At 57.1% G+C, this 245,525-nt stretch overlaps 2 protein-coding genes and 2 long non-coding RNA genes across 11 annotated transcripts; 1 reads left to right on the top strand and 3 right to left on the bottom strand.

Moving 5' to 3' along the window:
- Positions 1-27,290: 27,290 nt before the first annotated feature.
- On the bottom strand, positions 27,291-32,126 carry LOC105728087 (uncharacterized). Of its 5 annotated transcripts, none has more exons than XR_010345645.1 (5): positions 30,870-32,126; positions 30,309-30,481; positions 29,307-29,492; positions 28,890-29,109; positions 27,291-27,475 (listed from the first exon to the last, which is right to left on the bottom strand). XR_010345645.1 is itself a non-coding variant. In XM_064384668.1 (5 exons), exons 1-4 carry the CDS (start codon positions 31,654-31,656, stop codon positions 29,717-29,719), a joined length of 645 nt encoding a protein of 214 aa, XP_064240738.1. In that variant the 5' UTR covers positions 31,657-32,126; the 3' UTR covers positions 29,007-29,109; positions 29,307-29,716. The 5 variants fall into 5 exon arrangements, 3 of the variants coding, with proteins under 3 accessions (XP_064240738.1, XP_064240740.1, XP_064240739.1); XM_064384668.1 differs by lacking the exon at positions 27,291-27,475 and having other exon boundaries at positions 29,007-29,109; positions 29,307-29,880; positions 31,098-31,328; positions 31,580-32,126; XM_064384670.1 differs by lacking the exon at positions 27,291-27,475 and having other exon boundaries at positions 29,007-29,109; positions 31,098-31,328; positions 31,580-32,126.
- A 533-nt stretch (positions 32,127-32,659) lies between these two features.
- Positions 32,660-161,120, top strand: TSNARE1 (t-SNARE domain containing 1). 3 transcript variants are annotated; one of them, XM_064384667.1, is made up of 12 exons: positions 32,660-32,722; positions 83,294-83,420; positions 93,506-93,655; positions 94,848-95,354; positions 108,541-108,618; positions 109,594-109,663; positions 119,351-119,441; positions 122,289-122,363; positions 122,830-122,886; positions 137,307-137,465; positions 153,311-153,383; positions 159,844-161,120. In XM_064384667.1, the coding sequence occupies exons 2-12, from the start codon at positions 83,333-83,335 to the stop codon at positions 159,936-159,938; spliced, it is 1,443 nt and encodes a 480-aa protein (XP_064240737.1). In that variant the 5' UTR covers positions 32,660-32,722; positions 83,294-83,332; the 3' UTR covers positions 159,939-161,120. The 3 variants fall into 3 exon arrangements, with proteins under 3 accessions (XP_064240737.1, XP_064240735.1, XP_064240736.1); XM_064384665.1 differs by lacking the exons at positions 153,311-153,383; positions 159,844-161,120 and adding an exon at positions 125,583-125,688 and having other exon boundaries at positions 137,307-137,396; XM_064384666.1 differs by lacking the exons at positions 137,307-137,465; positions 153,311-153,383; positions 159,844-161,120 and adding exons at positions 125,583-125,688; positions 126,945-127,039.
- LOC135278063 (uncharacterized) lies at positions 87,844-95,647 on the bottom strand. 2 transcript variants are annotated; one of them, XR_010345646.1, is made up of 4 exons: positions 95,484-95,647; positions 92,432-92,555; positions 90,369-90,473; positions 87,844-87,947 (listed from the first exon to the last, which is right to left on the bottom strand). It is a non-coding gene; the product is annotated as an uncharacterized LOC135278063 (long non-coding RNA). The 2 variants fall into 2 exon arrangements; XR_010345647.1 differs by lacking the exons at positions 87,844-87,947; positions 90,369-90,473 and adding an exon at positions 91,353-91,553.
- A 55,272-nt stretch (positions 161,121-216,392) lies between the features above and the next one.
- On the bottom strand, positions 216,393-219,153 carry LOC105728089 (uncharacterized). The gene is made up of 2 exons (XR_001109940.2): positions 218,965-219,153; positions 216,393-217,132 (listed from the first exon to the last, which is right to left on the bottom strand). It is a non-coding gene; the product is annotated as an uncharacterized LOC105728089 (long non-coding RNA).
- Positions 219,154-245,525: the final 26,372 nt, after the last annotated feature.

Raw genomic sequence — 245,525 nt, 5'->3', positions numbered from 1 at the left:
CTCTGGGAAAGGTGCAGAGAGGTGCAGGTGCTGGCCAAGGCCACACAGCAGGCAGGTCTTGTCTTGGGCGCCCAGACCCAGCACAGGCAGCCAGGGAGGGAAGGAAGGAAAGGCATCTCCACGGCACACTGCGGGGCACTCGGGGCCAAGCGTGCTGGGGCTTCCCTCACCCTGTCCCCGGCCCCTGGAAAGTCTGCAAGGCCCAGGCCCCCTCTGGGCAAGGACCCCTGGCTGAGGGGCGAGGGGATGCCCAGGCTTCCTCCTGGCCCTGGCACTGATGCTGAGCCCTCAGCCTTCTCCCGAGGCCACGGCCAAGCTTATGTAATCCAAGTGGCCCAGCCCACTCTGCAGGTGCCATCTCTGCCTGCCCTGCCCGCTCTGGGAGAGGAGGAGGAGGCAGGGCAAGGGGTATTTTCAGGCTATTTTCAACCACTCATTTTCACAGCTCTCCTTGTGAGAGCCAGGCGTGATTGGTGGATTTTCCTAACACCCTTGTGGGACTATGCAGAGACGCAGGTCAGGGAGGGGCGAGGTGGCACCAGCCGGGCAGCCACTGGGGCTATGGGCTCCCTGGGGGCCGTCGAGACCCCTGCAAATTGTGAACTGGCTGTGCATTCTCCTGACATTTCCTCAGCAGCTGTGCTGACCAAACTGTCTTCGCTCCCTGTCCCCATCTGCCCTCACGGCTGTTAGCAGAGGTGGCTTGGCATGGTCCCATTCCATAGAAGAACCTTGGCTCAGAGGGGTCATGTGTCTTGCTCAAGGTCACACATGACCAAGGACCAGGACTACTGCAGGGCCCAAGTCATGGACTTATTCTTGGAGGAGAGTCTTTAAGACTGACTGGGCAGAAAGGGAAGAAGAGGGGAAATGTTACCTGGGCCTGGGGAATGTAACCTCCTGGGCCAGGAACTGCACAAAACACTTCAGAGCACCGTTTCCAGTCCTCACAACATCCCGGCTGAGGCCTGACCCTCTTCCTGGAGAGCTCTGATACCTTGTCACCACCTGAGCACACATTAATCCTGATTCCTGATCGTTGACTGAGCCCTGACTCTGGGCACATACTGGTCCTGATCCCTGATCATTGACTGAGCCCTGACTCTGGGCACATACTGATCCTGATCCCTGATCACTGACTGAGCCCTGATCCCTAATCACTGACTAAACCTGACTCTGGGCACATACTGGCCCTGATCCCTGATCACTGACTGAGCCCTGAGCCTCTGGATATGCTGGTCAAAGCCTGAGGATGGGCACCACCTGCCACCATTCATCCAGTATTTATCATGCCCCTCTTTTAGGCTTGGCACCCTGCACACACCAGCAGGTCCTTCACCTCGTCCGTGTAGCCCTTGTTCCCAAAGCAGAGGCTGTGTGGACTTCAGAGCCTGTGCAGGCCACTGCCCCAGCTTCCCCCACAGGCTCCCGTCTGAGCTTAGTGAGTCGTAGGAACAGGGGATGCCAAGCCAGCTCTGTGAGCTCTCAGTGGAGGGAGATTAAGCGTTTAATAAACACTGCAGTGAAAATCAATGCAATCAGAGAGATTGAAGCGCCAACAGGTGTGGAGGCTGGAGGTGGGGCTCGCCGGCTCTGCACTCTTACCAGCTCACACGCAGTGCACGGCGGCCTCCAAGTGGCGTGGACAGCGAGTCAGGGGGAGGCCGCGTCCTCTCCCAGCCTGAGCTGCCTCAGGCCCACCACTCAACGGCGTGCACTCCCCCAGAAGACACCCTGTGCCACGCTCAGCACAGAGACCCTGGGCATCTATAGGAGACCCTCGGCCCCTCTTGAGTGTCCACACCCCAGGCTCTGATGTCCAAGCCCCACCAGGGCTTCAGTGGTCACTGGGTAGGGTGACCAGTCTGGGCAACCCAGGGCACAGCCAGCCTGGGAGTTGGTTGGACAGAGGACAGGAGACACACAACCCCACGCTGGAGCGCTTCCGAGGAAGGCATCAGACCCCTGGGGGCATGGGGTGACTCAGGGGAGGGTGGGGCGGAGCCTGGGTCAGGACCAAAACCCCCTCCCTGAATTCCCTGAGCCTCCAAGGCAGTCTCCCACCCTGCTGGGCTGTGGTCATCTCCTATCCACCGTGCCAGCAGGGCGTCCGCTGAGGTGGTCCCGTGTCCTCACTGGGTCCCCTCATTGTATCAATAGTGCTGACACTGAGGTGCACCTACACCAGAGCTGTCATCTGTCCCTCTTATAGAAAGGAGAGCTGAGGCTGGCCCTAGGGTCCCCAGCTGTAAGTGCTGGAGCCAGACTTTGAACTCTGCACCCACCCCCACCCAACCCCCGCTACCCCACCTGCCACAGAGTGGCTTGCCAGCTCTGGGCATACGTTCACTAGGGAGGCGGTGCCTGATGAACCGCCTGTAATGTAAGACACCCACATCTAACCATGTGCTTGGCAGAGCCCAGGAAGCCTCGAGGTAGAGATGAGGCCCCTATTGTGAAGGAAGCTGAGGCTCTGGGCGGGGAGGTGACCTTCCTGAAGGTGCATAGCCATGAGTGGAGAATCCTGGACATGAACGCAAGTCCCCATGACCCCATGAGCCCAGGGCATCCCTGCACCCTCTTTTGAATGTCAGAGAGAAAAGGCTTAAGCTCAGAGGCCTGGGGTGCCTTTTTCCCTTCCCAAGAAATGCAGAGGGAGGCGGTCTCAGGAGGAGCTCAGCTCCTCTACATCACGGCGCCCCGGGGCTCCATCCATCCTCCCCCTTTCCTCAGGTGCACTGGGTGGCAAAATGGCTGCCAAGCTCCAGGCATCACATCTTCCCACGACTACCTCTAGAGCACGAAGGGAAGAAAGGAGGCAAAGGGCTTTCTGCTTGCACATCTCCCACTTCTCAGGGGTTGCTGGGAGGCACGCCCGGCCATCTCAGAGGCAGGTGTGGGGGCCCCACAAGAGGGGAGGTTATGTGCCCTCAAAGCTTCATATGCTGAAATCCCAATCCCTGTACCTAGGAATATGACCTTATTTGGAAATAGAGTTGAGGTGGGGTCACGCTGGAGTAGGGTGAGCCCCAATACAATGCCACAGTCTTTTTTTTTCTTTTTGAGATGGGGGTCTCACTCTGTTGCCCAGGCTGGAGTGCAATGGTGCAATCTTGGCTCACTGCAGCCTTGATTTCTTGGGCTCAAGCAATCCTCCTGCCTCAGCCCCTTAAGCAGCTGGGATCACAGGCATGTGCCATCATGCCTGGCTAGTTTTTTGTAGAGAGAAGGTTTTGCTATGTTGGCCAGGCAGGTCTCAAAATTCTGCGCTCAAGCAATCTGCCCGCCTCAGCCTTCCAAAGGTCTGGGATTACAGGCATGAACCACTGCACCCAGCCAACTGATGGCTTTGCAAAAAGAACATCATGTGGAGAGACAGGGAGGCCACACAGAGAGAGAGATGCTCAGGGACGCCATGCAGAGAGGTGGACACTCAGGCAGACACTCAGGGAGGCCACATGGAGAGATGGACACTCAGGAGGGCCACACAGAGAGACACACTCAGGGAATCCATGTGGAGAGACAAATGCTCAGGGAGGCCACGCAGAGAGACACTCAGGGAGGCCACGCGGAGAGATGAACACTCAGGGAGGCCACACAGAGAGATGAACACTCAGGGAGGCCACACAGAGAGACAGATGCTCAGGGACGCCATGCAGAGAGGTGGACACTCAGGCAGACACTCAGGGAGGCCACACGGAGAGACAGATGCTCAGGAAAGCCACGCGGAGAGATGGACACTCAGGCAGACACTCAGGGAGGCCACACGGAGAGCTAGATGCTCATGGAGGCCACGTGGAGATGGAGGCAGAGACTGAAATGATACATCTGAAGCCATAGATCACAGAAGATTGCCAGCAACCTCCAGAAGTGAGAAGACAGAGAACACATCCCTCCCCAGAGCCTCCAGAGAAGCCAACTCTGCTGACACCTGAATCTTGGACTCAGCACCCCGGAGCAATGGGGATGAGTTTCTGAGCTTGCTACTTGGCTACAGTAGCCTTAGGAAAGCAGCACAGGGAACAGGTCTCCCTGCACCCAGTCTTCCTCTTGCGTCTCATTGGTCAGAAGGGGTTCACATGCTCCAAGCTGACCAATCATGGGAAAGGGAACAGAGTTGCTTCTCTGGCTCAGATCAATCATGGTTCATCCCCCGGGTGGGGATCTCCGCTGGAAGGGTCAGCCAGGCTCAGAGGGCAATGGCATGCAGGCAACCCCCAAAGACCACCCACATGCCAGGAGACCAGGGCACCTTGAAACCCTTTTCTCTAGGGGACAAGGAGGTGCTCGTCAGAAGGGCAGGAGTTGTCAAGGGTTTGGGTAGCTGGAAATGTGGCAGATTGGGCTTTTCAGAAATGACTTCAAAGGTAGCTCCCATGATGCCGACCCTACTCAATCCAGGAAGGGTCTGCCTCTGCTCCCCTTGAATCTGAGTGGTCTTGGGACCGCGTGGCTGGAGGTGGCACTGCATGGCCTACATTCTTTGGCTCCTGTCTGGTCACTAGAGGACTCACTTTTGGAGTCCAGAGCTGCTATGTAAAAATCTGACTCCATTAAAATTAAAAACTGCTTTGCAAAAGACGCTGTCAAGAGAATCAAGAGAGAAGCCACAGGCTGGGAGAAAATATTCGGAAAAGACACCCCCAATAAAAGACATAATGAAAACATCCAAAGAGCCCTTAGAACTAAACAATGAGAGAACAGAAAATCCAGTTTAAAAATGCGCAGAAGAGGCCGGGCATGGTGGCTCACGCCTGTAATCCCAGCACTTTGGGAGACCGAGGCGGGTGAATCACGAGGTCAAGAGATCGAGACCATCCTGGTCAACATGGTGAAACCCCGTCTCTACTAAAAATACAAAAAATTAGCTGGGCATGGTGGCGCGTGCCTGTAATCCCAGCTACTCAGGAGGCTGAGGCAGGAGAATTGCCTGAACCCAGGAGGCGGAGGTTGCGGTGAGCCGAGATCGCGCCATTGCACTCCAGCCTGGGTAACAAGAGCGAAACTCTGTCTCCAAAAAAAAAAAAAAAAAAAATGCACAGAAGATCGCAACAGATACCTCACCAAAGACACGAGATAGCACATGAGCACAAGAAACAGCATTCACTATCACATGTCATCAGGGAAATGCAAATCAAAGCAACAATGAGACACCCCTGCGCACCTATTCAAATAGCCAAGACCTGGAGCACCGCAGCGCCAAATGCTGGCGAGGATGTGGAATGACGGGAACTCCTGCTCACTGCTGCTGGGAGTGCAAGCCGAGACAGCCCCTGTGGAGGACAGTTCGGCGGTCTCTCACAAAACTAAACACACTCTTACCCTATAGTCTGGCAATCATGCGCCCTGCAATTTACCCAAGTGAACTGAAAGGCGGGGTCCGCAGGAACCCTTGCACGCGGTGTTCGTAGCAGCCTTATTCATGGTTGCCAAAACTTGGAAGCAACCACTGTGGTCATCAGAAGGTGAGTGGATGAGCAAACTGTGGTACATCCACGTACAGGAATACGAAGTGCTAAAAGAGTGAGCTGTCGAGCCACGAGAATACATGCGGCCATCTTCAACGCATATGACGAAGCGAAAGGAGCCACTCGGAAAAGGCTCCGGACTGCATGATTCCAGCTACACGACGTTCCGGAAAGCGTAAGAGGACTCTGGAGACAGCACAGAGGAGCAGTTGCTGGGGTGGCGGGGAGGGGCGCACGGGCAGAGCACAGGGGCCGTTAGGCAGCGAAGTTCATCTGCGTGCTGCTGGAAAGGTGGATGCGTGCACGCATGTGGGTCAAAACCCGTAGAACACACAATACCAAGAATGAAGGCCGCTGTGAACGACGGACTTCAGTGACCGTATCGTACAAACGTCTCTGCAGTTGTAACAAACGAGCCACACTAACACAAGGTGTCAACCCTGGGGAAACTGGGTGGGGACAGGGACAGAGTATGTGGGAACTCCGTGGTTTCAGGTCAGCGATAAGCCTAATGCTGCTCTGAAATGTAGTCTCTCGAACAAAGTGCTGCCCAGAGCTCACCATATGTTGAGGAAGCCCAGGTCCCTTGGAGCAGCCCCGGGTCCAGGCACTGGTCACTGGCTGCAGCTGCGGCCCCACATGCAAGTCGTCCCCCAGGCTCGTTGGAAGTCCTGACCCACAACCTCCATGAGTGCTCTCAGGCTGGAGGGCACGGGCGGACGCGCTGCAAGGTGGCGCTGACTGGTGAAGAGGCCTCCTGCTAGATGGGAGCAGGAAGAGGGTGGGGCAGCCTTGGGAGGTGTGGGTGCCTGCCTGGGGAGTGCAGGCTTTATCCTAGGCCTGGGAGTCCCCGCAGGGTTTGAAGTAGAGGGTGATGGTCAGATCAACAATCCAACAGACCGCTCTGGACTGGGAGCAAAGCAGTGAGACCTGCTAGGAGGCAGGTGTGGGGTAGGGGTGGCCGTGGGCATCCTCGGCGTGCACCGTGGGCATCTTCAGCGTGCACCGTGGGCATCCTCGGCGTGCACTGTGGGCATCATTGGCGTGCACCGTGGGCATCTTCGGCGTGCACCGTAGGCATCATCGGCGTGCACCGTGGGTATCTCCGGTGTGGGCATCCTCAGCGTGCACCGTGGGCATCCCTGGCGTGCACCGTGGGCATCTCCGGCGTGCACCGTGGGCATCATCGGCGTGCACCGTGGGCATCTCCGGCGTGCACCGTGGGCATCATCGGCGTGCACCGTGGGCATCTCCAGCATGCACCGTGGGCATCCTCGGCGTGCACCGTGGGCATCATCGCGTGCGCCGTGGGCATCCCTGGCGTGCACCGTGGGTATCCTCGGCGTGCACCATGGGTATCCTCGGCGTGCACCGTGGGTATCTTTGGGGCGCTTGGGACAGGGTTCTGGGCAGGAGTAGGGATTGAGGAAGCATCAGGGTGGGGGCATGAAGTCACCCTGAGAGATGGTGTGCCCACGAAGGTGGAGGAGAGGAGGTGACACCACTCTGACCCCCTCTGTCTCTGGACACAGGCTACTCATTTTCCAGCGCCCCTGGGCTTAGATGAGGCCACGCGACTGGTCCCTGCTGGTGGAGTGTGGGGCCGTGAAGTCTGAGCTTGCAGAAACTTCCCAACATGCTCCAGGCACCCCCTGCTGCCTGGGGGCTGGTGAGGTTACAGATGAGGAGCCTGTGTCCTGTTGCTGTGGGGCAGAGACCACCCTGCCACCCTGCCACCCTGCCACCCTGCCACCACAACGACCCTGCTGAGCGACAGAAAGCATCTGTGAAGTTGACGCTGTGGCGCATCTGTGGTGTTCTTGCTCCAGCAGCCCCCGCCTGCCTGCCCCAACTCTCACAGAAGATGGGACAAAAGAAAGCCTGGGGTATTTCAAGAGCAGGCAGAGAGAGGAACGTGGGTGAAAGAGTGCACATATGAGTGTGTCTGAAAGGGCATGTGTGAGTGTGGAAGAACGCACGTGTGTGCAAGAGGGTGCACGTGACTGTGAGTGCACATGTGAGTGCACATGAGTGTGCCTGATAGTGCATATGTGTGTGAGTACACATGTGTGAGTGCACATGGGTGTGTGTGCCTGATAGTGCATGTGTGTGTACATGAGTGTGAGTGCACGAGTGTGTGTGCGCCTGATAGTGCATGTGTGAGCATGTGTGTGAGTGCACATGAGTGTGAGTGCACATGGGTGTGTGTGCCTGATAGTGCATGTGTGAGCATGTGTGTGAGTGCACATGAGTGTGAGTGCACATGGGTGTGTGCCTGATAGTGCATGTGTGAGTGTGTGTACATGAGTGTGAATGCACGAGTGTGTGCCTGATAGTGCATGTGTGAGCATGTGAGTGCACATGGGTGTGTGTGCCTGATAGTGCATGTGTGAGTGTGTGTGTGAGTGCACATGAGTGTGAGTGCACATGGGTGTGTGCCTGATAGTGCATGTGTGAGTGTGTGTACATGAGTGTGAGTGCACGAGTGTGTGTGCCTGATAGTGCATGTGTGAGCATGTGTGAGTGCACATGGGTGTGTGTGCACATGGGTGTGTGTGCCTGATAGTGCATGTGTGAGCATGTGTGTGTGAGTGCACATGAGTGTGTGTGCACATGGGTGTGTGCCTGATAGTGCCTGTGTGAGTGTGTGTACATGAGTGTGAATGCACGAGTGTGTGTGCCTGATAGTGCATGTGTGAGCATGTGTGAGTGCACATGGGTGTGTGTGCCTGATAGTGCATGTGTGAGTGTGTGTACATGAGTGTGAGTGCACAAGTGTGTGTACCTGATAGTGCATGTGTGAGCATGTGTGTGAGTGCACATGGGTGTGTGTGCACATGGGTGTGTGTGCCTGATAGTGCATGTGTGAGCATGTGTGTGTGAGTGCACATGGGTGTGTGTGCACATGGGTGTGTGTGCCTGATAGTGCATGTGTGAGTATGTGTGTGTGAGTGCACATGAGTGTGTGTGCACATGGGTGTGTGCCTGATAGTGCATGTGTGAGTGTGTGTACATGAGTGTGAGTGCATGAGTGTGTGTGCCTGATAGTGCATGTGTGAGCGTGTGTGAGTGCACATGGGTGTGTGTGCCTGATAGTGCATGTGTGAGCGTGTGTGAGTGCGCATATGTGTGTGTGAGCATGGATGTGTGTGTGTGAGTGCACGTAACCCCAAAGGATGTTACCCAGCCGTAGCTTGTGCACTCCCAAGGAGGGAGCTGTGGCTGCCTGGCACCCCTTCCTGAGAATCAGCCGAGTCTTTCCTGGTGGTGGGCAGAGGGTCAGTGCCGCATGGAGAGGAAAGGCAGGTCCCGTGCTCCCTCCTTTGGGGCTTCCACGTGGAGAGGGGAGAGCCTTGGGAACCAGCATCCTGAGACATTTTCAGGGATTCCAAGGATAGCCCACTCCAGCTCCAGCACTGGGCGGCCATGGCGCCCGTGACACCCCTTTAGTTCCTCTCCACTTGAGGGTAATCTCTGCCCCTGCAAGCCAGGCAGGGCCCGGGGGCTGTCAGCACTTGACACCTCCATGGTGCTTAGTTCCCAGGTACCTTTGTTCTTTTAAACATTTCTGTAATATTTCCACTACACTGAAGTGTATGGGGACAACATTACTGGCAGCCAGCCCGGCACCAGCTCTGATGCCGCTGAGCACGCGGCCATGTTTGCCTCCAATCTCTTCCGGTTTTAGGGGAACAAAGCCAAAGGCTGCCGTCTTGTGCCTGACCTTCCCTGACCCACATGCCTCCCCCTTCCTCCCACTGCCATGTGCCTCTGGCTCCCAAGACCCTTTCTTCACTTCTCCCTTCCATATGCATCCTTCAGATAGTGCACAGAGGGGCTCCACCGGTTCCTAAACTCGTAAATGGTGCTCAACGCTGTGTGTGAGGCTAATCTGCAGTGAGGCCTGCAGCTCTGTACCTATGGCTCTAACACATGCCTCGGTCCTTCCGATCTCTCTTCTGGGAATAAACGTCATTCCCAGGATTTCAACTTCCCAGCTGTTCCATATAAGTGGGTGGTCACAGGTGAAACTCAGGGCGCAGGGCCCGGCCTGTGTCTGCCAGGCTCGCATGCTGTGTCTCCCTAAAGCAAGCGACACAGGGGCCTCCTTGGGCACATGGGGCACCACTCTCTAGGCTGCCTGTGCGGGAACAGAAGCACTGGGCTGAGGCCACCTGCAGCCTGAGCTTTACCAGCATGGGTTCTCTGTCCACAGGGCGTGCGGCGTGCTTGCCATGTTAGCCAGCCCTGCCCGGTGGTGTGGATGGACATTCTGTTGTGGTTTTCATTTTTATTTCCTCTTAGGAGATATTCTGTTGGCCACAGAAATGGAGAGGGACAGGGACAGGAGTTGGGGAAAGAGCCTGGTAGGGCCTGTAGACCCCGAGGCCCATAGGCACTGGGAGTGGCAGGAGGACCCTGGGGCAGGGCTGGTGGGGCCTGGTCTGGTGCAAGTCTGGGTGCAGGGGTCATGTTAGGAGCATCAGTCAGGGCAGCAGCCATGGCCAGCAGGACAGACAGACACACTGAGGGCTAGAGCTTGTCTCTGCCCCGCTGCCTCCAGCCTCAAGCACCCTGAGTCTTCCTGATGTTGAAAGCTTCCTTCTTAGAAGACACATTTCTGAATCCCTAGAGCACCTCTCTCAGCCAGATGAGCTCTGAGTAAATGAATGACTGAAGGGATGGATGGATGGATGGATGAATAGATGGATGGACAGATGGATGGAGGGATGGATGGATGGATGGATGGATGGATGGACGGACGATGGATGGATGGATGGATGGATGAATGGATAGATGGATAGATGAATAGATAGATGGATGGATGGATAGATGAATGATGGATGGATGGATGAATGGAGGGATGGGTAGATGGATGGATGGATGGATGGATGGATGGATGATTGGATGGATAGATGGATGGATGGATGGATGGATGGATGGAAGGATGGATAGATGATGGATGGAGCAATGGGTGGATGGATGAATAGATAGATGGAGGGATGGATGGATGAATAGATGGATAGATGGATGGAGGGATGGACGGGTGGATGGATGGATAGATGGATAGATGAATGGATGGGTGGATGAATGGATAGATGGATAGATGGATGGATAGGTAGGTGGATAGATGGATAGATGGATGAATGGATAGATGGATGGATGGATGGATAGATGGATGGATGGATGGATGGATGGATGGATGGACAGACGGACGGATGGATGGATGGATGGATGGATAGATGGATGGATGGATGGATAGATGGATGGATGGATGGATAGATGGACAGATGGATGGATAGATGGATGGATGGATGAATGGATGGATGAATGGATGGATGGATAGACGGATGGATGGAAGGAGGGATGGACAGAGGAATGGATGGAGGGATGGACAGATGGACGGATGGATGGATAGATGGACAGACCAGTCATGGAAAGCTTTTCTGAGGAGGGAAGCAGTTGACTGGTTTGGGATGAGGTCTTTGGATGACCAGGGAACACAGGGATGGGCTCTTGACTCCCTGTCCTCTCAGCCCTCCTTGTCCCAAAGCAGGACAGGTGGCAGACCAGGTGCAGCCCCTTACCCTTTGACTCTCGCGTGTGGTGCTCTTGGTCAAGGCTCTGAGTCAGGTCCAAGGATGGTGCTGCAGTGGGGATGGGAAGGAGTGTCCCAGCGGGAGGGATGCAGTCTCTGTGGAGGTTGCACATGGTGGCAGCAGTCCCTGGGGTGGCACACCAAGCCTAGCAAATGGGAATCAGGAGCACGTTGGAAATATGCCCGGTGCAGCCCAGGATCCATACCGCATGGCCTGCGAGGCTGGGAGATTTCTGCCCCCTGTGCAGCCTCAGGTGACTCCCCATCCCTAGGTGCTTCCCGTGCTCCTCAGACGGAGCCTGGAGAGAGGAAGGCGGGTGAGACCGGAGTGCCTCAGGCTTTCCCGCTGCCCAGTCTGAGGCCTGGCTCCCGGGCACACTGCCTCCAGCCATCTCCCCGCACAGCCCGCTGGCAGGACAGGCTGGGGGCCGGGAAGCCTGGTGGCCCACGAGGTGACTCAGACGGAGATGCCTGCCGTTGAGTCCGGAACACTGCCTGCAGATTAAATTAGGCGCCTCGACATTAAAAATACATATTTATTTTAACTGGTTGGGGTGTTTGGAAGGAGATGAAAGGGAGGGGAGATGAAAAATTACAAATTAGATAATTAAGGAAGCAGAGAGGAGCGCGTGCCGAAATGGGGGCGAGGAGGGTGAATTGTGAGTTCCCTGCGCCGCACCAACTTAGTGGGTAGGAAAAAGGAGTCAGAAGCAAAGAGGAAAAAATAAACAGGCAACGAAAACCCAACCCAGCCAGCCCAGGCCGTTCACATTAGTGTTCGTTTAGGAAGTTAGCAGAGGGGAAGCGCCGGGGAGCGGAGTGGGCCCAGCCTCGAGGACTGCAGAGCCCGCTCAGCCCTGGGTGGCCGGGCCCCACAGCTTTGCCCCAGGGGCCCAGGGGGACCCAGAGGGTGGCTGAGGGAGCCTGGCCAGGCTCCGGTACTGGTCCTGGCTGCTCACAGGTGCGAGCCTGGCCCGGCGACTGTGGAGGCTGTGGGAGGGCAGGCCTCTGACGTGCAGGGGTGGGACCGCTGCCCCAGAAGGTGGTGCTGGGCATGTCTGATGAGGGTGCGGTGCGGTTGGCGGCTAGAGAGAGACGTCGGATGAGATGACGCTGTTACCCACCGTCCCAGTTTTGAGACTTGACGGTGACAGAAAAGGATGTCTGTGGGGGCTACGGCTGCTGTGGAGGTGGCGCTAAAGCTGATGGGGGTGGCACGCGGTTTGTCAGCAGGACAATGGCAATGCCGTGCTGGCAGAGCGTGCCCGGGAAGACGGCGAGGCGTCAGGAGGGGCGGCCTGGGTGCTGGTGTTGGCAGGTGATGAGAGTCACAGAAGAGCTGTGGAAAGAGGGAGTGAGCGTCTTCCCCGAGGTAGGGCAGGCTCCAATCCCAGCTCCAACCCCAAAACGCCCCGGGCCAGTCCCCACAGTCTTGGTCACGCGCGCTCAGCCAGAATATCCCACGTGGGAAGAACCGAGGGCCTGGGGGTGGGAGGGAGGGAATGAGGCTCGCAGGCTCCATGCTGAGGCAGGCTGGCAGTGACACAGGTGGAGGTGGTGAGCGCGGGCAGGCGACGCAGGTGATGTTGGAGGAGGAGTCCCTCCACAGAGCGGGCTCACCACCGACCTGGCCAGAAGGGGCTGCTGGATCCAGGCCCTGCCATCGCTGTGTCCACGGCTCAGAGCCCAGATCCCTGGCCAGGGTCTGTAGGAGCTGGGGCAGGCCACCAAGCCTATGACAAGGATGTGCTTGTACACACACAGGGTGTGTGTGTGTGTATGTGTGTAAGGAATGCAATCTCAGCACACACCCACGGACGCGCCCTCCCTGTCATACCCCAGCCTGCGCTCCTCCAGTGTCTGGAGTGCGTCAGGCAGGCGATGTGGGTCACCAGCGGGGCCCGGCTTGTGTAACTCATCCGCCCTGGGCTGACCTCCTTATGCCAGAGGCCGCTGGCGACCTGCTGGCCCCAGATTTAGAGGGCGTGAAGAACAGCAGCTCCCAAAGCCCTGAAGAGGTGGGGAAGGTTGAAGACACAAGGCTGTCTCCTGCTCCTATTCCTGTCCCTGGCCATGAGGAATGGCAGTGCTTGGAGCTTGCTGATCTGAGATGTTTCACGCCTTCCCTCCCTTCAACCACCATGCACCCTCAAAGCATGGGGTCTCACCAGCACCAATGGCAGACACAGGGTCAGCACCAGGTTGGCTGACACAGACACTGGCATTGTGGGACAAAGGAGATCTGGGTTCGAGGGGAGGGGGCTTGGCTCTATGAGACTCCTGTGAAGCTGAGGTCCTGCTGGGCCCCAGAGAGAAGCCCCCTTCTCTCTCCCAGAGCAGAGATCCAGAGCCTGCCGGCCACGTCGCCAGCACTCTCCTGGGCTTCAGCCCCACCAGTCCCTCTACCTGCTACCCCCCAGCTCCAGCTCTGAAGCCTCATCACCCACGAACACAGAAATCTCCCTGCCTGCTGAAGTCTCCCGTCTTCGGTCAGAAGTCAAAATAGAGGTGAGAAGGAGAGGCCTGTCCTGCAGAGGTGGAAGGCGTGGTGCTGGGGCCGCCTGGGGACTGGTTCAGGTCCCACACAGCCTGGGGCATGGGCGCCCATAGCTGGATTCCCGATCTCTGCCCCCAGCCATAGCTAAACCCGAGGCTGCTGGGGGCCTCACAAGCCGTGTCACAGATGGCAGAGGCGGGCACGACCCTCTCTTGTGGCGTCAGCTGGTTTTCTTCATGTCTGGCTGGACCCTGGCTTGCCCCACACCCCCTGTACTTCTGTCTCCCCTAAATCTGTGTGAAGAGTAGGGCATGTTGGCGTGTGCCTGTATGTACACCTTTGTGCATATATGTGTGTACCAGGTGTATGCATGGGTGTGTTCAGGTGTGTATACACACATTCACGTGTACACTTGAAGTGCAGCTATGCATACAGCATGCAGACATTCTGTGTACACACATGTGCACCCACTTGTATACACAGACAGACACAGGCAACTACTCACCGTGTGTGTGTGCATGGACACGCCTAAGAGCATGAGTGCCTGTGCACATCTCGCCACACACACACAGTGTACACGCAGGTGCACAGTGCATGTGATACACACACGGGGTGCAGACATGGGCCCTGGCTGTAAACACACAAGGCACATACACCCTACGTGTCTATGTGCAAGTGTACGTGTGTGTGTGTGCTGTGTGCATGTGGTCAGAGGAGGCAGCCTGGGAAAGCTGGGAGTGTGGAAACAAAGTGGGCAGGAAGGCCCAGGGTCCTGGGGCCAGTGCCTGCTGGGTGTCCACGGGCTGGCCTCCCTGGTCTCCACACCCACCCACCTGCCCTTTCCTGACCAGCCAGCCCCCGGCAGCCTGACCTCACCCACCCTGCCCTGCCCAGCCAACCCCCACCCCCAGCCCGGCAGCCCGACCCCACCCACACTGCCCTGCCCAGCCAGCCCCCCAACCCCACCCACGCTGCCCTGCCCAGCCAGCCCCCCAACCCCACCCACGCTGCCCTGCCCAGCCAGCCCCCCCAACCCCACCCACGCTGCCACATCCTGCCCTCATTACCTCGCCCCAGATCCTAAGAGCCACGGGCAATCATTCTCACTCACTGGCCATGCAGGGAGCCGAAGTGTCATTTAATTAGTTAACAGGTCCTCACGGCAGCGGGGAGCAAGTTTTTAGCACAACCCAGTTTGACTGCTACACGGGAACAATCGGCAGGCATGTGCCTGAGCCCGGCCTCCCGTCCCAGAGTGCCTGTGGGTGCAAAGCCAGCTCCCTCCCTGGTCCCTCCCTCTCCCCCACCATGTAGGGCCTGCAGAGGACCTGAGGAGTGCCGGTGTCGGTTTCAGGCTCCCGCCCAGCACCCTGGCTGTCCTGGCCCCGGGCACTGCGGATGCAGGTGGCTGGTGGACAGGGTTGGCAAAGAACGAGTCTGAGGGCAGAGCTGGACTCTGGGAGGGTGACCACTGGCTTCGGGTGGCCCTGCATCCAAACCCAGCCCCTCCTGGACCCACCCCTGCCCTCTGGCTCAGTCTCTGATCCCTGTAAAGTGGGACAAGCATCCCCACCTGGGCATGTGCAGATAAGCGAGGTGCCATTCCAGGACCTGGCAGGGGCCAGTGCAGAGTAGGTGCTTAATAAAGCCCAGATCCCATTCCTCACATACTGTGGAGAGCTTCTGGTCTTAGGGGAGGGTGGCCCTGCTCTCAGAGAGGCGGGCAGGGAAGACAGAGCAGAGTGGGAAGATGGAAAGGTGGGGGCCAGGAGGGAAGCGGTGTCAGGGGCGCTCAGGGCTAGCTGCTGAGTCTGCTGGGCCAGCGTCACCGTCAATCATGTCATTATGGTGACATCACAGCCCCTGCCCCAAATGCTCCCCTGAGGAATGTTCCTGAAGCTTGGCCATCCCTGGGTTCCAGTCCTTCTCTGGCTCTGAGGCCTTCATCTCAGAAAATTAAAAAAATTTAATTCACATGTGGAGTTCTATGAGTTTATACATACAATTTTTTGTAGAGACGGGGTCTTGCTGTGTCGCTCAGGCTGGTCTTGAACTCCTTCCAGTGACTTCCGGCCTCGGCCTCCCATAGTGCTGGGATCGCAGGTGTGCACCCCGTGCCCAGCCTGTGCTTATGTGTAACCATCGGCATAGTCAGGACACAGAACGGTTTCTTCCCCCGCCCCGTGCCTCTGGCTCCCAACTGTGCCTCGCCCCGCCCCTGCCCCCTGCAACTGTGCGTGTGTTCTCGGCCACTGTAGACCTGCCTTTCTGAGAACATCACGTGGATGGAGTCACACGTCGTCTCTTGTTGAGGATGGCTTCTCTCATCAGCATAACCATCAGCAACCACCGCGCTGTGGCACATCCCGGAAGTGTGTTTCTGTGTCTGTTCATTGCTGAGCTCTGTTTCTCAGTACCGGGATGGATCGTAACTTGTTAATTTGCTCACCTGTGCAAAGCTTTGGGTACTTTCCGATTTGGGGTGACTACGAATAAAGGTGCTACGAACATTTGTGTGCAGGTTTTTGTGAACATAAGTCTGCCTGACTTCGGTGAGCATCTCGCATGGGATTTCTGGGCCCTGAGGCAAACGCATGTCTAACTTGCTAAGAAACAACCAAACCGTCTTCCAGAGTGGCTGAGCCGTTTTGCATTTCCATCACAATGTGACAGAGTTCCAGTTGCCTTGAGTTCTTGCTAGCACTCAGTACGGTCAGTATTTTTTTTTTTTTTTAAATTTTAGCCATTCTGTTTTTTTGTTTTGTTTTTTGAGATGGAGTCTTGCTCTGTTGCCCAGGCTGGAGTACAGTGGTATGATCTCTGCTCACTGCAATCTCCACCTCCTGGGTTCAAGCAATTCTCCTGCCTCAGCCTCTCGAGTAGCTGAGATTACCGGTGTGCACCACCATATCTGGCTAATTTTTGTATTTTTAGTAGAGACGAGTTTCTCCATGTTGGCCAGGCTGGTCTTGAGCTCCTGACCTCAGGTGATCTGCCCACTTTGGCCTCTCAAAGTGCCAGGATTTCAGGTGCACGCCACTACTCCTGTATTGTAGCCGTTCTAATACGTGTAGAATAGTATCTCCTTGTGGTTTGAATTTGTGTTTCCTTCATTAAGGAAATGAATTATTATTATTAATTACTCCAATGATGTGGAATATCTTTTCGTGGGCTTATTTACCGTCCAAGTATCCTCTTTCTTGAACTCTGTTGATGTCTTTTGCCCTTTCCCCCCCTTAACTCTTCATTTCAAAATGAAGTCTAATGATAGACTCATAGGAAGTTGCAAAAATAGTACAGAAAGATAGTTCACTTAGTTTCACTTCATCTGCAAATGTCTGTATTTCACCTTTACTCCTGAAGGCTGTTCACTGTGCATAGAATTCCAGACTGCAGCCCTTTCCTTGCATCTCAAAAATTTCCCTCCGCTTCCATCTAGCCTCTGCGGTTTCTGATGAGACATCCAAAGTCATTTGGAGAATTTTTCCCTTTATAAATAATTCATTACTTTTTTTCTGCTTTCAAGATTTTTTTTTCTTTGCCTTTAGTTTTTCGAAGATTGATTTGATGTGTCTGGGAATAAATCTCTGTGGATTTGTACTGGTTGGGGTTCACTGGTCTTTTGTGCCTTTTATGTTTTTACCAAAATTGAGAAGTTTGCAACCACTATTTCTACAAATACTCTTTTTTCTCCCCTCCCCGTGGCCCCTGATTGCGTGAACGTGAGACCTTTGACATCATTCCACAGGTCCCACGCGTCTTTCACACTTTCTCCTGGTTCACATTGGATACTTTCTATGGAGCCGTGTTTAGCTCACTGATTTCTCCTGCTGTCTCCATCCTGCTGCTGAGCTCGTACCGTAAGTATTTCTGTTTCGGTTGGGCACTTTTCAGTTCCAATGTTTTCATCTGGTTCTTGTTTCTCTCCCTCCCGCCTCGCTGAGCTTTTCTCTGGTTCCATTTATTTCAAGAGCGTTTGCCTTTACTTGTTGGATCATTTTTATAATAGATGCTTTTTAGTCTTTGAATCCTAACAATTGTGCCATCTTGAGTTGACTTCTGTTTATTGTTTTGCTGTAGGCAAAACACAAGTTGTAATTTTCCCGTCCTTCATATGCCAAGTCGTTTTGGATCGTATCCTGGAAAATTTGAAGATTATTGTACAAGGCCTTGGGTCTGGTCTAAATCCTGTGGAGATGGAGATAACTCTGGTTTTAGCAGGCAGTCTCCCAGCTTCCTGACTGCAAGTTCTTCTTCTTCTTCTTCAACAGGCAGGAGCCGGACAGAGGACTTTGTTTCTCCTGGGGCTTCTGTCGCCTCTAGATCACTACAAACAAATGCTGTGGCCAGATTAGCCTCTGCCATGCTCTACCACCCAGAAAGTCCTTTGGCTGGGACGGTGGTGAGAGCAGGGCCCAGATGTGCCCCAGTGGGGGCTCCCACCCTCCACAAGACAGAGACTCAGAGAGGCTTCCAGACCCCAAGAGCCATGGTGAGGCTGCCAGAGAAGGCGAAGTGAGAAAGGGCCTCCATGGAGGGGAAGGGACAGCAAAGGGGCCTGGTGACAGTGAGCACACCCTGCCTCCAGGCCTAGCTCTGGGACTCAGGCCCAGGAACCAGCAAGGTGTCTGTCCTGTGGCTTCCCCGGCCTGAAAAGCCTTCCCCACCTGCACACCACAGCTCCACACTGTCTCCTCCTGCGGCGCCCCCCGGAGCCCCATGGCCTGCTGCTGCGCCTGGACCTGCCCCTCCTGACCTCTCAGCCCCCAACTTCCAGGTCTCCTCGACGCCATTCCAGCGTGGCTCAGCTCCTTCTCTCCTTCACAGCCCATTCTCACCTCCCAGGTATGGCCACACCTCTGCCCAGCCACGGGATTTTGTGCTGTCCATAACCCCGCCCCAGGGCGTCCCACCCCCACCCTGCAGGGAGAACATGAGGGCTGGCAGAGGCTGTGGCCCAGAAAAGCCAGGACCTGGGCTCTGAGTAGCCTGAACTGGGGGTCTCGAGGTCTCTGGGGAGGCCTGGGCTGTCTACTGTGGGGCTCGGTCACTTTGCCCCTTCCAGCCTCAGTTTCCCCCTCCATAAGATGAGAGGAGCCAGCACCACTGCATGGACCGCAATTTCCCGAGGACTCTGCCCAGCGCTGCAGGACACAGTCACCCAACTCCAACCTCAGCGCCATGGCCACTTTGCCTGGCAGGGCAGGACCCCCAGGTCCCCAAGGCAGAAAGAGGGTCACCAGGGAGGCAAGCCTGGGGCCAGCAGGTCTGGCTGCAGGGCTTGAGAGGAGCGGGACTTCCCCTGGTTTATGCTAATGAAATGACAAGTCTCCCATCAGGAGCATCAGGGGTGGATCCGGAGCGTACCCGGGTGCCTGCAGTGAGGCAGGGGAGTCCCATGGCCAGCTGGCTCTGGTTTCTCTCCTGAGCCACAAAATTTCTCTCGTTCAGTCACTCGACACAGTAGGAGCAGAGTCACACTCCTCCTGCTGGGGTGAGGGGCTACCATAGAAGCAGAGGGGACGGGGGCCCGCCATGGTGCAGCTGACGCACTGGCCAAACCCAGCCTGCTCTCCGTGCCCCGCACTGTCCCCATTGCCCCCTCTGCCCTGCACAGACCTGGTCTCCTGGGGCTCCTGGGGTTCCCACTCCACCCAGGGAGCCAAGGCAGCTCTGGCAATGGCCACATCCCCTCCTACACAGCTCTAACTCTCCTTTGGGGACTCCTATAGGGCCTCGCCATTGGACCCTGGTCAGCTGAGGGCCAGATGCTCCAGCACTGCTTCCTGGAGCCGGGGTGAGGGGCTGTGATGGCTTGAAGCACCTCTCAGCACTCAGCAGCCGCTCTCCAATCTCCCTGCGGCTCATGCGCCCTGAGCAGTGTTGCCTCACAGGGCCCAGGAAACCCTTTAGCTTCCAAGCAGGCCCCACCCCCCAGAGCTCGTCACAGCAGGGCCAGGTTCAGATCTCCGAGCAGAGGGAGCAGAGCCTGACTCAAGCCTGCTCAAGCAACAAGGAACTAGGACCCCCGTGCATTCCCTGAAACAACCAGCTGCAGGTCTGGGTAGATCCAGCAGCTTGTATGGGGCGGATGGGGGTCCCATCTTGCTCCCCAGCTCTCCAATGAGCTCCTACCTGCTGGCAGCAAGCTGCTGGCACCTTCAAGACCCACACCCACCGATGCAGCAGCCCCAGCTGAAAGTGTCAGAAAAGGCTGAGAGTCCCCGACCTCAGGGACATCGGAAGGGTCCACCCAATTCACACCGAATGGGGTCCCCGTGGGAAAGAGGGTTTCTGCCTAGAGCAGATTCTGAGGTGGGTGTTTGCCTGACAGATGTTTATTGGGGAAAGCTGGTAGGGGCATCTCCTATGAGGAGGCAGAGGGGGAGAATGGACCAGGCACTGTGGTCCTGTGGGCTCAGCCAGCCCCACTGGGGTCCCTGGAGCTGGGATGGCCCTGCAGAGCTGTGCCAACCTGGGGCGAGGGGTCCAGGACTGCATCGGCCAGTCCCAGGGTTAGGCTGCCATAGGGGGCAGGGAGAAAGTTCCTTCCAGTTAAAGACCATTCCCCATGAGGGACCCAGCTAGTAGCTGGCAGCGGGTGACACTCAGCAGTGGGAGCAGGGTCTCCATGGAGGCCACTCTGAGTCCAGGGCTGGTAGGGGACAGGCTTGGAGCCAGAAAGCAAGCGCTGCTGAGGCTTCTGCCAGCCGGGGCGGCTCTCCGCAGAGGTCTGAGCGGCTGCTCGTGGCTCCTTTGTCCCACTGAAGCCTGAGGCTCACGTGGGCTTGACTTACAACAGCTGAACTCAAAGCAAAAATAGAGGATGGAATGCAGCCGGTGGAAGAGCCAGGCTCTTGGGAGGACCTGGGTGGGGGAGACCACGCAGGGAGGATCACACGCAGGGAGGACCACACACATTCCAGCATCGGCACAGCCCTCGGCAGCGTGCAAAGCCCTCGCAGTAGCCCTGTGATGCACAGGGCCCCACGCCGTGGGATGCTGGAAGGGGACAGTTAAAGCCAGGGAGTTTCTCAGAGGAGGGCTAGGGGACAGATCCTGCCCAGGAGTTCAGGATCCTGGACATTCCTCCTACCTTGGGCCCCTGCTGAACCTGACTCCGGCCATGCAGGCAGCCTGGGGATGGGAGGCAGAGGGGTCGCGCTAGGGGAGACCCTGCTCCAAGCTCGGTGGGTGCTGGCTGCCAGCGCAGGAGCACAGGGCTCCACTGATGCCCAGCTGGCCACCTGGCTGTCCTGGGCCTAGCCCCGTATGGGGCCCTCGCCCCTGCCCCCTTACCCGTCCCACCCCAGGCTCTGCACCGGCTGGGAGGCAGAGACCACGCCGCGAAGCACTGCAGTGACTCACGCGGCTCCTCCTCACTTTATTTTTATCTCCATCGAGCCCTATAAATACAGCAATGATCACCAAATACAGTCAATATTCCCAGCGCCTCCCGCCCCCGGCGCTGGCCCACCGTCACCCGGGGGAGGCCACTGAGCAGCCCACCCAGGGGCAGGGGCACCAGACAGAGGGGCGGCGGGTCCCCAACTTGCCCCCGGCAGACCCGCGCCCCTCGCCTGCATGGTCTGGGACCCCCTCTTTCTTCTCAGCTCTGGTGCCAAGCACAAATGGCGTCTTTTCTTCTGCTGGGGACTCTGATGTCCGTTTTCCTGTCTGAGATGGGAGTGAGACTCAGGATGGGTGGCCGTGGTCGCTCCCAGTGTCTGCTGTGGGTGGGGCGTGGGCAGGGGCTCTGCTGGGATGGTCGCTGCTGCTCCCCAGTGCCTGGGTCGAGGTCCTTGACACATGTTTTTTGGGTGAGCGAAGGACTGAGCAAGTGCATGGATGATGGGACAGCACAGCCTTGCATGCCCAGGCTGAGGGACTAGGTGAGGATGACGCCACAGTGCTCAGAGCGCTCCTGCCCCTCACCTCCCGGCAGCCGCTGGACAAGACAGGAATGGTCCCTGCCCCTGTCACAGATGGGAAGGCCTCCCCACATCTGTTAAGGCATGGATGGAAGACGGGGCCTGGAGGCCGACGTCGTAGGGTGGACAGGAGGTACCCAGGTTGGGGTTGGGGCTTGGAAAACCCAAAATCCCACACGCATGGCCCCCAACCTGTGCCAGGATTCGCAGACATATGTCCGCATGGTTGATCTCAAGAGCCCATTTCCTGGACAAGAAAGTGAGGCCCAGAGAGGTGGAGTGACTTGTTCAAGGTCACACGGCAAGGGAGCGCTGAGGGTTAATCTCAGGCTTGCTGGGAGTTTTGTCCACGCCCAGGGATGGAGCTTCAGAAGCTGAGTCTCACCCAGGTGAGGCCAGGCTGGGGGGCAGGCCGCCGCCCAGCTGCTCAGACAGGCTCAGGGCCCTCAGCTGCTGTCCCCCACCGCTGTCACTGGGGGTGCCCCCCTTTACCCCCTACCCACTGGGTCCCCACAGCCTGAAGCCCTGCCCCAGGCCCCTCTCTGTCCTGTGAGCTCCACACACACTAGGGGGAGGAAGGGAGGAGAAGTCCTCCATGCCAGAGAATCATGGGGCCACACGGAGCTGCAGAGTCGCCTCCTCTCCTGAAGGCTGTCCCGCCGCCCACAGCCCCAGGAGGGCCCCTCCCCTCACCCCAGCCTCCTTAAACAGGTCCAGCCAGGAGCCGGTTCTTCCTTGATTTAAAGGGGAGCTGCAGGCAGGTCCTTTCCTCTCCTCTGTGCATGTGAGGGAGTATGTGCCTGTGTGTGAGAACCCGTGTATCTGTGAGTGTGAGGGAGTGTATGCATGTGCGTGAGAACATGTGTGTCTGCACGGGAGTGTGTGCATGTGAAAACCCTTGTCTGTAAATATGAGGGAGTGTGTGTACATAATTGTGTGCATGTGATGAAATGTGGGAATGTGTGTGAACATGTGTGTCTGTGCGTGTGAGGGAGTGTGTGCATAAGTGAGGCAGCAGGCACATCTGTGTGTCAGGGAGCACTGCATGTGAGACCGTGCCTGTGTTGCACGTGCTGTGTGTGTACACGTCTGTGCATGTGTATGCGTGAGAATGTGTGTGTGTGCATGCACCGTATGTCTGCATATGTGCATGTGAGGGAGTGCGAACATGTGTGTGCATGTGTGTAGGGTGTAGCGTGTCTGTGCATGTGTATTTCAGGAATGTGTGTATGGTGTGTGTGCATGTGTGTGGTGTGTGTGGGTGTCTGCATGTGTGTGCATTTCAGGAGTGTTATGAATGTGTGGGGTGCCTGCATGTGTATGGTGTGCACGAATGTGTGTGGATGTCTGCATGTCAGTGTGTCTGCATTTGTGTGCAATGCAGGAGTGTGTGAATGTGTGGTATGTGTGCATGTGTGTGTGTGGGTGTCTGCATGTGTGTGCATCTCAGGAGTGTGTGAATGTGTGGTGTGTGTGTATGCATGTGTGTGGTGTGTGTGAATGTGTGGGTGTCTGCATGTGTGTCTGCTTGTGTGTGCATTTCAGGGGTGTGAATGTGTGGTGTGTGTGCTTGTGGGGGCAGGGCGGATGCGTTTGGGGAGGGACCTCAGCAGGTAAGAATCTCATATTATAGCTTTGAGAACACCCCAGGAGGCCATCACGCCCTGAAGCTTGGGGGCCACGCTCTGACAGCTTGGTAGGAGAAGCGGGGAGGAGGGAAGTCAGGAGACGAAGTGGGGAAGCGGGGGTATCCTGTCCCTCAACGGCCAGACGGAGGCTGGGAGGAAGCCACGGGGTCTGAGGTCAGAGGAGGCTCCAACCTCCAGGTTCCCCCAGCCCCGCCCTCCCCGCGGCCCTGGCCGACCAGGCCAAGAGCCCTGCCCCATTGGAGCCATGCCTGGCACTTTCCTGGCTGCCTCTCCCGGGAGCTTGGCCTGGGCTTCTCCCTGCTCCAGGCCAGGGCCCACCGGGCTTCACCTACAGGAAAACTGAGGCCCAGGGAGGCAGCAGTAGCGCCCCAGGCTGCCCCCGGGCTCCATGGGGCAGTGCAGTGGGTTAGGTCTGCAGGGCTGGAGCCAGGCCCCAGCAGGGATGAGCATCGGGGCCCGGACTCCTGGGTGGGCAGGCAGCGAAGACCCCCACAGCGGCGTTGCTTCTCTGAGAGGCAATGTGGGCTGGGTGAGGGGCCACCTGGTTTGACTCCCCTGCCGGGAGACTCAGGGACGGTGCCGCACGTTGAGAATCAGAACTGAAGCCAAAGCACTCATTTTCCAGACGGAAAAAGGAAAAACAGCAAAACACCAGTGTCGCTCAGAGCTGTGCCCCTCTGCGCTGGGCTGGACCCGCCTGGGCACCGTCTCCCTTGGCCTCCTGACACGACCACCGTCATCACCTGGGCATGGCCGGCCCTGCCGGGGGCTGGACGCTTGTCTAGGGTGGTGACTGCTCCTTCCTGGAGCACACGTGGCACAGGGAAGCTGCGTTGGGTCCGCCCTGCTGAACTGTCATGATAGCAGCGAGTCCTCTCCCTGTAACCCTGATGAAAACACAGGGAGAGGCCTGGGCGGTCAGGGGGTTCCACCCAGAAATGCGTGCTGCCAGTGGGCTGGAGACCGATTCCATGGCCCCTGGTGCCCTGGGAGCTCCTGGCATGCAGGCCAAGGAAGCACCCTGGTGAGATCCAGCCTCGATGACTTTTCTCTTGGCTTCCAAGACCTCCCAGGGAGCAGAGGTGCTTGTCTGTCCTGGGGCTGGTCACCTCCCAGCGCCGCAGCCAGGCCCCATGGAGCTGGGGAGACTGAAGGGGCACAGGTCCCGGCTCACAGGGGAGAATGCCCGGCCCCACCTCGGCACCTCGTCTGCTCTTCAGAGCCCATTTCTCAGCCAAGGGGCAGCTGGTTCAGAAAGGGATGATGGGGCTGCAGAGAGCGGTGGGGACCCCAAGGGCAGGGGAGAGGCTATCCCGATGATGGCAGGGCTCTGGCGCCTGGGATTTCCCCACAATCCAGTGGGGAGGGCAGCGCACTGACTGGGGAACCAGGCACTCAGTTCTGCCCCGATGCCGGGTGGCTTTGGGGGCCACTTCCCTGCTCCGGGCCTCAGTTTCCTCCAGAATATTCCAGATGATCCCCAAGACCCCTTCCAGCTCAGCCACTCTACCATCCATTCATCGACCTTCTATCTAATTCACTCATCCAACAAGCACACAATGGGCAGCAGTGACAGCCAGGTGCCAGCAAGGAGGAGCTCCTCTGTTTGGGGGCGGGCGGGTGGACAACACGTCCAGTGCGGTGCCGGCAGAAGGCAGGGCCTGCAGAGCTTGGAGGAAGCCCTGGGACCAGGCCGAGGGCTCAGGCAGGCTTCTTGGAGCAGGTGGTAGAGGGTGTGCAGAGGCGCAGCCTTGAAGGACGAGCGGGTCACCCTCCTGGCAGAGGCCCAGGCTGTGCCCACACAGGAGCTGGAGGCCGCGTGCAGAGGAGAACCAGGAGCGCTGGTTGCTGTGGTCAGAGGCCTGGGATGCTGGGCTGGGGCTCGGATGTGAGCCGGGCATGACTTGTGACCCGGGAAGGCCTCGAGCAGGAGTTTCTTGGGGAGACCAGGCATGTAAGCCAAGCAGAGAGGGGCACTGCTGGGCAGGGCCTGGGGCCGGGCACACCCCAGCAACCTCGAGGACTCCTTCTGTTTCCATCAACAGCCCAGGAGGTGCCCCCACCCCCCACGGCTGCTTTCCACCTACGTGAAGCACTGTCGTGAGCTCTGGCGGCGTGCTCGCTGGGGAGGGAGCTCCCGGAAGTGGAAAGTGTTGTGACTCTGTGAAACAAAATGCTGTTCTCTCTGATTTTTTACGAGTTCATTAGCATCTCCTTATCGTGTTTCCCTGTGCGCAGTGGCGGGGGGTGTTCTGGGTTTCTGGGTGGGCACGGAGGCTGATTTCAGCACAGCTTCTGTGAGTCTAAGTACGTTTGTGGCCCCACGTGAGCACGTGGGACTGCGTTTGTGTGCAGATGTGGAGAGAGGTGGGGGGCGAGGGAGGGAGGGGGCGTGGGCGAGTCCCCACACGCCATGTCTGGAATAGGAGTTGGGGGCAGAAAGTGATGCAGGAGGTAGATGTGGCCACCTTCTCCAGCAGTCACGTTAGAGCCACACTGCTCCTGCCTGGCAAACTCCTACTCATCCTTCAGCACCCAGTCCAAATGCTCCTTCTCTGGCAATCCTCTCCAACAACCTGGGCAGAATGTTTCTCCATATCACCTTCTAACAGCAAACTCATGGCCCAGCGGTGACTCCTTTGACCTGTCTGTCACCACTTCCACCTCCAAGATACCCTGATGGTGTCATGCCATGTTCTTAGCTCCCATGCCTGGCCTTGGTGCTTGGCGTCCACTCAAGATATCAATGGCAAATACCCACACACGCCCCAGGAGCTCGCATGTTCCAGGGCTTCCTGCGGGCCAGGCCCTGGGCTCAGTGCTGTTCCAGGCTTCCCTGGCACTGGCTCACTCAGGCCCCAGGTGGGCTGCACAGAGCTGGGAACTTTTTGGTGTGCATGGCACCTATGAGGAGGCTGAGGCTCCAGGCAGATGTCTGATGGTCTGGGCCACATGGTGGAGCCCGGGGTCAAACCACACTCCCTGCCTCCAGGCTAAAGGGGCTCCAGGGTTGGCTGGGAGGCTTGGACTTCTGGGGCTCAGCTGGAGGGAGCAGTGGAGCAGGGAGGAGGGAGAGGGGCCCTTCTGTCCTTAAACAGGCCCTCATTACCAAGAGGATAAGATGTGCTTTGCAGAGCAGCTCATGGCGATCTGGTGGGCAGTCTTAGTGAAATGTGTCCTGGCATGGGGCTTCTTCAGCTGCCGCCCCTCGAGGGAGGGCCTAGCTTACTCCCCAAAAAGCTGCAGAGGCAGGGGCAGGAGGGAGAGCGCTTGCCCGCAGCCCTGCCCGGTGCTCGCCAGGTCTCCCCCAGGGAAACCCAAAGGGCAGGGCCCAGCTGCTGCTCCTTCTGCCCCCAGCCTAGGGGATGAGGGCGTGTCCTGTCCCTCCACAGGCCCAGGGCTGCCCAACTCGAGGCAGCAAAGGTGGCCCGCCTCTCCCTCCCTGACACTCGAGCGATGCCGCTGCCACGTGCTCATCTTCCTCATCCATGCACCAGCTCCCCGTCCCTCCCCCTCTCCGCGATGGGATGAGGCCTCTCTCCTGCGACAAGATGGCCCTTCCTCAAATGCCCCAGGTAGACGTCTAGAGCTCAGGAAGGGGAGGCAGAGGGCCCGCAGCGGGGGGTGACTTCGCCTCTGTCCTTTTCTTTTCACTCAACCCTTGTCCCCTCGGACTCAGTGACCCCCAAGACAAGAACAAGAGTCTTGGGGCCCGTTCCCTCCCTCCTGTGGCTCCGCTGCTGCCAAGCGACTCTGCCTCCTGGGCACGGGCAGATGCTTGGGGCAGGATGGCAGGGGGTGCTGCACCCACTCCTGCTTGGGCTAGCCACGTGGCTCCTAGATGGCAAGAGAGGCCGGGAGTGTGGCTGTCAGGGGAAGAGGGGAGCATTCAGGGGGCAGCTGCTGCCACGGTCACCATCGTGTTCGTGCTCACCCTCTCATCGCGGGCACTCACACGTGGGTCCATGCCCTCCGTCCCTCGTGCCTTCGTTCCCACTCTCCAATGACTCCTGACAGTTTCTAAGGTGTCCACCAAAAAGCCAGGTGCCAGGGTACACATCCACGACGCTCGCTGTCCCTAAAGCATCCTGGTCTCATTCAGGTACCCGGTCTAACTCCAAACAGTGGACACACGAGAATTATACATTCAGAACCAAACTGCGTGCTGTTGACTGTACAAGAAATGGCGAATGACACTGTTTTCAGAGTTCCGTCACAGAGAGGCTGGGCACGGTGGCTTACGCTTGTAGTCCCAGCACTTTGGGAGGTCGAGGCAGGTGAATCACTTGAGTTCAGGAGTTTGAGACCAACCTGGGCAACATGGTGAAACCCTGTGTCAAATACAAAAAATACAAAATCCAAAAACATGAGCATGCACCTGCAGTCCCAGCTCCCAGGGAGGCTGAGGTGGGGGGATCGCTTGAGCCTGGGAGGTCAAGGCTGCAGTGAGCTGTGATTGCACCACTACACTCCAGCTGGGCAACACAGCAAGACCCCGTCTCAAAAAAAAAAAAAAAAAAAGCCGAACAAAATAAAGTCCCCTGGGCTCACCAGTGACTCCACAGGGCTGTGACTTCGTGGCCGATACAGGCTGAGTGTGTGGAGAGGGGAGGTGCCAGGATGAGGAGGCAGAGACTGGGCCTGGGGTTAGGGGACACGGGCTGGGCTCAGAGTGGCTGGGGGCTGGTCTCGGACCCTGTGCCTGCCCCTCCTCTGCTGGGTTCCTCCCTGTGAAATGAGGAGGCAGGAGATGGGCTGTCCGGCCCCCACAACTCCGAGCAGCTGGAGGGGTCAGTATGTGTCCACAGAGGACGGTGGGACGCGGACGTTGCTGTCTCCTCTCTTGCCATGGTACTCACAGCTCACCCCTAGAAATGCTACCCCTTAAGTCTCACCCATTTTGGTCTTCTCACTGAGGGGCCTTCCCTGACCCCCCTTTCCTCCGGGGTCCTCCACGCCCCAATCACTCCTGCACAACCTCGGCACAGGTTCCCGGAGCACACGTGTGTGGTGTGCAGGCTGCTGACCCCTGCCTGTTGCCAGGTGGTGCACAGGGCTGTGTCCTGATGCCAAGACTGCCGGGTAACACCATCCTTCCCTCCTTACTCCGCGCAGGAGTCCAGCTCTTAGCTGAAAACACAGTCCCTGGGGTGGAGAAATGACCGAGCCTCTCCTGCAGCTCCAAGCACCCAAGGGGCCCAGCTGTGGCCACGGGGGCTATAAGCAGAGGTGGTGTGTGCAGAATCCAGCAGCGACCATAAAAACTTGGGTTAGGAGGTTGGGAAGAGTATGCCAATGTTTCCTCCCTTCTGGATGAAAGCAGACATGATGGCTGGAGCTTCAGCAGCTGTCTTGCACCATGAGGCAGAAGGCCTATTTGGGGATTGATGGGGCAACCAGACTAAGGGGGCCTGGGGTCCTGATGATTGTGAGGCCACCTTCTCAGTCCTACTGCCTACCTGGACATGAACATACAACATTAAAAGCAACCATATGAGATTTGGGTTTGTTCTGTCATTAGCAACCCAATCGAACTGGACGGTATCCCTGGAACCTAGCACGCTGCTTGGCATGGAAGTAAAGGTTTGCTGGATGAATGAGTGAGGAGACAGGCTTTGTAGATGGGATGGACTTTGGCAGGGAAGGAGGGCAGCTGTGCCCAGCAGCAGGCCCAGCGGTGGCTGTGGGATCTGGGTGGACTATGGCCTTGCAGTGCGGAGACTCTTCCCATCCCCTGGTCCCCACCTGCTGATCTCGGGCTCAGGGATGCCGGCGGGGGTCGGGTGGGGAGCGTTCCCAGGAAACGTGGCAACTGTCCTTCCTTGGACGATGCGTTAGCAGGAATAGCACCGTACATGCTCACCCATGGATTCTCTATTCTTTTATTTCGTTTTGCTTTTTGTCACTCTTGCTCACCGCTCAACACCTCAGGAGGCTGTTCTGCGCGTCAGGCTGGAGCTGGTTTCTAAGAGACGGGATGTCCGACGACACAGAATGAGTCTTGAATGGTTAGACCCCTGCCATGTGCTGGGGCTGTGCCAGGCCCTTCCCAGAGACACCCACGTGTCCCCCCATGACACTACCCTGGCGTGGGTGATGAGGGAATGGCTCACCACCCTCCCACACGTCCCACGCCCGTGGTTCTGCCAGCCATTTACCAACCTCGCTCTTGGGCAGACCTCATGAGTGCTCTGCCCTGCATTTGCGGCTTTGGTGATCAAGCCCAGAGAAGGTGTGCCTCAGGCTGAAGATCACACAGCAAGACAGGGCTTGGCTAGGTGTTAGGACCAAAGTTTCTTCTCCTCCCCATTTTTCATGTTTTAAGATGTGGTTGGAAGCCTGGGCTGCCTGGGGACATGTGGGAAAGATGCCCCTGGGAGGGTGTCTCCTGTGCCCTCGCTCCTCGCAAGCTCTTCCAGGCCATTCCTCGGGCCTGCCCCCAAGGAGCCATTGCTGCTGTAGGGAGGGGGGGCGGGCAGGACGAAGCTAATAGAAGGACGTCCCACCCCCTGTGAGCTTAGGAGCCCAAATCAGCTCCAATAGAAGTGACATGGGCTTGAGTTACAGAAAACCTAACAAAATCTAAGGAGGCAGCCCCGTAAAGGGAGCAAGGGCTTGTTCTCCCGATGCTGATGAGTCTGAGCATGGCCCTTGGGGCACCAAGGCAGCTGCTGGGACCCTGGCCCTCGCTGGCCACATGGCTGCTGTTCTTGGGACACCGTGACCACACTCCAGGCTGGAGCAAGGAGAAAGGAAGGCCATCAGTGAGGGTGGCCACACCTGCCCCTTCCGAAGGGCCGGGAGGCTCCCTTGTGCCTCCTGCAGTCATCCCCTGGGCAAACTGTGTCACAGCTGGCCCCAGCTGCTGGCGAGGCTGGGTACATTGATGCCTTGAACAAAACTGGGGTTCTGTGTCCAAGGCACAAAGGAGGCCTGGGTGACAGTGAGGGCGGGTGCTCCGAGGGGTGACGGGTGTAGGAACCAGGCCTGAGTGCCCGTGGGCTTTGCTGGAGCAGAAGCTGTGCTGGGAGCAGAGCAGGAGGTGCACATGCCTTCTCCTGTCCGGGCAGGGGCTGCAGCGGAGCCAGGGACGGCCTGAGCAGGTGATGCTGGAGCCAGGCTTCAGAGGGTAGAGAGGAAGGGTGGGAGGGCAGGGAAACTCACCACAAATCCACAGGTTGACACTGAGCTGGAAATTCGGCTTAAGCCCTGAGAAGTCCCTGCTACTGTTCACAGAGGGAGTGTTTCTGGGGTTGGTTTCAGTGGGTGCTGCCTCAAGGTTCCTTCTGAAGGCCTTGGAACCACCCCGACCTTGCTGCCCACATTCCCTCCGGGACCTGGAATGGCAGATCCAATTTGAGGGGGTGCCAGCGAGGACCAGGCAACCCCCGCCCCTTAGGTAACACCGGGCAGGGCCAGTTCCACTTGCTGACCCTGTTGGTCTCGCTGACTGGCCAAGGGGTGGGGCCAGAGCTCTTCCCCAGGGGTCCCGCCTCTCTGGAAGAGGAAGAGAGCCCAGAGCTGCCCGAGGTCACGTGATGACCTCTTCCAGGGAGAGGCAGAGATGAGGCAAGGGAGGTGAGCCCTGGCCCTAGCCCCAGGCCCCCGGGAGGCTATTGGCTATTTCCCTTGGCCCTTCCCGGTGATCCCTCAGCATCCTCCTTCCCCTCCCCATTGGCTCAGCCCGAGGGAGTGGGCTCCTGGCTCTTCCATGGAGAGGTTTACCTTCTCTGACTTGCTGTGGGATACTCAGGCGGGCTCACCCCAGATCTTGGAGGAACCAACAGGTATGGAGCCCCTCCTCTGGAGGGCCCAGCCCATGCTAGACCATTCCCCCTGCAGTCTCCAGGCACAGAAACACCCCCATATATGCCTCGTGTGGTCAAGAAAGCAGCTCCTGGAGGTGGTCAGCCCCGAGGGGAAGGGGGCTTCACTTTCCCCTCCTTTTCACACCTGAGCATGGAGCTGTCAGAGGAGACTGAGTAAGGCAGTGGCCAGAGAGATGGTGCCAGCCACTGAGGGGAAGGTGGGCACCGTGCCAGGCACCCGGCATCCTCAGTCCGGATTGCCAGCTCTCCCACAGGCACTGGTCCTGTCGAATCTTCCCCTTCAAGTGGAAGTGGGGGTGAGCAGTCACTGGCATCCTCCGTGGACAGGAGCCGGCTTCCCCGCACTCCAGCTGTCCTGGGAGAAGAGTGAAGCCCGTCCAAATCCTGGCTGGGCGGTGAGATAGGCACACGCCACTGCCTCCTGGGGCTAGGTGAGACTCAAGTACACCAGAGCAAGGAGCCTGGGTGGGCCCAGGACAGGCCGGCCTGAGCACATGCACGCTGGTGGGCGTGTGCCCCTCTTCCCTCCCACACATGTGCACACACACATTTGTGCCATATACTACTGCTCCCATGCTCGAGCCTGGCACACACTTGTGCACTCACCTGGTGTCCAGGCACACACGTGCGCTGTGTGCATACACAGTACCACACATTGTCCACGAGGACACTTTTGTGTTCATGTGCACGAACCCGTGTGCACACGCGTGCACAGCCAAGGGGGCAATGGGGGACGGGGAGGGCACGCCTCTTCCCAGGAGCTCAGCAAGGCTCTTCTCGGGAGCCCAGGGCTGCCCGAAGGGCTTCGGCGTGGGCCTCACAGACAGTGAGAGCAACCGTCCTGGCGCGAGAGCGGCAGGGGAACCTCCACTGGCTGGAGAGGGGCGGCAGGCTCATCACGCTTGCTCGCCTGCCTTGGCTGTGGCTCTTGGTTCACCTGCAGGGAAACAGCCTGAAAGGGGACCCTGGCGGCCCACGGTCACACACCCACGTCCCCAGGTTCCTCCCAGGTCTCTTCTCTAGTGAGTCATGGGGAGAGTGCCCGCAGGCACAGCAGGGAGTGGGAGGCGCCCCAGGTCCCTGCGGAAGGGGTCCCTAGGAGGGTCTCCTCCCGGGGGGGGCTGCGACCTCGGGCAAAGTTCCCTCAGATGTCTCGACACTCAGTTTCCTCGTCGGTGACACTGGGCGTCCGGAGTCCCCGCGGGGCCCGTCAGCCCCTAGCCTGGCACGGCCCCACGCGGAGCCCGCGCAGCCTGCCCTGGGGCCCCGCAGCCCAAGACCCGCAGGTGCCAGGCTCGGCCCCGGCCGAGACCCGCCGCCCGCGTAGCCCCGCAGGAGCTCGAGCTTCTCGGAGCCCACGTGAGGTCCGAGCTCGGCCTGGGCTGGGCGTAGCCCGCTCCCGAAGCGCCTATGCGCCGAGCCTCCGCCCTCCGCGTGACCTCCATCTTCGTCGTCATCTCCGTGTGTAAAACGGGGAAACCGAGGCCCGCTAGGCAGGTGGGGTTAGCAGGCTCGCGCGCGCACCCACAGAAGCCTCTTGGTCCAGCCGGCCGCCGTCCGCGCCGCTTCCGGCTCCGCGCGGGGACCTCTGGGGCGGGTAGTCCCTGCGAGCGTCCGGGCCCGGCGGCCATTGGCTGGTGCGGAAAGGGGCGCGCGCGCCGGCGGCGGGAGGGGCCGTCACGTGATGTTTGGGTGCCCTCCCCGCCCGCCGTGAGTGCACGGAGCGGCCCGCGAGCCACCAAAGCCCAGGTGAGGCGGCGGTGGGGCTGGGGCCTGGCTGGGGCCGGGCGTGGGCGGCGAGGGCGAGGTGGTCGGGGCCTGGCGGGGGGCCCGGGGCCGGGCGTGGGGCGCGGCGCAGCTGGAAGGGGCTCGCGGGAGGCCCGGCGGGGGGCGGGGCGGTCCGGGGGGAGGGGAGGGGGCGGGGCCGCGCCAGGGGTGGATCCGAGGGGCGCCGGGGACCCGGAGCCGCAGCCCCCCAAGAGCGCCGCTTTTCGGGGACCAGCCCGCGGGCATGTGCGCCCCTCGGCGGGTCCTTGCGCGCTGTCCAGACCCCAGATCGGTGGGCTCTGGCCCGGACGCCCGGTGCTTGCGCCTGGAGGTCAGCACCGTCCCGGGGACGCCCCAGCGCCTACTTGTTGGGTGCAAGGGATGGTGCCCTGCCAGTCAACGAGCGGAGCCCGCCTTCGAGCCTGAGCTGGAGACCCCGCCCCTGGGTGCTTCCCCTCCACGCCTTTCTGTCCTTTCTCCGAGTTGTGAGATGGTGCTTCCTGGGTACCGGGGACGGGGACATCCCCCGCCAGGGCCTTTCAGGTGATGCTGGTCCTGCTGTCCCCGCAGAAACTCTCCAGGGGCTTCGTGTTTGTCGCCTCAGGGCGCACTTCTCCGGCTCTGGAAGCCCCATCTGTGGTGTCCAGTGGGGTAGCCCTGAGGCAGATGTGGCTGTTTACCACATTGACCTTAACATGAAGGATTCCGGCCCTCCGTGCCAGTGTTCACGTGTCAGACACTCAGTAGCCACACGTGGCTGGCGGCGGCTGTGTTGGTCAGCGCAGGTGGGGAGACTGCCTGTCACAGGAAGTTCTGTGAGCCGTGTTGCTGCTCAAGATGGGCCTTGCCCGTGCGTCTCTGCCCCTCATCCCGCCAGGCGCCTTTGCAGCCACACCTGGCGCCCTTTCTCTCCTCCCCTGCACACTGGCCTGCTCTTCTTTTAGCTCCCGGCTCCTCCTGGCTTGGTGGCAGCTTCGCTTCCGGCGTGTCTCAGCTCACCTTTCTGACCCCTCGCCTTCCTACAGCGTTTCCTGTTGTGATTGTCACTCATCTGCTTGTTCTGTTATCTTTAGTGTCTGTGAGGCAGGGATGGGGACTGTTGCTTAGGATACCCTCCATGCGGACATGTACTCAGGGGAAAGAAAGCTGACCTTTGTTGGAACTGGAGTGCTTCAGCTGACTGAACCGCTTTCACACGGTTCCACCTGATGCATCGTTTGGACGCAGCAGCGCAGGTCGTGAATGCAGGTGTCTATGGGAGGCCAGCAAATCCAAGAAGACTTCCTGAAGGAGTTCGAGTTTTGGCTGGGTCACCTGTTTCTCTCCTCCTCTGCTGGCCTGGCCCCATGAGCATCTGGCAGCCTGTGGCTGCTCTGACTCTATCCGGGAACCTTCCCTGGACACTCCTCCTGAGTCTGGCCCTCTGCAGGTGCTGGGTCAAGAGCCTAGACTTAGGCCCTCGGTCTAGGGGCTCATGGGCTCGTGGGCAGCCAGGTGTCCCTAAGTCCCTTCCACAGCTCCTCGTGGCCTGCAGAGCGAGGTCCCAGGTTTGGCTCCAGCCGCATCTTCAGCCCCTGCTTCACGTCCCTGACGGTTCGGTCCTGTTTTCTGCACGCCATGTGGGTTTTCTCACCAGTGTGCCTGTCGATACGGAGCCTTCTGCTTGGAATACCGGGCAGTCCCGCGTTTTTCTCTCCTGTGTGCCCGTGAGCACCTGTGGCATGGACCTCTGCGGTGACACCCTTGTGTCCTGAGCCCCCAGCACCTAGAGGAGAATGGGCACCCAGCAGGTTTTGATGAATACATCAACTAGACCTGTAAGCCTTTGAGGAAAACATGGTGAGAAGTGCAGCTGGGGAAGTTCACGATGCTGGAGCTTGAGACGGGGTCAGGGAGTCACCGTCCAGCTGGGGAGAAGAGACACACGCCTCCACCGTGACTGTAGCAAGCCATTGGCAAAGGGGTCGTGGTGTTTACAGGTGATGACACTAATGATACTAGTCACAGCACTCGGGTGCCAGGTGACCAGCGACCTGTGTTCATGACTCAGTTTACTCTCACAGTCACCCTGGGAGGAGGGCCTGTTATCCCCGTTTCCCAGATGAAGAGACTGAGGCACAGAATGGTGAACTTGCTGTGAGTTCCTCAGCTGTTGGGTTCTAGGTCTCCATTCATTCAGCACAGACACACGTTTCTTCTGAGGTTGTTGGGCATTTGGTCCTTCTGAATGGTGTTTGGGCCATATGGACGGTTGGCTAGGGGCTAGGCTTCCTCCTCCTCCCCTTTTTTTTTTTTTTTTTTTGAGACGAAATTTCACTCTTGTTGCCCAGGCTAGAGTGTAATGGTGCAGTCTTGGCTCACTGCAACCTCCACCTCCTGGGTTCAAGCGATTCTCCTGCCTCAGCCTCCCAGGGAGCTGGGATTACAGGCATGCGCCACCCCGCCCAGCTAACTTTTTATATTTTAAGTAGAGATGGAGTTTTTCCACATTGGCCAGACTGGTCTTGAACTCCTGACCTTAAGGTGATCCACCCCCGTCGGCCTCCCAAAGTGCTGGGATTACAGGTGTTAGCCACCGTGCCCAGCCCTTTTTTTTTTTTGGAGATGAGTGTCTTACTATGTTGCCCAGTTTCCCAGGCTGGTCTTGAACTCCTGGCCTTAAGCCATTCTCCGGCTTCAGCCTCCCAAAGTGCTGGGATTCCCAGCATGAGTCATGGCGTCTGGCTCCAGGCTTTCTTTTTAATGCACACGGGCGTTTCTGTGGCTACTGGGTTTGTCTGGATAGTGTTATTTGCTGCAGGTAGATTTTGAGCTTGTGGCGCAGTCTGGCTGTCAGTCACTGTGTTTTGCGCACCGTCACTAGTAACGGACTCGTGGGCATCCCTCCTCTGATTCCTCTGCTTTCTGCTGAGAGGCTTGGCCCTGTCTAAACATTTGCTGCGTCTGTGCATGGAGGAGTGGTGGCCCAAAGACTAAGGGCAAGAAAGAGCGAGCAGGGAGACGGAGAGCGCGTGGCCGGTGCTGGCTCTCCAGAGGCGACAGCCGCTTGCTCAGTGTGGATGCTTATGTGTGGCCCTGCTCGCTGTCCTTGGGGCCTCCTCATCCTGTCCCTCTTGGGTGCACTGAGGCAGCTGGGGAAGATCATCCATCATTCCGCCTGCACCCACGGTCCCCAGCGCCTTTCCACACCTCCCTGTCTGCCGCCCCACCCATGGGGATCTGTGCGTCTGAATGCCTGTCCAGCTGTGGCCCAGGGTCTGGGGTCCAGTGAGCGCCTGGAGATTTGCTGGGGAAGTGAGGGGTAGTGACAGAGCTGGCCTTGACCTCGTGCTGTTCTTACTCCACCATGCTTCCTGTTAGTGCTATACTGTGGAGCCATCTAGAAGCTTTCATAGGAAGAGTTTTTGTGGTCCAAGTCCCTTGGCAAAGAAGAAGGGCCCTACCGACAATGACAAGCCAGGTGCCTTGAGTAGGTTTCTGAAGATTTCTCACGGGCAGGGCGTCCTCCGAAGCCAGCTGTGTCTGTCCTGCCTGGCCTTATCCACTATGAGATTCTCTCGTCACCCTGAGGCTTGCTGAGTCCAGGATGGGGGTGAAGGTGACTCCGTGTGGGCTTCAGATCCAGACTGTGCTGTACAGGGCCCTTCCTTTCCGGTCCTTGGGTAGGCCCTGTTAGGACTTGAACACACTTGGGGGCCACTGCAGGCAAGAAGGACAGTCTGCTGGGGGTGCTGGCCTGGACAGGGTTATTGGGAGGTCCCAGCCCCAGCCCCAGCTGTCACAACTGTTGTCTGAGATGCATGGTATTCTGGGAGGATGTGCTAAGGCTGTGCCTGGCACTGATGCTGTGGCAGGTTCAGGCTTTCCTGACCTTGCTCAGGACACTGCTGTGCGTCTTACAGAGCGAGGCCACAGCAGTGGGCAGTGAGGAGGCGGACAGCGGAACCCACTCAGCTGGGGTGCGCTTTGAGGGGGCTGGGGTGCGCTTTGGGGGGGCTGGGGTGCGCTTTGAGGGGGCTGGGGTGCGCTTTGAGGGGGCTGGGGTGCGCTTTGGGAGGGCTGGGGGTGTGCTTTGTGGGGGCTGGGGTGCGCTTTGGGAGGGCTGGGGGTGCGCTTTGAGGGGGCTGGGGTGCGCTTTGGGAGGGCTGGGGGTGCGCTTTGTGGGGGCTGGGGTGCGCTTTGGGAGGGCTGGGGGTGCGCTTTGGGAGGGCTGGGGGTGCGCTTTGGGGGGGGCTGGGGTGCGCTTTGGGAGGGCTGGGGGTGCGCTTTGGGAGGGCTGGGGGTGCGCTTTGGGAGGGCTGGGGGTGCGCTTTGTGGGGGCTGGGGTGCTCTTTGGGAGGGCTGGGGGTGCGCTTTGGGAGGGCTGGGGGTGCGCTTTGTGGGGGCTGGGGTGCTCTTTAGGAGGGCTGGGGGTGCACTTTGGGAGGGCTGGGGTGCGCTTTGGGAGGGCTGGAGGTGCGCTTTGGGAGGGCTGGGGGTGCGCTTTGTGGGGGCTGGGGTGTGCTTTGCGGGGGCTGGGGGTGCGCTTTGGGAGGGCTGGGGGTGCGCTTTGTGGGGGCTGGGGTGTGCTTTGGGAGGGCTGGGGGTGTGCTTTGGGAGGGCTGGGGTGCGCTTTGGGAGGGCTGGGGGTGCGCTTTGGGAGGGCTGGGGGTGCGCTTTGGGAGGGCTGGGGGTGCGCTTTGAGGGGGCTGGGGTGTGCTTTGGGAGGGCTGGGGGTGCGCTTTGAGGGGGCCGGGGTGCGCTTTGGGAGGGCTGGAGTGCGCTTTGGGAGCCCTGGTGTTCTGAGGCAGAAATCAGAGGTGCTGCTCACCGTTCTGCTGCCTGCCCGCCTGGCGGTCCCGCTCTGCTGCTCTCCAGGAGGACCAGGCTGGAAGCGGCTTCACAAACATTCCCTGTGAGTTAGAGGATGTTATTAATCACAGCAGTTACTGCACTCATAAAGACCTAATCCTGTCCTTCCTTCCACCCTGAGATGGCGTTCTGGAGCAGAGTGTAGCAAAGGTTCTCAGGCTTGAAGGAAGCCATGTATGGAGGTTGGTATTTCTGGTGGAGAGGGGAGATGCGCAGAGCTCATGACTCTTGTTCCCATAGGGCTTGAGGCTATGAGGTTGGGGTCGCATGAACCCTCTGGCGGCTGTGGTTGCCTGTGGATGGGGTCTTGGTGAATCAAGGGTTTCTAGGGCTTTGAGGCTGTGTGTGTGTGTGTATGTGTGTGTATATGTGTGTGTGTGTCTGTGTGTGTGTGTGTGTGTGTGTGTGTCCTGAGCCTGACCCTGGCTGTCATCTCAGCGGTGCAGATGGAACCTGTGTGGAGGGAAGCTGGGCATTGGCGGGTGGTAGTGAAGGAGCTGAGTGTGTGGTCTGGGGAAGATGAGGGCAGTGTTCTGAGGGCATGGGGCATCCAGGCTCTGGTCAGAGAGCCCTGGACAGAGCGGGCCACCTTGGCCGCCCTCCATCCAGACCCATGATCCATTCTGGCCAAGTATTTGGAAGGGGCATGTTTTAAAAATGGAAGCCCAGGGTCAGTCTCTCCAACATTAGAAAGAAACAGCAGCCTTCTTCCTGGGCCAGCTGCCCTCGGCGCCAATGAGGAGCTGGGTTCAGTGCTGGGAGTCTCACCTCCTTCCTCCTGCTGCTTACTTGTGGGGAGATGCTGAAGAGCGTGGTGTGCTGGGAGTGGGTGCAGGAGGCGGGAATTGTGACTGGGGAGGACGGCTGCTTCTGCTGCTTCCTGGTACCCGGGCGTCTTCGCTGGTCCACAGCCTCCAGCCTGGGCCCCTGTGATTCTGCATCATGCTGAGGATGGATCTGGCCGGCCACCCCCTGGCTAAAAGTCTTGCTGGCAGCTCCAGCCTCACTCTCACTTGGCATTTGCTTTCCAGCCCCTGGGAAACCTGCTGCTCTGACTTCTCAGGCTGCCCCCAGCCTGGCCCTGGGTGTCTTTGCTGGGGCCGCCCTTCTGCCTGGAGTGGCCCCTGCCGGTGACCTCCTGGGCTGTGTAAGTCTCTGCTCAGGGCCACCATCAGGAGTCAGCCCATCCGCTCATCCTGAGGGCCCGGTGGCTCCTGGGGAGGCGAGGCCGAGCGAGGGCTGCAGGCTTTGGGGAGTGGCTCCGCGAGGCTCCCGTCGTGTCGTGTCACGGTCATTAGTGTCCTCCTCCAGGGCCGGGACCTTGTCCTTTTTGCCTGTGTGGCCCCAGCACAGGTCAGTGCACACAGTGGGCACAAGATCGTGAGAGGAGCAGCTGAGCCTCACCTTCAGGCTGCTCGGCCTCTGATGCACGGGCACCCCACCCCTCCAGGAGCAGGAAGAGGTGAGGGACAGGAACAGCAGATGCTCCTGCGGGCGGACAGGTCCTGAATTCCCAGAGCAGCCTCCAGGGTGACAGCATCACCCAGTCTTCCGGAAGGGAGGCCGGGTCACCTGCCCATGTCTCTCCTCATGGAGACTTGGTTTCCAGGGCCCTGCACCCTTCATGTACCCCCTGTCCCCAGGGCGCAGGCGCAGCCTGGGATGCTGCCAGCAGGGGAGCCTTGGCTGGGCACGCAGGGACGCAGACTGGTGTGCTGGCGTCTGGGGTGTGAGGAGTGCTGCGGTGACCCTGTGGGCCATCCCACAGCTCAGAGCTCAGTGGCCTGGTGGCCCTGGTGGCCCTGGTTGGAGCAGGGAGGTGGGAGTTGTTTTCTGTCCAACCCGAGAGGTGACGCAGTTTCCAAGCCCAGGAAGCGAGCACAGAACAGAGCTTCGGGAGGAGCCAGTCCCGTGGGGTCTGGCTGTAGAAAGTGTGGCCTGTCCTTCCCACGCTGCCTCACGGGAAGCGGGCTGACACTGTGGGGCACTTCCGGGTGACGTGATCTGCTCCTCGGAGTCCCAGGGGCTCTAGTCTCCCTGCCGCCATCACCGTCCTCCCTTTACCCAGAGCAGCTCTGACGTGATCTGTTTCACGTGGTGTCTTCTGGGGATGATTGTGTTTAGAGAAAAGATTCTGTAGCTAGGAATAGTTCTAGAGCTGGTTTCACCATGCAGTTTACAGATGGGGAGTCAGAGGTCCGAGCTGTCCAGCCCCCCGCCCTGCTGCTGCGCGTGCCCACACCCGCTTCCTTCAGTCTGGCGGGATGGTCCGACAGGCAGAGCGCCTCCCGCCTTTCTGTGTATCTGCTCCCGAAGCTGTTATCTCGACACCTTAATCCATGAAAGAAGGTATGGAGGCCACTGGAGGCCGCAGCGTAAGTGTGGGGCCCACGGGCAGCCTGCAGGCTTAGCCAGGGCAGGAGGGCCTCCCAGCCGAGCAGGGAGTGGAGTCCGGCAGCCGGCGTGGGCAGGTGATTGGATGGGCGGAAAATGTAACCACGTAGGCCAGGTTTCGCTTTTGGAATGAAAATCCCCCAGGTTTTGGTAGCCTGAAGCGACAAAGGTGTGTGTCCATTGGGGACTCACATTTCATTGGCCAGAAGGAACCACGCGGCTCCGACCACAAGAGGACAGGAAGTGCCCCATGCTCCCCGAGGGAGGAGAACTGGACGCCTCGGGTGAGCAGCGTGAGCGATGCCACGCCAGCTCTGTAGCCAGCAGCTTGTGCTTCGGAACGGCCACCTTTGCTGCCTGGGCCTTCCCCTGGTTTTCCTCCTGGGGTTCCCTGTCTGCATTAGGAGAGGGTGGACTGTCACACTTCGCCTCCCGCTAGTCCTGATGCTCCAGAAGGTGGTGGAGTAGACGGGTGGGGGCTCGGCGGAGCCGGACTGGGGAGAACGTGGCCTCTGTTCTTTCACGTAGCACCCTCAGGTGTGGCGTTTGACATTTCAGGGCCTTTTGGCAAATTAAACTTTTTATTGTGACAGTTGTAAATTCACATACAGTTGTAAGAAATAATATGCAGATTCTGAGCTCTTTTCACCCGGTTTCCCCAGCGGTAGCTTTGTGCAGAACCAGGACAGCAGCACAGCCAGCAGATTGGCGGATGCGACCGCCATGTGCGAGGCTCCCATCACTGAGAGGAGCCCTGTGCCGGTGCCCGTTTCCAGCGACGCGTGCCTCGCTTCCACCTCCAACCCCTGATGAACTCCTGGGAGCACCAGTCCGCTCTCTGTCCCGTATTGTTGTCACTTGAAGCGAGTTGTACACGTGGATTCCTGCAGCGTGTGGCGTTGGGGACCGGCTTTATCCATTTGCCATCATTCCCCAGACGGTCCTCAAGGCTGCCGCAGGTGGCAGGAGCAGTTTCTTCCCGTTGCTGAGGCCTGTTCCGCAGTGTGGGTGTCCCACAGGTTATTCTCATGACCTTCTGCTTTAGTATTTCGAGTAGTTCAGATAGTTTGATGATGGAAGCATCCAGTAGCAACTGTCCCCATCCCTGGCTGGCCCAGCCCTCATCGCCACAGCGGCCCCTCCTATGAGTGTCTTACACAGTCACATGCACGTAAGGATGTTTCGGTCAGTGACGGATGTCATAGACGAGGGCAGACCTATAGGTTACACTGAAGCTGACAAATTCCCGTCGCCTAGTGCCATCCTGGCAGCCGTGATGCTGTAGTGCAACGCATTGCTCACGTGGGCACAGTGACGCGGGTGCGAGCGGACGTGCTGCGCTGCCGGTCATAGAGAATTTCAGCCCGAACGGTTATATGTGCTACGTAATATTTTATAATAAACGCTTATGTCACTGGTTTATGTATTTACTGTACTATGCGTTTTATCATTATTTTAGAGTGTACTCTACTTATTAAAAAAAAAGTAGGTTGGGCACAGTGGCTCATGCCTCTAATCTCAGTACTTTGGGAGGCCGAGGCGGGTGGATCACCTGAAGTCAGGAGTTTGAGACCAGCCTGACCAACATGGTGAAACCCTGTCTCTACTAAAAAAACAAAAATTAGCTGGGCATGGTGGCATCCACCTGTAATCCCAGCTACTCGGGAGGCTGAGGCAGGAGAATCACTTGAATCTGGGAGGCGGAGGTTGCAGTGACCTGAGATCACACCATTGTCCTCCAGCTTGGGCAACAAGAGCGAAACTGTCTCAAAAAAAAAAAAGTTGACTGTGAAACAGCCTCAGGCAGGGCCTTCAGGGGCTATTGTCGTGGGATCCTTGGGGTGTCGCTTTGACAGCTGGAAAGCTCTGTGGCCAGTGGTGCCTCCTGCCTGAGTAGTGCTCACACCCACTGGGCTTGTTCCGCGCACTCAGCTTAGCAGGCTGTGCTCAGTCTGTGCTACCACCCCAGATCCCACACCTGCCAGGGGCGAGCCAGGTGTGCGACAGCGGGAGGTGTGTGGGTGAGCGGGCATTGGCCCGCCCGCTGTGCACAGCTGGGCGCGCTGGCTGCTGCAACAGGGGGCAACTCCAGGCACTGGCACAGGTGCTGGCTCTGGGCAAGGCTGTGTCTGGACCAGATGTACTGCACACAGCTTCCACTGTGAGCACCTGGTCTGGATGAGGGGAACGTGGTGGTGCTGGAAGCTTGGAGATGCCAGGAACCACAGAGCCCCTAAGAAGGTGTCACAGGGCTGGCTGGAGGAGTTCCTTGCTCTGGGCTTCCTGGAGGGCTGCAGCTCTTCCCTCCTTCTTGTCACCTGCAGTGTGGCAAGTGGCAGGGAGGGGATGTGTTTCAGTCCTGTTTGTGTTACAGCTCTTTTAGTCATGCCACTTGGTGGGCCCCAAGTTCTTGTCCTGGGAGAATGAGGTACACAGACAACTGGTGGGTGAACAAGGCGGAGAGGAGCTTCACTGAGTGACAGAACAGCTCTCAGGAGAGCCACAGTGGGTAGGTCCTTTCTGCAGGCAGGCCGTCCTGATGAGTATCCGGCTCTCAATGGAGGGGGGACCCACGGTGGGCAGCTCCTTCCACAGGAGGCCACTGTGATGAGTGTCTGGCTCTCGGTGGAGGGGACCCACGGTGGGCAGTTCCTTCCACAGGAGGCCACCCTGATGAATGTCTGGCTCTTGGTGGAGGGGACGCACGGTGGGCAGCTCCTTCCCACAGGAGGCTGTCCTGATGAGTGACCGGCTCTCGGTGGAGGGGACGCACGGTGGGCAGTTCCTTCCACAGGAGGCCACCCTGATGAGTGACCGACTCTCGGTGGAGGGGACGCACGGTGGGCAGTTCTTTCCACAGGAGGCCACCCTGATGAGTGTCTGGCTCTCGGTGGAGGGGACGCACGGTGGGCAGCTCCTTCCCACAGGAGGCCACCCTGATGAGTGACCGGCTCTCGGTGGAGGGGACGCATGGTGGGCAGCTCCTTCCACAGGAGGCCACCCTAATGAGTGTCTGGCTCTCGGTGGAGGGGACCCAGAGTCAGCAGCTCCTTCCCACAGGAGGCTGTCCTGATGAGTGTCCGGCTCTCAGTGGAGGGGATGCACGGTGGGCAGCTCCTTCCCACAGGAGGCTGTCCTGATGAGTGTCCAGCTCTCGGTGGAGGGGATGCACGGTGGGCAGCTCCTTCCCACAGGAGGCCACCCTGATGAGTGTCTGGCTCTCGGTGGAGGGGACGCACGGTGGGCAGCTCCTTCCCACAGGAGGCTGTCCTGATGAGTGACCGGCTCTCGGTGGAGGGGACCCACGGTGGGCAGTTCCTTCCACAGGAGGCCACCCTGATGAGTGTCTGGCTCTCGGTGGAGGGGACGCACGGTGGGCAGCTCCTTCCCACAGGAGGTCACCCTGATGAGTGACCGGCTCTCGGTGGAGGGGACGCACGGTGGGCAGTTCCTTCCACAGGAGGCCACCCTGATGAGTGTCTGGCTCTCGGTGGAGGGGACCCATGGTCGGCAGTTCCTTCCACAGGAGGCTGTCCTGATGAGTGTCCGGCTCTCGGTGGAGGGGACCCACGGTGGGCAGTTCCTTCCACAGGAGGCCACCCTGATGAGTGTCCGGCTCTCGGTGGAGGGGACGCACGGTGGGCAGTTCCTTCCACAGGAGGCCACCCTGATGAGTGTCTGGCTCTCGGTGGAGGGGACGCACGGTGGGCAGTTCCTTCCACAGGAGGCCACCCTGATGAGTGACCGGCTCTCGGTGGAGGGGACGCACGGTGGGCAGCTCCTTCCACAGGAGGCCACCCTGATGAGTGTCTGGCTCTTGGTGGAGGGGACCCACGGTCGGCAGTTCCTTCCACAGGAGGCTGTCCTGATGAGTGTCCGGCTCTCGGTGGAGGGGACCCACGGTGGGCAGTTCCTTCCACAGGAGGCCACCCTGATGAGTGTCCGGCTCTTGGTGGAGGGGACGCACGGTGGGCAGTTCCTTCCACAGGAGGCCACCCTGATGAGTGACCGGCTCTCGGTGGAGGGGACGCACGGTGGGCAGCTCCTTCCCACAGGAGGCTGTCCTGATGAGTGTCTGGCTCTCGGTGGAGGGGACCCATGGTGGGCAGCTCCTTCCCACAGGAGGCTGTCCTGATGAGTGTCTGGCTCTCGGTGGAGGGGACGCACGGTGGGCAGCTCCTTCCCACAGGAGGCTGTCCTGATGAGTGTCCGGCTCTCGGTGGAGGGGACCCATGGTGGGCAGCTCCTTCCCACAGGAGGCTGTCCTGATGAGTGTCTGGCTCTCGGTGGAGGGGACGCACGGTGGGCAGCTCCTTCCCACAGGAGGCTGTCCTGATGAGTGACCGGCTCTCGGTGGAGGGGACCCACGGTGGGCAGCTCCTTCCCATAGCTGGTAGTCCTGACATCTGTGTGAGTCTGGCTGGGTCTGGAGTTTATATGGGCTCAGAAGGGAGGAAGTGCACGCTGATGGTCCATGGGCGGCCATTGGTGGACCCGGAATAAGCACCATAAGTTCTTACTCCAGGCTGCAGACCTCACCTGGAACCGATGGCCCAGCTCCCAGGCTTCAGGCTGTCCCTGGCTCGAAGGTGGGGCTTCACTGGGGACCTTCCCCTTTCTGCGCAGGAGCCTGTTTGCCTCCTGCCGCCATCAATCATGTCACCCATGGTGCCCAGGCTGTTTGCAAGGGGCACCTGCAGTCCTGTGCCAAGCCGCCTTCAGCTCCCCTGCAGCCTCCCTCCCATGCTTGTTGGCAGCCGAAGTCCCGAGGGTGCTGAGGTGGCAGGGGCTGGCATGTCAGCACCTCTGTGAGTGCAGGCCCAGCTGTGTCGCTACAGAGCTCAGGCCTGGCTTCAACTTTGCTCCAAAATCGGAGCAGGCACTGGGAACCGGGAGAGGCCAGGCAGTAGGAATAGGCACTTCTGAGCCTGCGGGGGCAGGGAGGCCTCCTGGGCCCCCAGGAGTGCAGGGATGCCTGGGTGTGCAGCCATGGCCGGGAGGGTGCAGCTGTGCCCAGGAGTGTGGGGCTCCCACGCCGCCAGCTCGGAATGGGCTGTTCCTGGCTCTCGCTGGCTCGGTTGAGTGCACAGCCCCTGCCGCACCTGCCCCCCCGCAGCCGGCATCGCCACAGCGGCTGCTCCAGGCAGGCCACCGCCACCATCAGTATCCAGAAGAAGACACTGTTATCCTAGAAGATGGTAGCTCCCTGTGGGTTATTGCCCCAAAGACTTCCTTTATTGAAGAATTCAATAAAGTTTTTTTTTGTTGTTAAACATATATCAAAAAAAAAAAAAAAGATGGTGATACTCATCATCCTGACCCTGTGTAGGCAGGCCTAGGCTGACCTGTGTGTGTGTGTGTGTGTGTGTGTCTTAGTTTTTAACAAACAAGATTAAAAAGTTAAAAACAAATTAACAGGAAAAAGCTCATAGAGTAAGTGTATAAAGGAGGACAAGGCTTTTGGACAACTGTGTACTGTTTGCATTTTAAGCTAAATGTTACTACAAAAGAGGCAAAAAGTTTAAAAACGTCTGAACGTTTATAAAGTAAAAATGTAACCGTAAGCTAAGGTTAATTTGTTACTGAAGAAAGGAAAACCTTTTTGTTTTTAAGAGTCAGGGTTTCACTCTGTCACCCAGGCTGCAGTGCAGTGGTGCAGCCTCGACTTTCTGGGCTCAAGTGCTCCTTCTGCCTCGGCCTCCCGAGTAGCTCGGACTACAGGTGCACGCCACCACAGCGGCTTATTAATTGATTGATTGCAGAAGTGGGATCCTGCTTTGTTGCCAAGGCTGGTGTTGAACTCCTGGCTTCAAGCAGTCCTCCTGCCTTGACCTCTCAGGATGTTGGAATTACAGGCATGAGCCACCAAAACTTTAAGAAAGAATCGTGTCGCCCAAGTGTACAGTGCTGTAAAGTCTCCGGTAGTGACAGCCATGTCCAGGCTTTCACAGTCACTCGTCACTCACGCACTCCCTGATGTACCCAGGCAGTGTCTAGTCCTGCGGATGCCATTCATGGTAAGTGCCCTACACAGGTGTGCCATTTAAAAACCCTCCCAACTGTATTTCTGCTGTACCTTTTCTATGTGTAGATACCTATAGATACACCGAATCTTACCGTAGTGTTACAGGTGCCCACAGCATTGCTGTCCAGGTTTGTAGCCTGGATCAGTAGGCTTTGCCACATGGCTGGGGTGTGTTGTGGGCTCCGGTATCTAGGTGTGTGTAGATACACTCTGTGATGCTTGCAGTGAGGAAATCGCCTCGTGATACGTTTCTTAGATTGTATCCCCATGGGTAAGCAAAGAATGACTGTCCTTCTAGAGCTTCATTATACATTCCAAGCAAACAGAAGCATTTCCTCTTTGCTTTTCCTTTCACAAGTCACGATGACACGTTCCTGCACCTTGGCCCCTCCTCCCTGGCGAAGTGTTAATGTCAGTGCTGTGGAGATGTCTTGGAATCGGTCCAGGGTTCCCTTCTTCTTTCTGGCAGTCACAGAGTATTCCGTGGTGTGGATATGCCCGGATCGATTTCAGAGTCGTCTGTGGGTCGACATTTAGGTGACTTTCCATCCTTTCCTATGGCAGAATGGACGGCCTGGTCTGTGTGCTGTTTTGCGTGTTTAAGTGTGATATATGTGTAGGATGAATGCCCAGAACAAGTGCTCGTTCAAAAGGTACACACTTTTGTAATTGTGATGTACACTGCCAGATTATCCTCCAGAGAGGGTGTGTGGGTTCGTCCGTCCGTCCGTGGGAAGTTACTAACTCTACATCCCATGCCGTACGGGGTCTCTTGAACTTAATCCTCCTGTGTCGCTGACGTTTTGTATCAATTGGCCAATCTCCTCCCTTCCTCCAGTCTCTGGTCACCCCCTTCTACTTCCGTGGGATCAACTTTGTCAGCCTCCCCGTATGAGTGAGAACATGCAGCATTTGTATCTCTGTGCCTGGCGTATTTGCTTAACATCCTGTCTTCCAGGTTCATCTGTGTTGTCACAAAGGACAGGATTTCTTTCTTTCAAGGCTGGATAACATCCTGCTGTGCTCATGTGCCACATTTTCTCCATCCATTCATCTGGTGATGGGCACTGAGCTTGATTCTCTGTCTTGGCTCTTGTGAAGAGTGCTGCAGTGAACATGGGCGTGCGGGTCTCTTCACCATCTGATCTTGTTTCCTTTGAGTCTGTTCCCAGTCGTGGGATCACTGAATGAGATGGTACTTCTCTGTAGAATTTTTGGAGGCGCCTCTACTCTGTTTTCCGTCAAGGTTGTACTAATTGACATTCCTGCCAGCAGGCTGCAGGGGCTGCCTTTCCTCCACATCTTCACCAGCACTGCCCGTCTGTTGTCTTTGGGATGATAGCCATTCTAACAGAGGTGGTGTCTCATTGGGGTTGAATCTGTGTTTCTCTGATGGTTGATGATGTTGAGCGCCTTTTTGTGTGTCTGTCTTCTGTGAAGCACCTGTTCGGGAACTTTGTGTCTTTTTCGTGGGGTTATTTATTTTCCTGCTGTTGAGTTGTTGGAGTTCCTTATATACTGTATTTGGATGTTCACACCTGTCAGATGTGTGGATTACAAACATTCCCCCCTCCGTAGACTGTCTGTTTACTGTGCTGATTGTGTCCTTGGCTGTGCAGAAGCTTTTTAATTCGATGTAACCCCGTTTGTCTATCTTCACTTTCATTGCCAGACTGACGTTGTGGAGCTTTTCCTCTCTTTTTTCTAGCAGTTTTACAGTTTCAGGTCTAAATGATGTCTTTAATCCATTTTGAGTTGATTGTTGTATATGGTGTGAGTTGTGTCTACTGTTACTCTTCTGTACATAGAGAAGCAGTTTTCCTAGCATTATTTATTGAGAGACTGTTCTTTTCTTATTGTGAGTTCTTGGCACCACCACCATAAATGAGTGGATTTATTTCTGGGCTGTCTGTCTTGTTTCATTAGTCTGTATGTCCGTTTTTATGTCATCACCATGCTGTTTTGATTACTATAGCTTTGTGGTATGTTTTGAGTCAGGTTTTCATTATTCTCCAAAATTTTATCTTTTTTATTGTTGTTCGAAGGAATGTTATATGTGTGTGAATACTATTATATTCTAAATATTAACTTTGGGCCAGGCATGGTGACTCACGCCTGTAATCCCAGCACTTTGGGAGGCTGGGGCAGGCAGATCACCTGAGGTCAGGAGTTTGAGAGTAGCCTGGCCAACACAGTGAAACCCCGTCTCTACTAAAAATTTAAAAAATTAGCCAGGTATGGTGGTACATGCCTGTAATCCCAGCTACTCAGGAGGCTGAGGCAGTAGAATCACTTGAACCTGGGAAGCAGAGGTTGCAGTGAGCTGAGATCACCCCACTGTACTTCAGCCTGGGTGACAGAGTGAGATTCCATCTAAACAAAAAAATTGTTTTTTGCTAACTTACTGAATTCTTTTGTTGTTTTTTTACTTCATCACCTTGGGTTTTCCAGGTATCTAGTCATATGAGCTGCAAATAGTAATGGTTAACCTTCTCCTTTCCAATTTTCTACTCTGGTTTCTTTCTCTTACCTGTTTTTGTGGACTAGATCCTCCACATGATGGTAGCTAGTGGTGGCTATAGTAGGCATCTATTAGGAGTGTCTCTGCTGTTACTCTATGAAGCAGACTATGGCTCTGGATTGAGAAGGGTATGTTAATGAAGAACCTGTGCTTTCTATTTTATTTTGTGTTTTCTTTTTTAAAAAATCGAGAATCATCATTAAATCTTTTTAAAAAAATCTAGAATCATTATTAAATTTTGTCAGTTGCTTTTAAAAACATCTATGGGGTGATCATATGATTTTTTTCTTAGACGTATTAATATAATTAATTATGCAAATGAAGTTGCTTCACAGCAAAAGATTCTTAAATTCGTTGATTGTGCTTCACTCGGTCCGACACGTAATTCTCTGAGGTGCTGGCAAATGCGTTTCTTACTCATGTTTAGTAGATTTTTATGTGTTGCTCTTCATCACTAAGGTTGGCCTATAGTTCCCTTTTGTATGTACACACTTTTTTTGGTCGTGATAGTTGCTTCATAAACATGATATACAAGTTATATTTCTTATGCCATTCTCTGGGATATTTTAATAGCACTGACTTGCCTGGTCTCTAAAGAGGGGTTGGGTTCCTCTGTGAAACTCTTGGGGCCTGGTGCTTTTTACAAGAAAGTTCTTTTATGATTTTCTGTTTATTATTTTCCCTATGGAAATTTTTCTGTTTAAATTTTTCTGGGATCGTTTTGTAAATATTTTCCTAAACAATTATGATTTTCTTCCAGTTGTATTTGCTCATTTAGGCGTGAGTGAAATGATCTCCTGCGACTCTTTGAATATCTTTGGTGTCTGGGGTTATTTCCGTCTCAGTCACTCCTCTTGTTTTCCTTGATTGGGCTAGTGAGTAGTTCTCATTTTGTTATTACTTTTCTTCAAAGATTCAGCTTTTGAATTTTTAAATTAATTGTCTTTATTTTTCTGCTTTTTGCTAATGATTAATAATCCCTTCTACTTTTCCTGTTTATTTATCCTTTTTCTAAATGTTTGGTGTGAATGCCTGATTCGTTTTTTATCATTCTGTGCACACTTGGTTTGTACTGAAGAACTGATGCCCAGGTTCTGATGAGACACGGTTTCCTTATCATTGCTGTTCAGAAGTTCTGCCGTTTTGGTGTGTATTTTCTTTTTGGTTCGAGAGTTTTTCAGGAGCAAGTTTTAAGATCTTCAAGTAGCAAGTCTTTTGATTTCCTGATTTTGTTGTCGTTGCGGTTTTAGCTGCATTTTGGTGAGCGAGTGTTTGCTGTTCCCTCTTGAACTTTTGGGTTTTAGGAGGTTTCTCATGTTCCTAATTGGGAGTCAGTTTTCATCACTCCTCTACTGGGGCTTGAAAAGAAGCTTGGGTTTTTGTTTTGGGTTACAGAGGTTTGATGTGTATATCAAGCGCTTTTACCACCTTAATTGTGTTATTTAGGTCATGCGTAACCCTTGCTTAGTTTTCGTCTCTTGCTCTGTTGTGGACCAAGAGGAGTGGATTACTGTCTCCCATTGATGCATTTCTGTCTGTTTCTCCTGGCTCCCGTGAATGTTGGCTGCTATGTTGCTTGTTGCATAGCTGTTTATAACTATTATGTTGTTATTCTGAAGTGCATGCATTAGCAACAGAGTGCCCTTCTTTCTCTCATTTCTGCTTGTCTGACTATAAGATCATGACTGATGCTTTCTTGAGTTTGGATCTGCTTGGCATACCTTTGCCCATTACAAAATTTTAACCATACTGAATTATTTTAAATGTGTCTCTTCTACCGCATGAAGTTAGATTTTGCTTTGTGATTCAATCACAGAATCTTTTCTTTTTCTTGCCTGGTGCAGTAAACTAATGTACATTTATTGGTAGGTCAACTCCATTTGTCAGACCTCAGTTCTGTCGTGCTGTGTGTGTGCATGTATCGTTAAGTCTTTTACTCTGTGGTCCATTTTCTTTCCTTTTCAAAAATTTTAAAAGAGTTCTTATATTTAAGAGACTCTATACTTTTGTCTCTATATGATGTTATAGTATCTCACGTAATTTGTAAATGCCTCTAGTGCTCTGTGTTGAGAGGGACCGTTTATTAAGTAGCTTCTGTGATAGGCAGAATAAGGTTCCCCCATTCACCTAATTAGCCACGCTCTAATCCCTAACACCTGTGAGCCTGTCATGTTACATGGCAGAAGGGTCTTTGCAGATGTGATTAAAGGGTATGGATCTCAATGTAGATTGATTATCCTGAATTACCTGAGGAGGCCAAATATAATTATCTGAGTCCTGAAAAGCATAGAACATTCTCCAGCAAGAAATGAGAGCTGTGTAAAAAAAAAAAAAAAGAAAGAAATGAGAGCTGTGTAGTGAAGGGGAGTGTTAGAGAGGTCCCAAGAGTGAGGAGGATTTGCTGATCCCCAGATGCAAGGACTCCAGGGGCTCAGGGTGGGCCCCTGCCAGGAGAGAAACAGGGCCTCAGTCCTATAGCCACGAGGACCTGGATTCTTCCCGATATCTGAGTTACTTCCCCAGTCTCCGAGTATGAACATGGCCCAACTGGACTTCTGACCTACAGAAGTGGTGAAAGAACAAATTTGTCTCTTTTAAGATGCTACGTTTGCGGTAATTTGATGTGGCAGCAATTGGAAATTAGTACGCCCTCTATGAGTAATTACAAAATTAATGTCTTTTGTTTTCTTCCTCCCATCACCAATTTTAGATGACAGTAGTACCTTTCTCAGTGTTTGCCTTTATACTATTAAATCTTCTTGTATTTCTCTTACTGAGGTGTCAGCTTTGAACGGTATCCTGTGACTCCAGTTCTCACTGATGAGGTGAGGAGCTGACTGTTGTACCTCACTCCCCGTCTCATTTCCCTCCTGAGTGTCATCGGCTGAGTCATCACTCGTAGTCAGGGCCTATCTGCATGCCGTTCTGTCACCGCAAGCTCAAGTGTGCTTTAGGCTTAAATCTACCGGTAAACGTATTCATAGTTCATGCTCACTGACGGCGCTTTGGATGGCATTTCCTGTCAGCTTTTGATTGGCTGAGGTTTGTCTTGAAGGTGTTTTTTCAGAATGGTGGGTGGGGACAGTCCCTACGTGCTGCATATTCAAAGCTGTGGCTTCTTAGCTTGTGGGACGGTTTGAATGTTGCGGAAACCCTTGGTTTGGCCGCGGTCCTTTCAGCGTCTTGGAGGTGTCACCGCATTGTCTTTCCACCTCGAATGTTGCTTCAGCGCAATCTCTGGCCTGGCTGGTCTTCCCTCCCTTTATACGTTATTCCACAGCCTTCCTGCTCCCGTCCCTTCCCCTCCCCTGCCCTCCCCTCCTCCCACCTCCCACCTCCCTCCCTCCCTCTCTCTCTCTCTCTCCCCTCCTTTCTTTCTTTTCTCCTCCCTCTCTCGCCCTCCCTTCCTCTCTCTTTCTTTTTCCTTTCTTTCTTTCTTTTCTTTCTTTCCTTTTCTTTCTTTCTCTCTCTCTCCTTCCTTCCCTCTCTCTTTCACTTCATTTCTTTCACTTTTCTAGTCTCTATCATTTGTGATACTTTAAAAATTGGATTATTTGGTTGTTGTTGAGTTGTAGGAATTTCTTATATATTGTGGATGTCAATCCCTGAAAAGACACGTGACTTGCACGTTTCCTCCCAGGTTGTGAGTGGCCTTTGCACTCTGCTGATAGTGTACTTTCATGTACAAAAGTTTTTAATTTTGATAAAATCTCATCTATTTTTTTCTTTTCTTGTCTGTACTTCTGGTGTCTGTCATAGCCAAGAAATCATTGCCAAATTCAATGTCATGCAGCTTTTTCCTTATGTTTTCTTGTAAGAGGTTAATAATTTTAGTGTGTGTTTGAAGGTGAGGATCCAACTTCATTCTTTTGCATCGGGCTATCCAGTCTTTCCAGCACCATTTGTTGAAAAGATGATCCTTTTTCCATTGAATAGTCTTAGCACCCTTGTTGGCGATCATGTGACCATATATACACCAGGGCTTATTTCTGGGCTCTTTATTCTATTCTATGGGTCTGTAGATCTGATTTTATGCCCTGCCATACTGTTTTGATAACTGTAGCTTTGTAGCATGTTTTGAAATCAGGAAGAATGTACCTCCAAGGTTTTCTTTTTCCAGATTATTTTGGCTATTGGGGTTTTATTTATTTCATTTTAGAATGCATTTTTTTTTTTTTCTGGGCCAGCTCCCTGTAAAAGCCCTCACTGCTCCCTTCTCAGAGAGGTAGGGAATGGGGATGTAGGGGACGCAGTAGCTTTCCAGAGTCCCTGTTTTTCCCCTGCTGTCTTGCCATGGAGGCAGACTGCATATGTGGCTCTCTTGGTGACTCTGTGTGTGGTCCCCACTCTGCTGCTTGGGCCTGTAGACTGTTCAGGAGGCTCCTGAGGCCAGCCCTTCTCACCTGGTTCTGTTGCTGGTGGTGTGACAAAGAACGCATCTGAGTTCCGGGTCAGTGGCCACGCTCAGGGAGCGCGTTTCTGCAGGTGCTGCACTGCACCCCTTCCACCGCGTGTGCCGTTTTGTTCCCTCCTGCATGGGCCCTGCCTACTCTCTCTGCCCTTGGTCATAGCCCTCACTATGCTTTAGGGCCTGCAGATTGTATTTATTTCCTACTTTTTCTAAACATGAAGCTTGGGTTTTTAAACTTTTTGTTAATTTGGTAGCAGTGATGCAGGCATTCTCCTTGTTGTTTTAAGTTATTTCTAGAAGGAAATAGGAAAAAATATGCTAATGTTTGTAGCCATACTTACACTCAAGGCCAGTTTCCTCACCTTGATAACCTTCTAGGGTTGTGAACATTGAAAAAGGAAATATGGTTCCAATGCCTCCTTTGGTGGCTACACACAGTAGGCACTTAGCAAAGATGCCCCAGTAGGGACTCCAGCCTGCTGAGCTTGACCCCATGAGGCTTTAGTGGGTGTGGACCGGGCCGGTGGGGGTGGCTCAGGGCCTGTGTCTCTCAGCACCACGGACAGCGCCTGGTCAGCTGTGCTTGGCGCCTCCCATAGAGGATGGCTGTCTGGCATTTGCACTCTGTCCTGGATGGTGCCTTGTCTCTAGGCCCTGAAGTGGCAGCATCCTGTTCTCTGGCCACACGTCCTACCCAGCCTCCTGCCCTGCCCCGGCCTGTCTTTCGCCAGGTCTCTCAGCTGCTGCTGCCCAGCCTGACCCTGGGTTGTTCTCCACGCACACTGACCCCTGGTCCTCCTGCCTCTCCCCACTTAGGTCCTGCGGCCTCTGACTCCACTCCTGTTTCTGAGGCTCCCGCAGGAAAGCCACCTGCATGAAGGGGCTCTCCTTGGTTCCGGGCAGGACTGGGGCTAACCTTTCCCTGTCCTGTGGTGGGTCCCTGTGCCCTTCTCCAGAGCTGATCCCACCTTCTCTTGAGGCCCTTCCCTGCTCCCTGCTCTCATTTTCCCCAGACCCTGCTCAGCTTCCAGCACAGTGGTGAGGAGCCTGAACCACGGGCCCCCACCGCCCGCTACCTGCTTCCTCCACCCTGACGGAGGGCTGGGCCCACTCCATGGTTGACCTCCAATTCTGTCATCTGTGGAAGGACAGAAAAGTGCTTTCCACACAGACCTGGGAGCTCACTGAAGTGATGGCCACTGGCTCTAGGCAGGCCCTGGTGAAGGAGTGGCTTTCCTCCGGAGTGAAGTGTGCTTAAGTGGATGGGGCCATGGTCCCTCTTCCTTATGGCCTGTAGGTGACAGCGGTGGCCCTGCTTCTCCTGGCCATGGTCGGACCTTCTCTCTGCCAGGAGGTCCCTGCCTGAGGACACAGCATGACTCCTGGGCTGCTTGCAGCTGTGTGCAGGGGCGCTCCCTGCCCCCTGCCTGCATGACTCAGGCAGTGGCATCTTGCTGTTTGCTGTTGTCATCCTGGGGAGAAGGGACTGGCGGGTGGTGCTGGCAGCTGGGCAGTGGGCAGAGCCTGGCCTCCCGGGGAATGGTAGAGGTTGGGGTGGAGGCAGTCCTGCAGGTGGAGGCGGGAGAAGGGGTGTGTGTTGCTGGCATTCTGACCGCTCGTTTGTGCTGTTAGCAATGGGCGCTTCTCCACTACTGATTCCGGGTGTGGTCTCTGAGGTGCCTGGGGGTGCCTGGGTGGCATTCTGCTTGATGTGGAGTTGAAGTTGCTATAACAACACTGATTCATGTAACTGCAGCTCCCCAGCTGGGCCCTCCTCCTCCTCTGGCTCTCTGTGGCACACATGGGCACACAGGCTCACACACGCAACTTGGACGCACATGCGCGGGGCTCACCCCACACGGAGGCTGCACAGGGCCGGTGCTGGCAGGGGTGCGTGGGTCTGGGCACGGCCAGGCCTCCCCCTTCCCGGTGCTGCGCCGCTGAGCATCTGGCTTGTGCGTGTGTGGGGGGTGTCAGGTACCCATCAGAAGAGGAGGTGGTGGCCTGCTCACCAAGGGGAGGACTGGGCGCCGTCTGAGAGTGGGTGCAGGCACGAGCTGTGGCCTGGAGTCAGTGTCTCCCACACGCAGAGTGAGCTGCGGCACCCGCGGCGCTGCCCGTTCCTGATGCCGAGGAGACCAGCACCTGTCTTCTGCTCTCTTAGAGCCTGGCCCAGGACACCGGGCTGCGGGGAGGCGACTGTGCTTGCCCAGGTCACCTGGGGTCGGGGACTTGCTTGCAGCCTGGGACTGGCACTCCCGCCAAAGGAAACCATAAGGCTCTGGTTTGCCCTGCAGGGCTCCTGGTTTAGGTGTGTGGGTGCTGCCCTTCTCCCACTCCACGCCAGGCCCCTCAGCACTGTCAGGCGCCTGCCTCTCCTTCTGGGGTCTCCTAGCAAGGGCACCGAGCTCCAAGACACGCTCCTGCCTGTGCCACCGTTCCTGAGCCCACTCTGACCTCCACCCTTGTGCTTGGCAGGGCACGCTGATAGGTTTTAGCAAGGGGAGGCCCCATGGTGTGCTGGAAAGGGGAGGCTGGAGGCTCCCTCACCACCGACAGGAGGGCCTTGGGCAGCTCACTTCCCTGGACACCTGCTGCCTGGCCCTGGGGCTTAGCCGTTCTTCCTGGAGCGGGCAGGTGCTGGTCACATGGAGGTGGCTGAGATGTGGCTTTGGGCTGCCCATGGCCTGCAGGGACTGGGCTGGGCAGATGCTGTGGAGACAGGAGTTTCCCCAGTGCTCCAGGAGTCAGGGGAGAAGGCCAGGCAGAATGCCCAGGGGGCAGCTTCTGGTGCTGATTCTGACGGTGATTTGGAGCCCAGCAGTGGGGCCAGGGCAATGCCCTTACAGTCCTGGTCGGCTGCTGAGGCCTGGGAAGCTGTGTGTGCTTTGAGTCTGCAGTGCTGGGACTGAGGCTGGAACCAGGGACTGCTGGGGTGACGCTTCAAGGCCAGCTGTGAAGGCGTGTGTGCAGGGGCGTGTGTGTGGGGGTGAGGGCAAGGAGGGAAGGGCATTGGAGGATTTCGTGGCATTTTCCCTCTTTATTATTTTTTAAAACGACTTTATTGCACCTTCCAAACAGCAGTACCCATTCCTTGTAGAAAGCTCAGACCACGCCTGTCAGCAGATGATGGTGGCAGCTGCTGTGGGCCGCTCCTGGTGGCCACTCAGACTTCCCTGGAGAACTTGCTCCTTCCAGTCTGTCTTCTGTTACAGGTATTTTACCAGACTTCAGCCTCACCACGCAGCTTGTTTGCACACTGCTGTTTCCCGCTGCGGGAGGCGGGACTCTCTGCTAGGTAGGGGGTTGGAGCAGGGGTCTCTGCAGGGAGCCCACAGTCTGGCTGGGGAGCCCTGTGGAGGGGCTGCTTTGAGAAGTAGGGTGGCCTGGGTTAGGTGAGGGCAGGTGGGGTGGGGTCAGGATGCAGCGTGACAGGGGCACATCGCCTCAGGGTCTGTCCCCTCTGCCTTCCGTGCAGTTCGGCCAGCAGGAGGCTCCGTGATGCTGTGAGCCTGTCCTGGCCCACAGAGCCCCTGGTGAGCATCCCGGCCGCACCCTTCCTGCTCTGGGGAGTCGGTGATGCTGTGAGCCTGTCCTGGCCCACAGAGCCCCTGGTGAGCGTCCCGGCCACACCCTTCTTGCTCTGGGGCTTCGGTGGTGCTGTGAGCCTGTCCTGGCTCAGAGAGCCGCTGGCCCAGCTGTGCCGTCCCTGCTCTGGGGCCTTTGGCTGCTGTGTTCGATGGTGCCTGGAAGGAGAAAGGGGCCGTTGGCCACAGGTGGGAGCCCGGGCTCTGCATCCGCCTGCAGAGGGCAAGGCCGGCCTCCCCGTGAACGTGCCGCAGGCTCTCTGCTGGTTCTTTCGTCTGTGCCTCCGTTCTCTCCTGTGGAGTTGCTGGGTGGAGGGAATGAGCTCAGTGCTTAGGACAGTGCCTGGTGACCTGGTGAGCACTGGAGGAGGCTTGGCCTCGATGTCCACCCACCTGCCCACACTCATGTTGTTGTGATCTGGGGGCTCCTGGCGCAGAGTCGCCAGTGCTGAGTGTGTGGGACCCTTGGGTTCCCACCCTCTCCTCCAGCGTCACTTTCCTCCTCTGATGCAGACAGTGGCACAGGAAGGCCCTTCAGACCCTGGGGAGAGGGGGATTGGATGCTTCCGTTTCCTCAGGGACCGCAGAGCCCTGCTTGGGACAAGCACCTGCTGAAGGCCGTAGGTTTAGCCAGATTTGGGTGGGGGCACTGGGGCATCCCCCTGCCCTGCCAGGCCTGCGTCAGCAGCCCGGAGCCCTGGAGCCTTGGAGGCTGCAGCAGCCACGGGCCCCTCCCATAGAGCTGGAGCCCTGAGCTGGGGCCCCGCACCTGACTTGGGGGCTTGGGCGGAGCACTGGGGGCTGCATCTCTCTGGTGGGGCCGCTCTTCTCTCTGGCGTTTCTGAGCATTTCCTGTAAATGACCTTGGATGACACGTGGTGCTCTGGGACTGGCACCTCCCCGTCAGGCAGAGAAGGGCTTTCAAGGGTGTGGAAGTACTTGTGGCACTTTGAACCCTGAAAACTGAGTTAGGAGATGGAGGTGTAAGGACAGGTGGGCCTCCCAGCCCCCGCCCCCACCGTGCCTCCCCCGCCCCCTTCCTGGCCATGTTTATTTTAGAGGTTGTGAAACCACTCTCCATTTTCTCAGACGAGCACCTCTGGGCAAGCCTAGCTAATCAGCCTGTGGCTTCTCTCCCTGCCGGCCCCAGGCGTGAGTGCACCACAGTGCAGTGCCACTGCTCACCGGGAGGACGACGTTGGGGGCATTTGGGTCTGGGGGTGAGGAGAGGCAGCCACCGGGAGGCTCACCCAGGTGGGGTGCCCACTCCATGGTGGATGGTCTGTCCTTGCTGGCAGTGGCTGGCCTTCCGAGGCATGCCCACTGTACAGATGAGGAGGCAGGCTCTGGAGGCCGAATCTGCTGCCGAGGTGCTGAGATGGGGTGGGAGGACGGTGCTGAGCTGCCGTGGGCCGGGTCCCCTGCTCCGAGGGTCCTCTGCAAAGGGATGCTGCTGGCCTAGTCTCCCCGGGGCTGGCATGAGAGCTCCAGGGAGGGACCCAGTGCCCTATGAACCTGGCAACCACAGCGTCTGGTGCTGGGAAGGGTGTCTACCTGGGCCTTGGGTGGTGAAGGGTGGGCCACCAGGGCGTCAGAGGAGCTCGCACTCAGAGGCTGCAGTGGGACCAAGGGTGTGGGCCTGTGGTGGGCTCTTGGCAACGTGCCCATGCACCTTGAAGCACCCATGGGCAGTAGCTCACGGGCTCCCCGCAGCCCACTAGGAGCAGCTCCTGAGGTGGTCCCCTGGTTACCGCTGGGCAGCCCCTCATCTACCTTCTGGCTCTGTGGCTTTGCGGGTTCTGAGCATTTCCTGTAAGTGACCTGGGACAACACGTGGTGCTTTGGGCCTGACTTCTCACCCTGAGCAGTGAATTCAAGGCTCGTGCCTGCTGTCACATCTGGGAGAACGTCACTTTGGCATTTAACAGATCTCTTTCTAGTCTTTCTGCTGCGCACATGCATAGGTGTTGCGGGTGTGTGGTTAACACCCAGCAGGACATGCAGCTCCCCAGTGTTCTGTGTGATGAGTTCTGACAGCTGCGTTTGCCCGAGCCACGAAGGTGCTCTAGGACATTTCCACCCCAAGAGGGTCCCTTGCGCCCCCGCCACGCCTCTCAGTTCTGTCACACGCTCAAGTTTTGCCTGTTCTAGAATTTCCTGTAAATGGCATCGTGCAGCATAACTCTGGCCTGGCTGCCTTTACCTCAGTGAACTGTGGGTGTGGCGTCTGCACCTTCTCCCTTGTGATGCTGGGCGTGTTCCCAGGTGTGGACAGACCCCGGTGTGTCCTGTGTCCTGGCTGTTCGGGGTGATGGGCCCAAGGCCGCTGTGACTGTGGTGTATGGGGTCTTGGGGCCGTGTGCTTCCAGCTGTCCTGTAAGTGCTGGGTTGGGGGCTGCTACGGCTTCATCAGAAGGGCCACACAGCACACCCTGTGCGCGGTTTCTCATGTGGGATGGCTGTGTGACGCACGCGCGCAGCCTTTCACTTCGGCATCTTCTGAGCACTTACCCACATCGCTGAAGATGCATGTTTAGACCCTATTTAGAGTTGCTGCATGTTATATAAATGTGCAGCGTGGTTTACTTAGTTACTTATTACTGAGTCTTTAGGACGTTTCCAGCTCCTTGTGTTCTGTTTACAGTGCTTCCAGTTCTGGTAGCTTCTGTCTGGATTCCTTGGAGCGGAGCTCAGGGGGTGCACTGGAGGGGGTTCCCCTGCCTGATCATTTTGCAGGGGCCTGTGCTGCTTCATACCCCCACAAGCTGTGCCTGAGGCTGGGGCCGCTGCGAGCCCCCAGTTCCCCGCCAGCACTAACCCGACGGCAGGCGCTGGAGCCCTCTGGCTGAGGTCGGCCTTCCTGTGGCTCGGGCTGTTCCTCACGCTGCTGGGGCTTGACTTCCTGCACACGTCACTGACTTGGTTCATGTTCTGGTTGAATGTTTTTAAAAATGATTTTGCGGGAGGGCTTTGTTTATTAAGGATACGCTTTGCCATGTTTGTCCCAAATAGGTTTTTGCGTTATCTTTTGCCTTTTAATTTTGCCTAGGTTGCATTTTAAATGGTAGAAGCTCTTTTTCAGTATGCTGCTGCATCTGTTTTCGTGTGTGTGTGTGTGTGTGTGTGTGTGTGTGTGTGTAACATTGCTTCTCTATTTGGTAGGTGTTTTCTGTGGGATTGTCTTAATGTTTTACTCTTGATTCATGTGTAAGTGATTCAACCCTTTAGTCCATCTGGGATAGATCTTGGGTAACTTGTGAGGTGAGCTGGATTACGTTTTTTCCCAGGTCACCTGAGGGTTTGTGGGACACTGGACGAGGAGTGTCTGGGGAGGACATAAGTGGACGTGCTCCTGGAGGGATGGGCTCTGAGCATGCTGCCACGGCCCCCGTTGACAGGGGGAGGTGCCAGGGTGGGCACAGCAGAGAGACGGGACAGGAGGGCGGGCCTGAGGTGTGGGGCTCTGCCGGCAGCTGCCCTCTGCTTCCCGTGTGACCTCGGGAGTGCTTCCCTCTCTCCCTGATCCCGGGGTCCTGTGTGGCTCTCTCTGCTCTGCCCAGGTTCTGCTGATTCGCCTGAAGCTGTTGGCCCTGGGGAAGGGCAAGGAAGGGCTGGCCTTTGTGCTGGGGTATCCAGTGGTGGCTTGGCACCCCCTTCCCTTGCAGTCCGGGCCCGTGTCTGCCCCTCGAGCTTACAGCCCTATGCCCGGGCCTGGGAGTCCCATGTCTGGCTGGACCCTCCAGCTGGCCTTGTCCCTCTGCCGCCGCTTCTGCAGAGCATGGAGACTGTCTCAGACTATCAGGCTGCTGAACTGGCTGGTGATAGACATTCATTTCTCATTTCCCCGAAGGCTGAAAGCCTGAGGTCAGGGTGCCAGCAGGGTGGCTCTGGGGCCTCCTCCGGGTTGCAGGCTGCTGACCTCTCACACGTGGTGGAGAGGCGGCAGGAGCACTGTCTGGGGTCCGTTTGATACGGTCACACATCCCATGGCTGAGGACTCAGCCCTCATGACATGCTCACCTCCCAGATGCCTCACCTCCTAATGCCATCACTTCGGGGGCAGGATTTCAAAGTGGGAATTTGCAGAGGGCCGGAACTTTTGGACCGTAGCAGGGTTCACTGGGCTCCGGGCTCACCCTTGCGGCCCTCCACTTCCCTGCAGGGGAATGCAGGGCTGCAGGACATATGTGGTGTGTCTGCCTGTGTGAGGGACACCTTCGTCCCTTTCTCTCTCCTTCAGTAGCCCTGCGGGGTGCAAATCGAGCCCGCATTTTGGATTGTGTGGATAAACTCAGAGAGATGGAGCCGCTCTGTCAAGGTTGCATGCAGGTCAAGGCAGAGTGGGCTGTGCCATCTGCAGCCTCCGCAGACTGCTGGGACCGTGTTTTCCTTGCTTTATAGCAGCTGGTCCAGCTTGTGAAGTCTCCAGCCCAGGGGACCTCTGTTCCACCCGTGGACCTGGAGGGGCAGCCTGAGCGAGGAGGCCCTGCCTCCCGCATCTGCCCTCCTGATTTGGGGTTCTCTGGGCCCAGCCCACCTTCTTCCTCTCCTTGCACCCTGCAGACGTCCACACATCTCTGTCAGTTGGAACCCCAGCCTGGGCCTGTGCTGGGAGCCGGAGCTCCTCATGGGAGCCAGCCAGGCCTGGGGAGCAAGCTGGCTCTTGCTGCTAGGAAGCCGCGTCTCCTGGGCCTCCGTTGCTGTGACCGTGGTCTCTGTGCAGCGAAGCTGGCCCGGCAGCAGAGAGCTCGTGGCATCACAGGCACCATTTTCGTTTTCAGTGAGCCACTTGCTTTGCTGGTTGAAGAAGGGTCAGACCTCTGAGAGAGCATGCTGTGCGCGCTGTGGCGAGTTGGACGGCGGTCTTCACCGGGAGGTGCTCTGAAGGCTGCCCAGCGGGCTGAGCTTTTTGGCAGCTGCTGCCAGGCCTGCTTTGCCGGCCCCTCAGAGCTGAGGAAGCTGGTACCCAGCCCCAGGGCCTGTCCTGCCAGGGCCTGCCCCATCCTCTGCCAACCCAGCTTCCTTTCCTGCAGAGATGTAGGAACACCGCCGCACTGCTCTGACCACCATGTGTGGCGCTCCTCAGCTGCCACCCGCCCTCCCCAAGGGCACCGCTCCACTGCCGCTGTCTGTCCAGCACAGGCCCTGGATGTGCGCCCCTGTCCTTGTGGTTGCCAGGAGCAGCTGGGAGACTGCCCCATTCTCATGGGCATCCAGACGCAGATGTGTGGCTTGTCCCTTGCTGCACCCCAGTGTTGAGGACAGGAGTGGCACGTGGCAGGCTCGGAGCACACTGTGACCGGTGGGGCCACCCCACGGGAGACCCACTTTGGTTTGGGTGCTGTGGTCGGGGCGTGGTGCCTCTACACTTGGGTCTTGTCTTTCCAGCAAGCGTGCCTCCTCCCTGGGGAAAGGGGACAGGAGCTAATGGTGCTTGGGCACCTGCCTGGCACTGGGTCCCTGGCAGGTTCTGTCAAACGTGGATTGGTTTGGTGACAGCAGTCGGATGTGTGCGTAGGGTTTCCCAGGGCAGCCCCGAGGCCAGTGCCTGTTCCCCAGAATGAGCTGAGTCCCTCCTTCTTCTGCTCAGCCCCTCCCTGCCCCCAGAGCCTTCTCAGAGTCTCTTTCCCCTTTTCAGATGATCTTTGTTTCAGAAAACTCTCCGGGGGCCATAATTCATGCACTTCCCACTTCTGAAGTGATTTGCCTGGAAGCCAAGTCCCAGTGAGTGAACTTTAGTCCTTTTTTCTTTTTCTTTTTTTTTTTTTTTTGAGGCAATGTTTTGTTCTATCACCCAGGCTGGAGTGCAGTGGTATGATCTCGGCTCACTGCAACCTCTGCTTCCCCGGGTTCAAGCAGTTCTCCTGCCTCAGCCTCTCCAGTAGCTGGGATTACAGGCATCTGCCACCACACCCGTAACTTTTGTATTTTTAGTAGAGACAGGACAGGGTTTCACCATGTTGCCCAGGCTGGTATTGAACTCCTGACCTCAAGTGATCCACCCACCTCAGCCTCCCAAAGTGCTGGGGTGACAGGCATGAGCCACGCCACCTGGCTGAGCTTTCGTCTTTGTTTTCCTGATTGATGCCTCCTGAAGGCTTCCCCTTTGCTCCACACACACAGTGTCTTACCTGGAGCCTGGGCTGTTTCTTCTTGTTGATATTTTAATCCCACAGGGACACTGCTGGTTGTGCTCTGAGCCCCTCCTCCCCGGCTGGCCGTCCCGCTCCCTGCTCCCCCGCCTGCCTGCCTCCCTCTCCTGTGTCTGCTCCCTCGCCTCCACCTGCAGTGGGTAAAGCCGTCTTCTTGCATCCCAGAGGTCCGGGTCCCGCCCCCATGGGCGGCAGACGGGTCTCTGGTAGGTCTCTGTGCCCAGCCCCTCCTTGCCTGACTCACTTTCTGTTGCCTGTGACCAGGTCCCTGTGTTGGAGGTGTGGGGGTGGAGGTGCCACAGAGAGCAGGGGCCAGAGTCCCTCTGCTGTGGGACAAGGTGTGGTCTCAGGGTCCCGTGGAGCCGTGGGCCTGCCGGGCTTTCTTCCTGGAGGATGGCAGTGAGCCTTCATGTTGCCCTTGATGCCCGTGTCCTGGCTTCTTGGGCCGGAGGTGTAATGGTGGGAGTCTGGGTCAGCCCTGCTGTCCTGCTGCCGGCCTCCCAGGTGGGTGTTTTCCCTGCCTCTCCTCTGCTAGCTGCCAGTCTGTGTGAGGCCCAGCTGGACCTTTGAGACCACCCGGCTGCCCTTTGAAGGTGGCAGCATGGCCGAGCCTGAGCCCACTCCCATGGCCCTAGCCCAGGTTGCACCCTGTGGCACCTTCAAAGATCAGATGGTTTTTTTCCTAAGGGAGCTGCACCCAGCTCCAGCCTGGGCTCACGTGCCTGCTGCCTCATCCTGCAAAGCCTCCCTTCCTCTCTCTCTTCTCGTGTCACCCAGAGACAGAGGGTGAGGGGGACACAGACACAGTCCAAGAGAGAAAGACCCACTCAGGGGTCTCAGCAGACAGGCAACAGGGTGGGCTGGGGCAGGGTGGAGGGGCAGAGGGAGGGAGCGGAGCAAGGAAAAGCATGCAGAAGTCAGGGCAGGGCCTTGGACGGGAGGACACAGAGGAGGCCTGTGGGGAGGCAGCAGGGAAGGAGACGGCATTGGTGGGGCGGCCTTCTCAGCACTGGCACCAGGTCCTTCTGCAGTGTGGGCTCAGCTCATCCTCCAGCATTGCTGTTAAGGCCATTCCATGGAGGAGGGGCATGGAGGAGGCTAGGGAATGTGCCAGGGGCCACCCAGGCAGTATCCCCTTTGCCCCTGCTGCTCATGTGAGGGGTGAGGGAAGTCAGCGCCCCCTCTCTGCCCTGCAGCCCCTGGGGCCCGGTTTCTCTTCCCCATCCTTCCCAAGCCAGTGCGCCAGCCCTTAAAGGGTCCATATGTGGCTGCCTTAAGGCTGTCGTTCATGGTTGCCCTCCGTGTCCCAGCCCCTCCAGCTCTTCTCTCCTCCCTCCCACTCATTCTTCACTTTTCTCTCATTCTTTCAACAAATGGTGTGGAGCTCCTCCTGCTCTGCTGCCCGATGCCGGGTCCCAGGAGCTGAGGCTGCAGCGAGCACACCCAGGGCTCATCCTGCGTCTGTCGTGTGGCGGAGCTGCTGGGGGTCAGGCTCCCTGATGTCTCCCCTGAGGTCAGATCCTGTGTTCAGATCCTGTGCCGATCCTGTGCCCATCCCGTGCTTCCAGTGAGGTGGCTTCTCAAGGTTACTGTCTGCCCAGCGGCACTGAGAATCCACCCCTCCTCCTGCAGCCTCTGTCTCCGTGGTTGATGGCAACCCTGTGCTCCCACTTGCTTAGACTAGGGTCGCCTCACGTTTCCTGGAAAGGGCCAGACTGTAAATATGTTGATGTTCTCAGGCTTTAGAGTGTCTGTTGCGGTACCCAGCTCCGCCCCAGGGTGCAAAAGCAGCCCATACACAACTCATGGATGAATGGGCGTGGCTGCGTGCCAGTGAAGCTTTACTGCAGATGCCGGCAGAGTGCCTGTGGGCTGTTGTTTGCCAACCCTCAGCTTAGGCTAAAAACTTTGTACTCATACTCTTTTTATTTTAGAGTTGGGGTGAGAGACACATATCTTAAGTATACAGCCTGACAAATGGTTATAGGCATATCCACCCCGGAACCACCACCTTTAACCAGAAACAGTGTCTCCAACACCCACAGGGCACCTCTCCAGCCCGGGACCTCCTCGCAGGGGTGACTGAGTCTAGTAGCTGTCATCGTTCATAAGTGTGGCCTGGTTGCTTTGTGATGTCAGGCTTGTCGAAGTATAATGTATGTATAGTAAAGTTGACTCTTTTAAGTGTGTGGTAAATTTCGATAAATTTATACAGTTGTGCAGCACCACCACCATCGAGGAGGAGGACATTCCGCCACCAGAATGTCTTCTCCTGCCCCTCACAGTCCATCCCCACTCCCACTCCTAGACCCTGGCAGCTGCCGACGTGACTTTGGTTCCTGCAGGGTTTTTTTTCCTTTCATAGAAGAGTTTGTGTATTTGGTATGACTTGTTTAAATGTTTTTTTTTTTTTTTGAGACAGAGTTTCGCTCTTGTTACCCAGGCTGGAGTGCAATGGCGCGATCTCGGCTCACCGCAACTTCCGCCTCCTGGGTTCAGGCAGTTCTCTTGCCTCAGCCTCCTGAGTAGCTGGGACTACAGGCACGCGCCACCATGCCCAGCTAATTTTTGTATTTTTAGTAGAGACGGGGTTTCACCATGTTGACCAGGATGGTCTCGATCTCTTGACCTCGTGATCCACCCACCTCAGCCTCCCAAAGTGCTGGGATTATAGGCGTGATCCACCGTGCCTGGCTGACTTGTTTAAATGTTTGATCGAATTTACTCTAAAGCCTCTAGGACTGGAGTTTTTGTTAATGGAAAGTTTTTAACTACCAATTCAATGTATTTAATAGATACAAGACTGTTCAGGTTTGTGTCCTTCCAGGAATTTGTTGATTTCATCTACGTTGTTGAATTTATGGGCAGAAAGCTGTTAGTAATATTCCCTCATTGTTCTTTGAGCCTATGGGATCTGTGGTGATGTCCTGCTGTGCCTGTGAGAAACAGGTTTGTCAGCTGAAAGTGTTGTGTGTTTATGCAGTTCCTTTCGCTTTAGTCTGCCATTTCCAGTCAAAATGCTGTTTTCCAAAGGTACTTAGGTCAGCAGCGTTTGAAGATGTCACTCCATCGTCTTCTGGCTGGTGCGGTTTCTGAGGGAAAGTCAGCTATGATTCTTTTCTTCATTTCTTTGCATGCAATTTGTATTCTTTCTCTGGCAGCTTCAGGATTTTTTAATCTTTGGTTTTCATCAGATTGAGTATGATATTGCTATGTGTTTTTCTGTCTTCTTTTTTATTTACTATTTATTTTGCTTTGTGTCCTCTGAGCTGGGTTTTGTTGTTGCTGTTGTTTTTGAGGCAGGATCTCACTCTGTCACTCAGGCTGGAGTGCAGTGGTGCTTGGCTCACTGTAATCTCAAACTTTTGGGCTCAAGTGATCCTCCCACCTCAGCTTGCCGAGTAGCTGGGCACATGTCATTGTGCCCAACAAATTTTTAAATTCATTTTTTTGTAGAGATGGAGCCTCACTTTGTTGCCCAGCCCAGTCTTGAACTTCTGGCCTCAAGTGATCTTCCTGCCTTGGCCTTCCAAGGTGCTGGGTTTACAGGTATGAGCCACTGTGCCTGGCCTCTCTGAGCTTTCTGGGTCTGTGGGACGCTACTGTCTTTGTTCAGGCTGCTGTAACAGAATACCATAGGCAACAGCAATGTGTTTCTCACAGTTCTGAAGGCTGTAGGGTCAGCAGATTTGGTGTCCTGTGATGGCCTGTGTCCTGGTTCATACCTGGAGCTGTCTGTGTCCTCACGTGCTGGAAGGGAGAAGGGTCTTTCTGGGGTCTTATTTATAAGGGCACTGATCCAATGAGAGCTCCCCCTCCATGATCTCATCACCTCCTAAAGGACCCACCTCCTAACACTGTTATGTTGGGGGTTAGAATTCCAACCTTGGAAGACACAATCCTTCTAGAGCGATTGCCTTTATTCTTTCTGGAAAATTCTCTGCCATTGCTCTCTCCCTCTTCACCTTCTGGGATTCCAGTTAAACATCTGCTAGAACATTTGATAACGTCTGGTTGGTGCTGGTCTTTTGTTTTCCTTTTTCACTTGTCTGTGTTTGGGTGACCGCAGGTTCTCTGGCTTTTCCCGCCTGGCGGTGTTGCGTTGTGGACGAGCTCCGTCAGCCTTCTCCATTCCTGCCTGGCGTTTCTCGTGTTGCGTTTCCCTGCGACCCTCCGTTAGTTTCCATTTCTCTGCTGAGCTTCCCCGCTGCCTGTGAATTTTGTCCATCTTTTCTGCCAGGCCTTTCACATGTCATTTATTTTACATTCCCTGATGTTCTGACCTCTCCTGAGTCTGGCTCTGCTGATTGTCTTGTTACTTGACAGTGGTTTGCTTTTTCTGATGTTCTTGTGTGTACTTTTTGATTGATGTGACTGATTTTGACTTCAGACATAGGACTTCAGACTGAGATAAGTAGTATTTATGCTGAGAAATCGGCATGTCCCTTATGCTAGGCCATCTTTGTGGGGGTTGAGTCCACCTGGTCAGAGGTTGGCCTGGCTTCGCGTTTTGTTGCTGCTGTGTTTACCCTCAGTGTATGACCCAGCTGCAGATTCCTCTGGAGTTACTTTGTGTTACAAAGGGTGGGTGGGTGTTCCTGCCCTACCCCACAGTGTGGCTTCCTCCTGTGCCCACGCTGCGGATACAGAGGCGGTCTCTCCCCACATTCTTGCCCCTCCTGCAGCAGTAGGTTCATCTCCTAGCTGTTGGGAGCCTGGGAGCTGGTGGAGTTGTCCCGTTGCAGCCTCAGTCTCAGGCAGGCCTGCTCTGGGGAGTGGGGCTTTTGCGGTGACCCTTTCCTCTCCAAGCAGCAGTCAAACTCTGCTTGAATCCTCTGCTAGTCTTTAGAGGAGAGTGTTTTCTGCCTCTCCTGCACTCCTGAAGTGGGCCCAGGAAGATGTCCTGCCCCTTTTCCAGGGGACATAGTTTTTTTTTTTTGATAGAGTTTCACTCTGTTGCCCAGGCTGGAATGCATAGCACAGTGTCAGTTCACTGTAACCGCCACCTCCCAAGTCCCAGCAATTTTCCTGCCCCAGCTTTCCGAGTAGCTGGGATTACAGACATGTGCCATCACACCTGGCTAATTTTTGTATTTTTAGTAGAGACAGAGTTTCACCATGTTTGCCAGGCTGGTCTTGAACTTCTGAACTCAGGTGATCCACCTGCCTCGGCTTCCCAAAGTGCTGGGATTACAGGCGTGAGCCACCACGCTCTGCCATAAAGTGTGTTTTTTCCCTTCCTTACCCACCGTGGGTGTTCACAGATGGCCTGGGGCCACAGGACTTAGCCCTTGCTGCTGTTAGCCCATAGGCTTGGCCTTTTATTCCTCAGGGGAGAGGGGATTCCTGCCTTTGAGCTGCAGGGCCGCCCGCCCGTGTGCTGGCACCTGCACCACAGGAGTCCTGCCTTATCCAGGGCTAGGCTTTCTCTTGCACTGCCAATGCGTCCATGGAGAAAGGCTTGTGAGTGGATGTGGCTGTAGGTGGCTTAATTCTTCTTGCCTGCCTCTGTGGCCCCCGGGGTCTCCCGTCCTTTCTCTGCTATGGAGGCCAGTGCTCCCATCCTCTCTCTCGAGACTCCGTCTTTCTTTAGGTTTCAGGCTCCTCCCTGGCCCTGATGCTTCAGGTGTCGGATGAATCCAGGTTTTGTAGCCTTTTCTCATTGTTTGGTTAGGGCTGCACTCCTTCCAGCTTCCTCCGTCACAGGCAGAAGGGGAACCCTCCGAGCCAGCGTAAACTGCCTAGTTATGAGTCAGCTAGAACACTCTGTTCATGTGTTTAAGCAGCAGTTTTGCATCCTGTGTGTGTCAGTTTTCTGTTTGTGTCTTTTGCCCGTTTCGAGCTCTGTATGTTGAGGGTGATACTGACCCTTTGTCTCTGGCGTGTTGCCCGTGTTCTCTCTCTGCTTGCCTGTTGTCTCCTGCTTTGCTTAGGGTGGTTTTTTCCATGCAGAAGTTTATAGTACCTTGATTTTGAGTCCTACTTGGGAAACTTTTCCCTACATAGAGGTTAAAGAGGAATTCTTTTTTTTTCACATGCTTTTGTTTTATCTTTTTTATGTTGACCGCCATGATCCATTTGGAGTGTATTCTTTTTATTATGTCAGGTATGAACCCATTTTTTTTCCAAATGGCTAAGCAGATGTCTCAGCACCGTTAATGAAAAAGTCCTTTGATTTGTGATGCTGCATTCATCATATACTAGATTTCCATATGTACATGGGTCTATTTTTAGACTTTCTTCCTTATCCGTTGGTCTATTTATATTTTCATGCACAGTTTTAATTTTAGAGGCTTTCTAGCATTTTTATAATTGCGATGTAATTCACATATCCTAAAGTTCACCCTTTTGAAGTGTACAATTCAGTGAATTTTAGTCTGTTTACAGTGTTGTACATTCATTACTATCAAATGCCAGAATATTTCCGTCACCGTGAAAAGAAAGCCCACATATATTAGCGGTCACTCCCCAGGCCCCCTCGCCCCACCCCGCACCCATCTATCTGCTTTCTGTTTCAGCAGATTTGCGTCTCGTGGACCGCGTGTGAACGTGGAATCACACGTGTGGTCTTTTGTGTCTGGCTTCTTTTGCCTAGCACAATGCTTTCAAATCCGGCCCTATCATAATTTGCGTGTATCAGGACTTCATTCTCCAGGATTTTAAAAGCCCGCGAGGGCGAGCCCTTTTTATTGAGTGTTTCCCCAGTTCTTCTTATGTCTTTGTTTTCCTGTACGAACTGCCCTGCCGACTAGTCTGGCTCCATAAAAACGCGTGTTGGTATTTTTATTGTGGCAGGGAAGCTGACATCTTTATGATACAGTCATCCCATTCAAGAACAAGGGAAATCTTTCTATTTGATCAGTTCTAGTTTTGTGAACTCTAACATACTTTAAAGTCCCCTTGTAGAGATTTTTCCCATTTCATGTTAAATTTATTCCTAGGTATTCTATATTCTTTGTTGCTTTGTAAATGGGTTTTTTCCTACCATGATAGCCTCAGACTGGTTTCTGTATATGTGAGGGCTATGGATTTCTGTATGTTAATTTTATATCCTGATTCTTTACCAAGTCTTTTGTTGTTCAGATTTTAATGTTGTTTTGCTAGGGTTTTCCAAGTATATGTCATATCATTTATAAGGAGAGGGAATTTTGTTTCATTTGTTTTTTTAATTTAAATGTCTTGCTGATCTCCTGTTTAACTGCATTGGCTGACAGCTTGGAACAGCAGAGAGCAGGACTCGAGGCAGCCGGCACCTCCGTTTTCCTCTTGCTCTTTGGGAGTGGCTCCTCGTGCTTTTTTGTTATTAAATAAGATTCTCGTTTGTGATGAAAAGTTCTTTATTTTATCCTTCTAAGATCTAAGACAGCCTCTCGTGTGTCCATCAGGAGTGAGTGTTGAACTCTGTTGATGCTGTTTTGGGTCTGTAGAGAAGCTCACCAGCTTCTCCCCTCAGGTTAACGTGGTGCAGGCACTGATGAGTCTCCTCGTGTTGAGCTAGCCTTGCATTCCTGGGAAAAGCAAGCAGAGGGGGTTTTGGATGTTATTGATGAGTGTTTTATTTAGTGTTTTTGCATTAGTATTTATAACATATTTGTTTATAAGGTTTTCATTTTCTTGTTTTTAGGGGAGGTTTATTAGGTTTTGGTGGCATGGTTATACATGCTTCATAAAATCAGTCAAATGTCCAGTGCCCTGGGACAGTTGGTGGCACCTTGGAAATGTTTGGCCGCATTCCTCTGCAAAACTGTGAGCTGCGGCCGCTGCAGAGTCTTGAGCGCTGCCGTCCGTGAACACGGCGGTCCCCTCACTCGTTCACATGTTCCTGCTTTCTCTTAGTAACTTTGGCAGTTTGCTGTGCTTGCACCTTTTAACATTTATTCCTATGATTAAAAAATAAAGTTTTCTGTGAGTTTTTATTTTATGTTTAATGTAGAACTTTGGGGCATAATTTTAGATTTGAGAAAAGTTGCCAGATTAACAGGAAGACTTGTTGTGTATATTTTGCCCAAGTTTGCCAAATGTTAACATGTCCCTCATTCGGTTTATTCTTTCTTTCCCTCTCTGTCTCTGTCTGTCTTTCTGTCTCTCTCTCTCTCTCTCTCTCTGTGTGTGTGTGTGTGTGTGTGTGTGTGTGTGTATGTACGCGTGTGCGCGTGTGTGGTTTTTCTCAGGACTACTTGGTAGTGAGTTGCAGACGTGATGCTCCTTGATCCCCAAATACACAATGTGCGTAGCTGCAGCGCAGTGATCAAGCTCGGGACATTGACGCGGATACAGTAGCCTTGTCCATTCTAAAGGGCGTGTTCCTGTCCTGGGACAGACCTTGTGAACGGTGTTCTTTTTAGAAAAATGTCCTTGTTGGTAGCGTGAAATCCCGGGTCACGTGCTTATCTCTTTAGCCTCCTTTTCTTTAGAACGGCGCCGCCGTGTCTGTCTGTCTCGATGACATTGACGTTTTTGAAGATTGCTACTGAGTTCTTCTCCCCGGTTTGGGTGTTTCTGAGGTTTCTCAGTCATCCACTATGGGCAGGAAGACCACAGAAGTGATGTCGTGCTGCTTCTCTGTGTCGTGTCGGGGTACGTGGCCCTGGTTTGTCCCAGTAAGGGCGATGCTGGCTGAGATCATTTGACTAAGGCGATGCCTACCAGCCTTCTCTTATGTAAAGTTATTTGCTTACATTTTCAATTTATCAGCATCTCAGGGAAGATCCTTTGAGATTATGTAAATATCCTGTTATTCATCAAACTTTTACCCACTAGCTTTAACATCTGTTGGATATTCTTACCAGAATGAGTGATTGTCGTGATGGTCGCGGGTCCCACCATTCCTTCCGCAGTTACCAACTGGCTTTCTGCTCTAAAGAAGAGCTCCTCTTGTTTTCTTGTTTTTTTTTTTTTTTTTTTAAATTTATTCATCTATAACAGTGTGGGCTCATGGATTTTTATTTTATTCAGTGAGTTATACAATTCTTATCAGTATGTATTTTCAGACTCAGATTGTCCAGATTTGGCCAGGGCCAGCCTTTGCAAGCTGGTCCTTGTGCGTTCTGAGATACCCCACCTTTATTCGAGCACTTCCTCTTTGCAGGACAGCATGCTCCATGCTCCAGACTCGAATCTTTTACTGTCCGGGCTGTAGCCCTGGAATCAGCCATTTCTCGAAGGCATCTTAACATCTCTTACTTCCGTTCAGTGAAGCCTGGTATTTAGGAGGCAAGAGCTCTGTGCTGGGCGTGCCCAGTGCTATGGGGGTGTGTAGTGTCTCAGCCTTCTCAGTGGACAGAGCTAGGGAGTAGCTGTCTGTCATGTCCACACTCAGCTATGTAGATGAGTGTGCTTGTGTGATTATATATACCCACACACATCTATATCTGTATTTCTCTGTGCATCTTAAAAACTATGAATTCACGCTGACTCCTCCAAGTTCTAATCGAGTACCACTGCTCGGTGAGTGAGTGCAGGAGTGCTTAGCGTGGGGGCCGGGATGGTGAGGACGCGCCCCTCTTCCTCTGTAGCTCATGGTACAGCGCGGAGACTGCCGCGAGGGCAGAGCTGAGACCTTAGTGCCGGTGCAGGGAAAGCGTCGAGTGGGGAGCTGGGGCAGGGGAAGGTGTTGCAGCCGTGGGGAGCCAGGTTCCTTATTGTAGATCCGCTGTGTCCCTGTGAACTTGATAAATGATTTCCCCTCCCTGGTTTTGTTTTCTCATTTTAAAAATTGGTGTTTCAATTAGATGTAAGAATTCCTGGTCCAGGTGACTCTTCTTCCTCACCTGGAGCCGTGCTGCCTGTCATCCTCCATCGCGCCCTTTGACTCCTGGACAGGTCCTTCCCATCTCCACGTGAGACTGCGGTCTTGCGCGCAGGTGTGAAGACACAGGGCACCGTCTGCCAGGCAGCCCCGTCTCGCGTGACGTCATGGTCTTTGCCCTGAGATCTCTGGGTCGGTTGGCTTCAGAGCACCCTGAGGGCACATTTATGGGCGGGTGCCGTTTTCGTGGATTCTGTGGGCAGGGGGCATCAGTTGCAGCTTGAAGGCTCCTGTGGGGACTGGCACGTGGTGTGCCTGGCCCTTGGGTGAGTGGCAGCCTGGGCAGCTCAGTATTCCCTGGCAACACCATCTTCAGGCTGTGTTTCCTTGTTCCTGCAGGGATCAGTGGACCAAGAGGCCACCTTGAAGGGGCTCTGTGGCAGCTGCTCTTTGGGGGCTGGTGAGAAGCCAGGGGTGGCCTAGGGAATGGGTGCCACAGAGCCAGGCTCATGGGGCTAGGGAGGGGCATGAGGCCCCTGTGCACCCTGAATGGTGCACCCTGAATGGAGCTTTAACCCCCACCTCTTCTCCCTCTCCTCCCTGGTTCCTGCCAAAAGGGCCATGTCTCCCCAGGCCACCTCCACCAGTGATGGATCTGTACAACATTTTCTTACAGAGGGCAGGCCAGCAGCCTCTGCACTGAGCTGGAGGAATGAGGAACAGGATCCAGAGGCTCCCTGCCTCCTTACCAGGCCCCGCTGTTTCCTCTGGGTGGTGTGGTCTTGGGCTGGCTCTCCCTGCAGGGCCAGCCCTGGCAGATACCAGCGTACAGGGAGCTGCGGGCCCTTACACAGTCACAGGGGAGATGGCAGCAAGGTCCTCTTCCTTGCTGGTGGCGTGGAGGCTGGCCTCTACGAGCACAGCATGGTGGCTGTGAGCTTCTGGGGGACTAGGAACCCTTCCAGATGTCTGTGTGTTACGGTGGGGCCAGGGACCAGAGGGTACAGGGACTTGGAAGTGGGGCTTTGAGTTCCTGCCTGGGACCTCAGAGCGGCTCACATATTTCATCTCACTGGTCTGCCTCCCACCCTCTGAGGTTTCCCTTTGTGGTCTCATTTTACAGATGAGGAAACAAGATTGAAGGGCCAGGACTTGCTGGGACACAGCAGACCCGTGGCTGGGCTGGGACTTGGCCGGGTCTTCTGCTCCTGGGCTGGGACTGTGTTGTGGTGTGAATATCCAAAGCTCATTGAAATCCAGTCACCATTGTATTCAGAAGTGGGACCCGTGAGAGGTGACTGGCTTGTGGTCACCGCCGTATCTGGGATGGGCTCCTGAGAGGTGACTGGCTTGTGGTCACTGCCGTATCTGGGGTGGGCTCCTGAGAGGTGACTGGCTTGTGGTCACTGCCGTATCTGGGGTGGGCTCCTGAGAGGTGACTGGCTTGTGGTCACTGCCGTATCTGGGGTGGGCTCCTGGGAGGTGACTGGCTTGTGGTCACTGCCGTATCTGGGGTGGGCTCCTGATGAGAGGACACGCAGGGCCACCACCCCGTGAGAGGTGACCAGCTCGTGGTCACTGCTGTATCTGGGGTGGGCTCCTGAGAGGTGACTGGCTTGTGGTCACTGCCGTATCTGGGGTGGGCTCCTGATGAGAGGACACACAGGGCCACTACCCTGTGAGAGGTGACCGGCTCATGGTCACTGCCATATCTGGGGTGGGCTCCTGAGAGGTGACTGGCTTGTGGTCACTGCCGTATCTGGGGTGGGCTCCTGAGAGGTGACTGGCTCGTGGTCACTGCCATATCTGGGGTGGGCTCCTGATGAGAGGACAGGCAGGGCCGCCACTTGCTCTCTGCCTCTCGGGCTTGTGCGCTCTCACCGGAGGCCCTCGCCACCCCCGGCGTCCTCCATCTTGTACTGCTTGGCCCCCAGAGCCATGAGCCAAGGAAATCTCTTCTTTATAAACTCCCCTGTGTGTGGAGTTCTGTTACAGCAGCAGAAAGGGGACTCAGGCTGTGTTCTCTGCCTCACACCGAATGCTTTGAGGGATTATCCGGAGAAGTCTAAAGAGGCTGAGAGTGTCCAGGGCAGGGAGGTGACCTACTGTTGTCAACATGGGTCTGTTGAGGGCGCATGGTGAGGACAGCTCCGGCAGCAAACCCTGAGGCCGCAGCTCCGCGGGGTCCTGGCTCTCTCTTCCCGCCTGTGAGTGGGATGTCAGACAGGCGCTGACTTTTCCTGGGACTGCCCCTTCCCGTACTGCTCTTGATTACTGCCCGCGGAGAGGCTGTGTTAGGGGTGTGGTGGAAGCTGGGCACCCAGCGGGGGAGCTGCAGTGTGGGCCCCCACAGAGGTTCCTGTGGGCACGCGCTCCGCACAGCAAGCCCTCCTGCTGCAGGCGACGGGGCGCCTTGTCCTCACTTTCTCCTCTTGAACTTTGCAGTTTGATTTTGCCGTGGAAAGTGGTTTTCCCCAAAGGGCAGGCTTTGGGGAGCAGAGATTTGCGTTGTGGGGTGCAGCCTGTCTCTCCTGTATTGGGGCGTGGCTGAGGTCTCTCAGTGGTCTGCAGCGGGCAGTGGGGCTGGCTGCAGATCTGGGCCTCTGCTCCCTGTTTGCGGCACCCCCGACCCGGTTGTGAACTGACAGTTTCCTCTGTCTTTTCCAGCTGGCGGTGGAGCTGGCCTGAGGCTCAGTTAGGGAGTGTGAAAGCAGCGCACAGCCACTGTGCGAGGGCAAGCCCGAGCCTCCGCTCCCCCCGAGCAGGTTCAGCCCCACCCCCGTCACTGCGTTGTTCCTGGAGGACAGGGGAGGCTGCGGCTGCAGAAGAGGCCACTCATGAGCAGCCCACCTGGGGCCAGAGCCTGCCCCAGGACTCACTCCCCTGCACTGGGTCTGCAGGTGGGCACTGTGGAGGCCGCAGGTCACCCGTGCCCTGGCCCCGGTCCAGGTGTGGGCCCTGGGCTGCTCTGTGTGCCCTGGCTCCCGGGAGGCAGTGCTGCTTCCCGCCGTTGCCTCTGGGGCTGTGTGTCTCCATGGGTGGCTCAGCCCTGCCTTGCCCGAGGAGCCCATCCCTGCATCTGCGTCCTCCAGCCCGAGCGGTCAGGGGCCTCCTGTGCCCTCACTGACTGGGCACGTCCAGCCAGCCACGAGAGTTGTTTCCTCCCCCACGGAGCGAGCGTGGTGCAGCGTTCCTGTCCTTCCCCATCTGGAGCTCAGAGTCCCTGAGAGCAGGTCAGGCCTGTCCAGAGCTGCTGTGTCCCCACCATGGTGCTCGGGTCAGAGGTCACAGAATGCGTGTCCGAAGCTGAGGGAGGGGCTGCTGTCTGTTTACAGGTGAGGAAACCCCGGGCGGCAGAGCTGATGTGCCCTGTGAGCAGCCCACCCCTTTTGTGTGGCCCACCCCTGTGAGCGACCGCTCTCTATCCTGGATGAGGGGCTGGGGCTGTTCTGGGCACCCAGCCTGGGGACCCTGTTCCCATCTGTCTGGGTGTTCTCTGCCTGTGTGGGGCCCAGCCCCCTACCTCAGAGGCCCTGTCCGGGAGCCTGACTGAAGGGCTTGAGACCCACGCACTGGCCCCACAGCCCAGGAGTTGGGACTGGAAGCCTGGCAGGCAGTTGGTGTGGCCTGCTGCCTGGCCTCCCCTCCTCCTGGGCCTGGGCGCTTTGTCCTGGGGGCAGGCTGAGTTGCCGGGGCGGTGGCGCGCCTGACTGAGGTGGGCGTTCCCTGGCACCCCCACTTCCTCCGGTGCCCTGCAAACAGGATCTGATCAGTGCAAGGACAGACGGCTCCCTTCAGGCTGGCAGGGGCCAGGGGCCCTGGGAAAAGCCGGCGCCAGCCTGAGGGGCACGAGGCTGGAGGGTCTGTGGTTGGCCTTGGCGGGCGCGGAAGCGGCTCAGTAGGAAGCCTCCTCGGGAGCCAGCGGGTCATTGTCCCTGACCTCCGTCTGGCCTCATTCAGGCAGCCCTGGGACTTGGGCCATTCTTGGGCAAAACAGCCTGTCAGCTTCTGCCCACCCCTCCGGCCTGGCCTGGCTGCCAGCTTCCTCCCAGCTGGGCCTCGAATGGCTTCTGTGGCCCTCGTCCCGTCCCCCAGGTGCATCTGGCTCAGCCACTGCCCTCTCTGCCCTTGCCACGCTCCCCCGAGGGGCTCCATGTCCTCCTCACGCCTCGTCTCTGTCCTCTGCCACATCGCCTCCCGGCCGTGCCTCTGGCTACCCGGCCCTCCCTCCTCTGAGCGCTGGCCCTGGCTGGGTTCCCCTGCCCATGTGCAGTCCCTGATGCTGGCCTGCCTTCTCCTGGAGGCCTTGGGGGCACCCCGTGTCCTGAACTCAGCAGAGCGCTTTGGTTAGGAAGGCCTGGCTCCCTCTGGCTGTGCTCAGGCCTTGGAGGCTGCGCCCCACAGTGCCTGGCTGCGTTCCTGGCTCCTGCGCCACAGCCTGTCCCTGCCCTCAGCTCACTTCCGGGGGATTCTTGTGGTGTTCGGGTGAAGTCCCACCGAGTGAGCCAACATGCCTGGGAGCTGACCCGTCCTCCTGGCAGGGCAGCTGTGCCAGCCGTGGTTGGCAGTGTGCTCCTGCTGGGACAGGAATGGCATGCTGCGCCCAGAGGGTCTGATGCCTTCTGGGGTGTTCCATGCCCTGCACTCATGGCTGGCTGACCCCAGACCTTAGTATCCTCCTCTTGTATGGGGTTATAACCCCTGCCTCACTGTGTCAGGACGATCAGCACTGCTTACACAGGTGAGGCCCCTGGCCAGGCCTGCCGAGCAGGTTCAGGTGAGGCAGGTGGTCTCTGAGTGGCCTGCGGCCAGTCACGTTCTCTTTTGGGGATTTCCCCAGCTCCCCTAAGAACAGAACGCATGAGAGCACCTCCTCATGGACTTGTGTGGTATCCAGCGATGCTAGCGATGCCTAGCTCCCAAGGACACTGGCTCAGCACCTGAGCTTCTTGTTCTCTGCCCCCTCGGTGAAGGGGTGGACCGATCCTCTGGGGATCCTTGGTTGGGGGCAGGAGACAGGGTTTCCGATTTAGCCTGCTGGGACATGCTGCGTCAGGGCAGGGCTGGGGTGACGATGCACTGGACTGGGCCAGCACTGGGTGAGGACGACTCCAGCAGGCGTGCAGCCTCCCCCAGGGCGGGAACAGGTGGGTGTCTACATCTTACGGAGCATGGCGCTGCTTGGCCTGGTGTGTGGTCAGCATCGGGCTCAGAGGTCAGGTGTGGGCAGGAAGGTCAGGATGGGAGCCCCTGGCTGGCCTGGTGGGACGGCTGGGTTGAGAAGTGGGGCGTGAGCTGGCTGCAGGGTGGAGGAGCAGGAGCGGCATGGAGGAAGCCAAGGCACAGCCTGGGTGAAGGCAAGGAGGTGGGAGGCAGCCTGGGTGCACCAGGCAGGGCCCCCAGAGAGCGAGGGCATGGGGCGGGGGTGCAGCAGGAGCTGAGGCCGGGGCAGGACAGGGCCTGGCACGCAGAGACCTTGGGTGCCGGTGTGGGCACGGGGCCACTGTGGCTGGGGCAGGCTGGGGGTTGAGTTGAACGCTGGAGGGAAGTGGAAACGTGGGGCACCTGGGGGATTGGGGTTGGTACAGCTCAGTGCGCCATGACCCTGAGTGGTCCCCCAGCTATGGGAGGGTTGCACCCACTGGATTCCAGGTGTCCCCAGGGGCCCGGAGTGGCTGGCTAGGTGGGGCCGTGAGTAGGCAGAAGATGTGCACTGCCGTTTCGTGTTCCCAGACCAGCCTCCTCTGCCTGCGGTGACGCGGTGGCCCTGCCCGCAGGTTGGCCTTCCTCTCTGAGTCTGCTGAACAAACAGAGGTGTGCCATGCTCCTGCGTGCGGCGAAATGAGATTGCGAGTCCGCTTAGGTGGTCTCTTTGGCGGTGGTGGGGCCGCTCATGAGTCTTCACTCTCCTCCGCGTGCCCGGCCAGAGCAGAGGGGAGTTGGGCAGCCTTTCTGTCCTCCCAGGGGCCCCAGCTGTTTTGGCTGAGCTCTTTCAGACTTGAATCCCTTCCCTCCTCCCGTGAGTGCTCCTGCCTCTCCTGGGCCCTCGTCAAGCTTCCTGTGCTCCCTGTCCTGAAACCCTGAGACCCCACCGCCCCCTGCAGTGGCTTCCGTGGCCTCTGGCTAACATCACCCCAGCTTGCCCCCACATCTGTGTTGTCTGCGGGGCCCTCTTCTCTCTGCATGGTGGCTCCTCTCCCTGGGTGGTCTCATCCTTACGACTGTTTCTGCACAGTGGACTCTCCTTATGTGTCCAGCCCTACCTCCAGGGCTTTGGGTGTCTGCCTGCCTGTGGGAGGCCCTCTGGGCTCATCCCTGCACACGGCTCCCCTCACTTTCTGGTACGAGGAAGTCAGAGCACTGCTTGCCTTCTGGGCCAGAACTTGGGACTTGTCCTTGACTCTGTCTGGGTTCCGTGCCAGACCCTCCCTCCCTCCCTCCTGAGGTCCTGGCTCCTGCCGCTGCCTGCTCACTGCCCTGCCAGCCCCTCATGTGCCCCCAGCAGCCTGCCCTCCATCCTGAAGCAGAGGGAGCCCCCCCAAACAGAAGTCTCGTCAGGCCTGGCTGACCTCCTCAGTGCCTCACTGTCATTTTAGGGGATGGCAAGTAGTGCCTTGTGCTCAGGGTCCCTTGAGCCGCTTCCCTGGGACTGGTGGACCCCCGACCTGGGGTTCCAGCGCCCCTCCCAAGTTCTCTGAAAGCCTCTGCAGGAGCCCTCGCCTGGGACAGTTAGTGCTGGCTCCTCCGTGGAAGTTCCTGTCCTGTGGCCAGAACAGGCCTGCCTGCTGGCACGGTGGCACTGGGGCATGAGGGGTGTGTCTGTAGAACTGGGCCGTGTCCGGCATCAGCTGTACCTCCCTGGGCCACGTGGGACAAAGGTAGGTGCTCTGGGGCCACCGCCCCGGGATTTGAGGGGAGCCCTGGGTGCCCACCTGGCTCTCGTCTGCTGAAGGCACACCCCCCTGGCAGCCCTCCTCTTGGTTTCCAGGCACGTCTTTCTAGACGCTGTTTCATTGCAGTTTTACAAATGCAGCTTTAATACTTTAAAATTATACGTGCATGTAGTTTAGAGAATAAGTGAGTTAAATGAGTTGTGCAAAGTTAATTAAGAAAAACAGTCATCCCCAGCCACCCTCCATCCCCCTCCCCAGAGTCAACAGTGTCTGCATCTTCTAGTAGATTCTTTTGATATATATCTCTTCTTTAAATAATAGGCCTGTATTGCTTCTGGATTTTTTAAACGTTTAGGAATTATTTTTTGACTTGCAAGGTGAGGATTCAAGTCTCTCTGCACACACAAGTACCTGCTCTCTCACAGGTACACAAGCACATACACCCACGCAGGCACACACTTACCCCCCACATATGTACACACATTCATGCACACACACCCAGAGGTGCACACATGCACAAATGTACACACACACGTACAAACATGCATGCATGTGCACAAACATGCACACACGTATACACGTATGTATGCACTCACACACGCGCACGCACACACGTGCACGTGCACACATGCACGTACACATGCCCACACGTATGCACACACATGCATGCACACACATGTGGATGCATGTGCACGCACACACATTATGCACTCATGCACACATGTACACACGTGCACACATGCCCACACGTATGCACACACACATGCACACACATATTTATGCACTCATGCACACATGTATTTATGCACTCGCGCACACATGTACACATATGCATGCACACACATGCCCACACATGTATGTGCACACACATGCACACACTTCCTGCTTCCCCCCTCTTAGTGTAGCTACAGTGATGTCACACTCTCACGGAGAGTAGGGCTTTCCTAATTAGAGCCAGGTGTGCTGCTGGGCTCAGCCTAGTCATTGGAAACCAGGATGGTTTTCCGTCCCTGCCCAGCCTTTTGTTTTCCCTGGCATTTGTGAGTGCCTTTGTTTGCCTGATGTTTTTGTACTTCTCAGGAGCCTAGCCTGAAGCTCTCCTAGCTCTCTCAGTCTCACCTTCCTTCACATTAGTGGTTCAGCCTTCCTCTTCTTGAAGAAGTCTCTCTAGAACGTTCTGTCAGGGCCTTGTTAGCAGGTTGCCCTCCTTGCCTGGACACAGCTTTTGCCCTGGGTGCCCTTCAGCCTCCTCTGGTTGCAGGCAGTCCAGGCCTTCCTCCCTCCTCAGATGGTTCCTGGTTTTTGGCAGAGCTCACCCTTGAGTACTTCCCCCGAGAAAGCATGCATGGAGGGGCGGTCTGGGGGCCCCAGGGGTCAGCAATGGCCTCCTTGGTCCTCACACCGGTTCTCCTCCCAGCACTGGAGCTGTGGAGATCTCCTGGTCACCACGGGTTCTGATGCTGGATGTGGGACTTGGTTGCCTGTCCAGGTGCCCTGAGGTCTCATGGGGCGTGAGGAGCCCTACCCAGTTTGAATGAGCTCCGGCCTGGGATCGGTGTGAATGCTGTTCCTGCTGATTCTCTTCCCCTGGTTTTCCTACCCTTTCTGGAATTCCCTCACTCGGATGGAGAGGCGCCTGCACAGGGCTGGTCACTTCCTCTGCCCGCCCGCACCCCCGCATGTCATCGTGCTCTGGTTTCTGGAGACCCCCGCTCAGCCTGCCCCTTCTCTGGAGCCCTTTGCTGCTGCTCCCCATGTTGGCTTCTTGTTGCTCCTCTGTGTTCTCTGAAAGCTCCTTTCTTGGCATCCTGTTCCTGTCCTGGGGCTGTTAATGCAGCCTTTGTTATCTGGGCTCATTCCTTTGAGGGCAGTAAAGAGAACACGGGTGCAGGAACCAGATGCCTGGATCTGAAACCTTCTCCACCACTTACCAGCTGGGTGGCCTTGGGCAAGTGACCTCACCTCTCCGTGCCTCAGTTTCCTCAGCTTCGAGGTAAAGATCATCATGGCCCCAGCTTAGAGGCTTGTGGGGATGAGCTGTGCGCAGAGTAAAGCGCCTTCGTGGGTTGGCACGTGCCAAGCGTGAAGGAAGCGCTAGCTGCTGTGCTGTTACGTGTTGAAGGCCCCTCTCTGGCTCGTGTCTGTTTCCTCCGTGCTGTGTTTCCCCACGTGTCTTGGGTTGTCTTCCACATCTGAGCTTTTCCCCGATGAGGCCCCAGCACGTGCGTGGAGCTCTCTGCTTGTGGAGTTGAGCCCTGCCTCTCACTCGGGGGTCCTGCAATCCCACCCCCCCTCAGAGCCTGCTCTCCCCCAGGCCAGCAGACATCTCCCACCTCCTGTCTTCCACTGAGACCCAATCTCCTGCCCCCCTCCCTGTTCCAGGCAGTGTGGAGAGAGGGGAGGGAGGCCTGTGGTGACTGGGCAGGTGCCTGGGATGTGAGGCCTGAGACCCGTGGAGAGAGGGGCTGAGGACCCTCTGCCGCTGCCTCCCTGCATGGGGCTGGACGTCTTCCTGCGCTCTGAGCAGAGCTCGGCCTGCGCCAGCAGCAGGTGTGAGCCCGGCTGTCCTGCCAGACCTGCCCGGAGGGTGCCGAGACTGTAGGGCAGCGTCGCGTCCCTCGGAGGGGTTTTATTTTGGCAAATGTGGTCGTCGTTGACAAAAATGTCATCTGTGTTCCCAGGAATGGCTTGGTTATTTCAAAACGAATTCTTACTGTTTTCAGAAGGCTCCGTTTGAGTTTCTAGTGCGGGGATGTTGGCAGGTGCAGTCCGCAGCAGTCAGAGCTGTTTGGGTCCCGGACTGTTCTGAGCAGGGCATTGGGGCCCACTGGGTCGATGGGTGCTGGTGCTGCCCTGCTCTGGGGGGCTGGATGGGACAGGCGGGCTTCTTGCCTGGAGGGAACGTGGGGCCACATGCCTCCCCCAGCCCCAGGGACTTGGGCTGCACTCAGTGGGGCTTACTTTGCTCTTAAACCTGCCTTCCCGCTTCAGGTGTTTGTGTGGGTGGAGTCCTTGCCACCCACAGTGTTTAGAACTGAGTGTGGCCTGGCTGGCGGGCTCTGTAGTGACAGCATTAGGGTATAGGCCAGTCAGAAGCCGTCACACAGGGACCCTGCACACAGGGAGGACACACTGGCAGTGTCTGAGCAGAAGCGCTCCCGTCTGTCCTCTGGTCACTTGCTCTGAGTCCCTGGAGCTGCAGCCCGCGGAAGAGAGGTTTGGGCAGGATGCCCAGCTCCCCAGGCCAGGGATAGCCAGTGCCATGCCTAGGATGGCACCAGTGCCGTGACTTATGTGTTGGGCGCTTGCTGTTCACCAGCCTTAATGTCTGTCCAGTCACCTCTCATAGCCACCTAAGACGCGGGTCCTCTTCTTCCCCCTGCTTCACAGATGAAGAAACTGAGGCCCAGAGAGGCCCCATGGCTTGTGCCCAGCTGCGCAGGTTGGATTCCGCCAAGGCAGAGCCACCTGGGCCTGACCCAGCCCCATTACCATGGGGTGCGGCTGCTCAGGATGACGGAGCTGGAGATGCTGGCAGGCTGCGTGAGCACCATGTTCTCAGCCCAGCCCGGGCCTGGCTCACATGCAGTGGATGCCATCCTGCCTGCGTTTCGGGGCACAGTGGGGGCCCAGTGCTCCCAGAAGCCAGCTGGGAGGCTGGCAGGGGGGTGGTTGGTTTTTAAGAGCCCGCCAGAGGGCTGACCTTGCTGGGGGTCCCTGTTGGGAAGGGCTGGGGCACGCCTCCTTCAGGTTGTGTTTCTGTGTTCCTATAGGGACCAGTGGACCAAGAGGTCACCTTGAAGGGGCCCTGTAGGGGCTGCTGTTAGGGGGCTGGTGAGAAGCCTAGGGAGTGCGTGCAGCGGAGCCAGGCTCCTGTGGCTGGGGAGGGCGGGAGCCCGCTGTGTGCCTGGAATTGGAGCTTTAATCCCTGTCTCTTCTCCTTCTCTCCCTGCTTTTCCTGTTTCCTCCAGCTCAGTGCGGAGGCTGCTGGCCCTGGCGTCTGTAAGAAGATGTCATACGGATCCATCACCGGCGGAGGTGGCCTGGGGAGCCGTGGCCCTTTCGGGGGACCCTCAAGACAAGGCTATCAGCCCCTAGGTAATGATGGTAGCTGGCAGTGGGAGTGGGGGGGATGGCAGTGGGTAGGGTCCTCACTGTGTCATGCTGATAGCTGTAACCAGTTCTGTTCTTTTGAGAAAAGTTGCCTTTGTCCTAAGATGGGGAGTGATTGCAGGGCTCAGGCGATTCAGGCCCCTGGAAAGGAGCAGGAGGAGCTTGTGCCCTGCCTGCAGGCAGACCTGGGTATCCCAGTTCATGCCTCGCATGGAGCTGGTGCCCAGAGCACCGGGCTGCTGGTGGATGGAGAATGGCCGAGGGGAGGGAGGACTCATCTGACCTTCCTAATGGTGGTGTGGGACAGGCATTCTGTGCAGAGGGGGAAACTGAGGCCCCAGGACTGCTAATGTCACCCCAGGGCTGTGTAGCTGGTGCAGGGCAGAGCTGGTGTCTATTTCTAGGTATTTCAGAGCACCGAGTCCCTATTCTTCCCCTTCACCTCGTCCACTGTGACCCTGCAGGCTGGCCCCACTTTGGTCCTCATGACACCTGAATGCCACGGTTGCCCCCGCTCTCCCCTCTGCCATCAGCGTGGCCCGCAGATCTGGCCCTTCAAGAGGGCAGGCCCATGAGTTGATACCTGGGTCAGGGCGGCCGCCGTGAGGGCTGTCTGGGTGCGGGCAGAGGACCGCATCGGAGCTCGGGCCCTTTGCTTACGTCTCTCCACCCAGGGCCGGGCCTCGGGCTCAGCCAGCTGTGCAGCAGGGTCTTCCTCCACCTGGGGCGCTTCTCTGCTGGGCTGTGAGTGTCCTCCCTCGCAGCTCTGCTTGGCTCTTGGCTGGGGCTGGTCCCCAGGGCAGCCTGTTTAGGGAATGAGGCTGGGTGAGGGGCCCTCACTGGCTCCTTGGCGGCCCCCAGGGCCCTGGGTTTGTCTCCCCACCAGCCCTGCAGAGAGGGAGCAACGTGTGCTCAGGAGGGCTGCTGGTGCCTGCCTCAGCCCTGCTGGGATAGGATGGCAGCCAGGGGGACATGGGTGCAGATGGCCATTGGTGACATCACCAAGTGCCCTCTCCTCATCTTGCCATCAACACTTAGTGCCTCGCAGGCCAGGTCCTCCAGGATGCCCCCATCCTTCCTGCACCCTGCGAGTGCCACCCTGGCCTGGTCTCCTCCCGCCTCTGCCTCCCTTTTCTCCTTCCTCCTGCCTGGACCATTGATCCACTGTCTGCTGTGTGCCAGGAGGTATTCTAGGGGTCGGGCGGGAGGCAGAGAGACAAGTGAGTCCCGTGCTCTTAGGGCGTCCGTGTTCTGACTGGGATGGTTCTGAGATCCTCTTTCTTGTGTGTTAGGGAGGAAATGACCCAGGGTCTTGGACTGCTGGCCCAGAGTGGTGGGCTCTGTGAACTAAGGAGGTGAGGGAGGGCCCTCGGGGAGGGTGTGCTTAGTGGAGAATAGAGGAGGCAGGCCTGGGATGAATGAGAGGGTCCTGGGAGATGGGCCGGTGTGGATGGAGTTTCCTTCCATGGACCAAGGGAGCCTGCGTGGTCTTTGGCAGGGCACCATGTCAGCTGCTTAAAAATGTGTTCCGAGGCACGCTAGGCGGGCACGAGACTGTGTGTGTGTGTGTGTGCACACGTATGCATGAGTGTGTGTGCGTGCGCGTGTTCGCGTGTGTGTGCGTGCGTGTTTGCATGTGCGCGTGCGCGTGTTCGTGTGTGTGCATTCGTGTATGTGTGTGTTCGCGTGTGCGTGTTTGTGTGCACGTGCGCGCGCGTGTGTGCGCTTGTGCGTGTTTGCGTGTGCGTGTGTGTGCATGTGCGTATGTGTGTGTGCGCGTGCACACGTGTGCGTGGGGTGCAGATACAGGTTCGGATCTCACGGTTTTGAGATGGTGAGCCTGACCCCCAGGGCCCTGCTCCTCCCGCCGCCTCTTTCCTCCTTGCCCTGAACTGTCGCATTTGCTGTTTCTTGGTTGTTTTCTTGTGCATCTGAATGTCCCTGTGAGCTGCGTGCTGCTGAGCTGTGCAGGTTTCACTTCCCTGGGCTCGGACGATGTGTGTTTCTCTGCGGTGTGCTGCTTTTCCGCGCCGTGTTATGAGCGCCTCCCCATTGTGCCCGGCTGTGGCTCCTTTGATTCCCACGCTGCATCACGTCAGTGGTTCTGTGAGCACCCCGCGGCATCTGCGCCTGTTCCGTGTCTCAGGGACACTGAGGCTGGCTCCCGTGTTGTCTCTCACAGCCTGTGCCCATGCCAGGGCCTCCGCAGGCCATGGGGTGGCGTTCCTGGGCTGGGCCGCCTGCAGCCGAGTCGATGCAGGCCCCGTCAGAGCCCTCCTTGTCCCACATGCTTGTCAGCACCCAGGGGTGTTGGACAGCGACGTCTTGCCAAACCGGTGGGTGTGGCTTGTCCTCTGGTCAGAACGAATGTTTCTCTGATAGTGAATGGGATGGATCACCTTTTTGTGTTTGTTGGGCATTTGGGTCTTCCTGCCAGTGAGCACTTTTTGTCTGTTTTTCCCTCGGGTTTGTCTTGTGCTTGTGGGTTTGCGGAGTTCCCTCCTGTATTCTGGAGAGGAAAGCCTTGTCAGGTGGGTTTAAACAGCCCGATCCAGGCCGGGCCAGCTTCCCCCTGGGATGTGTGCTGCGAAGCAGAAGTTCCAAGCCGGGATGGCCTTGAGTTTATCCATCACTCCCTCAGGGCTCGCACTTTCTATCACAAGATGGTAATGCTGTCATCTTTCTCTTCTCTCTAAAGATTGAACAATTTGTTTTTTATGTTTAATTGACCTTTGATTTTTGTTTATGGTGTGAGGTGGGATGAGGGTGGAGGGGAAGCTCTAAAGTTGTTTTTCTCTGTGTGAAGAACACGTGTGAACTGTTTAATCTGCCTTTCTTCTGCAGACCTGCAGTGACAGCTCTGTGATCGTTAAAGTTTCCATTTGGGTTCTCTGGTCAAGTTTGCTATTCCTGTGCCAAAATCCACCTGAATTTCTAAAGCTTTACTATATTTCTCAGTATTTTTTAGAACGAATTGCCCTCTTTTTTCCTACAGAAGTGCCTTGGGTGTGTTTGACCGTTTGATGTTGAGCATAAGGGTTAGGATGACCTGTCGCACCCTGGAGTTTGGGGTTGCCTAGCGTCCCCTGTGTCCGCGTGGGAGAAGTGACTTCTTTATCGTTCTGAGCCTTCCAGTCCGTGAACAAGCACCCATGTCTGTATATTTGTGAAGTTTTCTTTAACGTCTTTCAATGAAGTCTTATAACTTTCTCTGTAAAGATTTTACATATCTTTTCTTAAATTCATTTCAACAAAGTGAAAACTTTGTTTCCCTGCTGTTGTAAGTGGTACCATTCTGAATATGACATTTTCCAAGTGCTTCTTACTGGTGTGTGCACACAATTGGCTTTTTTAGTTCAGCCATTGTGGAAGACAGTGTGGCGAGTCCTCAAGGATCTAGAACTAGAAATACCATTTGACCCAGCAATCCCATTCCTGGGTATATGTCCAAAGGGTTATAAATCATTCTGTTATAAAGACACATGTGCACGTCTGTTTATTGTGGTACTGTTCACAATAGCAAAGACTTGGAACCAACACAAATGCCCATCAATGATAGACTGGATAAAGAAAATGTGGCACATATACACCATGGAATACTGTACAGCCATAAAAAAGGATGGGATCATGTCCTTTGCAGGAACATGGATGAAGCTGGAAATCATTCTAGTGAACTAACACAAGAACAGAAACCCAAACACCACATGCTCTCACTCATAAGTAAGAGTTGAACAATGAGAGCACATGGATACAGGGAGGGGAACATCACACACTGGGGCCTGTGGGGGGGATGGGGGGCTATAGGTGGCATAGCATTAGGAGAAATACCTAATGAAGAAAATGTGGCACGTATGCACCATGGAATACTATGCAGCCATAAAAACGATGAGTTCATGTCTTTTTTTATGGGGGACATGGGTGAAGCTAGAAGCCACCATTCTCAGCAAACTGACACAAGAACAGAAAACCAAACACCACATGTTCTCACTCATAAGTGGGTGTTGAACAATGAGAACACATGGACACAGGGAGGGGCACATCACACACCAGGGTCTGTTGGGGGGTGGGGGGGCTAGAGGAGGGATAGCAGGGGGGTGAGGGGCTAGGGGAGGGATAGCAGGGGAGTGGGAGGCTAGGGGAGGGATAACATTAGGAGAAATACCTAATGTAGATGACGGGGTGACGGAGGCAGCACACCATCGTGGCACATGTGTACCTATGTAACAAACCTGCATGTTCTGCACATGTACCCAAGAACTTACAGTATAATAATAATAGAAAGTCCAGACATTTTATTTAATTTTTGAGTGTTTTATATTTTAATTTTCTAAATACGGAAACTTTTAAACACACCCAAGTAGGCACAGTCACGTCGCAGCCCCTGGTGTCCCTTGGTTCCTCCCCAGCCACTCGTGGCCCGTCTGGCTGCACGTGTGCCCACGCCCCGCCGTGTCATTCTGGAGTAAATCCCAGGTAGCAGATCATCTCATCTGGTGATATTTCAGCGTGTCTCTGAAACAGAAGGGCTCCTTTTATGCATGACCAGATTTCCACGGTGACAGCTCGTTTTGTTCGCTGTACCTGCTCTGCAGTGAAGTGGCTGCCGGCCTCTGGGAGTATCTATTTCAGAGATGCTGTTTAACATGGAGCCTCCTGAGACCCCTTGCTGCGGTTGAGCAGCGCTCTTCCTTGGAGAGACCCCGTGCTGCTCTTGGCCCGTGCTCCTCCCGTGCCTGACCCGTGCTCCTCCCGAGGCTGACCCGTGCTCCTCCCGAGGCTGACCCGTGCTCCTCCTGTGCCTGACCCATGCTCCTCCCGAGGCTGACCCGTGCTCCTCCCGAGACTGACCCGTGCTCCTCCCGAGGCTGACCCGTGCTCCTCCTTGAGTGTGTCTCTGTTTCTGGGTTCCCTCTGTCTCTTTTTATTTCCCTACAAGTGTATTTGTTGAAGAAACCAGGCTTTTCCTGTATGGTGTAATGATTTTTGTGTACTGGTATGTGTTGCTAAACCCTTTTAATTAATTGTAATGATTTATCTGTGGAATCTTTTGAGCTTTCTCTGTAGCTGGTGGTGTCTGTGCGTAATGACAGGGTTTTTGCCCATTTTCCAATGCTCTCACCTGTTGTTTCTCTTCCTGGCTGGAACCCCTCCTGCAGTGTTGAGTGGAGATGGTGGTTCATTCGTGGTGAGTTAGAGGAAGAACTGGATTATGTATTTCTCAAATGTTTCTGGATTTTGCTGTAAAACTGCATCTCTAGTGTTTTCCTATGTGGAAAGATTTTCTGACTACCAATTAATTCCTCTAGTCGTAAAACGTTATTCAAGCTTTCTGTTTCTTCTTGGGTCAGTTTTGTTAAGTTGTATTTTTCTGGAAATTTGACTGTTTTATCTAAATGTTCAACTTACTGAAATGAAATTGTATACAGTAGCCTTTCACTATCAATTGTGACACTGGGGCACTCTCATGTGATGGTGAAGATGCAGATGCAGAAACCTGCCTGCCTGGTCCTGGCCCTGTCCACCCTGCCTGCTCTGGTCTCAGGTTGGTCCTGGCTCTGTCCACCCTACCTGCCCTGGTCCAGACCCTGTCCACCCTACCTGCCCTGGTCCTGGCCTTGTCCACCCTGCCTGCTCTGGTCCCGGGTTGGTCCTGGCTCTGTCCACCCTACCTGCCCTGGTCCAGACCCTGTCCACCCTACCTGCCCTGGTCCAGACCCTGTCCACCCTGCCTGCCCTGGTCCAGACCCTGTCCACCCTACCTGCCCTGGTCCTGGCCCTGTCCACCCTACCTGCCCTGGTCCTGGCCCTGTCCACACTACCTGCCCTGGTCCAGACCCTGTCCACCCTGCCTGCCCTGGTCCCGGCCCTGTCCACCCTACCTGCCCTGGTCCCGGCCCTGTCCACCCATCCTGCCTGTCTTGGTCTCAGCCCTGCCCGCCCTGCTGCTCATGAGCTTTGCAATGTCAGGGTCAGGTCATACAGATGGATGGATGCCTCAACACCCGTGAAGCACGGGCAGGGCTGCCGGGGGCCCGTGGGGGCTGCTGCTTCTCTCATGGCAACGGCGTCTGAACCATGTCCCGTTTCTCATTCCTGATACTCTGTATTTGTGCCTTCTCTGTTTTCTTTTATAGTAGTATTGACAGAGACCGGCAGTTGTGCAGGTCTCTACAGAGATGCGGCTGCTGGCTTTCTGGACCCCTTCTGTGCTGCTGGTTTTAAATTGTGATTGATTTCTGTTCATAGTTTCATCATTTCCTCCTTTCTTTGAGTTGATGCTGTTTGATTTTCTGACTCCCAGACTGAATGTTTACCATATTCATGTTTAATATTCAATTTTATTAATTTTTAATAAAAGCATTTAAAATTAAAAATTTCCCAAGAAACTTTTTTAGTTGAATATCAGATATTTTGAAATATATAGTATTTTAAATTTTTGTTCAGTTCTCAATATCAGTAACTTTCCATTATGATTTCTGTTTAGGAATTACTTAGAAGTTTACGCCATCATTTGCAAACGTGCTTTTCTTGCCTGTTGTCTTTTTGAAGTGATTTGAAACCTGATTCTACGTCTGTCAGAAAGCACCAGTGTTGTCTGGGTTTGTTGAAAATTGTCAGGGCTGCAGCTGCTTCTCGGCGCGGGTGTGAACCGGGCTCGGCCACTCCTTTGCTCCCATTAGCTCCTGGCCCTCCGTGTGGGTGGGGCCTTCCAGGACCCTCAAAGCTGGGCAAGGCCTTCCGGGGGACGGTGAGGCCCGGATGAAGTCCCCGTAGGTGTAGCGTCAGCTGCATTTGCCCAGTCCCTGCTGCGTGCTGAGGTCCCACCACCCTGATTGTGCAGCACGTTCGGGCCCTCGCGTCATCGTAACTTCCTCTGGACAACAGCAGCAAAAAGCCAACTAGCGAGTGTCAACTCACAAAGCACTCACATACATGGAAGAAAGCTCCCACACTCCATGCAGATGGGCCAGCTCCGTGCACAGCTGGGAGGTGTGGACGTCTCATCGGCGCACCAGCAGGGGTCAGCCGCACAGTGACCTGGGAGGGAAAGAAAGTGTCTAGACCCAGCCTGGGCGGGAGCAGGGTCCACGGGAGGGTGGGCGTGGGGCGCCAGGAGCAGCCAGCTTCCGGGCACCCGGGAGCGTTCCCTCTCTTAGCCCAGCCACACTTCTTCCTGGACGCTGGCTTAGGAGATAGTCAGAGACACACGTGGAGGTGTTCACCGTGTATGATTTGTGCGTGTGCTGACACAGACATACTGTAAGTGCCTGGCTACAGGGAAACGGCGCAGCTCACAGCTGTGAAGGAATGCGATGTGGGTGTGGAAATCACGCTGTCAGGACCCCGAGTGACCTGCGTGCATGCTGCTCCTCATGGTGAACGTGGTACATGGCAGAGGGGAGGCCACACGCAGCGTTTGACTGTGTGAGACACCCTGCCACCCCCAGTGCTAATAATGATTATCTCTGCATGTTGTGCTCTTTATTTTTTTATTTATAACTGTCAGCATTTACATGTTTTCTGTAATTTGTGTGTATTACTCTATTCAAAAGCAAACAGTGCATGTCCCAGGCCTGTCCCTGCCAGGTTCTAGGTTCAGGTGGCTCAGGTGGGCGGAGGGTACTGGCCCCTTGAGGGCCGTGGCGAACAGCATGGAATAACGTGGGTGCAGTGGGCAGGACCTGGGTGGGCTGAGTGGATGCAACGTGGTGCGGCGATGGCGTATTCTTGAGTGACAGCGGAGTCTGTGGTCTCTCTGGGGGCCTGGGGAGGGGCCTGTGGGACCCCATTTCTGGGCAGAGGCTGAGCCCAGTCACCAAGTGGATCCCCTGGATCCTCTCACAGGCCATTGTCCAGGGTTTCTGGCCTGGAGATCGTGTCTCTGCAGAGAGAGTGTGGTGCGGGTGCCTGGGGAGAGGGGCCTGCTGGGAGCTGGAGGGACAGGCCCTGCCCTCTTGGGAGAGGGGCCCATGCTGGAGGCTCAGGTCATCAAACACTGAGAGACGTCTGTGAGTAGCAGCCCCTCCGGGCCTGGCCAGGGCCTCTGTCGGGTGCCTGGTTTACCCAGGGCAGTGTCTGTCTCCAGGCTGCAGCTGTTCCCTGAGAGTTTTCACATCTCTGGAACCAAGATGTGCCTTAGTTCTGGGGAGAACCAGGTGGCCCCCCGCAGAGAGTTGTCTTCTGACTCTGATCTGATTTGGGCTGCAGTTCTCTGCCCTGCAGAAACCTCCACCCTGAAATGAGCCGGGCAGCTGCCTTCCCTTCCTTCTGCAGGCTTCTCCCTTCCCCCACCAGGCCCAGAGCTGGAGGGTGAGTGAGCCACAGTCGAGGACAGTGAGCTGGACACTGGAGACACTTCCCCGAGTCTGTGTGGCCACAGGCCTTTCTCTGCCTGTGTGGTTCGGGCAACACTGTCTGGGGGCAGAAGGATGGACCAGAGGCCTTTGGGACATCTCCCACCTCTGGGGCTTCCGTGAGAGCCTTTGGAGCAGTCCTTCCCTCCCTGTCACGCTGGGCTGCAGGGCCCCCTAGAGGGACACGGAGTGGGAGCTGACCAGGGCGGCCCCTAGGGTCACTTCTCTAGGGTTGCACGAAGGGCCTTTACAAGAGCTGCTGCCTCAGGCACTTGGCTCTGGGATGCCACCCTGGGGCCCACTGTGCCAACCTGGCCCTGGAGGCTGAGGGCGTGGTGGGAGAGGACTTCCAGGCCTGGAGGCTGTGGGTGTGGGGGGAGAGGACTTCCAGGCCTGGAGGCTGAGGGCGTGGTGGGAAAGGACTTCCAGGCCTGGAGGCTGAGGGTGTAGGGGGAGAGGACTTCCAGGCCTGGAGGCTGAGGGTGTGGGGGGAGAGGACTTCCAGGCCTGGAGGCTGCAGGCGTGGTGGGAGAGGACTTCCAGGCCTGGAGGCTGCGGGCGTGGTGGGAGAGGACTTCCCAGCCTGGAGGCTGCGGGCGTGGTGGGAGAGCGTTTTCAAGCCAGCAGTGCCCTGTGACCTACCAGGACAGTCTCGGGAGAACAGGTTGTAGGCAGGCATGTGGGGTCCAGCTTTGGAGGTGTCAGCCTGGTGCTTACTGTGTCTTTGACTCTGGGGTGCCGTGGATGGAAAGGCACATCTTGGTTCCTGAGATGAGAAGATGCTTTTATAAGGCGCATCTGAGGATCAATGAATTTCAGTGAAATGAGTCCAGAAATGTTTTGTGAACTAATAGAAATAATATGAGAGAAAATTATGATGTGTTCTGTGTGGGGCCCAAACCCGTGTGGGGACTGGGAGCCGGGCGGGGTGGAGCTCGCGTGTCTGCCTCCGCACAGCTGGGTGGGGACAAGCAGTGTGGCTTTGCTTTTCATCTCCGGTACGCTACAGAACGGCAGTTTTTTTTTTTGTTTGTTTTTTTGTTTTTTTGAGACAGTCTTGCTCTGTCACTCAGGCCGAAGTGCAGTGGCCTGATCTCGGCTCACTGCAACCTCTGCCTCCTGGGTTCAAGCAGTTTTCTGCCTCAGCCTCCCAAGTAGCTCAGACTATAGGCGGCCGTCACGGCGCCTGGCTAATTTTTCTAATTTTTAGTAGAGACAGTTTCACCATCTTGGCCAGGCTGGTCTTGAACTCCTGACCTCATGATTCACCTGCCTCGGTCTCCCAAAGTGCTGGCATTACAGGCCTGAGCCACTGCGCCCTGCTGGAATGGCACTTGTATAAAATGCAGTAGAATGATTGCAAGTGTGGAGGGTGCGGCAGTTGTGAATCGCCTTACCGATGCTGGAGCCGCACTTACCATTTTGTACTTTGTGGCTGACTGGGAATAGATGCCCCTGCAGGCCCTGGCCTAGGAGTTGTATTCTAGTTGGCAGTCATCTTTCAGAACTGGCTCAGAGAAAAATCTGGAACACCTAAAGTTCTAAACTCCTTGCTGGCATTTAGCAGAGGATGCAGCAGGCAGGGAGGGCTTCCTGGAGGAGGAGCCCTGAGTGGAGCGTCTCAGGTCCTGGGTGCCTGCTGTGTGTGTTGGGGGGCTTGGCGCTGCCAGGAGTGCCCTGAGCTGAGTAATCGTGACTGTCCCTTGCTGTCTGTAGAGTGCGCTAGATGTTGGACCGAGTATGGAATCCGTCATTTCCCCTGCCCGTCGCCAGAGAGCAAGCTGCAGAACCCCTGTTCGGGGAAGAACGGGGAAGGTGATCTGGGGCCGGCGGGCATACCCATTGTCCTGAGGGCCAGGAAGCGAGGTACTTCGCTCAGATGCTGGGTCTGGGGGGTCCTGGGGAGGTGGCTTAGAGAGGCAGGCGCTGAGGAGGGTGGGGTCAGCAGGCGGGAGCTGCAGGGAGGAGTCTGGGGCTGGGGGCTGGGGACCTGCATCCCTTGTCCCCCATCAGGCCCTCCTCTGAGGAGGGCCGAGAGTACAGCCAGCCCAGACAGGCCGCAGTTTGGAAGCCGGGTGGCGGCCAGAGCTAGCCAGCCCTGTAGGCTCAGGACCAAGCAGGGGCGCTCCTGCCGGGGGCTCTGGACCTGCCATGTGGCCCCTCACCCCCAAGCTCAACTGTCCTTGTACAGTAGGCTGGGGAGGGGTGGCAGGGTGCTTGGTGTGTTTGGGGAGGAACAGGTGCAGTGGCCTCTGTGGGTATCCTGGTGGGCATGCCTCCTGGTGGAGAGGCCCCCTCCGGGTGCTTCTGGGATGCCAGGCCCCCGGGGAGAGGCCTGCTTCTTGAGCGCTCCTCCCATGGGGCTCAGACCTGCACCAGGGAGCCTGTGGTGTCGGGCACTGTCTCTGCCTCCAGGAAGCTGGTCCTGCTAGTGACAGCGCTCACATGTGAGCAAAGATGCAGAGACCCTGCCACTGTTCCTAGCGTGGCCCTGTTCCCCCGTGGGGTGGAGGGCTGTGGAGGTACAGGATGGCAGGGGGGTGAGGCTGCTGACCAGGCCACCGCATCTCCCCACCGGCCTCGGCCCAAGTTGGGGAGGGGAAGCCGAGGCTGGCGCTCAGGGGGCTCTTAGTCGTGCTGTGGGCAGGCAGGAGCCTTCTAGCACACCAGCCAGCAAGGCTGTCCACAGCTGAGGGCCGACCCCAGGAGCAGCGCAGCCCAGGGCTGACAGCAGGAGACCCTGGAGAGGGCCCAAGGCTGCAGCCTGGCTTGCCTAGCTCCTGCACCCCTATGGTGGCTACAGGGGCAGGCAGGGCTAGGGGTGTGTTGTCTTGGAGATGGGGCACTGTGACCCAGAAGCTGCGTGCTTGCTGACGGCACCCAGTGAGGCAGTGTTAGGGTTAGGGGATCTTGGGCCCAGGTGTCAGGACACCCAGCAGGGAGGGGTGGTGGCCAGGACCGCCCTGAAGCAGAAACCAAAGACAGGTGCCCTAGGGAGCGGCCGCCAGAGCCTCATGGGCCCAGGGCCTTAAACATCCGCCTTTTGATGCCTTTCCAGGGCCTGGGGTTGCCCCTGAAGGCAGCCAGATGCCGGAGCCCACCTCATCACCCACCACCGGCCCGAGGAAGGACCTGGCAGCTGGGCCCCGTGGCCGGATGGTGGGGCCCGGCGCTACCCGGGCCAAGAAGAGGAAGCCCAACTTCTGCCCACAGGAGACCGAGGTGCTGGTGTCCAAGGTGAGCAAGCACCACCAGCTGCTGTTCGGCACGGGGCTGCTGCGGGCCGAGCCCACCCGCAGGTACCGTGTGTGGAGCCGCATCCTGCAGGCCGTGAACGCGCTGGGCTACTGCCGCCGCGACGTGGTGGACCTGAAGCACAAGTGGCGGGACCTGCGGGCCGTGGTGCGGCGCAAGCTGGGCGACCTCCGGAAGGCGGCCCACGGCCCCGGCCTGGGCTCCGGCAAGCCCCAGGCCCTGACCCTCACACCCGTGGAGCAGGTGGTGGCCAAGACCTTCTCCTGCCAGGCCCTGGCCTCTGAGGGCTTCGGACTGGAGCCGCGCAGAGGTGAGTGCCACTCTGTCCAGCAGGAAGGTGGGGCCCGCGTGGCCCTGCTTCTTCCTCCACAGGGCCTTCCTCTCCTGCTCTCCTCCTCCTCCTCCTCCCCCCTCCGCTTCCCCCCTTCACCAGTCTCACCTGGAATGTTCTTGTTCATTCATCCTCTGCCCCGTGCACTCTTTACTCGTCCACCCACCTGCCCGTCTGTGCATTCGGCCAACATATATTCTGTACGCAGGGAGCGTCAGTTGTGTCTCATTTTGTCTCCCTGCTTGGTGCTTGACTTGGCCTCTTGCTCACCCCCTCCTAGAGCAGAGTGGAACGGAGCGGTCAGATAGGAGGGACGGAGATCCCCCCTCACCGTCACCCAGTCAGACCCGGGACCGCGGCCATAGTGAGAAGGGCATGGGCTGTTGCTGCCTGGGGTGGACGCACGCCAAGAATCTGATAATCCGGTGTTTCTAGCCGTGCCGACGCTGACCACGGCCACGTGTGCTGCTGCTCCTCCTGCTGAGTCCTGCGCTACTCATGAAAGAAAAAGCTGCTGTGACTTACTAAACTGGTTTTCGGACCTGAGGTTCGGTGCTGTGGTTTGAAACCTGCTGCTCAGTCACTGTTTTCAACACCCAGAAGAGGCCACCCGTGGTGTCAGGGTGGGCAGGTTGAGACCCGGGGGGCAGCGTCTGCTCGGAGCTGCAGCAGGCCTTCTGCAGACCCCGAGGCCGAGGCTCTGGCAGAGTCCCTTTTCCCAGGGAGAGCCCTGCTCTGTTGGTGTTTGATGGGTCAGGAAGGTCCACAGAGGTCAGTGCGGGCCCAGCGTGTGAGCTCCTGGTGTGGTGGCGCAGGACAGGTGCTGGGCAGGTGTGCTGGGCGCACTCAGGCCTCTGGACTGCTGCATGGGGCTGTGCGCCAGAGCCGGCAGAGGAGGGCGGCAGCCTGGTTCCCGCGCTGGATTCCCGCTGTGGGTGATGAGGTCTCCATCCTGCTGTGGAAGCTGCCTGGACAGGTCGTGCCCTGGGACTGGATGGGCCCCTAGAGCACCAGGCTGTGGTCTGCCGCTCGGCCCCAGGATGAGGTTGCAGGCAGTGGCAGTCCCGGCACCCAGCCAGCCGACCTTGCTGCAGGAGCGTGTTCCAGTTTGACTGTTTGAGCTTCAGGGGGTCTTTGCGCGACAGCCCTTCCTCTTGGCACGATTGGGGGCTGTGGGGGAGCCCCTCTCTGGCTGTCAGTGGGATCACCGGCCCCAGGGCCTCCTTCTTGCTCTGTTTGAGGACAGGTGCTCGCTCTCCGGCAGCTGCTGCAGTGGCTCGGCCGCCTCCCTCCCCCACCCCCCGCCCCCGCCCCTGAGGTCAGACCGTGTTGTAGGCACCAGCACGGACTGGGTCTGGGGTAGCACAGAGCACAGCTGTTACAGGCTGCGGGTAGCTTGCCTCTTCTGCGTAAAGAAGCCCTCCTGCTCTCCTCACAGGGTTTGGGGGTTTCCTGGTGCCATCAGGGCCGGGGCACTGAGTGAGCCGGTGGCTGTGCGGAGCACTGGGTAATTAATGGGCTGATGTAGGAAGCGGCAAAGTCAGAGGCACAGCTGTGGCCCTCCACAAAAGGCCTGGGCCGCGGGAGGGCTCAGTGCAGCCTGCTGGACAGTGACACTGATGGGGTGACCTCGCTGTGTGGAAGAGGAGAAGGTGGTCCAGGGAAGGTGGTGGGATGGCTTCATATCCTCTTCTACCTCTTGTGTCCCAGCCTTCTGTCCCAGACGCGCCCCAGGAGTACACTTTACTTGGGGTTGGAGGGTGGGCTCCGGCCCCCAGGGCCACTGTGGTGGCCAGCTCGCTACCCCACCAAGGCTCTCCCTGGACGTGCCCTGAGCCCCGAGCGGCCTCCCCTCCTCTGCCTACTGCAGCCCCGAGTGGCTTCCCCACCTCTGCCTACTGCAGCCCCGAGCGGCCTCCCCTCCTCTGCCTACTGCAGCCCCGAGCGGCCTCCCCACCTCTGCCTACTGCAGCCCCGAGCGGCCTCCCCTCCACTGCCTACTACAGCCCCGAGCGGCCTCCCCACCTCTGCCAGTGTCTTACTCCTCTCCATGATCTCAAGGACGAGCCTTCATTTCCTGTGAACAGGAGTCCCTTTGCCCTTGCCTTGGCAGGAGATGTGGGCCTGGATTGTTACTCCACAGAAGACCGCCCGGCCAAGCCTGGGGGGCGGGTGCAGGGAGGCTGCGGAGGGGGTACTTGAGGGCACTCTCAGTGTCCTTGTCCTCTGCCAGTCCCCACTGTGCCACTCAAACCCCCTCCATGTTGGAGTCTGCACCTGAGAGGGTGGAGCCATGTGCAGACACATAGGAGGTGTGGGGCGGGGCGGGGCGGGGCCTGGGGGAGAGAGAGTGTTTTGTGAGTACCTTCTTCTCTGACTCAGGTGGGCTCTGGAGTTTGGTCTTGAGGGGCATTTCTTTAATTGCTTACCTCGTCTTTGACTTTGAAATAGGGTCTCTAAAGTATACTAAGAACTTAAAAAGCCAGCAGAAGCCAGCACGTGCTGCCCCTTCTCTGACAGCAGCCCCACGCCGGGTGGTGGCTTCTCCTCTGGGCACGTGGTGTCACCCGTGGAGTGTGAGGTCCGAGCAGCCTGCAGGCCCTGCCTGTGTGCGGGCTGGGTCATGCAGCCCTGGGGTCTCTGAGGCAAAGGGCTAGAGAGGTCATTTGGGATCCAGGGACAAACCGGCCCAGCCTTGCCTTTCCCAGTTCTGGGGCCTTTGGTGAGTGCCACAGCTTTATTTTATTTCTTTATTGAGATAATAGTCAGATGTCAAAGTTTGTTATTTCACCCTTTTAAAGTCTATGACCTAGTGATGTTAGCCCCCAGCCCAGCCCCAGCCCCAGCCCTTAGCCTCACCCCCAGCCTTACCCCAACCCCACCCCTAGCCTCACCCGACCCTGCCTCATCCCCAACCCTACCCTCACCCCCAGCCCCACCCGCAGCCAGCCCAGCCTCAGTCCCAGCCCCATCCCTACCCCTACCCCCAGCCCCAGCCCCAACCCTACCCCTGCCCCTACCCCCAGCCCAGTCCCAGCCCCACCCCTGCCCTTACCCCAAGACCCAGACCAGCCCCAACCCTACCCCTGCCCCTACCCCCAGCCCCAGCCCAGCCCAGTCCAACCCAGCCCAGCTAAGCCCAACCCAGCCCTGTCTAGTCCAGCCCAGCTCAGCTCAACCCAGCCCAGCCCACCTTAGCCTAGCCCAGTCCAGTCCAGCCCAATCTAGCCCTTCCCAGTTTAGCCCAGCCCAGCTCAGCCCAGTCTAGCCCAGCCCAATCTAGCCCTTCCCAGTCTAGCCCAGCCCAGCCCAACCCAGCCCAGCCCAGCCCAGTCTAGCCCAGCCCAGCCCAGCCCAGTCTAGCCCAGTCTAGCCCAGCCCAGCCCAGCCCAGCCCAGCCCAGCCCAGCCCAGTCTAGCCCAGCCTAGCCCAGCCCAGCCCAGCCCAGTCTAGCCTAGCCCAGCCCAGCCCAGCCCAGCCCAGTCTAGCCTAGCCTAGCCCAGCCCAGCCCAGCCCAGCCCAGCCCAGCCCAGTCCAGCCCAGCCCAGCCCAGTCTAGCCCAGCCCAGCCCTAGCCCAGCCCCAGCCCAGTCCCAGGCCCAGCCCTCATCACCCCCCACCCCCGCCAGCTTGCTTTGCCCTCATAGATCAGATGTCTCAGTCTCAATCACGGAGCCAGGCAGCATGCACTCCTCCGCCTTCCTCAGCCCAGTGTGTGCCGTGTGAGTGGGGAGGGCACCCCTTTTTATTGCCAAGCGGTGGGCATGCCTTTGGACATGCCACAGTCTGTTTCCACTTACCAGTGGATGCTTTTGTGTCCTCCAGCTTTGGGCTGTTAGGAGCAAGGGGGCTGTGAGCATTTCCATAGGATCTCTGTATGGACAAATGTTTCCATTTTGTCGTTGGGGGATTCTTAACTACAAGTTGAATTGCTGGCTGTCTGGCTGGTGTGGCTTTTAAAGAGATGCCCAAGCTGTTTTCCAAGGTAACTGTGCTGTGTTAAGTCCCCCAAGAAGCAGGGGAGAACTGAGCTTGTTGTGCTCTATTAAGTTCCCCAGCAGCAGGGGGAGCTGAGCTTGCTGTACTGCGTTAAGTCCCCCAGCAGCAGTGGGGGCTGAGCTTGCTGTGCTGCGTTAAGTCCCCCAGCAGCAAGGGGAGCTGAGCTTGCTGTGCTGTGTTAAGTCCCCCAGCAGCAGGGGGAGCTGAGCTTGCTGTGCTGTGTTAAGTCCCCCGGCAGAAGGGGGAGCTGAGCTTGCTGTGCTGCGTTAAGTCCCCCAGCAGAAGGGGGAGCTGAGCTTGCTGTGCTGTGTTAAGTCCCCCAGCAGAAGGGGGAGCAGAGCTTGCTGTGCTGCGTTAAGTCCCCCAGCAGCAGGGGGAGCTGAGCTTGCTGTGCTGTGTTAAGTCCCCCAGCAGAAGGGGGAGCAAAGCTTGCTGTGCTGCGTTAAGTCCCCAGCAGCAGTGGGGGCTGAGCTTGCTGTGCTGCGTTAAGTCCCCCAGCAGAAGGGGGAGCTGAGCTTGCTGTGCTGCGTTAAGTCCCCCAGCAGAAGGGGGAGCTGAGCTTGCTGTGCTGCCTTATATCTCCCTGCAGCAGTGGGGGCTGAGCTTGCTGTGCTGCGTTAAGTCCCCCAGCAGCAGTGGGAGCTGAGCTTGCTGTGCTGCGTTAAGTCCCCCAGCAGCAGGGGGAGCTGAGCTTGCTGTGCTGCGTTAAGTCCCCCAGCAGCAGGGGGAGCTGCCTTTGCTGTGCTGCATTAAGTCCCCCAGCAGCAGGGGGAGCTGAGCTTGCTGTGCTGCGTTAAGTCCCCCAGCAGAAGGGGGAGCAAAGCTTGCTGTGCTGCGTTAAGTCCCCCAGCAGCAGTGGGGGCTGAGCTTGCTGTGCTGCGTTAAGTCCCCCAGCAGCAGTGGGGGCTGAGCTTGCTGTGCTGCGTTAAGTCCCCCAGCAGCAGTGGGGGGCTGAGCTTGCTGTGCTGTGTTAAGTCCCCCAGCAGCAGTGGGGGCTGAGCTTGCTGTGCTGCGTTAAGTCCCCCAGCAGCAGTAGGGGCTGAGCTTGCTGTGCTGTGTTAAGTCCCCCAGCAGCAGGGGGAGCTGCGTTTGCTGGGTGCCCTTGCCAGCCCTGGAGGTTGCCATTTTCAGTGTAGCCATCTGGGTGGTGCTGTGGTTTGGATGTTTGTCCCATCCAAACATCCTGTTGAAATTGGATCCAGTGTTGGAGGTGGGGCCTACTGGGAGGTGTATTTGCATCACGGGGGCAGGGGCAGATGCCTCATGAATAGGTGAATTCCTACGTTATGGGTAAGTGAGTTCTCCTGGCCAGTTCTCACCAGAGCTGGTGGGTGAACGGAGCCCAGCACCTCCCTGCCGCTTGCTTCCATTCTCGCCATGACTTCTGCACACTCAGCTCCCTCCGCTCTCCACCAGGAGTGGAAGTAGCCAGAGGCCCTCACCCAGTGCCCAATCTTGAACTTGTCCAGCCTTCACAATTGTGAGCCCCATAGATCCTTTTCTCTTGTAACTTTCCCAGCCTCAGGGATTCCTTTAGAGCAACACACAGTGGCTGAGGACAGGTGGTGTGCAGTGGGATGACGCTACTCAGAGTTTTCATCTGTGGTGTGCAGTGGGGTGCTGGTGGTGAGCGTTTTCATCTGTGGTGGGCACTGGGGTGTTGGTGGTGAGAGTTTTCATCTGTGGTGGGCAGTGGGATTCTGGTGGTGAGCGTTTTCATCTGTGGTGGGCACTGGGGTGTTGGTGGTGAGAGTTTTCATCTGTGGTGTGCAGTGGGATTCTGGTGGTGAGAGTTTTCATCTGTGGTGGGCACTGGGGTGCTGATGGTGAGAGTTTTCATCTGTGGTGTGCAGTGGGATTCTGGTGGTGAGAGTTTTCATCTGTGGTGGGCACTGGGGTGCTGGTGGTGAGAGTTTTCATCTGTGGTGTGCAGTGGGATTCTGGTGGTGAGAGTTTTCATCTGTGGTGGGCACTGGGGTGCTGATGGTGAGAGTTTTCATCTGTGGTGTGCAGTGGGATTCTGGTGGTGAGAGTTTTCATCTGTGGTGGGCACTGGGGTGCTGGTGGTGAGAGTTTTCATCTGTGGTGTGCAGTGGGATTCTGGTGGTGAGAGTTTTCATCTGTGGTGGGCACTGGGGTGCTGGTGGTAAGAGTTTCATCTGTGGTGGGCACTGGGGTGCTGGTGGTGAGAGTTTTCATCTGTGGTGGGCACTGGGGTGCTGGTGGTGAGAGTTTCATCTGTGGTGGGCACTGAGGTGCTGGTGGTGAGAGTTTTCATCTGTGGTGGGCACTGGGGTGCTGGTGGTGAGAGTTTCATCTGTGGTGGGCACTGGGGTGCTGGTGGTGAGAGTTTTCATCTGTGGTGGGCACTGGGGTGCTGGTGGTGAGAGTTTCATCTGTGGTGGGCACTGGGGTGCTGGTGGTGAGAGTTTTCATCTGTGGTGGGCACTGGGGTGCTGGTGGTGAGAGTTTTCATCTGTGGTGGGCACTGGGGTGCTGGTGGTGAGAGTTTTCATCTGTGGTGGGCACTGGGGTGCTGGTGGTGAGAGTTTCATCTGTGGTGGGCACTGGGGTGCTGGTGGTGAGAGTTTTCATCTGCATGTTTCTTGCCATGTGCTTAATGGCTATTTGTATATCTTCTTTTGAGTAGTTTCTGTTTGCATTCATTGCTCATTTTATGTTGGGTGTTCTTACGATATTATGAGCTCACTTATTTGGGATACAAGGACTTTGTCAGGTATCTGTATTGTGAATATTTTCTCTTACATTGTGGCTTGTCTTCTAATTTTCTAAGCTGTTTTATTTGAAGGCCAAAGTTTTACTGTTCAATGGGAGATTTTTCTTTTGTGGTTTTTGCTTTTTGTATATCGATGAATAAATCTTTCCCTACAGCAAGATTGCAAAGAATTTTCTTCCTGTGTTATTTTTAGAAGTCCTGTACTGTAGCTTGTCCACGTAGGTCCATGATCCGTGTTGAGTTAGTATTTATGTTTTGTCAGCTTTGAGTTGAGGTTCAGTAGATACCCAAATGTTGTAGCACCACTGATTGAAAAGACTGTTTTCTCCATTGAATTACTTTGGTCCTTTTGTGTAAAATCAGTTGACTTCGTGTTCGTGTGGAATACTGATTTGTTTCTGTGGATCTCTGTGTCTCTGCTCGTGCTGATACCGCACTGTCCTGCAGTGAGCTGGGAAGATTTCCTCGTCTTCTGTCTTCTGAAGTAGTTCGTGTAGAATTGGTATTGCTCTTCCTACAGATGAGTGGTAGAGTTCACCAGTGATGCTATCTGAGCTTGGAGTTTTGTTGTGGGATTTTCAGCTACAAATTCTCTTCCTTTAATGCTGCAGTGCTATCCATGCTGTCTGTTTCTTCTCAGGTGAGCTTTGATTGTTTTGTATTTTTCAAGGACCTCATCCTCTAAGTTGTGAAATTAATTAGCATGAAGCTACTCATAATATTCCCTTAATATCCTCTCACTGTCTGTGGGACCCACGGTGATATCGCCACCTTTATTTCTAATGTTGCTGATTTATATTGAGTGTTTTGTTCTTGATTAGTCTGAATAATTTTATCATCTCAGTATTATTCTCATGTAAATCTATTGATTTTATTAATCATTTGAAAGATGCAGATTTTGATATTACTGATTTTCTCTGTCGATGTGATGTTGGTTGAATTGGTTTCTGCTCACTTTTATTATTTCTTTCATTTGTTTACTTTGGGTTAATGTTTTTGTCAGATTATTGACCGAGGTCTTTTTTTTCTAAGTATTCATTGGTATACACTTCCCTCTATGCGTTGCTTTACTGGCACACATTTTAATACCTTGTGTTTTTATTTAATTCAGCTAAGACAGTTCTAATTTCTCTTGTGATTTCTTCTTTTACTCATGATGGTTCAGAAGTGTGTTGTTTGACTTCAGATGATTACGTTCATCACAGATACCTTTCTGTTTCTGATTTCTATTTCTGCTCTATTCAGAGAATGTATTTTGTATGATTTCGGTGATTATAAGTATGCGAAGACTTGCTTTATGGCCTAAAATACCGTCTGTCTCAGTGGATGTTCCATGTGCATTTCACAGGAACATGCATTCCTCTGCCGTGTGGGTCAGGCCGGTTGATGCTGGTGTGGAGTTTCTGTGGCCTCTCTGCTCTCCTGTCCACTTGCTCTGCTGACCGCGCTGCCTGGAATTGTGGCTTCGTGTGTTTCCTTCCAGTTCTGTCAGTTTTTGCCTCAGGCGTTTTCCAGCTGCGGTGTTAGGTGCACACACGTTTAGAATTGTTTCCTCAGTTGACCACTTGTTTTTAAAGTGGTCTTCGTTTATCTCTATTGTATTTGTGGTTCCGAGTTCTTTTCTGACACTAGTGTAGCCATCCCAGCTTTCTTGTGATTGCTGTTTACATGATATATTTTTCCAATTTTTACTTATAATTTCATCTGATTTTGTATGTGAAGTAGGTTTCTCGCATATACTGTATGGCACGATCTTGCCTGTTCTTTTTTTTAAGACACGGTCTCTCGCTCTGTTGTCCATGCTAAAGTTTAGTGGCATGATCATGGCTCACTGCAGCCTTCATCTCCCAGGTTCAAGCAGTCTTCCCACCTCAGTGTTTCAAGTAGCTGAGACTGCAGGTGTGCGCCACCACAGCTGGTTAATTTTTGTTTTTTTTGTGGAAAGGGGATCTCACTGTGTTGCCCAGGCTGATCTTGAACTCCTAGGCTGAAGCGATCCTCCTATCTTAGCCTCGGAAAGTGTTGGGATTACAGGCATGAGCCACCACGCCTGGCCAGAATCTTGCTTTTACTCTCGTCGGAGAATCTCTGCTTTTTGATCGGAATGGTTAAAGTAGTGCTGCTATCCAGTAGAATTTTTGGTGATGATGGAAAGGCCCTGTAATCTACATTCTGTAGTGTGACAGCCATTTGCCACATGGGGCTCCTGGGCACTTGAAATGTGGCTAGTGCAACAGGAACCAAGTTTATCATTTAATTTTATTTTAATTAATTAAAATGTACATTAAAATTGCCACAAGGGGTTGATGGCTACTGGAGTGGACCACCTGTGTTCGGCTGAAGCGTCATTAGTGTAAGGCCGTCATGTTCTACTTTAAATCTACTGTCTTGACATTTGCTGTCTGTATTTCCCTTCTGTTCTCTTTTTCTTTTTTCTTTCTCTTCCTTCCTTTTTTTTATGGAGTGAGTAATTGAGTGCTGTTTAGCATTCCACTTTGTTGCCACTATTGGCTTATGAGAGATTCCTGTTTGCTTCTTTTTTTTAGTGGTTGCTTTAGAGTTTACAACATAAGTCTTTAATTTTCCGCAGCCCGCCTTGAGACAGAACCATATCATGTCCTGTGTGGTGGATCGTGTCCTGTGTGGTGGATCATGTCCCGTGTGGTGGGTCGTGTCCCGTGTGGTGGGTCGTGTCCCGTGTGGTAGGTCGTGTCCATTGTGGTAGATTGTGTCCCGTGTGGTGGGTCGTGTCCCGTGTGGTGGGTCGTGTCCCGTGTGGTGGGTCGTGTCCCATGGTGGGTCGTGTCCCGTGTGGTGGGTCGTGTCCCGTGTGGTGGATCGTGTCCCGTGTGGTGGGTCATGTCCCGTGTGGTGGGTCGTGTCCTGTGGTGGGTCGTGTCCTGTGTGGTGGGTCGTGTCCTGTGTGGTGGGTCGTGTCCCGTGGTGGGTCGTGTCCTGTGTGGTGGGTTGTGTCCCATGGTGGGTCGTGTCCTGTGTGGTGGGTCATGTCCTGTGTGGTGGGTTGTGTCCCATGGTGGGTCGTGTCCTGTGGTGGATTGTGTCCTGTGTGGTGGATTGACTACACAGGAATGCAATTCTGGGTCCCATGTCTGCCCCTTCAATGTGCTTTCAATATATTGAGCACCATGCGTTATTCATTACACATGATGACACCGGCACATAGTTATGGATTTTGCTTTCACAAACTGTAGTGTTTTAAATAAATGAAAGCATCTCTTTTTTGTTTACATGCTGGCATTCTTCAATTCTTCGTGTAGATCCAGGCTTCTTGCTGTTACCTTCACCCTAACTAGCTGCTTCTAGCAGTTGCTGTACTTCACACCTGGTTGGAACTGATGCTTTTCATTTTTGCTTGTCAAAACCTGCCCCTGGTTTTGAAATATATTTCTAATGGGTGTAGAATTCAGTTGCACCTTTTTCCTTCCAGCACTTTAAAGACATCCTTCCATTGTCTTTCGGCTTCCACGTTTCTGATGGAAGGGTCAGATCCTTCTCTTGTTTTCTTCTTCCTCATGAAATGTGCAGTTTTTCCTCTGGGCCCCTTTTAGGGTTTCTTTATCACTGATTTTCTGCAGTTTGCCTATAATGCACTTGGATTTAAAAAATATGTATTTATTCTGCTTGCGGATTGGTGAACTTCTTGAATCTCTGAGTTCATCGTTTCATAAAATTTGGGCGCTGGTGGTCGTGATTTCCGGCGGTTCTGTTTGGTTGGTTGGTTCTCGCTCCCCGCTGCTGCCCCTCTCCCTGTGTGTGCGTCTTACTGGCCTGCGACCTTGGGCGGGTCATGTGACCTTGAGCGGGTCCCCTGCCTGTCTGAGAACGGAGAGCAAGGCAGGGCGCTGGTATGAGTTCCTGTGCTCCTGCCAGAGCTTGTTCCATGTTAGAAGGAAAACTTCAGTGGAATTAAATTTAAAGTTTAGTCAAGGAATGAACAATTCGTGAATCAGGCGGCCTCCTGAGCCAGAGCAGGCTCAGAGACTCCAGCGCAGCCATGGGGTAGAAGAAGATTTTGACAGAAACAGTGAAGTGACTTACAGAAAACGGAAGTGAGGCACGGAAACAGCTCGATTACAGCTCGGTGTTTGCCTTACTCGAACACGGTTCCAACAGTTGGCTACGTTAGATTGGCCAGAACTCAGTGATTGGCACAAGCGTAGGCCGTGGTCCGTTCACACTGCCACTTGCTGCAGTTGAAGCTGAACAGGGAACCCTTTAGGCTGAATGGAAGATGTGTAAGGAGCGCCTTTTGGCTAAACTTGATTTAACCCATCATCACTCTCGTCGTTTCACTGATGCAACTGATGTCCTGGCTTGACCTTGGTAGGGCTGGGCCATGTGACATCGAGGGGCGGGGGGTGCTGGGTGATGGGGGCCGTTCCTCAGGCCTCCTTCCTGGAGGCTGCCTGGAAGTTTCTTCTTTCTCCCGGCCTTGCATGAGTGTGGCTGCTGGACCCAGAGCCTAGGTCTGGGGCAGGGCAGAGGTAGCCAGGACTTGGCCCTGTGAGCCAGAGGTGCCCCAGAGCATCCATGAAAGGCCGGTGCACTCCCAGACGGGGTGCCAGGGTCAGCCCTGCCCTGGCCAGGCAGCTCAGTGACCCCGAGCAGAGCTGGGCTTGGGCCTCGCCCTGGTGGAACACCACACGTCCAGCCAGGTGTGCTGTGTCCCTTCATGCTGGGACACCCCAGGCCGCCCAGACAGGGTTAGTGTTGGGAGGGTCCCCATGGCACCCTTAGCGTTTTCTAGCCCTCACTCCTGTTTGTAGACCTCAAACCATGTTCTTTTATTACTAAGCTTTAATATGGAAAATTCTAAACACCCAGAGAAAGTCGAAAGCCCTGCCCGGACACCCACACGGCCGGCAGCTGGACGCGAGCCTGGAGGCTGGCTGCCTGGGCTAGTCGCACCTTTTGTGCCTCCACCTGCGCGCATTTCAGAGCGAACTGGCCCTCGGTGCGCTTCCTCTCGACGGCTGGTTGACTTGCCTTGCATTCTTCTTTCAAGGTGATGTGTATGTGCAGTGAGCTGCACAGCTCCTAAGTGTGCCGTTCTGGGCATTGTGACAGAATCTGTAACCCACAGCTCTGTCGAGGCACATGGCAGTCACCCAGGAGCGTCCGTCCTGCCCTGCCCCAGCTCCCCAGCCTGGCCCAGAGGCCCCAGGGATTGCCGTGGCGGTTCTGGTCCTCCGTCCTGTTGGTGCTGGCGCGGGTGGTGTTTCTGAGATTCTCCGTGTTGTGTGCCTGCAGTCTCCTTGCACACAGGCCCCGTGTGACTGTCCTTTCCCCCGTGTCTCCTGGACAGCAGCCCTCTCTGGGTGTGGGCTGGTAGGAATCAAGCTGCTGGGAGCTGGGAGTGCTCTTCAGGAGCTTCTCTGGATGTGCGCTCCTCCTCGGTAACCCCCAGGGCTGCCGGCTGGAGGGCGGGCACGGCGAGTGTTTCCATGTGGTTTGGTGTGCGCTCTGCTCCTCTGTGTAAATGTTCAAGATGCCAGCTGGGGGATGGGCAGACGGCGAGTGTTTGCAGCCTGCAGACCCTTCCTGTGGTGGTCATGCTCTTTATCCTCACCATGCAGTGGGCGAGCGAACTGTCCCCCATAGCCTCACAAGGACTTGCTGTCTCCATAATGTTCTGTGAGTTTTTAAAAACTGAGATAGAATGCAGTCACTCAGAATTCAGCCTCTTAACCACCTTAAAGCGTGCAGTTCAGTGCCAGAATATTCAGCATTCTATGATCATCACCACCTTTTAATGCTAAAACGTTTTCATCACCCCCGGAGGGAACCCCGTCCCCATCAGCAGTCACACCCATCCCCCCTCCCCACCCCTGCTGTGGCACTGTCCTCAGATCGTTCTGTTCTGACACTGTAGAGATGTGGAACTGTGCGGCCCGTGGCCTCTCCTCGCTGGCTGTCATCTCCGTGTGCGCCGTGCTCAGGGCTCATCCGCACCGCGCAGGAAGCGGCGCCATTTCTAGTGCTGAGCTGCCCGCGTGGAGCTGGACGCGCTCAGGGCTCACCCGCACCGCGCAGGAAGCGGCGCCGTTTCCAGTGCGGAGCTGCCCGCGCGGAGCTGGGCCTTGTGGTGTCCGTTGCTGCCTCATCAGCGGGGCTGTGCTTCGACTCTTAGTGATGCCGCTCTGAGCCTCTGGCACAGGCGCCAGCTGCTGGGGTGTATGGGAGCTCAGGGTGCGGCCTTTCTGAGGGACCACCCCCTGCCTTCCAGCTTGTGGGTACTGTGAAGGCAGGTGTCCAGCCTAGACCCCAAGGTGGCTGAGCCGTGAAGGCAGGGAATGGGGCTCAGGGCCACTCTGCCGCCTCTCGGCTCCCCACCCCTGGGGACTGCCCAGTGTGGTCAGCAGAGCTGGGCCCGCGGGCTTCACCCTCAGCCTGTGTTCTCTCGTCCCAGCCACCCAGGCCGATCCACACGACCTTCAGGAGCTGTTCCAGGAGACGTCGGCCAACGTCTTGCAGATCAACTTCAGTGGTGAGTCTGCGTCTGGCCCGGGCCTGTGCCCTCTGCCCAGGTGCCTGGACCACCAGAGACATTGGAGGCGAGGGTGCTGTTGGACAGCTTCCCCGCTCAGACCCTCCTGTGGTGCATTCCCGGGTTTCTTGGGTGGGAAGGAGCGAGGACTGAGTGAGGGCTGGGTGCCACTCCAGCTGGCTGCTCCTGTCCACTGCCCCTGCCCGCTGCCCCTGCCCGCTGCCCCTGCCCTCTGCCCCTGCCCTCTGCCCCCTGCCTGCTGCCCCTGCCCGCTGCCCCCTGCCCACTACCCCCTGCCCGCTGCCCCTGCCCTCTGCCCCCTGCCCGCTGCTCCTGCCCGCTGTCCCTGCCCACTACCCCCTGCCCGCTGCCCCTGCCCTCTGCCCCCTGCCTGCTGCCCCCTGCTCACTGCCCTTGCCCGCTGCCCCCTGCACTACCCCCTGCCCACTGCCCCCTGCCTGCTGTCCCCTGTCCCCTGCTGGCTCCTCTCCCGACCCGACGATGCTCCTTCTTGAAGCCTTTTGTGTGCTCTGGATGGAGCCCAGGGGAGGAAGGAGCATCCTAGGGCCCCTCAGACTTGGAGACCAGAGGTCACTAAGGCTGAGAGCAGGGATGAAAGCCACACCCAAGATGGCCAGGGGAGGGGCAAGGGCGGAGTGAGGGGAGCAGGGTGGAGAGAAGCTGTCCCCAGAACCAGGGCAAGCCTGCTGGAGGCAGCTCCTCAGAGCCCCTGAGCTACACGTGGACCTAAGTGTCTGTCTCAGGCCAGCTGGGGAGGGGTCCTGGCTGCCATGGCCTCCTGCTGAGAGCAGTGCGGGTCCTGGCCTCCAGGCCACTCAGGTGGGCCGCCCTGGCTCGGACACTGGTCCTCGGGCTCTTCTCACCGTGCCCGGGCTGTGGTGGGCCACCCATGGGAGTAGCAGGGGCAGGGAGGCTCCTTCTGACCCTCACGCCTGTCCCTCTTCTCTTGGGCAGTGACCTCCTTGGAGCAGAGCCTTCAGTCCCTAGGGACACCGAGTGACACGCAGGAGCTTCGGGACAGCCTGTGAGTGTGTGGTGCAGCATCTCTGGCCTGGGCGCGGTGCACATTGGGGTGCAGGGCGGGAGTGAGGTCCTGTGCACACAGGCTTTGTCCACACAGCTGCTTGCCCACAGCCGCCTGGACACACATGTGCACGTGCACACACCCACCTGCGGGTAAGCCCGGTCAGGCCTGCGAACCTGGGACTGGTGTGTCTGCCCCGACGCAGAAGCCAGGTGCACCTGTGCGTGTCCCAGACAGACACTCGCATGCGTGTACTAAGGTGGGAGGTTTGTGCCTCCTGGCACACGCTCTGCCCTGCCAACGTGCTCCAAATGTGTCTTCGCCACATCTGAAGGCTCCCTGTTGTGGCCTGCACATCTGTGGACACAGGAGGTGACACAGATGTGCCATTTGCACAGCCACGGGCTAGGTTGGAGTGGGGCGTCTGGTCTTGCGTCTGCCCTTTTGGGGAGCTGAGCCTTGGTGGGGGTCCCACTGAACTTTCCTTGAGGGGTGCCCAGCGGCCTGCCCTGTGTTTGGCTGGTCTGGGATGGGCAGAGGCACCTCGGGTGCTCTCTGCTAAGCCTGAGCCCAGGCTGGGCTGGGGAGGGAAAGGAGCATGCCCCACGTATGGTCAATGTGGCACTCTGGGGTCTGAGGGGACACTGGCAGTCTATACCTTTGACCCCCAGCTGGCCCCCACTGCACTCGCTGGCCTGTGCCCCGCTGCCCTGCAGCCAGCAGGATGGCCGCGGCCCCAAGGACCCCAGCCAGCCCCGGGTGCACTGCTTGCTTGGGGTTGTTTTCCCTGGGCTCCTGTGTGCAGAACTGGGGGCCACACTAGCCTCGCACCTGAAAGGGCCAGAACTGAGGAGGCTGGGAGGGTCACAGCTCCCACCACGGTGGAGGGTGCTGGAGTCTGCTCCTCCTCACAGTGGCTCCGTTCAGAACACAGCGCCCTCCCTCACGGGCTCACGCACCAGCTGCGGAGCACCCTTTGCAGACATTCAGGGCAATTCTATTCTTAGCCTTTTTTAAAGGAAACTTACTGTTTTCTGATGTGACAGTGATGTAGGCACGTGCCAGGGAATTTGGACACACAGGATCCCTGGGGAGCCGTGGTTAGCATGTCAGCATTCCCTGCCAGCCCTCCCCACACCCACGCACATTCACAGGGTCACAGCTCAGTGATGGACTCCGGACCTGCTGGTCACACTGGGCTCTCAGGTTCTTGGGCGCAGGAAGTGCGTATCCTCTTGGAGGGCACTGTCGATGCACGGAGCTGGTGACTCGCGTGTGGGTTGCGTCTGGGGCTCTCCCGTCTCTTCAGTGTGCTGAGCAGTTCCCAGCGCAGCTGTTGCACTTAGGTCTTTGTGCTCCTGCACGGCTCCTGGGTTAGATCACGGGGCCAGGAGGGACGGGCACTTCAGGACCCTGGCCCTCACGTGCATATCCTGGGCTGCCCGGCCTGCTTAGCGGAAGCCTGACACTGCCCGCTCTGGGGGCTCCCGGCGTGGAGTAGGAGACTGCCCTGGTCTCAGGACTGGTGTCCCGGTGCCTCGGCCCTCCTGCTGGCTGACCTCAGTGCTCACATCCGGAAACCCTTGCCTTAGTGCTTTTCTGACCCTCCCCACGTGGCCAGCTGCAGGCCTAGCCTGCTTATCATGGCTTCCAGAGACTTCTGTGGCCCCTCTGATGCTCCCCTATCATGGACCATTAACATTTAAAAATAACTCTTGAGACCAACAGGGTTGCCAGTTCTGTATTTCCTCCACATTGACGAAGTCGCCAGCTAAGGACATGTAAGGAACATGCCTTCACCCATGGCAGCCATCGCTTGATCAGGGAAGAGGCTCTCCAGCCCTGCAGCGCAGGCGGGGCCCAGTCTCAGGAGGGGGTTGGTCCTTCCTCCAGAATCACATTCAACTTCAGAAAAGCCTCGCCAGGCCCATTTCCCTGATGTCATGCAAGGCCGGCATGGCCAGATTGTTTCTGTCACCTGTGTGTGGACCCTGCCCAGACCTCCCTGTCACAAACCCACAGATTGGAGGGCAGTGGCCACATTACGATCCCATGGGTGGGGCTCAGTGGCAGCTTGGCTCACACCCTGCCATCTGGGCTCTATTCCCTTCCATCCTGGGGGCTGTCCCGATCTGGAGATGGCGTGTGGACCAGCTCACCCCTGCTGTGTGGCGCAGAGGACCCGCTTCCCTGGGGTTTGGGGCTTGTCCCGTGGGCCGCATTCTCTGATCTGCCGGGGCATGCAGCGATGCCTCCCTTTTGCCTCCCAGTTGTGGGGAGGTGTAGGGTGGGTGGCCCCGATGGGGGTGCATGAGACGTGGCTGCTGAGGGTCTGCTGGCCCACCACCCCACATGCAGTGATGAGGGTGAGGTCCGGGTGAGCTGGGCTGCTGCTCCGCCTGAGGGGTGCTCTCCTTCCCGGCCCAGGATTTACATGTCAGAATCAGCACCAGAAGGGCTCAAGGAACCTTGGATGGCGATCATCCAGCACTGAGGGCCTGTGCTTGGCAGCTCTTTCAGGGGCTTAGTCCTCACAGCCCCACCCCCTGCAGAGACAGCTTAGGCAGGGCAGGACTGTGAGCCGTGTGCCCGGCTCGTCCCATCCCACATGATGGAAGGCCAGCCCCTATGGCACACAGGTGGCCAGCAGGGTGTGAAGAGCTGAGCTCCTGGCCTGCCTAATGGAGGTCTCTGTGAGGGTCAGAGAGGGCTCACAGCACTCTCCATATGTAAGGACAGACACATTCACCAGCTGGTACCAAACCGCACTCCTCCGTCCTGCTGTGAGAAAATACCCATTCACCAGCTGGTACAGAACCATGCCTCTCAGTCTTGCTGTGAGGATGCACCCATTCTCCAGCTGGTACAGAACGGTGCCCCTCTGTCCTGCTATGAGGTTGCACCCATTCACCAGCTGGTACAGAACCACACCCCTCAGTCCCGCTGTGAGGACAGACCCATTCACCAGCTGGTACAGAATCACGCCTCTCAGTCCTGCTGTGGGGACAGACCCATTCTCCAGCTGGTACAGAATCATGCCTCTCTGTCCCGCTGTGAGGATGGACCTGTTCACCAGCTGGTACAGAACTGTGCCCCTCAGTCCTGCTGTGAGGACAGACCCATTCTCCAGCTGTTCCAGAACTGAGCTCCTCTGACCTGCTGTGAGGATGCACCCATTCACCAGCTGGTACAGAACTGAGCCCCTCTATCTTGCTGTGAGGATGCACCCATTCACCAGCTGGTACAGAGCCGTGCCCCTCTGTCCTGCTGTGAGGACGGACTCATTCGCCAGCTGGTGGGCATTTGGGTGGCTTCATTTTGACCATGATGAATAAAGCTGCGGTGAATGTTTGTGTGTAGGTGTTTGCGTGGGCATAGGTTTTCACCTATCTTGGGTGTATCCCCAGGAGTGGACTTGCTGGGTTATATGGTGGCTCTTTAACCCTTTGAGGAACTGCCAGACTTTTCCAAAGTGGCTGCCCCATTTGGTGCCCCCGCCAGTAGTGTTGGAAGGTTCCAGCTTCCCTGCCTCACTGCCAGCACTTGTTGTTATCTGTCTTTTGGATGCTGGCCATCCTGGTGGGTGCGAAGTGGGGTCTTGTGGTAATATGATTGGCATTTTCCTAGTACTTGATGGAGTCAAGCATCTTTTCATGTGCCTGTTGGCTGTTTGTCTATCTTCTTGAAAGAAATGTCTATTCAGATCCTTTTCCCATGTCCTAATCAGGTATTTTTCATTTTACTGTTGAGTTGATTCCTTCTAGAAGTTTCCTCCTGCTGCGCAGTCATGCTCCCCTGGGCCCTTGCCTTCGCTGGTGCTAGTTCCTCATCCATTTGGCTCCAGCCTCTTTTCCTCTTTGACCTCCTCCCTTTCCCTTGGTGGTATTGCATGTCCCACAGCTTGGAATCCCTCCTCAGTAGGGCCCCAGAACCCCAGGTGTCCCTCCGGCCCTGCTGCCTTCTCGCTCGCTGACTTAGGGTCCTTGTGGACTGACCTGGGGTCTCCCTGTCAGTCCCAGGCCAAGAAAGAGATTGGGCTCCCCCAGCCCCACCTGCCCACTCCAGCTCACCAGCTCCGGCCTGCAGGTGTTTTTGTGACTGAGGGCCTGCGTCCTTGTCTGTAAAACATAGGTGGTCATGAGAGTCAGTGAGCAGGTGTGATATACCCAGGACACGAGGTGCCTCTAAACGACATCTTAAATAATGACAGGCAAACAAGAGAGCCTCCATGCTCAGGTCGGTTCAGAACTGCAGACTCGGGTGTGAGGGGAAATGGGCCTCAGGTAACACTCCTGCTAGACAGGCATCACAGATGCCTCAGTCACCTGACTGCTGGCAGTGATGGCACCACCTGGCTGGAAGCTGTGCAGGCCTTGCACAGGAGTGCTGGGAGGGGTTCCCCAGACCCTGTAGCCACCTCCCTCACCTTTCAGCAAAACCATGCAGAGCTGGCTTTGTGGGGATATGTGGGCTAGTAAAGTGGTCATGGGGATGCGTGGGCTTTGTAAAGTGCTCATGGGGATGTGTGGACTTTGTAAAGTGGTCATGGGGATGCGTGGACTTTGTAAAGTGGTCGTGGGGATGCGTGGGCTTTGTAAAGTGGTCGTGGGGATGTGTGGGCTTGTAAAGTGGTCGTGGGGATGTGTGGACTTTGTAAAGTGGTCATGGGGGTACGTGGGCTTTGTAAAGTGGTCGTGGGGATGTGTGGGCTTTGTAAAGTGGCAGTGGAGATGCGTGGGCTTTTTAAAGTGGCAGTGGAGATGCGTGGGCTTTGTAAAGTGGTCGAGGAGATGCGTGGGCTTTGTAAAGTGGTCGTGGGGATGCATGGGCTTTGTAAAGTGATAGTGGGGATGTGTGGGCTTGTAAAGTGGTCATGGGGATGTGTGGGCTTGTAAAGTGGTCGTGGGGATGCGTGGGCTCTGTAAAGTGGTCATGGGGATACATAGGCTTTGTAAAGCAGTTATGGTGATGTGTGGGCTTTGTAAAATGGTCATTGGGATGCGTGGACTTTGTAAAGTGGTCATGGGGATATCTGGGCTAGTAAAGTGGTCATTGGGATGCGTGGGCTTTGTAAAGTGGTCATGGGGATGCGTGGACTTTGTAAAGTGGTCATGGGGATATCTGGGCTAGTAAAGTGGTCATTGGGATGCGTGGGCTTTGTAAAGTGGTCATGGGGATATGGGCTAGTAAAGTGGTCATGGGGATGCGTGGACTTTGTAAAGTGGTCATGGGGATATGTGGGCTAGTAAAGTGATGATGGGGGATGTGTGGGCTTTGTAAAGTGGTCGTTGGGATATGTGGGCTAGTAAAGTGGTTGTGGGATGCATGGGCTTTGGAAAGTGGTTGTGGGGATATGTGGGCTAGTAAAGTGGTCGTGGGGATGCATGGGCTTTGTAAAATGGTTGTGGGGATATGTGGGCTAGTAAAGTGGTTGTGGGATGCATGGGCTTTGGAAAGTGGTTGTGGGGATATGTGGGCTAGTAAAGTGGTCGTGGGGATGCATGGGCTTTGTAAAATGGTTGTGGGGATGCGTGGGCTTTGTAAAGTGTTCGTGGGGATGTGTGGGCTTTGTAAAGTAGTCATGGGGATGCGTGGGCTTTGTAAAGTGCCTTGCTGGTCCTGGGTTGCTCTATTGCCCTGGCTGAGGCACCTCGGCCTTCCGGGCAGTGTCCAGCCTCAGAGTGAAGTCATTTCCTGCGAGAGCCCTCTCCAGTAGGACCCACACTTGGCCTTGCTGCCCCATTGCCCCCACAGGGCATCCCTGTGCCAGCAGGGGTCTGAAAGTGCCTCTCATACTTTGACTAGAGGCAGCATTCCAGAGAGTCCCCGATGGCTCACTGTCCACCGTGGAGACCAAGGCCACGAGCCGTCCCACCCCCTCCCCCACCCCATGCCACTGCATTCAGCCAGCTGCTGCCAGTGCTGCTGCCAGTGCTGCCCAAGCAGATCTCTTCTCACGCTCTTCTGTGATTCAGTATGCACTTTAGAGGCAGCTTGTCAATTATTATTTCTTCTAAAAAAAACCTGCTATAATTTTTGGGGATTACCTTGAATCTGTAGGTAAATTAAAGGAGAACTGCCTTCATAACAATATCATCGTCCAACCTGTGGATGCGGTCAGGCCGGCCTTTCTCTTATCTGTGTTCTTTTCCTCTTGCTGACTGCAACTCCATGTAAATACAGGTGACTTCCGTGTACCTCCTTGAATCCTGTGACCTGCATAGATTCCCTCGCTGATTAGTTCTGGGGGCTTCTTTGTAGATTTCTCCGGATTTTCTATATAGATGACATGTCTCTGTGACCGAAGACAGTTTTTCTTCTTCATTTTCAATCTTTATGCTTCTTAGTTATTTCCCCCTTATTCCAAGGCAAACCTACACAGAGGAGTAAAAGTGGCGAAAGCACACACGCCTGCCTCCTTCCCTGTCCTGCAGGGAGGCATTCCATCTTTCGCCGTGAGTATACTAGGTGTTAGTTTTGTTTTTTTATTTAACAGGCACCCTGTGTTGGGTTGAGGAAGTCCCCTTCTTTTTTCTAGTTTCCTTAGTTTTAGTCTAGAATGAGTGTTGAATTTTGTCACATGCTTTTTCTGCATAATTTATTAAGATGTGTTTCTCCTTTTTAAATTTGCTCTGTTGATATGAGGATCACACTCATTGATACTTGAATGTTGAACCAACCTTAGATCCCCTGGGTAAGCTCCTCTTGGTCATGGTGTTGTATACCTTTCACATATTGTTGAATTCATTTTTCTAAAATTGTATTGAAGATTTTTGCTGCTGGGTGAGTGATACATAGGTTTCTTTCCTTTAGATTTTCTACTTGGGTTTTGTCATCAGGGTAACATGGGCCTCATACAGTGTGTGTCTCTTCTCTGTTTTCTAGGGGATTACATGATATTGATACTGAAGCCTGCTGTGGCTGTGTATTTGCAGCAGTGTTTTTAAGTGCAAATTGAATTCCTGCCATACATATAGAGCTATTTAGGTTTTCTATTTCTTTTTGAGTCAGTTTTGATATAATTCGTGACTTTTAAGGAATTTTTCTATTTAATCTTAGTTGTCAAATTTGTGGGCCTGATATGATCTGTATTTCTTTAATGTTCTTTTAATGTTGGATCTGTAGTCAGGTTCACTGTTTCATTCTTATCTTGGTAATTTGCATATGTGGTTTTTTCCCTCCTGACCTGTCTTGGCAGAGCTGTGTAATTCTTTAAATGCTTTTTGATGCTATTGGTTCTATTATTGATCTGTTTGCTACTTTATTAAGTATTGAACTTACCTTTATTATCTCTGTTCTACTTTCTTTGTGTTTAATTTGCTGGCTTCTTTAGGTGAACTTTCTGGACATTGATTTTATTCTTTTTTCTAGTATCAGAATTTAAAGCAACAGTTTCCTTGTAAGTGCTGTTTCAGCTGCACCCCTTAGCTTTGTGTGTGTGTTTTGAAGCGTGTTGTCTACTCGTTTGAGGTAGGACATACTGCGGGTACCGTGGCTGTGAGTGGAGGTGTCCGCCAGGCCTTCTTTGGGACGAGCATTGGGGAAGGCCCTCCCCGTGCCCTTCCGCCTGGTTGCCCTTCCTTGACTGGTGGCTCATTCCTCACTCCCTTTATCACTTGCTGGGATTTCTGGTTGGCAGCCTCCTGTTCCCACGACAGACTTGGCAGGGTGATCTGAAGCCTGGGGGGTTGCCAGGTCGGGTGAGGAGGCCTCAGTCGCTTTGATCCTGCATGGTGCTAACAGTGTGTGAGGGAGACGGAGATGAGATGAGATCCTGCCTGGAAAGAGAGAAGCCTGACCCGCCGCGCACAGGAAGCGGCCGCCTTTGTTCCGGCACTCAGGGCTCCGTGAGGATGTTTTAGTGGGGGCGTGAGGGAGAGCCCCTGCCACCGTGACAGTCTAGAGGAGGGGAAAGGTCAGTGTGGAGCAAGGAAGAAGAGTGTGGGGCCGTGGCCTGCCTGGCCCTCCCTGGGAAGCTGTGTGGACAGGTTCTGGGGGCGTTACCCCACGGTGGCAGCATGACCACAGACACGCTCCTGGGTCAGCAGCCAGGGCTTGGTGGTCCATACCAGGCCTAGAAATGAACGAAGGCAAGGATTTGTCCAGCTCCTTCAAGAGCAGCAGAGAGACCTGTGGGCCCGGAGTGAAGTGAACACTGGCGAGGTGGGGAGGTGAAGTCAGAGGTGCAGGAGGCCACCCGTGAGGGCTTGGAGCAGTGCTAGAGGGACTCTGGCTTGGATCGGAATGAAATGTGGAACCGTTGGTGAGCCGTGAGGTTTGGAGTGGCAGGATTGAAACTTTCTTTAGCGGGAGAGTGGGCTGGGGACAGGAGGCTGTGGGCAGCCCAGGGCAAGGAGGAGACCCTCAGGAGCAGGGGTGAAGGGCGCGCTGCTTCCAAATCCTCGCAGCGTTAAGCCAGTGGTTGGCTGAAGAGGCGTGTTTGGGGCTGGAGGCACTGGAGGCTTTCCAAAGCCTCGGACCAGCCCCGGGAGGAGGTGGCCCAACCGAGTCCCCGGGGAGGGAAGCTCCTGTCCCCGCGGTTCCACGCAGGCTGTGGTAACCTCGTGGCCCCTCACCCTCCTTGGCCCACACCCTCTCTAGCCTGCTGGCGCCTGTTCTGGGGGCATTCCTACTCCTCTGTGTCCACAGGTTGTGCCCGCCCAGGGTGGGTATCAGGAGGTGGGCCCCACTCTTGTAGGCTTGGCCTGTGGTGGCACCGGTCTCACTCCCACCTGTTGGCCCTGAGGCTGGCTTGGAGCAGGCCCTGGGTGATGCCTGAGGGGCCCTCTGGCCGTTTGGGCTGTACCTGGAGGGGTCACCAAGGCTCCCCAGTTTCTGCCAGGCCAGGGTCCTCCCGCACTTGGTGTGTGTGCCTGCAGCGGGCTGGGTACGGTTGCCCTGGTGCCTGCCTGTCCAGGGAGGGGGTGGTGAACCCTAAGTGGGAGACGACTGCTCTTCCCACTTGCTTTTGAAGGCAGGCCTGGAGCTGCAGCCTGGGACTGTCCTGACCTCCTCGTGTCTCACTGGGCCTGGGTGTGGGAACCGTCTCACCCGGGGCCCCGCAGGTGTGTGCAGGGGGGCTGAGGGCCGCTGGCCCCCCTGGGCCATTGTGCTGATTGCCTTCCCGAGGAGAGCTGACCCCAGAGGGGCCTTTCTGCAGGGCAGGCTTGTGGCCAGGCACCTGTCTGTGGTCATTTGGGGGTGGCTGCGGCATGGGGGCAAGGTAGTCCTGGCAGTGGCTGATGGGTGAGACCCACCTGCCTCCGCTTTGGCTGCCTGTACCACCCACCCCAGCCAGAGCTTACCTGCACTGTCTCTTCCCCTGCCCCACACCCGCCGGCCTTTCTGCCCTCCCTGTCTCCTGCTGGGTGTCTGCTGTCCCTCCCCGTCCTGGCTTTGGGCTCCCTCCTCTTTCTCTGTGGGAGTCACTGCTCTCGTCTCTGTCCCTTCTCTCTCGGAGCCGCTGCCTCTTCCTCTCTGCTGCCCTTGCCCTGCTCTTGTTTTCCTCCCTCTGCCGTTTTCTGTGTCTCCCGGCCCGCTCTCTGTCTGTCCGTCTGTCTGTCCCTGTCTCCCCGACTCTGCCCATGCATCCCTCCTTGCTGCGCCCTCCTGGGCCCTCGCTCTCCACTGCCTCCCTCCCCTGCCTCCCTCCCCTGCCTCCGCTCCCGGCCCCTTCTCTGCCCCCAGGCACACGGCACAACAGGAGACTAACAAGACCATCACAGCCAGCGCCGGCTTCATGAAGCAGATGGCCGAGCTGCTGCACAGCTCCTGCCCGGTATGTCCCCAGGGTCTGGGGCTGGGAGGGAGGGAGGCACGGACCCCTGTGCCTGTGGTGGGGGCGGGGACGTCACACGAGGCAGGATGCAGGGAGGCTGAGGTGCGTGGATGGACACAGCTGTCCTGGCTCTGGACTGACGTGGCTCCGTGGCTCAGAGCCTGTGTTCCGTCATTCGGGTGGGAGTGGGTGTGTCTGCCTGGGCTCCTGCTCTCCTTGGCTTATGCGGTAGTGGGGACAAGAGTGCCCCTATTTTCCAGGCTGGGCCTTACTGGAGGCTGATGGCCCACCATCATTTGTTTCACCATCCTCTCCCCTGCCCTGCGTCCCCTCTGCCTGCATCCGCCACCCGCGGCCACCTGCACGTGCCCCTCCCCACCCCCTGCCTACCCTCACGCATTGGGCCTCAGGCCAGACACGTGGCCATAGCAGTGGGCCACACCCACTGTCACAGCCACCACCACCGTCTGGCTCAGCTGCCGAGGCCACACCCTTGTCCCCACTCTGTCCCTTTTTTTTTTTTTTTTTTTGAGACGGTGTCTTGCTCTGTCTTCCAGGCAGGGGTACAGTGGTGCAACTTAGCTCACTGCAACTTCTGCCTCCTGGGTTCAAGTGATTTCTGTCAGCCTCCTGAGTAGCTGGGATTACAGGATCCTGTCACTATGCCCAGCTAATTTTTGTATTTTTAGTAGAGATGGGGTTTCACCAATGTGCCCAGGCTGGTCTTGAACTCCTGACCTCAAGTGATCTTCCCGCCTCGGCCTCCCAAATTGCTGGGATTACAGGCCTAAGCCACTGCGCCTGGCTCTGTCCCCACTTCCATCCCTCCCCATAGCCTCTGCGCCAGCGCACCAGGTCAGCGCCCAGTCGCTGAAGATTGGAGGGTGCTTGTCACAAAAGATTAAAGGCTGCTGGACCCTAAGGTTTTAGGGGGCCGGAGTCAGCAAGCTGTAGTCTGCTGGCCTGCACCCACTTCACGCGCACAGTGTGAACGAGACGCGGACCTGCCCTCCCCATAGGTGCTGCCTGCACCCGCTTCGTGGCCTCGGCAGGGCTGGGGTTGCAAGGTCTGGCCTGCAGCAGAGCCAGCAGCGTGGACCAGCCGGTCCTGCGGGGTAAACGCATACCGCCCTCCCTGTGGAAACACAGGTGACGCGGCCAGTGTGCTTTGGGTGCGGACAGCAGTGAGAAGGGGCAGAGAGCTAGGCAGGGCGCCGTGTGGTGGGGCTGGAAGACCGTGTGCCCCCACGCAGGAGAACACACAGTGTGTGGTTCTGTTTGTGTGAAACGTCCAGAAAATGCGAATCTCTGTTGACCGAAAGTGGACGAGCGGTGGCCGAGGCTGGGAGCAGGAGCTGGTTTGGGGCACCTGCAGGCAGGGCAGGGCCCTTTCTGGGGTGATGGGGAAGTTCTAAAACTGGGTGTAGGGATGACTGTACAACCAGAATGACTGAACTCTACACTCCCAGCGCCTGAGTTTTATCAGATTAAGTTATACTGTAATAAAAGGTTTACTTAGAAAAGTAGTTACACTAAAAAGCCGTGTTACAGAGGCAGCAGCCCCTGTGCGGTGACGGGGTGGCCGGAGTCTCCCTCACGTCGGACGACAGGAGCATGGGGAGCTTCATGCTGAACAGCCTGGAGCCTCTCCGTGTGTGGCTCACTCCTCATAGCCCTGGCCGCCCTGCAGAGGCCGTTCTGCGGGGACTGGCTGCTGCCCTGGCCTGTGCCCTCAGGCAGTGGTGCCAGCAGCGTCACGACCGGCACTGATGCCCGTGTCTGACCTCTTCCTCTGTAGCTTTGTTCTTCGTTTTCCGAGTCACGTGTGCCTGAGTCACTTGTTCGTTCGTTTATTCATTCCTCCAAGAATCCGCGCTGGGTCCGTCTTAGTGAGACACGGTGCTTACGTGAGGCGCTGAGGGAGGCCCCAGACGGCCGCGGGTTGCGATTCTGAGAGGTGTTTCCGTGGTGTCAGAGCAGCGTCGGGTGGTCTGCACAGGCCGTTTCCTGGTGAAGCGAATGGTTCCTTCATGCGGTTTGGTGGCGCTGTCAGTGCCTACCGCATCTTCGACTTTGTGGGCCACGGACGCTTTGTTGAGAAGTGGTCCCTTCAATCATGGGCTGAGGTCAAGGCTGTGATAGGTTGCCCCCAGTGCCCCTCGGCCGTCAGAGGTTGATCCCAGGCCAGCCCGCCTGAGCCTTGGCTCTCTCGAGCCCTCTGATCGCCGTGGGGTGGGTGCTGGAAGGAAGCTTGGGTTCCTTGGTGCTCCTGCTGGTGGACGGTGCCCATGCTGAGCCAGAGCTGTGGGGCTGGCCCCAGGGCTGCTTGTCTAGCCCCAGCCCAGCTCAGTGCTTCTCCAGCTCCCGCTCTGGAGCAGGTGCCCAGTGGGTGCTGGGGTGCGGTGGTGAACGTCCCAGCAGGAAGGAACTGGGGTTGGCGGAACCCTGGAGGCGAGATACTGGGGAAGGATAGTTCTGGCGGTGGCCTCACTACCTATGTGACCACAGACAAGCCACTGGGGACTCAGGGCTTTGGTGTCCTGTGCTGTGGAAGAGGGTCACAGTGCTTCTCATGGAGCGGGGTGTGGGGCCAGGTTTGCATGCCTTGAGTAGCTCCTGGCTCTGGCAGGTGGTGCTGACCCCTGAGCTGGATTTTGTGGTGATGGTGTCCTGGACACCTGGGTGTGCCTGTCGAGACACTAGTGACATGGGGGGAAGAGGTTGATGGCGCACCCCATTCTGAGTGTGGGAAGGTGGGATGTGGGTAGAGGAGAAGATGTGGGTGGTGGGGCCGCTGGGGCAGGGCAAAGCCTCCCATGCCGTGCAAGCCATGCCCTCTCTTTGCAGCAGCAGCGTCCTCAGCTGGACCAGCTGAAAGCCCAGCTCTCGGATGCCATTCAGCGCTACGGAGTGGTGCAGAAGGTGAGGCGCGGGGGGCAGGCCTCAGTTCCTGGAGCACCTCGCAGCTGTCTTGTCCCTGGGTGGACCTGGTGCAACCCCATCCCCAAAGGCAGAGCAAGGGGCTGTCCTTGCAGATGGTCTCCAGGCAGCCAGGATCCAGACCGTGCATCAGGGCACGTGTCCTAGAGGACGCTTACCTTCAAGAGCTGCCCCACAGCAGCTCTGGGGAAGTGGGAAGAACAGGTCTCACCTTGTTCTAACAGGTGAGGACACTGAGGCCCAGAGAGCTCCCATGCATGGGCAGAGGCCATCCAGCGACTCGCTAACAGAGCTCAGCCCCGGCCCCGGCCCCGGCCTTCTTCTGGGAGTGGAGGGCGTGTTCTGCGGTGCCATCGCCCAGAGCCCTGCACTCATCTGACCGTTTCTTCTTCCTTCCCTGTCTTTTTTTGCTCTTCCTGTCTTTCTTCTCTTGTACTTTTTTCAACAGAAAATTGCAGAAAAGTCCAGAGCACTGCTTCCCATGGCTCAGAGGGGCGGTAAACAGGTGGGTGCCGAGCGCTGACCATGGTCAGGGCTGTTGGCGGAAAGCCCGGGGTCCACTGCCATGTGTGCTCCATGGAAGAGTGGGAAGGGCCAAGGGCAGGGCCTCACCTGAGGGCGCCCTGATGCACAGCCTTGAGAACATGGGCATCTTAACCTTTGGGCTCCGGCACAGTGCCTGACAAGGACTCACCTCCCAAGGGATGACTGATGGCTCCACGTGCCAGGCAGGACTCACTGCTCAGACAAGCCCTCCTGCTGACAGCCACTGTAAACCCTAGTAAAAACACATGCACACGTGGCTGGGTGCGGTGGCTCACACCTGTAATATCAGCACTTTGGGAGGCTGAGGTGGGTGGATCACCTGAGGTCAGGAGTTCGAGACCAGCCTGGCCAACATGGACAAACCCCGTCTCTACTAAAAATATAAAAATTAGCTGGGCACGGTGGCAAGCACCTGCAATCCCAGCTACTTGGGAGGCTGAGGCAGGAGAATCGCTTGAAATCTGGGAGGTGGAGGTTCCAGTGAGCCAAGATTGTGCCACTGCACTCCAGTCTCACTCAGTGACAGAGTGAGACTCTGTCTCAAAACAAACAAACAGAAAACACATGCACACGCATGCAGAAACATGCACACATAGATGAACACAGACACACAGAGACACACAGATCCAGCATGAGGGAGGCATGGGAGCAGCTGGGAGCCAGGCCTAGAGAGGCACGCATTCCCAGGTAACCCAGGCTCACCATCACTTCCTTCTCACCCCCAGGACATTTGCCAGCTTGTGTCTCAGCTTATCGAGACTGAACAGCGGTGGTGGCTTATAGCTTTAGTGGTCTTACTGGGCTAGAGAGACAAAAGTTGGAGTCGAGGACCCTTAGGAGTAAAACCCTGGAGTGCATGGGGATTGCAGCACTCAGTCCGTTTCCCCTTGAGGCAGGCTTTTGCCGATCCGTAGTCACTGGTGTGTGCATGATGTGAGAGTGCAACCAGTCAACCAGCAAGCACTTTACAAGAAAAGCTGAACAGAAGTGGGGTACCCTCAGAGTACTAAGAAGACGAAAGTCGGATTTGAAGGCGCACCCAGGAGGAGGGGCTCTTGTAAACACTAGTTCCAGTTGAGACGATGAGAGATGGAGGTAAAGCAGAAATAGAGCAGCCGTGACCACAAAAACGTAAAGCGTAGCCTGGAGTCGTTTCTGCGCTGTCTGTCCGGAGACAGGACAGTTCTGTCATCTGGAATCGCGATTTTTCATGCAATGTCTGAGATTTAAGCCGAAGTCATTAGGCCTCACAGGTAACAGGATCCAGTTACTAAAGTGAAGGACAGACAGTTGAGTAGAAACCGACCAACAGCCCAGGCAGATACTGAGACAGTTGGTTAAACACTCAGCTTAAAATAGCTACAGGGTGAGCATCCCTGATTTAAAAGTCCAGAATCCAAAAGGCTCCAAAATCTGAAACTTCTTGAGTGCCAACATGACGCACAAAGGAAATGCTCATTGGAACATTTAGGTTTTGGAGTTTTGATGAGGAATGTGCATCCAATAAGTACCATGTAGATACTCCAAAATCTGAAAAAAAAGTAAACACTTCGAAAAAAAGTTCAAAATCTGAAACACTTCTGCTCCCAAGCATTTTGGATGAGGGATACTCAACCTGTTTTATTAATATGTGAAAGAAAATAGTAAATGGTATAGACTTTTTATTTTTTTTTTTTTGAGCAGAGTCTTGCTCTATGGCCAGACTGGAGTGCAGTGGCACCATCTTGGTTCACTGCAACCTCCACCTCCCAGGTGCAAGCAGTTCTCATGCTTCAGCCTCCTGAGTAGCTGGGACAACAGGTGTGAGCCACCACGCTCGGCCAATGGTATAGACTTTTACAGAGAACTTAAATTTTATTTTAGAAAGGGAGTTCCAGTATAGAGCAATATCATAACTAAAATTTAGAGTTCAGTAGGTTAGCTACATCTCCACGTAGACAAAGCGGAAAAACGGGTTAGTGAATTAGAAGGCAGGGGATAAGAAAACTTACATTGATACACAAAAGAAAAAATGATAAAAAAAAATTGAAAGAATATAGTTAGAGTCCTAGATGAACAAGAAAGAGAGAAAATGGTCCAAAAACAATATTTGAAGAGGTAATGGTTGAGTTTTCCAAAGCTGTCCAAATACTTCAAGTCACAGATTCAAGAGCTCTGTGAATAGATAAATTTCTCCTTTTAAAAAACCACCCTTGGCCAGGCACAGTGGCTCACGCCTATAATCCCAACACTTTGGGAGACTGAGGCTGGTGGATTACTTGAGCTCAGGCGTTTGAGACCAGACTGACCAACATGGTGAAACCCCCTCTCTACTAAAAATACAAAAATTAGCTGGGTGTGGTGGTGGGTGCTTGTAATCCCAGCTACTTAGGAGGCCTAGGCATGAGAATGACTTGAACCGGGGAGGCAGAGGTTGCAGTGAGCTGAGATCACTCTATTGCACTCCAGCCTGAGTGACAGAGTGAGACTCTATGTCAAAACAAAAAACAAATAACCACCCTCGGTCATAGCCTAATAAAAATTTAAAACCAAAGACAAAAATAAAATGTTAGAAAAGCAGATTAAAACTAGGAAAAAATGTTGAGAGCACATTAAAGTCAGAGAAAAAAGTCACATGATTTTTAAAGGAACAAGACTGACACCTGACTTTCTTAGAAGAAGCGATGGAATCCAGAAACAGTGGAAGCACGACTTGAAAGCGCACGAGACAAATAACCAATCTCCAGCTGCACCCTGGGGAAGACGTGCCTCCGAAACAAAGGTAAAGTGAAAACAGTTCCACCCCCTCCCGGTGGGGAAGCCTGGTCCCGGCGCAGGGAGGAAGGGATGCTGGGAGCAGCTGGATGCGCTGTGCCCGGGTGGACGTTGACTGTGGAACAGTGATGATGAGGACTCCCACAGATACGGTCCGGTGTGTGCTAGTGACAGAATGGCTCAGAAGACAGAGGGGAGGCGAATGGTGTTAAAGCATTGGGACATCCTCGCATCATCAGAGAAGTCACAAATGGAAGGCAGACTGAGCAAGCCATGGATGTGTGCTCTGTGAGGTAGTAATGTGTGCAGTTACTAACAGACACCCAGTAGGCAGGTTAGCAAAGTCAAAAGAATTGGCTCTTCAGAAAGATTGTTAAACCCCTGCAAGATTAATCAAGATATAGAGAGAAAATACAGATTACCAGTACCATAATGGAAATGGATAGATCATTACCAATCCTACACGTTAAAAAAAAGCTATAGAGATGTTATAAACATCGATAAATTTGAAAACTTAGAGGAATTTTTTTTAGAAAACTGTAATTTACCAAGAGGCACAGAAAATCTGGGATGCTTAATATTTATTTTAAAAATTAAATCCATAGTTAAATATTCCACAAAGAAAACTCTAGACCCGGATAGCTGTGTGGGTGAATTCATTCCCATATTTGAGCAGTAGATAGCAGCAGTTTACACACACCGTTACGGAGAATACAGCAGGAAGCACACCCCGCCATGCCTCGTGAGGCCAGCAGTACTTTGATTCCAGACTCTTAGGAGGATCCCAGGAAGGAAAATACCATGCCAGTCTGTCTCATGAACACAGAAACAAAAATCCTAACCTAAATACTAACAACGTAAATCTAACAATATATATAACAGGGTGATACATCATTATAAAGTGGGATTTACTGTAGAGAATCAGCGTTGATTTGCATTCTGGATCTGGGGATGATTCAGCACGTAACACAGAATAAGTGAGGAATCTGTACAGATCGTTTCAGCAGGTACAGAAAAGCACTTGATAAAATTCGATACTCAAGGAGGCTAAGAAACTCTTGGCAAACTAGGAATAGATAGGAATGCCTTCAGTCTCCCAAAAGGTACCTTCAAAACCCTACAGTTCACATCACACTTACCGAGGAGACGTTAACCCTACGGCTCACGTCGTGCTCACTGAGGAGATGTTCACATGTTTTCTCCTAAGATAGGGGATTAAACTGGGGCGTCTAGTACTCTTGCTTCTGTTCCCCATTGTGCCAGAAGCTGTATCCCATGCAGTATGGCATGAAAAAGAAAAGAAGCAGGATTGAGAAGAAGAAACCGTGTTCGTAGGCAGCGTGATTCTGTCCATGGAAAATCCGAATGCATCTGCAGCATGCTGCCAGAACTTATCAGGGAACGTGGCGGGACTCCTGGAACCAGGTCAGTAGACAGGATGTTTGGAGAGGAGATTTTAAAGCTGTTATAATAAATGTATTATAATAAATTTCCTCAAAAATTTCTGTGAAGAGCTTTTTAAGGCCTCTACATTCAACACTACTGCACGACTGAGAGAAATGACAGATGTAAACCACGGAGAGGGTGCTGTGTTGACGGAGATGCCAGCTCTCACCCACTGGGTCTGTGGGCTCAATACAATCCCAGTGCAGTTCCAGCAGGTTTTCAGTGTGGGTGTGTGCACGCGCGCGTGTGTGTGTGTATGTGAACTGTCAAGCTAATTCCAAAATGTATACGGAAATATGGAAGACCTAAAATAGTGAAGACAATTTTGAAGAGGAACAGAAGGGATTTGTACTACCAGGTATTGGAACACGCTGTAAAGCACAGAAATGAAAACAGTGTGGTGTTTGTGTGAGGCTAGACACACCAGCCCGTGGGACAGAGTGGAGACCAGACACAGAGCACGCGTATGTGGCAGCTGGGTTTGTGGCCGAGGCGGACTGCCCTGCCACAGGAGGTGGATGATTTATTCTGGGCTTCATGTGGATCACTAGCATGTTTGAACTGGGGAAAAAGACCCTTCGCAAACGTCAGCTCACCCTGTGCAGAAAGCACTTCCAGCCGGACCACAGACCCACATGCGAAAGGCCGGACAGTAGCACATCCAGAAGGCACCGTGGGGGTCTCCCTTGACGTCTTCACAGTGGGCAAGCATTTCTTACACAGACATACAAGCGCCAACCGCAAAGGAGAAGATCGATAAACTTGACTTTGTTAAAATTATACCCCCGGAAGAGAGTGCAGCCCACAGCACGAGGGAGGGCATTTGCACAACACGCGTGACAAGGACTTCCATCCGTAATATATAAAGATATCTTACAAATCGACCAGGAAAAGTCAGACACCTCTATTTAAAAGCAATAAAAGGGCAACAACCTTACACAGGCGCATCACAGAAGAGGGTTCCCGTTGGCTTATAAGCCTGTGAACATGTCCTTAGCAACATGAGTTATCAGAGAAATGGAAAAGAAACCCATGATGATGTATCGCCACACACCACACCCACACACATAACTAGAGAAAACACACGTGAAAACCCCTGCAAAAGCTGTGCGTGGGCCTGCGTGCGGGCAGCTGCTTTCTCTTGCACTGCCGATGGGGCGCACCCCTGCATCAGCACTTGGGAACACTGTTCGAGAATGTCTGTGGATTCCAGCATCTTCTTACTTAGGATCTTGCGGTCCTGCCCGACAGAAATGCATATTCCGTGGGCCCTTCGTATCCGTGGGTTTCACATCCTTGGATTCCATCAATCACAGGCTAAACTTATTTTTAAAACATGGCAGCTGTTCTGAACACGTACAGCCTCCTCTTTCTCTGTCATCACTCCTGAAACAATCACTAGAACAACTATGCTATTTACTACACGGCATTTGCATCATATTAAATATTACAGGCAAGCTGGAGGTGATTTAAATAGATGGGAGGATGTGCGTAGGTTGTATGAAAATACCAAGTCATTTTATATCAGGCACTTGCAGGTCCACAGATTCTGGTATCTGTGGGAGTCCTCGGCCACTCCCCCATGGATACTGGGACAACTGTGTGTATTGACAGAAGTCACATGAGAGAAAGCTCGTAGCAGCGCTGACCCCATGCGTGGCACAGCCTGGAACACTGCCCAGTCTGCACTAGCGTGGAGAAGCAGCTCCTGCTGAATTCATGCCACAAGGCACTCTGCAGCAGCTGAAAGAGTGACCCGTGGCCACCATGGCCACCAGTGATACCTCGGATGTAACGCTGAGTCCAAGCTGACTTCATGCCACGGGGGACTCTACAGCAGCCAAAAAGTGACCTGTGGCCACCATGGCCACCAGCGACACCCCGGACATAACGCTGAATCCAGGAAGCCTGAGAACCAAGGGTATAGACTGTGGGATTCCATTTCTGTAGAGTTCAGAACGAGGCCCCACTGGTGGACCGTGTTAGAAGTCAGAACTGGGTTCTCCTCTGCTGGAGGCCTGGGATGACAGGTGCTGGAGGGAGGTCTCGGGGGTCCTGGCCAGTGGCCTGCGTCTTGGCTGGGGCGTGTTTCCTCTGTAAGCAGTCATAGAGCTGTACTCTTTACCTGGACATTGAAATGTAGACGTATTGCCTTTTGGTCAAATTTTCTTTTAAAAAGGTGGGGAGCGGCCAGTAGTGCTTCCGAGAAATGACAGAAGTTTAGATTATTTCTAGGAATTTGCAAACTGTAAATGATGAGATGATATGCAACCCTGTTCCGCAAAAGGACCGATGCCAAGTCGATGCTAGGCTGACGGCGGGGGACTTGGGGGCTGCTAATGGCAGGCTGGACAGCCCTGGAAGGGACAAGGGGCACTTGCTACCTTCCCTGTCTCCCGCCTGTCTGCCCTGGGTGTGGGCATGAGCTTCTCAGCCCGTCTGGAGTTGGTGATCCTGGCTGTGGTCAGAAGCAGTTTTCAGCTGGGTTGAGGGTCAGTCTGAGACCCAGCTTGGGATCAGCCAGTGAGCAGCACCCTGGTTCCTGGGGCAGCGGCAGGGAACAGCCCCAGTGGCAGGTCACGCTCCATCTCTCTGCCGCCATGGGCCACCTCAGCCTACATTTCCACCAGAACTGTGTGTCCCCAGGCTGCAGAAGTGAAGACACGCTTCACTCTCACAGGCTGACTGCAAATTCCCTAGACGCGCCTCCCTGTCTGGGGCACAGGGCGGGAATCGCCCCTTGTCTCTGGGTCCAGTTTCCTTTGATTTAATGTGGGGCTGGGGGAAGCGTTGCCACAGCTGTGTCCATCCTGGTATTCTGGGCTTTGCCTCCAGAATCTCTGCCAACTAATAAGTAGAGTCAGTTGCTCCTTGGAGGAAACTGAACTATATGGGGCTCCCGAAGACGGTGCAGCTCCGTGTGAGTGCCCCTCGCCCTGGCCCCTCCCCTCCTCCGGGTGGGAGTGTGCGAGAAAGTGGTCCATTTCCCAGAGCCTCTGAGAGCCCTGGACGCCGGCTCGGGTCTGTGCCACCCGCCTGCGTTCTGAATGCCCGGCAGAGCTGTGTCTTCTCACGGGAAACCGTGTGCGCCCTGTCTCCGGCACTCACGTTAGAGCGTGTGTCTCTGCCCTACGTGTCGGAACAGGGACCCAGGCCCTGAGCCCTGTAGGGAGCAGAAAGCCGCCTTTGTCTGTCTGCCTCTCGAGCTGGAAAACTATCACAGGGCCGTCTCCTCTGCGCTGGCCCCAGCACCTTGCCAGCCAATCCCTAATCCCAGCCTCAGAACTCAAGACCCAAATTGGGCCTTTGTGAGGAGAACAAAGCAGCGCTTTGTGAGCCTTTCAGAAGGAGGGCTGTGGAGGGACCCGGGCATCGAAGCCATCTCTTCCTCCCCTGGCTTTTGTCCTGCACTGCTGGGGAGAGGGGCACCAGGCCCCCGGTCCTCCCGGCTGTGGAGCTGAGGGAGACCGAGCGCCTGCAGGGTGTCCTTGTCCTTCACCCCAACCGGGCTGCCTTCCTGGGCATCCACACAGAGCCCTGTCCGTACCCCCTGCCACCCCTGCACCCTCTCTGTCCTGCGCTTCCTCCTCCTTCACATGCGTGAGGTGGCAGCAGTCTCAAGGCACAGATCCGTGGCAGGTCTCCATGGGTGCCTGGCACCCTCTGCCCACAGCTCATGGGGAGCTTTCACTGAAACTCCCAAGTCCAGGAAAGTTGCACAGAACATCCTGTGGTGCTTCTCCACCCAGGGTCTCAGTCGTCCGTTAGCTGGCCTGGAGGATTTCATCGGAGGGGGGACCACTTTTCCTCCCGCCCCCTCGCCGGCAGCTGTGTGCTGTCAGGGCCAAGGGCAAGCTCCTGCATCTCCGTCCTCAGGAGCACCGGCGGGGCTGCCCCAGAGACCTCTTCCCTCAGCAGTTCATTATGTTCACCTGGAGGCTTTGACTTTACCCAGGCCATGGGATCCCAGTCAGTGGGGCTGTTGTAGGGCCTGTCACTGTTGGCAGGCGGGAGTCTGCGTTCAACCCTCATGCTGCTCCAGGGGTGTGTACGGCCATGTCCCCTGGGAGGAGCTCACACCCATAGCTCACAGCACTTGGGAAAAGCTCAGCCTGATTTCCCCCGGAGTCTGGACGGTGGCTTCTCAGCATTTCTGCCGTATGCTGCGGCCTCGTGTGCCTCACCTCGAGCTCTCCTCCAGGCGATACTAGGATGTGGTGATGTCAGCTCCATCTGCTGGAAGCGAGGCTGGAGGCTCACGGAAGCTGAGGACCCTCCCCAGGCCCATGCAGGAAGTGAGGGGCAGGGCGTTCCTGAGCCCTCGCACCTTAGGAGAGCCTCCTGCTCAGGGGCTCGTGGCGGAGTGAGGTGCGCGCCTGCTGTGCTCTGCAGACATGAGGGTTCAGACCGAGCGGGCGAAGCTTGAGGGGCACAGACCACGGGCTGTGAGTGACACTGCTCCCATTCTCCAGTTGAGGACTGTGGAACTCACAGAATGTGCGTGGCATGCCTGGGCCCTCACAGCGGGCACCGGCGCTGGGGCCGGAACCTGAGCCCGGGCTCTCTGCAGGCGCCCCGGAAGCCGAGGAGGGGGCTGGAGCTGCAGGGAGGAGGCGTCGGGGTTGCTGGGCTTGGCACGAGGCCAGCGCCTCCTGGCTCCCACCGCCAGGCACTGCTCACTTCCTCCCGCCCACTCCGGGAAGGGGAGGTGATAATTAGCACCTTGGACGTGTTGCGCTTGTCAACAGATTTTTTAGAGCTTTTATTTTATATTCATCTATCCACGTATTTATTTATTTAAAGGCCTCTGCTAGCTTCTGTGTCAGGGCTGTGTGTAGGAAGAAGTTGGCTTGGGAAGGAGAACCCAGCTAGTGCAGCCTCACCATCCCACCTGCAGGACCTGGACAAGCTGCCCCTTTAGATGAGGTGGCCATGACCACCCTGGAGGGGACTCAGGAAATGGGAGAAAGGAAGTAGCACCCAGCCTTGTGCCGTGTTCCTCCAGGGGTGGCTGGTGCCGTGGCTGTTGGCCCCGTTGTCACCAGCCTTGTGCCACGTCCCTCCGGGGTGACCAGTGCTGTGACTGTGGGTCCCATGTCACCAGCCTCGTGCCACATCCTTTCAGGGGTGGGGGGTGCCATGGCTGTGGGTCCCATGTCCCCAGTCTCATGCTACATCCATCCAGGGGTGGCTGGTGCCGTGACTGTTGGCCCCATTGTCACCAGCCTCGTGCCGCATCCCTCCGGGGGTGGCAGGGGCTGTGGATCCCATTGTCACCAGCCTCATGAAGTGTCCCTCCAGGGGTGGCGGGTGCCGTGGCTGTTGGTTCCATTGGCACCAGCCTCATGAAGCTTCCCTCCAGGGGTGGCAGGGCATGTGGCTCTTGGCCCCATTGTCACCAGCCTCGTGCCACATCCCTCCAGGTGTGGCCAATGCTGTGGCTGCGGGTCCCATTGTCACCAACCTCGTGCCACATCCCTCCAGGTGTGGCCAATGCTGTGGCTATGGGTCCCATTGTCACCAACCTCGTGCCACATCCCTCCAGGTGTGGCCAATGCTGTGGCTGTGGGTCCCATTGTCACCAACCTCATGCCACATCCCTCCAAGTGTGGCCAATGCTGTGGCTGCGGGTCCCATTGTCACCAACCTTGTGCCACATCCCTCCAGGTGTGGCCAATGCTGTGGCTGCGGGTCCCATTGTCACCAACCTCGTGCCACATCCCTCCAGGTGTGGCCAATGCTGTGGCCGTGGGTCCTGTTGTCACCAGTCGTCTCAGGCAGAGCTGTGGGGCCTAGTGAGGAGCCCCGCCACCCTGTCCTGGAGGCAGCCGCACCAGCACACAACCCTCCTAGCCTTGCTCCCTGGGGTGGCTTCTGCCAGAAACGCAATGAAAGTGCTTGTTTGTGGACCCACTGGTTCGGTGCCCAGCCAGAGTCCATCTGTCCATACTCGGTTGTCACCTGTCTGTCTGCTCCAGCCCCAGTGCCTGGCATAGGGTGGGCACCATGGGCCCCCCATGGGAATTCCTGGAAAGAAAATTGTGCTAGACAGGGTGGAGCCCTCTGCCTCCCGTGTCGTATCTGGGGTCTTCCTTTCCATGGTCAAGGTGCAGTCCTCTCTCCACCTTGGCCAAGAGAGCGTCCTTGGGCTTCAGGAGGTGGGGGCACCTCACCGGGCCCCGGACACGAACGTGACCCAGCCTGGGGAGTTTTTGGGAGCAGCACCTGCTGGGAAGCCAGGCGGAACCAGTGACTGCTCCAGAGGGGCGAGGCTCGCTGGGGAGCCTCCCCAGGAGTGCTCACAGCCCTTCCGCTGGCATAGGGACTCTGCGTGTGCCCACCCTGAGATGCATGGCATGGTGAGGTGGCTTTCAGTTCAGGAAAGGGCAGAAGATAAGCAAGTTGCAGCCTCCTTGCAGGGCGACCGAGGTTATCATCCCACGAGCTGGCAGAGCAGGTCCCCTGAGCCAATGCCAGGCTACCTAGCAGCCTCTGTCCCAGATGCCCACACACATGGGAGGGGCACAGCAGGAGCTTGGTGTGAGTGGGATGGGTTGGCTGGCAGCTGTATCCCCACTGCGTCTGTGCCTAGTGCTGACAGAGGAGCCCGCGGTGCCCTGCCTCTTGGCCTGCGTGGCCGGCCGCTCTTGATGGACAGTGCTGTCCCTAGGCACGGCGGCCAGCGGGGTCCAGTGGGGAGGGATGAAGCAGGGAGGCTGCCTGCACACCAGGTTCCGCCTGGATGCCCACTCCCACACATTGTACCCAGATGTCATGCCTAGGACGACACCTAGGCCAGGCACTGTGCCCTCAGAGTCCGGGACCCGGCAAAGCTGTCTGCATTGCCTGAGGGCACTGATGAGCAGAGGTGCCAAGCTCACTGGGACCCTGTGCTTCATGGGGCCTTTCCCAGACCCGGGAGGGGACGCTGATTGTGCCCTCTACAGAGGACTGGGGAGACTCAGTCCAGGGTCCGTGGAGATGGGGGTGGGGACAGGCAAGGGAGGGGGCCTGTGACTGAGTCCCAGGCTCTGGTGTGAGCTGAGTGACCTCCATCCTGAGAGTCCTGTCCCAGCAGGGGGTCCTATCGAGGCTCACACACTGTGCCTCCTGCCCCAATGCCACAGAAGGCCCTGAGGCATGGAGCCTGGCACAGCCCCGCCTCTGTCAGATCTCCAGACACATGGCCAAGACCAGTGGCCAGGTGAGTCAGCTGGAAGAGCACCTATCTGGGCAGGGAGGGTGGTCCTAGGATTTGTGTCGGGGCGTGTGGGGGCATAGCGTGGGTGAAGCTGGACCTGGGGTGGGGCCGAGGCCATCATGGGTCTGCTCTTGAGGACCTCAGGAGTCCGCAGCCCGGCCAGCTTTGCTGAATTGCACCTTTGCCACAGAGTGGCTTAGGCAGCTGTGAACTTTCTGAGTCTCCGGAATGGTGAGTGGAGGGTCGTGATGGTGCCCAGGGGCATGAGGAGCAAATAAAGGTAGCAGTGGCCGACGTGGCATCAGTGGGCCTGGCACACGTGGCACCATTCGTGGTCAGCCGTCCTCACGGTTGTCGCCTGGTCCTTGTGCTCGCCCAACCTTGCTGCGTGTCTGAGAGCAAGTGCTGCTGCAGACCCCCACGGGCTCGCCCCTGATTAATTGAGCACAGCTCCAGCCCCCTCGCTGTCAGACCCCCACGGGCTCGCCCCTGATTAATTGAGCACAGCTCCAGCCTCCTCGCTGTCAGACCCCCACGGGCTCGCTCCTGATAGCGCAAGGCTAGCCCCCTCGCTGTGCCTCAGTGTCGTCGGCTGTTGTGGGGGCCCCAGCTCCTCCCTGCAGGGCTTTTGGGAAGATTGGGGACACAGCTGAGTGGGGCAGGTGCTGGTGGTGAGGTCGGGCCTGGCTGGGCCGCTGCCCCTGTCCTCCGCTCTGCCCATTCTCGGTCCCTTTTCCCTCTCACACACGTGGTGTCACATGGTCACACTTCCCACAACCATGCAGGCACTTGCAGTCACACGCACACAACCACACGCACCCTCCTGAGGTGAGGGCAACCCCGCTGGCATGGGCAGGGCAGGTTGGGGGGCGCTTGTGGCGGCCTCCTGGTGGGAGGGGAGGAAGGGCTGTGGCGCGGGATGGCCACTGTCTGTTGTCGCCTCTTCAGTTCAGTAGGGATGTGGGCAGCTGGGGGTGGTGGCTGCAGCAGGGACTCTTTCTGCCTCCTGCCTGCCCTGCTGTCTGCTGGGTGCTCCCAGGCCCCTACACCCCGACTTGGGGCCTGATGCGGAGGACTGATGGCGCCGAGGACTGGTGGCGCCGAGGACTGACGTCTGCAGTCTTTCCCACTTAACTGGTACCTGGAGGCCCGGATTGAGGCCCAGTGATGGGCTCACAGCCACAGAAGGCCCCCACCTAGGACCCAGACAGTCCCCTCAGGGAGCAGATGGGGATAAGTGAAGGGAAGAACACCATTTTATTGAATTTTAATATGTAGCAAATAAATTAACAAGAAATGAAAGCAAATTCCAAAAACCTCTTGGGCTTGCTCCCCAAGGCTGTCATGGGAGGGCAGGTTCCTGTGGGTTCTTGCAGTTTCATGTGGGTTCCCATGGGTTCCTGCGGGTTCCTGTGGATTCCTGCGGGTCCATGTGTGTTCCTGCGGTTTCATGTGGGTTCCTGAGGGTTCCTGTGGGTTCCTGCGGGTTCCTGCGGGTCCATGTGGGTTCCTGCGGGTCCATGTGGGTTCCTGCGGGTTCCCGTGGGTTCCTGTGGGTCCATGTGGGTTCCTGCGGTTTCCCGTGGGTTCCTGTGGGTTCCCGCGGGTTCCCGTGGGTTCCTGCGGGTTCCTGTGGGTTCCTGCAGGTCCATGTGGGTTCCTGCGGTTTCCTGTGGGTTCCTGAGGGTTCACGTGGGTTCCTGTGGGTTCCCGTGGGTTCCTGTGGGTTCATGCGGGTTGCTGTGGGTTCCCGTGGGTTCATATGGGTTCCTGTGGGTTCATGTGGGTTCCTGTGGTTCCCATGGGTTTCTGTGGGTTCCTGTGGGTTTATGCAGGTTCCTGTGGGTTCCCGTGGGTTTCTGTGGGTTCCCGTGGGTTCCTGTGGGTTCATGCAGGTTCCTGTGGGTTCCCGTGGGTTCATATGGGTTCCTGTGGGTTCCCACAGGTGCGTCTGTGCCCTGCCTGCAGTCCCACCTCATCTCCGAGCCCCAGGCTGCAGCCTGACCCCGGCTCTAACTGGCTTCTTGATGGGGCCTTCAGTGGGCTCATGGCCCCCAATGTATGGAGACAGAATTTGTGTTTATATGCATAGGGGCATTTTTCTGGGGGTTCACAAAGGGGCCTGTGACCCCCAAAAGCTGGGAACACAAGGTAGACTGTGTGCTCTCTGGGTTCGGGGCCACGTTTTGCTCTTGTGTCCTCCGTCTGGCCAAGGACAGCGTGGCCCTGGCTTGGTGTGGTGGCCTTAGGGCTCACAAGTTCTTGTTGCAGACTGGCCTGGGATAGCCAGAGAGCGGGGCATGTGCTTAAAGGCAGGGACTGGAGTCCACTCGCCTGTGACCCTGGCCCACTGCTCACAGCAGCCCCAGCTCCCCTCCTGCCCCCACAGTGTGCTTGGTGTGGCTGGGAACTCTGAGAACCCCCCAACTCCCAGAGGCAAGGGAGCCCGAGACCTGGCATCTGGGGCCTCATCTCATCTTGAGACAGAACCGGGTGGCCTGCTTGGAGCCACGGGAAGACTTGGGCCTGGGGTGTGGTGGTAATGAGAGTGTCAGTGGTAATGGGAGTATCAGTGGTGGTAATGGGGGTGTCAGTGGTGGTAATGGGGGTGTCTGTCAGTGGCAATGGGAGTATCAGTGGTGGTAATGAGAGTGTCAGTGGTAATGGGGGTGTCAGTGGTAATGGGGTGTCAGTGGTGGTAATGGGGGTGTCAGTGGTAATGGGGTTGTCGGTGGTAATGGGGGTGTCTGGTGGTAATGTGGGGTGTCAGTGGTAATGGGAGTATCAGTGGTGGTAATGGGGGTGTCAGTGGTAATGGGAGTATCAGTGGTGGTAATGGGGGTGTCAGTAGTGGTAATGGGGGTGTCTGGTGGTAATGTGGGGTGTCAGTGGTGGTAATGGGGGTGTCAGTAGTAATGGGAGTGTCAGTGGTGGTAATGGGGGTGTCAATGGTAATGGCGTCTGTCTGTCATTGGCAGAGTCCCCAGGCCCTGTTTGCCGAGCTGGCTGATGATGAGAAGATCTTTAATGGGAGTGACAACATGTGGCAGGGCCAGGAGCAGGCGCTGCTCCCGGACATCACTGAGGAGGACCTGGAGGCCATCCGGCTGCGGGAGGAGGCCATCCTGCAGATGGAGGTGAGGCCGGCGCAGGCAAGCATGCTCGCTCTCCACACTCCACTCACGGAGGCTGGGGACCTGGGGAGCCCTGCCGCACCATTGCTTGCCCGTGGCCTGGAGGGGCTGGAACTAGGCCCCCATGGCCTTGACCATGATGACCACCTCTCTCTGGCCTTTGGGTCCAGTCAGGGAGAGATGGGAATCTGGGAGACCCATCCTCATGCCTTCCTTCCTGGGCTCCCCTTAATAGGGCATGGCCCTCTGGCGAGGGGCCGGGGCCTATGCTGGGGTAGCCTCTCGGTCACTGTGGCCATTTCCTTTGCTGTGTGGTTAGACTTCCAGGAGGCTGTTTAGCTCCAGTGAAGATGATTTGGTGCTTAATGCAGTTCCCAGTAAATTTTTTTTGAAAGCTAGAATAAATTGCTCAAAGCTGAACCTGCAATTTGGTGGTGCTACCAGCAGGGGGTGGGGTGAGCTGTCGGGGTGCAACTGTAGAGTGTGGGCACTGGGTGCAGCTTATTCTTCCTTTCTTTGACGTTTACCTGTGTATAATGCCGGCTGCCAAACGTGTCTCTAGACCGTGGGTAATCTCCTTAAGACAGTTGCTAAAACAAAGTATCCCAAGAGGCACACGAGTCCAGGCAGGTGTGTATGTGTGTGTGAGTGCGTGTGTGTGTGCATGTGTGTGTGTACATATGTGAGTGCATGTATGTGAATGCATGTGTGAGTGCATGTGTGCATGAGTGTGTGGGCATGTGGGAGTGCATGTGTGTTCGTGAGTGCATGTGTGTACATGTGAGTGCATGTGTGTACATGAGTGTGGGCATGTGTGAATGCATGTGTGTTCGTGAGTGCATGCGAGTGCATGTGTGAGTGCATGTGTGCATGAGTGCGTGTGGGCATGTGAGTGCATGTGTGCACATGTGAGTGCATGCATCTGCATGTGTACGCATGTGTGTGTGCATGTGAGTGTGTGTGCATGTGTGAGTGCATGTTTGGGCATGTGTGAGTGCACATGTGTGCATGTGTGTGCATGCATGTGTGAGTGCATGTGTGTTTGTGAGCACATGTGTGTGAGTGCATGTGTGAGTCCATGTTTGGGCATGTGTGAGTGCACGTGTGTGCATGTGTGTGCATGCATGTGTGAGTGAGCGTCTCCCTTGACTACTGAGTGCACTTAGAACACAGGAGTCAGGCAGCGTGGTGGGGACACGCTCTGTTGGCAGTGGAATCTGAGCCTCTGTGTGCGACCCTGAACGTCCTTCCCTTTTTCTGGCCTCCTCGTCTGCAGAAGGTGCTAGGGCCTGCCCACTCTGAAGCTCCCAGGGGCTGGGTTTACAGAACAAATGTCTGCTAAGAGCTGATTCTTCTAGAAAAGCAGAGGCCTGCCAGTAAGTCAGCTATGTCACTGGCTTAGGACCTGTGGCCGGCTCTGCTCTCCCAGGGAGCAGGCCTTGCACCCTTGAAGGAAGTGGATATGCACAGTGCTGGGGCCCAGCCCACTTCTCCCTTGCCCCTTCCTTACCTGGCCCCCACCTCTGTGCCTCTGCTGTGGCACCCCTTACACTGGCCTGGTGGAGGAGTGTGCATTTCTTGAAACCCGCGTTCAGGGCCCTGCCACCTCTGTGAGGTAACCTCCCCTTCACCCTTTCCCATCCTCAAGCTCCCCAGAGAGGAAGGCACCAGCTCTGGGCCTGTGGCTTCTCTCTGGGGCTGGATGAGCCCTTTGCTGTTGCTGACATGCTGCAGAGAACCACCTGAAGCACAGAGAAGGTTTCCATCCCTCTCTGCCGGCACGGTGAGGCCCACTGTTCCTAGAGAAGCAGAGAAACGGGAGCCCAGAAGCTCCTCCAGGAGTGCCAGCCTGAAGCCTTCACGTCCAGAGAGGCAGACGGACCTGCTTCCCCTTTGCGCCGAACTGAGATCCTCCTGGGAAGGTCCCGTCACAGCCCAGTGGGCAGCCAGGCTGTCCACTGGCTCTCCACTCTTGGGGTGCAGAGTGGCATGCGGAGAGGGGAGGCGCTGCTTGTTGATTGAGTCCGAGGAGTGGTGGTAGCTCACAGAAGCTCCTCCTGCCAAAGGCCCCAAACCCTGACACAGGGCTTTGGGCGTGAGGTAGAAAGGGCAGCACGCAGGGGAGGCGGGGCTCCTGCGCAGAGAGCTGGCCCACCTCCAGCCTCCTGGCAGCTAACTCGGCAGCATCCATGGAACGGGTCTGGCGCCTTCACTCGAGGGGCTGGCTTCTCCCTGTCCTGGCTGGGAGTCCTGTTCCCAGGGCCTTGTGAGGGCTCATGCTGGTGCAGCCACCCCAGGACGGGGTTCAGAGGAGTGGAGGCTTGGGCCGGCTGCCCCACCCGCGGTCCTCTGTGTGAGGGCCTGTCCATCTGGCATCCTAGCCCCAGGTTTCCTCTGGCACTCTGTGTGGCAAGTGTGGGCCGACTAGCAGCCTTTCCCGGGGCAAGGGCGCCCCACGTGGAGGCCACTGCAGTTGTCAGTGGAGAGATGGGGGGCCTGGGTCCAGGCGGAAGAGGAGCCGAAGAGGAGCCGGGGCTCTGAGTTGAGAGATGGAGGGGCCGGTTCAGGGTGGGAGTGGAGCTGGGATTGTGAGCCGAGAGATGAGGGGCCTGGGTCCGGGTGGGAGAGGGGCCGGGGCTCTGAGCCGAGAGATGGGAGGCTGGTTCAGGGCGGGAGTGGAGCTGGGTTTCTGAGCCGAGAGATGGAGGGGCCGGGTCAGGGCGGGAGTGGGGCCGGGGCTCTGGACTGAACCGAATTCACTCAAGGGCCTGGGCCTGCGTCCAGACCAGAGGACCAGGGTGGGTTGGGCTTTGCCTGTGGCCCTTGGGATCCCTCACAGCTCAGCACTGTGCTAAGGACGAGTAGCGGGGGGGACTAGGAGAGGGACGGAATAGACAGGCCCCAGGGCCAGCCTGGCCCTCCCAGCCTCAGTTTCCTTGTCTGCAGCTGGGGGTGACTCAGAGGATGTGGAGCCTCGTGCCAGCAAACAGCAGGTCTGGCACAGAGGGTGACGGGGTGGTTCTTGGAAGGCACCTGCGCTGAGCACACATCACACCACAGCCCTCCCTCCCTTTGGTCTCTGCAAATGGGAAAAACAAAACACAAATTGTCATTAGTCTTCAGAAGGCCCTGCCCCGGGTCTGCAGTGGCTCTGTGACAGTGGCTCCGGTGTGACGATTGAGAGGCTGAGATGCAGTGGAGGCCCCACGTCCCAGGCCCTGCCGGTTCGGTGGCTCTGGAGCCATCTTTGCAGCCCGAACAGGTTGCGGGGTGGGTGGCGGGGTTTGTGGGACTGTATTACGCACCTTGGCCGGCTGCAACCCGTTCCTCTGGAAGCCGGGACTTCTCCTCCCATCGTCTCCCCTCCCGCATTCACTGGGGACTTTGGAATTTGCAAGACTGTATAGGTTTAGAAGTCTCCCCGGGAGATTTGAGGTCCGAGAGAGCCCCTACATGGCCAGCCCTCAGGGACTTCCTAGGTGGACAGTGTGGGTGTGAACATGTGGGGCACCTGAGGCCCGGGCGGGGGCCAGCGTCAGCCGGTGCCCAGGCACTGCCCTCCTTGTTCTGGGTTTCCTCGAGCATCTGTGGCTGCTGTCAGGCAGGGCGTGGGTTGGGGTGGTGCTGGGGGCTCCTGTCCGCTGGGACTGTGGGCCCCGCCCAGCATCCCTTTCCTTTGTCCTCCTCCCCAGCATTGTCCTTGGGACAAAACACAGGCCCAACTGGGGACATGCTGTCCTGGCTGTGGGCCCGTGCCCACTCACTGGCTGGGTGACCCTGAACCTTGATTGGTCTTGGTCGTTTCATCTGTGAAGTGGGCAGCTGGAGGGATGTCCTGTCCTCAGGGACTTGCCAGCTTGGAGAGCCCACGTGGCCACAGGCAGAGTGTAGTGGGCCCTGTGGGAGGTGATGGGCTCTCAGAGGACCCTCGAGGTGCTGTACAGCTGGCTCAGGAGGCCCGGGATTGACTGGGCAGGAGACAGTGGAGACCGGGCTGGCCTCGGGTCTGGGCAGTGAACTTGGCGCTGTGGCCCTCCCAGGCCTGGTGCAGTCGGATTCTGAGTGAGGGTGTTCTGCCCCTCCTGGGGAGGCTGTTGGGGCCGCCAAGACCCACGCTGAGGACCCCTGCTGGCTTCCGTGTGCCCCTGAGCGCCCACCCCGATCTGAGCATTGCTGCTTCCGTGGTGTGCTCTCCTCAGGGAGGCCCTCCCCACTGCGCAGCGTTTCCCTGCCTGCTGCTTCCTGAGGGGGTCTCTGGTAGGTCCCTGCCCCAACAGACGGTAAGCAGCCCTCGCCTGCCTGGCGTCGGTCCCATCCCCAGAGCCTGGAGTAGTGGGCTCCGCACAACTTGCTGGAACTTATAGAACAAGCATGTCAAACTAACCAGTGCCCCCAAAGACAGTGACTGCCCTTCCCCCACTGTGGCCACCCCTCCCCCACAATGACCACCCCTCCCCCACAATGACCACCCCTCCCCCATGAGTGACCACCCCCTCCCCCACAATGACCACTTCCTCTCCCATGAGTGACCACCTCCATTTCCCATGACAGTGACTGCCCCCTCCCCCGTGAGTGACCTCCCCCTCCCATGATGGTGGGTGCCCCCTCCCCGATGATAGCATGCCTGCCCCCAGTGCTAGGCCTGTGCTGAGCCCTCACTGCTGGCCTCCAGGGTGGCCTCAGGTGCCACAGGTGGCGTCTCATCCACGTGCACAAGGTGTCCTGCAGAGCCACGCTGTGGGGCTGTGTGGGAGGTGCAGGGAGAGGCTGGGCCAGCCCCAGAACATTCCCAGCCCGAGTCTGGGCGATGGCCAGCCACCAGGCCGCGTTTCTTTACTGGTTTCTGCTGGGCATCTTTCTTTTTCTGTCCGTGTGAGAACGGACTTGATAAATATGCTACCATTTATCCCAGAGCAGAAGAGGAGCCACCCAGGCGCCGGTGGAGGGTGAGGGCTGCTGGTGAGGGAGGGCCTGCGCCCTGTGCGTTCCGTGGCTGCTCATTGTCTGCAGTGCGGCCGTCCTTGGCCTGCGTGGGGCCTTGGCCCTCTCCATGGTGCCGGGAGTCCCCGCCAGACAGGCCATGCTCCAGCTGTATACACAGGGGTGTTAAGGGGCAGAACGGCCACCCGAGAGTGAGCAGGACCCGGGATGGCTCAGTGCACAAGCTCCCTCCAGGGAGGATGCCAGGCCCACTTCCCAGTTTGAGAGGCCTTGGGGCTGGAACCCAGGCAGTCTGACCCCGACCCAAGTGCCCCCTGTCTCTGGAGGGTGCGGGACCTGCAGCCCTGTCATTTGCACCTTTGACCTGGGACTGCCCGCCATCTCCCAGGTGAGGTTCGTAGTGGGAGGAGTCGTGCCAGTCACCTGTGGGAGCTGAGTCTGCATACGGGTTGCTCAGATGGGAGGTGGCTTGAGGGGTCTCAGAGTGTTGCCTGTCCCACCGTGTACTCACTCCCCTCCCTGCCTGAGCTGAGGTTCCCTGTCTCTGGCCTTCCAGCCTTGGGTGGCCCCTGGTGCTGGTCCTGGGCTGGAGCTCCAGCCTCCCAGGATTCCAGCTGTTGGGTATCCAGGTGCTGCGGGGACTGGCAGCCTCCTGGCCAGTGGCCCTGTCTGGATGGAGGAGAAGATGGAGAGGCCATTCCCATCTCATCACCAGGAGTGTGAGCTTTAATTGTGTTTGAGCAGCAGCACAAGCCCGGGCGTGGGTGAGGAGGTGTCTGAACATCCAGTTAGGTCGTGTCCGGGAGCCACCGCTCATCTCTGCAGGCTGTCTACTGCCCCTCGGCTGTCCGCCTGTCCAGCCAGACCCTCCCAGTGCCCGCAGCTCTGCTGACCCGTGTGGACCCTGCTGACTGGCCCCGCCTCCTCTTGGCCTTGGCCTGGAGAGCACTGGCTTCCAGGACAGCTGTTTCTGTCCTTTGCACTGAGCTGTGGGACTCCCAGAGGAGGCAGGGTGCCCATGGCCGCACAGCAAGGCCTCCAGCTGCCGCCAGGAGCCTAGGCCAGAAGCATGCCCGGAGTCCTGGCTGGCACCATCTTGCCGGTCCTCCCAGGTCGCTCTCTGAGCCCTGGTGTCCAGCCCCTGCCAGGTGGTTGGGATGGGGAAGGCCTTTGAGGTAGTATCTGCAAGGTGCTCTGCCAGCCAGGAGTCCTTGTGGCCCTGTGGGTGAGGGCATGAAGGGAGAGGGACAGCCCGCAGTCTGGTATTGGCGGCCCTTGCTCTTGCCCCAGGTGTGAGCGAGGTGATCCCTGGCTCATCCCTGCAGGGCCAGCCTCCAGTTCTGCCAGGGGCTTTCCACACCCTGTTGGCCTTCGCCGCTTCTCCCCTCCAGTGCCCTTCCTCACGCCTCCCTCCGCCTTCCCTCTGGCCACCCTGCGTCCTCTCAGGTCCCCAGGGGTTCCAGCCTGGCAGACCCTGGAGCAGTTCGCTCTTTCCTCCTGGCCTCAGGCTCCCTTACTCCCGCTCCTTGTTGCCCCTGGGTGGGCCGCTCCGCCCCTGTCCCTGCACCCCCAGGTGGGGCCTAGGTCACCTTTTTTATTTGGCTAAGTTGGGGAATAGGGTGGCACTAAGAGGAAGCTTAGTGCCAAGGCTGGGCAAGTGCGGCCCTCCTTTCCTGCCCCTACTCCAGCCCCGCTTCCTGCCTGCTGAGGCCCCCATGGGGCTAAAATGCATCCCCTCAGTCTGTGGGCAGATGTGCCAGGCCAGAGCCAACAGGTGGCATCTGGACGCCGATAGCATCCAGTTAGCAGGAGATGACCCTCGATCCGAGGTGGCCTGTGCTGTCCGGCTGCCAGGCTGGTGGGAGAGATGACAGCCAGGTCTCCAGGAGGCTTCCTTGTCCCCTGCGGAGGGGAGCCGGCAGGCTCAGATGTCTTCTAGCCAGGGAGAAGTAGGAGCTGGTCCAATATCCCAGGCCCAGCAGCATCACTGGGCCATGTGACCCTGAGCAGGTCTCTCCTGGAGCCTCAGTTTACTTATTTGTAAAGTGGGCACAGTGACACCAGCCTTTGCTGGCCACAGGGTGAAAGTGCCACGGTGGAGTGTAACTGCGGCAAGAACTCAGGCCTGGGAAGAACCCGGACTGGGAGGCGTGTCCGTCGCTGTCCACGTTCCTCACACCCACCCTCCTGCCACGCTGGGGACCAACACCTGCCCTCCCCCTCGGGAACGCGGCCAGGCTCCAGGGTGAGCAGGTGAACCCTGGGCTTTGATGTTGGCTCAGCAGCTCACTGTCCACTAAGGGGTTAGCCTCGCACTGCTGCCAGCCGGGCTGTTGTGCCCCTGAGCCCAAATGAGTACAGCTGTGGGTGCCGACAGCCTGCGGTGCAGCTGCTCCGGGGAGGGGCTTGCTGTGTCTTGCGGCCCCCTAAGGAAGGAAGGAAGTGCCAGGATCCTGGACCTTCTTCACGTGGGGTCCTGGGGCTCCCTGGGGCAGGAAAGGCGAGCCGTGCTCTGACACATGGCCCCCCTCACGCTGTGTGCCGAGTGTGGGGGAGGTGGAGCCTTGCCACCCGGCGAAGAGCCCCTGCTGATGGCTGCACTTCTGTGTTGTGTAGGGCTGTGGGTCTGTACTGGCGGGCACCTGGCGAGGTGTGTTCTGCCAGCCTTGGTCTGGGATGGGGCTGGGAACTGGCTCTCCGGGCCTCTGAGGGGCCCTCGGCAGGTCCCGTGCAGCCAGGAGCAGGACTCCATGCTCAGGGTGCTTGGGGCTTAGGGGGCATCCTGAGGGCCCAGGACAGTCTTGCCGTGGTCTGTGTCATGTCTGCTCTTTCTGTGTCCTCACTTCACTGATGACCTTGACTTTGACCTTGCTTCTCATTCCATGGAGAAACTGAAGCTCTTAGAAGAGCGTGTCCACAGCCTCTCGAGGCCCGGCCTGCCCCTCTCCAGGGGCACGGTGGGCTGCTTGCACCGCAGCTAGCCTGTGACTCCTGCCTGGCTGCTCCCCCACCGCCACACGCCCATCTTGCCCCCTCACATTCCCCTCTCCGATTCTGCCCATCACAGGCACATTGCAGTCATGCCCACTTTCCAAAGCTCCCATGAAAGCAGGTGCTGCCCCGGCCACCCGCCACTGGTTCTGGCACTCCTCCACTCCTCTCTGGCCCTCGCCTCGCTTCCGCAGGGGAAGCTCATGGATGCTGTGGGCCAGAACTTCCCCGCGGGCAAAGCTGAGACTGCCTCCCCTGCCCAGCAGCCTGGAGAGCCGAGGGTGGAGTCTTTTGTCTGCTCACGTCTCGCGTTGGCTGTTTGATGGGATGCGGGCTGGGCTCTGGGCTGGAGCTCCACGCTTGGTCCCTCCCATGGCCTGGCTTCTTCCCGGGGCAGAGGGTGGGCCCTGGAGGACGCTACCAGGACCCTGGCAGAGCCAGAAGGAAGCCGAACCTCAGAAGCCCTACAGCATCCCTTCTCTCACATTCTGCTGGACGAAGGTTGGGAGTGGGGGGCGTGCGTTGCTGTGACCCTCCACGGGAGAGGCAGCTGTCCCCTCGCTCCCATTGGACCGCTCTCTTCCTCACTCCCCACCCCAGATGCCTCACAGTTCCCTGAGTAGGCCCGGCCACCCCTGCTCCTGGTTCCTGTTGCCCGAGGCCCAGAGCACCCTCCTCCCAATGCCTGAGCCTCTGGCTCCCTTCCATCTGCAGGCCCTGACTCCAGGGGTGCGCTCTCCCCCCAGCCGCCCTGTGCTCACCTCACACGCTGTTGGGTTCTCTTGTGAGGATTTCTCTCTTGCCACTGGAACATAAGCCCTGTGGAGGCAGCGGCGTGGTCACCGCTGCGTTCGCAGCAGCTCACAGGCCTGACGCTGCCTGGCACCTGGCCGATTGCTGCATGGACAAATGGGTGGGTGGTGGTGCTAGGTGGGGTGGGTGCAGGAGGGCTGGGCCGGGGGCTGCACGTTTCTATCCTGGGACCCCATGAAGGATGTGTGTTTAACGAAGGGCTCTGCTGCCATGGTCTATGCGCATCTCAGCCCACACCAGGGCTCTGTGAGAGCTGCACTCCTACGTTCTGATGTTGTCAGAGATGACGGTGGCTTGGAGCAGGCCCATCGCTTGGCCAAGGTCACACAGCTTACCCGCCACAGACCTGGGATTCGAGCCCAGGTGCCCGACACCAGCATGAGGCCGTCCTCGCCGTGACCTCTGAGAGCCGACGCTCGCTTGGCCTTTCTGAGATGAGGGTGGTGGGATTCGTCTCCAAAGTCACCCGCAGGTCCAGAGCCAGGCACAGAAAGAGCCAGCGCTCCAGGAGCCAATGACTTAACCCTCAACTGGACGTCCTGAGCAGTGGGCGGTGGGCGGCGATGCGTCTCCCTGGGCTGGAGGGGTTGAAGGGAACAGGCGCATGCCAGGCTCACTGGGGCACTGGTCCAGAGCTGACCGCCTGCTTCCCGCTGGCTCTGCCCACCTGCCCCTCCATGTCTGCTCTGCGCTCCCGTCACCAAGCCCACGTCACCTGCTGGAGCTCCTGAGCAGGCGTCACCTGACCCAGGTACAGAGCTTAGAGTACGCCAGCTGCTCTGTTGCCATGGCTACCTGGCAGGCCTGGGAGGGCGGAGGATGGGACGTAGAGATGGCTCAGGCGGGGCCCCAAGGCCCCAGGCAGAGCCCAGCAGGCCTGCCCTGTGGTTGGCATTGCACTGACCCGGCTGACCTCTGGCTGTAAGCGAGTGAGTGGATAAACGCATGCGGCGTGGTGACTGCATTAACTGGAAAAGTCGTCTTTGAAGGTGGATGGTTGCCAAGATCCTAATTATAAGAGATGGTGTGATAGAGAAACGCAGTGATGTTTATCGTCATTCTGGAAGGGAACTCACGGGCACACACCCCGGTTTTATTATGTCGCGTGCAAGGTGCTCTTCCCATGGCGCCAGTGAAAGAAGAGAAAGAAATTCCCTGAGAGCTTTTAATGAGTTCTAGTTTTAGAAGCAGTCTGAACAATAATTGCACGATTTAACCATCTACTAAGGTGAGGTGTTCCTCGGTCTCTCCCTCCTCTCCCACTGTCTGGCTGTCCTGCCGGGGGACTGCTGCCTGCCCCCTGAGAACAGCCCCTTGGTCAGGCCCCACCTTCCTTAGCCTGTCTTTGGCCTCTCTGTCGCCCTAGAACTGAGGACTGGACTTCTCTCTGGAACTTGGGTCCCACCTATGCCCTGGGGGAGCCCAGGTCTCTGGCAAGTCCCCCAGGTGTGCCTGGGAGTGGAGCTGCGCCTGCCCCGGGCATCCCCCTCAGGAGCCGAGGCAGGGCCCAGGGCCCGCAGTGCCTGCGGGGACCCACCCTGCCAGCTGCCTGCCCGACTGGCCCTCGTCTGGCTCTGGGGGTGGAGGCCCTCTCTGGACTCATCCTTGGGATCTGCCCACACCATCAGCGACAGGCCCAGCTGCAGGTCCCAGCCCACTGCACCCGCCCAGCTCTGCTGCAGCCATGGGGCGCACTCAGCTCTGTATTCGTCCATTTGTTCTGAGACCAGCACTGGGCCAGGACGAAGGAGACTCCCCAGGAAGTCCCGGCACCCTCCGGTGATGTGGGAGGAAGAGGCACAAAGGCAGGCGGTGCCTCCAGCTCCCACTCCTGTCACCATGCTCCTACACAGAGGGCTTGGGGCTGCCCGGTGGGAGGGGCCCATCCCTCAGCATCTAGCGCCTCTAGAGCAGTCTTCAGGGCACACCCGGCCCCATCCTCCCGGCAGGCCTGAGGCAGCATAGCGGTATACGTAGCCCGAGTGGCCAATGTGAGGACCTGGGTTTCTGGGGCTGCCTGTGGGCTGGTTCTGTGAGATCCCGGCACTGTCGCCTGGAGGGGTAGTGGGGCCCTGGCCTCCAGTGGTGGCCTCGGACTGGAGAGCAGGGAGGAGCCCCAGGCTCACCACCTAGGTTCATCGTCCTTTCCCTTCTGTACAGAGAGTGCTAGCACCCATCTGACAGAGCAGGGAGGACGGGTGGACCCGGCCCAGCTGGCCCTGCCCAGGGCCTGTGGGAAGTGGTTCTCTGTGCCGAGCCATTTTCCAGAAAACGAGGGTCAGGGGTTTCTTACCTGTGACTGCTGGCCTGGAGCCCGAGACTCAGATCCCAGGGGCCCAAGCTTCTGTTCAAGCTTTGCTTCCCGCTTAGTTCGAGGTGAACAGTGTTACTCATCAGTGAGCACCTTGGCGGGGGCTGGAAGGTGCCTCTGAGTGTGCTTGGCCGGCGGGCAGCTGACCCCTCTGCTGGGAGGTGGGACCAGCTGGTGTTTGAGTGCCAGGCATCTTAAAGAGACGGGCGCCTAAAATGAGGAAGCGCAGGCTTCGCACAAACGTTGGCTTCTAAGAGGTTGTGGAGTAGGAGGCTCTCTGCATGTGGCCCCGAGGCGCTGGCAGCCCTGCCACCCCAGCCTTTGGAATTTGGGGTGCATGAGCCCGTGGTGCCCGGGGCTATGGTCCCCTCTTACGGGAGGCACAGCCCAGTGCACTGAAGGCGTGGAGTCTCCCTGCGCTGGCCGTGATGCAAATTAACATTCTGTGTTAGGCTCATCCCAGTGGACAGTTACCACTGTTGCTACCACTTGTCTGCTGAGTCCAGCAAGGAGTGGGCGAGAGCCCCTCCGGCAGCCCCAGCCCAGAGAACGGGCTCCCCACTACCTCCTCTGTCCGCGGCCCTGACGTGTTGCTGGTAAGGTTGGAGGGGATCACAGGTGGCCCCGCCATTGCTGGCTCCTGGCAGCCCCAGCACTGACTACAAAACCCTTCCGCCCAGGAGGACCCGGGGCCCTGGAGGAGCGAGCCCTCTGTGAAGCCAGGCAGCGGCACAGTGAGTGTCGGCATGTTATGGAAAATCACTTCGGCCACCGCATCTCTGGGGGGCTGCCCCCAAAGCCCCCAACGCAGGCCATCTGTGCCCTGTGGGCACCACAGGGACTTTGCCTGACTTGGGAACACCACGTTCCAGCCCGCGCTTTTGGGGTTACGGAAGTTGACTCTGGTGTCAGCAGGGAATGCCCAGTGCAGGAGCCGTGTGTGCTCTGAGGTGTGCCTGAAACTCTGAGGCTGAGCCTCAGGGACTCACAGCTGCCCCTCTTCCACCCTGCCCCAGCAGCTGTCCCAGGCCCCTGAAAGGCACTGGACTCTGGGCCTTGCTCAGCCACAGCCCTCCCTGGCATCTCACCAAAGCTGCATCCCCACAGGCTGGACACGGGCTCAGAGCCATGCTTCTGCCCAGGGACACAGCAGCACTGTGCCAGTGTGGCCCTTCTCTTCTTCTGCTCATGGGAAGCAGATTGACTGGTGCACACACGGGGCCCATCCCAGGCCAGTGGTTGCAGCACAGGACGTCCTCAAGGGTGGCCCACCGTCCCTGAGGTCTGGCCAGGGTCCTGGGTTCCACGTCCCGGAAGGAGGCCCGCTGTCCCTGAGGTCTGGCCGGGGTCCTGGGTTCCACGTCCCGGAGGGGGGCCCGCCGTCCCTGAGGTCTGGCCGGGGTCCTGGGTTCCACGTCCCGGAGGGAGGCCCGCCGTCCCTGAGGTCTGGCCGGGGTCCTGGGTTCCACGTCCCGGAGGGAGGCCCGCCGTCCCTGAGGTCTGGCCGGGGTCCTGGGTTCCACGTCCCGGAGGGAGGCCCGCTGTCCCTGAGGTCTGGCCGGGGTCCTGGGTTCCACGTCCCGGAGGGAGGCCTCCCGTCCCTGAGGTCTGGCCGGGGTCCTGGGTTCCACGTCCTGGAGGGAGGCCCTGGGTGCTGCCCCGCGTTGGTGATGGTAGTGACCTGGGTCGGAGTCTGCCTAAATGTGGGTTGGATGCAGATTCCAGCATTTTCCAGCTGTGTGTCCTTGGACACACTAACCCTCTCAGTAACTCAGTTTCCATCTTTCCTGTCAAGTGGGGCAATAACAGGGGAGTCACAGGCTGCATGGGGAGATGTGTTCTCCCTGTGAAGCCCTTAAGGGCCCCTGCAAGTCCCTGAGGCCATGAGCCACCAAGACCAGGCCCAGGTGCACCAGGCCTGGGTGTGCTCAGTGGCCAGGGTCGAAGTTGTGGTGGTGTGGTCATGCCTGGCTTTTGACGGCGTCAGGTCTGTAACTGGGAAGCCTTTGGAGGAGGTGACCCACCTGGCTGAGCCATGCCTCATGACCTTGATGTCTGGGTGTCCTGAGACCGTGACCTCCCTCCCACAGAAGGTGGTGGTGACGAGGAGACCAAAAACTGACCTGGGCCGACCCGCACCCATCCTCTCATTTGCTGCTGCCCCGTTGCCATGCCACAGGTGCACACCGAAGCGGTGACCTCAGCCCCACCCTCTCACCACCTTCCCAGCCACGGTCCAGTTCCCATAGTTGCTGCCTGCCCCTGTATCACAGTTAAGCCCAGTAATTGAATTGCAGTTGATGGTACGTGTCAGTTAAGATCGTGCTAAGTGCTTCATTTCCCAGAACACTCCTAAAGAGAAGATGAATTCTCTTGTAACATTTTGCAGTGCGGTGAAATGACCCTATGGAAATCAGTCCCAGCTCTGGAATGAGCTGCTGACTGGACGGGCGTGCCAGGGCAGGGGTCACAGCAGGCCTGAAGGAGCTTCCCCTGGACTGGGCTGGAACCCAGCCATGTGCCAGGCGCTCTGTGAGAAGGGTTGGTTTTGTTTGGGTGATGAGTGAGCAAACCTGGCTTGAGGTGACCGGGCTTGCCCAGGCCCGTGCCGCTGGCCAGTGGAGGAGCCGTCCCAGGTGCAGCGTGGCAGTCAGGGAAGGAGTGGGCGTCTGGTCGCTGGGCAGGCGCCTGAGTCCAACTCTTCCCTTCTGAGAGGCCCTGGAGGTCATGGGATCACTTGAGCCCCCGCTCCCTGCTCTGTCAGATGGGTGCTAGAATGCCCCTGGGTGGGTGCAGGTGTGACGGGGAGGTATGTGCCCTGCCTTAGGCACAGCACAGGTGTGTGCTCTGAGCGTGCTGTGGCCACATCCCTGAGGATTATCAGAGCCACTTGACGGCAAAAGGAGTGAGTGTAAAGGTAGACAGCGTGGAAGACGCAGGAGGCCAGCACAGTACGCCAGGTCCTCCTGCCCCACGTTTCTGTTCCTTACTCTGTTCCCTAGCTTCATGAAGCCACCCAGTCCTTGGATAGCGGTGGAGCAACCATCCACCAAGCCCCTCACTGACCCACCCACCCCCCATCCGTCATCTGTCCACATATCATCCATTCACTCCTTCATCCTTTCACCCACTCACCTGTCCATCCATCATCCATCTACCCACTCACCCACTCACCTATCCACCCACCAATCCATCCATCCACCCGTCCACCCACCTATCCACCCACCAATCCACCCACCCACCCACTCACCCACCCACCTATCCACCCATCAATCCACCCACCCCCCACCCACCCACCCACCCACCCATCCACCCACCCACCCACCCACCCACCCACCCACCAATCCACCCACCCACCCACTCACCCACCCACCTATCCACCCACCAATCCATCCATCCACCCGTCCACCCACCCATCTGTCCAACTACCCATCCATCCATCCACCCACCCACCTACCCACCTATCCACCCACCCACCCACTCACCCACCCACCTATCCACCCACCAATCCATCCATCCACCCGTCCACCCACCCACCCACCCATCCGTCCATCCACCCACCCACCCATCCGTCCATCCACCCACCCACCTACCCACCTATCCACCCACCCACCCACTCACCCACCCACCTATCCACCCACCAATCCATCCATCCACCCGTCCACCCACCCACCCACCCATCCGTCCAACTACCCATCCATCCATCCATCCACCCACCCACCTACCCACCTATCCACCCACCAGTCCATCCATCCATCCATCCATCCACCCACCCATCCATCTCTCCAACTACCCATCTCTCCATCCATCCATCCATCCACTCACCCACCCATCTCCCCACCCATCTCTCAACTACCCATCTGTCTATTCACCCACCCACCCACCCACCCATTTATCTACCAACCCATCTGTCCATCCAATTACCCATCTCTCCGTCTATTCATCCATCTACCTACCCACCCACCCATCCACCCATCCATCTATCCACTCATCTGTCCAACCACCTATCCATCTACCCACCCACCCACTCATCCATCTACACAGCCATCTGTCCAACCACCTTTCCGTCTACCCATCCACCCACCCACCCACCCATCCATCTACCAATCCATCACCCACCCATCTATCAATACACCCATTCATCCATCTAGCCATCCACCCATTCACCGTTCCATTTGTCCACGCACCTATCTACCCATCTATCGGTCATCCTCCCGTCTATCCATCCACCCTTTTGTCCACTCCCCTGAACCTGTTTATCCATCTATCCCACTTCTTTAGGGTTTGCTGGGCAGTGCCTGTGTGCTGGCCCATGCTCAGTGCTGCTGCACAGAGAGGGAAAGCTAGACCCTTCTGTCTAGAAGCCCCCAGGCAAGTGGGATGGGGTATCTGCCTTCGACATTCTCTGCTCTCCTGCAGTCAGGCCTTTACAGTGCTGAGGATGCTGTCCTACACTAGACTACAAATCCCAGGGGTAGGCTCTAGGGCCTGTGTACCCAAGGAAGCAGCTCACAGCCCCTGGGTCACCTGGAGAGCTTGGGGCTTGGCCTGAGAGTCAGGAGACAGAGAACTGAGATCCCTGCTCTGTCTCTGACTTTTCGGGTGACCCTGGGCTTGCCCCTGGCCTTTTCTGGGCCCAGCCATGCCTCTCTCACAGGAAGTGGACAGACCAGCTGGTTCCTGGTCTGCAGGTGCTGCCTGGGCCTGCCCCAGCCTCGATGGGCACTCTCAGCTGCCCTTGGTGTCTGCCCCACAGCCCTGCTCCTGACGTGGCTCTGTCTCGTTTCCACAGAGCAACTTGCTGGATGTGAATCAGATCGTCAAGGACTTGGCCTCCATGGTGTCGGAGCAAGGAGAAGCTGTCGGTGGGTACCCGCCCCAGCCTCAGGCCACCTGCTGCCCCGAGGGCCTGTCCGCCAGCCCGCAGCCCTCACCCCTAACCCTAAGTGTGCCTGCTACTGCCAGGAGCCCTGGCTCTCAAGCCAGTGGGGCAGGAGCTCCCAACTCCAGCTGGGTGTCTTTTCCTCAGTTGAGGAGGAGCCAGTCTGCCCCTGGTGCCCACAGGCCTTTGGTTAAAGCACTCAGCTGCCCACCAGGACCCTCAGGCCCTGCCCTACCCACCCACTCTCCCTCCATGCCCTGGGCAAGCTGTGGCCTCACCTTGGACCTGTGCCGAGAACAGCCTCCCGGCCCCTCCTGCTCTGACGACTGGCTGTAGGTCCAGAGACCCTCAGGCAGCTGGCCGGGTGAGACCCTCAAGCACCTCCCGGGGGCTTGCCCCTCAGTCCCCTGGGAGCCTGGGCTTCCAGCTGCTCCGTGGCCCCAGACAGCGCTCCCTGACCGCCTCCTCTCCCCAGGACCCCTCCTGTCTCCTCGTCCTCCCGGGTTCACCCCACCGTCAGCTGCCAGCAGTGGCTGTAGCTGTTTCTGCCCCTGGCCAGCTCTCGCGGGCTGGGATGTGCTGACTGTGTGGAGTGGTTTGTCCGCTCTAGGTGCCTACCAGTCCCAGTGACGGATGGATCGGGAAGGGCACTCCTGCCAGCAGTTTAGGGAAGGGGGCAGTCATCGGGAGGGGACAAACCAGGGCTGACCCACCACATGTGATCAGGGCCCCAGGGAGGGCAGAGGGCACCTGGCAGGTGGACAGGCGGGAGGCCCAGAGAGTGGCTGAGACACGGGGGCCTTGCTACCGTGTATGCCGGCTGCCTGTGCGGGGCGCCGACGTGAGGCCTGGCTGCCGTGCCCGGAACCTGGCGGCGCTGCTCTCCCCGAGATCTCTGCCCCCTGCTCAGCCTCTGGTGCCTTTCCAGGGTCCAGCGGCAGCAACGCTACATGCCGGCAGAGCTGCAGCCCCGAGCCGGCCACGCCCCTGCAGCCGGGCCCCCACTCCCGGACCAAGACGCGCAAGCCCAACTTCAGCCCGCAGGAGACGGAGGTTCTGGTGCAGAGGGTGAGGCGCCACTACCCGCTGCTGTTCGGGGCACTGCGGGGCACGCACGCCCGGAAGCACCGCGTGTGGAACCGCATCCTGCAGGCGGTGAACGCGCTGGGCTACTGCCGCCGAGACCTGGGCGACCTCAAGCACAAGTGGCGGGACCTGCGGGGCGCTGTGCGCAAGAAGCTGGCGGAGGGCGCCGCGCCCGGCCTCATCCTCACGCCTGTGGAGCGCGTGGTGGCAGAGACCTTTTCTGCCCACGGTCCCCAAGGCAAGGACCAGGCCACAGAGCCCCTGCCAAGTAAGTGGGCCCTCCCCACAGCCCGTGCCCAGGACTACCCTGCCCCAGGGTGAGCAGGGCTGACGAGCAGGCTGCGAGCCTCCTGCACCAGCTCCCGAGAGGGACATCCTCCCAGGGAGACCTAGAGGCCCATGGAGATGGCTGGCCATCCTCCTGCCCCTCTCTTCTTTTAGGTGGGGAAACCAAGGCTCAGGGCCAGGGACGGGTCTGCCTGCCTGGGGAGTGGAAGGGCTGCGGCTCCCTCTCAGAAGGGAAGGTGGGGTCTGCCCAGCATTGCCAGGCATTGTGGCACCAAGGGGCTCGACTGTAGACGCCACCTTAAGCCATGCCCACTGGGTATCCAGATGGGACGCTGGGGCCGAGTTCCACATCACTGTAGCGAGTGAGCGCCAAGATGAGGAGGGAATCACAGGTGGTCGCTGGGACTGGTGCCTGCTGAGGGGTGGAGACGAGGGCAGAGCTCACCAATGCACAGCAGCAGCAGCAGCGGGTGCCACCCAGGGTGCCCTGCTGCCCTTCAAGCCCCCATCTCGGCCTCTGGTATTCCCACCTGATGTCATGTGGCCTGGCCTTTCTCTCCACACACGGCCCTCCTCTCCCGAGTGCAGTCCAGAGGTGGACACAGCTGTGCAGAGGTGGACACAGCTGTCCTTAGGCAGCCAGGTCTTCTATACCAGCGGGTCCCCACAGGGAGAACACGCCACTTCCCTGTGCAGAGCCGCAGGGTCTGAAGACGGGCTTTTGGGGAGGAAGGAGGGCTTCCCTCTGCTCTCCCCCAGCCCCAGAGCCCAGGGTGCAGCTGCCAGGAGAGAGCAAGGCCAGCCCGCAGGTGGGAAGAGCCTCAGCCTGGATGCGCCTCCAGCCGGCTGACCCTTGCCATGGCCCCCGGGGAGCAGGAAGTGACTTGTCCTGTTCGTTGGTCACTATTGAGCCGCTTTGGCAGAGCCAGGGAGGAGCCTGGGCCCCAGCTTGGCTCCTTCCCCGGCTATGGTTGCGGCGGCTTCCCCCGCCTCCTGCTGGCCCATCCCTCTGGGCACACAGCCTCCCAGGACACACTGTGCCCCACTCCGAGCCCACGGGCCCACTCCAGGGACCACTAGACGCCAGGTGTTTTTGTGCTCAGCTGGGCCTCGTCTGCGCCTGCAGCTGCCCCTGGCTCCAAGGGTGATGCTGGCTCCATGCCTCCTCCCACCGCCTCCGTGACTCCTCCCTCTGCATCTCCTGACCTCCTCAAGACACTGCTCCAGGAGCTCCTTCTCCATCCTCCACACATGCCTCCACCCTTCAAAGCACAGCCCTGCTGGACTCTTGCCTTCCTGGGAGCTGCTGGAAGGACTTTGGGGACGAAGCCTCAGAAGCAGGACCAGCTTCGTCTTGAGGGCCACGGAGTGGACAGAAGGACTCAGCCTCATGGGACAGGCACGCCCCCAACTGGCGGCCATGGCAGAATTTGGAGCCTGGGCCAGCCTGAGCTGCTCCTGCTCATGGCGGTGCACAAGGCTGGGACCCATGGGGAGAGTGGGCCGGGCTGGCTAGGAGATGCGTGTCGACCCAGGGTGCCACCAAGCCTGTGACTGGCCTTGGACAAGGGACCTGGGCTGTGGGTCTTGGGCAATGGGCCTGGTCACTTGGCCTCTTGATGGGCCTTAGGGATGAGCCTGGGGACAGTGGGCCTCATCATGGGATGGGGCTGGAGGAGGACCTTAGTTCTCCTTTCAGGCCTGTGCAGGCCAGGAGTGGCTGTATCCACCTCCAGGGAGGCCACACGCTCCTGCAGGGCAGGGCCTTGCAGCTCAGGGTTCTACGGGCAGAGGCAGGCCTGGTTGGGGGGTGCTTCAGGGAAAGGGCGGGCCTGCGGTGTGGGGCTGAGAGGGAGGGGTCCACCACGGGTGGCACTGGTGTGGCCTGGGCACTCAGCCCTTTTCCGCAAGTCCCCACCCTGGAAGCTGTGGGAACTCAGATTTGCCCACCGTGGGATTCCCTGCCCTAGACTGAGACCCAGCCTCCACTTCTGACCCCTGATGGATCAGCCCCTCCAGGGCCACAGGCCGCTGGGCTCACCTCCGTCATGGGAGTCTTTTGGTGCCTGTGAGCTGCTCTGAGTGGCCTGGCCACTGCTGACAGCAGCTGACATTTGTTCAATTCCCGAGTGAGGGAGTGCTTGGGACAGGGTCGGACTTCCCCTCTTGGGCACTGAAGTAAGGAGCAGGGAAGTGGCCACCAGGCCTGGTGACAGGGTGGGGACCTCACTGCAGGCCCAGGTGCCCGGAGCCGGCCGTGCTCTCTGCTCTGCAACAGTGCTGCCTGGGGCTTGGGCAGGGCCAGGCCTGCAGGGCTGATCACAGCTGTGGGGCTGGGGGCAGCGATCTGACAGCGCGGGGGCAGCGATCTGACAGTGCGGGGGTCTCCCGCAGAGGCCCCTGTGCCCTCAGTTTCCTTTGAGGTGTGTGTGCTGTTCTCCGAGTGTCTGGGGACAGCGATACCAAAGGCTGTTCTCTTTGGCCCTTGGAGGCCTGGCCTAGTGCTTGGCTGTCCCTTGGATCCTGGAGCCAGGGGACCTGCAGGGGGCCCCCGTGGAGCACCCCTCGTTTCAGGAGGGCCAGGTGCCCGGGGCCCTGTGGCTCTGCAGGGCTGACCCCACAGACCAGGGGTCTCCAAGACCCAGCAAAGCCACGGGACCAGGGATGCTGGCTGGTGAGGTCTCGGAGTGCCTCTCAGTGCCACGGGGCCCACGCACTGAACCTGGCCTCACCCCACAAGGAATGCAGGGCCACACGGCCCTAGGAGCAGCCTCCCTCCCCTCTCCCATCTCTGCGTACTGCCCTGGGGCAGGACATGGTGTGCCCACCTGGCAGCTGGGGCACTGAGGAAGACATTGCTGGCTGCAGAGCCGGGTGATAGTTGCGTGATGTGTCTTGACTGTGGGCAGTGCCAAGCTGGTTGAGAATGCCCCTAGGACTGCCCTGGACCTAAGGCCGGTGCATGCAGCCCGGAGCAGCAGGATGTCCGTCCCCATCCTGAGGGTGGGCCTGCAGGTCACACGCCATGATCAGAGTCCCCGGTGTCAGGGCTCCGTGTAGAGCAGGACTGGGCACTGGCTGAGTCCATGAGTGGGTGCAGGGCTTGGCTGAGGCTGCCTGTGGTCATGGGCAGAGAAGGGGTCCAGCCAGGGCACGTGGCCTGTCCAGCGCCACCTGCGTTAGCCCAGACTACCACAGCCTCCCTGCCCTCCTGGCAGACATTCTCTACTATCTGCGTTCACCGCTCAGTGACAGAAGTGAGGCCAGGCTGTTGCTACTGTGGATGCAAGGTGGCTTCTTTGCATGTGAGGGGGCAGTGCCCAGGCCCAGTCTGGGGCTTCCTCCCTGGCAGGCTGGTCTCTCCTGGGTGGCAGTTGTGGGGGACTCCGTCACACCTCTGGCCCCATCTTCCTTCCCTCTCCTCCTCCACTGGCTGAGAGGGTTGTGACCCTGATGTGGCAGGGCATGGAGAGCCGTGGTCATTTGGGGACTGTCTACATGTGAGCCAAGGGGTGCTGTGCTCCAGGAGCAGCCCAGGCTGTTGCCCATCCCCACCCTCTCCAGGCCCTGGCTCCCTGTGCGGGGGTCTGGCTCTCCCCACCCTGGCTGGGGCGGGAGCCCCCAGATGCAGCGATCAGGGTGCGTCTGTGAGTGCATGTGGCTCCAGCAGGGCCCTGGGCTGGGGGCGAGGTAGGGCGGAGCTGGTGACCAAAGGTTCCAGGATCCCTGTGAGGCCTGGGGGGCTTCTGAAGGCAGAGCTCATGGGCTTCACCTCCTGCCCAGGGGCTTGCAGAGATGAGGCCAGTTCCCTAATGAGAGAAGGGAGGCCCTGCTGGGACGGTGGGGAGTGGCCCTGTCTTTCTGAGGACCCTGCTCCCTCAGAGCCAGTCCTGCCAGGCCGGAGGTGGCGCTGTGCCTGGCAGCAGTGCCTGTGGTCGTGACGGTCTGTATCCCAGGCCTCGACCCCCAAAGGCCCAGGTCAGCCCGTCCCGCCCCAGGGGTTACTGCAGGGGCGGTTTCTTTAGATGTTTTTGCCTCCCGAGCTCTTTCCAGTTGCTGGAATGGAGGCAGGCCTTCCAGAGAGCCGCCCTCTGGGAGGAAGGCATGCCCACCCTGTGTTTGCATCTGGCTCTGTTGTGGACCCAGCCTGCGCCTGTGCTCCTGGCACCCGGGCAGCACGTGTCCTTCCCTTGGGTGGAAGAGGACGCTGAGCACCAGGGACTGCCCAGGTCGCGCACTCGGATTCAGATGGAGGCTCTGGTGTGGGCAAGACCTGCTGGGGCCGATGCGCTCACCACTCCCTGCCTCAAGCCCACAACCGGCCCCAAATTCCTCGTGGGGCGAGGGCGGCTTCGGCACTCGTGGCACGTGGTACTGCCGTTTTTGCTGCTGGTGTGGCGGTGTAGAATCTTCCAGATCCCTGGGGCTGCCCTGGGCCTGGTCTGGTGGTTCTCGTGGGCCCTGCTGATGTGACTTCCCCGGGCATCACTGCCGCAGCCACTGAGCCTGGCTTTGCCCAGGCACCAGCTCCTGTGAGCCCCCCACGATGGCGAGACTCGCTGGTGAGCTCCCTGTGCCGAGTGGGGCTCAGCGCATGTGGCCAGCCAGAGCCCTGTGCATGCAGACCTGGCCTCCATCAGCCCTGCTGCAGCTCCACAGACATTCAGGCCGGGGCTGTGCCCCTTTAAAAGGGGCCGTGCCACAAAGTAGAGGGACTAGCCCAGGTAGCATCATGACAGAGTGGGACTTGACCCCAGCCCTGACCTCCCCCTGCCGCTCCCACCCTTTTCTGAGTGAGTGCTTCCTGCCTCACCGGTGTGGGCACTGAGGAGTCTCCTTCCTGGGCCACCTCCAGGTCTCCGTTCTAATGCCATTGCCCCCTGCCCACACCAGGCAGAGCCCTCAGGGTGCCTCCAGCAGCCCAGCGCCCATCGCTGCAGCCTCGGCTCCTCCGGAGGCCCTGGGCTCAGGCTCCGTTAGGCTCCGTTGGGCTCGCATTTGATGGTGTCCGCAGGGCTGGGGCGGCTGGGCCTCCATCTGTAATCGCCTTTTGTTGTCTTGATTTGCAGATAGTATTGAAGCCAGCCTCGAGGCTGTGTCCTCGCATGCGGAGGCAGCCCGCCAGCTCCTGGCTGGAGCCAGCCGGCACCAAGTAAGTCCGTGAGAGGGCTGAGACGGCCCTCCGTCCCCTGTCCTCTAGGCCTCCCTGCGTCTGTGAGGGGGGCCCAGGCCCTGCCTTGTGCCCGGGAGGGGCCTGCCTACAGACCTCCTGGAACCAGCCTGCTGCTCAGGTCCTGGGGGCTCTGGGAGTGGCGGGGCCACCTGAGGACCAGCCACTCACTGTTGCTGACTGGTGGTCCCCCCAGGAGGACAGGTCAGGCTGGCTGGGTACCATGGCCCAGCTGGGATGGAGTCCCGGCCACCGTCTTCCCCTCACCGTCTCTGTTCCCACTGTGGCCGGGTGCTCCTAGCTAGCCCTGACAGGCAGAGATGACCACGCAGAGCCTGTTACTCAGGGAGTAACCAGGGGCCAGGCAGGCTGGACGTTCAGTCCAGCAAGGTGAGGGTGGCATGGGCCACCGTGGGAGTGCAGAAGAGGCCCCTGGGCCATCGGGGGGCTGGGACAGCGCATGCTCTTGACAGAGGAGCAGGGGCATTGCTGGCAGATGGGATCGTGTGGTAAGTGTGAGGTCGGGGTGCGGGAGCAGCCAGGTGGGCAGGTGCGACGAGTGGGGAGGCACGTCCTGGGAAATCACGGCTGTGGCTGCAGAGTGTCCTCAGTTCCTTCACGGGTGTGAGAGGAAGAGGGGGCCGCAGCCAGAACCATGCAAGGACTCGAGTGGATGGAGATGGAGGGGAAAGGCCAGGGCCGCCTTGAGCTCCCACTCGAGGTCCAGTGCAGGCACCCCTGCCGGGGGAGTGTGTGGTAATGGGGAGGCTGGGCCCCTCCCCAATTCTCTGTCAGGGGCCATTAGACTCAGAAGGTTGGGGTCACTAAGGGTCCACCCCTGTTGACAGCTGGTGAAAGCCAGGCTGGGAGACCTGGGAGAGGCTGTGCCAAGGTCATCCGCAGGATCAGGGCAGAGGCAGGGCTGCGGCTGGGTCTCCTGGCACCAGCTCCGGGCTCTTTGGCCTCAGCCCCCAGCCCGCCATCTCCTAGCTGCTGAGGGCAGCTAGGCCCAGGGGCCTCCAGGAAGCGGAAGGTGGAGGCTCTGGTGACGGACAGCAGAGGACCTCATCCCAAGAGGAAAGCAGCCAGCTGGCAAGGTGACCCCTCCCGAGCACCCTGGGACCACCTGGTCAGAAGCAGCACCCATGCCTGGGACGGCAGGATGATGATGAGACAGTGAGGAAGAGGAGGAGGAGGAAGAGGAGGAGGAGGAGGAAGAAGAGGAGAAGGAAGAGGAGGAGGAAGAGGAAGAGGAGAACGAGGAAGAGGAGAAGGAAGAGGAGAAGGAGGAAGAGGAGGAGGAAAGGAGGGTGGCGGCAGCTGGGCCAGCCACCTGTGCAACGGACACCCTGCCACGTTCCCAGTGAGCCTGTGGGCTCAGTCCCCGCAGAGCAGGCACCGCCCACACTGCAGAGGAGATGGGCAGGGCTTAGGCCCAGGAAGCGGAGGTGGAGTCACCTCTGCAGAGACTGTCCTGCTCCTGCCCGCGAGCGGGCCTCCCCACAGAGTGTCAGGGGAGGACGTGGGTTGCCCCATCCTCCACACCCAGGGAACTGGAAGGGTCAGAGATCCCGAACTTAGAGACTCTGAAGCCAGGCCTTTGATATGCAGCCTGGGAATCTGAGGCCTGCAGAAGAGAAGGTGTTTTCTAGGGTCTCAACAGCTGTTGAGACCAAGCCGAGCCAGCCTTGGAGACCACGTCTGCCGAGTCTCAGGTTCAGGTCTCTCCCTGTTGGCCTAGGGAAGCTTAACCCTCTCATCTTCCTGGGGACATCACTCAGGTGGATGGGTGCCTGCTGGACAAAGGGATGGCCAGATGGATGATTGGAAGGATGGATGCATGCGTGAGTGGATGGAAGGATGAGGTGTAGTTGGGCGGGTGGCTGGGTGGATGGAAGGATGAGGTGTAGTTGGGCGGGTGGCTGGGTGGATGGAAGGATGAGGTGTAGACGGGCAGGTGGCTGGGTGGATGGAAGGATGAGGTGTAGACGGGCGGGTGGCTGGGTGGATGGAGGGATGAGGTGTAGACAGACAGACGGAGACTGCATGGATAAATGTCTGAGTAGTCTGATGGATGGATGAATAGAAGGAAGAGAAGGAGGATGGAAGGGGGATGGCTGGCCAGTGGTGAACACGTAGGTGGACAGATAGATGAGTGGATGAAGGGGCGTGTGTGTGTGGAGGAATAAACACGTGGGTGGCAGATGGCAGGTAGACCTGCGGGCAGCTGGCCGACCACAGGGCAGTCGGTGGAGGATGAACACTGGTAGTGCCGTGATGGCTGGGCGTGCAGGCTGCACTTGGACAGGCCATGGCTTCAGTCCCAGCATTACTAGAGTAAATGTGTCCATCTCTCTGGGTCTTTTTCCTCATCTCTCAAATGGGTGCAGCTCCCACTGCCAAGGGGCATCGTGAGATCCAAACAACTCCAGGTTCAGAGGCCTCCCATGGACACTGTCCCTGCGCCTCCCTCACATCCTGGATCACTGGGTCTGGGACGTGCAGGCTGACCTTTTCCTCTTTCCCTGTTAGCCGACGAGGACGAGGCCCCCAGCTGCTTGCAGCTGCCCCTGCGGAACCTGGAAGGGCCCAGCCTGCCTGAACCTGACCCCCTGGACTTACGAGGAGTCTTCCACGCACCCACCTCCTCACCGTCCCCACCCGCTTCCCCAGCCTCCGCCCCACGAGCAGCCACACTCACAGGGTCCTTCCAGCCCTCCACACCCTCCTCAGCCCCAGCACCACCCTTGCCCTCCGGGAGGACCCCAGGGGCAGCACCTGAGCCTTCGGCGTTTGAGCAGCGGCTGCTGGACTCCCAGAGGCGGCAGGGCGCCCTGCTCTCCTCCTGGGCCCAGCAGCAGAGCTCACTCATGGCCCAGCAGAGCCTGCTACTGCAGCAGCTGGCCGAGCAGAGTCAGCGTCTGGCCGACGGCGTGGAGGCCCTCCACCGGACCCTCGAGAGGCTGGTGGGAGCGTGCCCCACCCGGGAAGCCTCGCCCTCACTCCGGGACGGTGGCCCCGCCAGTGGAGTGGCCCAGGGGCCTGCCAGAGACTCCCAGGACAGCCCCCAGGGTGCCCACGCGGGGCTCGAGGTCTTCTCAGGGATGATCCTGAAGGTGGAGGAGGAAATATAGGGCCGGTCAGGGGTGTCGGCAGAGCCAGGGGGCGGGGCAGGGCCTCCAGTCTTTCCCCTGCTGAGGCCAGGCAGGGAAGAGACGGCAGTGACTGGGGCTCCACGGCACTGGGACGGCTTGAGTCCAGGAGATGGGAAGGACCAGAGGACGTGGGCTGTGTACCTGCGGTGCCACACCCTTGGCCTTGCCTGTGCAGTGTGGTGACCTGTGGTGAAGGGCTGCAGAGAGCCGACCTGTGGGGCCCAGCAGGCCAGGTCTACTCAGGGACAATGCTTTGGAGGCTCCAACCCGTGTGGCAGTGGCTGTGAACTCTGCAGCCCAGCGTCCCTGCAGGCAGCCGGTGGCAGAGGCTGGGAAGATGCACTTAGGGGCCCCTGGGCACCGGAGCTCTGGAAAGGGGGCTCGGCCAGGCCCTAAGGTCCCGAGTGTGACCTGGCTTGACTCCCGAAGGTCCCTGTCCCCTTTGTGAGCATGTACACTTGGAGGGCAGGGCTCCTACACCCTACCTGCCTCTGGCCCAGGGGAACCACAGCTCGTGAGCTTGGAATAATTTCTCTCCACTTTTCTCTCTCTCTATATATATATATGCCATATATTATTTGGTACTGTATGGGGCTGGGATGACATTTTGTACCTGCAGATTTTTCTTGCAAAAAGTATTTTTTTACATAAGCATAAAATAACAAAGCAGGTGGCAGTGCGGCTGCTGACAAGCACGTGAGCCGGAGCCTGCTCCTCGGGCCTGGGCGCCGCTGCTTCAGCCTCCCTGCAGGGGCCCAGGCATTTCCTGCGTCTTCAGACCCTTCTTCCTCCATAACCTCCTGACTCTTGGGAGATCCCTCGGCGGGGCTGCCCTGTCTCCAGTCCCTGCACAGCAGGACACAGTCTGCAGTCCCCAGCCTGGGCAGCTGTTGGGAGCAGCAGGAGCGGGAGGTGGGGCCGGCCCGGGCCTTGACTGGTCTGGGGCCTCCAGCCTTTTTCTCTGCTGGCCTCTACCTGGCTCCTGTGGCCCAAAGCCTGTCCCAGGAGCAAGATGCTGACAGGCTGGCCTGAGCGGGAGGTATGCTGGTCCGGGGAAGCTCCAGCACAGCCGAGAGTCAAGACTGCAGCGTCCCTGAGAGCAGGGAGAGGGGCCTTTTCCTGGTTTCGTGTTTTCCTCTGGGGCCAGCAGTGTGCCAGTGACTTCTGTCTGTGGAAGAACCCAAGGCAAAGCCACACGTGCAGCTGTCTTCCGCACACGCCTGGCCTCCCTCCAGGCTCCTGACTCTGGGTGCACAGCTGCTGCTGTTGGTTCTGGGTGGGGCCTCCACTCTGATGGTTCCACCGGCCTTCCATCCTGCAAAACCAAGTGACCTCAGTGCCACCACCTCCAAGAAACCTCTTTAGATCTTCATTCTGGGTTCTTCACTGAAAATACCCACCATAGGCCAGGCACAGTGGCTCATGCCTGTAATCACAGCACTTTGAGAGGTTGAGGCAGGAAGAAGGCTTGAGGCCAGGACTTTTAGACCAGCCTGGGCAACACAGCAAAACCTCACCTCTACAAAAATAAAGCTCAATAAATAAAGATACCCAGCACGGCTGACAGTGGCCTTGCGTGGCCGTGTGTGTTTTCTGTCTTGTGTTACAGACTTACCCTGGACACAGCCTCTACTCTGGTTTTGACTGAGCCCTGGTCCTGGTCATATACTCTTGGAAACCGATGCTCCGTGCCACAAAGAAAAATCAGCACTGAGACAAAGGATGTCTTAGCAAGCAGTTTTTACTTCCTGGACTGCAGGAAGGGTACCCTTGTTGGCCATCTTGCCACGAGAGTACAATGAACAAAGGAAAACAGACACATTTATCCCTTACGCATTTGGGGTCGTCCTCACTGCTGTGTCTGATCTCCGTTGGCTGGAGCCAGACCTCACAATCTAAACTAAAACCCGATTGGTTAACAAAACCTTTCTAAACAGGTAAAAGCCGTGGAGAGCTGGGACATGCCTGTGAGCACGTCCGGCACAGATATCCTGGTTAAAGTACAAGGACATAGAGTGTACTACGTGCCTGTAAGCGTGGCATGTCTAACAGCTACATAGGATAGTGCTTAACAAAGGAGTTATTAGCTCACTTAGGATTTATTCTTTAACAAGAAAGGAAACTTTAAAGAGGAACTTTTCTGCTTTCCACATACGCTGAACCCCAATCCTCACCCCACACTGTCCTGACTGCAGTTGCACATTGGCCCTGACCCTGGTCACACACTGAGCCCTGATCCTGGTCCTGCACTATGTCCTGACCCCGTTACACATTGAGCATTGATCCTGGCCACTGACTCAGCCCTGATCCTTGCGACAGACTCAGCCCTGATTCTGATCACACACTGAGCCTAGTCCTAGTTACACGGTAAGCCGTGGCCCCAGCCCTGGCCCTGGTCAGTCCAGGCATCTTCTGGGAGTATCCTCTGGGCTGAGCCCTTACTAAATGCTGAGGATACAGAAGCAACTAAGGCCGACTGGGGGCCTCTCCTCCCAGAGTTTAGCGTGTGCTGCCAGAAACTCACACTAAGCAAGTCAATACATATTTGACAAAATGTATTTTGTGTAACAGTTAAAAATCAGTATAACTGCATTTGGTAGGAAACAGAATAGTGTGTCTTAGAGCAGACGGGCATCATGGCTCCTGCATCACTGACATCAATGACCTGGAGCTGGCAAGGCAGGGCCACAGTCCTCAGAGGTCCAGGCGTCTTTCTGCTCCCTTCTCTGTCATGGTCCTCATGGCCCAGGACGGCTGCAGGACTCCCGCCATTAACACCGATGTTCCAGGTAGTTGGGTGTGGGGAAGGACGGCTGCAGGACTCTCCCATCACACTCCCTTGAAGGAGATCTCTGCCTGCATCTCAGCCCATTGACTGGGAGTTAGTCAGATGCCCCCATTTAGTTGCAATAGAAGCTGGAAAACATAGCTTTAGCCCCAAATGGGGATTTTGTTACCAAAACAGAAGGGGCTAGATGCTGGGGCAGGCAGCGGGCAGTCTGCCAAGCTGGGGCGTTGACAGGGCTGGGACATCACAGTCTAGAGTGTCGAAGGCCTCCCTGCAGGAGGGACAACAGAGGGCTCCAAGGCGATGTGACAGTAATCACTGCAGCCAGCGAGGGGCAGGAAGAGCCAGAAGGACCCCAGGCAGAGAAGACCAAGGACCTGTCTGGGGAGCGCCGACTCCGCACCTGCTTTGTGGCTGAGGAGCAGGGACTCGAGAGCTTAGGGTCCGAATGGGCAAGTCCCGGTCCGTCTCCACAGTACCTGCCCTGCCCTTTGCGCTGTAGGCCAGTTTGCCGAGAGGTGGTCAGATGCCAAGAGGCCAGGCAGGAGCATGGCCGGGACAGCAGAGAGGCATCATGGAGGCTCCATCGTCCACCAAGTGTGTGGAATGCAGGCGGCACACAGGGAGGGCAGAGGCTGTGCCTGGCCTCGAGGGCAAGGGCGTTTCTGGATGAAAGGAGAACCAGGAGAGTCGCCCTCAGACCTGGGCCTGGAAACCCCTTCTCTTGGGTGGGGTCGGGGTGGCCTGAGGTCTCCCAGGAAGGAGACTATGGTCTCAGCTTAAACAGTAGCCATTCAGGATCAGCACTTTTGACTAAGGAACGTTCTTAGCAGGTGTGTGAGATGGAGGCGACCAGGAAGACCCTGAGGTTCCTGACCTGCCCCAGATGGGATTTCGTTGTGATTCACATCCACACTGCTCACCTTGCGGCCTGGGCTTCTTGTACTCCCTCTGCCAGGCAGCCCAGACGTTTCCCATGAGCGATTAGGAGGATGGTGGGTCTGTGATGAGAAATAAGATGTGGCATTGTGATGGAGCTTGCCTGCAGGGCCTTCCAAGACATGTTTCAGAAGGGATGCCAGAGAGTGGCTGGGATGGTTTCCATCAGAGCTAGAGAGCCCAGGTCCCCTCACTGGGTCCCCCATTTTACAGACAGACAGAGAGCCCAGGGTGGTGTTGGAGCTGCAGGGTCCTGTCCAGGTCACAGAGTGCTAGAGGCAGGCCTTGAACCAGGCGTCTGGATTCCAAGTTCACGGCCCTTACCTATGCTGCGGTGCATTCCAGGTGAGTGAGGACAGTTTCCGGGTGCCTCATCCATCTGGCTCAAATGAGCCCGGCCAGCTTGCCCACCCTGGAGGATCTCAGAAAATGAGCAAGTTTCTGCGGATCTGCTGCTGGGGAATGGTGGATTGGACAGTCGGAAGGGCTGTCCCATGATGCAACAACTTAACCTGGAAAAAGCCGTGGTCTTAGTTGTTCTGCTGGCTTTAGGGATAAGCTGATAGCCGAGGCCTTGCCCCTCTCTCCGTCTCCCCTCCCCAGTCTAACGTGCCGATGTGGGAAGTTAAAGAAAGCCAGGCTTGCTCTGAGTCCCAGTAAGCACCAGGTCTACCTGTGGATCCTGGGTCCAAGCAGAAGGTTCTGGAGAAAAGATCCCTCGTCAGGCCTTTGGTATACCCACAGAAGAAGAAGAAGAATCTCTCAGGCCTCCAGTTGGAAATCACTTAGTCTGTAATGGGCAGGCCGTTGAGGGAAAACCAGGAGGAGGAACCAACAGGAGCAAAAATGCCAAGTTTAGGCCCCAAAAGACCTCAGCTTTGGGATTAACCAGACACATCATGTGATTTGCATGAAATATTTTAAAAATAAAAAGATGAATCACAAAAATGAGCAATAAGATTCTAAAAAGTGATTAAGCCGATCTGTGAAAGCTCAGTGTGGCCTTTAGAAATGGAGAATTTTCTGGGTGGGTAAAGCAACATACTGGACATAGGTGACGTTAGTGATAGCAAACTTGAAGATTTCTAAAGAAAGAATATTGCAGAGAAAGGTAAGAAAATAGAAACTATGACAGAGATTAAGGGACGGGGAGCGTAGAACCAGAGGTACATATGTCGTCTTGGAGTCCCAGAAGAGGAGGAGCGGTGGAATGGAGAAAAGCAATGTGTGAAGAGGCTGTTGATGTGACCTGTGATTCCACGGATGCAGGAGGCACTAGTCTGCTGAGCACATAAATGAAAGGAAATCCCTTCCTGGACACATCATGAGGAACTGTGGAACAGCACAGAGAGAGGGAAAGCCTTTCGAGCAATTTCAAAGAAAGTAGAAGTGATGACAATTTTGCTGCCAGCTCACTTGACATCAGCAACAGAAGAAGCCAGGAAATGGTAATATCTACAAAGTGTCGAGAGAGAGTCAGTGTCAACTTAGAATTCTGCAGCTGACGGACTAAAGAACAAAGGTGGAACACACACTCTGTACACATAAAGACTGCGGGAGCCTGCCACCAGCAGACCGTCGTGAAAGGGGCTTCCAAGAGACGGACTTCAAGGTGAACGACTGGAATCCCGGAAAGACTACCTGTAATGCAGGAAGACGAGTGAGCCACGAAATTTGTACATATGTGAGTAAATCCACATACTCATTAAGATTTTAAAAAGTCCATAATTACTAGAACGTCTAACTTGTGGAATTGAATTTTTATAAAGGATGGAACTACTGGACAATGATAGTATATTAATTGGGAAGAACTGTTCAAATATTCTGAGCTCCTGGTATTATTTTCAGGGAAGTTAAATATTGATTAATGTTAGCCTGTGCTAATAACTGCACATCATAAAAAAGCTCAAGGGTTCCTTCATCAAAGCTGGAAACTTCTGCTCTGCAAGAGATCCCGTTAAGGGAATGAAAGAGAAGCGAGAGACTAGTAGAATATATTTGCAAGTCACATATCTGATGAAGGATGTATCCAGAATATATAAAAAGGTCTCTAATTTCCACAGAAAGAAAACAATTCTATCAGAAAATGCACAAAAATTTGATCAGACACTCACCAAAAAAGATACATGGGTAGCAAGTGAGCACGTGAAAAGATGTCCCTCAGCAGCAGCCATCAGGGATATGCCCACTAAACCCACACCGCCATGCCACTGCATGCCCCCTAAAGCGACTAAGCGGTACGGGGATACAGAGAAATGGCTCACTCCTGCAGTGCTGGTGGGAATGTAAAATGTTACAGCCACTCTGAAAAACAGTTTTGTAGTTTCTTAAAAATGTAAACATTACACTTACTATACAGCCCAACAGTTTCACTCCTGGGCGTTTATCCTAGAGAGAGAAAAACTCATGTTCACACAAAAACTTGCACGCAAGTGTTCATCGTATCTTTTATATATATATACATGTGTATATATGTTATTGCATCATCGTATCTTTATTTGCAGTATCCCGTAAGTGGAGAAGCCCAGCTGCGGGTAAACAGACTGCCACAGCCACGCGGTAGACCTCTACCCAGGAACAAAAGGAACCCACTCGGAAATGCCAGCAGCTCAGATGGTTCTGTGGGTGTTGTGCTTGGTGAAAAGGCCATGCTTTGTGACGCCATTTCTGTAACATGTCAAAGGCTGCAGGAGAGCCTGGAACATTTCCCAGAGCCTTGTGGTGATGAGACAGTTTTGTATCTTGAACGTGGTGCTGGTGACATGAATCTACATACGTGATAAAATTTCACAGAACTATACACATGAAAAACCAAGTAGAAAGTAAATAAGAAACCTAAGGCCAAGGTAACCTGAAAGAAGAGTATTAGAACATACAACTTCCAAGCCAGTAAAAATGGCATAAGAACAATTGAGCAAAAAACTATGTTGAATAAAAAGGAGAAAGGGGAAGAAAAGCAGACGCAAATAATGCAGAAGGAAAATTCAGGACCGGTCGAGAGCAGAAAGAAGCGTTTGGAACAGTCCAGTGAGCAAAATAAATGCAGACAGATTAAAGGAGCTCATCAGAGCTAAGGACTGTCAGGTTGGAGGGAAAAATGACACCTTTGCTGTAGACAAGAGAGACGTTACGGCGTAAGGCCACGGGGCACTGGAAGGAAAGGTGTGAAGATTTGCCAGTCAAAAGCTGTGCAAAACAGAACTTAAGAAGCTGTGTTAATTTTAGACAAAATGGACTTTAAGACGAAATGTATATATTAAGGATATGCTGAAATCACTCGAGAATAGGTCCAGCTCATGAGGAGGATGAAAAATCTTAAATGCTTATACACTTAATAAAATACATAAAGCAAAAGTGAATTACAGGGGGAAATCGATGAGTCCATCAGGACAGTTGTTTTAGAGATTGATGGGGAGCGTCAGCAAGAAACTTAACAATTTGACAGGAGTGCTGAACTGCACGGTGCTTACAGAACCCTGCGCCACAGAAACAGAGGACACTCATTTCTGAACTGCACGGACGCTTACAGAACCCTGCACCACAGAAACAGAGGACGCTCATTTCTGAACTGCACGGTGCTTACAGAACCCTGCGCCACAGAAACAGAGGACACTCATTTTCTCAGGTGCACCTGGAACATTTCCCAATTTTGACCATGGACTAGGTCATAAAGCAGGAGTCAAAACATTTCAAAGGATCGATAATGCATGCGCCACTTCAATTATTAGAAAATGCAGTTAGAAAAACACAGTCATTGGTGGCAAAAAATAAAGAAAAAGGTCACTGTATGTTTGAAAATTTTAAAACAGTTCTACATAACTCAGAGGTCAAAGAAGAAAACATTAAGGACTATGTAAATTAATTGCTAGGTTCAAAGACATGATTGGATAATAATGAAGATACTGCATATCAAAATGTGTGGGATACTTCAATGAAACTTAGTAGCCTTCAATGCTTATACTACCAAAGAAAGCCGAAAATTAAGAGACATTAAAAGGTCTTTTTTTAAAAAAATAAAAGAACAAGAGAATGAAGCGAAAGAAATAGAAGGAAGAACCTTTTAAAGATGGGAGCAGAGTTAACTTTAACCTGTTAAAGTTTTAATGGAAGGCGCTACAAAGCCCAAAGCCAGTTCTTACGAAAGGCCGTTAAGATAGAAAACTACTAGCAAAAGAAGTCCATGGGAGAAACAGCAGACATTTGAACATAACAGGAGTCCATGAATAATCTTATGCCAACGCATGGGAAACTTGGCTAAAAAATAGACAGATTCCTAGAAAAGACCAGTTTGCCAACGTCCACTCAAGACTAGAGAGCCTCAGTCATTCTTTAACGAAATTGAATCAGTAGGAAAAATGTGTCCACTAAACCCAGGTGATTTTTAAAGTGTGTTCTACCCAGCTTTCAAGGAAGAAATCCAATCTTACACAAACCTTTCAAGGAAAAAGAAAAAGAGGGGAAATTCCTCAGTGCTTAGTATGAGGAACAAGCACGTGAGAAAGGGGATGTCAGAGGCCAGTCCACCCCTCGAACTAGACCGTGGTGGTCCTGGAGAAAACGCTAGCAAACTGCAGATGCGGCATCCCCGCCAGGTTGGGTTTATGCTGGAAGTGGATTTGACATTGCTTACTTACTCATTTAATCACTAGGAAACCTATAAATAGAATTCACACCGCTGGAACAGAAGCAAGAGGAAAAAGCGTATGATTGCCATTTCCAGATGCCTCGAGAAAGTATCTGATACGATTGAATACCCATTCATATATTAAAAACTTATCAAAACAAAAAGACAGTAATTTTCTTAACTGACCAAGATTATCTACCAAACCCTCAACAGCGAACACGGTGAAACATGAGGAGGGTGCTAGCTGGCTCAGTTAGAAAGGAAATGCAGCCACATGTAAAGACCGGGAAAGAGGAAGCACAACTGTCTTTATTCATAAAAAGAACTCATGGACACATGAGTAGAATTTATAAGCGAGTGTGAGGTGGCGTGTCTAAAGTCCACGTTACTACAATCAGATGCATTTCCATACATAGTAAGTGTGTTAGTCCATTGTGGATTCGCCGTAAAGAAATACCTGAGACTGGGTAATTTATAAAGAGAAGAGGTACGATTGGCTCACCGTTCTGCAGGCTGTAAGGAAGCAGTGGCTTCTGCTTCTGGGGAGCCCTCAGGAAGCTTACAGTCATGGCAGAAGGTGAAGGGAAAGCAGGTGCATCTTACATGCCTGGAGCAGGAGCAAGGGGGCAGGCAGGTGCCACACACTGTTGAACAGCCAGATCTTGTGAGAACTCACTGTCGCCATGACAGCACTGGGGGATGGCATCAAACCACGAGAAACTGCCCCTATGATCCCGTCACCTCCCGCCAGGCCTCCAACACTGGGGATTACAGTCCAACGTGAGATTTGGGTGGGCACATACATCCAAACCGTATTAATAAGTCAGCTGCACTTAGAAACACCATGTATAACACCCACAAAATACCATGTATAAAATAACCAAATAAGAGGACAGTATTTGTGGATAAAATTGTAAAGCTTTATTACAAGACATTTAAAATAAATGGACACACACGCGCATACACCCACCCACCCACCCACACACACACACACACACACACACACCATGTTCATGGATAGAAACAGCTGGTTTTGTAAAGCTGCCACTTCCCAAATCTATAGGCTCAACCCACTTCCAATCGAAATTCTGATAGTGTTTTCAAGGAGTTTGGCAAGCTGATTATAACGTTTCTGAGCAAATGAAGGCCTGAAAATGGCCATGCCACCTGGAACAAGATGGACGAGGTAGAGAGACTCCCTTCTACCGTGGGGTCCCCGCCTGGCTGGAGGGTGGGGACTTGAGTGCCTGGCTGCAGGGCGGGGCCTTGAGTGCCTGGCTGGAGGGCGGGGCCTTGCCTTCTTACCATGAGCAGGTGGGCATGGGCAGCTTCATGAGCCTGTGAGAGTGATGCCACGTGAGAGCTGGTGGGGCTGGGAGCAGGCTGGCCCCACTGTGGGGTGGAAGGAGTGGCTGTCAGGGAGATGCCCCAACAGCCTATGACCCGTGCCAACCCCGGGCAGCTGTGGCCAGCAGGACTTTCCCGAGCATCAGCCCTGCTGCCCAGGTTGGACTTGGCTGGAATCTGGCACCATGACCTGTGCTCCCAGGGCAGGGCTGAAGGGCAGACTCGCAGCGTGTTGGAGGAGGCCCTGCTGGGTACAGCGAGTGCAGCCTCAGACCCCTCAGTGCCGCTGGGCACGTGTCGAAACTTGTGGTTTGGCAGGAAGACCGGGAAAACACTGTTGCTAAAGGTGTTCCTCCCTCCTGCCTCCTCCCTCCCCGCTTCCTCTTTCCTCCCTCCCTTTTTCCTTTCTCTCTCCTCCTCTCCTCCTCCTTCCCTTCTCCCTCCCTCCCTCCTGTTTCCCTCCTCCCTTCCTCCCTCCTTCCCTCCTTCCCTCTCTCCTCCCTCTCTCCTCTGTCCCTCCTCCCTTCCTCCCTCCTCTCTCCCTCTCTCCTTCATCCCTCCTTCCCTCTCTCCTCCCTTCCTCCTCCCTAGCCAGGGCACCTGGCCATGGAGGGCTGAGTCCCTTGAAGGTGGGCCCCCAGCCCCATCCCCAGCACCCCTCACTTGCTCATCGGGCCCTGAACTTTCCACTCAGTTCTCCTTCCTCATCCTCCCTCCTTCCTTTCTCTCTTTCCATCGCTAAACAGTTGCGTTTCTGTGGCTCTCAGGCTCTGAGCTAGTTGTCCTGGGGTCATGATTTGACTTTCTTCCCTGTAAAATTAGGGGCTTGCACCAGGTTAAGATGTTGCACACTTTTTTGAGGTGCCTTCCAGGTGGCAGGCTCTGGGTTTAGGACTGTGGAGACCTGAGGAAGGAGTTAGCCACTGGCTCTGGAGAATCAAGGGAGGCTTTCTGGAGGAAGAGGCACTTAACTGTGCCTGGAAGCCAGGCCCAAGCAGAGGGTTAGTCCTGGGCCTCTGCAGCTTGAGGGCACCTGGGCAGGTGGGGCCAGGTTGGGAAGGTGTCCCAGGCCTTGAACCACTGTTCCGTTCCTGAAGGCCAAGTTTCCTTGCACAGCAGCCTTCAGGGTTTGCTGCAAGCATCCTTGAGGTGCCCGGGGGACGTGTGCCACCAAGTCCCCTTCCAGAACCCCTTCGGTGCATTCTTAGCAACTCGGAATTTTAATCCTGAGAGCTGGGAGCGGCCACCTCACATGCAGGAAGCAGCAGAAGGGCAGGGGAAGGGGCCTGCACGGCCCTGGGCTGGGAGCCACGTGACAGGCTGCGCGCCGGGGAGGCAAGCCTGTGTTGGGGCGGAGGCTGCCTTTTAATTTGGAGGCTGAGCAGGTTAAATAAACAGCAATTGGATTTTGTCGAGGCCTGAGCTGGCTGCAATATCCCCGGGTATAGAGAACACTGAGAATCTCATTTTCGTGATCAGATTGTTATAGATTCTTCCCCCAGTCTGCAGAGAAATGTAAATGTGGATTGTGCTTTCAGGCACTATAAAGGACAGCCGGTAGGGACATGGGGGGCAGGGAGGGCGACCCGTCTTAACTCGGCCGCTCAGGCCTGGGGCCGCAGGAGCCGTGCCCTTTCCTGTCTACAGAGGCTCTGGCTGTGTCCACTTGGCCAGTCCTTCTCTGGGAGAATGCTGAGCAGAAAAATAACCCCAGGCAAAGATTTAAATCAATCTGCTGTGTTTAATAAATACCAGGCTTGCAGCGGCCACGGGAAGTGTGGGTGCTGTCGCCCTTCTGCCCTGAGGCCCTATACTCGGACAGCACGTCCATCCTCCCCACCTCACCCTGGAGCATCCTTGGCGACTCTGGAGCAGCTTCGGAGTCGGACAGGCCTGGGCTCAAGGCGGGCCGTGCTGGGCCGCTGCTGTGGCTTGACTGTGGCTGGGGGTGTCTCGCCTAAACTCGCTGGAGGGTGCATGGCAGTGGCTCATGGGCTCCTTGGGCGACCCACGCACACCGTGGACACCCCTCTGTTCTGGTGCCGTGCCCTGCGTCTGGGGCTCTTCCAGAGTCTGAGCTGGGTGGGTTCTGGGGTCTCTGGCGTAAGCAACAGAAAGGCATCAGTTCCGGCCGGGCACAGTGGCTCATTCCTATGATCCCAGCACCTTGGGAGGCCAAGGTGAGTGGATCACTTGAGGTCAGGAGTTTGAGACCAGCCTGGCCAACATGGCAAAACTCTGTCTCTACTAAAAATACAAAAAAAAAAAAAAAAAAAAAAGTGAAACCCTGTCTCTACTAAAACTACAAAAAAAATTAGCCAGGTATGGTATAATGCCTGTGGTACATGCCTGTATCCCAGCTACTTGGGAGGCTGAGGCATGAGAATGGCTTGAACCTGGGAGGCAGAGGTTGCAGTGAGTCGAGATTGTGCCACTGCACTCCAGCCTGGGCAACAGAATGAGACTCTGTCTCAAAAAAAAGGCAGTGCTGCAGCTGACTGGGTCTTGAGGGAAGGCAGAAGGCCTGGCGGGCAGAGAAGACTTGTCCAGGGTACAGTAAGCTCTCCCTGAGTGCCAGCTCTCAGCCTAGGTATGCACTCAGGGCAGCAGTGGGCGGGTGCGTGCATGTACATGTGCGTTCCTGCGTCCGTGTGTGCGTGTCTGTGTGCATGTGTGCAGTGTGTGCGTTCCTGTGTATGAGCACTGTGTATGCACTTGCATACTGTGTGTGCACACAGGCATCTGTGTATGCATGCAGCTTGTGTACATGTGTATCCATGTGTGCCTTCACGTGTGCCTCTGTGCACAGGCATGTTGCATGCAGGTGTGTACGTGTGTGTGCATGTGCATGGGTGTTGTGTGTGTATATATGAGCACCAGTGTGTGTGCATGTGTGTGTAAACACAGGTGTGTGTGTGAGCTTGGCTGTTGTGTCTGTGAGAGAGCATGGGTGGTGTGTGCACATGTGTGTTTGAGCCCTTATGCCCACCCATGGGGCAGTGGGTGGGAGCATCAAGGTGGGAGCACCTCACTCAGAGTGGGCAGAAAGGGCTTCTCCAGGAGGTGGCTGGATCTCCATGAAGTGGTGAGTGACTGACAGGGTTGGCCTGGCCAGGGTGGGCAGAAGAAAAGCAGCATCCCCAGAGCAAGGCCTGCCACCCCGCCATCAGGGGAGTCTTCAGAGAGACCTGAGACCCTGCTCATCAGGCCCCTGGAGTTGTCACCTGGGAGACCAGCTTCAAGCACCTTCCCAAACGGCTTTCTCCCAGCTGTCCGCCTGGACCCCTGTAGCGGCAGGGGAGCTGCCCAGCGTCCCAGAGCCAGGCAGCTGCCAGGGAGGCGAGGGGAGCAGTGGGCGGAAGGTGGTAGCCTGCAGGGGAGGAGGCTCCCAGAGGCTTCTGGCTGGGCGAGGCAGCTGCCTGGGGTGAGGGGGGCTCCAGGAGGCAGCGCCTGGCATCCTGTCTAGCACAGATGTCTGGCTGTCCATGGCCAGCTGTCCAGTGTGCTCTGGGCATGGGGGGAGCTCCTGCCCTCCGAGGGCCCCTCCTGAGCGCCAGCCCTGCAGAGGCCCTTGTCCTGTACACTCTGTCCCTTCTGTCTTTGCATGCTCAGCTGGGAGGGCCTGGGAAACCCAGGCTGCAGTCAGAGAGAGGAGGTTCCCTGTCCAAGGTCACTCCTGAAGTGGGTGCTGTGCTGAAAGTGGAGACTTGCCTCCCTTGGAGAGAGGTGATGAGGGACACACCCCACGTCACGTTGTCTGTGTCTGTGGTGACTGGGGGATGGGCACGTGTGCGTGGGAAGGTCCCTTTCAAGGCAGAACAAAGCAGTTTGAAAGTGGTGGGGAATCGCGGCTCCTTTTCAGCAGCTGTATGCAAATGGCATGCAAATGAGCCTGTTTTCCCTCTAATACCTGTGGCTCAGAGCAACTGTGTTCCCCAGGACCCCTGAGGCAGCCCCCAACCCTGGTCCTCATTCACCAGGAAGAGCCCCTGTTTCAGAAATTGTGCTGGGTAGCAGTGGCTGCTACCGTTCGCTTAACAAATGCGGGCTGTCCCGGAGTCAGGCAGAACCAGGTTCTAATCCCAGCTCTGCCAGTGACGAGTTGTGTGCGACCTCAAGCACATTGCTTAATCTCTGCCCCTCATTGCCCGCTCCTGTAAAACATACCGGGAACGCCTCCAGATCGCCTGCGAAAGCACGTGGCACAGTTACTTCTGCTGACTGTGGTGGTGATTGTGGTGATGATAGTGATGATGATGGTGATGATGGTGATGGTGATGGTGATTGTGGTGATGGTGATGATGGTGATGGTGGTGATGGTGGTGGTGATCGTGGTGATGGTGATGGTGATTGTGGTGATGGTGATGATGGTAATGGTGATTGTGGTGATGGTGATGATGGTGATGGTGATTGTGGTGATGGTGGTGATGGTGGTGGTGATCGTGGTGATGGTGATGGTGATTGTGGTGATGATGATGGTGATGGTGATTGTGGTGATGGTGATGGTGATTGTGGTGGTGATAATGATGGTGGTTGGTGCTGGTGGTAATGGTGGTGATGCTGGTGATGGTGGTGATGGTGGTGGTGATTGTGGTGATGATGGTGATCATGGTGATGGTGATCATGGTGATGGTGATCATGGTGATGGTGATTGTGGTGATGGTGATGATGGTGATGATGGTGATGGTGATGATAATGATGGTGATCATGGTGATGGTGATGGTGATTGTGGTGATGGTGATGATGGTGATGGTGATGATAGTGGTGGTGATCGTGGTGATGGTGATGATGGTGATGATGATGGTGGTGGTGATAATGATGGTGGTTGGTGCTGGTGGTAATGGTGGTGATGCTGGTGATGGTGGTGATGGTGGTTGGTACTGGTGGTAATGGTGGTGGTGGTGGTGATGATGGTGGTTCGTACTGGTGGTAATGGTGGTGGTGGTGGTGGCATTTGGCATTGGTAGGGATTAGGATGATGGTGTTGAGTCCTCCATACTAGGCACTGCATAGGGCACTGGGAGAATGGGATAAAGGAAGTGAGCTCTGTCTTTGGGTGCTGAGTTCTTACTGAAAGACTCATGGGGCTGGGGACAGAGTCCTCACCTGCCTCACTCCCCTTCAGCCACTGGGGCCTCTGTCCCTGAGAGCGTTCCTCTTGGCCCCTGCTGTTCTCAGTTATGTGACAGGGACCTGGTTCTCCACCTGGCCTCAAGATCCTTGAGGGTGGCGCAAGTCTGTCCCTCCAAACCACCCAGGCAGTCTGTACTAGGCTGGGCTCAGAGTGAGTGTCCAGGACCTGCCAGAGGGCCCGGCCCAGGGGAGTGGCAGGCAGGGGAGGGTGTGGGGTGCAGCACCGCCCCTGCAAAAGGCTCTCCTCCCCTTGGCCGTTCTCATCCCTGCAGCCGCCTCTGCCAGTGTCTTGTGTTGTCCTTGTTCTGTGGATGAGACTAAAACTGGGGAGGGGCTGAGACTTGCCCCCACCATGCAGCTGACAGGTCGTGGGGCCAGGGTTCGAGTCCAGGTCTCTCTGACACCCCTCTTCCCCATACACCCGAACACCTCTCCCACAGCCAGCACTGTGGGGGCGGGGGAGGAGTCGAGGCAGCCTGTTCTGCCAGGGGGCTGGAGGGAGGGGGAGGAGCCGACAAGGGGCTGCTCAGGGAAGGACATCAGAAGTGAAGCAAGATGGGTCCTCGGGGAACCCCTGCTGCTGTGCACAGAGGGGCTGCTTGAAGGCGCCTGGCTTTCTGGGAACTCAGGAAGCGGTTCCGTCCGTCTGCGGGTTCCAGGTGTTTTGGAGCGTTGGCCAGGTGGGCCTGGGTCCTTTCTCTGGGCTGGTGGATGGGATGTGTTCTGCAGGCAGCAGCAGCAGGCAGCAGGGAGAGGCTGGGGCACGGGGAGGGCCTTCGTGCCAGGAAGCGTGGCCCCACGGGGCACTGGGGAAGCCAGCTGCGGTCTCCGACTCCTGGAAGCCACAGCAGGACTCGGTTGGTTCTATCCTGCCTCCCGCTAACAGATATAGATCGGTTTCATTAAAAAGCCTCAACACGCTGCCAGCCTTCCACCCGGCTGGGCCCCTGGGGCCAGAGCCCACGGCTCCCCGGTGCCTTCTGCCAAGAAGAAGGTGGAAGGAGGCACAGGGCGTTTTATTGCTCTCTAAACGAAAAGCCAAGAATATCTCTGCGTGAAATCGATTTCCGTCTTCTGGAAAAGGCTTGGCGTCTTCTCTCAGCCCTGCCGCCGTCCTGGGCCACTCTCGGGTCTGGTGGGATGAGGAGGGACAGGGGGGCAGCCCTTGGCGGGGAGCCTGAGGGCTCCACCTCCCGCCTCCCTCACCCACTGTCCTGTTCCGGCTCGGGGGTCCATAAGACTGCCAACACACAGCCAGGTCCCTGGCGAAAGCCTGGTCACCATTCCCACTGACCCCCCGAGGGCCCTGCGGGAGGGGTCATCATTGCCACTGGGGGATGAAGTGATGGAGATTCAGGGAGGTCGCCCATCCTGCTTAAGGCTTTGCCAGGAAGTTGGTGATGTCAGAGCAGGGTGGCCTCGAGGCAGGGGCAAACAGCCCTCCCTGCCGTGGGTCCCTGCCCAGAACGGCCACTGGGGCTGGGGGGCGACTGCATCCTCAGGGTGGCCAACAGGAAGGCCTCATGCCTGAACCTTGTCTGTGCCTTTCCTGGACTGGGCCCCGCGACCCCGTGCAGACGTGGCACACACGCTGGTCGGTGCCTCGCCTGCGGCCCGTGCTTGAGGGGTGACCCCAGCGACTCTGCTTCTGCAGGCACTGCCGTCACCGCTGCTGGGAATCTGCTGCTACCGGCCCTCCTCCCACACCCCGGGTGCCCGCCTGGGCTGTCGCCAGCTTGTCCATCTCCGCACCCCCTCCTGTGGCCGAGCCCAGTCCCCTCGCCAGGCTGCCCATCCGATCTCCACCCCAGGTACTGTGCTGGGAGTGGGCAAGTCCAGCCTGCAGACAGGCCTGGGGAGGGGATGTGGGCAGGACAGGGCAGAGGCTGGGCTTGTGCCCTGCTCCATGCATCCCCACACCCGGGCCGGAGCGGACGGAGAGCAGGCGTGTTTGTGCTTCGACTCTTCGGAGCCTCAGACCTGCCCCACAAGGGCAGTGGGCAGGGAGCAGTGTCCCATTGTGCAGATGAAATGGCTGAGGGGCGGGGAAGGGAGGACCTGCCAGGCCCACAGGGGAGCCAGGATGGCGGCTAGGGGCTGAGGTCACCGCGGCGGCCTGATTCCAAACCACCGCACACAGGAGTGGAGACAGCAGGGACAGCCCCCTCAGTGCTATCGGCACCGCCAGGGAAGGAGCGGTGCTTGGGAGCGCCCTGGCCTGGGTCCTGGCTGTGTTGCTTGCTGTGTGACTTTTGACAGATTGTGTTGTCTCTGAGCCATTTGTTTCTTGCCTGGAGCTTTGGGAGGATTAAGCGACGCCACGCAGGTAGCTCCTACCGGGCACCGGGCACAGTGGCTGCGCTTCTTCCCCTGGGCACGGTTGACAGCGGCACCACCTCAGGCCTCAGGGCAGGACGGGGTCTCAATCCACAGCGCGGGAAAGAGAGACTTGAGAGGTTCCGAGGGGTTCTGAGGCTTGGCCTGAGACTCGGCAGTGGGTGGCACAGGCAGGACAGAGCCAGTGCCCTGGTGCCGGGGCTCAGCCCTCCCTCCTCCCCCGACAGCCCGTGTATCACGAACGCGGTCCCACTTGGGAAGACGGAGCAGCCGTCGTTTACCTCTTGACAGCAGAAAGGGAAAACAACAAAATTAAAGCAAACAAACCGCCCAGACATCAAACAAGCTCTCTCTCAAAGTGCGTGCTCTGCAGCTCGAGAATGTGGGCGGCGGGCTGCGTGGCGCCTGGGCCCTGCCAGGAGGCACTCGGTGGAGGCCGTGCAAGCTCCTCTCACGAGCTGGGCCCCGTCTGCAGGCAGGAACACGACCAGGCCCTGACGGGTGCTCTCAGGAGACAGGAGGGGCCAGCGCAGTGCCGCTCAGACGGACAGGTACCTGCCGTGCCCTGACTGGGAGGGCCACCCCTGCTTGAGCTGCTCGCCCACCCACTGCTCATGGGAGGCGTCCGACGCCACAGGAGGGCATGAGCGGCTCAGGGCCACGCTCCGCAGAAGCAGAAGCAGGGGGAAGCAAGTGTCTTTTCCTGATTGTGGCTTTTGGAGGGTTTAGTTTCTCCCTTCTCAGCCCTAGCTGACAGGAACCCCAAGCTCTGACAGGGCCTGAGCCAGCAGGGTGTGGTGCCGGGCCAGACTGCTGTGTGCAGGGCCCGGGGCCTGGGGACCAAGAATCTGGTGGAGGCGGCAGGAGCCCACGGGGAGAGTCTGGATATGATCCCAAATGCCGAGGGCTTGAACCCCTCACTCGCCTGCCCGAGGACCCTGCCTCAGCATAGAGCCCTCTGGCTGGCGGGCTGCAGCTCCGGTCTGAGTCCAGCACCACGGGCCGCTCCCACGACAGCCCTCTGCTCCCTGACAGGGTCCCCTCGGCCTTCCTCTCCTGGGTCAGGCCTCAGGCCCGGAGCAGTGGTGATTCACCCTCATCCCTGTCCTAGAGGCACGGGCAGGGAAAGGCCGGCCCCTCGTCCGTCGGCTCTGTGTTGGTTGGAGGCAGCCTGCCCGTGGACTGTGTCCATCTTCACTGCAGCTCCTCGGAGCAGGTGGCCCTGACTGCAGGTCAGGGGAGCGGGGACAGCGGCCTCAGGGTCAGATGTGTGTCCTGTGCTCCCTCCGCATCGCCTCCCGACATCTGCAAGTGCCTGGGGGCCGGGGTTCTAAGCTCCCTGGCGCCTGGTCCCCCGGCTGCTGCTCCAGGTGAGTCCAGTGAGGGCTCATTAACGCTGCCATCAACAAGGCAGATGAAAACGCGCCGAAGGAAAACCAAAGCCACGGCGGGTGTCTGTGATCAGGCCCGTAAATGGCTCCAGATGCGTTCCCCGGCGAGCGAGCGTCCGCCTCGCCCAGGAGCCCAGGACGCTGGTGGCTGTGTTCCGTCTCCCTTGGCCTGGCCCCCACGCCGCTGCCTGGAAAGGGATCCGGGGATTATGCATGAGCAGGGATTATGTCTTGGCACCCACCGTTCCAGCCTTGCACCGCGCTGTGAGGAGCTCTGACTCGCTCCTGCTCCAGGGGAGGAGGCCTCATTAAAGCGCCAGTTTTAGCCTGGTGAAGAGCTCCCCCATGTCCCCCAAATTTGCATTTTTCCCTCAAAATGCTCTTGCCGCTGGCAGGGGAATGGCTGTGAAAATCCGAGGAGCACGTGGCTGGAAGTGTGAGTGGCTGCTCTCGGGTGTCGGTGGCTCAGGGCCTGCCTGGATTCATGACTCCAGCACACACGGCCGTGCCACCAGCCGCGCTCCAGCAGGCCTCATGTGCTGCACTCTGGAGATGGGCGTGCGAGGCCGGGAGAGGTCTCTGGAGCTGCCCAGGGCCACTCTCGGTGCTCAGAACTCTCCGCGGCCAGCTGTCAGCCCAGGTGATTGAGCTGCAGTCACCATCGCCCCCAGGTTGCGGTGTGATTGGTACTTGAGCTGTGCGGCCAGGCCACCGCGGGCTGTGGCTTTGCTGCTGTGCTTCCCACTCGGGGACCCTGTCAAGGCTGCTCTCTTGAAGGCATCCCGGGCTCTAGGTAGAGAGGAAGAGGGAGCAGGAGCGCCACAGTCGCCCTAAAGGTATCTGCTTGGAAACAGCAGATGTCACGGCCGCTCCACTGCGTGGACCAGAGCATTTCTCAGGAGCCGTCCCGCTGCCAGTGGCCCGCGGTGTGAGGGAGAGGCAGTGCAGGCCTGTGAGCGATCTCCCAACCCTCCACGTCCTCGAAACCACTGCTCTGGTCTCAGTCCTGTCCTCTCCGTTTCGGCTCCCATCCTCCTCCCCTCCTTAGGGTTCTTGGGAGTCGCCACCCCATCCCCCTTTCCAGGTCTGCTGTCCCCCTTCCTAGTAGCCGTCTCCTTCTGGGTCAGAGCTGAGCGCCAGGTCCGCCTCCCACACACGCTGCCCTGACAGCCTTCCTGGCGGCCCCTGTCTCTGGCTGGATGCCCAGCCCACCCTCTGCCCACAGCGCTCCTCCAAGGAGAGATGCTGCCTGGCGTAGGCCTGGGGCCGCTCCCTTTCGCCCACCAGCTGATGTCTCCGGGTTTGCAGAGCACACCTGGGCTTCCGGTCTTCAGCCCTTTCCTCATGTTATAAATTGGGCTCAAACCAATGGCAGGTCATGGCATAGCCCTGTGAGGAAGGGGCACCGGGCATCTGCTGTGCGTGGCCTGGTGGGGCCAGTGTCTGCCTCAGTTTACTGCCTGTGGGGGAGGTATCGCTACCAGTGGGGACTCAGGCTTTGCACGGTGGATGTCCTGCCCAAGGCCACAGGGCTGGCTCCCTCCAGAGGCGTGGTGCTTCTAGGAGGGGAGGAGGTGTAGGTAGTGGGCACAGCAGTGCCCTCCCCGCTGGGCACCCGGCCCTGTGAGCGAGGCCCTATGTGCTTGTGGCCGAGTGATGCAGGGCAGCGGGAGGCCGGCCTCTGTGCCTCTGTTTCTGCAGCCCCCACCACGTGGAGCTCCTGTGGGCCAGGCTCAGGGCAGACCCCGTTTGAGCCCAGGATTCCCTGCTTCCCCTCCCTCCAGGCTTCCCAGGAGTTCCACCCCCATGAGCCGCAGGCCCAGATCCCAGCCCAGGCCTGCTCCTAGCGAGTCCAGTCTCGGTGCCACAAGTCCTGGCTTTGAGACGATCTGCAGCACCAGGAACCTGCTCCATCTGGAGCTGGCCCCACAGGCGGCATTTGGGAAGCACTTTCTGCGGTCTGGGGCTGCGTTTTCAGCCTGGGAGCCAGACAGAGATCAGTGATCCCAGAGCATCTTTATGAGCCTGTGAGAGAACACCAGGAAGCCCACGGGAGCCCAGAGTTTCTGGCTGAGGCTCTTGCCCCGTTTTTCAGTGCCTCTACCTCCCCGGGAGCTGCATGGGCTTCCTGGACCTGCCGGCTCGGTACGCCCAGAGCCTTCTTCTGAACCTGGGTGTCTTCATCTCTTTGTGCTTCTAAACAGAATACCTGGGACTGGGTAATTTCTAAAGAGCAGAGATTTACTTCTTGCAGCACTGGGGGCTGGGAGTCCAAGGTCCAGGTGCCACATCTGGTCCAGGCAGGGCCTCCTGGCTGTGCCCTCAGGTGGCAGAAGGCAGAGGGAAGGCGAGGCGGAGGATGCTGTGTGAAGCCTCATAAGGACCTTGGTCCCGTTCACGAGGGAGCAGCCCCAAGGCCTCATCACCTGTAGATGCTGTCACGGTGGTGACACCTGGATTTTGGAGGGGGCCATTCACACCTTTGCATTCCATCCCTGGCCCTCAAAATTCATGTCCTTCTCACATGCAAAATAGGATCATTTCATCCCAGTATCCCCCACATCAACTTATTCCAGCACCCACCTTGAAGTCTAAGTCCAGACACCTGTGGGTGCGGGGCATGCTGGTGTGTGCCTATAACCCCAGCTACTCGAGAGGCTGAGGCAGGAGGATCACTTGAGCCCGGGAGGTCTGGGCCATGCGGGTGTCCACACTAAGTATGGCATCTACGTGGTGATCTCCTGGGAGCGGGGGACCACCAGGTTGCCTAAGAGGGGTGAATCGGCCCAGGTGGGAAACAGCAGGTCAGAACTCCCGTGCTGGTCAGCAGCGGATGGCGCCTGTGAGCAGCCACTGTACCTCAGCCTGGACAGCACAGTGAGATCCCATCTCTTAAAACCTCACAGGGGCGACTCAAGATACGCTTCGTCCTGAGGCCAATTCCCCTCCCATTAGGAGCTGTGAAATCAAACAAGTTATTCACTTCCAAAATACAACGGTGAGACAGGCACAGGGCAGACGTATCTACTCCGAATGAGAGAAACAGGAAGAGGAAAGGGGCCACTGCTCCCGAGTCAGTCTGACACCCAGCAGGCAGACGCATCGCATCTGAAGACTGGAGAATCACCGCCTTACTCCATGTCCCAACTTCCAGACACACCAGGGTGGGGGCTGGACCCCGAGCCTCGGGCAGCACCGCCCCCACAGCTCTTCTGGGCTCACAGGCTGAAGTTTGGGGCCTGCAGCTCCCTGGGCTAGCATGGTGCGCTGCTGGCTTTATAGGTCCGGAGTCTTGGGGCGGGGGGTGTCACATGTCCCCCTCTGCAGCCCACACCTGCCCAGGCTCAGGGCTCTGCTGACGCATTTGGCTCAGGACTGGCCCTGGAGTTTCTCCAAGAGAGAGCTGTGTGTACTGGACATCGTCTGGCCTCAGCTTGTCGCGGCACCTGATGGCACAAATGTGTGTTGACTGAGAAGGACAGGAGGGAGAATGGAATGATGGCATGCGTGCTGCGGCCACGTTCAGACGGCAGCCTTTGGGATGGTCTGCTCATCGCTGCCTGGCGCCCTCTCAGGGTGGTGCTGATGCATAGCAGGTGCTGACACAGGTTGATGGGGATGGCTGGAAGGGGGAGTGTGTCTGGCCCCCCGGCAGGCAGAGGCACAGCAGGCGTTTGGGCTCAGCCTACCCTCTGCGGCCTTGGATGGCTCTCCAGTGTCTGTGCATCTCCCGTCCCGAGTCCTGGGTCAGCCCTCCGCTCTCCCAGCCTCCATGGGGAAGTCGAGGGGTCCAGGGCTCAGGGAAGCTAAGGGGCTTCCCCAAAGCTACACTTGCAGGTGCAGAGCCGGGTTTGTACCCCGTCTGCTTGATCTTAAGTCCAAGAGCCAATGTTTCCAGCAGTCCCCAGGCTGCCTCCTCCTCCAGGGATAAATGAATGTGTGAAGCTGGGATTGTGCCCAGGGGAGGAGGGGGCGTGCCAGGCAGGGTATGGGCAGAGGTGTAGAGGGAGGGGGCATGCCAGGCGGGGGGTGGGCAGCGGTGTGAAGGGGGCATGCCAGGCAGGGGGTTGGCAGTGGTGTGGAGGGGGTGTGCCAGGCGGGGGATGGGCAGAGGTGTGAAGGGGGCGTGCCAGGCTGGGGGTGGGCAGTGGTGTGGAGGGGGTGTGCCAGGTGGGGGATGGGCAGAGGTGTGGAGGGGGCATGCCAGGAGGGGGATAGGCAGAGATGTGGAGGGAGGGGGCATGCTAGGCGGGGGATGGGCAGAGGTGTGGAGGGGGAGTGCCAGGCTGTGGGTGGGCAGAGGTGTGGAGGGGGAGTGCCAGGCTGGAGGTGGGCAGAGGTGTGGAGGGGGAGTGCCAGGCTGGGGGTGGGCAGTGGTGTGGAGGGGGCATGCCAGGTGGGGGATGGGCAGAGGTGTGGAGGGGGCATGCCAGTGGGGGATGGGCAGAGGTGTGAAGGGGGCATGCCAGTAGGGGATGGGCAGAGGTGTGGAGGGGGAGTGCCAGGCGGGGGATGGGCAGAGGTGTGAAGGGGTCATGCCAGGCGGGGGATGGGCAGAGGTGTGGAGGCAGGGGGCATGCTAGGCGGGGGACAGGCAGAAGTGTGGAGGGGGCGTGCTAGGTGGAGGGTGGGCAGTGGTGTGGAGGGAGCATGCCAGGTGGGGGGCGGTGGGAAGAGGTGTGGAGGCTGGCTCCTGACTCCGCAGATGGGGACAGGCTGGGTGGTGGGGGGCAGGGAGAACCAGCAGCAGGAGTGCCTGTGGCTCTGCCCAAGAAGCGGGCCCTGGAGTAACTTGGAAGAGGGGCCCTTGCCCACCAGCATGGCCTGGAGCCCTCGAGAAGACCCTCAGCCCTCCTTGCCATCTCCTGGGGGTTGCCCAGCCCTGCCTTCACAGGGGTGGGGGGCTACAAGGTGCTGCTCTGCCCTCCCAGGGCTGGCCACTGAGGACGGGCCCTGGGTGTCCTTGGTAAGTCCTTTGGGACCCTCATGGGTCAGGGACAGGGAAATCTAAGAGCGGGGGACTCTCCTGCCGGGAAGTCAGGGCCTTAGTGCCATGCTCTGCTGTGCAGTGTCTTCGGATGATTGGAATTGTGGAATTAGCATGTTCGAATCTCAGAGCAGTGGAATTGTGGAATTGTAGAGAAGGTTACCCGTGAGGATTAGAGGTAAAGTTTGTACAAACCCCTAGCTTGTCTCAGTATTATCATTTTATGAGCTTTTCCTGATCTGTCGTTAGGCAGCCATACAAGGTTGTGTGTGGCGTGTGTTTAGGATAGAAGGATAATGATGTAATGAGTGTCTATGACTCGCCTGGACGGACAGGACCACTGCTCGCTCCTGGGAGCAGCCCTGCCCCGTCGCACCCTCGCCCTCACCCCGGTGTAATCTCGTCCCCAAATTGGGTGTCTGCTACTCCGTTGCTTTTATGTAGTCTTAAATGGTTTTGTGTTATTTTATGCAGGCAATGTTGGTAAAATGTATTCACTGCTAAACAATGCATTGTTTGGTTTTGCTTATTTTTTAGCTCATAAAAATTGAGCCATGCTATTAGTATTCTTCCGAGACTGGCCTTTCTTCACCGAGCTTTGTTTTGAAGACTCATCCGTGTGCTTATGCATAGCTACGGTTCGTGATTGTCACTGATGCAGAAGACATCGCGTGACTGCGTCGTAATTTATATCCATTCTCCTCTCAATGGATGTGCAGAGCGTTTCCCGTTTCTGGTGGAAACCCAGCACGGCTCTGAGCACGCTTGTGTCGCTGGTGCTCGGATGAGGTGTCTCCCGCTCTCTACTCGAGTGCGATCCCTGGGTCTCAGGAGTGCCGACGCTTTCCCCTCTGTCGGCTGACACTGAATCACTTTCCAGCCACGTGTCAGTGCATTTTCACCCGCAATTGACGAGCTCCTCTCAACCTGCTCACTGGCTATCTTGTAGCTGATGTTGTCAGACTCCTCGATTTTGCCAATCTGCTGGGTATAAAATAGGATCTAATTGTGGTCTCAGTTTGCATTTCCCGATTACTAATGAGGCTGCAATTTTTCATGTGTTTATATTTGTGTTTTGTTCACTTTGAAAAGTCTGTTCATGCCTCTTGCCGATTTTCAAAATTGGATTTTTTTCCATCGTAATGACAGTAGAATGTCTGCACACACGTGCATGGGTTCTGACCTCCACGCCAACACTCTTTGCATCTACATGTTGGAAATGTCCTCTCTGGCCGATGCCTCCCCCTGTGCATGCGGGAAGGCACCTGGCCGGTTTGCCCGGCACCCCCTGTGGGTGGCAGGTTCTGTGTGAGGCTTCTTTCTGCTCTGTGGGCCTCCGTGAGCATCTCTCTCTCCCTGAGTCCCCATACACTTAGTTACTACTCTTCTGTACAAAATGATGAGGTCTGGTTGGGCTGGCCTCTACCTCCCAGGTCAGTTCTAGGAGTGTCTTGGGGATGTTGGCCCTCCCTCTTCCATATGCATTTTAGAATCACCTTGTCAAGTTCCACAGATAACCCCATTGGCATTCTTACTTGCATTGCATATGTTGGAAATAAATGTTAGTGCTGCAAAGAAAAATCAGCACTGGGACAAAGGATCTTTCAGCAACACAATTTTTACTTCCTGGACTGCAGGAAGGGTACCTCGCTAGCCATCGTGCCACGAGAGTACAATGAACAAAGGAAACCAGACACATTTATCCCTTACGCATTTGGGGTCATCCTCACTGCTGTGTCTGATCTCCATTGGCTGGAGCCAGATCTCACAATCTAAACTAAAACCCGATTCGCTAACAACTTCCAACTTTTCTAAACAGGTAAAAGCAGTGGAGAGCTGGGACATGCCTGTGAGCACGTCCAGCACAGATATCCTGGTTAAAGTACAAGGACATAGAATGTACTACGTGCCTGTAAGCACGGCATGTCTAACAGCTACGTAGGATAGGGCTTAGCAAAGAGTTATTAGCACACTTAACGATTCATTCTTTAACAAGAAAGAAAACTTTAAAAAGGCACTTTTCTACTTCCCACAGCATAGAATCTGTGGATCAATGTGGTCAGTCTTGTCTTCGCAATGGTGAGTCGTCTTCTCTGTGAACACAGTAAACCATCACTCTGTTTACTAACACCCTCTTTAATGTTTGAAAATACATTTAAGTGATGATCTTCTCTACATCTATCATTTTTTGACTTATTCCTAAACATATACTTCATTTGTTTCTACAAATGATGTCTCATTTTAAAACCACATTTTCTAATTGGATGTGGCTGACATATAGAAATGTGTGTGATTTTTGTAAACTGAATGTATAGTCAGCCAAGTGTGAATTTCTCATTATCTCTAATAATTTGCCCAAGAGTGTTTCAGGTTTCCTGTGATGATAATTCTGCTTTTACCGATCCTGACAGTTTTATGTCTTCCCTCTGCGTGCTGATCCCTTTAAGATCTTGTTCTGGTTTTCCTGGGGACTGGAGCCCTGATTCAGAGTGGACTAGGCATGAGGGTGGCTGCCCTTCTTGTGCTCCTAATTTCAAAACAAACCCTTCCAGCACTGCCCCGTTGTGAATATTAATCTCAAGTTTATTGTAGGTGACCAGCAGCTTGCTAAGGGTTTCCCAAGAGGTTTCTGTTGTCCTTGTTAATCCTGGTTGGGTTGTGTGGGAAGCAGAAAAGGTCCTCTTCAAAGTTTCCTTTCTTTTTAAAGAAGAAGAAGAAGAAATGTTAGAGTTGATAGTGTCTTTTAAAGACTAACTGTCTTCAAGGCCATCCTGTTTTCCGTGATGGTTGTGCTAGTTGACATTCCCACCAACGGTGTATAAAGCTTCCCTTTCCACACCTTCACTATCATTTATCTTATATGTACATGTGTATGTATATAGAAAAGCCATTCTAACAGGTGTGAGGTGATACTTCATTTTGGTTTTAATTTGCACTTTCCCAGTGAATAGTGTTGTTGGGCACCTTGTCATGTATCTGTTAGCTTTTTTTTTTTTTTTTTGAGACAGTTTTACTCTTGTTGCCCAGGCTAGAGTGCAATGGCACCATCTCAGCTCACTGCAACCTCCACCTCCTGGGTTCAAGCCATTCTCCTGCCTCAGCCTCCTGAGTAGCTGGGATTACAGGTGCCGTCCACCACACCTGGCTAATTTTTTGTATTTTTAGTAGAGACGGGGTTTCACCATGTTGGCCAGTCTGGTGTTGAACTCCTGACCTCAGGTGATCCACCCGCCTCGGTCTCCCAAAGTGCTGGGATTACGGCGTGAACCACCGTGCTGGGTCCTGTTAGCTTTTCGTATGTCTCTTTCGAGAAATGTCTATTCGGGTCCTCTGCCCATTTTAAAAATCAGGTTATTTGTTGAGTTGTTTGGGTTCCTCATATGTTTTGCATTTTAACCGCTTATCAGGTGTATGGTTTGGAAGATGCTCTCCCATTCTGCAGGGTGTCTCTTCTCTCTGTCAACTGTTCCCTTTGCTGTACAGAAGCTTTACGGTTTGATGCAATCTCTTTTGCTTCTTTTTGCTTTTGTTGCTCACGCTGCTGGAGTCATAGCTAAGAAATCTTTGCCAAGACCAGTGTTAAAATTACCCCTGTGTTTCCTTCTAGTGGCTGCATACCTTTATGTCTCCCATTAAGTCTTTCGTCCATTTTGAGTTGGTTTCTGTATATGGTATGAGATGGGGATCCATTTTTATTCTTTTGTGTGTGGATAGCCGGTCTTCCCAGCACCACTTCCTGAAGAGAGTGTCATATCCCCGTGATGTATTTGTGACAACTTTGCCGAAGATTAGTTGACTGCAAATGCGTGGGTTTGTTTCCGGGCTTTCTCTTCTGTTTCACTGGTCTCTATGTCTGTTTCACTGGTCTCTCTGTCTGTTTCACTGGTCTCTCTGTCTGTTTCACTAGTCTCTATGTCTGTTTCACTGGTCTCTATGTCTGACTGGTCTCTATGTCTGTTTCACTGGTCTCTATGTCTGTTTCGCTGGTCTCTATGTCTGGTCTCTATGTCTGTTTCTATGTCTGTTTCACTGGTCTCTATGTCTGTTTCACTGGTCTCTATGTCTGTTTCACTGGTCTCTATGTCTGACTGGTCTCTATGTCTGTTTCACTGGTCTCTATGTCTGTTTCACTGGTCTCTCTGTCTGTTTCACTGGTCTCTGTGTCTGACTGGTCTCTATGTCTGTTTCACTGGTCTCTATGTCTGTTTCACTGGTCTCTCTGTCTGTTTCACTGGTCTCTGTGTCTGGTTTTGGGCCCAGAAGCTGCTGTTTTGGTTACCATAGCTTTGTGAATTTTGGGATTATTTAATGTGACCTCTCCAGCTTTCATCTGTTTGCTTAGGATTGCTTTGGCTATTTGAGGTCTTTTGTGGTTCCATACAAATTTTAGAATTTTTTTCTATTCTGTGAAAAATGTTGGCATTTTGATAGGATTGTGTTTGATCAGTATATTGCCTTGCACAGTGTGGACATTGTAACAGTATAAATTCTTCCAGTCCGTGAACACAGTATATCTTTCCGTTTATCTGCGTCTTCCTCCATCTCTTCATTAAGGTTTTATAATTGTCTTCGTGCATCTCTTTCACCTTTTCCTTAAATGTATTCCTAAGAAATTTTTTATCCTATTGTGAATGTGGCTGTTTCCTTGACTTCTTTCGTGGATAGTTCATTGTCAGTGTATAGAGATGTTACTGATTGTTGTATGTTGATTTTGTATCCTGCAACTTTACTGAATTCGTTTGTTACTCATGACAGTTTTTGTGTGGCGTCTTTAGGGTTTTCTGTTGGTAAGACCATGTCGTCTGCAGAGAGACAATTTAACTTCTTCCTTTCTAATGTGGATGCCTTTCACTTCTTTGTCGTGCCTAATTCTGCATGTGAGGACTTCCGGTGCTGTGTGGAATGGACGTGACGAGAGCGGCACGCTTGTCTTGTTCCTGACCTTGGAAGAAAAGTTTTTCCCTCTAAAGTCGGATGCTTGGCCCATGAAATTTCAGCATTTCTTGTTTTCTAACATAAGTATCTAGAGTCTACAAATTCTCCTTTAAAGGCCTGCTTACGCTGCATCCTGTTTTGACACGTAATATTTCCGTTGTTTTTCAGTTTAGAAACTGTATATGTCTATTCTCACTTTTCTTTGACCCATTACTTAAGGAGATTATAAAATTTCTGAATGCGTGGGAATTTTTAATTTCCTCCTCTTTATTATCTTCTAACAATTGCATTTTGTGCAGAGAATTTCTTTTATGTCCAACACTGGCTCCTTGAAATTTGTCAAGACTTGCTTTATAGCCTAGAACTTCCCATCTCTGTAAATATTCCACTTGTGCCTGAGAAGAATGTGCTTTCTTTAATTAGAAGGTTTATTAGTGTCCCTCAAATCGAGCCTGCTAACTTTGTGGTTCAGGTCTTCTGTATTTCTTACCTCGTTTTGGTCTGTGTGACCTGTCATAAATCGAGAGGAGTATATTGAAATCTCCTACCCCACTGGTGGATTCGGAAGTGTCTCCCATTAGCGCTACAGCTGTGTGCTGTGTGTGTTCTGTGGCTGTGTTGTTAAGGTTGTATACAAGTTTTGAATGTATCGTCTCGGCGAAGTAACACTTTCAGCATTATAAAGCAACCTTGCTGATCCCACAGAATGCTTTTTATCTTAAACCCATTTTGTCTGCTCTTAACAGTACGATCCCAGCTTTCTTTTGATTAATGTTTTCACGGTCTATTTTCCTGTTTTTCATTTTCAGTATTTCTATGCCTCTGTGCTTTTGATATGCCTCTTGTAAATAGCAGATAGCTGGATTTAACAAAATCCCATGTGACAATCTCTGTCTTTTCATTGGTGGGTTTAATCCATTATTAATATATTGGGACTTGTTTCTGCCTTCTGACTTTTTGATCTGTATTTATCTTGATGTCTGAAAGCTTCTTTATTTTTTATTGCTAGAGTTTTAAACTTTTTACTTTGAAAACATTTCAAATGTAGATAACGGCCACAGAATTAGGACACCGAGCCCCGCCACCTTTGGTCACATCACCATTGTTAATGCGTTCTCCTCAGCACCCAGCGAGGGGCCTCAGGCAGGGCCCAGATCTCCTGTGCACCCTCAGAAGCGGCGAGTTGGCGCTAACCACGTATTTGACGTTCCTCGTTAATCACAGGCCCCACTCGAGTTTTCCCAATTACCCCAGTGGCATTCCTTGTTACGTCCAGGATAGAATTCACTTGCGCCTGGTGCATTTACTTTTCATGTCTCTTGAATCAATGGAGTTTTAAATTGTTCGTTTTTTTCTTATTTTATTTTTAAAAGTCTTCTTCTACGCTTTATTTCAATCGTGCATTTTGTTTCCCTTGAAGTTTTTCCAGGTCATTCTACTGAAATGAAGTCTCAAGTTAGACATCCTCATAACCCCTTCCCGAATCATGCGTGGGCCTCGAAACGCCTCAGCTCTGATTACTCCCTTCCAACTCACACGCTATTGTTACCCGTTGTTTTTAGTTCACGCTCTCCAGGTCTGGCTTGGCTCTTACCCGAGGGGCTTTAAGGCTCCTCCTGGAAAGGATGTGGCTGTCCCTGGCCACACTTTTCTGCAGAAAGGAGGGGCGTCGGCCCTGGGAAGCCCGTCTGGCTAAGGGTTGGCCGCTGACTGCAGCGGATCTCAGTGGGACCTTGAATCAGTTTTCTGGCTGTGCCAAGCTTCTGATGAGCCCCGGAACTTTCCCTCCCGTAGGCCTTCACCCAAAACGGTTCCTGGGGGCCTTTCCTGCCTGCCCCCTGGCCCCCACATCTCTTCTGGGCAGCTTTTTCCTAATCCGCCGCCTCCCGTCCCATCCCTAGTCTCAGGCCCCTGGCCTTAGGCTTCTGACTGCCTAAAAAGCTTCCCGCTCATAACCGTGGGCTCTTCCCTCCCTGCCTTCAGATCTGGACTCAGAAGTCACCTTGGCAGTGACGCCTTTGCCGACCAGCCCCAACTCAGGGTTCCCTGCCCATTTTCTTCGTCATCACGACTGCCGGGTGAATTTCCTCCAAGCCTGCTTCCTGTGCCTGAGCCAGGGGCGGGGTCTTTGTTTCCTTCCTGTCGTCCCCAGCGTCTAGGACAGCCCCCACACACAGGCTATTAATATGCACCGTTTAATTAACTAATGGATATGGAGCATGAGGAGAGGGATGGGGCAGACAGGTGTGGGTGTCAGTGCTGCTCAGGGAGGGTGACCTGGAGAGACAGGGACGGGCTCACCTGTGTGGAGGCGGGTCTGGGACAGACTGGTGTCTTTGGGGATTTCTTAATGTTTTTATTCATTCATTCATTTATTCATGTATTCAGCCTCCAGTGTGAGGAGGTCTGGGGACATGGTGATCAGTCCGGGGCTTCAGTCACAGAAACAGGGGAGGGGGGCCAACTTGGGGGGATTTCTTATGCGTGTTGAGCCCGGAAGGTAGCTTGGCACAGGGACAGTGCCCAGGGAAGACTTGGTGCAGAAAGGAGGGTGGGGGTGGTCAGGCCACCTAGGGGGACAGTCCCAGCCCTGGGCTCAGCCCTGGCCAGGCTCTTCCTGCCCCACCTGCTCCTGCTGGGCTCCCCACCTCCTGCCTCCCTCTGCCCCGCCCTGAACCTGCTCTGCCCCTGCCGCCCGTGGCCTGTGTCTCAGGGGCGGACCCAAGGAGCAGAAGGCTCTTTAAAAGGCTTCCCTCTTTGCGTTTTTGCCTTCAAGAGGGAAGCTCACTGTAACAACAGTGAAACCGAAAGAAAGCGCCCCAGGATCCCACCTCTAGAGGAAAGGCCTGCTGACTGGGGAGACTGAAGCCCCAAGTGGGCAGAGCCACGTGGTCATGAGGTGGGGCCGTGGCTGGAGCCCGGGCTGCCGAGTCCTTGCCCTGAAGCTCCAGCGTCCCGCACAGCCTGGGGCCAGCTAGGAAGAGGCCAGCTCGTCTCCCCCGGGGCCTGGAAGCTCCCCCTGCCCCCACCTCACCAGGCGAAGTCCCTCCTGCATGCCCACCTCCTCCTGTCCCGCCATGCACCTGAGCTTGTCCATCCCCTGCCCTGCATGAAGCCCACTCCGAGAGACAGGACTCCAGTGTCCCGGGCCAGACCTTGGCAGGCCTGGCACAGAGGAAGCGCTCCGGGCAGCTTTCCCTCAGGACCACGGGAGCCAATGCCATGTGATTTCTGCTGCCCCCGTCCGGGCCTCAAGTGAGTGCCCAAGCCCCTGTGCCTCAGGACACAGCATTCCTGAGATCCAAGTCCTAATTCTGTAATTTTCCCCAGCAGAATGCGCCCATTTCAATAATTACAGCATTTGTAATCCACTTAGAAAACATGGTATTTTTGACGTGAACACTGAAGAAACACTTGGTCCCACCCCATCTATCTAAATGGCTCCAATTTGGAATAATTCTTTTGAAATGGAGTCTAAATATATACAAATAGATGTTTCTGAAATGTCATGTGTTCTGAACGCATTTGCATGGGAAGCAGATCCTGAGGAACGGGGGGCTAGGGTGCGGGGGGTCAGGAGGAAGGGGCTGGGGGTAGGGGTGGGGGTGGAGGGGCAGAGGGTGGAGCAAACCAGGTGGAGACCAGGAGGCCTTGTGGGCCAAGGAGGGCGCTGGGGCCTGCGATAGACGACCAGCGTCTGGGCGCCTGCCGAGCCCCCCCGTAGGTGTGCTGGGTGAGTCGTGACCTTCTCTGGGGCTTGTGCTGCCCTGGACCATGGGCACTGGCACCTAGGACCCTGGGTGTGGGCAGATTTCCCCGGTCCCTCCAGCCCCAAGCCTGTGCCCGAATGCCTGCCCTCCCTGCGGGCTGTGCTGCGGGCTGTTTTCTCCTGCTCCCTGTGCTTGCGAATTTCTTTCTGTTTGTTCTGCTTGCATTCTTTTTGTTGTTGGGGGCACTCCTCAGCCATCTGGGGTCCCTAGTTTTCTGCTTATATTTAGATTGGGGCATTGACACACTGGTGGGAAGGTGTTGCGGGGGATGAGGGAGCTTCAGGAGGTGGAGCCGGGGTGAGGATGGTATGTGGGGGATGAGGGGGCTTCAGGAGGTGGAGCCGGGGTGAGGATGGTGTGTGGGGGATGAGGGGGCTTCAGGAGGTGGAGCCGGGGTGAGGATGGTGTGTGGGGGATGAGGGGGCTTCAGGAGGTGGAGCCGGGGTGAGGATGGTGTGTGGGGGATGAGGGGGCTTCAGGAGGTGGAGCCGGGGTGAGGATGGTGTGTGGGGGGATGAGGGGGCTTCAGGAGGTGGAGCCCGGGTGAGGTTAGCAGCTCTGCTCTGCTCTGCCGGGCCTGGCCCCTCCCCAGATATGTAACCCTCTCCAGGCCCCGGTGCCTGGGGTTGCACCTCGGACCTTCCTGTCCTCGTGTTAATGGATGAGGGAGCAGGTGGATGGCGTGCCTATGTGTGTGCCCACCTGACAGACAGCACAGCATCCCTCCTTCTTCATCTGGACTGGGAGCTGCAGAGGCCTGAGGGACTGCCCTGGCCACAAAGCAGGGCTGGACTGCTTGCTGGGCACCATCTACAGAGCCCTCATGGAGCCTTCCCTGAACCCATCGTTGGGGTCGTGGAGGCATCACGGGACCTTCCCTGAACCCGTGATTGGTGTCGTGGAGGCATCACGGGACCGTCCCTGAACCCGTGGTTGGGGTCGTGGAGGCATCACGGGACCGTCCCTGAACCCGTGATTGGTGTCGTGGAGGCATCACGGGACCGTCCCTGAACCCGTGGTTGGGGTCGTGGAGGCATCACGGGACCGTCCCTGAACCCGTGGTTGGGGTCGTGGAGGCATCACGGGACCGTCCCTGAACCCGTGGTTGGGGTCGTGGAGGCATCACGGGACCGTCCCTGAACCCGTGGTTGGGGTCGTGGAGGCATCACGGGACCGTCCCTGAACCCGTGGTTGGGGTCGTGGAGGCATCACGGGACCGTCCCTGAACCCGTGGTTGGGGTCGTGGAGGCATCACGGGACCGTCCCTGAACCCATCGTTGGGGTCGTGGAGGCATCACAGGACCGTCCCTGAACCCGTGGTTGGGCTCGTGGAGCCATCTTGGAGCCTTCCCCGGCCCCCATGATTGGGGTCACTAGTTTTCCCCTCTCTCTTCTTGGTTGTCGCGTCTTCACTGAGCACCTGCTGCATTCGGGTGGCTCAGATGGCCACAGCTCATCTGCCTCCCACAGCTCCAGTGGGGAAGGAGGTTAAGACTTGAGCTGGGAGGGTGCAGGGCTTGGTTCTGTGCAGGGGATGCCAGGGGCTCTGGGCCCGTAGTGACTCAGCGTGACTCAGCATCTGAGAGGGCATTCTAGAGGTGGTGAGGCTGAAGATGGTGATGAAGAGCCAGCAGGTGGAGGGAGGAGCCCTTTCCTAGTCCCCGCAGGGAGCAAGCTGCCTCCCCAAACTGTAACCTAGGCACTGGTTCCTGCTGGGGGCGGGGCAGAGCAGACAGGGAGGGGCTCAGCCCCCTGAGGAGGCAAGGCTGTGTCCGTGGGCCTGGTGGTCAGCCCTGTCCACACGATGAGTTAATTGAACAGGAGCACACCGGCCACTCCCGTCCCATTGCTGAGGCGGTGTCAGCTGTGATCCCATGAGCAGGGAGGTCTCCCGGAGTGGCATCCTGGCATCCCCCGGCCCCCTTTCCCTTTTCCCCCCGACACTGAGGCAGGGCAGAACCGTGCCCCGGAGGCCAGGTCTCAAGGCTTGAAGAAGATGAGGCCGGCCTTCACCAGCACGGAGAACGGGGGCTCTCAGTGGCTTCTTAGCCTTGGCTGCCTCCCGTCCAGCAGTTCCTGCTTGGCTCCTAGGACCGTCCCCCATCCAGCAGCCCCTGCTTGGGTCCTGAGCCCTCCCATGTGTTAAAGGGGCCGGAGCACCCGGAATGCTGTGCCGGCTCTCTGGGCCTCACGGGCCTGTCCTGCCCGTCCTCTGGACACGGTGACATTTACCAGGACAATTCATCTGTCCTCGTTAAGGCAGGTCTCTCTGTGCTCTACCCGGAGAGCCAGGAAGGTCAGCCCTATGAGTGGGGGCTGTGTATATGGGTGGTTGTCCCCTCCGCAGCCTGGGGAGATGGCTTCTCATCTGCAGGGCGGCTGCCTGGGTGCCTGCTGGAGTGAGGAGGGACCGGGGGCTGAAGCGAGACCCAGGTCAAGAACTGCCCCAGTTCCCTCGGGTAGGGCTTTCCTTGCTTCCAGAGTCGTTGCTGGGCCACAGCGGATGGCGTGGAGCTTGGGGTCAGGGAGAGGGGAACTGGACAAGTCTGGGGCTGCAGAGTCCTCATCAAAGGCCTGCTCTGCCTCTGCCATCTGTCTCAGCCCCAATATCTGGCACCCCTGGGCCCTGCCTGTCATCACCTGCGCCCGCCTCTTCCCTTGAAGTTGGCGTCCAGAGACGGAGCAGTGGCTTGGCGTGGGTAGAGAGGAGGCTGTGGAGGGGCTGGGCTGGGCAGCAGCTGTCCAGAGTTGCAGAGGGTCCCCAGGGGTCCTTCCCCTTCCTTCTTACTCAGGTGCTCCCTTGGGCTCCTCTGGGACACATCCTTTGCTATGCCCAGGTCTGCCCCTTGGGCCATTCCTGTGGTTCCAGCGTCCTTGCCTCCCTGCAGCCGCACTCCCCTCCTCTGTTGAACCTGGCGGGTTGGGGGATGAGGGTGGACACAGAGAGACGTAGCGTGGGGAGACAGGCCTGACCCGGGACATGTAAGGAGGCCCTCGGTTGGCCTCCAGTCTGGGCAGGGCACAGGCACAACACCCAGCTGAAGAGGAGTGTGGGGCCAGGCTGGGCCCGTCGGCTGCCCGGGGCCTGGAGCTGGGTGGGTGGATGGAGGCTCAGGGCAGGGCTTCCAGCACTGGCTACCAAGTCCTTCCTGTGCCAGCTCCTCCAGCATGCACCTCCACTCGCAGACCCGTGTTTCCCCGCAGGTGATACTCACTGCATGGCGCCCCAGGTCAGAGGCCAGGAGCTGCAGCTGCTGAGAGCCCCAGCCCTGTGCTCAAGGCCACGGTCAGGCAGTGGTGTGAGGACGGGCCTGGACAAGTATCCATCCACCCATTTATCCACCCGTCTGCCATCATCTGTCCATCCATCCACTCATCCACCACAACTGCCTAACCTCAGCTCCTGTTTTCTCTCCATGCCTTTTTCTTCCCTGGGGCACCCGGGAGACCCCCACACATGGTTCACTGGGCTCCACCTCAGCACAGGGGACCCGAGTGTGGGGGCAGGGCTGGCACAGGAAGATCCATCTCGCTCTTACGGCACACAAGGGCACAGGGAGCTCCAAGTGCACAGGTCCTATGGGGCAGGGTGTGGAGGTGCCCAGCTCCCATCCTGGCTCTGCAGATCTCACGCTGGTGCCTTTGGGCTGGACACATCACCTCTCTGAGCCACCTCCTCTTCTGCAGGCTGGGGGTGTTGGTGGGACCCACCTCTGTGCCGTGGTGGGAGTGATGCTTGGGAAAGGGCAGCTGTACTGCTGACTGGGACGGTGCTGGTGAGGGCACCATGGACCCGAGAGATACCGGCCACCCACAAACTCTGTACCCCAAGCCATGGGCACAATCTTGGATCCTGAAGTTGTCCTTAGTCCAGAGCGCCTCGTCCTGTGTACAGGAGGTTGACTGCCCTCCCCACCCCACCTGTAAGCTGAGGGCTCTGTCTGACTCACTCGTGGCCTCCTGGCCCCTTCCTGCCACCCCATCCACCCCCCCCACCCTGCCCACATCCTAGCATGGCCAGGCAGCAGCACAACTTTGTGACAACAGCTAGAGGGAGAGAGACCTGAGCCTCGGATCTGCCACACGCCGTGAAGCCTGGGCGGGTCTCTTTACCTTTTGAGCTTCGTGTCCTGGCCAAGAACGGAGGTAGCAACATGTTTCCCAAGGCTGGGAAGCTGTGCCGTTTCAGCAATGCTCAGTTTCAGGCTGGTATGTGGGTCCCCCTTAGGGTGCAATGACAGAGGCAGTTGAGGGAGCTGAGCTGGGGGGTGGCAATCTGTCCAACACCTGGCAGGGCCCAGACACCACCCCAGATCAAGACCTGAAGACTCAGCCCAAAACTCACTGTGGACACCAAGCCCCCAAAACCCAAGTGTAGTCCGCCTTCTCCAGACATCCTTCCCTGACTCCCCTGTCCCATCTGTCTCTTCCTTTCCTCCCAACTGGCTTGGCTGTGCTCCTCCCCCAACCCTCACTCTACAGCCCTCTTGAGAAAGTGGATGGACAGAAGATGGGTGGATGGATGGGTGGATAGATGGATAAATGGATAAATGGATGGATGGGTGGGTGGGTAAATTGTTGGATGGATGGATGAATGGATGGATAGATGGATAGGTGAGTGGTTGGATAGATTGATGGAGAGGTGAGTTGATGGATCAGGGTATGGGTTGATGGATAGCTGGGTAGAAGGATGGGTGGATAGGTGAGTGGGTAGATGAATGGGTGTATGTATGGATGGATGGATAGGTGGGTGGATGGATGGATAGGTGGGTGGATGGATGGATAGGTGGGTGGATGGATGGATGGATGGATGGATAGATGAGTGGGTGGGTAGGTGGGTGGACAGAAGGATGAATAGATGGATTGATGGGTGAATGGATGGATGGATGGATAGGTGGGTGGATGGATGGATAGGTGGGTGGATGGATGGATCAGTGGATGGATGGATGGATGGATGGATGGATGGATGGATGGATGGATGGGCTGGTGGATGGATGGATCAGTGGGTGGGTGGATGGATGGATGGATGGATGGATAGATGAGTGGGTGGGTAGGTGGGTGGACAGAAGGATGGATAGATGGATTGATGGGTGGATGGATGGGTGGGTGGATGGATGGATGGATGGATGGATGGATGGGCTGGTGGATGGATGGATCAGTGGGTGAGTGGATGGATCACTGGGTGGATGGATGGATAGATGAGTGAGTGGGTGGGTGGATGGACAGAAGGATGGATAGATAGATTGATGGGTGGATGGATGGGTGGGTGAATAGATGGATGGATGAATGGGTGGGTGGGTGGATGGATGGATGGATGGATAGATGGATTGATGGGTAGATGGGTGAATGGATATGTGGTTAGATGGATGGATGAGTGGGTGGATGGATGGATAGATGGATGAATGGATGATGGGTGGATGGATGGATAGATGGATGGATTGATAGATGCATTAATGGATTGTCATCCCAACATCCAACTGACGACCCAGAGGGGAAACCTGAGGGACTCATCCTTGGCTTATCCTCTCGACTATCCAGCCACTCCTAGGTTCTGAGGATTCCACCTTCTGCTTTTGACTCTGTTTCGTCTTACCCTCCCTTCTCCGCCCTCATCTAGGCCCCTGCCCATCTTTCATGGACACCGTCAGTCTTCCTCCTCTCTGGCATCCTTGTCTCAGATCTCTTTTCTACCCATCCTATTAACTGGCTGCCTGAGTGGTCTCTCCACCAACACACTGCTGAACACGCCACTCTCCTGCTCTGAACGCCTGTCTTCCCTGCTGTCTAGGGGTGGTGTCTAAACCCCTTCATAATTTGCAGGACTTTCTCATCCCAAGGACTCTCCCTTCTCATTTCCTGTCCCCAACTCCCTGCTTTGGATACTTGATACTTATCATTTTATTTAAGCTCCCATTTTTCTCTGTGATTTCCCTTAGTTCCTTGCCTCTCACTCCTTGGTCTACCTAGGGAGTTCCCACCCCACATTCAGGACCTGAATGAAGCATATCCTTCTTCATGAAACCCCCCTCCATCCCTCTCTAATCGGTCCCCTAGCACAGATCAATGTCTTTCTCCTCCATGAGATCTTTGATGGTGGGTCCAGAACTTGTTAAATTAGAAATAGCCAGAAGAATATACAAGTAAGACTATCTGGTGAGGACTTTGTATCTGGCATTTGCCAGGCCCCAGGTTATGAAGTTTTCAGGCATCATCTTCATTTTAATGCTTTCAGATGTCTCCACGGAGTCCATGGCATCATCCTATCCTTACAAAATAATTTAAGGTACCAAGAAGGGACATAGCTGAGATCCCCCAGCTGAAGAGGAACAAAGCAGGAATCACACCCATGCCTGGCTGACTCTGGAGCTTAAGCTTAAGCTGAGTCTCCTGCTTCCCTCCCTTTGAACCTGGCTCCAGAGCCAGCCCAGAGCAGTTCCTGAATAAACAGGCATGCCAGCTCAGGGCAGAGCCCCTTGCAAGAGACAGGTTCTGTCTGGACCCTGACACAGGGTCTCAGCCCCCTGCATGCCACAGCCCAAAGTATGCACAAGCCAAATGCCCCTGAGGATGGGAGGTGAGAGGACCAGGGTATGGCAGCAGTCTCTTTCCCAGCTCCAGAGACACAAGATCAAGTCCTACTTTCTGTCAGCTGGAGTCACTGCCCTGCTTGTCATCATCGTCATCACCACCTCTGTCCGAAAATGATGCCAGCTTTGGTGAGTGCCCATCCTGCCCCTACACCATCCATTCATCTGCACACCCGTCATCCATTCATTCACCTATCCACCATCCATGTAGTCATCCACCAATTTATCCACCCATCTGCCATCCACCGTCCATCCAGCCACCCATCCACCATTCATCCACCCTTCCACATCCATCCATTCATCCATCCACCGTCCACCCTTCTGTCCACCCATCTACCAACTGTCCATCCATTTATCCACCATCCATCCATTCATCCATCCATCATCCATCTATCCATCCTCCATCCATACACCCATCCACCATCCATCCATCCATCCATCTATCCATCCACCATCCACCCATCCATCCACTCATCTGCCATCCACCCATCCACCATTCATCCTTCCACCCATCCATTCATCTGTCATCTATCCATCCATCACCCACTTTCCATCCATCCATCCATCCATCCACCATCCATTCATTCATCCATCCACCATCCATCTATCCATACACCCATCCACCATCCATCCATCCATCCATCCACCATCCACCCATCCATCCACTCATCTGCCATCCACCCATCCACCATTCATCCTTCCACCCATCCATTCATCTGTCATCTATCCATCCATCACCCACTTTCCATCCATCCATCCATCCATCCACCATCCATTCATTCATCCATCCATCATCCATCTATCCATACACCCATCCACCATCCATCCATCCATCCATCCACCATCCACCCATCCATCCACTCATCTGCCATCCACCCATCATCCACCCATCCACCATTCATCCTCCCACCCATCCATTCATCTGTCATCTATCCATCCATCACCCACTTTCTATCCTTCCTTGCATCCATTCATTCTTGCTTCCTTCATTATCCTCTGTGTGTTTGCTGAGCATCTCCTCTGTGTCAGGCACAGGCTGGGCTTTAGAGACGTAGTGCTACACATGGCAGAGGCGTGCCCTGTGTTCCTGCAACTCAGAGCCACTGGGGCAAGACCACCCTGAAGCCTCCCTTTTCCTAGGCACTGACCTCTGGAATTTTATGACTGGCAGTTCCTCTGGGGCTAGCAGTCAGTGCACAAAGCATGCTGGGCCGTGTGGTGAGTGTGCATTCAGAGCCCAGAGGAGGGGATGAGGCACCAGTGAGGACAGCTCACCAGGGAGCTTCATCAGCTCCTGTAGGCAGGGAGGAGTGCATACTGAGGCACATGGTGGATGAGGCTGTGCCAGCGGGCGAGCTCCGAGAGGTCCAGCCCCCAGAGCACCCCTGCCAGGCTCCGACAGCCACAGCCTGGCTTGGGCTCAGCTCTTCCCAGTGCTCCAGGGTCTTGGAAGTCTGCCTCCTGCCTGGCCCTCACAGGAGTATAGATGTCAAGATGGGCACTCCTTTGACAAGGGAGCAGTAGCTGTCACCAAGTAGTCCCGGCAAGTGCTGTGAGGCTCCACGGTGGGGATGGACTGCACCAGCCAACCTCGCACATCTGCAGGTCCCAGGACCCAATTCACAACCAATGCCAAGGCTTGTCTGGGATCAGGGGCAGGGTCCAGCATGTGGTGAGGGTCAGGGATCCACGTGGACCAGGGTCAGAGGTCACTCATTTACTCATCCACTCACTCATCTACTCATTCACTCATCCGCTCACTCATTCACTCATTCATTCACTCACTCATTCACTCACTCCCTCATTCACTCACTCACTCATCCACTCATTCACTCATTCACTCATCCACTCATTCACTCACTCATTCACTCACTCCCTCTTTCACTCACTTATTCACTGATTCACTCATCCATACACTCATTCACTCGTTCACTCATTCTCTCATTCACTCACTCATTCACTCACTTGTTCACTCACTCACTCATTCACTCACTCATTCACTCACTCGTTCACTCACTCACTCATTCTCTCACTCACTCATTCTCTCATTCACTCACTCATTCACTCACTCCCTCATTCACTCACTCACTCACTCATTCTCTCATTCACTCACTCATTCACTCACTTGTTCACTCACTCACTCATTCACTCACTCATTCCATCCTTTCCCACAGAAAGCTCACCCCCCCAGGAGCTCACAAGCAAGTCAACAGCTACCAAAGACCAACGTGGAATGCAGGCTTGGGGCATCCTCAGCCATGACAGGCATTAGGGCAAAACCCCCCTGCCGCACTCGATGGGGCCAGCTCCGGGTCCCAGCCCAGGTCTCTGTATTGGAGCCTCCCCTTTCCCACCAGCCACCCTTCCCAGGCCTGTGCCGCTGTTTCCAGAAGCCTCTCTGGCCCTATTGCCTGGTGAGGAGACCTCTTGCTGTAGATGAAGGGTCTGGGCTGGGCTCAGCATGACAGGGACGGAGACCCTGCACACCAGGATGAGGACCGTGCTTTGGTGGGGGTGCATCCCCCAGTACTGCACTGACAGCTCTAAGAGGATGGCACGGCCGTGAGCGGGCTCTTCAGAAAGCCCTGCCTGGGCTCCCTCGGCTGCAAGGCGGGGCTGCTGCCAGGGGTGGCCTGGATGTGGCATCGCTCAGGTTTCTTAGATGTGGTTGTTGCAGAAATGAGCTGGTGGAACCTTGTAGGAGGGAGGTGAGCCCTTGGGATCTGGGTTTTGGGTGCCTCCTCCCCTCTCCTTATCCATGGTCTCCCCACTGTGGCTCCCAGGACCCAAGCTCTGCACCCGCAGAAGCACCTTCCACGTCGGTCTTTGGTAGCTGTTGACTTGCTTGTGAGCTTCTGCCGGCGGGGGGAGTGAGCTTTCTGCAGGAAAGGACGGGATGAGTGAGTGAATGAGTGTATGGATGAGTGAGTGAATGAGTGTATGGATGAGTGAATGAATGAGTGAATAAGTGGACAAGTGAATGAGTGAATGAGTGAGTGATTGAATGAATGAATGAGTAAATGAGTGAGTGGATGAGTGAGCCAATGAGTGAGTGAATGAGTGGATTAGTGAGTGAGTAGATGAGTGAATGAGTGAGTGAATGAATAAGTGAGTGAGTGAATAAGTGACTGAATGAGTGAATGAGTGGATTAGTGAGCAGATGAGTGAATGAGTGAGTGAATAAGTGAGTGAATGAATAAGTGAGTAAGTGAATGCGTGGATGAGTGAGTGAGTCAATGAGTTAGTGAATGAGTGAGTGAGGGGCTCAGGGGCCCAGGGACAGGCCCTGCCTGTCCGAGAGCCCCTGGCTCCTGAAGCCACAAGGCTGGGCCTCAGTAAATAGAAAATTACAGTATCCAGCAACGATCAATCAAGTATTTTTCATGAGCACAAAACTTGGGGCTCAGTGGAGGAGCATGGCAGGTCAGGTTTTTAATGTTTTCTGAAAGCCGTTGAGATATTGGCCTCAAAGCCATCGATTTCCATTTGGGAAGTGTGTGGTGGGACCTCTGTCTGCGCGCTTCCTGACGTGGCCCCTGTGTTATGTGCCTGTGTGTGTGGACATACCTGCATGTGGCGGGCTTGCGCTGGACATCCCAGGAGGGTGGGGACAGCTGTGGTCCCTCCGTGTTACTTCTGTCTGCCACGCGAGTAAGTGAGTGGATGAGTGAGTGAGTCAGTGAATGAGTGAGTGAGGACCCTGGACGCAAATCCCTGTCCGAGAGCCCTGGCTCTGGAGCCACAAGGCCGGGCCTCCGTAAATAGAAATTAGTAGGTGCTTTAATGGGCATTATCTCACCGACCCCTCAGCGCAGCGCCGCAAAGAAGGTGCTGTGATGTCCCCATTTCTCAGATGAGAAAACTGAGGTGCGGAGACGAGAGGATTCCCTCGGAAGCCGGGCACTGTGGAGTGAGGCAGGCTCTCTCTCTTGCTGACCCCCCATTTGGGCTGAGGCACAGCAGTGCGGCGTTCACACCAGGCACGTGCGGGACGTGACAGTGCATCACACTCGTAGCCGCCGTGTACTGAGTGCTTTTTTCTACACCAGCGGGGAGTGAGGACTTTACACAGTGCTTCATTTCACAGAACCTTCTACCTGGGACTCCAGGGAAACCGCCGGCCAGGAGGACAGTATTCAGCCAGAGGTGGCACGGTGAGCAGGTGGCAGGCCGGGTTTTTAGCTTGGGTCTGGTGGCCTGAGGCTTGGTGGGCGGCGCTGCCCGCCAGCTAGGGCGCTGCGCTAGGGTCTGTTTGTCTTCTGGTGGCCAGGACAGTTCAGCATATGCCGTCTTTGGGGCGTGACTGTGGTGGTGCCTTTCACTCAGAAGCCTGGGAGATAACTTAGATGCCCCTCTGTGCTGGGCAGATCAGAAGCCCAGGGGGGTGCCTTGTTCCCTGGTTCCAGGTCTGGATTCGGGGCCCCTCCCTGCTCTCACCTGGAAGCCGCCTGGGCCTGACCCTGTGCTTGGGGCGTAAGAGGTTCCCTGAGGTCTCCTGTGACTCCCTAGAGGTTTCCCCATTGAGATCTCTTCCCTGAGACCCAGACCCAGCCTCCCACAGCTCCAGGCCTGGGGCAGATGGAGTTTGCCCTGAGCATCGCCTCTGAGGGCAGAGTCTGGCAAGTGGGCAGCGGAGGGCGCTGTGGAGCAGAGGCCTCCTCATCTCGGGGCCTGAGCATGGGGCTTCCCCTCTCTGAGCTAGTTTCTGCATCTGTGAAATGGGGCGTTTCACTGACCATTAGGGATGAGGGCCTGCCCCTGCCCGGCGCCTCGCCTCACTCAGCCACGGCAGTGGAGCTCACGGCCCGTCTCTGCTGCCCTTGTGGGCTGCGTTACTCTTTCCACCGTTACCCTTCAGGCACTCTGCTCTGCAGACCTGAGAGCCAAGGCGGGACACAGCGGTGGTTTCTTTCCAGTGCTTCCACCTGATGGCTCTGTGGCCAGCAGGACACCTGGGGCAGAGTGGCTGGCCCCAGCGGACCCCTGACCCCACCTCTCCCCTCGGTCTCTCCACCGCCTCCTGCTGTTCCTGGCTGGCATGTGACTCTCAGCTCTGGGCTGGTGCCCATCCACAGTCAGCCAGAGCAGACACACAGCTCGAGGGTTGTCCTGGGCAGCGGCCCCTCGGGGTGAAGGAGGCTGGGAGGCTGGGAGCCAGAAGGGCGGCTGAGGCCCGGAGGGGCGGGGGGAAGGGCACAGCTGTCCTCATAGGTAGGGCTCAGGGTCAGCTCCGGGCCCCCAGTCCTGCATCCCCATCCCCCCAGGACCTCTGCTCTTCCCCCAGGAAGTGGACAGGCAGGAAGTGGGTGAGGGGAGGGGCCCTGGGCTTAGCTGTGGCAGCTTTGACCTCCCCTGTAGCAGGGCCATGTGTTGGCCAGAAGACCTCAGCCCTGTGGCCCGTGGTTTTCAGTCCCCACCTGGCCAGGTCCACCTGGGTGGCCAGGGACAAGTCACTGCATCTCCTGAAGCTTTGGTGTCAGAATCTGTAAAGTGCGACAGCCTCTCCCCGAGGGCAAGGCGGCAGCTATGAGGACCCCACCTGCAGGGCAGGATTAGAGGTTGTGCCTGGAGTGGCGGTGAAAGCACGGCTGCCAACCGCCGCCAACCTCCCGTCCTCCTCCCGCCTCCCCCAGCTCCTGCCCCCATCATCCTTCTCTCCCAGCCTTCCTCCTCCTTCTTCATTTCCCTCCTTTTCCTCCTGCTTGTCTGGGCAGTGGACCCCAGCATGATACGGAAGGAAGAAATGGGGGTGCTGCCTTCAGGGGCCCCCTCTGAGCAGATACAGGGACTCTGGCTTCACCCCAAGGGAAGCCCCGCCCAGGAGGTGGCACTCAGGGAACAGGAAGCATCTTCAGTCAGTCCTGACAGGAAAAAGAGGTTTTGTTTTCTAACTGCAGCAAGAGAGACTTCAGTGAGACACAAGGAGGACTCCCCAGGGCGAAGGCTGCAAAGCGCGTTCTGAAATTGGGATATGCTTGGCAAGACTCCCGCCTCCTTGACGGTCTCCTCCGCTCACAGGAAGCAATTCTGCTTCCGGGTGCTTCTCAGTAATTGCAATAATAAATTGAATAATTAAGTTAAATCCACAGAAGAGAATTAAATATTAATTTCTGATAAGCAATTTGGAAAGTGTCACCAGCAGAATGCGAATGCACTGGGTGCCCCAGGGCCTCCTGCTCCCAGGCAGGCAGGGAGGGCTCGGGGCACGCACGCCCAGCCTCCCACACGGGGCCGGCAGCCAGTGTGCGCACCCTGAGTGTGTCGGGCGGCAGCAGGGCTGGCAGCAGGCATCAACAGGGGCAGACGCCTGCTCAGGCTGGGCTCACAGCTCCCTGGCAGCAGAGGCTCTTCATTGAGGTGTGGCTCATGCCATTTGGCGAGTGGTGACTGGGATGAGAGGGTGACACGTCTGAGGGACATTGGCAGTGACCTGAGGGATGGGCACCGTTCCCAACCACACCAGGCTCTGAGTGGTCTGTGCTCCAGGAAGGCCTAGAGCCCGCACAGTGAAGCTCAGGGGAGCCCACGGTGGTCTGGCCGGGGTGTCTCAACAAGCAGTTCTGCAGGGTGGACACTGGATATGACCCGCTCACAGGCTGAGCCCTGACCCTGGTCACACACCACTGAGCGCTGATCCTGCTCACACCCTGAGCCTGAGCCTGGTCACACACCACTGAGCCCTGATCCTGTTCACAGGCTGAGCCCTGACCCTGGTCACACACCACTGAGCCCTGATCCTGCTCACACCCTGAGCCTGAGCCTGGTCACACACCACTGAGCCCTGATCCTGCTCACAGGCTGAGCCCTGATCCCGCTCACACCCTGAGCCCTGACCCTGCTCACACACCACTGAGCCCTGATCCTGCTCACACCCTGAGCCTGAGCCTGGTCACACAAGCTTTCCGCACCGCGGACAGCCGCAGAGGGGCAGTCACTGTAGGCAGTTTCTTCACGGCTGTTCACCCACCGTCTCCTCTCCCTGTTTCATCTCCTCTCCGACGGAGGCGAAACTCTGGTTCCCCTGGTGTCTGGTGTCCAGCCCAGTGTGGGGCCCAGGGGTGCCCTCGGCAGATTTGTTGACTGAGAGGAGGATAAACAACCAGGCAGGGTCGGTGTCAAGTATCTGCCCATTTTATAGATGTGGGGACAGCTCGAGGACCTCAGGCAGGCCTCAGTCTGCCTCTGCTCATACCCAACCCCAGCCTCTGGTCCTCTCAGACAGGAGGGAGAGGACGGAGTGAGGCAGAGCCCCGTGCCCTGTGCCCAGGCTGCTGACCGGTGTGGGGAGGAGTGGGGCGGGGTTGGGGGTGGGGGAGGCCAACACCCTCCAGCCCTATCTCCCTGAGAGTCAATTTGCAAAACTGCAGTAGCAACTTCCTGGAGACCCCTCTTGGGCCACCAGAGCCCAGGCAGCTCCTGAAGTCCCAGGGATTATACCTTTGCTGCTTAGCCAACCAGGGAGAGCCCAGGCCTCCTTCCCCGCCCCACATTCCCAGCCCCCGGCCCAGCCCCTGTCTCTCTGCAGTACGCCAGCATCCTCCCATCTGTTCCAATGCAAAGGTCTTCCCAGCAGCATTCATTCAAGTGCCATATGGCTGAGGCTCAGCTGGCAGAGGAGGGGTGGGGGCACCATGGCGGACGGGGCTTCTTCTGCCCTGAGCCCTGGGGGTGAAGAGACCCAGCCAGGTGACCGCCAGGGGTCTGGAGGAGCTGGGGCTGAGGGGTGGCTGGGAGTGGGGAAGGCCTGTGGCCTGGGCCTAGAGGATGCCATGGGAACCTCTCCCCCTCAGATCTGCCACGTCACAGGGCCACTCAGCCAGCAGGTGCCACATGCCATCTGTGGAGGCAGGCAGAGGCTGGGCTGGCTCTGCACAGGGCCCGAGGGCCTCCATCCTGTGTCCCCAGCCAGGGCCTCACCCAGAATTCCATGGCACCACGAAGCCAGCCTGGGGTGCAGATGGAGGGTTGTCCCATTGACCGGTGAGGCTCCAGGGCTCAGGGGGACATGGCCAGGCCCAGCTGGGTCTCAGGATGGGGTCCCCGAGCCCTAGCCCAGATGACCCCCCAGCATTCGTTGGGGGCCCCTGTGACTGAACCTGGGAGAAGGTGGGCTGTCCCAGGCTCCTCTTCTCTGCAGCTTAGTGCTGTGGGGTGGCAGAACAGAGGGGGAAACAGCTGTGGATTGGTAAGTGCCAGGTGGGGGTGGAGGACGCTGAGTGCCTGCTGGGCTGGGAGGAGGCAGGAGGTCTGGGAAGGAGGCGGAGCTCCCAGCTGGGTGGGGCTGAGCTGGCAGCAGGTGTGTGCTGGTCGGGGTGGGGACTTCCCTCCCAGGCTCCTGCACCCCTTGGCCCGCCCTTCCCCTCTCGGCTCAGTCTGCCCTCCAGGACTCCCTGGTAGGTCACCCGGGACAGCTCTCTTGGGGGTTCTCAGGCTTACAGCTGGGCCCTGCTCCCCTGGCTCAGACAGAGTGTGTGTGGGGAGGCGGGGGTGTGGCGGTGGACAAGGGCTATGGACCGGACCTAGTTCCCAGTCTTGGGGGACACACGTGGGGATGGGAGGGACAGTTCTGGCCAGAAGATGGGGTGTCAGGCATGGCAGGGCTGCCCCTGACCACCATTGCTGCCACCTCTCATTAGACCCTGTCCACTGACACAAGGACACAGCATGTGTTCAGGGCACGCTAAGCACCTCCGTCCGTGGGGTGCCCCCACCCTCATCCCCAGGCAGTTAGGAAGTGGGGGGTCCCACCGAACACGGGTGGCTCCTCATCCGCAGTCACTCTGCCAGAGCCGTGCGGCACTTGGGAGGTGGAAACAGCTGAGCACATCACATATCTGATCACGCAGCCAATACGTGTTCACGGTGTCTGCACGGGCCCTGGCCTGGGCGCCTCCGGGGACAGCACAGGTCTCTCTCTGCCTGCAGGTGCAACCAGCTGGCTAGGAGCTCAGATAGAGTGTGATGAGGCCGGAGGCAAACCCCGAGAGGCGGGAAGCTCTGGGAGAGGGAGCCCTTGGTGGTGGTGGGGGGTCCTCATCAGCTCAGCTGCTGTAATCATCACAGGTGACTTCAACCACAGAAGAAACTGCCCTTCATCCTGGAGGCTGGAAGTCCCAGATCAGGGCACTGCCAGGGTCGGGTTCTGGTGGGGCCCTTCCGGGCTGCTGAGGGCACCTCTCCTGCATCCTCACATGGCGGAGGGAGGGTGGATCCCACCCGGAGGCTGCACCCTCAGGACCTCAGTGCCACCCAAAGGCCCCACCCCTCACACCGTCACCCTGGGAGTTACTTTAGCCTTTGAGTTTTGGAGAAACACACACTCAGACCGTAGCAGGGGCCAGAATGAGGCTGGTTGTGATTTTAAACAAGTCTCACTGAGACGGGGGTGCAGTGATGAGCATTCCAGCCGAGGGAACAGTCCCGGGGCCCGAGCAGGTAGACCTTGGGCCTGGCAGAGCCGAGTTCTGAGCACGAAGTGAGGGACCAAGCTTTGGGGGTGACTGGAGAAATATTTCAGGGATAGAGGGATAGGGTGCGGTGGGGCCCAGCCAGGGACCATCCCAAATCCGGGGTGGCAGGGAGAGGAGGTGGCAGGGGGTGGGGCAGCCCCAAGGCTGAGCCCTGGGCTGGAGCCCCTGCGATGTGGATGGGGCTGGGCTGGGGTCTGGGGTGGGGAGTGGGGTCTGCTCTGACTCCAGCCGAAGCCCTGCAGTGGCCTCCCGTCCTCCCTTCCAGGTTCCCAGGGCCAGGCGGGCCACACCCAGCACCATCACCTGTTCCCTGGACTGTGGCTGTGTCGGAGTCAGCCCAGTCCTGAGCCCTGACGCCTGCAGACCCTTGCCGTGCCCCGCTGGCCCTGAGGACCCCCTCTCCATACTCCATACGGAGAGGCTCAGGGGTGGGTCAGGTGTCTCCAGGGGCTGGCATTCTGAGGAGAATCCTGGAAAGCCAGGGCTTCCCGAGAGGGTGGGCTCTGACGTGGAGCTGGGCAGCACCGGGTGCCTTGGCCCAGCAAGGCTTTGCAGGAGCCTCCTGATCATCACGTGGGCTACCTGCTGGGCACCTGGCTCAGCACCCAAGAGGCCCTCACTGGCCCAAAGGCCCACCCCCTCGCCCTCCCCTCACCTCCATGCTCCCTATGTGGCCATCAGATTTCGGGGAGCCAACGGTGAGTGTGCCACTGAGTCCTGAGGGACCCCTCCCCCACTGCCTCCTCCCTCTGCTCCTCCAGAATGCCCAGCTCCTAGCCCCAGGGACTTTGCTGCCCACAGCCCTGACTCCAGCTGCCTCTGCCCACGGTCAGGCAGCTGGCATTTTGTCCTTATTGGGCTTTTTTAGGGGTTTTCAGTTTTTTCTTTTCAAAGTAGATTAGTTGTGCAAAAATGATACACGCTCGCTGCAAAAATGTCAGCGTGGAAAAGTAGAGAGAAGCGGTGGCCGCCCCCTTGCCCTCTGTCCACAGCTAGAGGGGCACGTGACGGGGCCTCAGGATCAAGAGGTCTGCTCCCCAAGAGAGGCGCTGGAAGGGAGGCGTTCTCCCCAGCCCCAGAGTCTGCACGGGAGTTCCCTGGCAGGGAAGGATTAGAGAGAGAGGGAGGAAGGAGGAAGAGAGAGAGGAAGGGGGAGGGGGAGTGAGGGGGGAGAGGGAGAGGGGAGGGAGGGGAGAGAAGGAGGAGGAGAGGTACATAGAGGGAGAGGGAGGAGGAGGGAGGGGAGGGGGGAGGAAAGAGGGAGGGGGAGGGAGGAGGAGGGGAAAGGGAGAGGGAAGAGGAAAGATTGGAGAGATGGAGGGGAGGGGAAAGGAGGTGGGGGGAGGGAGGGGGAAGAGGAAGGACTGGAGGGGGGGAAGGGAGGGGGACAAGGAGGAGGGATTTAACAGGGAGAGGGAGGGAGGAGGAAGGGAAGAGAAGGATGGGGAGGGAGAGAGGGAAAGGGAAGAGGAAGGACTGGAGAAAGATGGGGAGGGAGGGAAGGGAGGGAGGGGGAGGGGAGAAGGAGTGGCCAGGGAAGAGCTAGGGTCGTCTCGGGGGCATCTGGCTTTGAAGGCAGGTGGAGGGCGGGGCCCAGGAGAGGGCGGGCTGGTGGGTGCGCCAGGCAGGGCCTGCTGAGTTGGGCCTGGGGAGCTGCGGTGGACGCGGGAAGGCTCTAGCCGCAGGAGTCCCCGGCCTGGGCGCACGGATGCTGCCAGGAAGGCTGGATTGGGCAGGCTATAGAGTGCAGGGCAAGGGATGGCGCTGAGGGTGGGGACAGGCCACCAAGGCCTACGTGGAACCTGACCAGGGCCAGGAGAGTCTGGGCTGGCTCGTGCGCCTGCAGGTGAGCCCTTCCCTCTCAGGGCCCTGCCTCCATGGGCATGTCAGCCCCCAGACCAGGCCCCGTGCTTCCCACCCCACCCTCTGGCACCCTGGGCTCTCCCTGTCACCTGGTCAGGCCCCATCTGAGCCTCACTTTCTCACCTGCAGCCTGGGTCCCCAAACCCGCAGCTGGCTGCCGTGTGGGCTCTCCAGCCTGAGTGCCCTCCTGGCCCGGAGCTGGGAGCCGATGCGGTCTGCCACGTTGCAAGCTGGTGCAGTCACCTGGGCTGTGATGGGCCTCAGAGCCTCACAGCTGCCTGCTGTCCTCCCCTGCGGTGACCCCCCTCGCCCTGTGTTGGCCCCAGCTGAGACTCGAATCAATCAACCACTGCCGCTTAGCCAGCCACGCCCCATCCTCATCTGTCAGGGACCCCTGAGATGAAGCCTGGGTGGCATCTGGGTGGGAATGGAGGCCAACAGGACTGCGGGAGGTGGGCTGGGGCTGGCTGGGGTGAGTGTGACTGTGTGTGTGAACGTGAACCTGTGCTCACAGCTGGGGAGGGGCGTGCTGTGAGCCTTGCTGTGGTGGCAGGGTGGGAAGCTGGCTTGGTTCTGCGTGTAGCCAGGGCACTGCCCCAGTCCGCACCAAGAGGGGCTTCCCCAAGGAGGAGGAGGCCGCCTGAGTGGCCTGGAACCCACACTGAGCCCTTGATGGGCGGGGTTCCTTCCCCTTCTTCCCTGAGGCCTACGACAAGCCCTTGCCCCTCCTGGGCCTCAGTTTCCCACTCTGAAAGCAAAGGGAGTTGGCCTAGGCACTGGCCGCTCCCAGCCTGTGGCTTCTCTGCTCCTGCCGCCCAGCCCCACGTCGGGGGCGTGAAGGGGGTTCCTGGCAGGGTAGAGCCTGCTCTGTGGCCGTCTCCTCCATGCGCATTCCAGCCAGGTCTGCAGACACTGCTTCCTGCTCAGGCCGAGGGAGGAGATGGCCCCAGCCCCTCCCCAGCCCCATGGCCTCCGCCAAGGCCTGAAACCCCCCCGAAGTCGGCACCACACACTGCACTGCAGGGTTGTAGAGATTCTGTGAAGCTGTTTCTCAGCAATTTTCTTCCCAGGTGCCTGAGAAACACACCACTGAGGCAGCGATGCGGGGCTGAGTGGCAGGTGGGGGGGCCAGGCAGACGCTCCCCAGGCCAGAGCTGCTGCCACCTTCTCAGATCTGCCGCCGCAGCAGGCAGCCTGGCATGTCCGAGGAGGTGTCAGGGAGCAAATTGGATTTGGCACCTCCTGGCTGCAGGTGCGAAGGCTCCAGAGGCTGAGGAGCCCAGACTGTCCAGGCAGGGCCGCGGCAGCTGTGAGGCTCAGCATGAGACCGAGGGAGGAGGCCGTGGGGGCAGGGCAGCCCTAGGCTGATGGTGGAGGGCCGGTGGTCACCACCCAATTCTCCACTGCAGCTGGGACCCCAGCGGTGGGGGCAGACAGCCCCTGGGCCGGGGTCATGTGCACAGTTTGCAGATGAGGAAATGTGGCCTGGAGAGAAGGGGCTTGCCTGCAAGGAGGGGCCTGGGTCTGGCTGCCGGGGACGGGAGGGCCAGGCGGGGACTCTGCCTTCGCTCTCTGTGAGCTGCGTGACCTTGGAGGCCATGGGCAAGGTCAACCAACTGTGGAATGCACCCCTGTGACCGGCAGCCCTAGCCCCTGCCCGTCAGCACTTCCCCGGTGGGCCCGGGGTGGGAGCAGGTGTTCTGGGCTGAGTAGTTCAGGCAGAGGGGCCGGCAGGAGGGCATGCCAGGACAGTGCTGCGTTGGCAGCAGCTGCTACCACCCGACCGGACTCAGCCTCCCCGCTCAGGACTGCAGTGTCAGAGTGACCTTCAAGTCCCCCTGTCTGAGCAGCAGGAGGCTGAGAGCCCTGCCGGTTGTCCTGGCCCAGCCGCCCCAGCCAGAGAGGCCTACCTGGCGGCTGTCCATCTGGTGCCAGGAAGGACAGGACAAGGGGTGGACAGGAGGGCAGTGGCCGCAGTGGCACCTCGGGAGCCAGCAGGTCCAGGAGGGAGAGCGCCTCAGGCACCCTCACTCAGCCCCTCCTTCTGGGAGTCCAAGGCCCAGAGAGGGACTGGGCTTCCCTGAGGCCATGCAGCACCTCCACAGCAGAGCTGGAAGGAGGCTCGGGCTTCTGGTTCCCAGTCTGGACACAATTTGTGGGAACCCAAAGGTCAGAACTGTTGAACTTCCGGGGAACGTTCAGCCCACGGGTGACAGAAAGAACATGACGTTGGTGCAAGTAGGTGGACCAGAGGTGTCCGTTCAGCAGGCGCCACGTGCCGGGCAGGCGCTCAGGAGTCTGTGGCCCTCTCTCTCCTGCCCTCCTTGCTGGCTGTCTCTGGCACGATGGAAACAGTGCAGATCACACAGCTCTGCCTCAACTCCTGCCTGGGAGGGTGACGTGAGAAAAGCTTGCAGGGCGTGGAGGCTTGGGCTGCTGTGGGAGGGTCGGGCCTGGTGCCCTCCTCATGCAGGCGCTGTGGGGACCCTGCCTTGGGGAACCCACTGCCCAGGAGCTTCTCAGCTGCTGGCCTCAGGGCCGCAGGACACTGCGGGGTCCCTTGAACTCTGAGCCATGGATCTGCTGAGGGAGCTCACTGGAGAAGTCCCTTCAGCTCAGCAGCCACAGGATTCAGGGGTCCAGTGCAAAATGGAAACGCAGGGCCCGGACCAGGGCGGGAACATTGGTCCCCTCTTCCCTTGGACCCTACACATCCCTGGTCTTATTTGCCCCACCAGCCTCCTGCCCCCAAGGTTTCGCTCAAAGGCTCAGGGCTGGAATCACCGGAAGCCTCCCTCAGTCACAGGCTTCCTGGTTGATGCTGGCCGTCTGCGGCGACCTGAGCTGGGGCCGAGGGTTCCAGCATCCACACATGGCCACTCCATGTGGGCTGGGCTTCCTCACAAGATGGCAGCTGACTCCTGGGGGAGCATTTCGAGAGAGAGAGCCAGGCAGAAACTGCCTCCTTTGTATGACTTCTCAGAAGTCACGTGGCAGGACCTCCATCACATTCTCTTGGTTGGAGCTGTTGCAAGCACCCTAGGTTCCCGGGGAGGGGAAGGGGACTCCACCTGTCTTGCTCTGTTGCTATAGCCAAACACCAAGACTGAGTACTTCGTAAGGAACAGAGATTTATTTCTTACAGGTCTAGGGGCTGGGAAGTCCAAGGTCCGGGGGCCGGCATCTTTCAAGAGCCTTCTTGCTCCATGATCCCGTGTCAGGACAAGAGCACATGTGAGGCAGAGGGAGGGGCTGCGCCCATTCTCTCATCAGGAACCCACTCCCTGGACCACGACATCAATGCATTCGTGAGGGCAGAGCCTTCCTCACCCAATCACCCTTGCAATTGCGTTGAAAGGTCCCGCCATGCAACACAATTGCATTGGTGTTTAAGTTTTCAGTGTGTGAACTTTGGGGGACACCTTCAAACCATGGCACTACCTCTTGACGGGAGAGTGCTAAGGTGCCCGTTTCTGAAAAGTGCGATTTACCACAAGTCCCTTTTTCCTCAAGCTCAGCTTGTTGAAAGTTCTTTTACTGGTGGTGTGAGTCAGACCGTCACTCTGAGGCCCTCGGGTTTGGAGGTCCCTCCTGAATGGGGTTGTGGCATCTTCCGCTGGAAGTCACGGTAGCACAGCTGTATCCAGGAGCTCGTCTGGGCTGTGGGCCCTCTCTTCACGTGGCCCATCAGGCCTCTTGTGCTCGATAATCAGGGTTGATTCCCAGCCACTGCCCACATGCGGCTTTGCCTGTTAACTTGGTGGCACTGGACAGGCGGCCAACTCAGCCCCCAGGGCAGCAGAGCCATCCCTGTGACCTCTGGTGGCAGCATTCCTGTACTGGGCATTTTCTTGGGCTGTCCCTGGGAGCGGAATGTGAACTGGTGGAGAATGTAACTGTGAGAGACACCACCCCATAGGTTCTGACTGGGTAGAAAGAGCTCCAGATTTAAGTCCCTCGTTCTCAGCACATACCTCATCCTATAGGACAGCACCCCCTCCGCATGGGGCATTGTTTCTGACTGGGGTCTTCAGGCACCCTCTTCATTGTGCAGGAGGCCAGCCGCTTCAGGGTGATGAGGAAGCCAGGGACTCTTGAAGGCATCAGGCGTGACTCTGCTGTTTTTGGCTACAAAATGGTTTCTTTGTCGGAAGATAAAAAAGGCTCTGGCGTCTCAGGCCCAAAGTTCTTGCAGAGGTGGAGAAATGACCACCTGTTGTCAATAGCTCAGTCTTTTAAATATGTTTAAGCATCTCTGCATCCTCCACCCATCCTCCCGTTTCCCATCCATCCATTCCCCATCCACCCATCCATCTACCCATGCCCCCATCCACCCACCCACCCACCCATTTATCCTTCTAACCCCCATCCATCCATTCCTCCCATCCATCCATTTCTCCATCTATCCTTCCATCCCCCACCTATTCATCCATTCCCCATCCATCCATTCCCCATCCATCCACCCATCCATCTACCCGTGCCCCCATCTACCCACCCACCCACCCATCTATCCCTCTAACCCCCATCCATCCATTCCTCCCATCCATCCATTTCTCCATCTATCCTTCCACTCCCCACCTATTCATCCATTCCCCATCCATCCATTCCCCATCCATCCACCCATCCATCTACCCGTGATCCCATCCACCCACCCACCCACCCATCTATCCCTCTAACCCCCATCCATCCATTCCTCCCATCCATCCATTTCTCCATCTATCCTTCCACCCCCCACCTATTCATCCATTCCCCATCCATCCATTCCCCATCCATCCACCCATCCATCTACCCGTGATCTCATCCACCCACCCACCCACCCATCTATCCCTCTAACCCCCATCCATCCATTCCTCCCATCCATCCGTTTCTCCATCTATCCTTCCACCCCCCACCTATTCATCCATTCCCCATCCATCCATTCCCCATCCATCCACCCATCCATCTACCCGTGATCCCATCCACCCACCCACCCATCTATCCCTCTAACCCCCATCCATCCATTCCCCATCCACCCACCCATCCATCTACCCATGCCTCCACCCATCCACCCATCTGTCTATCCCTCTAACCCCCATCCATCCATCGATCCTTCCATCCCCCACCTATTCATCCATTCCCCATCCATCCACCCAATCATCTCTCTACCCACCCACCCATGCAGCCATCCACCTATTCCTCTAATCCCCATCCATCCACCTATCCATCCATTCTTCCCCATCTATCCATTTATCCCTCCATCCCCATCTATCCGTCCACTCCCCATCCTTCCACCCATCCATCTATCCACTCACCCACCCATCCACCTATCCCTCCAACCCATCTACCATCCACTAATCCATCCTCACCCATCCCCCATCTATGCATCCAGCTATCCATCCCCTATCCACCCATCCATCCATTCCCCAGCCATTTGCCCATCTGTCCCCCATTCACCCATCCACCCATCCATTTACAGGTGGATGCAGTCCTGTTGGATTGGATTCAGCACCCATTCATCTACCATCCACCCATCCATTCCCTATCCAGCTCCCATTCATCTATCCACCCACCCATCTATCTGCCCATCCACCCACCCATTCATCCATCCAGCCCCCATCTATGCATTCTTTCATTCCCCATCTGTCCCCCACAAACCCACCATTCATTCATTTGTTCTCTTGACAGCTGCCTTCCAAGCACCCCCACCCCACCTACGTGGGCTCAACACAGGAAGTAAAGCAGGACTCCTGTGTACCAGAAGTTCCCAGTGTGGTGGGAGTGCGCCCATTAGACGGAGAAGCCACACTCACCGTGGACAAACAGGAAGGACACAGGAACAAAGGTGTCACAGGTCAGGTAATGCTGCTGGGGTCTAGGTAGCTTCCAAACGGGGTGACCTCGACCTGCGGGGAGGGAGGAGCTGGCGACTTCCCTCTTGTCCAGGGTCACGCGCTCAGTCCTGCAGCAGCCAGACGACGCCCAGAACCAATTTTTGGCCTGAGGTTTTCAGTTCTCCCTTTAACCAAATCATTGCTCCTTTCCCCAGCGAGTTTCCAATTTAAATACCCAAATTGTTTACTCGCTGAAATCAATCGACAAGGGACCAGCTTGTATTTGTGATTCAATTGACTATGATACACTGTATCACAATTACAGCTCGAATGGATTTCTTTTTAATTTATTTTTCTCTTAACGGTCTCCTCTGAGGTAATTCCAAGACTAATTGTCCTCCGGATCAGCTTATCAGCTGGAGGAAGGATAATGAACCGCTGTGGTTCACAGAAGACCAAGGCTGGAGCTGTGGGGTCCCCGGCCCTCCCACATCCCTTCCCTGGGTCCTCCCTTTCAGCCCAGCCCCCGCGCTGCGAGCCAGAGTCCTCCCAGGGGAGGCTCCACTGTCAAGGGTTTCATCTATGGGGCTCAAGATGGGGCAAGTCCCAGAGGAAGAGGGCAGATCCTGTCCCTGCCCCCGCCCCCACCCCTACCCCGGCCTGGTAGCTGCTCCATGAGTTCCCATACAGCAGGGAGGTGGGCTGGGGTCCTGTTGAGCTCTGAGGGTCTGTGATCTGCTGCGTATTCCTGAATGAACCTCTTCTCTCTGGGCCTCGGTTTCCCCATCTGTGAGATAGGCTCCCTGGTCTCTAAAGCCCCTTTGGCTGAGACCTTCTGTGAGTCTGTTCAGGGCTTGGGAAAAGAGGGGCTGGACAGTGCATCCTTCACAACTCTGGCTGGGCCCCTGCCTCTGCTGGCCATCTGTCCTTCCTCCTTTGCCTCACGTCCGAGCATCCACTCAGGTCTGTGTGCCCGTGTGCCTGGGGCCAGTTTCGCACCAGGTGTTGGACTGGCGTGGCTGTACAGGTGGGCGTCATTGCCAACCCGCTTTCCAGATGGGAACACCGGAGGCCTCAGGCACCAGGGTCCTTGATCCTGAGCTGGCTTCACCCCAGAGCCGGGTGGCCGTGGAGGCGCCCCTCCAGCTGTGCCCCGCTGAGGGCGCCTGTCTGTGCTCCCTTGGGAGAGACTTCCTGGAGCCCTGCATCCACCCAGGGGCTTGCTCCCATGAACAAGCCACACGCTGCCCTAGCATGTCCTGTCAGGGGGAGAGGGAGGTGAAGTTTCATCAGGGCTCAGGCGGGGCCCCCAGCACCGCCAGGTGGAGACCCTCAGAGAGGCCACCAGAGCCAGAAGGGCCACGACCCCCTGAGAAGTGCTTCCGGGTGTGTACGTGCCTGTGTGTCTGTGTCTGTCTGTGCACATGTTCTGTGTGTCTTGCTTCTGTGTGTGTGCATGTGTGTGTGTGTTCCTTGCACATGTGTGTATATGTGCACTCCAGCATCTGTGTGCACCTGTGTATATGCACGTGTGTGTCCGTGTTTGTCTGTGTACGTGTGTGTTTGTGTGTGTCTTGCTTCTGCGTGTGTCCCTGTGTGTCTGTGTACGTGTGTGTTTGTGTGTGTCTTGCTTCTGCGTGTGTCCGTGTGTCTGTGTACGTGTGTGTTTGTGTGTGTCTTGCTTCTGCGTGTGTCCCTGTGTGTGTCTGTGTACGCGTGTGTTTGTGTGTGTCTTGCTTCTGCGTGTGTCCCTGTGTGTGTAAGCATGCATGTGTTCCTTGCGTATGTGCCTGTATGTGCACTGTGGTGCTCGTGTGTGCCTGTGTGTGTCCACGTGTGTCTCCGTGTGTGCACACGTGTGCCTGTGTGGGCACAAGGGAGCCACTCGCGGAGCCCGATGCCTTTCCATCCCTGACCGGGCCTCAGTTTCTCATTTGTGATGTGGGGCGAGGGTGAGAGGCGTCTGTGTGGCCCTTTAGAGATGACCAGATGCCTTTGTCCGTCCTGTGTCCTCTGACCTTCACACAAGTGAGGGTAGTGGCGGGTGCATTTAATGGCCCCCCTCAGCACCTGGCAGCCTCCATTCTGGGCGCAGCACTTGGGCCTCTGCCCCTGCCCCCGGCTCCCTGCACTCCCTCCACGCCCTGACACACAGGAGACACACAACTCCCCAGGCTTCCGCATGGATTGATTTGGCGGCCCTGGGAGTAGACCTGTCCATACATCAGGTGGTTGTGAAACATGGCCCCAATAACTCCAGCCCGCACGCCTCTGCCTGAAAAATTCTCGCACTATGGGAATTATTTTGCTATTTTGGGATATAGATCCTCGCGGGAGCTGAGATGCTGTTTCCATCATGGGTGCCACGATCATGGAAAGCAGAATCGGTGACAGGGTGCGAGGCGGAGGGGGATCCCCGACTGTGTCTGGTGCCCGAGTCAGCCCCCCAGGCTTCCAGAAAGGTCTGGGTTCCGAGGGCACCAGCCTGCGCCTCCTGGCCTCTCTGGAACCGCCAGAGGTGAGGTCAGCTAGGACATCCAGCCACAGGGACCAGGAGCTCAGGTGACTCCGTGGGCTGGAGGGGACAGGAGACCTGCCCAAGGCCACATGGCAGCTGGGCACGGGCAGGGTCCTGCCCAATCACTTGAGTTTCTGCCCCACAAATAGACCGGCTGGAGGGAGATAGCGCCCCCCACTCATGCAGACCCCGATAGACCCCAAACACTTGTTTGTGGAGTGCCCGCCCTTGGCCCCACCCCTGCTGACCACCGAGGGGGCAGCCCCTTCGGCTTCAGCTCAGCAGCACCAGAAGTCCTGGGTCTAGGTCCTGACACTGGTTTCAAATTGAGCTTGGCGGTTCAAACTTAGGAAGGTCGTTTCCCTGACTTCAGTCTGCTTATTTGTACAGTGAGCCAACAGTTCCTTCCCCCGGAGGTTCCGAGTAGCTGGCGTTTTGATCTTAGGCTGGCACCTGGTAAATGCGGCACTTTTGGCTCCTTGGGTCTGTACCGGCTACAGTGAGCTGGACCACTCGGTGAGCGCCCTGTCAGTGGGCTGCAGGCAGAGAGGGGCCCACTGCTCAGGCGTGGGGGGCTGGGTGAAAAGGCTCTGACGTCTCTCCAAATGGAGTTGAGACAGAACAGCAGGGATACCCGGGATCCGAATCGCCCCACCCTGCCTGGAACTGCAGACGTCCTGGAGCTGCACCCCCAGGCTGCAGCCAGGAGGCCCGTTCTGTCCCTGCCCCTTCCCCAGGGGAGGGACTGAGGCTCCCAGCGGCCACAGAGGCTGTGCATTGCGATGCCAGGAGCCCGAATTCCATTACGTACCAGGTGTTATGTATGTGGCATCCCGAGGGCGCATTGATCTCTCAGGGTGACAGATCGGGTATGAATCAGGTAATAGACCAGCTTGTAAGTGAAATATATTGGATTGTGCAGGTGGCCTGGCTGAGTATTGGCTTGAGGGGAATAGGGCAGATTTACGAGCCTGGGAGGATGGCCAGGGCATCAGCCCTTCCCCTGCACAGGCACAGCTGCTGGCCTCACACCTGCGCCCGGGGAGCCGGGAAATGGGCAGCTGATCTGGGGGAGGGGGCGGGAGCAGCATGGAGAGGGGTCCGCCTTGGGGAGGGCTCAGGAAGCGGGCACAGAGCAGGGCAGGGAGGCTGTGGGCCCTCGAGACAGCCCTGGGGGCAGCAGAGGATCACAGGTCTGCAGTCCTGGACAGTGAGGCACTGCTGGGACCCGATCATGGCTGTGGTCCCTTTCATGGGGGGTCCATGCCTGGGGACCTGTCACTGATTACCTGGTCCTCTCCGATGACGCTCACATCTTGGGGTAGATGCTATCATCCTCCCTTGCAGCGAGGCCGGCTCAGAGATGGCCAGAAACCTCGGCCATGCAGCCGAGGGGAGGCCAAGATTGCAAAGCCAGGCAGACTGACTCTGTGCCTTTCACTTCCCCGCTCAGCTCTTCTGAACCTGGATAAGCATGGAGCGAGGCCCCATGGAGGGGTCCTTCCCTGCCACACTCCGGCCGAGCATGCCAGGCCCCGGCCCTCAGCCTGTGCAACCTCAGACTCTGCACACAGACCACAGACCACGACAGGGACCCCGCTCAGCAGTGGGAGCAGTGCTCTGATCTGTAGGGCAGAGGACGGAGGCAGGGGCTGGAGGGCTTTCTGGTCAGAGCTGGGGGCCTGGGCGTGGGAGGGCAGGGAGGCCCGGGCTGGGGACCCCATCATCCATAGTACTTGGCTGATCAGGTGCAGCCTCCCCAGGGGAGGGAAACGCCCTGAGGACAGGGGACCTTTCTATCCACATGCAGAGCCCAGCTGGGGCCCAGCGTGTGAGAAGCTGAGAGAGGGCAGCGTGGGTGGATGCAGTGACGTCAGGGAGGACCCACAGTCCTGGGACTTGGACACGCCTGAGGAGATTCCAGGCTCAGGACTCAGCCTCCGGCCACTGTCCCAGTTCAGTACGTGACCTTGGTCAGAGCTCAGCCTGTGACCACAGCAGGGCTTGGTTTGGGGCCAGAATCGTGGCTTAGACTTTGTCAAGGATGAGGCTTGGAGTGTGACTTGCGTTAGGACTTAGCTGATGGCTGTGATCGGGGCTCAGTGTGTGGCCCAGATCAGGGCTGGGGTGCAGCACGTACAGGAAGGAGATGGCTGGGCCATTGGAGAATGGACCTCTCCTCCCCTGGGTCCCTTCGCTCCACGCCTTCACCCAGGATCTGACCAAGGCCATCAAGGGACACACAGAAGCTTCCGGGTCCGCCCAGGCTCCTCTGCGGTGGGAAGTCCCTGGGTCCCCTCTCCCTGCTGTGGGTCTCTGTCACTGCCAGTCCTCACGAGCATCTCTAATGAGCTTCCAGGGGGAGGGTGGGGGGCGGGGGGCCAATGTATCTCTATTTATGCCTCTCCTTATAGCTCCACCAGCTTCTCAGTAATCTTTATGGGGTTCAATTATCGTATCTTCAATTGATATGAGTGATTTCAATGGTTCTTAATGTTCCGTATTAAATCTCCAGTATAAAATATCTTTAACGTTCAGCATAAAATACCTAGTCACTGGTGGCAATGCAGCCACGAGGCCTCGCTAGGAGCTGGGGGCCTGGTTCTGGGTGGCAGGTGAGGCATCTTCACCCCTGGGCCCACAGATCAGCGGGGGTGGCAGCCCCTCCCCCACCAGGCAGCTGGATCGCCTCATGGTGAGAGCTTAGGCCGTATGGGAAATGGAGCTGGGGCTTGAGGCTGGATGCAATCCGACCTGCCCGTTTCCTGTTGAACAACTAACCACGATCCCGTGACTTCCACCAACGGAAACTCGTGTCTCACATCTCCAGAGTTGGAAATCCAGGAGAGTTGGGGGCTCCATCGGAGGCCTCGGGGGAGGCTCATCCTGGCCTCTCGGGCTCCCGAGAACTCCTGCTTTCCTTGAAGCCTGCCTCTCGGCCCAGCCCCTCCTCATGCTGGTCTCCTGCCTCCCTCTCTTTTTCTTTTTAGAGATGGGTTCTCGCTTTGTCGCCCACGCCGGAATGCAGGGCTGGAGTGCAGAGGCCACCATGGCTCACTGCAGCCTCCATCTTCTGGGCTCTGGCGATCCTCTGCCTCAGCCTCCCGAGTAACTGAGACTACAGGTGTGTGCCACTAAGCCCGGCTACATTTTAATTTTTTTGTAGAGATGAGGTCTTGCTATTTTGTCCAGGCTGGTCTCGGCCTCAGGTGACCCTCTCACCTTGGTCTCCCAAAGGCTGGGATTATAGGCACACACCTGGCCACCTGTCTCCCTCTTAAAAGGACCCTGGAGGTGACATTAGGATCCACCAGGGTCACCTAGGATTGTCCCACGTCTCCTGACCTCTCATATCCGCACATCCCTGTTGCTGTGTGGGGGCATATCCACAGGGCAGGGTCCAGGCATGGTGTGTTTCCACAGTTACTGTTACTGTGTAAACACACACGCGCACGCCCTCGTACGCCCGTGACAGCCCCAAGGCTTCCCTCACAGCTGCGAGGGGGCCGGCACCCACCCTGCTTCTCACGTTTGGGTAACTGCCGTCCTCCCCTGGTGAGAGCAGCTGCTGCCAGGCCGGGCTGTGCGGAGCTCCCCGTGAACACGCTTTGCTTTGCTGCAGCTCATGTGCATCTTAAGGGGTGTTTCTGCTGAGCGGTGTCCCCTCCTCAATGTCGTTCAGTCATGCAACAAACACCCGTGCAGACAGAGGGAAACAGAGGTGGGTCAGACTCCAGGAGCGCTCAGTGGTGGGGGGCCAGCGGGCAAACATTTCACGATTCAGCAAACGCGGGCTGCAAGATGTCTTCCGGGAAGTCTGGACTGTGGATGGAAGAGAAGACGGCAGCAAGGTGGTCTGGAAGTGGCCAGGAGTAGCGGCGGCCTCAGCGGGTCTCCAGGTCCTGCCTCTATCTCGTGCCATGGCTGGAGGCCCCACTTGGCAGGACAGGTTATGCCGAGGCTGGCTGTGCAGTCTGGCTCTGGACAGGCAGGAGGGAGATGGGCACGGATGAGGATGGGAGAGTCATGAGTGACGTGGAGTCGGGAAAACAGGCCTCATGAGATGTCTCAAGTGGTCTCAGGCTGGAGCGCTATGGGAGGTGGGTGGGTTGGGGATGCCCTCTTGACCCGATGAAGGGGCTCAGAACCCTGCCAGTCGCAGTGTGACGGTCTGGATCCCGCATCATGACAGCAGTCCACACCCCACAATAAACAAGGGTGATGTTATCAGGAGAGCTTGGCAGTCCTCACGGGACCGTTTCCCTGGGGGTTTTACCCTGTGAGTGCTGGAGCTCTACAAATGCTTTGCCAATTAGACGTGAAAGACCCATAAGAGGGCAGATGCCGGGAATCCCCAGGCAGGGACCTGCCCGGAGCCACAGGCCCAGTGGGATGAGAAACAGTGTGTCGTGAGCTGGGCTGTGGGCTCAGGCCACTGCCAGAGGTAAGAGCAGTGAGCAGAGGGTGGAGGACCCCGTGGCAGCGTGAGCAGCCCAGAGAGTCATGGCAGCACCGCACGTGAAGCCAGGCTCCTGCCTCCCTGTTCCTCTGCCGTCCTCAGCACACAGCTTCCATCTGTGGCCAAGTGGCTGCTCTCGCTCCTGCCATCACATCTATCTTCCAGCCAGCAGGGAGGGGAGAACAGACTGGGATAGCCTGCTCCTTCCTGTTAGCAACTTAGCCCGGAGGCTTCACATGTCCCATCCCTCCGTCCCACTGGCCATAACTTGGAAAATACAGTCTTTAGCCAGGCAGACAGAAACTGTCCAAAACTGGGGAACAAATGGCAGGCTTTGCTGCACTCAGCTGTTGTTAGTGGAGGAGGCGTCCAGGATGGGCTGAGAGGGCAGGCTGTAAGTGAGGGGGCAGGTGGGAAGTGCTTCTAGAATGTTCTCTGACAGAGTGTCTGGCAGAGTGCACCCCGCTCTCCTTGTCAGGCCTTTCCAAGGGCCTTTCAGAGAGAGTCCTGGGGTGTCTGGGAGTTTCCGTGTACGGGAGGGACACCCTCTGATTCTCTCAGTCTATGGAAGGAGCAGTCTCACCCACGGTTCGGAAAAAACCCTCCCTCTGTTCACCCCAGTCACACAGCTGGAACTTGAGCCCACACCTGCTGCCTGGTCACGGAGCAGAGGAGAGACACTTACTGCATCAAGTTAGAATCTTCACATCTCCTCCTCCAGGAAGCTTTCCCTGGTTGCACTCATTCTCTGCCACTTGTCCCAGTCCCCACATGCAGGGATGGTTGTTGCCTCCCCGTAAGCAGCTGCCCTGGCTGTTCTAGGGGCGGCTCCTCCCCGGGTTCAGTGTGGCTTGTCCCGTGCAGCCTGCTGGATGAGCCGCACTGTCTCCTCGTGAAATTGATGCTTCCCATCAGTCCCCTGTCTTCTTGGAACAACTTCAGGGTTTGTTGAATCTGGAAAGAAAGAAGAGCAAAAAAAGGGAACCATGTATGTCGCACAAATCAGTTGTTCTGACAGTTTTATTAAATAATGGGGTGGTTCAATCATGTTATGAAACAAGGCTCCGGGGAGGAGGCGAGGCGGGATCTGGGCTGGGATTTCTGGAAGGAGTCTGGCCTCTTCCGGAATTGGTCATGGAGGCTCCTTCGTACTGTGGTAGACGTGGGTTCAGACCCAAGCTTTTCAACAGCAGCAGTGGGGTGGCCAGGAGCAATTGCTCAGCCCCGGCCTTGGCCCCCATACCCCTGCTTGCTTCCCAGAGGGTCAGGGGCTGGCGTTCCAGGCCTGCTTGCTACGGGGGTGTCCCTGAGAAGAGTCAGGACCCCACGAGAATTCCCTCCTCACCTCTTCAGAGCCTTTCCTGGGAGAACAAGAGGAGGCCAAGGCCTCAGAGCTGGTGTGGAGTCTGGGCCCTCGGGTGGGAGCACGGGGGTGGGGGAGGTGCCACATTTATTTGACTCCACCTGCCGGGAGCTGGGTGGCTTGTGTTAGGAGGCCCTGCTAAGCCCCGCAACCCCTGCGCTGCCCTCCCCACCTAGCCCAAGCTCCTGGGTGGGAAAACACACAGCAGGTGGATGGCACGGGGCCGTGTGGGTGGCTGTTGCCACTGTAGTTGCTTGCCCGGGCCCCGTCCCGGCTGCTGTTTGTTTGCGGCTGTGGGACCCATGTGTCTGGCTGTCCTTACCCCGCAGTGATGCAAACCGGCCGTGCGGGGGCGGGGGTGAGGGAGGACGGCAGCGGGCGGCCCCTCGGTGTCAGCTCTGAGTGCTGTGGGGCTTTCTCGCAGGCCCCAGTGTCGGGCTGGGAGGACTCTTTGGGTCGAGAGCCCAGGGGAGCCCTCCTGGCCTCCATCTCACCTGACACACAGGAAAAATCAGGCTCAGAGACTCACATCTTCCTGGACTGAGTCCATGGTGCCTGGTTGTGTGTACCTGGTGCCTGGCACGGAGCCCAGCCATGTTCTCGGGAAACCCTATCAAGTTCTGCCTACCTGTTGGTGGTGGGACCTCAGGGTGGGGCACGAGGCTCTCTCTGAACCCTGACTTGCTTATCTGTCGCTGGGGCTCCAGAACCGCAACTTGTGCAGTTACCACGGTGGCTCCTGAGGCTCAGCATGTGATGTGAGGGGCCTGCCCAAGGCCAGGCTGAGGGTGACTGTGGGAGGCGGGGAGCGCTGGGTGAAGTTGACTTTCCTGAGTCGGCGAACTGCCACTGCTCCTTGCTGTTGTCTGTGTCCCGCCTGACTCACTGTGAGCCACGGGTGGTTCTGTGCAGGTCCCCACCCTGGCCCACTGTGAGCCACGGCAGCCACAGGCGGTTCTGTGCAGGTCCCCACCCTGGCCCACTGTGAGCCACGGCAGCCTAGGGCAGTTCTGTGCAGGTCCCCACCCTGGCTCACTGTGAGCCACGGCAGTCTTGGGCAGTTCTGTGCAAGCTCCTTCCTGGCTTACCATGTGCCATGGCAGTGGACAGTTCTGTGCAGGTCCCCACCCTGGCTCACTGTGAGCCACGGCAGCCATGAGTGGTTCTGTGCAGGTCCCCACCCTGGCCCACTGTGAGCCACAGCAGCTGAGGGCGGTTCTGTGCAGGTCCCTGCCCTGGCTCACTGTGAACCACAGCAGTCTTGGGTGGTTCTGTGCAAGCTCCTTCCTGGCTTACCATGTGCCATGGCAGTGGACAGTTCTGTGCAGGTCCCCACCCTGGCCCACTGTGAGCCATGGCAGCTGAGGGCAGTTCTGTGCAGGTCCCTGCCCTGGCTCACTGTGAGCCACGGGAGCTGAGGGCAGTTCTGTGCAGGTCCCCACCCTGGCTCACTGTGAGCCACGGCAGCCACGGGTGGTTCTGTGCAGGTCCCCACCCTGGCCCACTGTGAGCCACAGCAGCCTGAGGCAGTTCTGTACAGGTCTCAAGCTCGGGACAAGGCTCTGGCCTCGGTCTGGGGTTGGCACTCTGTGCAATCATGGGTTAGCAATGCTGGCTGTCAGAGCCTTGGTTTGTTCATCTGTAAAACAGAGACAGTCCCACCTCCCTGGTTTCCCAAGGATGAGAAGGGCACAAGCATGGAAAGTTCTAGATTGTTAGAGACAGAATGCTCATTCTTAGGTACTGCAAGGAAAAATTAGCATTCAGACAAAAAGTTTTCTCAGCAAGCAATTTTACTTTCTGCAGAAAGGGTGCTACTCATCAGCCATCTTGCCATGAGAGTGTAATGAACAAAGGAAAGGCAGCATATTTATTCCTTACGCATTGGGTCCTTCTGCTGTGTCTTCTCCAGAGGTTCGAGCTGGACTTCAGAATCTAAACTAAACCTGATTGGATAACAACCAAGTCCAAACAAGGAAGGGAGAGGAAGTTTCTTGTGAAAGGTCTTAGAAAAGTAGTAACATAAATATCTTGGTTAAAGCACAAGGACATGGGATGTGCTTCTTCCTTTTTACCTAATAGCTACACAGGATAGGGCTTAACAGAGAGTTACTAGCAAAAAAGCAAGAAGGAAGGCTTTGAAGAAAGTTAGCCTTTAAAAGAAACGATTATTTCTAACATTTATTATTATGTAAGAAGAAGGGAAACTTTGAAGAGGAACTTCTTACTTTCTACAGGGATCAAATAGTTCAGCCCACGGGGAGTCAGCATTAATGGTAAATGTTTGTACGTGGGGCCTGATTTTCATATTGATTCTCACCCGAAACCAGTGAGGCAGAATAGCCCAGTTAATGACTCAGAGAGGTGAGGACACTTGTCTGGGGCCACACAGCTCAGTCGAGCCAGAGTCTGGGCCGAGGCAGTGCCTGAGTCCTCACCTGGCTGTGCTGCCGTGATAATCTGCAGTGCCCCGTGTCTCCCATGGGACCCCACTGTCCCCACCTCCTGTCCCCAGGGCTCTGAGACGCACAGAAGGGACTTCTTCCATGGGACCATCGTTTGTGCACTGCCTGGCTGGCTCCACCCAGTGTGGTCCTGCAGCTCCCAATGCTGGGGCCCTGTGGCAGGAGAGGCAGAGACAGACCCACGGGGTGCCATGGCTTCGGCAGCATTCCAGAGTAAGTCGTTCATCAACCAGAAATAATTGATCTTTTACAGGAAGACCCGTGGCGGAATACGATGACAGTGTTTTCACTTCGTGACCCTCACCTCTCTAGGGAGCTGACGGTGCTGGGCTCTGGCTTGTCCGACTGGTGAGTGCTGGGGTCCCAGGAGGGTGGGCACCTTCCACAGGGAGCCCCAAGTCCCCAGGAGGCCAGGACTTCCCCGTGCTGGTCCCTGCACAGCAGTCCCCCTAGCAGGCGCTGGGGTCACAGATGTCAGCACACCCCTGGCATCAGCAAGTCTCCACTTCATCACAGCCAGGAGTCATAACACTAATGGTCAATAACAAGTGAATTCCCCATTTCCAGATGCAGGAACAGCTGCTCACAGCAAGGCTCTGTGCACAGGGTGACCGGCCCACTGCCCGGGGGCCTTGGGATCGCCGTCAGCTTCAGTGGGCTGGCTCCTCCCGAGGCCCCCCTCTGCCTCCCTGTGTCCTCCCGTGGGCCTCCCTCTGTGTGTCTGTGTCCTTGTCTCCTCTTCTTATAAGGACATGGGGTGTACTGGACCGGGGCCCACACAGTGGAGCTCATTGTACCCCAGGCGCCTCTTTAAAGGGCCCGTCCCAACCACAGTCACATTCTGAGGTCCCTCAGCTTAGGCTTAACATGAGAATTCTGTGAGATTCGGTTCAGTGAATGACACGGCTGTGGCCCCTTCCACTCTGTGAGGCCTTGGGATCTGCCCCTCCCATCGCTGACCTTGCCTCCTGCCCGAATCGCTCCCCCTTCATCTGCGCTGCTCCCCCTCCCAGCTGCTCCTCTGCGGCTCCCTCACAGGCCAGGCCCTGCCCTTCTGTCTGCCCAGTGGCCCCCAGTTCCCTATCAGGGCCCTCTGTGCCCTCCCTCTGCCCCCTGCCTGCCCTGTTCTCCTCCCTGACAAAGCATGGGCTTTCAATCTGTTGTCCCCCTCCTGCCCCAGGGTGGAGGTTCAGCTGGCCCAGCTCATCCCTGCCAGCTGGCTGGGGTGTGGCTGTGGCGGCCACCCTTCCCGAGGGCATTCGTCTGGAGGAGCTCTGGGCCTGGTGTCTGGCCTTCAGCATCCAGAGCTCCCGATAAACTTCCCGGTCTCCCTGGGGTTCCCAAGCTCCGCGGAACCTTCAGGCAAGATGCAACGCACTCGGACAGATGGAGAAGTCCCAGCCAGGCACGCCCTGGGACCTCTTCCTGGGACTTCCACAGATGTCCTGCAGCTGCTGGCCACGGAGGGACCCTGGCCCACGTTGTGCGGGCAGTACAGCGTGGCGCTCGCAGGCGGGGCCTGGAACCTGCTGGGCTCTTCTCCTCCAGCCTTGGTCCCTGTCCATGGAATGGGAAATAACCAGGCCTTCCCGGGACGGGGTGGGGCATGATGGCTGCGTGGATGTGCACCATGAGCTCCCGGGCTATGCTGTGCAGTGCTGACCAGTCCTCACGAGGTGGGTGTCACTTGCTTTACGGGGGGCTCAGAGGCCACACTGAGGGGCAGCAGTGCCAGCAGCTCTGGGAAGAGGTCCCGCCCAGGCAGACATCTGGCCCCTGTCCTCCCAGGCCCTTGCCCTGCCTGGTATGGGCTGACTTTCACTGTCTCTCTCTGGGGCTCAGCTGCTCGAGGCTGCTACTCAGGGCTGGTCCTGTTCCACGAGCAGCAGCCCTGGCTTCCTCAGTCTCTCCGGCTCTGCCACCCTGGACTTTCCACCTGCACCCCTGGCTGGCTGCCTGCACTCTGAGGCCTTCATCCTTGGGGTTGGCCTTGGACCCCGAGTGGGTCAGCAGCTTGGATTAGGAGCCCTTCCATCGCCCTCCAGAGGCTCCCGGAGCGCCCGCTGTGTGCTGGGGCTCTCAGGGGCAACAGGGGAGCAGAGGGCAGGTAGTGGGGGGTGGGGCTCAGGCGCAGCACGACCTTGAGAGGGGCATGGGGGAGCTCTGGATGTCGGGTGTTTGCACTGAGGAATGGCACTCCTGGAGGGTCACTGCTGGTTCCAGAGCACAGAGGTATGACTTCTGGAGGGCAGCTGGCCCTGCGGGGGGTCAGAGCTGATGGGGATGGTGCAGGGTGAGGCGGAGGCTCTTGGGTTCCTTAACAGGCTTCAGGATGAATCACATGAAATCGCCAGCATTTCACAGTTTTGACCCCCAGATCCAGCCACTTCACTTGGCCGACTCCGAATGCCTCAAGCGTCAGGCTCGGCTGGGGCTGCGTCCTGCGGTACCTGGGAGCGTGGCGTTTCCACCCCTCGGAGGCCGTGTCCGCTGGGCAGGGTGAGGATGAACCAGAGGAGCAGAGGCAGATCAGGGCCCGGCCTGAGCCCCCAATGCCCTGGCAGGTAGGACAGGGTCAGCGTAGCTCTGTGGGGCAGGCGGCCTGGGATGGAGCCCCAGCCCTGCCCTCATTAGCAGGGTGCCCTCATGGGAGCAGCTTTGCCCCTGGTCCCTCATCTTTTGAGGGGGCAGAAGAGTTGCATCTGCCTCCTGAGCTCCGGTGGAGGAACTGAGCTGTTTCGTGAGGGCGCTGGCAGGGCCTGGCGTGTGTGGGCACAACAGACGTCTTCACTGCAGGCAGGGTACGGGGCCACGGGGCCACGGGAATGTGGTGACCCCCTGCTTCTGAGTTAGGATCAGATGAAAACCTTAGGGGAATAATGCAGAGCTGGGCCTCAAAGCAGGGCTGGGGTGGGGGTGAGGGAGCCCTGGGGGGTGGGTTCCAGGTGGGGAGGCCCCCGCCTCTGGGAACAGCTGCGGAGAGGGTGGGCCCCCGCATCGAGTGCGCAGAAAGCTGTCATCCATCTACCCCAGCCCTGCTTCTGAGGGGCCCCCCCTCCATCCCACACTGGCCAGGACACCAGCAAGGAGGGGCACCCCGGGGGAAGAGGGGGGCTCTGACCCCTGACGGGCAGGCATGCCCCACGCGAAGCAGACGCAAAAGAAACCCTCGGAGAAGAGCAGTGCCCTCCCACGCGGCTCCAGCCCCCGCAGGCCTTCTTTCTCTAAATAGGCCAAACATGGTAATTTTATGTACAAATCAAGCCATGCATTATACATTTTTATGTTCTTAAGCCAGCAGAGTGACTTTGGATCTATCAGAGGCGCTGAAAGAAAGCAATTCCATATATTCCTGCCCCTCGTCCTCCTCGCCATGGCCCTGGCTGTACCCCGCCCACGCCCGGACACACGGCAGTGGCCCAGTCACCCTTGGAACGGTGAGCCTGGCCGTCCACTGCTGACCTCCTCTGACCTCCCGAGGCCCCTCTGACGCGCACACTGGGGAGTCCTTGGCGGGGCGCTCGGAGGTCGCGGAGGCTGTCGCCGTCTACACCCCCAGGGCAGGCCCTCTGCACGAGCCTGGCTGATTCCTCTCCCTTCCTTGAATATGCCATGCCCCTTTGTTTCTTCTCAAAGCACCCTTCACCTGCCCTCCGAATCCCCTGGTGAACTCCTACACGTTCTTCAAAACCCAACCTGAAGGCCCACTCCTTTGTTTAATCCCCCGTCAGTGAGCTGACAGTGCTATTACGGAGCACACTTTATCTAAGTCCTCTCTCAAAGCCAAAAGGGCAGGAGTTCAGAGCTGGGAGGAGGGGCCGAGGGAGTGGAGAGGAGTGGGGGGATTCCATCTGCGGGTGGGGGCGAGCGGAGCAGAGGGAGGGGCTGCGCCTGCGTGTGGGAGGTGTCCTGGTTTGGGGCTGGACTGTCCTGGCAGGGCTAGAGCCTGGCACAGTCAGCAGAGACGAGACCACAGAAGGCCCAAAGGCCCTGTTAGCAGGTCCTGACTGTGGCCCCAAAGTGCTTGTGACCTGGAGACCCTCACAAGCCCAATGCTGACCTGCTGCCCTGCCCCCGAAGGCCCTCGTTGGGTCCTGGGCTCAAGACATTGGTGAGGAAGGGACCCAGACCAACACCAGGGGGCTGGTGCATGACCACGGCCAACACCCTCCTTATCTGGCCGCCCTTCGGGGAGATCGTGTGACTTCTGTTCAGATTCTGGCGGCCCTGGCTGGCTGTGTGACCTCAGGGGGCACATGGGCCTCTCAGAGCCCGAGGCCATCAAGTGGCTGGGACGGTGGTGTTGCATGCAGGGTAGTGGGGCGGCTGACCCGTGTGGAGGCTGCGATGCAGGGTCCAGGCTGGCGGGACACGGCTGACCCGTGCGGAGGCTGCGATGCAGGGTCCACACGGCTGGAGGGACACGGCTGACCCGTGCGGAGGCTGCGATGCAGGGTCCAGGCTGGCGGGACATGGCTGACCCGTGCGGAGGCTGCGATGCAGGGTCCACACGGCTGGAGGGACACGGCTGACCCATGTAGGGGCTGTGATGCAGGGTCCAGGCTGGCGGGACACGGCTGATCCGTGTGGAGGCTGCGATGCAGGGTCCAGGCTGGCGGGACATGGCTGATCCATGTGGAGGCAGTCATGCAGGGTCCAGGCTGGCGGGAAACGGCTGATCCGTGTGGAGGCTGTCATGCAGGGTCCAGGCTGGCAGGAGGTGGGCCGCAATCTGTACATGTGTTTCTTGGTTTCTACAAAATGAAGACATGAGCCAGTGTGGCCCCTGTGATGCGTGAGTCTGGGGCATCCGTCTTCCCTTTGACCTCTGAGTGGAGGAGATGGTCTTGCTATTGATGGGCATTTTGACAGCAGGCAGTGTCTGGAACCAGAGGCCAGGTGGGTCTGAAGCTGGCATGGAGTCAGATCGGGCCCCCAAGGCCCAGGTGGGGTTAACGGTGGGTCAGGAGGCCTCTGGCATCTGCTGCTCTGGGCTGTCCTGCTGACAAAGGTGCCTCCCCAGCATGCTCCTGACCTGGGCAGGGTGCATGGCAGTGAGGGCTGGCTCAGGGCCAGAGGGAAAGACGGGGTGCCCAGCTCTCTGCTTGTGCTTAGCTTAGCGGCTCCCACAGACTGGCTCAGTTTTGCACCAGTGAGTCCCAGTCCCCCACTCCTCCCTCTCTGCTCCTCCCTCCTCCCTGTCCTCCCTCCCTCTCCCTCTTCCCTCTCCCTCCCTCTCCCTCTTCCCTCTCCCTCCCTCCTTCCCTCCCTCCTGCTCTCCATCCTCCTTTCATGGCTTTGGCTGTCAGCTCCATCCCTGGGCCGCGTCCTCACTGTGAAACCAATGGTGCAGTGCTGAGGCTGCCTTCGTGGGGACCCCCAGCGGTCTGCCCCCGGGTATGTTCCCTCACTCCCAGCTTGAGCCAGGAGTTGGGAAGGGTTCTCTCCTGACCTGGAGCTGGAGAGCAGGGAGCTGCTGGACCCAGGTTGGGAGCTAGGACCACTCTGGGAAGGTGGCTGGTGGGAAGAGACAGCAGAGGCCACGATCCCAACCTTGAACCTGGAGGCTCCTCGCAGACTGCAGCCCCTCCACCCAAGGGAAGTGGCTCTAGAATGGGGGCTGGGATCCCGTATACACAGACAAGTTTGTGGAAGTCACAGAGGGATGTCCCAGCTAGTGGCGTGTTCAGAGCGTGGATGTTTGAACTGGAAGGACCTGGGTTTGAATCCTGGCTCTGCCATTGCAGAGCTGTCTGAGCTTGTTCAGTTCTCAGCCTCTGTGAGAGCTGAATCATCACCCCTTCTATGTACACAGAGGCTTTATCCTACAAAACAGTCTTTTGAAAGACTCCTATTCACCCTTCAAAACCCTGCTGCAATGCCACCTCATCCAGGAACCTGGTGAGAGGACTGACTCCCTGCGTGTGCCCCTGTGACCATGCGCATGGCTGCTGTCACTCCTTGGCCTTTTTTCTCTCCCACCCAGCTTCAACGCCCTGAAGTGAGGGCTGTGATTCACTCATCCCTACATTCACCACCTCTGGTGCAGGCCGGGCCCAGCGCTCACCTTCTAACACATGTGCTGAGCGCGGCTGGGCTGCAGATATCATGGGACCACCCCCCCCCCGCCCCCGCTGACTATCCAGTGCTGTGCCCTGCCCTCTCCAGGACTCATATAAGCCCTCCAGAGCCCCTCTTTCCCTGTCTCCAGAGTGACAGAGTCTGGATGGGCCTGGGCACTCAGCAGCTGCTCAAGAAAGACACTATCTTTAAATCCCACCGGTAGCTCGTCTTCCACTTAATCACCTGACAGGTGCGACTCCTGAAAGACACAAAAGGGGAGAAAGCAGGAGGCTGGACCAGCGAAGGCCTGACATGAATGAGACGGAGGGTTCGTCCCAGTGGGTGTCCTCACAGGGCCCTGGACAGCCCAGGGGTGAGAGAGACAGCGACAGGGAGAGACAGAGACAGGGAGAGACAGACACAGAGAGAGACAGAGATAGAGAGAGACAGAGACAGGGAGAGCCACAGAGAGCTAGAGCCAGGGAGAGACAGAGCCAGAGTGACAGAGACAGAGAGAGCCAGAGCTGGGGAGAGCAGAGCAGGTGACCTTGCTAACCGTTTAGGCGCCAGGTTTCAGGTGTGGTTTCCAGGCATTGCTTCTTGACTGTTACTGGAACCCCAGGAGGTGGGCACCGTAGTCACCTTTCTCTAGGTGTGAGATGGAGATGCAGCAACTGGCCCCAGCTCAGGAGGAGCGTGTATGGGGTCCACATGGCCTCACAGCCCGTGCTTGGAACCCATTGCTGTTCCCTTTGATAATGTATGTGTGTGCACACGTGTCTGTGTATGCACGCACTGCCTGTGTGCACAGGTGTATACGCATGTGGGGCATGCATCTGTCTGCCTGTGTTCACTGATGTGTGTGTGCATGTTTGTCACGCCTTTGTGCACGTGTGTGAGCATATACACTGATGTGTGTGCACGAGTGTGTGTGCATGTGTGGGCATGCGATTGTGTGTGAAGGTGTGCATGCATGAGCATGTGCATGTGTGTGTGCGTGTAGGTATGCATGCATAAGTGCATGCATGAGCATGTGCATGTGTGTGTGTGCATGTGCAGGTGTGTGCGTGTGTAGGTGTGCATGCATGAGTGTGCATGCGTGTGTGCGTGTAGATATGCATGCATAAGTGTGCATGTGTGCATATGCACACGTGTGTGTAGATGTGCAGGTGTGTGCGTGTGTAGGTGTACATGCATGAGTGTGCATGTGTAGGTATGCATGCATGAGTGTGTGCATGAGTGTGTATGCACGTGTGTGGGTGTGCATGTGTGTGCATGAGTGTAGGTGTGTATGCATGAGTTTGAATGTGCTTGTGTTTGTGCATGACTGTGTTGAGTGTGTGCACGAGTGTGTGCATGAGTGTGTGTGCATGTCCATATATGTGTGAGCACGTGGCCCTGCAGTGTTTGTGTGTGCACGTGTGCATGCATGTGTGTACATGTGGGGGCACCTGCACGGATGTGAATGTGTGTGTGCACCCGCCTTGTGGACAGGCCCCGTCAGGAGCAGGAAGTCAGCACTCAGTGGCATCGGCCAAGGAGACAGGATGGAGAGAGGTGACAGCAGGACCTGCAGGGTTCAACCGGTGCCCGAGGCTACCTTGTCCTGCTCTGGTTGCCTGATGAGCCCATCCGTTCCCCTTTGGGCCTCGCCTGGGTTGGTTTGATTATTTCTGTCCCTGGCACCCAGGAGACCTGTCTGGGACAAGGCTGTGTTTGCCCTGCCTGGGCATCTCTCACGGTCACCTGTGTCTGTGAAGGAGGCTGGGACATGAGATCTTTGGCTGGATGGACTTTGCTCAGAGGAAACTGTGTTTCCATAGAAAGAGGAGAGAACGGAAATCAACAGGACAACTAGCCATTCTGTCACCCCACATGCAGGGCTTGACAATCCAGCTCCTGCTGGCGCGGCTGCCTCCCCACGGAGCCCGGGCATCCTCGCAGCCAGTCTGCCTGGTGTCTCCTGGCCCGTGTCCATAGGGAGCCGGCCCTCTTTCTGGAGCACGTTCCGGCTCACACGAATCTGCGCAAAGCCTGGTCATCCTTCAGAGTCAGCCGAAGCACCCGCAGTCCAGGCAGCGGCTAAATGCCTCATCCGAGACGGCCGCTGCCTGCTCTTGACTCCTGACAGAGCTTCCCCTGCCTCTGCTCTCGCACAGCGGAACTTCATGTGAACTTAAAGCATCCCTTTCAAATAAAGGGGCCAGATCCTCAGGTGGGTGCCACAGCTTCTCGGCGGGGCTTAGAACTCAAGGTCACTGCAGGTCTCTCGTTGGAGGGGCAAGCCCTTAGGTGTCCCCACCTCACCCCTGCCCCAGCCTCCAATCCATAGAGGAATTCCAGCTTGACTTGTTCTGGTTCTGGGACCACGAGGAGCCTCATTTGCTGGTGGGCAGCGTCGCATGTGGAGGGGCTGCTCTCCTTTGAGTCTGTTGGGTGCCTGACCTCTCTTGAGGCAGGTGGAATTTGTCAAGACTCCATATTTTAGGTTGGGACTTAGGAAGGGCCTCGATCTCCAGCTGGGACCCAAAGAGCAGCCGCGTGGACTGAACTGGAGGCCCAGGGACAAGCTCCGCTGAGGACGCATGGCCTTTCACCCTCTTGGCGTGTCTCCGTCACGGGCCTTCATGGGGGAGGCCTGGGGTCTGGGCATTCCTGGGTCCTTTACTGCCCACTGGCTAAGACTGGCCAGTCCTGCCATGTTTCCCAACAGTAAATAGGCATCAAATAGTTATTGAATGAATGATTGAAGAAATGATTGTTACAGTGAATTAATCCACTGCAGAATGACTTTGATGAATGAATGAGCAGGTGACTGTGGGAAACCATGTGCAGGCGCCTGCCATGTAGGCGTGTGCCATGTAGGCATGTGCTGTGTGCAGACAAGTCCCTACAGGAGTGTTCTGTGCAGGCATGTGCCATGTACAGATGTGTGCCACACACAGATATGTGCCATGTAGGCATGTGCCATGCAGGCATATGTTCTACGTGCAGGCGTGTGCCATGTACAGGCATGCACTGTGCAGGTGTGTGCTGTGTGCACACAAGTCCATATGGAAGTGTGCTGTGCAGGTGTGTGCCATGCAGGTGTGTGCTGTATACCAGTGTATACTGCAGGATGCTCCAGCCTGCCTTGTTCCCACCCAGCCGGGTCCTGTCCTGGGCCTCTGGCTGAGCTCCAGGCCTCACCTTCTGTCTAGAGATGCTTCCTTGGAGAAGCCAGAGGCAGCTGCCCTGGGGGTCTGGCTGTCTTTCTGAGCATGAAGCCTGGATACTTCTGGCTCCTGGGTCTCCATCCCAAGCTTGGTATTGTTCTCTGTAAATGGTATTGTTCGTAAATGGGACTTGCTAAGAGCTCTTCCTCCTACGGCCCCCAAGGAGGCTCTGGTAAACAAGCTGCCCCACCTCCCAGCCAAGCTCCGACCGACAGCCACCTGGGGAGATGCAGTGGCCTCTCGGTGGAAGGCACAACTGGGAGGTCGGGCAGGCAGGGCTGGGAGGAGGCCCCAACACTCTGGGACCCAGGCAGGCTTACCTGGCCTGCACAGCCTGACATGGTGGGAGGCCAGGTGTGGGCATGTCTGCCAGCCCAACCTCCTGTCCAGATCTAATCCCCCGAATCACGGCAGGACATTGAAACCTCCTAACGATGGGGACTAGCTCTCAGAACCTCCCAGGCAGGCAGCCTGTGGTGCCCACCCTGGCCCATAAGGATGATGCCCTCCCGGGGACTGACTGCATGGTCCCAGGCGACCCTCCCCGACAAGCAGTCCTTATGGGACCACAGCTCTCTCTCCAGGTGGCCCCTCAAGTGAACCCTAATCCTGTGCTGTTTGCTCTGCCGAGTGCCGCAGTGTGCCAGGGCTGAGGTGCCCCGGCCCCCAGAGGAGCAGGTCGTGCCACCCTGTGCGGTCCAGGGCCCAGCAGCAGTGGCCCCCCGGGAAACTGGGCCTGCCCAGACCTGCTGCATCCCAGCCCACACTGTTGGCCATGGGGTGCCCAGGACCCAGGGGCATCTTAAAGCCTGAGGGGCCCTTTGCTCATTACATCCTGGTTCGCAACTGTCTGGGAAACAGATGGTCAAAATCTCAGGGTGCCGGGAGCCCCAGAAGCTGATGATGGTGATGATGGTGACAGGCACGGTGATGGAATGATGGTGATGAGATGGTATTGATAGTGGTGATGTTATGATGGTGATGATGACATTATGGTGGTGATGATGGTAATGATAATGGTGATGGTGGTGGTAGGAATGGTGGTGTTGATGGTGATAATGGTGAGGGTGGTGATGATGGCGGTAGTGATGGTGATGTTGATGGTAGTGATGGTGATGGTGATGTTGATAATAGTGGTGATGGTGATGGTAATGATGACAATGGTGAAAGATGATGGTGATGGTGGTGATGGTGGTGTTGGTGGTGATGATGGTGATGGTGGTGATGATGTGATGGTGGTGATGGTGTTGGTGGTGTTGGTGGTGATGATGGTGTTGGTGGTGATGGTGATGGTGATGATGATGGTGATGGTGGTGATGATGGTGATGGTGATGATAGTGATGGTGATGATGGTAAAGATCATGCTGGTGATGATGGTGAGGGTGATGGTGGTGATGGTGTCGGTGGTGTTGGTGGTGATGATGGTGATGGTGATGATGATGTGATGGTGGTGATGGTGTTGGTGGTGTTGGTGGTGATGATGGTGTTGGTGGTGATGATGGTGATGGTGATGATGATGGTGATGGTGGTGATGATGCTGATGGTGGTGATGATGGTGATGGTGATGGTGGTGATGATGGTGATAGTGGAGATGATGGTGATGGTGATGATGGTGATGGTGATGATGGTGAAGATCATGCTGGTGATGATGGTGATGGTGGTGGTCGTGATAGTGGGGATAATGGTGAATGCAGTAGTAATGATGGCAATAGTAGAAGTTATTTATTGACCTTAAATAAATGGCAGCTCTGTGCCAGATACTTTGCTGTATCAACTTATGTAATCCCCACAATAAGATAGATGCTAGTATCTACTCTTTTTACAGATAAGGAGATTGAGACCCACAGAGGGGCAGTCACTTGTCCAAGGCCACGCGGCTGTTAGCGTTGCAGTCCGAGTCTGAAGCCAGGGAGGCTGATCGTGGAACGCCTGCTTTCAGCGGAAGCTTCTGACAAAATACAGCAGACTGCCATGCCACCCGGGGTGTTCCCCCAGAGATGCCACATCCCCCAGCCTGTCTGAGCTGCCCTGATCGTCACTGCAAATGGCTGGATTCATCTTTGTCAAGTTTGCACTTTCCCCCAAGTTTGAATTAACCTCGACATTAATTTGCTGATGAAGCGCCTGCGGTAGGTCATATAGCGTGAGCACCTGTGATTTCCAAGGAAATTATTGTAATGTGCTAAATGGGAGATTTAAAGGTTACTTGTTCCCCTGCAATCTATGAACTGTTATATGAAAAAGTCATAACTGAAATAATTGAAGTGTCAGAATGAAAAAAAAGGGATAAGGAATCTAATCAACAATTCTTATCCCTTGCCCATCACCCGGATTTTATTTGGTATTTTGGCACTGCACCAATCCTGGAATATTGCCGTGGGCAGAGAGAGGCGAGGCAGGAGAGAGCCAGGTGCTGCAGCGGGAGCCTGGTTCCTGGAGCCCGGGCTCTGGTTTCGTGCAGACAGTGGGCCCCTCATCCCTGGGGGTATTCCCGCGCCCGGCGGGTGGTCTCCTGGATGAGGTGCTGCGCTTGGTGACCCAGGAGATGCCCAAGGTGCCTTCTAGCTTTGAGCTTCTAGGGTTTTGGAGTGTTAGGGTCGGGTCCAGGGAAACACAGTGGCTTCTCCATGGCCACACAGCAACGTCAGAATGGGGTCCAAGCCTTGGCAAGTCCAGTCCTGGCTCATTCCAGCTGAGCTCAGGGAAGAGGAGCTGGGGAGAAGTGTGGCGGGTGGGCGGGGGTCAGGCGGGTGGGGAGCAGGAGAGGTGGAGACCAACCTGGGCTGAGTGCGGGATGGGGAGGAAGCACGTGTGCTCAGGAGCTTTGAGGAGTTAGCGCTGCAGTTCACGGGAATGAATAATACATTGAAGGAACATTAAATGGCATCAAAGCCAGAAATGATATCTGGCCCGGAGCCCAGAATCTATAAACAGCTTGGCTTGGTTTTGGGGCCGGGTTTCCAGAGAATCCAGGTCTGGGCAGAGCACATCTGGCCTGAGGCTCTGGCCTCCCGGAGGCCAGCATTGCAGGTGAGTAGAGGCAGGCAGCCAGCGGCGGGGCGTGACACCAGTCCATGCTGGCAGCACCACTGAATGCTCAAAGCTCCTTCCTGCCAGGGCCCGACACCTTACCAAGCCTGGATTTGGGGGCGGGGCTGGGGATGGCGGGGGATTTGGCATGGCCCCTCGCAGCTGCCTCCTAACTTCGGCTTTCAGAAGCGGCCAAGGGTCTTGTAAATGGGCAGCTTCTCACTCAGCAGGGCGGCGGGCCTCGGACGCTGCAGTCTAATGCCTGCCCAGGCGGTGCTGGCTCTGCTGGTCCTCAGCCAGCGCTGAGTGGTGACTCAGGTGAAGGTGAAGGCCCCACCGAGTTACACATTTTTTTCTGGCTTCTTTGCCACTTTAGACAGGGGAGGTTGTAGTTTCTAAAGCCATTGGTGCCAAGCTGCTAAGATGTGCAGTCTGAAGGTTCTGGGCGCCTGAGACAGGATTTGTCTTGGAGGGCGCGTGAAAGGAGAGTGGAGGCTGGGGCAGTAGAGCTCTGGGTATTGATATTGGCGATCTCTTTCTTGCTGTGTGCCCGGGTCTAGATTTTGGCTGTCTTTTCCTCGGTGTGTCTGGGTTTGGATCTTGGCTATCTCTTTCTTGCTGTGTCCAGGTCTCGATTTTGGGACTCTCTTTCTTGCTGTGTGTCCCAGGGCAAGTTAATGAACCTGGCTGAACCATCCTTTTCTCCCCTGCATGGCATGTGTAATACTGATGTATAGTATTACCTAATACTACAGTGTAGTGATACCTGAGCAGAGGCACAGTGATACCCAAGCCACAGGTGGGCAGGAGGAGAATAGGGAACGTGTGACAGACAGTCCTTGGGGACGTGACCGACTTTGAGGAGGGGAGATGAGAGCTTATTCTTAGGGCTTCCTGAGGAGGGCTCCCAGGGGGGCAGGGCTCTGCTCCAAGGCTCTGGAGGGACAGGCCCTGGTGCCTGGACAGGGTCTGGGAGGGAGGCAGGCTGCCCCACTAAGTCGTCGGCCCCCTCTTGGCACAGCAGGCGGGGGTTACTGGGGGGCTCTCAGCTGGGAGCTGCCTGAGGTGGGCTCAGGAGGAAGCCCAGAGAAGGGGTCAGTCTGCAAGTCCATGCGAGGATTCCAGCAGCTGGAATGGAAGCCCCCTCTGCCCTCCCTCCTGGCCCCTTCTCCTTCCCCGCAACCCCCTTCCCCTCACCACTGCCCCTCTGTCATTGCAGATGTGACAATGTCACATTGTCCCTAATAGAGTTTGATTCTGCTTTGAGTGCCTGTATCCTGACTGCAAATGAGAAGACCCCTATTTCTTATTTATGTATTTTTTCCATAAATAGAAGGAAACAGGCAACGAAACGCGGTGACGACAAACCAGTTTATTTCATTCTGGCCTGAGGCTGTGGCCGCTGAAGCTCCCCGGATGGAGGGGAGAAGCCCAGAAAGGGAACCCCTCTTGGAGGAGGCTGAGCAGCTGTTAAGGTCACACAGGGATCCGGCAGGGTCTCGCCTACCCAGCGGAAAGCCTCCAGCCACTCCTGCCAGGTTCAGAAAAGGAAGGCCCGGGCTGCCAGCTGAGGGTACCTCTGTCCGCCCCGCCCCTGCCTCACACTCCCCTGCTGTGACTCACACCAGGCCTCCCCACGGTGGCCTCTAAAATAGGTGACAGGGGCCCACAGTGAACTCTGGGGCCACAGAGGTGAATTCAGGCCCAGACTGCAGGGCAGGTGGGGGAGAAACAAGAAGGTACCCACCCCACCTGCCCCGCAGGGGACCCAGGGCAAGCCCCTGAGCCATGGGCAGTGGCAGGGACAGGGAGGCACGCTGCTCTCGGATCCTCCCTGCCAAGGCCCACAGCTACAACGTGGCCACTGGGCTCCAGGTGGCAGCTGCTGCGCCTGGCGCTGTGTGTTCCCTGCCTTCTCCCCTGCAGGCTGTCCACACCCTCGCAGCCCCCACGCCCAGGCCCTGCCCTTTCAGGCTGTGGTTTAGGGCCTCATGCGTCTGTGAAGCAAGTGCCAGGCTCAGCTGCACTGTCTCTTCCCACTTTCCAGAGGGGCAGACTGAGGCCAGGGGAGGTGAAGAAATAGCTTGCCTTGTGTTCCACGCTGGAAGGGGTGGGCTGAGGGCAAGGCTGGGGTCCTGAGAGTCGGGGTGCGTGGAAGATGGGAGGCTGAGATCAGGGCTGACAGTGGACCCCCAGCCGCCGGGCCACAGCCCTTGATGTCAAGGTCAGATGTGGCTTTCGGTGGGAAGTCATTCCAGGTCCCTGGGGAAGTGACAGTCCCCTCACCCTGGGTGCCCTGTATGCCGGGCCACCTCCTCGATGAAACAAATGAGGGCTTCTGGTGGCAGACGTTGCCCCTGAGAGCTGGGAGGTCCTGGACAGAAGCCGGATGGCAGAGCCAGGGAGAGGAGCTCTGGGACCAGGCTGGAGAGGCAGCCACGGGCTCCCCGAGAGTGCTGGGATGGGCGGGACGGTCCTCTCACCTGCTGTGGTCTGTGTGGGCTGCAGCCAACTCAGCCGAGGCGTGGCCTGTCCCCTTAGATCCGTGTGCTGTGTGCAGTGGGGGGTGGCTGAGCTTGTACCTGTGCTGGGTGACCAGAGCCAAGTCACTCAGCTCCTCAGAGCCTAAGTTTACCCACCTCTAGAATGAGGCAGAGCATCAGTTCCCTACGACAGAGTCACAAGTTATCCCAAAGCTCATGCTTTGAAACAGCAAGCGAGTGTGGGGCGGGAGTCCAGCTCCGAGGCGGCTCTGGATCGCTGGCGCTCCTGGGCTGTGTGGAGCCGTGGGACTGGGGCCTCGGGCTCATCTCAAGGCTCAGCTCGGGGGATTTGCTCCCAAACTCACTTGAAATGCTGTCCCCTTAGCCCCTTATCACCTGGGCTTGTCCACAGGGCTTCACCCCAATGCGGCAGCTGGCGCCACCCGGGGTTCAAGAGAGCGCCAGAGAGCGCGGCCAAGACAGAGCCACAGCTCGCATCTTCTCTGCTCCTTCCACCCCTGGAATCTGGTCCTGAGTCACGCAGTCCAGCCCACATCAGGGCAGGGCACTGCGCTGGGTATGAGCGCCAGTAACACTGGGGGCCACCCCTGAGGTTCCCATTGTGGCGGCAGCCTTGAGAACTGAGAATCTGCCGCTTGGGGCCCCGTCCCCCCAACCTCCTCCCACGTACTCCTCCTCCCGCTGCATCACGGCTTAATTCCTTCGTGTCGATGTGCCCCCGTAGGTATCCCAGGCTGTCTCTGGTGTCGAGGGACACACAGCTGAATGAGATTCGGCCCCTGACCTGGAGAATCCGCAGTTACAATGGCGCGTGGCAGGTGCTTTGAT

This window comes from Aotus nancymaae, unplaced genomic scaffold (assembly GCF_030222135.1).
Source record: "Aotus nancymaae isolate 86718 unplaced genomic scaffold, 86718_ANA_hifiasm-v0.15.2.pri h1tg000036l, whole genome shotgun sequence".
In the NCBI taxonomy this organism is placed as follows: domain Eukaryota; kingdom Metazoa; phylum Chordata; class Mammalia; order Primates; family Aotidae; genus Aotus; species Aotus nancymaae.
This window is presented reverse-complemented; position numbering and strand designations above follow the sequence as displayed.

Coding starts and splice junctions, on each gene's coding strand:
- LOC105728087 (XM_064384668.1), bottom strand. CDS start 31,656: ATGAACACAAAAGTGTCCTCGTGGACAATGTGTGGTACTGTGTATGCA. Junction 31,329..31,579: donor CGTGTGTGCCTGGACACCAG/GTGAGTGCACAA, acceptor CTCTTCTCCCAG/GACAGCTGGAGTGCGGGGAA. Junction 29,881..30,308: donor TGTCAACCTGTGGATTTGTG/GTGAGTTTCCCT, acceptor TCCTTGCTCCAG/CCTGGAGTGTGGTCACGGTG.
- TSNARE1 (XM_064384667.1), top strand. CDS start 83,333: ATGTCATACGGATCCATCACCGGCGGAGGTGGCCTGGGGAGCCGTGGC. Junction 83,421..93,505: donor ACAAGGCTATCAGCCCCTAG/GTAATGATGGTA, acceptor TGCTGTCTGTAG/AGTGCGCTAGATGTTGGACC. Junction 119,442..122,288: donor TGCTGCACAGCTCCTGCCCG/GTATGTCCCCAG, acceptor CTCTCTTTGCAG/CAGCAGCGTCCTCAGCTGGA.